At 33.0% G+C, this 273,460-nt stretch overlaps 7 protein-coding genes and 2 long non-coding RNA genes across 14 annotated transcripts in view; 4 read left to right on the top strand and 5 right to left on the bottom strand.

Annotated features, from left to right (window-relative positions):
• Positions 1-24,572: 24,572 nt before the first annotated feature.
• On the bottom strand, positions 24,573-185,440 carry LOC119640274 (lachesin). 2 transcript variants are annotated; one of them, XM_038038183.1, is made up of 9 exons: positions 185,221-185,440; positions 119,009-119,115; positions 85,629-85,845; positions 53,668-53,826; positions 53,453-53,581; positions 53,240-53,390; positions 39,710-39,852; positions 29,738-29,875; positions 24,573-27,198 (listed from the first exon to the last, which is right to left on the bottom strand). In XM_038038183.1, the coding sequence occupies exons 1-9, from the start codon at positions 185,405-185,407 to the stop codon at positions 26,975-26,977; spliced, it is 1,455 nt and encodes a 484-aa protein (XP_037894111.1). In that variant the 5' UTR covers positions 185,408-185,440; the 3' UTR covers positions 24,573-26,974. The 2 variants fall into 2 exon arrangements, with proteins under 2 accessions (XP_037894111.1, XP_037894112.1); XM_038038184.1 differs by lacking the exon at positions 185,221-185,440 and adding an exon at positions 138,101-138,127 and having other exon boundaries at positions 24,574-27,198.
• LOC119640273 (neprilysin-4-like) lies at positions 45,609-47,900 on the bottom strand. Its single transcript, XM_038038182.1, has one exon. It carries the CDS (start codon positions 47,712-47,714, stop codon positions 45,609-45,611), a length of 2,106 nt encoding a protein of 701 aa, XP_037894110.1. The 5' UTR covers positions 47,715-47,900.
• Positions 131,795-133,777, top strand: LOC119640275. The gene is made up of 2 exons (XM_038038185.1): positions 131,795-131,887; positions 131,961-133,777. Exons 1-2 carry the CDS (start codon positions 131,837-131,839, stop codon positions 133,140-133,142), a joined length of 1,233 nt encoding a protein of 410 aa, XP_037894113.1. The 5' UTR covers positions 131,795-131,836; the 3' UTR covers positions 133,143-133,777.
• On the top strand, positions 152,662-161,872 carry LOC119640272 (pregnancy zone protein). Of its 3 annotated transcripts, none has more exons than XM_038038179.1 (13): positions 152,662-152,844; positions 156,564-156,972; positions 157,044-157,297; positions 157,359-158,135; positions 158,296-158,560; positions 158,617-158,905; positions 158,995-159,196; positions 159,255-159,433; positions 159,495-160,036; positions 160,101-160,472; positions 160,534-161,076; positions 161,140-161,430; positions 161,487-161,872. In XM_038038179.1, exons 1-13 carry the CDS (start codon positions 152,783-152,785, stop codon positions 161,727-161,729), a joined length of 4,428 nt encoding a protein of 1,475 aa, XP_037894107.1. In that variant the 5' UTR covers positions 152,662-152,782; the 3' UTR covers positions 161,730-161,872. The 3 variants fall into 3 exon arrangements, with proteins under 3 accessions (XP_037894107.1, XP_037894108.1, XP_037894109.1); XM_038038180.1 differs by having other exon boundaries at positions 152,666-152,844; positions 158,617-158,949; positions 159,060-159,196; positions 161,487-161,840; XM_038038181.1 differs by lacking the exons at positions 152,662-152,844; positions 156,564-156,972 and having other exon boundaries at positions 157,174-157,280; positions 161,487-161,839.
• A 148-nt stretch (positions 185,441-185,588) lies between the features above and the next one.
• Positions 185,589-214,828, bottom strand: LOC119640268. The gene is made up of 3 exons (XR_005247641.1): positions 214,745-214,828; positions 214,154-214,393; positions 185,589-185,732 (listed from the first exon to the last, which is right to left on the bottom strand). It is a non-coding gene; the product is annotated as an uncharacterized LOC119640268 (long non-coding RNA).
• A 5,123-nt stretch (positions 214,829-219,951) lies between these two features.
• LOC119640276 lies at positions 219,952-228,649 on the top strand. Its single transcript, XM_038038186.1, has 4 exons — positions 219,952-220,741; positions 227,274-227,376; positions 227,516-227,601; positions 227,672-228,649. The coding sequence occupies exons 1-4, from the start codon at positions 220,668-220,670 to the stop codon at positions 228,468-228,470; spliced, it is 1,062 nt and encodes a 353-aa protein (XP_037894114.1). The 5' UTR covers positions 219,952-220,667; the 3' UTR covers positions 228,471-228,649.
• Positions 228,650-228,992: 343 nt separating this feature from the next.
• LOC119640211 (tiggrin) lies at positions 228,993-243,150 on the bottom strand. Of its 3 annotated transcripts, none has more exons than XM_038038064.1 (4): positions 241,218-241,523; positions 235,733-236,095; positions 229,257-235,663; positions 228,993-229,200 (listed from the first exon to the last, which is right to left on the bottom strand). In XM_038038064.1, exons 1-4 carry the CDS (start codon positions 241,255-241,257, stop codon positions 229,129-229,131), a joined length of 6,882 nt encoding a protein of 2,293 aa, XP_037893992.1. In that variant the 5' UTR covers positions 241,258-241,523; the 3' UTR covers positions 228,993-229,128. The 3 variants fall into 3 exon arrangements, with proteins under 3 accessions (XP_037893992.1, XP_037893993.1, XP_037893994.1); XM_038038065.1 differs by lacking the exon at positions 241,218-241,523 and adding an exon at positions 242,990-243,150 and having other exon boundaries at positions 228,994-229,200; XM_038038066.1 differs by lacking the exon at positions 241,218-241,523 and adding an exon at positions 242,583-242,599 and having other exon boundaries at positions 228,994-229,200.
• An 8,349-nt stretch (positions 243,151-251,499) lies between these two features.
• On the top strand, positions 251,500-256,183 carry LOC119640250 (protein adenylyltransferase Fic). The gene is made up of 6 exons (XM_038038143.1): positions 251,500-251,515; positions 252,975-253,611; positions 253,665-254,011; positions 254,074-254,277; positions 254,336-254,473; positions 255,067-256,183. Exons 2-6 carry the CDS (start codon positions 253,030-253,032, stop codon positions 255,353-255,355), a joined length of 1,560 nt encoding a protein of 519 aa, XP_037894071.1. The 5' UTR covers positions 251,500-251,515; positions 252,975-253,029; the 3' UTR covers positions 255,356-256,183.
• A 15,916-nt stretch (positions 256,184-272,099) lies between these two features.
• LOC119640249 overlaps positions 272,100-273,460 on the bottom strand; it is an 8,161-nt gene continuing 6,800 nt past the window's right edge. The window contains exons 3-4 of the long non-coding RNA XR_005247629.1: positions 272,324-272,553; positions 272,100-272,260 (exon numbers count right to left, since the gene is read on the bottom strand). This is a non-coding gene — a long non-coding RNA (uncharacterized LOC119640249). The remainder of the gene's footprint in view (positions 272,261-272,323; positions 272,554-273,460) is intronic.

Raw genomic sequence — 273,460 nt, forward strand, 5'->3', positions numbered from 1 at the left:
TCATCAATCCCACTTGGAGAGTTTATAACTTTGAAATCAGCAGAACCATATACGGTCCATGGGAGAAATGTAACAGTTGACAATTTTTTTACAAGCCCGTTACTAGCGAACTTCTAGCAAAAAGAACTACTCTTGTTGAAAATATCCGGAGAAATAAAAGAGAGTTACCAAAATTAGCGAGACAAGCAAAAGATAGTATGACACGCTTCTCAACAATATTACACAAATCGAAATAATAAATTAGTATTGATACTTAGTTCAATGCATTCATTCGTTGAAATTGAAAAGGATGACACCAGTATACCAGAGATAATTAGAGTTTATAATAGTACAAAATTCGGTGTAGGTGTAACATCTAAATGTAAAAGATGGCCTTTACAGGCATTTTTCAATATCTTAGATTTAGCCGGGATAAATTCTTGGATTTTATATAAAGAAACGACGGGTGAGAGAGTGTCGAGGCAAGAGTTTTTATTTCAATTGGCAGAAGAACTTGGGACCGAATATCAGAAAGAGAAATAGATAAGCCAAGAATGCTCATCAAAAACAATAATAAATATACGTGAAAATTCGATGCCAATTGTCCTTTCTAAACTTGGAGGATATTTAGGTGCGCATCATAAAGCAAATTTATAATATAAAATTGTCGCCTTCATATGAGCTGTCGTCATTTGTCGATTTAGCAATGAAAAGATTTACCCGAGAGAACGTACCTTATTTAATTTTAACTTTATCTCACTTAACTTACTTAACCTAACAATATGTAAATTATAAGGTCAGACGTTATTCGAGAATAAAAATAAATGCTAAACTTTACCTAATTACAGCCTTTTACTTGTTATTTAACGAAATTGAATTGGAATTCCTTCAGTAGATACAAGGTCCTCAAGTTTGAGAAGATATACGCTATTTTCTCTAAAGCGCGATTAGACAATACTCTTATATTCTCTAAAGCGCCATTAGATTATACAAATACATATTCAATTATTGAAAACATTGTAAACAAATGTGTGGACGCTTATTCTCAGATGGGTGGAATTTTTATACAAATTATTGAGAACATATACGCTATTTTCTCTAAAGCGCGTTTAGACAATACACTTATATTCTCTAAAGCTAAAATGCTAAAAAATTTTTTTTAACTTTCATTTTAAAACTTGTTTAATGCATGTGTTTCGAAATTTCGTAATTAAAGTTTGCTTTCTTACCGAGTTTATTAGAATGCAAGGTCTTTAGGTGAAGTAATCATTAAATAGGATGGTTGAAAAAGGAAGCCTAGGAGATTCGTCACTTTACGTTCTCCTAGTAAATGCTTTTAAAATTCAAGAAAACTAGGTGACCGTAGACTCAGTCACTTCATCTGATTAAAAACAATATAATATTGCTTTCATTATGAACAAGTCAGCATTATAGTTGGAGATTGTATAGGAGAACTATATTTTACCGACGGTGTTATTTGAAGTTTGGATGCTGTCAGAGTGTTTGTAAACGGACTAAACGAAAGTACATCTCTGCGTGTCTGCTATAACCCATGGTGAGCCTCAGTGTACTCAAAGCTACAGTGAACATTTGAACGATGTTTTGTTCTATGTCTAAGCTTTAGAAAAAACAATTTACCTTGAGACAATGGGATTTTTTATGTTAGACCTTTAAGGAGGCAAACCACTGCAACGACAACGGGTTTTGGAAAATTACTTTTAGAAAGGAAGTATTAAAAAGGAAGTAAGTATAAAAAAATATATATATATCTACAAAATATGAAAATATGGCGATAGCGCAGATATTTTCTCGCAAAATTTTTCTCCATAGGAAGAAGCACATATGATATTTGAAAGAGTATTGATGCTGATGATACATTGACATTGGAGCAAAAATAATCAAATTTTGATTAATAAGTAATGTTTATGTTAACTTATTTAAAGTACCCTACTCGTTTCGAAGGTATTCCAAAAAATTCGAATAGGAAGAACACGAATTGTTAGAGATGCATTCTGTTTTGCAAAATCGTAATTCGACAAAAGTGAGTTTAAAAGTTCGAAATGTGATATGGAAATATTTCTAGTCTGCAGTACGAAGACCATAAAAATGCCCTGTATCTCATTTTTAGAATGTTCGATAGTAGCTCTCCTGCTTATAACGAACGCGGAAATCTTAGAAACCGCGAAATTGTTAATTTTTTGGCAGAAGCACAGATACTCTAGAAATCGCTTGTAATAGTAGTTTCAATGAAGCTACTTTAACATATGTTTGCTTAGAAATGCTTTTAAATGGCATCAACGCTTTTCAACAAACCTTAGGAAATACGAAACTAACGGGCAAGATATTAACATCCACAATTTCTAGGAGATTCAACCCATTTGCACTGACAATAAGAAGGCAATACGCTTTGACGCATAACTGAAAGAAGGTCGGGAGAAGGAAATTACTTATATAGTTGCATATACGTACTATGTACTTGAGGAGCACTCTTTTATGCGTACAGACCAAAAAATATGTTAGAAATTTCGATTCTTGATTGACATTTGGCAATAAACTCTGTCCACATGTTCATCTTAATTCTGCTCCTAGATATAAAGGTAGAAATAAAACATTTATATATTTGCTTTAAACAATCGTGGTTCGTTCTTTAATTAATTTATACGTGTCGTCTTACGTCATTCGGGCTAGAAGGTCCAAAGACTATTGACTTAAGGCCTCAATATTTCATTTGCTTCTTTCAAGTACATTTGACAATATTTGTGCTTTTTATTGCTGTTTAGTTCGTCACGTTTCCATCTCGGAAATACAATACGGCGGAGACAAAGGGATTTGACAAAAATCCGAGGATACGATTGCATACCGTTTATAAAAATATGACATCCTTGCAACCAATTGTTTATATTAATGATAATTATTTTATCTATTTTAATAAAATTATTCAGTTTTTACAAAATCAACTAAAAAGCTTTCCTTAATTTTTTCATCGCCGTTCCGTGATGTGAGCTAAAAGAACACTTAGGTGTGACTCGGCTAACTTCTTTAATTCAGTATATAGCACAATTTGAGAGCTTGCAGCTTGCACATCTCTGCTCTATGTATAGCACTTATCCGTTTTGCTGTTGGTGCCACATTTTAAAGAGTCACTTAAGACTTTTCTATGGAAACGAAATTCCTAGCAAAGAGAATTAAGTGGAATTCATTAGAAATATTTCGCGTAAAAAGCCGCGAATTCTAAACAAAAATACTATAATTTCATATGTATACATATATCTTTTTGTTTGAAAAAAAATAATTACAGAATAATTCAGGTCAAGTTTTGTTTCTCCTTTCCTTTTTTTTCTTTTGCTTTTTCTTATTCTTTTTTTTATATTTTCGAAATTTTTTTTCTATACATTTCTATAACTTTTATTTGGTATACAAAGGAAAACTATAAGCTTTTTTTACGGCAAAATTGAAAAAGACAAGAAGAAAACTAACTATGGGCAGCAGCAGCAGCGTTGTTGTATCGCGTATAAAAAGGCTAAAACTAAATATAATATTATACGCTTTGTTGTATACTTTAGGGCGGTTTAATAACAAAAAAAAAAAAAAAAGAAAAGCGAGCTTGCGTATAAAACGTGTTGAGGTGTTTCTGAAAAGATGAAGTTTTTCAATTTTGTTGTTGCTGTTATTGTTTTTGAGCAAAGAGTTTCGTCTTTTCGGTGGAATTTTGTTTTGTTTATTTTATGCAAGGAAAACAAAAAAGAGGATAGAATTATAAAACAATAGCAAACCTCACGACTACTGGCACCGCGAACATAGGTTAAAAGTTTGACCATGCATAACAATTTTATTCATAAACCAGCTTAACTTTACACATAGCTGTGTGCATGTCTTGATACGTATGCCCAGAAAACGAGCAAAACAATACGGTTCTTTATTTCTTTCATCTAGTGCTTAAATGAATTTAATTAAATATTATGCATTTCTGCATTTATTTTTTATTGTATATGCAATTATTAAGTTTATAATTAGAGCATTATAGGACTTCCGGGTTCATCTCACTGACTGATACAGATTATTATTAGTTATTTTTAAATACTAAGCGCAACAATTACTCTTTGAAAGGAATATTTATACAAAAAAAAATCAAATTGGAATAAAACAAATGAAAACACCATAGTGAGCCAAGCTCCACCGTTAAATATGCTACACAATCCTACCGTGTTTCATACAACCAGTTTCCAAATAAGCCGCTATATAGGAAGTAGTAGAAAAAGTGGTCCGACCCAGATGATATCCATATTTTAAAAAATTTGGATATGTTCAACGTGAGAATACAAAAGGGACAAGTTGATAGATGGGCTTAGATCGATTTAATAAAAAGTAGGTTTATATTACGCCCGCACAATTTTAAGAGACCGCAAGTGGTGTAGAGTCTAAAAAACAAATTATCGGGAGGGACAAGATCATTTCTTCATTTAATTTACACAGTCTCCTTTGTTATAAAACAAAATAATTAACAATAAGTAATAAAATTCATCCGAAAATAGTATACATAAATGGATGAAGAAGTGGAATTAATATTTAAGTTGAAAAAAAATAGTTTTTCTTGATTTCTTCTTTACCTCGAACTTTAATCAGCTTCGACCGTTTTCTTCGTTTCGCTCTTTATCATTTTTATTTTATTTTCCAACTTTTCGTCAACATTGTTGATGATTTATTTGAATTATTGATGTAAAACAGATTACAATTGGAAGATTTTCTTAATGGAGTCACAATGTATAGAGAGAATGCGTGCCAGCTGAATTCGAAAGGAAAACAACTATAGAATGTATAGAGAGAATGCGTGCCAGTTGAATTCGAAAGGAAAACAACAGCATTTGTTCGAAATCATTTTGCTAATTGTTGTTTCAGTTTCTCTTGTTCCGCTTTATTTTTATAAATTTTACTGTTCTAAAAAGTTTGTTCTTTGCTTTTTTCGAGGTCTTTACGGGGCCATATTTTAATATCAACAAAACAGGGACAAATTGTTATTTTGTGCAGAAACGTTGTCATAACACCTCTCAAGCCAATGCGGAGTTTAAACGATGTGTTTTCCTATCAATAAGCAGTATTTAACAAACGAAAGTAGGGTTTTGACATTGCTATGCAAATAATAAAAGCAGAGCCACTTAAACGACCACGTTTATTGAGTAATAAAATAGCATTAGCGACATCGATCCATCCTTTCGTTAATTTGAGGAAATATTTGACAGTTTGACTTTGACAATTCGAACATGCATGTTTTTTGAAAATAGGGTAAAATCGAATGCCACGCCCATAAAAATTGTATAAAACTATTCAGGAGACGTACAAGGGGAGATGAATGCATATTTTTGATACATTTATATAATAAAGAATATATATTACATTTTAACCAAACCATTTGTTTGAATATATATGGAAAGAGAGTTATCATTTTTTTTTTTAAAATAGGGTAAAATCGAATGCCACGCCTATAAAAATTGTACAAAACTATTCAGGAGACGTACAAGGGGAGATGAATTTATATTTTTGATACATTTATATAATAAAGATTATATATTACATTTCAACCAAACCATTTGTTTGAATATATATGGAAAGAGAATATTAATTTTTTTTTGAAAATAGGGTAAAATCGAATGCCACGCCTATAAAAATTGTATAAAACTATTCAGGAGACGTACAAGGGGAGATGAATGCATATTTTTGATATATTTATATAATAAAGAATATATATTACATTTCAACCAAACCATTTGTTTGAATATATATGGAAAGAGAATATTCATTTTTTTTTGAAAATAGGGTAAAATCGAATGCCACGCCTATAAAAATTGTATAAAACTATTCAGGAGACGTACAAGGGGAGATGAATGCATGTACTTATCGCAGAAAAAAAATTTTTGATAATAAGAAGTACATCGTTTTGTTTTTTCCTTCTACATTTAAAAGGTTTCGAAATAACAGTTGTATTGTTGTCGAACTCGAGCAAGGAATATCTCTTAACTGCATCGCCCTGCCCATTTGTCTACTAGTCAAATGGAAGGCTACAAAAGTTTGCCCGAAATATCCGATCTTACCTTAAAATGTTTCTTCCTCTGTGGTCCGATGAAGCTGAAAGACTGGTAAAAGTATCTCAGGAGAGTTTCCATTGTTGGCGAAATTTTCACAATTTGTAATTTTCTTTTTAGAGCGATTTCAAATATTTGTAAAAATTATTTGAACCTTCAAAAAAAGCGGTAGTTTTTATTTGTAAATTTTCCTCCTCTATGTAAATCATATATGTACCACTATGAAATCTAATACTCTTTGCTTTCTTTGCATTTACTATGATATAGGATTAAGTAAACACGCAATGTCCTTAAATCAGTGTGTAAACATTTCATATTAGCTTTACTCCTTCTACAATAAAACTGAGCTTCAAACTTTAAACTATGGAAACGCTGTCCATAACTTAGATGCGATTTTCATCAGGCTATGGTTGTACCCTTAGAAGTCATGACTACAATTTCAAAGCCTTTCTTGGAACATTGAATTTGATTTTCCTTTCGCTAAGAACGATTAAAAAGTGACTTGAAAAGTTTGCGTGTTATTAGCCACACAGACGTCTCTCTATCTATATTTTTTGTGGCACGAATTTTCTCTTTTATTATGAATGAGCCAGAGCTCCTTCGGATAGAAACAATTTCGATCTAATAGATTCCACGGAATTTTATTTGAATGGTGGTATTAGGCCACATGTTACCTTTGCAAGATTAAAGTATATAGAGGAATGCCTCAATTTCGAGTGTTGGTGTGGTAATCTGCTACTTGTTCCTCTTTCACCCAATTAAAATTTATAATGCACTTTTAACTACTACTAAAATCATAATAAAATTTTTGTTTATTATTTCACTTCTGTTGTTTCAAATGAAATTTACATATGTGTCTACACTACCCGTAAGGAGACGGTCATAAAATCAAATCATCATCAAGATATACGTTAGCCTTAATAGATTTGCCTGTTTTATTGCTTCTTTGAGTTATTGTAATGCATTAAATTGGATTTCTCAACTAAAAACTTCTTCATACGGATTTGTCGATATTAACTTACCAGAGTGTACGTGTGTCTATGAGCTTCAGTGTATTGGCAGGTAAAGTTTTTGCTAAAATCTAGTTAAGGATTTCTTCTATTTAAGATAAGAAGTTACAAATGTTTCCAAGCCATAAATATCAATGTAAACAGAATACATGCACCACATATTCAATGAAATGAAAGTTTTCAAAAGGGAAAAAAATTGATTTTTAATAAACAAGTTTTGCTTGGTGTCTACGTGTTTTTATGTTTTCCGTAAGTTTCTAAGGTAACCTTTTTCTTGTTGTCCTTTGTTGTAGTTGCTCTTCCAAATGACGTTACTTAAAAGATTGATGATGTCATTGATTAAGACAAAGTGCACCTGAACTAAGTGTATCGAAGTACGATCAAAAAATACTTTGTTATGCGTCTATGCGTGCTTACGTGTGTGTACGTTTGTGCATGCATGTTATTGCATATGTATATGTAAAATGGCAATTACTAGTAAATCACCTTATAAATATTTGATTCGTTAAATAAGTTTAACGAAAACCTCTTAAAAATAAACTACAAATTGTTTCCTTGAAGTAAATGTTGTACGTTTCGCTTGATTAAGTTTTATTCTCAGTAAAATAACCATAAAAGAAATTAAAGTATTTGCCCTGACATTCTTTTCTTCAAATCAGTGTATTAGCTTTGCAATATATTTTATTAAGGGTGGGCGTGGTACTTAGTCGACTAGGCTATCTAGCTAGCGCTAGGAAATTTTTGTACTATTCTTTACACCAATATTTCTTCTTCTTCGTATGGGACCACTACGTCTGCTTATATCCCGCTTATCTCATAAAGCATTAGGTCTACTAATGAATTTCTGTCTCTGCCCTTTTTTTAATAACACTTTAAAAATGTTATTTACATAGCTGAATAACCGATATGTGCACAATCATTATTAGAAAAACTTACCTGTAGACCAGTGCTAACAGGAAAGGGAGAGGTCTGAAAAGTAATACCGCCATCAGGAGAAGTTCACAGCCCAAGTCAAAGATCTCTCCCAGAGTTGCGTTTGCTACATACGCACGCAGGTATACTTATCTTCATCGCTTTCAATGCAAGCATTTGCTTTCCGAAATCTCGCAAACCACTTTCTAATTGTTTCGTAGATTACTTCGTTTTCACTCCAAACCAACTTAATCATTTTCCAATTTAATTCGGTTAAAAATAAAATAAATGTAGTAAAATAAGTGACATTCGTCTTATACGAGTTACGCTGGTAAGTACCTGGAACTTAGCACGCATTTCAGTTTATTTTCAATTTATAAACACAACTATTTGGTTGCGCAACACCATAATCAGCTGTTTCACAAGAAAAATATTAAATTATTTAGGAAAAGATATTAAAAAATTTTTTTGTTGAATAAACGCAATTATTAAATCAAGTAAAAAAGCTGTAATTTGAAGAACGTTTTCGGATTAAAATTATAAAATTGCATTTGTGGTTGAAAGGCCGAACGAGATTAATAGAAAAAAAACTAGTAAAAACTGCACAAAAACTCAAGAAGAAAAATGTTCCGTAGTCGGAGTTGGTTTGGTGGCCGAACTTGTGCATCATTTCATGAGCCAAAGCAAAACCAAGTAGAGAGTACTTGAAGATGTCCTTAAGACTGCGATGATAAACGGGCATCTGCAGAAATCCGTAAGGAAGGATAACTAAATTCCCCGGCTTTATGCAGACTGGGGAAGAAGAACTCCCCACCCATTGCGAAGATATAACGGATTTCTCTAGGGCTAAATCTTGATTGGATTGCGCATCCAATGTTTCATGGCTATGTTCTACGGATAGGCGTAGAAGGCTTAATTGATTAGCGTAAAAGTTGTTAGGATCTAAAGCCACCCTTTCATAATAAGTATCAAGATATTCTAAAGAAATGTTGCGGAGAGTGAAACCCACTCTCAACAGCATCGTCTCCACCTTCTGCAATTGCGTATGTACTATGAGCTCAGGTAATTCCAAACGATTAGTTTTAATTATAAAATAGAGAGCGACATTAAACTGCTGAAATATACGCTGAAATTGTGCGCCATTTTTAATAGGTTCTTTATAGAATTGAATACCTATCAAATAACTCATGCCCAAAGGCATAGCGCTCCTCAGGCTGGCTATACACTCGTGGGGGATATTTCAGCTGGACCTTGTTCTTTGAGATAAAGTAGAAAACGCAGCATTATATAGTTGCAAAGAGTAGAAGGCTCCACGCTGTTTAATAGTTTTATCATAGAACGCATATAAGGTACATTTTTTATAATGACAGTGGCCGACAGATCTGTGCTTGGACCTTTCAACTCCTTCGCCGCAGATTTATGCTATTGAACGTTTTTTCTGTTCCAAAATTATAATTTTGTTTTTGCAGAAACTTTTAGCGTTGCATTTAGTCCGCGTTCAACCACATGTTGTTCGATCCCATCATAAACAAGTCATGATGGAACAAAAGTACTAGAGCTTATTGCTGATCTCTATCTGATTAATTGATCTCGACGGGCGAGTTATTTTTCGCCTATTTATATCGTTCTCACTCTTATGCGAAAGACATATTGTTTGACATCTTCGGACAAATATATTGGACATCGAGAAGCGTTGCTCGGAGTGTCTCGGCTTCAGTTCCCAATTGCAAGCAGACCACTTAAACAGTGTCAAATTTTTAGATTTTATAAAATATAATAATAACAAGAAGCAACACCACCTTTGATTAAAGTACAGACAAGTAAGGTTTACGGTTCTCGTTATTGACCTAACTGCATGTTAAGAGCATGGCTCTAGTTATCGAAGAAATGTAAACGAGAATTGGGTTAATGGTATTCGAAAGCGTCGAGTCGAGTGTTTGCTCGATATCGAATGTAAAAGCAAAATAGCTGAGCTTCATGTTCAAAGGGAAAATACAGTAAAATATCGTTACATACATGGTAAAATTAACAGACGTAAAAAAATTGCTTAATGTCGGAGATTGCAATGAGTTGACAAAAATAATAAAATCAAATAATCAAAACTGCGAAGGAAATGCAACGAATCAGTTCATTTAAATCATACGAACTGCGTTTAGAAAATATATTGGTTCCAAGCTACTCTTTTTTTACTCGAGTTTTTGGCCTAGTATCACATTTGCTCTCTCTACCAGCAACTAATAAGACAAATAATAAAACCAATAAAAAATCAAGTTAATATTTAACTTTTGGGAACGGTCTATTAGGAAGGCCTGGGTTATTCTTTAGCTTTAGTAAACACACGCACGGCAGGATTGAATCTGGCGGAAGAAAAAACTGCACCGAAGATATTAATGGGATTTATGCCCTCCGACCGGGGACGCAAAGAAAAACGGATACATTGTCCGAATAGCAGGAGTGCTAACATTCATAACTTAAACTGCGATAGTAAACTGTTTGCAAGGCGCCAATTTGTCGACGAATGGCACGTACGGTGGAGTGGATCCGCGAAGGGAAGATGCATGCGTAAGCTCATCCCAAACGAAAGTCAATGGATTTAAAGACAGAATGGCCGCGGAGATTTTTACTTGACCTAGCTGCTTAATGCGAATAGATGCTTCCGAGCCTATCCACCAGGCTTAAATCCAAATCTACTCTTGCGTGTAGTATTTACAAGGTTACAGAAGACGTTGGGCAGACGTTTTTTATTTGTCCGAAGTACCAAGACGAACGACAGAGGGTACAGACGGACATTATAGAGTTTTCTCTGCTCGAAAATCTTGGGACAAGCATGCTCCACGACGGAAAAGATAGATATTAGTAGAACTGTTTGCAGCACACGTACTGAAGAAACAGCAAAATGGGGAGCGTCGAACGACGTTAGTATAGTATAGAAGGTATAGTTAAGCGGTCGCATGGCATACGCATAGAAGTATGGATAGGCTTTAGCGGGTTAAAACCTTACACGGCTCAAACATCTCCGGTGGTTCACCGCCTTAAAAAAATGAAGCACTCGAGCACACTTAAAACAAAATGCAATTTAAAAAATTTAATCTTTTTATATATATTTATGACTTTTACTTTTTTATTTTTCAAACCATTACAGATGAAATCTAAAAAAGATTTTATAGATTTACCCTATTTTTCTTACAGCAACAGCAAAAAAAGGGCAAAAACAAAAAATGCAATTTACTTAAATCAAATCAAATGTAAAATAAATTCTCAATAAAACTTTATTATGATCACCATCAATTTCAAATAATAGTTTTCAACACATCCTCTCATATGTCGGAATGGAAACATGTTTGTTCACAATTTGTCCGTTTTTCTCTTCTTTTTTTTTTAGCTTTGTTAGGGCAAACAGATACAATAACAGATTTGTATGGGTATGATTTGATGTTGCATTAAGTAGAATTTTATGCTATATAATATTAACATTATCAATATAATCTGTAAACAAAACAACAAATATTAAAATCCTTACCCGTATGCACAATGCAGTGAGAGATAGATTTATAAAGTAAAACTGCATAACATATTTCAAAACAAAATCCTTTAAAATGGTTAAAGTGATGGTTATAAAATATTAATAGAGAGGGTTTCATCATCGTCGAGGAATGTATATAAATAGCTTTATACCTTAATATATATGCCATCCATAAAGTTGACTTTGGTTTGTTTATATATAAGCACTGTACTGCAACCACTACTAGTAGACTACTACCAGTGTCACCACTATTACTAGCACTGTTACTACTACTACTATAAACTAATAAGTAGTAGTAATAGCAGTTGTTTGAGTCGTATAAGCACTACTAGCTAAAACGCAAAATGTTGTTTCTATAATGTAAATATTTACTTTGGTCAACATATACCAAAACCAGGAATGAAATTGTAATGTAAAAAAGAAACAGAAAAAACAAAACACAAAAAACAAATGAAGACATGAAACCGAGCTGTTCAATTCATTCACAACTTAATACAAACGCATTACAAACGCACAAACACATTTGCATATATGATTGTGATAGGGTCGTTATTGGGAGTATGATGATGATGATGATACTCCCAAAAGTTGACGCTGATGATGAGGGTGGTCGTTTTGCATATACAAAAACTAAGAGATTGACTGCAACATATAGTAAATTATACACAAACTTAAATGTTGTTATTTGTACAGTATACTTAATTTTATATATACATACGCTTATAACCAAACATACATATGGCATGGTAGAGCCATATGCACAAATATACGTTATATACGTATGCATTTTATATACACACTGTGTTGTTATAATATCCATACAAGCATATATACGTACACATATGTATGCAATTTCGGTTTTTTCTCTTTCTTTTTTTTTGAGATGCTATCCAGAGACCATTGCGGTATGTACATGTTTCTACAACATATCCATATTATCTGCATATCCATCAAAATCAACATCATCGTATACCCATTGACAAACAACATCATGTGCACTTTTTTGTCACATATCACGTATAGAGCTGAATCCATATGTATAACCAGCAACACATTCGCTCACGCTCACACGCCCGTTACTTTTGCCTTCACCATCCATACATATGCCGACAGATTGTATAAAAATTCGTAGCATATATATTTAACATTTTTATTTCTGCAACGAGAAAAATATACTAAAATAACAGGAAAAATGTATAAAGACCTTTGTATATATTTGCAGATGGATAAACCTCACTTTTCTACCTTAAGCTATCATAATAGTAAATTTTTTAAATTTAAAAGATATTTTTTTATTTTCTTTTAATAAATGATGCACGAATAGAATGGATTTAGAATCAAAATCGGTTTATGTTTAAAGAGCGCACTTACATAGGGGAAGGTCTTGCCACAAAAATATTTTTGTAAATAAATTTATATTAATGTTCGATTTAGCCTGAGCTATTTCGTAGTATAATTTAAGTTGTCTTACTTAACGTTATTTCATAAGCATATGTTGAAAATTTCGATTTTAGATAGTTTTTATTTAAAGAAGAATAAATACAATTTTAAGGTGTATTATGTCTTCCTTCCATTTTTATCCACTACATTTAAAACGGTCCGAAATTGTAAGACATTGTTAATAAAAAAAGCGAAGTTAATGCTTATGTACTTATTACAAACTATAGTATTAGTCCTGTCAGACCATTTATTGCGGTGGGTTTTAGAACTCTTCATACCCACACACAAAGATCACCTTATTACCTCAAGGCTCCTCAAAGCAACGAACTCGTTGAGAATCGGAACATCATTGAATTAGTTAGCTAACGTGGAACATGTGGTGGTAAATTCACTCCTTCATATAAGGCGTATTAAAAGCAAAATGGAAAAAATGTGGAGTAAGAATTTACGTTAGATTAGAATATTAAGGTATGCAAACATAGTTAAACGGTTATATTTGTGAAATAAACTGGCCATGTAGAATTAACTAAGTATATGGATGAGAAGTTTGCTGATGAGTTCGACAATATTACCGAAGTAAAGGTAGTCCCAATTTATAAGCGACGTGTCTTTGCTAAAAATTCTAAACTGATGTCTTAACTAAGTTATCGTTTACTGCCAAACGAAACAAAAACCAATAAAATATACATCAAAATTAAAAAATGGTTGACAACCTGCACATGTGAAACAAAGTAAACCAAGTTTTTGCAATTATCTATCATTCAGTTTTCATGTACATTTACTAAAAGAATGTGAGGTAGAAATCGAGTTGTAAAAATTTTCAGGAACATAGACGAGTATGCGTAAGCGGCAAAGCGTGTGTGGAGGATTTTAGATAAAATGGTATATGAATATCGCAATGAAGTTAGTTTTTTTGCTAGAGAACACATGAAAAATCTGGGATTTTCATATATCTTTAAAGTTCTGTATAATACACTTTCTACGTTGCAATTTTTCTACAACTTTATTAATATACTTCATTGCAAATACTACGTGTAAAAATAAATTCTGTGTTGAAATAGGCTACTTTTTTAAACATTCCTGACGCGTTCATTTCTCCCAAAATTGTGGTAATTTATTGGTTATATAAGTTAGAGTTGCTTGCCTAATTTTACGTGTTTAACTATTCAATGCGGTTCACAAGACATTGCAATTTTCTTCAAAGTAGAATCTTCTTTCTCCCCCCTGTTTCTCTCTCACTCCCCTGCATGTACATTTAAATATTTTCAAACACATAAAGAGCTGAAATCGTAACCTAAAAAAGTAATGTATTATACTTTATTCAGAGAAAGGTTTTCGATTAATGAAAAAAGGGGAACAGTCCAATTCATATAAAAAAACAAACAAGACGCATTCGATTTTAAGATTACAAATTTTCGAAAAATTCGGGAAATGTTTTACGAAAAAGATTCTGAATAGATTAAATTACTTATATTCATTTGTATAAAAATTAAGGAGGTGGACACTATTGCTTAACCAACACTATTATTAGTACAGAAAACATGTTGAGAGTTTTTCTGTCAACTGACGGTGTTTGGTGACATATCCCTTCATAAATCTTCAAAACTTTTCCAAAAAAATTTTTGTGTTTCTTATTTTTATTTACATATATAACTCGGCCAGTCATTTGTTATTGACTTGATGAATATTTAAGAAGTGGATGAAGAAGAATTTAAAAATTGTTCTTTCCTATAACTTTAATATGTATTCTTATTTTTTAAAAGACCATTGTAGTTAGCGACAATGAAGTCGTCTTAAGATATCAGGAAATCTTTCACAGGTGTTCGCCAGGGCTCTTTGCTGAATCCTCTTTGCTTTAATTTTTATATATTAACAACATTTTCAACTTCAATGAATTCAATGGACACGTCTTCGCTTAGTTCTTGGTGCCATGAAAACCGCTCGCACTCAACAGATGTCGTTATGTCTCTAACCAAAAAGTTACTTTACTCACCAATTTCGTTTCAAATAAAATTCTATCCATTAAAAGCCACCCGGCTGTACCTTTCATTTACGAACTTCTATCGCGCAATTGTTCTCGTTCCTTTTTTAAAAGTTATGCCGGCAAATTTAACAAATTATAACTTTCTAAGAACGGATATACATAAGTTATTCAAAATTCTCTTTAGATCACACAATTTCCGTGTAGTAGTCAAATTATTGCCTGTAAGAAAATCATCAGTGACGAAATTGATTGATGCTAAATGGGCAAATGTTTTATTCGTCTTCACTGCAAAATCTGAGTTGTAGGCAAAAGTTTCTGGTTGCCAAATATCAGCATCGAGGCGTTTTCTCCAGCATCTTTGTATTTTCGGCTGAATGTTTTGCGATCCTAGAAAGCGTAGCGAGTACATAATCACAGAAGAAATTTCTTATCCTGTCGGACAGCAAGTCGGTCTTATCTGGTTTGCATTTTCTTCCCTCAATTAAAACTCATCCTTATTTACTAGAAATTAGATCTGATGCGTTTTGTTTCCATTTTCTTTAGGTCTCGATTGTTTAGGGAAATACAACCCCTGATAACATCGCATCCTCCAGACCATTGCATATTAATGGTCGTGCTCGGATTTCTGTTGATTTAATGGCAATCGACAAAAAGGATTCAGTCGTTTCTTGGAAACATCGCTGGAAAATTTAATTCAGGGTCGTCATTTACACCCTTTATGTCCGCAAATTAACAAAATGACTTGGTTTACCTATTGCAGTCTCAGATAGGTTATTAACAGGTTAATGCTTAAGCGCACGAAATGCTATGATCATCTGTAAAAAATTAACATATTCGGCATGTCCCCATGTACATGTGGGGTTTTGCAACCTCCTGATCATTTTCTATTTGCCTGTCCGAATGTGCTCACTTCTACTCGCTGTACCACACGTTGTGTGGTCTTTATGATCGCACAGTTCTTAATATTTTGCAATTCCGCAATTTGGTGGTTTACACGGCTATCTTATTCTTTTTTTTAGTATTCATAGTCGAACTACGAATTTTCTCTTTCATATACCCTCTTATTGTCTTTTCTCTCTTCCCTAAGACATTTCCATTTTGTATTCCATTTCCATTTTGTACACTAAGAAATTCACATTGCGCTTTATCACCTCGTAATAGTTATAAAAATAAAATCCCAGAACATATTGTGTCAAAATGATTTTACTTAGCTGTAGAACCCCAAAAAAATTTGCGATATTTACGGTCGAGCCACTTTATCAATTGCAACACTGCTTCCGTTCCGAAAATTTCGGCGCCAAACATATGTGCCACCCTAATCGACCAATGAAATCTTCCAAAATCGTCTAAAAATTCATTAAAACAAACCTTGTGTTACAACGTAACGACGCCAGACCGCACACATTTTTAAAGCCTCGCAAAGATCGATGATGCTTGGCAGGGAAGTTTTGATGCATCTATCGTGTAGCTCATACCTTATTCCATACGACCATCATTTATTGCGCTCTGTCTGCTGAGAGAGAGCTGCGTGAAGCTGACGCCGAAAGCGACCTGTGAGAATCAATTGTTTTTGTTTCCGTCCCGTAAAAATCTCATTAATTTTCGTAAGCATTAGCGCGAATTGCATCCAGTAGTAGTTAGTGTAGTTCGTCATGTTCCCTACTTTGGTCCTAAGTAAAAATTAGAAAATTTTTCTTCTTTTATGGGATGGGATGGGTCCAAATTTAGTTTAATTGATTTTTGTATTAAATCTCTAAGGTGGATCAATTTTTGTGTTCAAATATTAAAACTTACGCCTTTTTTCCATATAAGAGTTGTAAAACCGGTTATATGGGAGGGGCCTTAATATTCCAATAAATATGCAGGCACGTGCAAAAAAGTGTTATTGTGCGTCGTAGGTAAGTTCAAGAAAACAAAATGCTTTCGTCGTAGCATTACTCCTTTATAGAACTTTAGTATATATTTTTGCTCGATATCTACTCTACTACTACATGAAGTCTAAATGTTGTAGCCTTAATCTTCTATGAATGATTGCTTAGCTTTCTGGACTTGAAAATTCGATTTGAGGTTTTTCCTGCGTTTTGTGTCTCAAAGCAAAACCCAGTGTTTGTTTGTTTTTTAAGATTGCGCATTTTTAAATTTTTTATTTAAGTTCTTGTTTTTCAATATCAATTACTTCACATTTTTATCCCTTTTATTTCACTCTTTTCATTCTTAAATTGTTATAATTGATTTCTTCCGTAGGTATATAACTAAACCTATTATCGTTTAATCAATTAATTGCAATAATATCTAAATTTATGAATTTTAGTTTTTTTCTTTCCGCATATTATAATTTTCTCTTTTATTACATTATGAATTTTATGAATAATACTTATTACAATGTTCTTTAATATGATTTAACTTTTGCAACATTTAACAGAGTATTGTTATTAAAAATATTTTTTTATATATATTGCAACTATATATATATAAACATAAAATAAAAAACAATATACGAAAATAATGACTGTCGTCAATGCTTTTACTGTTCAGCTCTAAATTGTTGTTTATAACAAAGTATAGTAATATATGTAAAAATAATATTTTTTTTTATGTCGCTTTTATTATTATTATTTTAAACTATATATATCGTATATACGTACGCGAAAAATTCAAAGAATTAACAGAAAAAAAATTTTTTTTTTATTTAAATTTTTTTACATAATTTAATGCAAAATAATTAATTATTTGTTATTATTGGATATTGTGTGTGCGCGTTTATGTTATTTCGTTCGGCTTTGTTATTATGTTTTACAATAGTTATTTAATATATGTGTGCAACACATGTGAGCGTAAGTTTATTACTATACAAACACTGCTATCACATACTTTCCGGAAGGTATTCTAAATTTCTTCTTCTATTTGTTAGACTCAGACGTAAGTATCTAAGACTCTACAAAAAATATTTATTCTTGTTTGTGAAAACTGTATTCTAGGTTCATTTAGTCATATACTTTCCTCGGTCTATCTGCTGGCTGTTACTGGTGGCAAGGATTGAGAGATAACAGCAATAACTTTACATACGTAATCTTAGCCTATGCCAACAATTAAGGATCTGGTCATAGGAACCTAAGAGAAAGCAGACATCACTACAAAATTCGCCTTAAATATAGTTTAGTGCTATCTGAAAGTGCAGAATGTAAATTACGTATCCACCGTGTGGTAAAAGATATTCGCCCCAAAATGAACGCTGCTTTTCCTTTCAAATGTGAGGCTGTTTTACAATTATTGTTATTATCATATTTATATTATTTTTAATTTTAAAATAAATAAATAAAATGTATATGTAATATATCAGATTAAAACAAGCACTGTGAAGAAAATAATAACAAAGATAATTGTAGTCGTGATTGAGCTGATAAAAAATATCCACTAATCAAAGCCAACGTATATAAGAAGCAGAGTGTTTTGCTAATTGTACGATGTCCTGCCGACCTGTTGGCGGCGTTTAAGAAAAAATTTGAACTGTCCCTAGTTGTATTTGCAACATAAATAAAAACATTTACTAAATAATGCTGAAACTTTTGCTTCTTTTGTTTTTCTTGCTAATTGGTTATAGCTTGTTTTCCAGCTTGACCTACAGACGTTTCTTTCCCGTATTCAAAGACGGGCGCAATCATATTGATTTATCGGAGACAATTAAATGACAAGATGCCTCAGTTTTTTGTTCAAAACGCAAATCGAAAAAAATGTCAGTAAATTTTCATGTTAGAATGAAAATAAAATGTGCTCTATATATGTGTATATGTGCGGGAAAATTCAAAGTGTACGTAGATATCAAAGTTAACTGCTTTTCGGCATTTTCAATCAAATAGTCGATAAGTAATGCTTCGAAATCGTTTGGGCATACAGTAAGCCATCGATTCGAAGCGGTCTTAATAACAAGCAGCAATACGCGATTAATACAGCTGAAAGGGTTTCAGTTCAATGCTGTATTTTCAAGAGGAATCTTAAGAAGTCGAACAAACAATCTAATCATTGTACTTTTTGGCGTACTACAGCCTTTACTCTCGCTTCGAACCTTAATACAATGAAGAATAAAAAATCTCGATGGATCCACTTAAATGCTTAACTTCAGCATTCTACAAAATATAAAAAAAAAAATTAAATTGCGACTTGGCGTGTTATTTTTGAAATTCTTAAGGAGCCACATAATATGTATTAATTTGATTTATTTACAAGTTTTACTTGTTGTTTTAATTTTATTTTAATATTACTTGTTTATTTACTCAATTATTATGCATAATTATAATATTTTTGTAATAAATTGTGTTTTTAATTTTCATTTAAGGTTTTTTTCGTTATTTTACTAATTATTTTCTTATTATTCATTTATGAATATTTTCATTTTAATCTTTCTTTTGTTGCGCGCTGTTCGCAGATCTGTTTGTTTACAAATTTAATTTTAAGTGTAAAATCTTTAATCTTCTTTTAAAATGCAAAAGGGGGAAACGCCTTTACAATGTAAAGTGAAAGTTAATGCAATAAAAAAAGTGCATTTTTCAGCATTTTGCCTTTGAATTAAAATAAGCCGAATAGAAGCTAACATAATCCTTGCACGAGACCATATAACATTTCATGAAAGTGAAGTTATAAATATAAACTACGGAGCATTATAAAGCTAACTGAGGTCATCTCACCATGCTTTGTTTTTAAGAGTTTTATCCTCGGGGCGCTGCTTGCACTACTATTTACTCCCATGAAATATATTTAAACGCAATATTTCCAAAACATTAATTATACTTACCGCTAAGGGTGAGCTAAGTATTTTGTATACCTTTATGAACGTATTCATCGTACTGTATAAAATGTAAGACACTTTCTAAAATATAAACAGAATTTTTTTTTAAATCACACAATATAATGGTGACATCTATTTTCTGTCCGAGACGAAAAGGTGGACCTTCATTTGACTCTGATTGAAAACATAAATACCGATCAGATATATGAAGACCGAAATACACCAGTGCAAGTGACAGTATGTTTACTATATCGGTGAATACTTTTTGCACAGCTATCGCATCGCCATACTGCTTGTGTGAAACAATCCGATGCTAAATCAGGCGAACACGGCAAATGCTTGATTGCTAAAATGCTATTGTTAGTTTACACATCCATTGCATGTGTGGTTTCTCTTTAAGTGGCTAAAAGGCATACTCTCACGACAGCATTTTCAGAAATCGCAAATTTCGATTTCGCGACATGTTGATTATTATTTATGTCCTTCATAACAAACCTTACAGCGCATATACCGCACGTAGGTAGCCAGCAAAATGAACTTATTTATTCATTTTAGCTTTTTCTCGATAATCTATTTTGCACCGGTGCAACAAACGCATCGTCGCTTATCATGCTTTAATTAGTCTTCTACATGTCCGCTTGCCAGTTCGTTTAGCAAAACGTCGGCGAAAGATGTAACTGTTCAATTAATATAGTCGTTAACAGCTAGTGCCTCTAGAATACGGTACTCTTCCTTTCTTTCTTCTTCTTCTCCTTATGTTTTCGTATATAACAATAAGATCATAAAACTGCTTCTAACAACACGTATTTAATATCATTTAGGAAAATCTTGGCAAATTTTACTATACTCGTGCAATTAATATCGTACTTATATTAATTCATCATCAATTCATATTAAAAAGCTTGGGAAGTCATTGAAGTAGATGGTGACTACACTTCGGATTAATCATTTAAAACTGTCGCTCTTGAATTTTTATGTTTCCTTTTTCCAGGATAAACAGTGTTCAAAAACGCCTGATAATATCGTTTAACTGATAATTATGCACTAACCTATTAGTTGTTATGTTACTACTTGCATGCTAACCAAACTTGACGGAAATACTCGAAATAAGAGACGGGCCGCAAAAAAAGTGAACGTGAAATTACTTTTAAAACATGAATCCAAAAATTTTTGTGCGATGAATTGTTTAGGTTTGAAAACTGTGTTAGAAACAATACGTCGATTAAAACAAAAGCCATAAGCGGTTTATTTTGCAACAAAGAAAGGTAGCATTGCAACTATATTTTTTACAATCGTATGTGTAGAAAATTGATAAGAAAAAAAGCGATCATGTGATAACAAAAAAATTTATTTTTCGTACACGCAATGCATCTGCTCTCAATGCTCTTGGGCAACGGGAAAGTTATTCACTCATTAGATTTTGCATTGCTTGACTTCTGCTAATTTTTCTAAAGAAACATGCTTTTTACGTTATGAAATAAATCTTCCGGCCTTTGTCAAATGTTTTGCAAATTTTATTGCATTTTTTTTCACGTATCGACTAACTGGCAAAAACAATTTCTCCTCGTAGAAAAAGAATTTTAAATTCAAAGGCGCAGTCAATTAGCAGCTAACCCGCAAACTCGTAAATTGAAGATATGACATTTATTTTTTAAACTTGCAGTACTTAACCGTGATAGATGTTCAATAAGCTTAATCTTCTTATATTCAATTCAATCATTTAACTTGTAAAGATATAAACAAATGTTTGTATATAAGGAATTTATACTTAAGCTCAACGCTTAGTCTACGTAATTCTGCCTTCTGCGCCTAAATAATTTAATTTGCTCTTCATGCGACTTTCAAATGCTGCTCGATGGCAAACGTACTTTGTTAGTTTGTGCATTTGAGAAAAATATGCTGACATTTATAGAAATAGAAAGTGTGTCTTGCAGACACCAGAAGTTTTGATAATAGGTAAACAAGGACTCGTTGTCCATCTACCTATGTAGCGGTTTTTGAAATCAATGGGTTGCATGCAGAATATCGGCTACTAAGTATTGCTATTGATATCCTACTGATCGATATAAAAGTAAGTGATTCATTGATGCTTAACTAATGCGTTAAGCATCCGAAATTCGTTAGAACTTGAATATACATTTGTTCTTATTATTTTTATTACATTTTTAATTTTTTTTTGTTTTAATTTAATACTTTTCCTGTAAACATTTTATGAATATTCAATTTTCTGTCCTTTGGCTTTTTTTATATGCCTTTATTTACTTTAACATTTTTGTATAAATTACTCTTGTTATCAATGTGCTTTAATTTAAAACATTATTACGTTGTTGTTGTAACTGTTGCTTTGTGGGATTATGGATTTCTGTTGTATTTGTAAGTTTGCCGTTTAATAAAAAACAATTCAATATATTTTATTAATTTATTAAAACACTTTGTAAACTAAAATAGAAATAAAAAATAATCAAACATTTTTTTCTTTTATGTTGTTTGATAAATTTAGTAATTGTGTATGCAAACAACAAGTGAAACGGTTATGAGGTTTACTCGGTCCGATAAGCTAAATAAAGTTCCTTTTTTTTGTAGAGATTGTTCTCGGACTTAGTTGTTTGCTTTAGTTTGTTTTTGTTTATTTAAGTTTGTTTACCTATTTATTACCTATGGCAGTAAGTATATTAGATTTGTCGGATGGCCAAGTGAAAAGATACGCTTTGGAGACCATACGCATTAAAATACAAACGTATATATGTGTATGTATACATAGAAAGAAACATGTGTAAATGAATATTTATATACATATATGTGCACACACATTCACATTACTTTGCAATGAAGAAAGTTCGTATTGCGTATAATGAGTAGAACTTGAACTATTCTCAATTTTCTAGTAAAGTAGCTCTCTTTTTTTCGATAAGGCGTTGCTTGGACAATTTTATAGTATACAAGCTTGATTAGTCGCAAGTAACTGCGAATAACGAAGTTTTTGGATATAACTGCTACAAGTTACTTCAATCGCATTGTTACTGTTAAGCATCGTGACTAAAACTGTTCGCCGAGTTTGTAAACATGAAATTGAATTAGTTGCCTCGAAAGGCAATCCGGACCATAGGGACTCTTTCGTCACATTTGGCACGCTTTTATAATTAATCAAAAGAAGAACTTATAGCTTAATGCGTCTTAAAATTAATCGGTGGTACGTATTGAATGGAATATTATTTATCGATACAGCGGTAAAACTATGCATGGATTCCAAGTAAGAAAAGTTTCATCGCTTTTACATCAATCATCATTGCTTTATTCAAGTTTGTTTTTTCAGTACTTTTATGTTTCTTTTGACATATTTTATGAATCAGTTCTTCTCTCGGTTGGAGGATACGGCTCTGTACCTCGTTGTAACAGTATTTTCAGCCAAAAATTCATCTATTTTCTATATAACATATAACTCCACCATCCCGGATCGCTGGATTATTTTCGGCATTTGTTGCTGCGTTACAAAGCTCTATTCATTACCACTCGTTTATTTTGATACAATGAGTTTTTGAACTTTTTATTCTTGTGTTTGCTTCTTTGTATTTGCATACGTTCTGATCGTGTTTGGCAGTAAAATTCATCTGTGTATTGTTCTGTAGAACATATCGATCAGCTTATTCAACGTCGTTGGGCAAAGAAGTTTCACTGAATGCTACTGAGTTTTTTATATTTTCATATTCATATGTCAACGAATCCTTCCATATTAACGCATTCATCAATTTTATCCGGATAACATTTATTCTACAAAAAAGTACTTTCCGTTGTTAATGGTGGCAAGGCCCCTAACGTTGTTTGTACTAATTTTTATATTGCTAAAGATTGTTTCGATTTCTGAAAAATGCAACATGTACAATTTTTTTCGCTTCAATTATTTTTAAATAAATTAAAATTATTTGTTAAAAGTGTGTCGAAATTTAGTGGGAAATCTACATGTATATATTTTTTGCGGAATATTTTTTATAGAAATCTCGAAATGTCGTCGTTGATCGAACTTGATTTCAATAATTTGTACGTTTCAACGACTCCGCAAAGTGATGGCGACCACATCTCGACTATATTGTATATATTATGTCTGAAATTACCATAGTTTCATTAGAAACTAAAAATGTAAATAATGGGATTTCATCTGCTTAACTGATATTTCACAAGTTTTTGCAAAAGCATAACTAAATCGTTGAGAAACGCGCAGGGTTTACTAGATGATATTTGATTATTATAAAGATTCGTAAATAAACCGTTAATTATCTGGTACAAAAAGGATTAAATTAAAATCGGTTTTAATCATTTTCTTGACAATTTAAAGCCTTAAAAGAAGAAAGAGTGAGCTCAGGGCACAATCCTCCAAATAGCAAAGAAATATTAATGCTGCCAGCAAGAGACCGCATGTTGTTTTATATTGCATGACCTTCTGATATTCTTTGGACGCCTAAAATAGCTACTAACGTATATGCCCCGTAGCAAGCTTTTACGGCTTATAGTTCATACACTTTGGGAAAAATTTTCCATTTATGCAACGCTACATTTGTATAGGATTATGTTCTCATAAATATGTCGTTTGCGATATTGCAGTATGCAATATACGGGATTGGTATATATATCAGTTGTTGGTATTAAGAGATTCGTCCAATCTAATCGTTTATAGTTGTTTGAGATATATTTATATTTGTTTATTGTTTTTTTTTTCTTTTTTTTTTAATAACACTCTACGCAATCGAATTGTTTGATAATGAATGCGTGCATGTGTTACTAACATTATTGGCGTTAAATAAATAATTTTTTAATTTACAATAAAATATTTCAACATTTGATAATTTATTTATATCATCTAATGCAATATTTACAAAATTAAACAAAACGTTTTTTTTTTGTTTTTCAATATTACTTTAATTAATATTTATATACCCACCACGAAGGACGTATTAAACATGAAGAAGTTGTGCACTAAAAAATTCAAAACCCCTATACCTTCTTGATTTGCATTGAAAACAAATCATTTTCCATGGTTTGTCGATTTCTCAAAACTTTTTCTAAAGCATCAAGTATTCAGCCGTATTCTGACGTTCTGACGTTTACCAGTTATAAAAGAAAGCACTGAGTTTGACAAGTATGACAAAATCTTTTTTCATCAGTTTTGATTTAAAAGAGGATTTTTAACTTACGATAACAATATGAAATGCGAAATAGTTAAAAGAAGGTAGGATTAGAAAATGGAACATTTTGCATATAGCTTATTAAAGAAATTATTTTAATATAACAATTCCTATTCCTTACATAAATAAAAAGTACAATTCTTTTTGTGGCCCACCTTTGTTTTTTTTTTACAGAATTGAATGAAAACGTTGCAATTATGTTGTCTTCCATTTTCTACATCCTTCTCTTTTACATTCTCCTTGAATTTTTATAAATTTTCTCTTTATGTACTCATTTATTACAAAAAAAAACGATCAGCGAACTGCTGAAGAGTACAGTATAACTATGGTATTTTTTCCGTCAGAATACGAAAAGAGCATAAGAAGATAAGAAGCTGGCTTTATCATCGCTTGGCAGAGACACATTATTACCGCTTTCTGAGCGATTGTGCTTAGACCAATTAGGTTTGGGGCGAATGTGGTATTCCCAAGCAGTAATATCTCTCTTTTTTTTTCTCTCTCTCTCTCACCACTGTTAATTTTTGTATTAACTCGCGCGAGCGCAATTATAAAAAAAAAACCCTGGAAGTATTATAACCACATTCCAATTGCCATAAAACGAAAAGTTGTACCAATTTTTTGGAATGTGAAAAGAATGTTTCTAATCAAATACTTTTAAATCTAGACATAAACAATAGGGAAATGTCTTATTCAATTTCTTTAAATGTTACATATTAAAATTCAGGAAAATAGATCTGATATATTTGGGGAACACTGCCTTTTATTTGCTCCAAAAAATAAATAAATTTTATAAATTTAAAGTATTTTTTATGGAGAGAAAAAGAAGTACAATCCGAACATGAAGCAGAAGAGGGAATGTTATGATGCCAACGATCGATCTTTTGCATAACTAGACCTATTCAACGGCGTAGACTTATAGGACATGTTTTCTTGTTAACGTTCACATACATATACCTGTATAAAATGTTAATTATTTTTAAAAGGCCATATGTAACAAAATATCATTAAAGACTAAGTGGAAACTATTTTCTTTACTCCCCTGATGCGCTTAGTTTTACAAATAATATGGTGGGGTCATAAGTTTTTGCTTTTAGCTAAACATTAAAAATTAAAAAAAAAACCTTTTCGTGGAAACTATTTACAAAAACAATTCAATTACATTTACGTATATCTATTAATGTGCATTTGTAAGCGGAATTTATGTATATATATCTTAATTTTTCAAAAGCGACATTTTTTTTGATCAATTTTGATTCAATACCCACCACGAAAGGAAGAGTTGCACAAGATTATGGTATCATTTGTGACAGCTAGATAAACGCATTATCGATCTCATCGATTACGGTGTAAGAAGTGTAAGAATTTGCAGCGATCTTGGATCTGTGTATCCGAACATCTTTTTGTCGCCTGTTGTTGTCGCCGTAGTTTGAAAATGGGCGTGGTTCACCTACATCCATTTCCACTAAAGGCAAAAAACTCCCTCAAAATCCTTACTAAAAATTAGTTTAAAACTTTTTGAATTATTTATTAGAACAATTTCAGTTCAGTGAGTCCTCTACAATCACAGAAAACAAATAACTTAAATGAAATCTTTACTAATTGTAAAAAAAGTTGTCGTTCTTTACCGAACTAAATTGAATCTGAAAAGTTAGTGTAAAAAAATTCTGATCGACTTGCCCGCACTTGAAAAATATCTTTTGTTGTGACGTGTTGGTTTTAGGTGGTGGGCAGCAACGATTCGCCATATGGCGAATACAACTTTATTTTTTCAATTTTTTTTATTATTTGCTATAATGTTTATAAAACAAATATCTTTTGTTATACGGTTTTTTCCTTCTAGTTTCCGTTTTTCTTACAATTTATTTATATGTAACTGTAATGTTATATTGTTGGCACTTTTTCAAACTTTATGTTTTGCTTACTTCTCTATATTTAGTTAAGTGTACGCATGTATACCAAGAATGCTTATTATACCTGTCTTTTGTTGTTTGCTGTTTTTTGTTTTTGTTTTAACTCTTTAAATATTCTAACGTATATATTTTTCTGATTATAAAAAGCTCGAAATTCAGTGCAAGTATTCTGCTAAGTTTTACGTTTGCAATGGCGGTATTAGTATTAACCTTATGCAAGTCCAGCTTAAACAACAATGGATTGTTAATACATGTATTGAAAATCGAAGAGAATACGATGTTGACGATGAAGAAGATGATATACGCTTGTCCTTCGACCAATCATAACCTTTGGGAGATTGGCCCATCAATTTTTGTTCGGATTTATCAATTTCATTTAAATTTGACTGGTACTTGGTTCCCACTAAAGTAAAACAAGAAAGGGAATCAATCATTAACTTTATATAAAATGAAAAATCGGAGTTTGAAGAATTTAATTAGCTAAGTAACAAGTAAATAGAAATTGCGGATACATATATACAAAAGCAAAGCATAGCTAGATACAATTTAAATGTGACCCTAAACATACCCATGAGATGCCCCTTGAACTTTACGTTATAATCTTAAACATAGAAATATAATTCAAAGTCCGAAGAGTTCGCAGAGCGTCCATTTCACATTATAATTTTTTCATATACCATAGTTCAGAGAAACTGTTTTACACTGCATCGCTTAAGAACTTATACATAACATAACTCGTTGCGCTTAATGTAACTTTGTCTTTCAAGTACAAGTCAGTGTTATGAACATAAAGGAAAGAAGCTTTTCTTAATTTATAGCACACATAAAGGCTGAAAGTTTTTGCTGTGGTTTAGTGCGAACATCGAGATTTATTCCAAGATTCCTATACTCCGTTTTGTACCATTACGTAATATGTTTCTGTTTAGAAAATTTTCTGTCAAAACTTCCTATAGCAACCGAGTTTACTTTTCATAGTTTCGAAACTGATTGTTCGTTTTATGTTAGGGCTCCTATGTCTATAATAAAATTTTTGAGTTAGTCTATATAAAACGGGTGCACTATTGTGGAGGTGTAATGTGACAAAGAGCTACGCGCTATCGTTTCTTTGGGGAATCGAGCTTTTCGCTTACAGCACTAATGCCAATCCCTGAGAAAGAATTTCATGTTGCAGTGTAAAAGGGTACGTGAAATACTATATCAGAATACAGATATTGAGACTTCCAGATTTAAATTATACTCGCCAAAACCCAAAAATTAGTTGGCGGCATTAAATTTCATGCCACAATCTACAATAACGGGTATTTTGCGTTGCGAGAATATTCCGCAGTCTACTCGAGCGAATAACCCCGAGCGCTGTTAGGTGGTTTTTTAAGAAGGTTTTCGAGAAACAAATATATTCCTTGACTAGACGGATGGATAAGAATCGCAACTACCAAGTCAGTAATGAAGTTATAAGCTTTTCTGATTTGGCCATGGAGACCACAGACTGCGGCCTCTCTCTCTCACGTCTTCCTCGCTTCATTTTGATCGTCCCGTATCGGATGTATAGGTGACGCCCCCGGATAATTTCGCATATTAAAAAAAAAAAATCACAATAATCCAACAAAACTTCCAATTTATAATTCTCTTTTTTATATGTATATATAATAATACATCCTCTGCACGATATTCACGCGAATGGTCGGCGCTTTCCAGGTCGAATTCGTAGATCCAAGTTTTGATTATTTTCAACAAAGTGACAAATTGCAAAAATTGGGAAATATACTTTTTGAGTCGTACGAAACTAAGAGCAGCTTAGCCACTGCTGACATTTATGATGTGAAAGTTGACACATATGTCTCCTACAGTGCTACCAATTTGGAAAAAAAATATTTTTGATATTCGATATACCCGCGAAATTTAACTTGAAAATTTATCTTATTTTGTATACATATACCACGTTCACTATATTTATATGTAGATAACACTTATTTTAATAATAATTGTGCATACTTTTGGACCCGACAGACGGTTAGGCGATTTTTTATTCCATTGCATGGGTACAGTGTTCGTTTAGTAAAGTTCGAAAATTTTAGAAGCCCCCTGATGATATATATTCTCTACACGACAGAACGGTGCACCGCAGTTAGTTGCTCTACTCCCAGAATTTAGCATAGATTGGTTAATCGACCAATGTGCTCCAGTTATATAGTAACACTAGCTTCTGATACTAAATATAATAACGCTGCAGCGTTTTAAATCTTGCTTTCACGATCGTCGCAAAGTTGCGCGCTTTCAAAAAAGAAAGCAGCTCGATTGCCGAGCTGAATTTAACCGTTCGTTTATTTATCTAATTGTAACATAACAACTTATTTCCGATTGTCTTGACGATAGCTTGATTGCTCTAAATAGGGACGGGCCAATGAGCGTAATACGATTCACCCAAGAGAAGAAAAGGACGGAGCGACACCTCGAGATAACTCAATTTAATGAAACGATTAACGAAGCCCATTGCTGGTCTCCTTGCGTTTCCATGAGTGATCGATTTATGGGGAAGTATTGCCCATACTGCACGTTTAAAACGATCGGATTTTGAAGCATGGGCTTGCCCATAGATCTTTACTAGAAATGTGAAAGTTCTATCCATTATAAGCGTTGAACGGTAATGATGCTTAAACTTGAAATCTTCCAATAACATATATTGAGCATGTAGTTCATGCATGCGTTCAGTAAAAAGATAAAATAAGGAGTAGAGGTCAAGCTATAAAGATTAATTAGAGCTGATGGTCAGAACTTTCGTTGAACTTTTGAATTATTTTTGCTAAATTAAATAATTTGAAGATTAAATATCGCAAAGTACATCCTGTTAAAGATGAGGAATATAAATATGCATTCTAAATATATATATATGGAAGATAAGGAAAGGAGCAAAGGAGCAAAGCAGGAATAGAAAAAAAACTTACATTTATCAATGACAATAACTGAATGTGTTGGCCCGATGCCATTAATTGCTCTTTCATTTTCGTTCCAAGCCGATGTTATTGCCGTTGTATGTAAGGTTGTTGTAGTGGGCGGAGGCAACGTTGTAGGTGGACTTGACACTAAAAAAATATGTCATTTAAGAAAGGTACAATTTTATATTAAATTAAAAAGATTTTTTTTTTTTTTAAAACTTTATTATAAACAGGGAGGAATCGAATCAAACCGATTTGAATTGTGTATTAAATGATATTAAAACTGATAAGGTTGTGATAAATAATTGTGTCTTATTAGTCATATTCATAAAGATATTCCCGCCACAGATATAATAAATAATTTACCATAACATTTAACTTACTTCCAATTTAATATTTTATTATTTTTATTATTATTGTTATTTTCCTGTATATTCAGGCAAAATTGTTGCAATCACAAAATATTCCGGCCAATTATTGATGAATGTATTATTTTTTTACATGGCATACTTTACGGGTAATAAATTTGCGTGACTGCTTGTACTACTACTGGTATAATATGTTGTGATAGCAAACTTATGCTATTTGCAGGGCATCATTAATGGGATTTAAAATGTGCTGTGTGTTCAACATCGAAACTGCCTCGTAAAAATTGCTAAAGGGGGAAAAAATGTTTTTTAACTCTGTGCTTATGCAGCAAACGGCGAAGGGTAAGAGAAAGAAACGACGAAACACACGTATCGAATTTCTATGGGTCACTTATTGTGATGCAGCAAAAAAAAAAAAACACACACACAGACACGCACACGAACACAAATGATTTTATTTGTTTTTTCTTGTATATTCAAGCTAATGTTTATTCTACGATTAGTTGTATGATAAATTTATATACTATATGTTATAAACAGCATATATACACGCATTTGTGCATTTTTTCATTTGTTATCTCGTTTAGCGTAAATAAGTTTTTTTTTTTAGTGCAAAAGTTAAGTGTCGCCAGATTCTGATGATATCAACAAAATATACAATACGTTTGCAAGTATTTTTTTTTTCATTTCTTTCGCCGGCTTTTGATAGAATGTTACATGAAAATTCCAGTTAGTTTACTACAGTCACACCAAATAAATAAAACTAAATATATGTGTCTACGTGTAAGCAAAAAGTTACATAAAATATATTCTATTGTTGAAGGAAGGAAAAGAACGAATTTATTTATTTATATAACACTGTATACAAATATATTAAATGAGAACGTTTATACATAGGATATGCTAAAGATGTTTAATTTGATAATTTTGATTTATAAAATTTTTCTCCTTAAGTTTCATTTTCAGTTTTCTCTTCTTTCCATGGTTTGATTTGACGATTTGATGATTTGGTTCGATTTTTTATTAAATCATATACATTTATCGGTTGTCATTCGAATTGATTACATTTTTTAGTAAGCCAGTATCTATGACATTCGAACAATGCTAATTTCGTATAAGATTTTATTTTCGAATCAATTTTATACGCGAAATATTTGCACTAATATTTTGATCGATTTTTACTAAAAGTTAAAGCCTTTCGTTAATTTCGGGGGGGTTTGAGATGGTTGAGATCCGCTTTGAAATTTTATCTGAGACAATTAACTTATAGTATGCCCGTTTAAGATTTATATCTCACTCTTCCTCCTAGGATTTTTAATAACATAACGCAACAGACAAATGGACAACGTGGCACATATAATTGAATTATCTAAGAACTTTCTGAAAAGTCAATTTGTTCTAATAGGTTTCTAATACGTATTCTTGAGTCTTTTAAAGAGAGGAGCAGTTTAACTTCTTCAGTTTCAGGTGCAATAAATAGGTTCTTTCAAAAAAGTAGATACGCAAACATCTATTATTTAATGTATTTACATATTGTAGCAACATAATGCTTTGTTAAGCTGCTATTATTCTACATTCAATATTAGTATCATCGAAAACTAACTCACAAAAGGAAACTTCAAAATATCCTTTGATATCCTCGGAATGCAATTTGATCCGCCTTTCCTTTACTATAAGTATTCGCGGTCTCTTATACGTTATACAAAAGCGTGTGGATTGAGTCTGAAATCGTACACAGGTCTTCAGTTCAAAACTAATTTTTCGGCTAGCTGCTTTGCTCAAGGTGATCAAACTTCCTTGCAATTTTGATAATTCTTTGAAGACGTAGCAAAAATTTGTCACCTGCAATGTAAAATAACTGTATTCCACTTCTCCACTTCATAACGATGCAGCTCGTGACTGCGGAAAAAATTTGCATACATTTAGCGGAAAGTGGATTAACACAAAGATATCACGATGAATTTAGGTAATAGTGACTTGCTTGTAAAGGTATATATAAGCAGCATTTTTCTAGAAGACAACTTAGAGTCGAGCCAAGAGAGTTGAATTGCAATGTTCGAATGGGCAAGATAAGAACGAGAATTAAAGCGTTGCATATACGAATTCAGTAAATATGATGGAAAATTCGATTACATTGGATGTACAAACAATTTGGTCCGTGTTTTGATATGGTTCACCTTTTTTTAAAATATAATTCCAACAAAGCTAATTAATCTAACAATCCATCATCATTATCTATAGTCTCATGTCTTTTGTCGGCTAGCTAATGAATGCGGTCGCGGAAAAACTTGACGGCTTGGACATGGCTTGGTGGCCATCGACCCATCTTCGCACATTTCCAATTTCTAAGTGTAACTGCATCGATCTCAATAAGTCGCATGCGCCAGGTCTGGAAAATATAACCGTTGCAGTAAACCTTCCCAGTCTACACTGGAAATTACTTCTTAGGGAGCTTTTGCGGGAGACGGACGGACGTCGGCGAATTTCAAGCGAGTGAAACGCACAGTCAAACGAAGTGCAGTCAACTCTTTAAATTTTAGAGCTTATTTGTAATTATTTTACTACCGGCTTAACGATAGCGGAAACGCTAACATAGTTTGTGGGCAAGGATGGAGCAATCACATGAGTCGACGAATAAGATGGCGGATCTGAAATACCGCTTAGGACAAGATGAGCGCTCTAGAAAACGATATTCATTGAACATTGTCTGGAGTTTTCAAACTTACCACACAAACTAACGAGATTTTCGCTTAATTCAGGAAATCTTATAAAGGTCAATATCCCACTTCTAGGACCCGGATCTAGGAATCCATCTGCAACACGGCAATTGATACCTGCACATTCGCAAGTAATGAATCGTTCAGATTCGGGACCCGTTTTTGTTCGACAGGATGTAACAAAACACTCCATCTCCAAAAGTAGATAGAGATTATGAAACGAAGAAAAAAACAAAAAAGGTTGTCACGTACACAAAAATAATCTCTCAAATTAGTCGTAAACTTCACACTATTGAAAACACAGTAAATGAAGAGCGCGCCAGAAAAAAACTGTAAATGCGAAAAAAACCAAAAAGAGACTTATTGACGCGAGCATCAGGTGCTGATCGCAAAAACGAACGTGAATATCTTGCCAAAAAGTTCAACATAATTCAATATTCAAGATATTATTATTACCATTGTTATTATTATAATTTTAGACAAATAAAATAAATTCTTAGACTAAAAAGAGAACATTGAGCGCTAGCAACACAGGCTATCGGCTCTAATTTAAATAAATGTGCATTAGATAATGAGCTTAGTAGTATTAATAAAGTCATATATAGAATTAATATTCGATTCGAAGCTGATTTTAGAATGTCAAAAGGGTTAATCGTTCCAAATGCAATACTTCCAGCCAGGGAAAAGTTAAGGCAGTCGCTGAGAATATGCTCTATAGTGAGAGTTTGTCCACAATTGCAGATTGGGGGGGAAGACTTCTTCAAGATGTATTGGTGAGTTGCAATTGTATAACCAAGGCGAAAATGTTTACATCTTGATTTTCTCAACATTTGTTGGATATAAAAGTGGAGTTAATATAAAGAATTAATAAAAGACTAGTGCTGATGATGATATTGTTGATTTCCTTCTGTAATTTTCTCTTTGACTTTTCTTCCAATAAAGATCCAACTTTTCCATGACATCATCCGTGATTAGGTGCAGAAGCAGCATACTTCGCCGCTCGATCATGCAATAGTAATCTTTCTCACGTCTTCACCGGCAATGGATTTGTTTGAGTTAAGAAGTTTGGGGACTATTTTAGCTTTTAACTCATACAGGCCAGTTTCAATTACAATATTATTTAAGGGCGTCGTTCGAAAAGCATAACAACTTGTTCTGACGGCTTGGTGATAGACCGGTTTAAGGATGTTGATATTAGATTTGCATCTATTCCCATAAATTATCAAAGCATAGTTAATTTTGCTTAAAACAAGCATTTTGGTAAGATAACCAATAGTGTTAATGTGCGCAATGACTTTTCCAAGCAAGGCACTGTATTGAATTCAACCCTCTTAAAATAGAATTTTTTAACCGAAGACAGTGTGCTCTCCAACTATATTTTTTTGGAAAACGTGAGCTCGAGAAAACGCAGCGTCTCCACGTTTTGTACTGGTAAGTCATTAATGTGCTTCAGTAGATTTCCTGCATCGTATATCTGCTTTCGAGAAATGGGAATTGTTTTTGATTTTTGTATAGAAATTTAATCCCCTGATGAGTTTGCCCAGGTCCAATAGATTCAAGGATGTTGAATGCCTTCGTGCTATCCTTTTCTTTTGTAAAAATGTATACATCGTCCGTGTAGAGACCATGTTCGATTCTCAGTACACGGCATTATTTTGCTAATAATAATTGAAAGCGGTCTGGAAAAGCATGACAGAAAGAGGAGATCCTTGCGGAATACCATTCATTAGCGGAAAGGAATCAGAGAGATGATTGTAGATGCGACATTTATGATTTGATGTAGTTGAAGAATTTGGATCCAACATTCTATGATTTTAAGAGTCTTAAAATAACATGAAGACCAACTCTGTCAAATACTTTTTCGAAATCAATTGAGAGAATCGTTACATGATTCCGTTCGGAAATTACTTTGCTCATGAAAAAATAAGATATGTAAAAGAGCGTCGATGTACACTCTACCCCGCTTGAAACCAACTTGTTCCTCTGTAATCAGGTTCTTGGACTCAAGAAACCAAGATAATCTAGATGCCATAATCTTCTCTAATACTTTTGAGAGGCAAGATAAAAGAGAGTTTGGGCGTAGGTCTGATGCGACGGTGACATTTTTTGGCTTAGGAATTGAAACAACTGTTTCTAGTTTCCACATGTAGGGTATACGGCCAGTCAAAAATACCGTATTGCATAGGTCCAGCAATTTCTTTTTACTTGAATTAGACAGAGCACTGATCATTTGGTATGAGGTGCGGTCTAGGCCAGGTGCCCTCCCCTTCGGTTTGGAGAGACAACTTTCAAGTTCTAAGGTAAATATGCAATTTTGCAGGAACATGGCGCGTCTGCCAATAGCATCTGAAAGAGAAATTGAAATCCTTTTATTTTCGATAAAAGCATTGGAAAAGTTGCTGTCAGAGGAGTATTCGCACCACACTTTTCCAAACTAATTAAAAATCTCATATTCGTTAGTTAAGGTGTCAATAGGGGTGCAGATGGCAGAAATTTCGTTCAGATTTGAAGTCCCATTGAGTCTGTTGATTTTGTTCCAGATAGCTTTCATTGATGTATTTCTGTGAATTCTTTTTGAAAAAAGTTCGAAACTAAGTGCCTTTGATTTCCGAATACGGAGAATAAATTGTAGAGTTCTTGCTGAGAAAACGATTGCGAAGGTGGGATATAGAGGGAAAGCACTGTAAATTTTATGTTTAACATTATTTGTATGGCTACGGCTTGTATGTTTAAGCTAAAATTTATGCGTTTGTGATGTATACTTGATTTTATAAAAACACCAATTCCTTGTTTGGAAGATAAATTTTGATCAGCATTCGTTAAGTATCCAGTATACGATTTGGGTAGAATGGGATTAAAAGAGCTTCTACCTTGAATGGGTCCCTTGAAGCGATATAAAGGTTGGGTTGAAATCACTTACGAGTGTACGGAGTTCATCAAAATTATTAAGAACTCCGTTAATATTCCATTGTAGAATTTTAGAAACTTTATTTAATTGTAATGACATGGAAACGGAGTGGTAGGCGGACTAAGTTGACATGTCAGAGTCTCCGTCGAAAAGGTCACTATAGGAATTTTGCGAGAATAATTTGTTCTTATCTGAAGTGTTCTCAAACTGAAGGTTGATTAAGGCATGAAAGATTGGTTTCATTACAAATTGAAATTTGTTGACTAGAGGCGAGAGTTGTTGATTCTGGGGAATTTAGTTTATTAGATTTTAGGATACGTGCTGTTGTTTTAATTTTTACAATGTTTGCTGTTGTTTTGATGTTTTCAATATGATCTTTGGCGGGTGGAGGAAATGATTTCACATTACATTTTATGGTTAATGGTAAAACATGTTTTTCGTTGGAAGAAGGCGTAGTTAAAGGCTTATTAGGGACGATTCGCGAAGCGACAACATCGTAGGTATTGCTTTTGCTAATTCTTTGGGTTCCAGATGGATTAATTTCCCGGTATTTGCCTCCCGCCTCACCCTTGCTACAGGGAATTTTCTGTGTTGATTTTTACAATTTCACGCATCTGTACGAAACGTGGACATTGTTTGCATAACGCCGAGTATTGATCATTCCAATTTGAACAGAAACTACGTGTACAGCCTTCAGCATGTGAAGGAAGACCATAGTTAGCACAATATGGAGTACTGGTGCACCTTTTTGCCGTATGACCCGGGCATTGGCTGTTTTTGCACCTCATGGGATTTGGAATGTAGAGTTCCACTTTACATTTATACCAAGCCACATCAACAGTTTACGGCAACCGGTAGCGATCAAAGGTCATAATAATCCTTCCTGTAAAAGAGCGGGTTTTTCCGTCGTCATTTAATTTAGTGAGTTTATAGACTTCAGTCACTCCTTGATTGCCCATTTCACAAACTATTTCACCTTCCGGCGCATGCTTTAAGCAAGGGGCATAAACTACGCCCCTAACTGAGTTCATTTTGTCATGTCCCAATGAGGACATGTAAATTTCCATCACGTTGAATCGAGATAGAGTCTATATATGTTGTAATCCTACCTAGGGCTCTTTTTATAGCGAATGGGCTGATTTTTGAAATTTTTGTGCTAGCATCATTTGAAGAAATAACAACATATTTTCTGTCAATAAGAGTGACGTTACTGATTGGCAACACCGGAAAGTCCGCATTTTTAATTTTTTTTCTTTGGGGGGATATGTCGGCTAATAGATGAACTCCATTCAAGTTTTTATCTGGCGGCCCTGGGCCATTATCCCTTATGGTTGTCGATTATTTAGTTATTTGTGAAATAACCACTCACTTGAAAAGGTTTGGGAACCTTTAAGGATAATTTAAAATCTTTTCAATTTTTTATTTTTCTTTTTTTTTTAATGTATTTAGAGGAAACACGTACGGTATACGCGATAATCAGTTTTAGCAAAAAACACTGAAAAGACACGAGTTAAATATACAAAAAACGTCGAAACAATCAAAACATCGCAGGCGAACAGAAAATACGCACTACTCAGAACATAAGTCGACTACTGAATATTCAAGATAAGAAAGCAATAAGATAAAAAAAATAAATTAGAATATTGCCTTACACAAAGCAGGAAAATACGACGACATCGCGCGCAGATTTACCAAATGGAAAGTCGTTTTGAATTATACCGAATAAAACGTATGTACTACGCATTGGATGCCTCGTAGGAGGTATATTTTTCAAAATAATACAAATAACCAGATCTATTTGCTTCATACCGTCGATTTTCCTTGGTGATAGAATTGAGTTCCGAACTTTGTCTGGAAGAAGTCTTTCTTTTTACTTTTGTTAGGTTAACTTCGAAAATCAGGAACATTTCACTAGGATGTGATCGAGTCTTTAAATGTATATTGAGACCGTATTTAGTAATTTATGATTACTGACGAGATATGGTAAAGGTAGACAGAAAGCTTAAAGCGACAGCTTTAGTTTGAATCGTTGATACGGTAAGCAAGAAATTTAGAGTTAAAGTTAGTTTCGCTGGGAAAAGTTTTGCGTGGCACTAGTGTTCCTAGATAGACTTTTGCCCTTAATAGCAATCAAGAATATTTATATATTTTAAAAGACCTGTCATTCGCATTTCTATCCCCCACAATCTTTTCTGATTCTAATATATTTCCTGGTGCACATGTAAAGATTACGATTAGAAATCCTCATTTTTATAAATTAGGTGCTTGCATGTGTTCTGATCATTTTTTCACTTAAAAAACCCTTTTAATTGTCTATTCTAGCAACATGGCAATGCGCCGAAAAAAAGTTATTGGTTTGGCAGCGGTTCAATTATTGACCCATTTTGGTACCGGTGTAAGTGAAAACCGGAAGAGGCCATGTCTGGTGAGTATGCTGGATGCAGCAGAACTTCCAATTTGAGCTGCAATAGTATATCTTTGACGACTCTTGCAACGCGTCGCTGGGCGTTGTCATGCCGGACCATAATTTTGTCTATTAACCACTATTGGTGGTCATTCAACTTGTTCAATTGACATGTTTTACACTTGGAACTATCGTAGTACACCTACTTTTCATTGCCAGGCACAATACACTGCAGAAAACTCTTCTCTTTTTACCTGGCAAACAATGAAACCACGATATTGAAAAGGTTCGAAATGGCGTTTTCAGCCAGATCGTAAGGTAAAAATTACTTTGCATCTTACTCGTAGCAAGTAAACGTCCAGAGATACTTGGTTCATCAAAATTGACATCAAAATCACCACTTTTAAACCATTGAGACCAAAACCAATAATTGGGTTATGACTGACCAGCATTACTATAAGCTTCGAAAAGTGCACAAAAGTAATGAATGTCGAAAATGCAATTTTGAGCTTTCTATGATTAGCGTCTATATATACTTAATACCTCAATAATACTATATGGACAACTGTTGTTTTATGTAGCAAAAGGTCATAGTTATCAAATTTAAGTGTGGTGTTCAAAATACATTTAAGCGCCTATTATCAATTCCTTGCTTAAGCTTAAGCTATTTTCATGCAAATCTTACTCTGTGGCTAACACGTTTCCAGAATATTTGTGCAACAGTAAGTTTGCCCTTACAGAGATATGTGCACATTTGTCGTGTACATTCCGATGCCTACATTCATACACACACTTCCCTATTGGGCCCATTGCTTACGGTGGTGCTAAATATTTTTTTGGAAAGCCTTGCAAACTTTTTTCTAAGCGTGTGCATTAAAACCAAACAATAAAATAATTAACAGACTCGTTCTAAGCCGAATCTAATCTCTTGCTATTATTCAAATTAAATTACATATAGAATCGTTAAGATGAGAGCTAATTCAATCTTTTATATGTGTAGCATAAATTGACACTTTTGTGATGACATAAATAAGCCCTGAATGTGTAAAAATAAAACATTTTTAATTAATTTAAACACATTACCATTTCTTGCTTTAAGTTTTGAAAATATTTAAAATATGAATTTAATTAAAATTCTTACTTTATAACTGGATGATAAACATAAAAAAAAAATCCGGACGCTAAGCATAATTTTCATGTAAGCAATTTGTAAAATCAAGCTCGTTGGAAAATGAATCTCTAATTCTTATATAAACAAAAGATAATTGCTTTTAAGCAACTACATGATGAACGCATATGCCTTAGCATTATGCATGCATACACCTCCTCATGAAATTGACTCTTATTGCCGATAAAAATTATAGTGCTATGTAAAATAAAAAAAATAAAAACTATGTTTTACGTTAAGGGGATAATAATTTTTATGGATTTTTTACAACGTATACACAAATACATACGCGCATACACTTTCACGTGCGAAGGGTGTATATATGGTGTTAACAACACTCATGTGTATGATGAACATAAAAAAATTTGTGCTCAACTAAAGGAAACACAAAAATAAAAAAGGAGAAGCAGACTTACTGTAAAGTTTTATGGTTCCATCCATTTCTCCGCGAGGATTTTTGGCGACACACTTGTAGCTGCCGTAATCACTTTTTTGTACGTTTGTTATTGTGAGACGCATTGTGGCCTTGTATGAGGGATTACCGGATATCGTTTCCGTTCTGTGCGTGCGACGGCATGTAGAAGAATTGAAAAAGAAAAAGGAAAATAAAAACGAAGAAATTAAACCAAGTTGCGAACAAGGAAATAGAATATCTGTGAACAAGAGAAAAATAGAAAATTAAATAAGAATTTTCAAGAATTGAATGTTTGTTGTTTCATAGTTGGACAACATAGCCGGCTATTAAAAGAAAGCGTTGAACCAATCAAGTAACATTTGTATTTTTCCCTTTTTTCCATAGCACTTAGAGCTACTTCTTCGGAAAAAAAATTCTCTTGTTGAGAATTCAACACTGTTTCAAATGTTTCATAAATTTGTTGCGATAACTCGCAACCCGGTAAGTTCATCGTCACTCGAGCTTTCGATTCGGGGACACAAAATTGCACGGTGGTAAATGGCGGTGCTGAATACCCGTGCGCAGCGTTCAATTTGTTTCCAATTTGTATTCTTCTTCTGCTAAAATTCAGCAATCAATTACAGATGATTCAGTACGCTGTGTAGAAAACCTTAAACTTAATAAGATAGCATTTAGCTTTGGCACTTCTTGTATATTGTGTGTTCTCGCGTCCTATGATATTCATCCTATAAAAAATATTTTTTGCTCATGTTTTTTTAATTAGTTTTTATTTCATTTTCATATTCGCAGATGTATGTAACACAAGGAGGACTTGAGATATACTCGCTTCTTTTTATACCGATCGGTCGAGTGTTATGTTTTGAATCAATCAATCTTAGCGTATCTGTCTGTTCATCCACCCTAGCATCTGTGCGTCTCGTATTTATCTGTTCAAACTGCAGTTCGCTATGTTTCAAATATTATCATGAAATCGAGATATTTCGGTCCAACAATGGACGCTATTGAGAATAGTTCGAATCGGTACATTCTTTCGACCACACGTTAATCTGAAAAGCCGCCATATGAATAACTGTATTAAGCGAAAAGCTGGTAAAAAGAGAGGATTGCGAGGAGCAAATTGCGAATCATATCATGACGGAGAGTTTTTGATGATATAGTAACTTTAAATCTGAATGTGAAATCAGTCGTATATAAGGTTAAATCAGCACTCGGTTTTATGAAAAGCTAGTTAGGTCTTAACGCGCGGTCTTAGGTCCATGAGTAAAGATGAGTGAAAAATGTGTCCATTGACTAAGTTTGAGGACGAAATTATATGTTGTTTGCGTATGCGCGTACCCGTTAAACCCCCTGAAATGATCCTCAATTTTATTCCCAACTTATCCCCAAACTTTTGTTTAAGCCGGTCACTTTGCAATCATTTTACATGTGTTATCAGTATCAATCGGAGATACCACAAGATATATATATTTTGGATTACCTTGAAAACTGAAACCGATATAGATGTATTCGTCGGGTCAACCGTTCGATTGCGATCCTATAGATTATTCAAAAATGGCATACTGGATATCATACTTTACTTTTTATCAGACAAAATTCGCAAATAGGGCTGATAGTTATAATACCTACTACTGTACGAGGGGGTTATGCTTTTTTTTACGATGTACGTAACATCCAAAAGGAAGCTTCGCAGACCCTATAAGGTATATACATTTTTGATGAGAGTGAAATTTTGAATTCATTGAGCTTTGTCTGTTTGTCTGTGCGTCTATGTGTCTGTGCGGTGCGTGTTGTTAACACTCTCCTGGTTGCAAAAGTGAAGCTACCGACTTCCCATTTTGTAGAAAAGTTGGAAGTTTTTGCACGCAGGTTGGTATTGAAAATGGGCCAATCGGGTCGGAGCAGAAGCACACAGTGGAGCATAACTTCGGTTTTCTCAACAAAAGTTTGTGAATTTTTTCTCCTTACTCAGGAATTATAAAAGTTGTAAGGGTGAAATTTTCCACATTCACTTTACAACACACTCTAATCTTTATGTACAAAAATAGAAAAAGCCGGCCGTGGCCACACAAAGTTATAATTGATTAGATTTTATTTTTTCACTTTTTTGAGGTTTTATGCTCATTTATCATAACGAAAATAAGACAGAATGTTTAAAACTGTTTTGTACATTCCTCAAATGAAGATATATTTTCTTAATAATACCAGCGATATGGGTATCAAAGAAAAGAACTTGGAGAGTAGAATGCGAAAAGCATAGTGGTGACTATGCGAGATTCGGCCCCGCCGAATATAACTTTCTTACTTATTTTTATTTAATTTGATGTGAAATAGTGTCAAAGTCGTTATTTTCTCATTATGCGCATTTCTACTCATAGATGTTATTTATGTATTTCATTCGCTTAGCTTCTAGCGACTATTGCGGCTAATAAATAACTTCGCTTCTTGTTTCGTTTTTTAGAAAAATGCTTTGAACCAAACCAGAATTCAACTTGGTTTGGTCACAACTTTTTCACGGTTGGGTTCGGTTATTTAAAAGTTTTAAAAATTTACCTAAATAATAAAAATATCTTACTAATACATATTTAGTATATTTTCGTCTTCATTGGAAGTATATAGAATTCAACAAAATGTACGTTTTGTATGTGAGGACTTATAAAAGAAATGTAAATAAATCCGCTTAAGAGCATGAGAATAACCTGAAAGGAAAACAAAATTTTGATACATAACGTAGTTTAAAAAGTAGTAAGCCTTTATACTACTTACTACGTTTACTTTAGATACCATCAATTGAGTGAATGACGTAAATAAATGGGTTTTGATTTTCCAAGATTTCATATTTGTGACATTAAGAGATATATAATTGCGTTTTACTAGTGTGTCACTCATACGCCACGCTGTTGTACAGTATATAATGGAAATGCATGCAAGCATTTAGCTTAAATATACATATATAAAGCACAATATATTGCAACTATTAAACCTGTTCTTGGACGACATATATAAATAATTCTCTCTCTTACTTGCCGTTTCTTTGTAATTTAATTAATATCGAGCTTTTCATACTTTTATTTCTATTATACGTAATGATTGATAATAATTTATATTCTTTCGTCTGTATTTCACTATTAATGGTCCTCTTCGCTTCTTTATAATCCGCAATCGCACCTACTTTTATTATTATTACCTTTTCTCTACAATATAAATCATGAAGGCCAAGGCGAAGAGAACAAATGCTTTTTACTTGCTTTTTATTTTCCTTGACTTTATTTTATTTCATTTTTGTTTTGAATCACGTTACATACGTTCATAATCGTATATTTCTCTACTGACATATTTTATTACTTCTATTCATCAGTGCAGCAAGTACAAGTTTCCCAATCGAATTGCGAGATTGCATTTATTACGCATTTTAATAAAAATATTAAATACATAAGTCGACATTCAATTTTTATAAATAATTTATAAAAGTTTATACAATGCAATCGAGCATTTATAAATAAATTATTTCAGTGGCTAGTTAGCCGTCAAAAACAGTAAACGCAACATTTTTACTCGTCCGTCGAAAGGGGTCTGCGTAATAAAGTTTGTATGTCCTTGTTGTAACAGCCGAAAATTCATTGAATATATTTAATAAAGAATATGTACATGTTAGGAGAAAAACTACCATACATCCCGGCCATTGCTGAAAATATTACCTTGATATTGAAACCTTCAAATTGGATTTAATTCAATCAGAAAACTTCTGAACTACTGTTAACCATAAATCTTGATGGGGAATTTTTTCGCAGTATAGACGAATTTAGCCTTGCACATCAACAAGTTTTCTAGCATATTATCGCCATAGGATGTTTAATTACAGGCCTAATTGTTGGTTTACATCAGTTTATAATACGTTACAGTTACACTGAGTCGTCGATATCATAATGTTCATAATTTTCATCCCTCATCACGATACTAAAGGCTTTCCTTTGTATCGATAAGAAAGTGCAACGTCGAAAAAGCCACGTTATATAGACGCCGTTTCCAAATTCAAAGGTGCTCTCTTTTATAGCGCTTTGTTCTTGGCTGATTGCTAGATGTAGTAAATCTTCATAATTTTTTATGAGGCTTATTTTAGAAGAATGATAAAAAAATCTTTTTTTTTAAATACTGCCCATAACTATCCACACATTCTCTCCGTCTTTCCATTAGAATGTGCCCATCGTCGAAAAAAGTAAAGAGATGCTCTCAGAGAGGTATCATATTAAACCAGTGTCGATCAGACAGAGTTCTGTCTAGTGAATATACAGCGATAAAATCAGCTCATTCCAGTTCAGTGCCGCCAACGTTGTGTATAACGGTGCGGTTCATTGTTGACATAAATGGTTCGCCTAATAGGCGTCATTGGATATAGTAAAGCATACGTTGTTCATCATCCGCTGTGCTTTAGAAACAGTATCTTTTCAATTAAGCCAAGATTGTAACACATTCTGCGTTTAGCTTTTCTTTTTGATGCAGAGCACAATTATAAAGTTTGATTGGTCTAATTTGACGAATAGTTACGGACAAATTTGTAATCTTTCTTAGAAATGTCGCTAGTGATATTTCCTCACTTCTTATAATTGTAATTCGTAATCATGTGTATAATAGAGATAACTGAAACTGCAAAACCACTAACAGAAACCGATTGTAGATAAAGTGCAATGTTAAGGTAAGGATATTTAAATTTAGAAAGCAAAGCAAAACAATTGGTCGAAAGAATGTCACATCGGGGGAATAATAGCAAAGCATACAAGCAGTCGTGCGTTGAAAAGAACACTGCTTAGTTATTAACAAAATACATTGCAACGATATCTGAACGTGGAGAAGTGAAATCAAAGAATAAGCTAAATCGGTTAGTTAGACAAGTGTTGAATGGGTAAAATCGAAAATACTATTGAACTTGGTTGGTCGCTTTCAAGTAGCATCTTTCAGTCGAGTGTCGTTTCTCAAATACACGTTGTTGCTCTAATTATAAGAATTTGCAATTAAACTGCTAAGCGATAATAATAATAATTTACACGATCGAGTGTTAATAGAATTAAAGACGAGCAACTTGTATAAATCCGTAAGCTAGTTTAGTGGTTAACACTAAAACTACTGGTTACGTAATTGTAATTCCTTTTAATCTTCGGCTTTCAAAAAAACAGTATAATTATTTTATGCTCGGTTGTACGGATAATGTTTCAAAATTTGTTGGCTATTATTTCTTGTGTGAAAAGACCTTCAAACATCTATAATCATTCTCTCAATCATCTCAATCATCTCAATCACCTATTATCATTTCTGCCGGCTGTAGTTTTCAAAATACGGACGGCATATACCTATTTCTACCAAAATACATCACTTTGATCCCCCTGCTTTATCAAACCACTGAAATTGACACGACCATTCTTTGATCGAATAAAAACCCACTGTTAAAAAAATGGTTGCGATTTGTCCATATGCACTCCAACAATGCAGAAGAAACTGGAGCATTCTCGAAAAAACAACAATTCATCCATATTTTCGTCTATTATATTTATATATACCGGGAAACTTGCTACAAAAACGTTCGTCAGAACTACCTGCGTGATCGGTCCAAAAAATGTCTCAAAGAGTTTACCAATGTACTTGCAATTAAATGTATAATGTTAATTGCAATTTGTTTCTAATTTATTTTTAATTGAGATGATGAGAAGGGTGCTAAATTTCTTAAAGTAAATTGCAGATAAATTGGAGTTAAAATGTTAATAAACCAGTTAGAACCATTTTTGAAAGCGAAGATAATCCTAGAGAGTGTCCGAACTGCCGGACGTTATTTTCAATCATAATTAAAAATCACTGATTTCTTCTGTCTTAAACAATTTTATTTTCATAGCTAAAAATTTTACTAAAATAATTCACCATAAACGACATCGGTGACGCGATTGCATTTTATCACGCCTATCACAATTAAAAGCCCTGGCAAATTCTTCGAAATTAGCCAACGTCTGCAAAACCCTTAACTCATCCATGGCATGTTCTAAGTAAGCGGTTTGCCTCAATTTCGGATGCACTTTACCGCAAAAAAATTGAGCAAAATTAACAAAGAATATTTGATCTGCTCGCAAATGAGATAACAATTTTACATTAGGATTTTTTAAGGACAGGTGTAGAGATGTATTGTTTTGCAGCGAGGAAAAATAGGCTGTATATGCTAAACGCACGCCTTCATAGTCGGCCAGTTTCTCATTGAGACTACGACTGCCAATCGCTAGTTCATTTTGCATGCAACGTAGACCTTGCATGAAACGTTGATTAGCTGAAATTTCTTCGCTAGGTCCCATAATGTTGCCGATGTTATCGTAATCAATGCCTGAGGAGTCGAATCCGTGCATCATTTCATGAGCCAAAGCAAAACCAAGTAGAGAGTACTTGAAGATGTCCTTAAGACTGCGATGATAAACGGGCATCTGCAGAAATCCGTAAGGAAGGATAACTAAATTCCCCGGCTTTATGTAGACTGGGGAAGAAGAACTCCCCACCCATTGCGAAGATATAACGGATTCCTCTAGGGCTAAATCTTGATTGGGTTGCGCATCCAATGTTTCATGGCTATGTTCTACGGATAGGCGTAGAAGGCTTAATTGATTAGCGTAAAAGTTGTTAGGATCTAAAGCCACCCTTTCATAATAAGTATCAAGGTATTCTAAAGAAATGTTGCGGGGAGTGAAACCCACTCTCAACAGCATCGTCTCCACCTTCTGCAATTGCGTATGTACTATGAGCTCAGGTAATTCCAAACGATTAGTTTTAATTATAAAATAGAGAGCGACTTTAAGCTGCTGAAATATACGCTGAAGTTGTGCGTCATTTTTAATAGGTTCTTTATAGAATTGAATACCTATCAAATAACTCATGCCCAAAGGCATAGCGCGCCTCAGGCTGGCTATACACTCTTGGCGGGATATTTCAGCTGGACCTTGTTCTTTGAGATAAAGTAGAAAACGCAGCATTATATAATTGCAAAGAGTAGAAGGCTCCACAGTGTTTAATAGTTTTATCATAGAACGCATATAAGGTACATTTTGTATAATGACAGTGGTCGACAGATCTGTGCTTGGACCTTTCAACTCCTTGAGATAAGCTAGCCAATCAATTTGCGGCATATACTCTTGCAAATATCCCAATTGCATTTCTTTAGCGCCTTCCTCATCTTCGATTTCTTGTAGCTTATGCAGCTGAAATTCAAATCTGGTAACTTCACGTGAGATTTCATTAGCTGCACGTTTAGTTTGGCCAATATCCATAAGTAATTCTATTATGACACCCTCACCCATAGGTGAAGTTTCTGCCAAATTGGGTTTGTCGAGATATATACTCATACTCGAGGACTCATCCCAACGAGGCAAAACCTGTTCTTTCAACAATACACCATTTAAACCGTATAAACGCAATTTGGCAACCGCTTCCAGCCAACTGAAATGATCCACATACCACTTTTTGCCACCCTGTTTAGCTAATATATACCAGTGTGTTGAGGCACCTGGTTGTATTAATTGTAGATATTTTTTTAAATTGTAGGGTTTCACTTTTTTGCAGGACTTATAATATGTACGCACTTTATCCAAGAGGGAAGAGTCATGAGCATTCCAATCTAAGCTTGGAATGGTGGTAGTCATATAGGAATCTTCAGTTGTGGTAAGGTTTTCTTCTGTACGACTTCTCTCACTTCCTGCGCTAGTTTTTCTTAACAAATTTTCCAGTTTTTTATTTAACTCGTAATCCAGCATACCTAATACGTCACCGTAATCCATTTCATCTATGTGTTGTTGATACCAACGGCCACAGGCATATTGATAGAAATTCTCACATGGCTTAGCTGTGGCATCCATATATCGTTCGATGGTAAGTGCAGCCAATTGATTGATGTTTAATGTTTGATTATGTGTTTGGCGGCAATTTGTCGGTGTAGTCTGCCAGACTATAGACGCCAATAAACCCAGCGTTATGCTTAGCTTCAGCATCTTTTTTCTTTTTTTTAGCGCTTTCCAAATTTCCTGAACTTGTTGTTAGTTCGCCGCAGATTTATGCTATTAAACGTTTTTTCTGTTCCAAATTTACGATTTTGTTTTTGCAGAAACTTTTAGCGTTGCATTTAGTCCGCGTTCAACCACATGTTGCTCGTAACTAATCTTCTTTCTTTCTGGTTGTGAGTGAATTTTTACAAAATGCTTTTTCATCTCATCATCTATTTCTAAGTTATTCTCTTTTTTCTTGATCTTATTTTTTTTTCAATCATCTAATTTTGTTCAGTTTCTATTCAATTCATATTTTCATTAACATTTAGCGGAATAAAGAACATGGATTTTTCGTTTTATTATTCAAATGATTTTTAAATCAAAATCATTTTTTTTATCAACTATTCATTCTCATTCTCTATCTCTATCTACGGATGAAGCTTACTTTGTTTAATGTATTTGCACAGTTTTTCTATTCTATGCAAAAAAAGCGAAAACTAAATACCAGACATTTATATATATGTATATATACAGCAAATCACAGCATATGAGATTTCAAACATGATTCTTATAATGGCAGACGTTATTATTATTGTTGCTTGTGTTTGGCGACGATAAATAACGACGTCTATTGATGCCGGGGGATTTGAAGGTTGAATTTAATAAAGCTTCCGGATTTTTCTGTTATTAGATATAAAGCTATTTAAATTGAAAGAGGTAAACCGAGAACATAAATAAATGTACGTTAGTATACGTAATGGCAGGCAAATTATAATGAATTGAAAATTTTCATACGGAAAACTCAAAGGACTTGAAATGTAAATATGACTTAAAAAAAAAAAAAAAAAAAAACTAGAACATAAGTAGGTACGCGCAGAAGAAAGAGGCGTAAATTCCATTAGCGAATATATTCTGCGTTCATTGTGGTAACTTGAGCAGAGGATGCATAAAGTTAGTAGACTGTGTATTTACCACATCATTCGATTATGTTAAGTTTGTTATAAATGAAGCATAAATTTGTTTATTTTATTGGCGTCCCGTCATAAGCATTAACTATAACAAAGAAGGAAACTTTAATAAAAGTCTTCGATGTTTAAATCAAATTACACCAGCTTTACAAAAAGCAAATTATTTCTAATAATTGCAGGTTGATCTTATATGTTTCTTAACAGTTGTTAGCCACTAGTTCGATTTCACAAATTTTTTATAGCCCGCGCGAGTATTTCATCTACATTTGCTTATGTTCTCGGCCGTGTCGCAACAGTAATTTTACAATGAAATGCTCTGAAGGAAACATGATCTGATTCCTTACAGGAAATGGACTATTTTTAACATGTTGCATGTAAAAAGTTCATAATCAACAAAATCCTGGAAGTAGGAGTATTTAACTTGAGCCCAACGCATTATAGTATTAACCAATCGATTGCGCATTAACCAATCTTATGATATGTGAATCGTCGACACAGGATCTCAAGAATAATATAGAATATCAAGTTAGGCATAGATACATAAAATAACATATTTTTAATGCTTGCATTTATATTGATCAATTTTCATTTCAAAAGTGCACATTGGCACAATATATATATAAACATATAATAATCAACAACTTTTCCATCAACTACAACCTTTCTTGATGTAATACAGTACACCTTGCCAATCCCACTATATGAAGAGCAAATCTTTTGAATATTTCGCTTCGGTCGATATGGATGACTATCCTGGGCTAACACATGAGTTTTTGGGATTGTCGTAGTGAATCCACTTTTCATCTCCAGTCAAAAAACCCCACGCAAAACCCTTACTTTTTTGCCTGGCAAGCAATGAAACTCAGATGAAGAAACGGTTCGAAATGGCACTTTCACTCAATTCGTATGGTAGCCATTTTTTTCCTTTGTTTGAGCTCCTACAAGTCTTGCCTGCCTTGATTGAACTTTTGAACTTTATTGGTCCTCGAGGCCCTCTTTGCCATTGAAATCAAAAACCTCACTTTTTGACCAATGTCGATAATTAGGATATGAGGGGCTTCGGCAGCAGGTTTCCTCAAACTAAACAAGAAAAGCGATGGATGGCGAAAATGTAGTTTTGAGCGTTCCCTAATTAGCATGTATGTGTATACATTGAATAACTCAATAATACTAAATGGAAAACTGTTATTCTATTCAGAGAAAGGTGAAAACCATCGAATTTGACTACTTTGTACATTCAGACTTCGCGTTACTTTATCGTTTTCACCAATACATGGTATTAATATGGTATACCTCCATATATGACATGGGTATATAATAAATACAATAAGATATGAGCATAGTAAGTTTGCAATACTCAGAGAAGCCGGGAATACTTTTTGAAACCTTCCCCAAAGAGTTTTCTAAAAAATGTAAGTCTTTGTAGGAATTAATTTTTTTGAATTAGTGCTGAATAATACTTTGATACATAATTTTGATGGAACAGCTTTGGTCTGTATAAATCTATAATTAGGACCTCCCACAGTATAAAGATTCCGAAGATTATTAAAGAACTGTATTAGGTGAGTCGGCGAGGGCTCCACTACGTCACTTAATCATCGTACTATTTTAATTTGATAGCATATGACCTCACATATTTGAATTTAGCTAAATATCGAAAGTAAATTTCGTATTTGGGTTCTATTAAAAAAAAATTTAAGGATTAACTTGAAGCCTTAAACTGAGAGCTGCGGTATTTTTAAATCTATAATTAGGAACAGACATGAAATTGTTAAATAGTTTTTTTTTCTTTGGAGAGGGAAGGCTAATTGTAAGGAGGTGTCAATAACACGATTTGCATTATTTTCGAACTCAACCCGGCAAGAAAAAATAATACAAATTATTATTTGAGGTCGTAAATATAAGACGTAAACATTTCTCAAGACTGTATGCTGCACAATGTATAGACTTTCTGAGATTCTCGACGTATATTTCTAACATTTGGCAAATCTTATCAAAAGTTAAAGAATCTAATGTGTTTGTCGCCTAATTTATATCTTTTATTTAGATTTTTTTCAATTACGATCGCTTTCTAAATAAAGTTCAACGCAATATAATTTGAATAAGAGCGATTGGGAACATGTCTTAAGTATTTTCTCTGCAATATATGAACCTTACAATTCTGGACGGAACCTAGAGTAAGACAAACAGACATATGGACGCTATTAAATCTAATCAATGTCTGAATTCGCGAATAAAAGCCCATTATTAGCAAAACATCATCCGAGTTTGGAAACGGTGTAGGTTCGCAATTTCTGCATCGCTTTGGAAATTTGGATTAATTACATAGGTTTAAATCAACGGCGGTATTTTTTTTTTTCTTTTCTAAAGTTTATCTTAGTTCGTAGGACGTTAACAAAGGGTTAAAATGAAACACTTGATATTTACAAGACAGAAAACTTAATTTACTTTTAATAATAAAAAAACGACGCATTATTAAAAAATTTTTTTTTGCCTTTATTCCCATACTTATCACCACATGCGACATTTTTCTTTGGGATGCATTTTATCATTTTGACTACATTGGAAGGTTTCAACAAATTCTTCAAAATTTTTAAGAATGTCATGTAGACGCATTTTGTCGTCATCGTGCTCGGGATAGTTGATGTCCATTTTAGAGCAGAAGAATTGTGATAAATTCAAGAAAAATACGCGCTTTTCAGGCAGATTAGTGCCAGGTAATAATTTCTCTAAAGAATTTTCGGAAAAGTAAGCATCATATGCTATACGTACGCCTAATAAATCAGCTAAACGTTCGTTTACGCTGGCAGTGACATGCTGTTGGTGTATGCAGTCCAAGGTTGCTGAGTATCCTTTGTGCTGTAATATAGAATACCCTGTTAAATGTTGTAAACCATTTGAATGGTAGGTGATTCCGATGGAATCAAAAGCATGCATTAACTCATGCGATAAGATAAAACCTAAAATGCTGTATTTGTACAAAGCATGAAGATTGACATCATATATAGGTAGCTGTAAGTAGCCATGAGGTAAAATAATTTGATTGGATGAACGATGATAGTAAGGTATAGAACTACTGGACAGTATAGGATCCTGTTGGTTAAAGAGGAGTTCTTGTATAATATATCGTTTCGAAGAATGTTGTTTAAGATATGCTACATGATTAAAGGCATAATTATTTGATTCGAATTGAGGTAGAGATTTATAATAGTTATCCATGAAATCTGTGCTAGCTATGGAAGGTAGAAGCAAAGTTGTGTTCATTAACTTTGATATTAAAAATTCCACTTGGGTAGTCGGTAAATTCAATCTGTTTTCATTCAGATATTTTAGAAAAGTTTTTTGGATTTTCGTAAATATTTTGAAAATGTCCTTTTTGTAATTTTCTGCCAACGACCGGGGTAGTAATGTTTGTTGATAGACGTAATTCATTGCTATTGAAAATTTCTTCCTTAGATCTTGGACGCAATCCAGTTTTTCATGGCCTTTGGGCATGTCTTGCAAGAGAAATTTCAAAAATTTTATCATCAGATAGTTGCATAATAATTCTTTATCTTGATTTTTCAAATGATCTGGGAGTTTTTGAAAGTATTCCCAGTTTTTTAGCAAAATTTTTAATTCGAGATTTTCTGGCCTTTCTTCAAGTCGAGTTTTGAAAAATATATCCCAATTTAGTAAAGGATAAGACTGTTTTAGATCGTCTAACGTTAAAGGTATCACAGCGTCATTGGAATTAGCAGCGTTAGTCACAACTTCTTGAAGACTTTTGTCAATAGATGTAATTTGTTGCATATATGATGAAATTCGTGCCGTATTTACGCCTAATAATTTCAATATAGCCAACGATTTTAGATGAGAATTTTTATCGATAGTTTCCGTTTTTTCAGGAGCTTGCAAAGTTATAGATACTTTTTTATTATCTTCCCATCTGATTTCAACGTTCATTAAAACATTATTGAAGCCATAATTTTGTAAAATGGCTAGAGTTTCTAATAACTGAAAGTTCTCTTTAGGCCATATTAAGTTAGGATTCCTTAATTCTTCTAGAATAGGCCACTCGAGGTCTTTACCCGGTCTTACTATTTGTAGGTACTTTTCCATTTCGATAGTTCCCGCTTTCTTGCAAGACTCATAATAACTCTTAAGCCCGGCTTTAGCTGGTTGGGTTTCCATAAATTCTGCCAACACTTTATTCATTTTTAATTCGACTAAGCCGGTGATATCTTTATAATAATCGCTTTGATGCCGTTGCTTCCAATTTGAACAAGAGTAATCAAAGAAACTTTGACATGGCTGGATATTCGCATTTAAATCATGCAAAATATTCTCAATCTGTTGTTTATTAACATCTTGTCCATGAGTTTGACCTGTTATCAAATAAGGCCAAGCCGCAACTAGCAACATTAATTGTACTTTTTTAATATACATGATTTTTTCGCACGAAATTTTTTTCTTAACGTTTCTTCTGCAAAATCACTTTATAAACTAATTACAAAAATCTTTACGTTCGCCTTTTAATTTATAAAAACTAAGATAAGATTTTATTTTTTTATTTCTACTTACTTGTATTTGTACGAATCTGTTATCATATGGTCGTTCTCTCTAGTCCAATAGTTCAAAGATGTTGGATTAGCTTCTATAAAGCATTCTAAGGTGACATTGAAAAACATAGGTACACCCACCAATTGATGCGGTATCCAAACCATAGGGGAAACTAATTTAAGAAATTTATGTCTTACTAAATCCAATATATCTTTCATCTCTTAAAATGCTTACAGTCCACGCTGACTTTAATTCTTTTCGATACACTAGGCGGCACACCGTTTGTTGCTATACAAAGATAGGCGCCCATATGTAAACGTGAAATACGTTCCAACTCTAGAATGTCACCCTCAACTTCTGTTACTGTGTATGGAAAAGAAATTAAATATATTTATTTATTCATTGCACTTATTTTTTAATGATTTCATTCGAAAATTTTGTCTCCTCACCTTCCATTGTTTTACTAATAACAATTTTTAAGCCATCATCACGTTTCCATTTGATAGAAGGTTCCGGGCTTCCTTTTGCTTTACATCTTAAAGTGACATTATCTCCTTCACGTATAATAACATCACTTGACGTTAAAGCATCGTCAATATTTGGAGGAACTGTATAGAAAATATCAAAATGACTTTTTTTAAATGGATAAAATTTGTTCTCACGACGGTTTAGAACGCAGGCACATGTTTTTTCTTCTCGTGATTTTTCAAAATTCATTATTTATTAACCTTAACTCCACCACAAAAATAAGAGTTATTTAAGATAATGCAAAACACACGCAAGTACGGCTATGTTGCAAAAATCTGTAATATGTACTACAGCTTTTGTCGGCTTAGAAGCCCGGCTTAATGCGATTGACAACGTATGGGCAAAGTTGTCGACTATTTTACATTGTGGCAGAAAGGTGTAAAACTAACCACGTTTACGCAGCACACATAGGCAAACCGTGACATAAGGAAGAAGATTATAAAACGTCTTCCTTGTTACTTAAACAGCTTGCTACTTGCTTTCCGTGGATAAGATTCACACGCCGCAGATCGAAGCTTTAACTTAAGAAACTTGATGATGACTAAGCACATTTCTAAAATTAACTGTTGTTTAACGTGGTTTCCTTTTAAGAAAAATCATGCTCTTTGTTTATAGTCTCAAATTCCAATTCGAGATTCGCTTAAATGGTTGTCCTTCTTCTTCATCTTCTAAGCTGATATATTTATTATCCCCTTAGTATGGAGTATAGAGTATAGAGTAGTATTTAGCTGCGATTTAAAATCAAGAACATTATGGACACTGGGAAATTTCCTAACAAGTAGGTTGTTCCTACACAAAGCAGGCAGATTAAAGTTCAAGCAATCACGTTAGTGTTGTTCGAAATACAGTCGAGGCAGATGAGAATGCTGGCAAAGCTGAGGGTCCCTGGTAAAGAACTTTATTGCTGAACAGATCTCTTTTCCACAAAAACACTTATTCATAAGGACAGCACAGAGTACATTAGGCCGATGGTCAACTTTATCGAGAAGCACACTCTCGACTTGGGTCAAGTCATTAGGTGGTTGCATTGGATTTGAGGGTTTCTTCACTTGAAAAAAGCATTTATTGAAAAAAATTGATACAATATATGTTAACGAAAATGTTTTCCACCATTTTCCGCAACATTTTGCCAGCCAAGCCATGCTGCAGCGATCAGGATAGGTGATAATCAAAAGGCGCTATTATTTCTTATCTTCCTTTGAAAAGGTCAAGACCCAGATGCTTTTGGTTTCTACCTTGAATAGATGTTCTCCAAAGCAGATGCGATTTGATGATATTTCTCTTTCGGCACCATTAAAACATGTTCATCATTCTCTATATAGGATAAGGAATTTTGTCATTTTCCGACATCAGTCAGATTTTTAGGTAAGATATTGAGTAATTATATCACTCACAATATTACGTTTATCTTTAATCTACATACTATATCTATTTTTCGGGGATATGAGTTGTTCTATATGTGATAACTATGTGTTAAAGTCGCTAAATACATCAGCGCAGTTCGTTTTATTTCATTGCCTCGATCAATTTCTAGAATTTCTTAATTAATTTGTTCCACTTGCGCTTACACTAAGCAGAAAACTAACCCAATTTTAGGTAGAAGCCGAAATAACTGCCAAAATAATTTATTTGACGTAGGAAGACTGTCTGGGGGAAATTTTTGAACAATCTTCTAATTATATATTTCTTTACGACATTCGGATACTGGTATCCGCATGCCACATAATAAGTTAATCACGCAATATTGTAAACACAACTTATAGGTAAGCAATTCTACAATCCAACAATGCATTCATTAGAACAACCTTTGTTTGCAGGGATCGCGCGCACTGAAGTATTTTAATAATTTTGACATTCATCACCGTAAATAGCACTATGCTGTTTTCGGAAAGCAAAGAAAAATATGTCTCCCGCCAACATCACCGAACTCCGAATACCGAAATCGTTATAGAAAGTCACATGAGATTCTCTCGTAGCTATAACAGATTGTTTGTAGCACTTTGCAAGTATTAAAAGAAATATTTTGTTGAGGACTATTTCTGGGTTTTTTATAAACGTAAATATAAGCATTTTCAATAGCGCATGAAAAAAAAAACATAAAAACACAAAAGCCGACGATAATTAAATTCATGGTGGAAAAGGCTAGTTAGTTATTCGCCTGCCCTCCTTAAGCTGAGTTCAATTTGTTGATAAGATTTTAAAATTCGATAGGTTTTAAAAAACATGAAACCTTTTAATTGATCTATTGCATAGAAACGATGTCATCACAATTTATTCTGCCACATCATTCTAATTCAGAATACATTCCAATAATTTTAATCAATGAACTTTGAACATTCAAAGCATCGTTGTTGTTTAATGTTAACAAATTTTCTCCTTTCAATTTCGAATTGACCACTGGCGGTGTATTAATTTTGATATTCCATTTGGAAAAAGCGGCATATCATCTATCTATGGTTTCGTAGATTTCAAGCTGCTCATAATTCACCTTGAAATACGGACTATTACGGCCTTTTCCGTCGATTATAACCAGTCGCTTGATCTTCGTCATGCTTTTTCCCTTTGCAGATTATCTAATAGTACTTTCCTCTTTTTAAATTAAATAGGAAAAGCAGTGCTTGCTGAAAATAGAACTTTTTTTGCCACCTGCTTAAATAACCAGGATATTATGTTGCGTTTCCTTTGATGCATTCTACATTTTCTGGCCCAAAGTCCACGAAAGTCGGACAAATACCTGTTTATACTTCTTTAGTTACGAAACGACGTTCATAAATATTAAGCATGTATATTATCGAAAAAGAATATTAGAGTAGAGAAGCCGAGAGTATTGCCAAAGTAAAATGTAAATAATCGCATCCTTAAAGAAATTCATTGTACATAAAGAATCTTGAAGTAAAAACGTGCAAGTATATTTCGCTTAAAAAGAGTATCCACGATCTAGTAACATGAATCGGATCCGAGAAAAGTGAATTCCGTAACAGTACGATATAGTAATTCCCGCTCTCTTGAATAGCTAGAAAGTTTTTATCACAAGTCGTTTGTATTCTAAACATTCTCGATATTGTATAAGAAATTGGCACATCTTGAAATTGCTTAAGTGTGAAATAATAGCGAAATATATCGGAGAAGTCAATTATAAATAAAAGTTTTGGAGATTCAACTTTTTTTCATCTACTAGTAAAAACGTGCAACTTTACAGTATAATTCGCCACTAATATATGTATATTACTTCAATTTTTCTCTTCTCTTTCCCCGTTCTTTTCTTAATTACATAGTACATATAAGTTTTTTCAAATACCTATTTTTCTTCTTCAAATGATTCATTTCTTGTAGCATCAATGATTGAATAAGCATTGGCATCTTTCTTTCTTAACTCCTATTAAAAAAAATTCGAAATGAAATTAAACTGATGACTGATAGCGGATGTGCAAGATGCGTTCTGAGGCAAACATAATTTTCATATTTATTTTCAGTGTAATCGGTTGTTATATATGTAGTTGTCTCCAACAAAAATATTTTCAATCAATTTATATCTGAAACATGATGTATAAACATCTTTTCTCCGATTAATATGTGCAAAGTTACAATTCAGTTAATTAAATGCATATTTATACACATCCAGTGAGGCATAGCCAAGCAGTCATTGAATAACGTTTTTGTGCTGATTAAATAACGCTAACTTTTTTATTTGGCCCAATTATGAGTACAGAGGCGAGGTTTGGAGACGTTGAAAACATAAATTTTTTTTTTTTTTTTTTTTTGTGGTACACACGATTTCTTTTGTACGTTAAACGGGTGATTTTCTTTAATTAAATTGTGTGTCAAACTTTTTCCCTTAAACTAGCAAGAAAAAAAACGAAATAGAAAACTTTTATTTTCTTTTTCCGAATTTCGTTTAACACCATCAAAAGTCAACTGGTGTGCAGGGCAAGCAGAAAAAAAAGGAAATATGGAAGAGAAAGAGAAAATCGCTTGTAAAGAATGGGAATATAAGCCTAGGGTTTACAGCCAGCTTAAATCATTTGTCGACATCTGTGGAATATCAATGAAATATGTCCGCAGAAACGAAAAAGTTTCCGTAATAAGTCAAACTAACACCAAATGTCCAATGGTTAACAACACCAACACACATGCACATCTACATTGGCAGACTAATGACAGTTGACAATATCTTTTAGATATTTTACAAACTAAAATATTCTACACGCACCCTTGTATAGATACGAACTGAAGCCTTGACAAGCAGAGCTAGCTATGAGCACAACAAACCTCTTGACCAAAATAAAACTTATATCAGCGACCACATTATGTTGTTACATATTCAAGACACACACCGTTCTCTTGCAATCAAGGACTATTGATAGTGGATAGAGTGGAGAAGAGTAGGACGAAGAGAAAGAGAAAGAAAAAGTAGATATCAAGAAAATTAATAGAAAAAAAGTATTTGTATAAGCCTGTGCATGTATATACAGTGTGCTCTTGGCAAAAGCATTAGCTGACAGCAGCACATCGACCACAATAAGCAAAAAAGAAAAATTTAAGAACTGCCAGAGAAAAAACTTTGTTGGTTTTCTTTATAATAAGTTTCACTAAGAGTTTATGTGAATATCCATTAAGGGTAAACATTACGGTATTCGTTTGGTTGGCTGATTTCGGTAGCACGATGGTATTGGCATAAAACGTTTATTAGTTTTCACAAAACTTTGGCAGTTTTGCTGATTTTTAGTTTGTTTCATTTTTTTTATGTTTTTCTTTATTTCGTTTTTGTTTTCTTGTATTTTGAAAACTTGAGAAAAATGTTATTGAAGTCATAATAACGCAGCATGAAAACAATAATAACGCATGTAGGATAAAAAAACTTATCGTTTTGACAATCTTGTCTGCTTACTAATTACGGTTATTAAGTACCATAAAAACGTTTAGGATGCGGAAAGAGAAAAAGTAAAAAACTTGTGTATAAAGAAACAAAAAAATTCCCAAAAAAAAAAACGTGCAATGTTTTTATTGAAAAATTGGTTTGTTGAAAAGTTAGCTTTAAACGACATTGGTTTTGATGCTTTGAAAAACATGAACATATTATTTAAAAGCGATTCGATACAATTGGCGGTCAGAATGTGCAGAAGGACTTTGTTTAGTTTTGAGCGAATTTTGCTTGTCGCTCTAATAACTCATTGCCTATTACGACAGCGAACATTGCCAACTTTTATTGTATAAAATGTACACGAGAGCATAGATAGAGGTTAGTTTTCCATTTCCATTTTAACGATTAATGAAAGCAGAAATATAACCTGATCGACTCCAAGCCATGCTTTTAAGAGTAAATGTTTTAGAGTTTCTCCATGCAAATTTTTGGACCCCGGCAAATACTTCGACGGGAAGTAAGAAAATAATATCCATCTTCAGGCAGATGTTTATAAACTTCAAAGTAAACAGCGGGTCTTTTTATACTGATCACCGTAGGATAAGGGGTATATTTATTTTGTCAAAACGTTTGCAACGCCCAGAAGTAAGCATTCGAGACTTCATAAAGCATATATATTCTTGATCAGCATCAAATTCTTCTCTCTGTGTAATGTCAATTGCCACAAATACGAAGCTATGAGAAACACAGGAAGTTTGCACCACGTAAACTAAGAACACCTCTGTTTTTCAAAAGGAATGAAAAATTGGATTGTTGCTCGTTGCTCATAAAGTATAGCAAACAAATGTAAAAAAATTTGTTCGCATATTCTATGGACGATGCTGTAGCAGCTGAAACAACAAAAATGGAAAAATTGACCACGCCTACCCAATATCACACTGTATCAAACTTTAATTATTTTTTCAATACCCATATAAAACGCAAAACAAAAACAACAAGTGTGTATAAATTCTTGGCCACTTTCAAACTTGTAATGCACCTAAACATATCCGTCTTTTCGCCTGACCAACTGTCTGTTTGCGCAACTTTGTAGTATTTATGATAAATATTCTTCCGTTAGCGAAAATGGCAACATCCCCTACAAATTTGCAAAAGGGTTTCGAATTAACCTAAACTTCCCAAAGGACACGCCTACAATGCCCACATGCCTATTCGACAAAAACTTTTATTTTGAAAATAGAAAAATTCAGCTGCGCCCAATCCATGTCATAGAGCATGTATATTTTGTTCCTTTATTTCTTTTGCCTTTTTAGGGTAACAGTGACGGGTACAAAAGACGTGACGGGTATAAAGAAAGAATTTAATTTTTTACCTGTTTCACTTTAAGTGTGCACCATTTGCGTCAGGTTTCTTTTCGATGCGCGTCATAGGCCGTGAATGAGTTTTGTCTATTGACGGGTCTGCACAGGATGGCATCTATTTCGCTCTAAAGCGAAAATTGTCGCTATAATTATTATGTTATAATCACTCTTATTATTATTTTAGATTATTATCTGCTATTATTTTTTAACTACATGTCGTTTTTCTGAGTCGGTGCTTCTTCAAACCCGATCAGTACCCATCGATTAAAGCGTGTTAGCATTTGCGTAACACCCCGTACACAGGCGAACTCAAGAAGAACGCATATTCTCAACAGAATTCCTGATATGCGAAATATATATACCCTGAACACGAGACGATGAATTTTTAAACAAGTGATAACCGTCTAATTTATAGTGCGACTGCCTTCCTTGCGGCTTCGTTGTTATTTAACGGGAACCCATTTTAGTCAATTGTCTTATTTAACACCGCTCTGCGAAAGGATCATTTAACGTCTTAAGAAAGGTGCTTAACACGCTGGATGATTTATTTCAAATTATTCCGGTATAATTTCTTTGTTTTCATTATTTGGGAGGTTCCTGTCGGCGTTACGATTTTGGTCCTTTGGTCTTCCGCTTATGTTGGTAAACGTTTTAACGTTAAGCCACAAACAGCTATTGCGTCATTTTCTTCGTATTTACACGCTAGCTATATCACATGACACTCAATGAAACAAATTAGAATTGAGAATTAACAATAGGTCATCTGTAAAGATATTATTTTGAAAAAAAATGTTATAAAATCGTTACGAACGACAAATTAAGTTAAAACGTAACTAGCACGGCTTCACATTTTTAAAAAAGTTATTTTTTTTTATTGGCTTAAAAAGGCAAGCATGATATCGATTAATTTTTGTGGGCGGAGCAAAATTTTCGAGTGGTATAAATGTAATCGAAACTTTAAGCTGGTTTTTTCCAAAAAACGATTTTTCAATATTATAAGCAGCATAACTGATTCATAACTCATTCCATTCTTTTCATTGGAGTATCGTTTTCTTTAACGTTTTCAAGAGAAGTGCGGCTGAATTTACGTTAATTTACGCAAATGATTCGGAGTGGAAAATGAAACTATTCTATCTATAGACATGCTTATTATATGATTTTACTTTTTATACTCTAATTTGCACGAGCTAGCCCCTTAAATTGAACACATCTCGTAAGGATTCCTTGGGTGGCGACATTTTATAATATCTCTTCAGAAAAAAATTCTTTTATTTATTTTTCTTTTGCTTAACGATCTGATCTCCCTTCACTTCCTTTCGCTCTATACCAAAAAAATGATCAAAAGTGCACTATTTGGCAATGTCGCAAAAAAAAAATGATTTGCAATGAGCAAAAGATATTAGTGATATTATAGAGGCATTTTGAGTGGTTCCCAAGAAAATAGTAAAAGGGGAAAAGAGGTGGAGTTCGCGTAAGGCTAACCATAGTTAGCGACTTTTTTGGACATAATTGAAACTTTATTAGGAAGCTATATGTGATCATTGCAAAAATCCGAAAATCCCTAGTGTTTTATTTATAAGAAAGGAAAAGGTGCTGCGCATGAAGACACATTATATTGTTAGAGGGAGAAAAATTGCAAAGATCACTAAAAGTAAGTTGTGTTGTATGCAAACTCACTGTATGTACGACCAAAGTAAGCTCCACCGTTTTTGAGAGTTGAACCCGGGAACACTAACTTGAATGTTGTGACTCTCACCTACAGAGTTTCTTAGGCGAGATTTTTCTTGATTTAGAATATCGAAAAACGAACCTTAGTATTAAATAATTTAATATTATTATCGTTTAAATTATGGATTTGGTTCAATCGTAATTAAGCTTACTTTAAACGCAGGCTTAAACCGCTTCTGGCATCCATCGTTTGTTTTTTCTTTTTTTACTTTTTTCTCAAAATATATTACGCCGCATTAAATCCTACCATATATTTATCATAGCTAATATAATCCGAATATAACGCCACACTTATCGTTTCGCAAGGCAACCTATTGATGTCCTACCTCTGTATACATGTACGTATGTTTATATATCTTTTAGTTGTTAGTTTAGTTTAGCGCGGTATCAAACTTTTGCCATCTTTTGGTGCCATATGTTATTGATCTCGGCACACGCGTCGACATGTTTACCATCATGGAGAGTACGTGTAGTATTAAAAATGTTCATAAAACGTGATATTATGGTTGCTCCCATATACAAGTAGCGAGTATGTGTGTGCAATAGGGACGTATGAGGAAAAAGGAAAAAAATTGCAGAAGCATATGTAACGAGAGGTATTTTTTCACTACATTTCCTTTTCTCTGATATTCTCGCCGGTTTTATTCCCTTTTGTTTTCTTTCATTTTTTTTGTAAATTTTTTTCTTTCTTTTGCACTACAATGTAAAAAAGCTACAACAACATAAACAACAAGAGTGACAATAAGACCACACATATCATCATCATTGCTTTCGTTATTATCGTTTGCAATGCAGTGGCGGTAAATATTGTGTATCAACAGCCTTGGCATTTTATACTGATTCAATGCACTAACCGCGAATGAGTCTCATATCCAAAAAAAAAGCAAAAACAATAAATATACACCCCGTGAAATTTAAAGTTTTTTAGGAATCAAACGAAAAAAGAGAGAAAATTTTATATTTTGCATTTAATCGAATTTTGCATGTTGAATGACTATTTGAGGAAAAAGTGTAGCTACCGCTACAACTACAGGTACATTTCTTTGTTTTTCGTCAACCAATCAAGCACGAATAAAAACCAAACCGGCTTATGAGTAAAGAAAGTGATTTACTCAACCGTATAAAAATTATGCCATCGTTTGTTAAAGAAAGGACGCGTACCCTAAAATTTATAACATAACCGAAGAAACATGTGCTGCAGTCAATGATATTCAAATTTGTTGAATAGAACGGAAAAGAATTTGCATACTATTGCTTAGAAGTAAAAAAAAATCAGGATGAACAAGGATCTAATCTAAAATCGATAAATCATCATCTTATTAAATTTACTCATACAGTCTTTTTCATTACAACGACAGTACAAGATATAAAATTTTTTTGTAATAATTTGACATTGCTTTCCAACGCTAGGATGTCTGCATCCAAAGTTCATGATTGTAAATTTGTGAGTATTAAATTAATATGAATTGAATTTTGTTACTATGAAAATCTCTAGATTTTCTAAATAATTTTCGAATTAAATTTTGTTACTATGATAATCTCTAGATGGTCTAAATAATTTTCTTTGCATTAAATAAACTATAGCTACACTAACTACTAAGAAAATTACATTCACCTGGTGCAGAATTTTGTATACCCAGCACCATTCATTTTATCAACGTAAAACAAAGTAAACAATCACCGACTCGAATTTCTCCCCGCCGCCGAGCAGTTTTCTAACCTATCCAGTAACATTCAAAAGATAATATCTATATCGGTCTGTTATAAGGACGGGTTCGAGCATTTTTTAATGCTAGATACACAGTTCAAGGACTTCTGTTTCTAACTTTTCTATTAAAACATTTCAAGAAAATAGAACTACTTGGCCTCTACACCTTTGTTATTGAGTCTCTGTGTACGATAATAGCTGCCGGAGGATTTAGAAGACATTAATATAACATAAAAGCAGATATTAATTTACGTTTATCTGTTTATTATACTACACTGCAATTCAAAAAGCTATAAAAATTGAATTAAAAATGTTGATCATCTTAACTCAAAGCGTATACCGTCATATATAAAATGCTAAACTAACTGTCTAGATAGAAAATATTCCTAATACATATCTAAACAATTTGAAAACCACCTCGGACAGCGAACTACTGACGTCGTATTTTGCTCAGCTATGATTTGACCCATTCTCAACAAAAAAAAATTGTACATATGGTTGTTTGTGAAAAATAATGAGGATTCGAGAATCATGCCAATGCTTTCGTACTTGCCGTTATACGACCTGTAGCTCACAGCAAAATGTTACGAAACATGACGGAGACAACTACTAATAATTCAAGTAAACTTCCTTAAGCAGTTCAATCTTTTAGTGTCTAAAGGAATAGAAAATTAATTGTTGCTTGAGAGTCTTTGCAATTCCTGGCGCTTTCCAAGTCTGCCAAAATTAATTTTAAATCCTCATTAATGCGAACATTTCGTATTACGATTAGGTTAACGAATTAGAAAGATAATGGTTCTTCATTAACATTAAGAAACTCATCTTTGTTTACGTGGTGCAATGCGGTTGAACAATTAGCTCATATATTATGACATATAGTGACAAAATAGAAATAACTAACGAATGTAAATGCTAAGATTATGTCTAAAATTATTCTAACTATTATCAAGCCGAAAAGCCATGACGTCCAACCAATTTGGGCTAATCGCGAATGAGCGAAAAATCCAATTGTTATAAACTCCGATATGTTTTGAGATTTAATTAAACAAATACTCAAAGTTAATTTGACAATGACATCTTTTCAACTAACTTTAAGTTGCTTTCAAAAACGGCAAAGAAGGAAACAAGTATATAACAGATATGCGAAACTTTATCCACCTTTATCTCAATTTCCGCGATTTCGATCATTTAAACAGTTGGATGGAGGATATTATTTCAACTTACACAGATAACGGAAGTTTCATAAGTAACAATGAAGAAGTAAATCTGAAGAAATGCTATTCGTTCGTTGGCTCCATCATATACAATCAACAGTTTAATATACTATTAATAGACTGGCCGTCTGCTATATTATAGGAATTAATTGCTTTGGGTTCCATGCGAATATGAACTTCTCTAAGAAGAAGAGAAGAGAAGAGAGAGAAGAAGAGAAAACTTGCAGCTCAGAAACGATATAATGAATGGGTCGTTAACTACAAAATAAATGCTTTCAATGATTACGCATTTTTGGGATTTTTTTGCAATTTAACAAAACAGTTACTTAAATTTTATTGGAAAGGTTTATCTTATTGATCTTATTATATTTTAAAAGGAACGACGAACCATTCCATACTTCCTTTTCGTGCTTATATTTTCAGATTCACCTGTGTTGTATTGTTTTGATAATAAATCTAAATTATTGCACAGTGAAAATCCTCCTAGTTAGAAAGCCTTTTATGTAACTACAGAAACGCTTAATTTCAATTCTTAAAAGACAAAGAAGTTGTTCATTAAATTTTTCAATATTTAACGGCAACAATAATAAATTTTATCGTCAAATTACACATTCACGGCGACAGTACGGATACACATAAAACCGTGTTATTTGTACATTCAGTCTGTATATTTAACGTCCTATGGAGCCCTTACCATACGCGCGACCACATTTAATGCCATCAAAATAATTTAATTTAATACATTACCTCATTATGTTGAATTTATGAGGGAAGAAGACGCAGGTTAAATTCGGTTTAAGCCGAAGAAATTAATCTCTATTTATTTATCTATATATGATAAAAGAAAAAAAATGTTCTTCTCACTCTTATAAATAGTAAATCCCTTTGACTAAAACAATGCATAGAGAGTTATAGGCGTGACGAAACTTGTGTTAAAATTATGCTAAAAAACATGATAAAATTATATACTTGAAAGGCATAAGAAGGGGCTGATTGATATATGTGTCTATCTACAGATCTTAAGTAGTTGGGAAATAGAGTTTTTTTAGGCTTTTTGTACCATACGAGAATTATCAAGTGTTTTAAAAGCTCAAAAATAGATATCAGAGATGCCATAAAACATGTCCTTACTCGAGGGGCCAGGGCATTTAGCTTGGATTGTAGAATTAACGGTATTTTTGCTGAAGCCAGGAGAACGATATATTTTTATAACAATCAAATTTATTTTCAAAAATCGGCTAAATCGGTCAACTCTTCTGTTTATTTTAGATACCATTTCGGACAAACTTTTTGGTTTCACTTACCTACTTGCCTTTTTATGACAAGTATACTAGAAACTGCAAGCAGACGACGAACAAATATATGCAGCTATGGTAATTCAGAATTTTACTTCAATAAAAAACTCGTACGCGTTATGGACTACTTTCCTAAAAAGTTTTTGCCGTTTTTAACGCATACTCCTAGGATGAGAAAATTAATACTCCTTAATTTTTCCGTAGTGTTTGCAAAGGATTGTTTTACAAAGTTGAAAAAAGTTGCAAAAAAATTTATGTATAAAATGCGCAAATTGAAAATTATATAAGCTTTCATATGAAAAGGTATTATTATTACTACGCCCGGAATTGGACAACAAAGCTTTTGGATAATAATTTCTCTATCACATAGTGGCTGTTGCTCTTCTTACTTTTTATCATTTAAAGCTATTTATGGGAAAGTGTTTAAATGTACAACTGAGCTCGAATGCAATCTCGTCCACAAGTATTTTCACATGCAGGCGCATATAAACGCAAATGTTACGATATGAACAAACTCACATACACTCTCATATGTTAAAGTAGTTTAACGTTGTCAGCATTAAAATATGCATTATTTAAAATAAAAAGTCTCACTGATCTATGCATTATGTGCATGTCTTTGCTTTTTCTCTCCATTGCTGCGACAAGAGGCACGGATAAGCAAAAATACGTGGAGATAAATGGACGTACATACACATACGAGAAATGTTAACTGTTGTCTATATTTTATCTTTTTGTCTGTCTGTTATTTTTTTTTTTTCTCCTGTCCAACCATCATTGCCCGTCTGTCTGCTCGCTTGTCTACAAGCCTCGTTACATCTTTTGCTCTCTTTGAGCATATTTAGCGTATGTACTTGGTTTCGTTGATTCGGCGTATTATAAATTTGAACGCTTTTTATTATGGTCACTTTTTAACATACTTTTAATTTCTCGTATGTAAGCATGTGTACGAATGGGTAATTTTGCCATATACGCGATCACTTTAACTATTATGTTGTATACTTTTGGGCAGTCTGTGTATGTTTTCCTACACACACACACACACACACACACAAGAACTGTGATTCGCTATACGTACATGCCTTGCGATACATTTACACAGCGCTGGAACATAATTCTCTCTCTCGCTCTCTCTGGGAATTGCGTCTTGCCTGACTTCCCTTGTCGCTTTTTGCAAATTCTTAACTTTGTGTGGTCATGTAATGCTATTTTTTGGGTTCATTTATTTGGTTTCTGTTTTTTTTAACAGGATTTTATCATTTGATTCAGCTTTACACCCGGTCTTGCTTTTAATGATGTTTTTGTTGTTGTTCTGGGTGAGAATGAAGGCGTATGTGCTCTTATGTTGTGCATTAAACGTGCAAATTAAATTTGTTTGTTTTATGTGTTAAATGTGCATACAAGCATTCATAATATATGCGGTTGTATGTATGCGATATGTGATACTTGTATATTACATATGTTGCGCTATACGAGTTTATGTGCACGGGTGTCTGCATATAATTTCAAATGGTAATTTATTCGTTGTAGTTTATATAGTTTCAAGCGGAATTTTCATTTTGCTGGATTGCTTAAAAAGACCGGACAGAAAAAAAGGAATAAAAAGAAATTAAACTATTTATCTTTGTTTATAATAATAATAATGAAAATTAGTGCTTGTTTAAGGTTGGTTAACACCAAAATCATGTATAAGTTAGATTAGTTTGTCGCTTGAATTTAATGAAAATTTTCTGTTTTAGTTTCGCGGTGGCGGGCGACTTCAAAATTTATTGCTTTGCAAATTATTGGCAATTTTGACCAAGCATAGGCACTTGCAAAAACTGTTGAGTAAATTGAAAATAATATAATAAACAACGGGGACAACTTTCATTACTGATAAGCAATGGTAGTAAGAGAATCGTGTTCCATTTAAAACGAATTAAATACCATTTGAAAAATTTTTGAATGTTTTTTTAGAAGTTTTTAATTGTATATCGATCCGGAAATTAGCCATCTTTGTAACTTAGTTTAAAGCTTGCAATAGCCGGACAAAAAACGAAATTTTACAACGCTATCAAACTAAAATGAATTTTCAAATTCTTTCGTGTTGCGTAGCTTGCTGTTCTTCGCCTTCTGCTTTCGCATATGTCAACCCCTTCCTTACCGGCATCCACCACACTTGTGGATCTTTCATTGCCAAATCTGTTAAAGGTGTCGAGCGCCTTATTCCCGCCTTTAGATGACACCCATATTTCTCCCACCGAAAACTTAGCTGATAAGACTAATAAGCCGAACAATCCTCAAAGGGACAAAGGAATCTCCCCCCAACGGTCACGTTCGCCACAAACCTCAAGAAAAATATAAATGAAAATAATAAAACCTCCTCTCCCTATGGCTTATGTGACGCAACTTCAGGGCACAAAGTCAGCAGAGACACTCCCCCTCTTTTTCTCAGTCTCAAATTTCTTAACTTTTAACACCTAATGTTTCGTATACTAACGGTTCTAACGCCAATGTTACTAGCTTGACAGCTTCACCTTGGAAAGCAATATTTGTGTCCAGGCTGACAGCCAAGAGCTTAAGCGTTAACATACAAAGTTACCTGGCTATGAAAGCCCTATCTGTTAATCTTACTCGCGTTAGCATTCTTAAATTATCTCAAGTAGAGCTATCTCTTTCTTTATGATTTTAGTTCTCACGGAAAATACTGAGATTTCGTTAATAAATTTTTGTGGCTACTGGAATGCTAATTTCATGGTTCTGCACACCCAAAAAACTGATTGTTTTTTCAGGCTCGCTAACTAGTGTTTAGCAAAATGTTAGAGGTCTACACTCAAATGTTCGATCTACTAAATTCGATGATCACTGAGTTTTCCTGATTTGCTTGTACCAAAATCTGGCTGAAGCCTGATCTATATTCGTCGAAGCTCTTTACCAACACTTTCCATGTTTTCAGACAAACTGGTGATGGTATTTTAATTGTAATAACTTTGCATTCCGTCCTACTCGTATGAAAGTTGGTAATAAACGTCAATATGTATCTTGTTTCTATATTCCTCCAAACGAGGTTATCTCTACTTATAAGAAACAAGAAACCCTCATTTGTAAGTCGGGTGATACGTCAAAATCTAAAGATGTGATCATGGTGTTGGAAGACTGTAATTTACCGCAAGTCACTTGGTCTGATAGTAAAAACTCAGGTTGCGTGGTTCCCGCTTCAACATCTGCAAAAACTGGTATAATTTTCAATGCATTGTTTGAAGAAAACTTACTTCAATACAACCATAAATCTTTGCTTTCTCATTACAAGCAGGATTGTTTGTTGAATACTTCTAATATATTCAATCCCCAGTTCTCAGATGCACATTATGATTTTAAAAGAGGCAATATTGTTCAGCTTAAGTCTCATTTTTCACATATTACGCTTGATTTTTTTGCCGGGAATATAGAAACCCCAATTTAATCTTCATTCCATAATGTATTCTACTTAGCTATTTTGGCGTAAGAATAGCAAAAACAAACTTTTCAAGAAATAGAAAAATGAGGCATAGATTCGATTACCTTGATCATCAAATTTATCGCAGATACCTGATTAATTCTAAACATTTTTATAAATTTGTTAACACCAAAAGAAGAATGTCTCCTCAATCTCTTTCAATGGTTTCGAACTTTCGGGTAATATTGAAATCTCGAATTTCTTCGCACGATAGTTCCTACGACATTTTTTTTTTTTTTCGCCGACTTCAATTTGATTGATGATTGCCCATGCCAAATTCGAAACTCGATATAGATACGGGAAGAAGACAATAAAAATATTTTAAAGAAAATAAGGTATAGCAAGGTCATTAAACATAGTGGTGACTCGGGCTAATGGCATTCCATCGTGCTTACTCAAGTTATGACTTAATAATTGCGTAACATGTTGGCTCGTCTTTATCAAAATCACCGCCTAATTTAATCTATGTCCCGCCCAAACACAGTAGTCTTTGTGCTTGCTTGAATAACACGAACAAAACCCTGGTCAAATTCAACAATGTCGCTGTCAGGAATGCATTTTGGCAGAAGTTTTCTTTTATTGTCTCATCGGCTATGAATGGTAGTGACATACGTCCACGAGTGTACATGAAAGAGAGTCTGACACATGTCTGCCAAGAACTAAATTTCTTATGTAGAAAGTTGACGAAGAGCGGGCCAATTTTCAGGTGTAATAGCTTGCAGCCATTTATTTATTTATTTTCTCCTTGTGATGAATTTCATGCTTTTTCTTGGATTTCTAGTAGTTGTTCAGCAGTTAACGTGTAATAAAGTACCGATAAATTATATATAAGACACAGTGCAATATTTTGATGTTTTACTCAACTATATATATATTGTATTTACTTAGATTCTATTGATAATCTGGTCGTTATCAATTTGTTTCTATATTGTAAGTTTGGTAATAGTCTGGATCATCTTTCTCTATCATCTGCCGTCTGTCTGTTGTCATGTCAATGGAAGCGAAGGACTTTTCCAGGCATTCCATCCTGTATTTCTAAAGTAACAAATCCTGAAGGATCAAATTGAGCTGCTTTTGAATAATAGTAATGGTCTACATGATGCTATTTGTATTCTTGTCTGTCTTGATCTACCAAAAGAGGATGACAGAGTCCCGCATACAAAACGTAGCAATAAATCACAAGTTGCACATGTAAGCTTATGTAGTCATATATGCGTAGTGTCAAACAATGTTTTTCAGTAGATTACCTCAGTTCTTTACTTGCTCGCACTGATTTTATAGCTGCAGTCAGAGTGATATTCACACATACGAAAGCGAAATTAACAAGCTCGCACGTGTCAACTTTTGGATGCTGGGGAATATGCTTCGTATCAACAAAGCTAAAATCTTACTATAAAGTATTATTATTATTATTAAGTTCGCCAGAGAAATAAATTCTAAGACTAAACTCTTAAAAGCACTAGCATCTAAGGCTATCGGCCTTTATTAAAAACTCTACCGCACTTGAGATTCGAACTCACGACCACCGAGTTGCTAGTCGAGACTTTTGCCTACTCGGCCACCCAGGCGGATACTATAAAGTATAAAATATACTTTTCAACAATTCCCGGAGTGGTACAACCAACTTGCATATCAGATTAAGTGAGAAATGGGTTTATTAGATAGACGCTACGTTTTGTCTGGGCATAATCCTGGATCGCAGACTTAAATATACTGTAGCGTACGCTCGTCCTATATTGCATGTTAACTACTACGTTGCAGGGAGCTGTAGCGTCTGCCTGCCAAGGATTTTGCAGAAAGGGATTATATTCGATTTTCAGCTTATGACAAATCAAGATTAATTAAATCCAAGTCATATAACAAGGTGAAGTCTTTTGGTGATGTTTTCAAAATATTTCAATATGAGAGTTAATTACTGTTCCGTCTTTCACTGCACTCTTTCGCGAGAATGGTTCCGGTGTTGACATCTTTTCATAGTCTTTACTTTTTTTCTTTGTAATATTTAAATGTGCGCTTACCAACTTTTTCAAACATTATGATTCTATTATCTTTTCTTTCACACAAAAAAAAGAAAAATTGCTCGAAAGAAAAAAACATTTCATTTTAATTTGTTAACGTCGTTTCCTCCATTAAGGATGCTTCTCACTTCCTCTACAATTTTATGTAGACAATGTAAGTTCCATGTTTACGGTTTTTATGAAATCATTTTGCATTCTTTACAATTTGGGGTCTTTCATATTTTGTTTTAGTCGTGGTTTCGTTCTAACAGCACAGCACTGATATTCCATACACATCAATATTTTTCTATGCAGCCCTTTTATCTTTTTGGAACTAATAAAGTAAAATATGTCTTATCTCACTGCTACACCATAAAACTGATCGCTTTGAAAGTTTTTTACAAAATAAGCATAAGCTTACTCTGCATAGCTGTATACATACATATATATATATATATATATATATGTATATTTAAATCAGCTTTAAATCAGCTGATCGTCTCAAAGGCATAGCAGCGATGTGTAATTTGGTGTGACTTATACTAGATACCGGCTCGCCAATGCACAACACCTAAAAAATTGTAGTACTTTGGTTCTAATAACTAACGTTGAGTAACGTTTGAACAGATGTATATAAGATATATTATATTTGTTTTGCATCAAAGCTTACTAAGCATCTAAATCTAAAGAATAAAAAAATAAAGGTGAATACTCGACGGAATATTTTGGTAAGGGACAGATACGCATACTTAGTAGGCAGCGAACATGCTATAGAGAATCATTATCGCAACCATATGCAACGGACGAATATTCAACGGACCCTAGACGAATATATGGCACAGTAATTAGTCTTTGAAAAATCGTGTCCGAATCAGATATGTGTCAATATATGTATATATATATAATAATAAATGATAATATAAAAAATATTTTCAATTTTTCCTTTTCCCCTTTTTATTTCTTTATAATGTTAACTGAGCTAGCTTGGATTAAGCACGTGTTAACTCTGCACTCTGACATGTCACACTTTGCAGTGCAACTGTTCAACTATCGAATTAGGCACAGTTATATATAATAAATAAAACTAGAGAAATAAATAAAATGTAAAATATGTTTGTTTATTGTTTACTCATATGGCACTTGCGTAGAAATGCCTTTTTTCATACTGCAGATATAAGATTGGATAAGGAATATTGAGAATGGAAAAATCAGGCAAATATTCTTTCGAAATATTTGAAAAAAATTCTTGAGACTTTTGCTGTACAGTTACAGTTACACTCCCTAAGTTTTCTGATTTTATGTTATATAATCCAAAAACAACAAACTTAAAACATATATCTTAATTCAAGGCTTAGTAAATTCTTCAACTTCAACCAGATAATTCCATAAAGTAAGGTATAGTATAAAATTTAAATATATTATCAATACAAATGATTTTTAATTAAGTACTCGTTTGTACGATACAAAGACTTTCGTGTGCCTGTGTGTGCCATTATCGTTCATTTCTTGCTTAAGAACAAAAGTAAACAGAAAAACCTTAGAGCACTTATTTGTCTTTGGGTCTAAAACTACCGCAAATTGTATTTAGTTGCCACCCTTCTGTAACCTCAACGCGGTTATTATAGTCATTTAACAAATAAACACTCTGACTGTGAGTGCCTTTACCAAAAAAAAAAAATAATAATAATAATAATAATAAATAAAAAAGAATTAGAATAAAATAAATAAAAAATACGAAAGAACGAAATGGAATTTTACGACCGTCTAAATGAGTGCATGTCACTTTAACTACTTATAAATTAATTACCTTATACATAGAGAAAGTTTTTCATTTAAAATCCTATGTTTTCTTTAGAGAAAACAACATATAATCTGTGCTTACTGTGTTAGCTGCCGGTAAACAACATAAAAACAAATTGCAGACTACGTCGGAAGAAACGAAAGAAAATTGCTTAAGTGAGTAAAAACAAAGCGTAATAATTGGGTAGAACATCCAAAAGTAGGGGGCATGATGAAGAAAAATCAAAAAAAAGGAGTGAGTAGGAAAGACAAATACTCTATAACCGCCTACATAGCAATCTCTGGCAAGAGTAACATTAACTTGTATTAAACTGACGCCTTAAAATCCACTAGTGCTACTCTTTCTTTTTACACAATTTACATACAAAACTAGATGTAGCTGTTTTTGTGTAACTTGAAGAAGTCTGTGTGCATGTATGCAAGCATAAAATGGAGTACTTCCGTGCTATACTTTGGTTTTTGTTAATGTCATGCTAACTATTTTGTTTTGCAATGCTATACTATGGTATGCCTTGTGAGCCTTTTTTTTACCTAAAAACATTCTTAGTATTTTACTTTTCTGTTTATATGTATGAAAGGTTGTCTACGATTTTTTTCTGCTGACGGGCAAAGCACGTATGAAATGCTAGCTAGATGACTCTTAATATCGAAAACACAGGATTTATTGGATTTATCAAGAGTTTGTAACGCTTAATAACACAGATCAGGAGACCGTTCTTTTGGTCAATTTAAAGACTACATCACTTCTTTTTTTTCTAAGAAAACCCCGAGAACGATCTGGAAGCTACTTCGAGAACAAGTCAGTGTATGTTCGCTTTCAAATCAATTGTCAAAGGCAACCAAATTGGTGCATAGCAGCGCAGCTGGCAGAAGAAGCTAATTAGCGTTGTGCTGCAGAAAGAACCTTTTATTTTTTTGTCCAGATGGAAGTGTTAGAAGGCCTTTAAGTCCTGCGACAAGCAATTACAGATCATATTAATGTTTGCTGTAAGTTTCATATACGATTTTTAAATTACATAAGCTCAAATTATATCATCCAATAATAATGCTTCACAAACGCAGCATTAATAGAATCACTATATTAATTCTGTTGTTTTTTCTTTGTGAAGTACGATCTTGAACTTAACTTGGAATCATATGTAGCCTGCTCATCGAGCTTAGATGTGAGAAAAGAAATAGAAGATATTCAAGTTATCGAAAATTCAAGATTTAGTAGGGGCTGTAAAGATATCGGTTCGTACCAGTAAGATATCTTCCTTGTTTTTATAGTTATTTTTCTTGTCCTCATCTAGTGATACCCGCTTGTACGCACACTTTGTTGCTTTCATCTTTGTCTTTTTTCAATATTTAGATGTCGTTGTTTTCCTTGTTCAGCACTATTTTTCCATTTCTTTTATTGTAAAGTTCCAAAGTCATCCATAGCAATACATTTTCATAGTCTAAAAACTTTTAATGTGTTTATGCTTTATGCGACCCTTGGTAAAAAGAGAAGAAAAGAAAGAAAATTGTTACTTACATAGTCCTCCGCAGGTTTCTTTACATTTTTCACTGTGTTGGCAGAGACGTCTAATATGTGGGCTTATGTCTCCTTTTTCTTTTTTTATTTCCACAACCTAGGGCTTCAATTCTTCCTCTGACTTGTTATTGTTTATAGTAAGTGTGTTTGTCTGTCTAACTAACTCTTAAGGGGAATTCTATCTGACATATCTTTTTATGATATTTATTTTCTACCATCAGCAACTTTAAAAATTTTTTTATATATTTCTTTAGCATCTATGGTTGGTTTTGTCCTTATACTCAGCGCGTTGATAAGTGGTAAACTAGCTTTATTCTGTCGTTTGTAGACGTCAAACATCCTTCTAGAGTTTCATTTGCATAGTAAGACTTTTAGGTTTCATTTCCAGATCTTTATAATAATAAAAGTTATAACAGCAGCAATAATAATTATAAATAATACAAACGTTTCATCACTTTATCATTGGCATCCTAAGCTTGATAAGTTTTGAATAATTAAACCTCAAGTCAATTAAAGCACGATGGCAGTAACTCTGCTTAACTTTTAACTATACGTTGAACTTTTCTTTTTTTTATCTACGGCAGAGACTGTAATCTATTGTAATAAGCTTTACTTGCGTCGACATTACGTTGTCTTCGCCCAGAAATGGATGAAAGCCTAATCCAAGCAAAAATTTTTTTGCTATTTCGAACTATTAGTGCCAGCTTCAGGTCAAACCTTTTAATCATCTAGATTTTAAAAGCTAGAAAACCTTGCACTTTCCTGAAAATCAGCTTTGAAAGCTAAAAGAAAGCATCACGAATTGAGTGACAGATTTTATTAACTTAACCCGAAATTTCAGACACGAAAAAACAATGTGCGTTCGTCCAATAAATCCAAAACACAAGCTTTTTTCCGGGGATTTAACCTTCTATTCTCGTGAGTAAGAAAGAACGTAGTTTGCAAAAACAAATATTGGATGGCATTAATCACATTAATCCTACGCTGGCGGTATAATTCCCATCGTTTTTCTTCTTTTTTTTTGTATATTTGTTGTTCGATGAAAGAAACTTATCAAAAGGCGAGCAAAGAACTAACTCGTAACCAGATATAACGAAATCCGTTAAAAAAAAGGAATGGCGACGTCCATTTTACTCCTTGGTATTACAATTATTGTAGTTTGAATTACCATCTAAACAACAGTATTCGTACTAATGGGTATATTCTACATGATTGCTCAATAAGGGTGGAATTCCCGCGATAGATGTGAATGTCATAAACAAATAATTACTCATAGGCAAGTTATAGTGCTGTGGTCAAAGGTTCTTGCCCTTTAAATTATTAGGAGGATAATACGGAAAGATAAGCGAAATAATAGAATAAGCAGTGGAAGATTTCTCTTATCGTTCAGAAAAAAGTTACTACGAAAGTAAATGAACACAGACCGAATGCCTGAAACTAAGATCGTAAATGAAAAAAATTAAACTTTACAATAATCGATCAGGCGAGTCGATGTGAATAAGTAAGGCGAAATGCCAAAGTGAGCAGTCAAAGCCTGCTTTTATAAATCGGTGAATTGTAGGTCGTAAGTAGAACAAAATGCTAGAACAACACAGTTAAGGCTTTCCATTATTGCTCGAAGGGATAGAGGGAATAATTAGAATTTGTTTTTGTCGTGGAAAGAAACCACTGAATTGAATCAAAGGAGAGGCCAGTAGAAAACTGCTTTCATTTCTTGGGCGAACCGTAAGTAGCAGATAAGTTGAAAACTTAGAGCGGTCAATTAAAGCCCTTAATAGAATATTTCTTGGACTCAAATAGTACTGCAAGTACACTTTGGAAGTTAAATTCAGTTTTACTTTCGAAAATGGTTTCAAGTAAAAAAAAAAAGGTAAGAGATACACTTTCTCTAGGGTACATTTACTACTTTTGCTATTCTTACTCAATAGACTTTATTAATACTAGACTAGATATTAGAGCACTAGAACACTACAGTAAGAGTAATTCTTAGTCAATACACTTTATTAACACTCGATTTGTGCACGTTTTGTAGATTTATTTTTACTGAAACACGTTAGTCTGTCGAGTAAGTTTTGCAAATCGTCACAGTCGCAAAAGTAAAGACAGCAAGTCGAAATTTGCCATAATGTAGAAATATGTAAAATACGGCAATTTTTTTCTATAACCTCAAATTTTATTGAAATTCAGTAAAAAAAGAAATACCACGTCTAGAAACGGCAAAATGGGAGTATCTCATAAAAAAGGTAGACATATACATTTTTTGCACTATATCATTCAAAACCTACATATTACATCTAATCTATAAATATTGAGGGGTGCTATAAATCTACTGCTAACAAATTTATAATATTGCTACATTGAAAAATAATCTTAGAAGAGTGGTTGGGAGCATAGCGCTTAAGCTCCGTCTAAGGTGAAACGCTTAAATACAGCAGAACTAATTGAGGTTTGAATCCCCTACTAGAAGTTTTCTAAAAAAATGTATCTGTTACTTGAGGCGAGGTGTAGAATTCGGAGATTCAAGTAATTAATAATGATAGGTAGAGGATGTCTTTTCTATAAGGCCTTTTTTCAAGCACACTTAAAACTCAACATTTTGTTGTTGACAAATAGTATTGCAGTTTAAGTAGTTGAGAGAGGTGTCCGTAATTCGCTCTAAGTGTAGTTTCCGTCTTCTTGTTTATTTTTTGTTCTCTTGCTTTGTGCATCCCTTTAATCTTTTTTCCCAGTCAGCATTGTGGTCTTCGAAAATCTGCATAGTTTGGTGTGACAAATAATTTTAGTACGAGCGATCCTAACCACCATCATAAGCATAGTCATACACATTCTATGCAAAGTTTTCAAATAGCAAATTCATGTATGCATGCTCACACTTGTACGCATACTTTCTGTCAAACAAACAAATAAACGAGACATATAAATAAACGAGTAAAGCTGCTTTTATTTGGTGCCGTTGGTTAAAACGTTATTGTTTTGGTGTTATTTTGTTTCGCTATTTCTTTTTTTTTTTTTCAATTTTGTTTTTCTGTTTCATAGTATTTTTCTCGTGCTTTACAAACAGATAACGTAAATGGAAAATGACAAAGTAATTAAGGGTCGTACGGTTGAAAGTGTATGAAGTTTTATAAAAAAAAATATAAACATAAAACAATTTTATGTTGCTAAATATCGCATTTCTCTCCATTTTCCTGCATCTCTTCTCTTCATTCTTCACCCTAATGAAAACTGCTTTACTTCCCAGTGAATCATGCAGATGACAAATATTTATTTTGATTGAAATAGAATTGTGTGTGCGTGTTCACGTGCATCTCACCCAATGTGTGTGGTGACGTTTCTAGTATTATAGCCTTTGTATGTATTGTTACCATTGTTGTTCTAGATCTACTCTACTTTGTCTGTGCCGGCTAACCAAACAACACAACCAATTTAGTGGCGCTCGGTTTTCGGTGACAAAAGGAATTTTACAATCAACTAAAAATGGAAATTTAAATAGCATCTGGTTTGACGGTATTTTTTTTCCCTGCGTTTATGTGTACACAGCGCTAGTTGGCCTTTGTGTATAAACTCAAGCCCTGTCGCCACCTCTTTTTAAAATTTTTCTATGAATGACGAATAATAGAAAAAAATTTCGGAAACATGCAAAACAACATTCGGAAAAAATCGATTAGAATTCCTTCCTTTCCAATCGCTCCGAAATAAACCCCCTGTTAACAAATGCCATTTGTTACCCATTACATTAAAAAGGTTGCATGCATTCAATATCAATTTATTGATTCTGCGTTGCTTCGTTAAGTATTTAGTAAGCTTTTTATAAAAACAGGTGTTGTTTATTGGCTGTTTATAGCTTCTTTAATACTTGTTTATTGATTACTCTTTAACGTATATCGTAAAAGGCAGCTTCACGGTAACGTTTTTGCATTTAAGATTTGTGATTAATTTTGCCGCGTCTGTTCGTATACCCCTTTGTCAAATCGTTTTCTGATCCCTGTTACTGTTTGCATTTTTAGTTTTTCACTGCAAAACATGTTCCTACATCTGTCAAGGGAGCAAGATTATTGATCAAATGAAAACTTCTTAGTTGATTAACATTAAGTTTTCTATATATATTACGAAGTTTGCAACCCATTGAAAAGCTTCAAAACTTTTCACGTTATTTTCTTAAATTTTCCCTGGCAACGTTAAAACTCTTCACTTCAAAAACCACATAATACCTGCCTATCTTAGTCTGAAATCTAAAAAATATTACTTTATAAAAAACATATTTTTTAAAAGAAATAAATAAAAATATTTGTCATATAAAAGATATTTAACTATAGCAATAGGACGATAATAAAACTAAGGTACTGTAAAAAGATGAAGCTCCTGTGTTTGCACAAACATTAAAATTTTACTTTGTGTGGCGGCTGCACAAAAAATTTGCATACTATCGGGAGACTAGGTATGTTAGTTACATCGTTTCATAAATAAAACTACAAAATATTAATTGAAGACAGGATCTATGTGTATATATGCTTATGATATAGTTTTTCTGAGATTTCGAATAAATATATTTATGTCCGCCTATCTGCCCGTCTACCGCTGTAGAAACACCAAAAGACATTAATTAAAAAAACAGCGCTTCCCATGTACTTGCTGACTGTGCTATTATAACTGAATTTGATATTAAACAGGATGGACTTTTAAGGTTACCAGCTAGCAAAGGCCCCGAGAAATAAAAGTAAAAAATGTATTTAGATGGCGCAACTAGACAAACAACCATAATAATTATAAAAATAAAACTATCTAAGTACATGCCCATAAATAATTGGAAATTGATTTCTATTTATATTTATACTATCAACTGCTGGGTGTCTCAATTTTACCTCTAAGCTAATATGGCTTTCTTGACTTGCTTTCAGTTGCGAAAAGGCAGGAAAATAGCTGTAGTACAATTAATCTTGTGTTTGAGTGTGTGCGGCTAAGCTTGAAAAACACATTTAATTTACCACAGGCCACTTTTCACACACGCTTTTACATATGAACACATTGTAGAATTGTTGTTTAGCTTCTTCACATTCGCCACAGTCCATTGGGAAATTTTCAACAATATATAAAAAATAAAAAAAAAAAACAGCGAGCACGCACTAGAACGTATGACAACAGTTACAAAGCCAGCAACAACAATATTGACTTCTGCGTCTATTTTTTACCCATAAACCGCAAAGTTTTTATGACATTTTACCAGTGTGTTGATGGTCAGCATGAAATATGAATATCCTATATATATATATATCCTATATATATATATATATATTAGTTTGGGGAAAAAGAAATCCATTATTTTTATATGAACTTCTGGATTTTATGGACATGCTTCGGATTGTCCGATTTGGGTCAAATATGCACCGTTTTGTTGTATGATTTGTTGCCATTTTAAAGGTAACTTCAAAATGCCTCTCTCATAGAAGTCCTGGTCTCTATTTGCAAAAAACTCTAGTAGTCGATTTTCACAATCCTCCCTAGATTTCAATTTTTAATCATTAAAGAAATTTTGCAATGCAAGAAAAAGATGATAATCGCTTGGTGCCAAGCCCAGACTGTATGGCGGATGCATTAAAACTTCCCAACCAAGCTCCCGAAATTTCTGGCGAGTCACTGTAGATGTGTGTGGCCTAGCGTTGTCCTGGTGGAACACGACACCTCTCCTGTTGGCCAATTCTGGACGTTTCTGGTCAATCGCTATCTTCAAAGGGTCCAGTTGTTGACAGTAGAGATCAGAATTTAGCGTTTGGCCATATGGAAGCAACTCATAATAAATAATCCCCTTCCAGTCCCACCAAATGCATAGCAAAACCTTCCTGGCCGTTAGTCCTGGTTTGACCACCGTTTGAGGTGCTTCACCGCTCTTTGACCACGATCGTTTTCCCACAGGGTTATCGTATGTGATCCATTTCTCATCTCCAGTCACCATCCGTTTAAGAAATGGGTCTATCTCATTCCGTTTGGCCAAGGCTTCGCAGATGGAAAATCGATCCATCATGTTTTTTTCTGTTAATTGGTGTGGCACCCAAACATCGAGCTTCTTTTTGAATCCAGCTTTGTGCAAATGGTTTAAAACTGTTTTATGGTCGATTTTTAGCTCCTGGGCGATGTTACGACTGCTAACATGCCGGTCAACTTCGATCATTTCTCCGATTTTATCGATATTTTCGACGACCGGCCTACCTGTGCGAGGTGCATCTTTAATATCAAAAATTCCTGAACAGAATCTACGAAACCAAAATTGCACATAATTGGCTGTTACAGTATCGGAACCATAAACACCATTCACAATTTTAGCCGCCTGGCTTGCATTTTCGCCTTTGTCAAAGAAAAACTGTAGAATGTACCGAATTTTCTCTTTGTTCACTTCCATTTTTAACACGCTGTAACTCACAACTGAATGCACCAAACAAAAAACAGCAAAAGAAATTTTTTAATGCGAAATGTACAGTATGTAAATGTACAGTATCGGAAATTGTTTGATCGATACTTTACGAGAAATCTATCAGTGCAGCCATCTACCGAAAAAATAATGGATTTCTTTTTCCCCAACTTAAAATATATATATGTGTGTGCGCGTGTTTGTGTGCATATGAAACACAAGTATACATATATAAAAGTATACACACAAGCACGTATAATATGTGCATATAAGTATATACAAATATATGTATGAATAGATTTAATAAAAAATACATATATAAATAAATAAAAACAAGTCAAGCGAAACAAATCAAATATAAGCCTCTGCAGCCTAGCGGCATAAAGTCCAAGAGAGACGTTGGTTGTTTCTCTCCTTACTTACCACAATATGAGGTAAATATATGCCATTTACTAACTGTTGCTGCTGTATACGTATACCGTACACAAACGCGTAAATACGTAAAGGTGCTCATATGCAAGCCACATACATATAACCATAGCGTACTGTTTGTAGAACATATGTTCAAATTGTATACCCTGGCTGGCCAGTTGGTGTTTACTAGGAGGACATATGTGTATGCACTTATATATAAATAAACAAACTTACTCTCAAACACTTACACTGATGTGGAATCGTCAACTCTATTACCAATACGAAAACATATTTTCCTCCTATGCCCTTACGTAAAGTTTTCCCATAACTATCGCTTCGTTCAGAATCCTTTCTTTTTTTCGCCTCTCTGTGATTTTTTTACTCATTTTTGTATAGCACTCGTAGTTTTTACATGTCATAAATGAGATTTATGTGCGTTTACTTTGTGCTTTGCCTTGGCATCCATGGGTTTGTTTGGCTATGTGTAACGGATGATGTTGATATGTCAACTTCAAAACCGGAACAAGTGCAAATACTGTCATTTCCTTTTACAATGACATTACCACACGCTCGCTTACTCGCTTTACATACACATTCAAAAAACATGCGCACATACACAATCAAACCCAAGATGAAATGATTGAAATGCACTGAATTTTCCTTGAAATTTTTTATGCTTTATTGCAGGCAGAGATGAAAAACTAGATTTTGTTATGCTTAGAAAATTCACGGACTGACTTCAGTTGGCTTGACTCGAGTGCTCAAATATGTTTTAAAGATTATTAATGCGTTTATTACGCAAAAATATATGCATTACGAAAGGAGTTTGAAAACTCAACAATACAGCACAACGATTCAGATACAGTTGCGAACCATTCTATTGTGCAAATGTAATTAAATATTAAAAATCTTCATACATTACAAGAAAAATTAAAAATTTTTTCTATTTTAAATATCAACAAGCTTTAATACGGCGTAGTTGCAGCTACGTTTTTATAAAGGCTACTGAAAATGTAATAACTTTTTGCCTTTTGGGTACTAACATCTGGTTTTTTTCAATCTAATATGCCGTGTTACCTACCCCTTGTTAGAACGAATCAGTTTTAGCTCACGCACATCTTTAAACTTGGTCTACGGCCAACGACTGAAAGTGCAAACTGCTCGTTTGCGCTTCCGACCGCTTAAATATAAGCAATATATAAATAGAAGAAGATGTCAATAAACCAGAATCAATGCAGAATTTTGCACTGATCAGCAATTTTGTCACCGTATGTGCAGCTTCAGTGAAGTACGCTTACGTAATTTTTCCAAAAATGCCTCGATTTCCTTTCGTTCCAGCGACATCCACGTTGAAGCCCGGTCCATCCATGTCGTTGTCAATTCATATAGTGTCTAATTGCCCATATAATAATATTTCAAAATCGGTTTTTGTTTAAAGTTTACTTGTCCATATACTTCCCGTCATTTGCACATAAGCTACACGGTGAAATGCGCCGACGTTCTTCGATACCTCGAATTCTAAGGTTAATATTGCCGAAGTTACACAATTCTAAAGCCATCTGTTAGGACAAACTCCGCGACACCTTTTCTTAACATATTCTTTACCCTACAGATGTTTCAATAGCCTTTGTAATAGAAAATTTGTTAAATTTGAATTTAATTCGTTAATATATAATAAACTTAGTGAATACTGTTAGAGTATAGTGCTTTTCGAAAGTAAACGTCTCCTTGAAACCAACTAGTTTCTTTTATGTTATATGGAAGCTCGCATTCTTGACGACTTTAGTAAATATACGCGCAAAACTTTTCCAAAGATCTAATGACAATTGATGCATATCAAATTTTAAAAAAAAATATTATAAAAGTCTGTTTTATATTCTCTTAGCATGCTTTACCCTATATAACGGTCTGTATACTCACCAACAGTGTTATCATTGCCATTAGTTATATTTCAAATGACGGGAAAAGCTTTTCAATGAAAAAGTATTATTATTATATCGAAAGCGATGTATATAAGAAAGAATGGTATAAATTAACAAATATTAAACATTTGAAATAATTCGCAAAAATATGTGATCGACAATATAAAAAAGTATAAATTTCCATGGGAAAGAAATTTAGCGGTCTACTTGGCACAGCCTAGTCTACGGGTAAGAAACTGCGGGCATAACACTAAATCACTTACTCAGTTTCTTTTCTGCAATAAAAAGAACGATTTCACTTTTTATTCCTGTTTATTCTCTTTTTACGCTATTAGGAAACGCTCTACAGGGGACTTAGTCACTTTGTAGTACATAAGAAAAAAAAACAAATATGAGCTTTGTTGGGCAAAATAACGGGGATCTGTTACAATGAACAACCGCGGATCAACGTTTGGCCTAGATAACGAGAACAAGGTTTTATTATTAACCACGTCAGCCGTCATTGCTACAGAAGAAAACATTTTCAACTCATTTTCCTTGTACTATCTTAAGGGTGGTTGCCTTAATAAACGGCAACATTGAAATTACTTGATATCGTCATTGCGGAAAACTACAACGAGGCTTAGAAATACGTCAGTTTTCGGAATATCGATGCCACTGCTAATGCCCAAGCAATAGTGCAACTGAAGTTCTTTTAATCAATCAAAGCAGGTATGACGCTGGAAATTTCTACATCTCTTATGAGCTCTGTTATGTGATGGTCTCGCCTGAATGTAAGTAGGCCTTGCATACTATATCTTCTTTCAAGCAAATTGCAGACATCGTCCTTAAGACTAAAATCTCTTTTTTCAGGACTTAAGCAATATAATATCAGCGGCCGTGGCAGCTGTTTTGGTTTGCCTGCAAATGAACGAGCATAAATAATTGAAGTGTAATGAAAGAACTCTTTAATGAACATTTTTTCGGTCGTTGCAAAATATTAATTAAATTTTAGAGAAATTTAAATTGTGGCTTCAGTGCTCCACGAATTTTGAAACAACAGTATTACGACATTTTCAGATGTAAGGAACAAATTAATTGTAGTACCTCCCGTAGCAAATGCAAAAATAAGTACTTTTATGTCTGAGTATTTTAATGGTTTTTTATGAAAAGAAGCCTGTTCTAAATATTGCAAATGAGAGACTTTCAGGCAGGTAGACCTTGTTGTTTACAACAGGCATGCAGATCTGACAAGGTTACTTTTATCAGCTATTGTGACAATGAAAAACGTTTCTTATTTTTACGTTACCCTATGTTATCCCATGTCAGCAATATTGAGATAAAAGCGAAACTTAATGCAAAATGGCTAATTAGAAGCAGAAGTTTTGTCAATTTAAGCTTTTTTGCTATCATTCTCTACGCAAATAATTTCGTTGATTATTACCTGACATGTACAATATGTTTAATACAGCTCATTATTTAGAATCTTTTTCTTCCAGAAACTAGCAGATGATCGTATAATTTGGTCTGTTATTGTTTCTACCCTTATACACATTTCAATTGCGATAATTTTAAAGAAGTATTCATTCATTGCACCTATGAACAATAAACCCATCCACATAAATTATTTAACATTCGTATAACGTATCATCACCGTAAATTCTCATGAAATTGTAATAAGTAAGACATCTTTCAGAAAATCATAAAAGCATTCGAAAATCACAATAGCGCTAAAGTTTATCGTAAACATTTATCATCATAAATAAATAAAAGCATGATTACAAACATATATATGTATGTACCAATATTTAGGTAAGCATATTTATGTTACATATACACATTTATGCAGTGAACAAAAAGTACCGGAAACAATAGGAATAAAAAGGACGTTTATTAATCGAGTTGTTATTTACTGTAAGCTAAACAGATATATTTGCAAAATTTCAGCGAATGACGGTAGGTAGCGGTGTATCTGCAAGGTATTACTTTAGTTCAAAATTATTTTGAATTTTTTATTCTACTGTTTAAAATTTGACTCATTTTCGTGGAAATTCAATAACGCGTAAGAGTTACAAATATCTTTAGTAAAATCACTAATGCTTTATACCACGATTTCGTTCTGCATACGAATATTGCCTTCTTGGCAGATCAATACTTTTTTGACTATTTGATATATTAGCAAATATATGCATTTACTTTCGAAACTTACCAACCACCTTGACAAAACCGTATTGTGTTTTCGCTGTAACAGTATTTATTTGGCACATATACCGGCCACGGTCCTCCTCTTGGACATTATTGATGTGCAAAAACCATGTACGATGTTTATCATGCTTATCATGTGTTACACTAATACGAGGATTACGAGTTATCACATGATTGTGTACCGTCAATATGGCGCTCTGCTCGAAATGCATCCACGCCACCTTAAAGAAGAAAGAAAGCAAATTAAAAGTAAAAATGTAAAAAAGTTATTGTGAAATAAAATTTCTAATATTTTCGTAACATGTAAGTAACTTCTTAATTAGCTTCATGGCAACCCTTGCGTACTCTAAATCTTTTCTTTTCCAATGCGCTATTTTTTATGATGGTGTTAATGAAAGTTTTTTGGTGTTTTTATGCTTGTCTGAACTTGAACGGTAGCGTATAATATTTCATATAGAAATTTTGTAATGTCACGTAGAGTCTCTCTAAGTCAAACGTAGGTATGTATGTGAACACATAGATACATATAAATATACATCTATTTGTAGATTACCCTCTTGCTCTTTATATAGCTTTCATTTTATTTTTATTTTTTCTGCTTTGTCATCAAAACAAAAATGACAAATATGTTATTCTATATCTTAAATACTTGGTGGCTTTGCCATCTTTGCTCTTTTCGCAATACCTATAATAAACTCCTCCACATAGTTACTTATAAATGTTCGGTTAGGGTTAAAAGTTTTGTGTTACCTGTTTCAAGTCATCAATTTTCTTATGAAAGATTAGTAAAGAAAACAAAACAAAACGAAAAAAAAGAAACTGAAAAGAGCAAACTTCTAAAAAACTTTACTATTCATGCCACAATACAGACATCCTTGCATACTTATATGTCTCTGCGGATAGAATGTATGTGTATAGTTTAGGATCAGTTTAAAGTTCCATATAAATATTATAAATTATCAAAAAATAAGAAAACAGAAAATACGATGGAAACGAAAAGACGGAAAGTCAGCTTCAGCTGAAATAAATTTCAATTCATATACATATGTACATACATGAGATTGTTTTTCTGTTCTACAAACAAAAATAGAATATGCTAGGCTCGTCATACATTTTCTGCCACTCAGATTTGCGTGCCAAAGACATCATAATACAAATACATGCATGTACATTCTTGATTAGCTTAAAATTCTGTCCGTTTGTCCGCATCTTGCCAGAATTAAGTCAAGACCGTAATATTTTACCAATAATTTGACTTCCTAGGGTATGGGCGTGATTTAACCGTAAACGCATGCGTAACAGGACCAGATCGCGCTAGAAAACCAAAAAGTTTACATGTACAACGGCTGCTATTGCCAAACAAAGTTTTGACCTCTTGTTACGTAATTCTTGGTTTTTTTTTTTTTTTTTGGAGTTAATGGATATCTGATATTCGTTACAAGACACCCTTGAAAGAGTTTTGCTTGTTCTCTTTTTTCTTTCTCTCACTGTCTAAGATGATGACATTTTCCATCACTTGTTAAAAGAAATGTGAAAAAAAGAAAAGTTTTTCAATTTATATAAAATATAAAATCTTTTTATTTATTTTTCAGTTTACTTTTTATGGGGTGATGAAATATATTTTTTTAAAAGAATTTTTTTGTTCAAGCATGAAATAAGAAAAAATCATTTTCAAAAGTTTATAATGAATACTCGAATTTAGCGAAATAAAAGAAAAAAGCCAAAATTACGAAAAAAAGGAAGTTTAATATCAAAAAGTATTCTAAATTTATACGCTCCGGTTAAATTAACATTAACGAGGCTTTTACATACCCATTTGAATTGCAATGAATTTCTACGAATACTTCAAGTACTCGAACAAATCACAATCATAAACAGCATTTAAAGACTGTTCAGAAATGCGTTTAAATAATGATTACAAGCTTTCTACCAAATTCTTTAAATTAAACCATAAAAGACTTCGTTCGCTTTAACATAATTCTAGTTCTCAATTACAATAGAGTGCATCGCCTACAATTGGCGGAAAACATTGCTCAGACGTACCGTAATTTTTGCATTCCAATTGCAACCCTAACACGCATATATTGAGAAGCGTACAAAGTCATATGTAAGCTACGTTGTTCTTTCACCCGTGCGCTTGTTCCCCCATATACCTATTGTTAAATTTTTGGGAAAAAACAATTTCTTTTATCAACTTGTTATATTTTTTAGATTTTATAGAGCATGTGGAAAAATTCATTACCGGAAAAATATATTCTACTCATTTTGGCTGAGAACAGTTTGAATATAATTTTTGAGTTTGTGATTAAAATTCTGCAAAAAATGACGGCTTTGTGCAATGATAAATTACTGTGACGCCATAACCATCATCATTAAAATTGACATATGCATTAATGTCTTGAGTCAAGAGCTTAAGAGTTATACGTTAATTTTCGAGCACCAGCTTGATAAATTTAAATAGTTTGCTTTTAAGAATAATAGCATCTCTGAACGCACTAATTGAGAGACTGCGCTCAAATTTCGCTTCGTAGCTCAACACAATTTCGCCAACATCATAAATTACAAAAAATTCCGGCTATTATGTTTACTAAATATATCTAAAATCTCACAAATACAACTTTCTCTACCTTATCTATTTTATAAAAACAAAAAAAAACTTCTGTGAGAAAATGAAGCGTTCATTTATCTGCAAACAATACAAAAAGAATTACTCATCTCTTTAATTCGGTGATGAATGTAAAAATAAAATACTTTGTTCGTCTTCGCTATAGAAAGCAAAGGCGCTTAACTTTGCGTTTTGAAAATTGATTGATCGCAACGTAAAAGTATCTCTTAAATTCATTTAATGCTTGCTTATATTGCCTAAGGATGTCTTATAAGTGATTTTGAATTTTGCGATAAGCAGTTTGAGCCTGAGACAACAGAAATCTTTGGCTTTGACACTATTTCAAACAATAATTTTTTTTTCTTAACTAAAAATTTGTGCGCACACATATAGTTGTAAAAGAAAATGTGATCGACAAGTTAACGAGCTTTTTCTTTCAAATTACTTTTATTCAGGTTCTTTTAAATGGGAGGGACCAGCAAAAAACATTACTCTAAAGTAATCTGCAAGTAATACAAGTTACAAGTTATAAAAATTAAAATTCAATTAGCTACTTGTGTACTTGTAAGCATCTATATGTTCGGAACAAAGTTTATGTATTTTATAAATCTCTTGTATTTTTTTGGCAAAATCAGCCATAAACATATTTTACCCAAATTTCACTTTTTTCATTTAATACAAAACTTGGAAAAGAAACCTTTACGATGTTACCGTGCACTCGCGGGTATTAAGCTTATGACTTTTAAGTAAGTATAAAACTACTCTAGCAAACTAAAAAATATATTTTGGAATTGAAAGAAAATTAAAACGTTAACAATATTCAGTTGCTGGTCAGATATCAAAGTAGTTAAAAAATAAATTATTTTTGAAAAAAATGAGAGCGCTGGAGCCATCCTCCCGAGTAAGTTGTTCATAGTTCAATGTAAAAAAATAAAAATATAATAAAGTGAGAGTAGCAAATGCAATTTAAAAGTACTGATTTTTGTATTATTGCCGGGCGTTTGAGTGAAGGAATGCAATTTTCGACCAAGAGAAGACAATAAACTTTGAATAAATAATGTCTAAATTAACATATCGAAAACTTTTTACGTGATTCACTACAGAGTGCTATTTTAAAGATATCGCAAACACTTTGAATAAAAATTATGAAAATTGTTTGACTTGTGCTGATTGTCATTTTTGAGAGAAAACAAAGTTATCAGAAAGAAAGAAATTAAAACAAATTTTGTAAACTCCAATATACTCTGCCGATGACTCCCAACTCTGTTGCCATTGAGATAATATTACTCATATTATCAACCCAATATGTGAAGAAAACTCCCAAATTAATTAAATGTCCTTAGTTAGTGTTTATGTGCCTTGAACTTGAACAAATTGCAAGAAAAAATTTTAGAAAAATGTATGAATATAAGAAATGTATGTGTAACGATGGTTGACTTTAATTAATTTTAAAAATGAATTTTTATATTAATTTAACCGATTTTTTCTTTAATTTCATTTTAAATTTTCAAATAAGTTTCGCTCTAAAATAAGTTGAGTTTAATGATTGTATAGCAAGTGTCCAGTCGTTAATAAGCATTGGTCAATTCAATTCAATTCTCTTGTACTTGCTCTGCCTAGAAATGTCAATATCCTCATAAGCATAATTATAGGTGAATGTTGATTTTCTCGTATAAATTCCTTGTACGGGCAAAAGCTTATCACCCTTTGGCTACTTGTATATCAGACAGCAAATACATTCGCTTCAGAACAGTAAGCAATCGTGCCGAGCATTTTAATTTGAAGTATCTTTGCCATTTTCAGAAGCTAACAACGAACATATTTACTTTTCTACCAAACCCTAGTGAATCGATTAAAGCTTTTAAGCCCTCAGTTAAAAGAGACTTGATATTAAAGAGCTTTCCACAAAAATATAACTTCTTTAAATTTTGACAAGCTTGAGGAAAACTTAGAAATGAAAGTGAACTTCTAAGATTCCTATTTCGTTTTGTATGGATATCCTAAGTTTTTTATCATGTATATTATCACGTTATCGTATATGGCTTAAATAACAAGTAAGTTTGCCGTACCACAGCGAAAAAAAACCGAGCAGTCTACCTGCCGGCTTTTCTACTAGAACTGCATGGAAACGCGATAACGAGGCATTCTGGCTAATGAATTCCTAAGGCACGACGCCGAAAATTTTTAGATTTTTTTACGACAAACTAGAACCAGAGTGCAACAAATGAGACCCATTGATGTGGTATGGCACTCAGCCAAAAAGCAAAAAATTTTTCCTCCGAAATAATTTTGTCGTTTTCAAATAAAGGACCCTTCTTGCTAATGAGTCGAAACCACAAAAATATTGTCATCATCTGCAAGGCAAAAGAAATGACGGTTTCAATAGATCGCTTGAAATTTGTCTACGTGTTGGTCGAAAAAGCAAAACGTCTTCTAAACGAAGTGATTCCAGATTCAGCAAATGTTACTACGCACTGTAGCCGTCGTGTTATATTTCCCGAAACGAGATGGTTACTGGAATTGGAATATTGCGTTAACTCAACAGAGAACGAAACCTCTATAATTAGAAAAGGCGAAATAGTTGGAGCAGCCAACTTGATTCGTTAACACGTTTTTTTCTTGCAAATATTTGAAGTTTTCCCCAAAAGCAAGTTATTGTTGTAAAACAAATTTACAAGTAAAAAAATTTGCGAATGTAGACAATAACAAAGGAATCATATGTGCGACATGGAAATCACGCCTTTTAGCATACTCTTTAAATAAGACTGCTTTCACTCTGCACCGCTAAAAACGTGGCTTGCAGATATAGAAGTACATTAGCGGAATTTTGACATACATATTTCTTCTTGATGGTCGTAGATCACGTTTTAAAATGCATATGATGCCCCGATAAACATATGCAAATAGTTGGAAAATTGCAAAACCAAAAACGCTCAGATTTGATATAAATATGGGTACAAACATTCCCACGAGCTCTTCCATTTAAAATTGTCTCCACGTGGACAAAGACCGGCACAACCGTTATTAAAAAAAAATTTTTAACAATTTTTCTATTTTGTTTTTTAATTGATTTTTAAGGCAACGGATATTAGAAAATATAATGTCTGCGTTAAAAGTATGCGGTTATAATATTAAAAGGTGGTAGTCGTATCGATTTATTGGCCAATGCGTAAACTGACCAAGCAAAGTCGGATGCTTCCGCACCTCCAGTTACGGACAATATCGTGAAAAGGTTGGACCTTCAAAGATACATTGGAAGGAAGGAAAGTTAAACAGAAAATTGTGGAGGCAAACTTTCAATACGATCATCAGCACTACGCCGTTATCTACTTTCGCCTAATTCCTTTATTATATCAAACAAATGTGAAGATCAACACATTTGCGTGAGTTCGTGTTGAGCATAAATTGCAACACACCAATGGATCCTTACGAAATCTTCTAATCCTATTTGCAATTGTAGAGAAATTCGTACCACAAAATATGTTCTCCATTGTGCTTTATTAGAAGAATCGCCTTTGGAACAACGAATCCTGAAATCAGCTATAGAACACAATATCTCTCTCTCTCTCTCTCTCTCTCTCTCTCTCTCTCTCTCTCTCTCTTTCTCTCCTTCTTTCTTTCTTTCTTTCTCTCAATTTAACATATTACTTTATTAAACCTACTAGGCTACCAGCTCTAAAATACAGCCGGAAGCATAATATTTTTTCTTTTAATCAAAATTTTTATCATTAGTCAAAAACTAAAAAATTATAATAATAATTAGAATAAAAACATGAGTTATGGTTACTGTTGCTTTTATTTTGTGTTAAATATAGGTGTAAAAGGTATCCAATAACATGTATTATATGGCGATTTTTACCGATCAAGTATGCTTCAATTCCTTATGACGTGATCGATTATAATACAGCTTCCTCTTAGAAGCGTTCACTTTGGTATATCATTGTTCCCATGATTACAAGATAACAACGTGGCCTTTGTTTTGCACAATTTACATTTTCGTAAGCAGTAAGATTAAATTAAATAACTTTGATCGCACAATAAATAGAGCAGGGCTCGAGGTATTTGATATTCTAGAATCATAGTGTTTGGACTAACTAAAATTAAAGGAACGATTTGCTTTATGAAGAAGAATAATAATGGCAAACTCTTTGCGAAAGTGTTACGATTTGATTCACAACACCATTGTTTTGAGGGTTTGAAAGATTCAGCTGAATACTGATTTATTGAAATTTTAAGCAAAAGCATGTACGTTGTTGTATTGAATAATCCAAAATATCTTTGGCTTTTTTTAATCAGAAAGTATAATAAATGTTGTCAAACTCAAAGCATACCCATTAGTGCCAGTGTAAAGTATTAGTTATTATTATAGTTATAACGTGCACGAACTAACTTAGTGCGCATATCTGCTAAATAATTTTATATATGCGTATACATGTGAATATGTAAAACCAACATTCAAATATATTTTGCTTTAGATAATTGCTAAGAGTGAAAACCTGTTTTCTTCCTCAAGCTCCGATTAATCTCTACTATAACTAACCCTCTAAGCTAGAATAACTCGTAAACATTCGAGTAAATTACTCTCCAAGTTACGTTGCAAAGACATACTTAGTCCAAGTTATGCACAATTAAAATTGAGAAACTAGAACAGTTGCTAAGGAACTTTTACTTTATAAATTCAACAAGACGAATTGCAAGGGCCGCTGCAATTTCATTTACCCTCAAGTAAATACACAATGAGTGCTGAATATGTTGTAACATATATACAAGTATCTTATTCGTACCACAAGTGCTTTGATTGCTTATAATCCCTCCTTTTAAGAAAAATGATAGATTGCTTTAAGTTTTCTTCTTTTTTTTTCTTGCCCATTTACTCAGGAAATAATTTTAAAAATTGGGGGAAGGTGATGGTCATGAAGGTTGCTGCTAAAGAAGGGAGAAAAGAGATGAAAGTATGCGTGTATGTTCGATTTGTAAGTGGTAAAATGGTGTACTCTAAATGTGAACTACAATGAAGCCGAAAGAGAAGTTGTAATTGGTTTGGCCTAAGCAATCTCGCGATTGCTACTGCATAATATTTGATTGCAAGTTATAAAGATGATCCCTTCACTCGAAATGCATTCTACATATAATTGGATATATCTTTCTGGATAAGTGAGCCAATTGTGCTTACATACTCCGGCTTGTTTGCAGTTAAGTTTTATTTAATTGCGGCTGACATCATAGCATGAGAAAAGCCTTTCTCGTAAGTGAAAATTTTAAACACCAATTAGAAACCTACAACAACGACTCCGCAATTTTGCAGGCATTGAAAGTGTTTTTTCGTAATTGACCATAGAGAACAGTTAAAGACGACTTTTGTTCTTCAAGGCAAGCTTTCGACATAGTAACCATTATTCCAAAAAACCAACGCCTAGAGAGATGAAAAAGCAGATATGATCTACTGGATTACAGTATTCAGACTCCTCAAAAGTGTATTAACCTTTGTGGTTTCCGATTTCCACGCGCCCGTTTTTGTGATCAAACTTCCTTAATTGGTAAAAGAATAAACTAACCAGATTTAGCAAGACTTTGATATTGGATGTTCATATTACATTGTGATTGACAATATTTTATAGTTGCAATGGAGTAACTTTTGCTTGTGCTCCAAGCTATTACCATAAGTGTAAATGCTCACATAATTTCAGATTGCTCTTTATAGCTTTTCAGAAGACAATACAGTCGCGAAACCTTGCCTCGCATTGTAAGCTCATTGAAATAAAAGTATCTCGTTTACATAAGACGGCCGACCATTATAAGAAACCAATAGTACACACGTTACAGTTCATTAGAATAGCAATGGCTAACACCAATATTCCGCATTAAACAGCAGCTGATTGAAAGTGCAAGTCCATATACACAAGCATATGACGAAAGATTTCGTTAAGAATAAGGAAAACGGATCGACCTCGTCCCTTTAGGCCTTAGATGAAAAGAACGAAAAAAAGCCTGCTCTTATAATTAAAAACGAACACGGCGCAGTCTATGTAGAAATATTAGGGAAATCTATTTGAATAATGATTCTCTTTTGAATATTTCGTTTAAAGATTAACGCATGAAATTAAAAAAATCGAATAAACTTAAAATTGTATATGTCGTAAAACTCTCATGGCAAATAAAAATGTATACCTTTAAAAAGCATCACTCATTTGTGCGAAAATTCAAGTCGGAAAATTATGAAATGACTTTAAATGACATCACAGTAATTTTAATTTATGTGCACTACCCTGAAAGCGCAGGCATAATAGTTTACACGCACATTTAGTAAAGCATCAAATGTGCCATCGTAGTTGACAGTTTATCTATTACTTAGTTTATAGGAGAGCGAAAGCATCAGTGTATCTGTATTTTTAAAATCTATGATAAAATGTTTAATGTAAAAACTCATTTATTTTTTTTGCTGACTTAACAAGAAGAACTGAGGAAAAAAAGAAAAAATTTATAATATAAATATACAAACGAGCAAAAGCGTAATTCATCCAACTGACCCAGCTTCACATAATGAACGAATGAATGGATGTCATAATAACTTGCATTTATTTTGAGATACGTATCTGCTCAATACCCGACGCATGTCGCATTAAAAGGAAATTGTACAAAAGCAACACTTTATGCAAGCCAACGTATACCCTTCATACAAGTGTATATACCTTATGTTAATTTCAAAACAAGTGATATTCTTTTCTTGGTTTTGATCGCTAATAAATTCTGAAATTATGATATTTGAATCATATTTTTTATATAGATACAGATTATATAGTAAGGATCAATCATCCCTAAGAGCTCATTTCGTAATTCGAAAACGATACCGGGATGGTTTAACCGCCGGGTGTAAACACGCCGTACAAACAGAAACAAAACAGCATACATACTGGAAAAATCTCATAAATACAAATATATATGTACATATATAAACTCATAGTTATGTAATTGAATTGCGATCGTTTAATTACAATAAAATTTTATTTAATTAAGAGAATTTTTCGTTTAGTTTCAATAAATATTTACTTTTTAGCGTTATCACTAATACTCATGAATATTAACATAATTTTAAGGACGATAGAGAAAGAAGACCATAAAGCAAGTAAGATTCACATTTATATGCACCAGTGCTAATGTGTGTAACACTGAATATGTTGCAGTAGAAGGAAAATGTGAAAAGTTTGCAATTAAAACTCATAAAAAGTGACAAAAATCAAATAATTGCCACACCATGAAAGAGACAGAGAGATAGACAAACGTATCTACACCAAAAGAGCGATTGTGTGTATGTACGCGTGCACAGTTATATCCCTAAAATAATTACAAACATCTTTAGCATGAAATCTGTGTGTGAGAACTCCGGCTATATTTGGCAACACTTAACCGACACCCGGCAGCTATAGCGACAGCAGCAGCAACTGTATCACTTAATAGTATAGAAGCATCACTTACACTTTATCCTGGCAAGTTTTGAATTTTCACTCTTGGTCTTGGTTATAGGCAACCACATAATAGTCCAAAAGCATTCAACTCTAAGGTGGCATTGTGGTGTTCATTATAGAGCACAAACACATGGTTATCATAACACCAATACTAAGAGAAACACACGCGTACGCACACACAGGACTAATTAATTTTATTAGATGATATGCTCTGGTAATAGACGATGGCAGAGAAATGCCCTCCAAATGTAACAAAAAATAAAAAAAAAGGAATAAATGAATATAAAAGAGTAATTTTACTCCTTCTCTATGACAGTCGACAGATGCGAGGCAAAGTAAATAAAGTAGCGATAAAACGATGCCTGGTTGCCTCCCGGGTAACCGCGTTCATAGAAATGCAAATGCGTATGGCATAGTTTCGAATTGCTAAGGGGAAGAGAAAGTAGTCCTTTAATGGAACAGAGCGTGAGTCATATTCTAAAAACCCATTTGGCTTTACTGTAAAAACATGAGCAGACACTGCATAAATTTTGTTTACTTTATTAAAGTTTAACATCAGATTAACTTATTCAGCAAAGAACAAAAACTCTCACAACTTTGTACTTCTTTAAACTATACCAAGAATTTAAATTAAACAAACGTTTACTAAATGAAACAAGGTTGGAACGGATCTTTGAGGCTTACTACTTCATACAGTGTAAAACCTTTAAATCAACCAATATTAGTGGACGTTATTGATAAGAAAATTTGTGAATCAGATAACTTTATTCAAAGCACATTTGTTTTTGGTTCACGCCTATTTGAATTTCCTACCATCCAAACCAAGTTTTTATTTTCAATCCTTTTTTATTCGTCTTTAGGAATTCCAGCGAAGATGCGATGACTAGACTAGCGAATATGGCTTACATAAATCGATTTTAAGGAAAACTTTTTTAAGTTAATTGTACATGTGGGTGCTTAAGACGGATAATGAACATAGTGGATTAATGAATTTTGAATACTCGCGTCATATAAGCCGCGGAAGCTCATTACTCGTAGATATGTTGTCTCAACCTTTTCAGTTAAACGACAGCATCTCAGAGGACTTCTCGAAACCAATTTTTACGGTTATACTTTTCATTTCGCCTGACAATCCTCAAATCGAACTACGCTACAGGTTGTTTTTTAGTCATAATAATGTTCATATTTTCGACATTTCGATTCTAATTTCTGGCTCGTGTAGCATATTTTTATATATATTCATTCAGAAGGAAGCACTAGAGACCCCATATATAGCATATACATTCTTGATCAGCATCAAATTCTAAATCGATTTAAGCATGTCCGTCTGCGTGCGTCTGTTGTAAACATTCTCCTTGCCGTAAGAATGAAGTTATCGACTCAAAATTTGGCAGAAACACTGGACGCAAGTTTTTTTTGAAAATGGGCCAAATCGATCAAAGGACAGGCCCACAGGACCACGTAAATTAAGAACACCCCTATTTTTCAAAAGGAATGAAAAATTCGCATTTTGCGGCTTACTCATAAACTATAGCACATAAATGTACAAAAATTTGATCTCATATTCTATGGGCGATGCTGTAGCAGCTGTGCACAAAAATAGAAAAAGGTGTGCACGCCTACTCAATATTATAGTGTATCAAAATTTAATTTTGTTTTCAATACCCATATATCGTGCAAAGACAAGCTTCAAAAATCCTACAGTGTATATAAATTCTTGGCCGCTTTCAAATTTGGATTGCACCTAAACATATCCGTCTATTCATTTGCCGCTGTCTGTTTACGCAACTTTATAGTATATGTGCTAAACTTTCTCCCGTTAGCGAAAATGACAACATGGCCTACAAATTTACAAAAGAATTTTGAATTGACCTAAAGGACTCGCCTACAACGCCCGCAAGACTAAAGCCTAAATTTTGTTCTCTTACTCCTTTTGTCTTTTTTAGAATAACGGTGACGGGTATAAAAGATTCGGTTCCTCTCGAATTTTATTATTTATGTATATTATTATTTAATTTTCTTACTTGTTTTCAAGTTATTCCGATACTGAAATTTTTTTTTTAATGACCAATCAATCACTCAAGGAAAGTCTCCCATTCATGTAACAATGTGATTGCCAGAAAGAAGAAGAAGTAAAGAAAGGGGATGATACAAAGAGTTGACTGCAGCCTATTGGATCTGTGCGCCTAAGCGTAAGTGTTATGTCGGTATCGACTAAACACTCGCTGTAGCTGCGACCAACGTAAACTCTGGCGCACTGAGATTTGTTCCCGGGGTTCTTACCTACCCGCCTACTCTTGTGGAAGAGCTATGAATGATTTTAGGGATCAAGATAAAAGATTTTTTTTTTAACATGAAACAATCCAAGCAAGCATTGCAGAGATAATCGTCATCTATCACAAAAGATTATACGATTTTATTGTTTACATGAAGATTCGCTCGACAATCAATGGTCTTCAAGAGAATTGCTAGTATTACGCAAGGCCGTTCTGTTATTTCAAGGCGATACAGAGTATATGTGGTTCAAAAGATAATTTAAAAAAGTTAAAACGCTACATTAAGACAAGTCAAACCATTAAATACCCGACATTGCACGCCTACCCAAGTTAAAGAATTTAATATAAATTAGAAATTTCATTCGCATTGAAATAACTTTTTACAACGGCGCCTTGAGGAGAAGACGGTTTAGGACATTGATCGACGTGATCAAAATTGAATGTTTAATCTTTGATCAAAGAGATTATTATTCGTCAATTATTTTTGCCATAAAATATAAAAAATTAGATTTCTTTGTCAAATAAAATTTTACTTTTGATGAGAACCCAGATATTGAAATTGCCTTGAAAATGGACTAACATAGTAAAACTTTCATGCAATAATTTATATGTTAAATTATTCCTTTTTGGCGCAATTAATTAGGAAATATTAAAGATTAGTTTTGGTTGCCTCAAACCTCAAGCACGGTAGCTACAGTTATTGATCAGGCAATGAAAGCTTAAGATTTGGGCATATATCCCCTAGGCTTCGACCACCATCTCCCTATCTATTTCTCTTTTCTCAAAATTTCTAAAATAAAAAATGGTAGCTGGTTCAAGAAAAGGTTCCATTACGTCCAAATTATTTTCATTCATTATATTACTCATATTATTATTCTGGCCAATATTATGGAAATTATTTTCCACTTCTTTCACTTCTTCAAAATAGGGTGCTATGTGAAAGTAGAACCCAGTTTATTTTCAATATGATTCGTCCGTATACCACAAGATGTCAGTAGACCAAGTTTCATCAAAATACCTCATAAATTGCGAAATGTGTTCAAGGGACAAATTTACAGGCAGATAAAAAAATTAACAGACATCTTTGCATCAACTCAGAACACCAATTTTAATCGATTCGTACAAAAAAAAAAGAGCATGTACCCTTGCTGCAAATGATCCACAATAATCACAAGCCGGACGCAGTGTAAGCATTCGACTATTTTCCTAAATGTTATTCCAACTTTTTCTTTAAATTGTAAGTGAAAACAGACAGACACCTAGGTATGCAGTGTTAAGGTGATTTGTTTTATGTCAGATGTGGAAATATGATGTGAGTAATATTCTCTCATTTGTAAAGCTATAAATAAGCTCGGCTTTGCGATCAGTCCTTTAGAACTAGTAAAAACTTCTAAAATGTTTTTTCACTATTGACTAATCATTAAATATTGTGTACGCGGCATACGAAATGTTTATTATTACAATTTTTATAGCTTTTAAAGTACACGTCCACATTTTTTTTGGGACAAAATTTCCAAAGTTCCAAAATTTTTTCAACAAATTGTAAAGAAAGAATCATTAAAAAATATTAGTAATAATAAATATAGGTAAGCTAGATTTAATACCCGTGGGCGGAAAGACATCAGGGGAGATCGTAAGTTTACGTATCCACATGATTTGTTCTGAAAGCTGAATACACCTGAATATATTTTTTTGATATTATAATAAATCAGTAGAAGGAATTAATTCAGTGTCAATTCGTATGCAATGTAGTATGTAGTGCATAGTGGTAATCATCATCAGTAGATATGATAGTTTACCAAAAGTCGGATCTCATTTCTTTTAAAGGCGCAATTCGATGAAAAGACTTGTGACAAAATGAAAATTCGTCGCAGCATAATCTCCAATATACTTACAAACAAACATTACGCAATTGAAGTTCATGGAATTAATGTACGTACGTATAACAAACTTTAGAGAGCTTTTCTGAGATAATAAAAAATTTTTCGTCTTAACTTTGATGACAGTGTTCAATAGCAAAATTCTGTATATTGCGCTGTGAAACTCTTTTAATGAAATTAACTGCCTTTTATAATATTGTGGATGCTTCGCGGGTGTTGGAATATTTTGTTAAATCAATTAAACTCTAAAAGACAACTAATTATGTCAATTTTCTACAAAACGAAATTGATCGTTTTTTAGCTTATCCTTTAACAATAGGCTAATTAAATAATGATAAAGTGTTGAGCCTGAAAAAATCTCTGCAAAATATAAATAATTTTAATTATTTCTGACTGTCGACATTAGAACAATCACAACAAAAAAAAAAGAATAATAATAATAATAATAATAATGCAATCAATGTTTATAACAATCACCATTAATCTGCATATATGTTAAATTCGATATTTGCAAACTTTATGCGCAGGTTGTAAAGCCGCGGTAAATTAGATTACATACCACTGCCCTCATTCCCGAAAAATCCTAGTAATGTCTAATTAAATATTTAAAAATCAATTATGTTTTTCTTTCACACAAATTAAACGCTAATTAAAATGCGACTATCAACGCTATAATAACGTCGAATATTAAAAGTATTGAATTAATTACAAGACAAAAATGAAAAATGATTTAAAAAAAAGGATAATAATATATTTAAAACAGTCATAAACAATAGGTTTATGACAGCTATTTAACGGTCTTACAGTTCACATTTCAAATTGTGAAGAATCCCTATAGGAACTTGCTTTTTAATGGCTATATAAAAAAAAAAAAGAAAAAAAACAAATGGAGAAGGAAAATCTTATAGAATTGAGCATGAGAAAATGCTATTTTCAATAATTTACGCCATATAGCAGACACAGCCCTAAAATAATGCTAAAATTTCGTACAAACATCGTAAAATCAGTGCAAAAATGATTAGGATTTTCAAACTGACGTATCGTAATTGAGAATAAAATTTGATCATTGTGCTATATATTGGCTGCAGGAAGCTGGTTTCAAAAATTCGCCTCAAAGTGACGGTGAATTTCTTAGTTGCTTTTAATTAAAAATATCATTTGTTAAAATTCCATAAATTTTAAATCGATCTAAAAGTGAAACTTAATAAAAAATATTTACCGAATAGTTTTTTTACATAACGGCTTTAATATTTAATTTAGAATATATACTTTTTTTTTTTTCTTTTTGAAAGCTATTTCTATAAATTTGTCAAAGTCGCTGCGTGTTTAATGTTTCTTTCTTTTTTTTCTTTTTGTTTGTTTTTCTTTGCTGTCAGTTTTATTTCTCTTCGCATGTCGTTTTATTTTTTATTATTCATACAGAGATGGAAACAAATATTGAATAAACAGAACGAGACATATAAACGTAAGATATTCTTTAAGCCAAAGCCAAATGTTACTATGCTCGCTTCTGTCTTCTTTTCTCTGCACTGGTAAACATTTATTTTATAAATTGTGAATATAGTGGTAAGAACTAACGTACTGAGTACATGTTACAGTCAAGTTAGACTTTGTTTTAGCTGAAATTCTATGGCGTTGATATAATTTAACATGAGTCATGTCCAACATTAAGAATTAATGATATGTAGTTTATTTGCTTTTTTCTCGGTACGTACATGTGCACGTATAAGGAAAGATTGTAATCAGTCTGGACAGGACGTACGCAAACAAAAGACCCTTACTGAGTTTGATGATACGTTAGACATAAAGGACAAACAAATGATAAACAAAAAGATAATAGTGTAGTGGAAGGTTAAGAAATTAGTTGCGAATTCAAGGACCGATAATCAGCCATAAGTTCACATCCTGGCTTCGTTAACTTTATGGCTTAAGTAAAAATTTTGCAACCGAATGTGTTTACCACATTTTTACACCTGCTATCGACGGATGAACTAAATAGTATAATGAATAGATAGTGTACCAGAATGCATTGGAAATTTGCATCAGAGAAAGTATAAAACATATTCCTGGCCATGGTAAGAAAATTAAGAAAAAAGTTCAAACTTGACACCACTATTCTTAACTGAAGATTAATTTTACAAACGGCGGTCATACGGGCGATAATAAGCGAAAATCTTTAATTTACAATCCATGCCGAACTAAATCGTATAATCAATTCCGAACGCCCGATTCCAAAAAGTATTTAGCATTTTATATGCAGTTTATTCAAGTGAGGGGTATAAGAACTCGCTTTCAAGGTGGATTTACTTTCTCATTAGACTAAAACGTCTGTTGTATATAGTTTAAGACCTAATCGAACGAAGACTTCCCTTCATCGTTACCTTCTCTAATTTAACATTAAATCGAGGCGTAACTCGTTTATTGTGTCGGATTAGCATGCGCGCATTGTAAGAAAAAGTAAAAAGTTGGAAAATTTACTAGATGCAAGACTTAAAGAAGAGATATTTAGAAACTTGATAAAGGAAGAAAATTAAGTTAGACAAGGTGTTGTAAAGCAACTTAAGAGACATTCGCCAATTGGTGCAAATTAATCGTACGGAAGAATTTCTTTTAATAAAAAGCTCAGTATCAAAGTGTTGCGGTTGTAAAGTTGGTCTTAGCAGACAATTATGGAAAGAAGAAGAACGGCTGAAGCTCGTTTGTCTAAATAGGAATGCTTAGAAATTTTCGGCAATTCACTACAACTAAATAGCAAACTTAATAAATTCCCTCTACATGATATAATGGGAATACTCCAATTGTAGAGTTTCTTTGTAATGTGAATAATGTGTTAGCTCTTTAAAGTGGAGAACAATTGCACAAGATAGCTTAATCGCTAATGTCTATCCGCGAAAGTAGTTTGTTTGCTAATTTCGGCTAAACCAAGCTAAGCCAAGCTACGTCACATATTTCAGTGAGGTTTTTACTTTTATTATTGTCCGTTCGCCGCTTTAGACAGCCTGTAATAGTCGCGGTAAGTAAATAATTTATCGTTTCTTGAAAAGTTTTAATCAACGTAAACACTTTATAGTGTTCTAGGTCCTAAAATGGCACCGATCGACGAAGAGTGAAGGGAATAATCCACTATAAGAGCAAAATACAAATAAAGAAGCTTTAACGATAAATAAGCAATCTCTCGATAAGATCATTTTAATAGATTCAGTAACTTTAATACGTTTGGTCCAACAACCCAAAACTTTACTTTAGGTATGATTACACCCACTAAGATCGACTCTTATCATTACAAAATCTTTATACTGCGTGCCCGATAGAGAAAACCACGGTATATTCAACATTCTCCGCGAAGTATTACAAAACACCGTAAAGAGCGAAATTAAAATCTTCATATGTTTATATCAAGATTTCTATTAGTAATTTATCTCTACTAAATTCTGCTACTTTAAGAATTTACGAAAAGCGAAAGGTGTCTCAAACTTCACGCAATGGATAATCTTGACCGAAAACCCAAGTTTATAATTCCAAATTTTACACACTTTATTGCTTCACAGAGTATATATTATAGAATTAAACTAAGTCTTTAATAAATTCGCACAGAAAAAGTAACGGTTTTTCTTTTTTTTTATTTTATTTTACTTATTTACACATGAAATTCAACTAAAGCAACTTACAGTTGAATTCAGCGCATCTTAAAAAAAATCTTATACTAATTGTTTTAAAAGTAGTACACTATTAAAAAGAGAGAAAAAAAGAATGATAATATTAGTATTATTAGTATTATTATTATTTTAATTTTAGACTAATGAAATAAATTCTACGACTAAAAAAAAACATTGAGCACTAGCAACACAGGCTATCGGCTCTAATTTAAATAAATGGATATTCGATAATAAGCGTAGTAGTATTAATAAAGTAAAATATTGAATTGATATTCTGTTCTGAAGTTGATTGTAGAATGTACAAAGGGTTAATCGTTCCAAATGCAATACTTCTAGCCAAGGAAAAGTTGAGGCAGTCGCAGAGAATGTGCTTTATAGTAAGAGTTTTTCCACAACATCAGATTGGGGAAGAAGACTTCTTCAGGATCCATTGGTGAGTTGCAATTGTATGACCAAGGCGAATTCTCGAAAATGTTTGGAACTTGGTTTTCTCCACATTTGTTGGATATAAAGGTGGAGTTAATTGAGGGTTAATGGAAGAGTAGTGTTGATGATGGTATTGTAAATTTCCTACTGCAATTTTCTCTTTAACTTTTCTTCCAATGTATCTTTGAAGATCCAACTTTTCCATGACATCATCCATAGTTAGAGGAGCAGAAGCAGCATACTTTGCCGCTCGATCAGCCTGCCCATTTCCCAGTAAACCGATGTGACTTGGTACCCATAACATTTTAATTTTTCCGTCGGGTTTAGTAATTATATTCCTTAATTTGTTGATGGTGCTCCATCTCGAAGTCGAAGGGTTCCGAATAGCTAGTAATACAGAAAAACTGTCGGTAACAATGACGGTTTTGAGTTTCTTTTTATGGGCAAAGTTCGCAGCGTGAACGATAGCTCTGGCTTCGGTTGTGAAAGTTGAAGTATTTTCGTGAAATATGTGGTTGAGGAGAACCTGTCCTGTAGCGTTTGTTTTCGACAAATGTGCATTTTTTTTTGATTTTTGTGTAGAAATTTTAGCCCCTGACGAGTTTGCCCATGTGGAGATCTCTCGTGCAATAGATTCGAGGATGTTGATTGCTTTCTTGTTGTCTTTTTCCAATGCTCCACTCTTGGTACACAGCAAAGAATTTTGCTAATTTCGTTGAAGGCGATTTGGAAAAGCGTGACAGAGAGAGGAGCTCCTTGCGGAATGCCATTCATTAGCGGAAAGGAGTCAGAGAGATGATTGTTGATTCTAACTTTGAACAGCCAATGCGACATGCATGATTTGATGTAGTTGAAGAATTTGGGTCCAACATTCCATGATTTCAAGAGTCTTAAAATAACATGAAGACCAACTCTGTCAAATGCTTTTTCGAAATCAATAGAGAGAATTGTTACATGATTCCGTTCGGAAATTGCTTTGCCCTCTACCCCGCTTGAAACCAACTTGTTCCTCTGTAATCAGGTTCTTGGACTCAAGAAACCAAGATAATCTATATGCCATAATCTTTTCTAATACCTTCGAGAAGCAATATAAAAGAGAGATTGGGCGATAGTCCGATGCGATGGAGGCATTTTTTGACTTTGGAATTGAAACAACTGTAGCCAGTTTCCACATGTAGGGTATATGGCCAGTCAAAAATACCGTATTATATAGGTCCAGTAATTTCTTTTTACTAGACTGATCATTTTACTGATCATTTGGTATGAGATGCGGTCTAGTCCAGGTGTCCTCCCCTTCAAATTGGAGGGACAGCTTCCAAGTTCTAAGGTGGATATGCAATTTTCCAGGAACATAGCACATCTATCAATATTATTTGAAAGAGATATTGAAGTCCTTTTATTTTCGATGAAAGCATTGGAGAAGTTGCTGTCAGAGGAGTATTCGCACCACACTTTTCCAAACTAATTAAAAATCTCATATTCGTTAGTTAAGGTGTCAATAGGGGTGCAGATGGCAGAAATTTCGTTCAGATTTGAAGTCCCATTGAGTCTGTTGATTTTGTTCCAGATAGCTTTCATTGATGTATTTCTGTGAATTCCTCTCGAAAAAAGTTCGAAACTAAGTGCCTTTGATTTTCGTAGTTCCTTCCTGAATAGAGCATTGGCCTTTTTGTATAATAAGAAATGATCCTGATCAGGACATCTCTTAAAGCGGTGCCATAGATCCATTTTATTTTTCCTCAAAAACGAGCGTGTTGTTCCACCAAGGAATCCTAGCTCGTTTAAAAGAGGTGTTGGATTGAGGAATAGAAACATGAGCAGCCGTGCTTTAGACATAATAGGAGCATCATGGTTGCAGTTCCCGTTAAATGGCTTTGAATTCAAAAATGACTCCACCTGTTTAGAGTAGTTGATCCAGTCCGCTTTATCTAGGAGGAATTTGGCCTGTTTTACTGGAGTAACAGTGGACGTTGAAAGTTTAAGATCGATTATAATTGGAAAGTGATCACTATTATGTAGATCATCAGAAATAGACCAGGAAACCAAAGGAAGAAGTGAGGGAGAGCAACATGTTAAATCAATATGTGAAAAAGTATGATGAGTTGAAAAGTGCGTTGGTTTTCCATCATTTAAAACGCAAAGGTTGCTTTGAAAAAAGGCTTTTTCTAAAACAGTACCGCGAGTGTTGTTCACTATTGAGCCCCAGATGGTATTCCAGCTGTTGAAATCGCCGCATATAAATAATGGAGAAGGAATACGGAGAATAACTTGTAGAGTTCTTGCTGAGAAAACGATTGCGAAGGTGGAATATAGAGCGAAAGCACTGTAAATTTTATATTTAACATTATTTGTATCGCTACGGCTTGTATATTTGAGCTTAAATTTATGCGTTTGTGAGGTATATTTGATTTTATAAAAACACCTATTCCTTGTTTGGAATATGAATTTTGATCAGCATTCGTGAAGTATCCAGTATATGATTTGGGTGGAATAGGATTAAAAGAGCTTCTACAATGGGTTTCTTAAAGCGATAAAAAGGTTGGATTAAAATCACTTATGAGTGTACGGAGTTCATCAAAATTATTAATAAGTCCCTTAATGTTCCATTGTAGAATTTTAAAAACTTTATTTAATTGTAATGAAATGGAAGCAGAGTGGAAGGAGGGTTAGGTTGCCATGTCAGCGTCTCGGTCGAGAAGGTCGCTATAGGAATTTTTCGTGAGTGATTTATTCTTACCAGCAGAATAATTTGTACTCACGTGGTTTGGTACATTTGAAGCGCAACGAGTGGGGGCACGTGAATAATTTGAAATTGAAGGTTGATTAATGGATGAAAGAATGGGTTCATTACCATTTGTAGTTTGTTGAGTAAAGTTGAGAGCTGGAGATTCTGGAGAGTTTAGTATATTAGATTTTAGCATATATGTTGTTGTTTCAATTTTTTCAATATTTGGTGTTGTTTTGGTTTTTTCAATATTATCTTTGGCGGGTGATGTAACTGTTTTCGCAATATACTTTTTGGTTAATGGTGGAACAGGTTTTTCATTGGAAGCAGTTGAAGTTAAAGTCTTACTAGGCTCGATTTGCGAGGCAACAGCAGCGTAGGTATTACTTTTGCCAATTCCATGAGCTGCAGATGGATTTCTTCCCCGGTATGTGCGTCGCGCTTCGCCCATGCTACAGTAATTTTCTGTTTTGATTTTTAGTATTTCACGCATCTGTACAAAACGTGGGCATTGTTTGTCTAACATTGAGTGTTGATCATTGCAATTTATGCAGAAACTACGGGTACAGCTTTCAGAATGTGGAGGATGACCACAGTTAGCACAAGATGCAGCACTAGTGCATCTTTTTGCCGTATGAACCAGGCGTTGGCAATTTTTACACCTCATAGGATTTGGGATGTATAGTTCTACTTTACATTTATACCACGCCACATCAACAGTTAGCGGTAATCGATAGCGATCAAAAGTTAAAATAATCCTTCATGTAGGAGAGCGTGTTTTTCCTTCATCATTCGGTTTGGTGAATTTATATACTTCAGTCACTCCTTGATTGCCCATTTCGCGGACAACTTCATCTTCCGGCTCATGCTTTAAGCAAGGGGCATAAATTACGCCTCGAACCGAGTTAAGTTTCTCATGTAGTTTAGCTGAAATAGCACATAGATTAGCTAAAGAATTGGCCTTTATTAGTTTTTCGGTTGCTCGCGGGTTCCCAGCGAGGACCAGTAAATTCCCATCGCGTAGAATCGAGATCGAGTCGATGTATGTTGTAATGCTATCTAGAGCTTTTTTTATAGCAAAAGGGCTAATTTGGGAAATTGTTATTCGAGCATCGGTTGAAGAAATAACAATATATTTTTTATCAATAGGAGGTATATCACTGATTGGCAATACCGGAAAATCGGAGTTTTTACTTTTTTTCTTAGGGGGGATGTGTCAGCCAATACATGAAATCTATTCGAGTTTTTATCTGGCGGCCCCGGGGCCATTATGCCTTATGGTTGTCTATTGTTTATTATTTGTGAAATAACTACGCACTTGAAAAGGTTTGGGAAACTACTGAAGATAATGTCAAATGTTTTTAATTTTTTTTGTTTTCGTATTTACAGGAAACACGTACGGTATCCGCGATGATAAGCTTTAGCAATAAACACACAAAAAGTTCAACAAATTTTAATAAGTTTGAAAACTTTTAAAAACGTATAACGCAATAAAGAAATTAAATAAAAGAATAAACTGCAAAAATTTTTTTCACAAAGAAAAAAATATGACCCCAGCGCTTGAACAGAGTTGCCGTCTTAAGAATGATAATAATTACAAAGTAAGTTAAGAAATAAATTAAAAAGTTAAAAATAATAATTAATGTATGAATAAATAAAAAGAGAGAAAAAAAAAAGCATATACACAGCTAGCACAGAAGCACACCCGCAACAAGAACAGATCCAGGTTGCAAGTGAACCCCTAAACCATTGCAAACAGGCCTAAGCTTGGGAAACGACACGTTCACAACACAATATTATTTTAAATAAAAAATGAGATATTAAGAATGAAATGCTAGTTTAAGTACGACATGGGTAAATCGGGCATATTAAGCAAAGTTGGTTTAATTGACTTTAAAGAGTCCGATAATGAGAATAAGTGATAGACATCATTTAGGCTTCTGTAAACAAATCTGTGAGTGTTAAACAGCTCACAATTTTATTTACATTGACTAGGTTTAACCACGGTAAAGTGCCTAGAGAAGCGTTTAGAGACATTAAAGCTTATTTCACCAAGTAATGCGGGCGAATCAGTAGTACCATTTATTACTTTTGTTTAAGAAGGAAACCCCAAGAACAAGAAAAATAGAAGAAACCTATTTTCATAGAGTAGATGAGAGGCAATCGGGTCTCAACCCAAATTCCTAGGGGTAAAGAGGAAGAATTGCTTTTGAACAAATTCAATTAAAGCTGCATAGCATCTATATGAAGGAGACCACACAACAGAGGCATACTCGGGTATAGATCTAACCAAACGCATGTACAGCCTTTTCGTAATATAAGGATCATCAAGGTCTTTGAAACACCTCTTTATAAAACCAAGCGCGGATTAAGCTTTGCTTAACGAGGGCTCAATATGCAAGTTGAAACGTAAGCTATGGTCAAATAGAAAGCCTAAATCTGTCAACAAATTGACGTCCTCCAGCTTGTGCGAATCAATAAAATACTGAGTAATAAATGACTTCCTTCTTGAGAAAGAAAGCTTCTTACATTTATTTAGATTTAGTTTAAGAAGTTTCAACGATCACCATGCAACCAAATTATTCAAGTCACTGTGAAGCTGATGTGATTGCGATTCTACGGAAAAGCAAGATAACAGTTTCACATCATCGGCATACATTATGATCTCGCCGGATTTAACCACCGAAGCCTAATCATTGGTGTATAAATTAAATAAAATTGGTCCTAAGTCGCTACCTACCGCCAGGTACGCCAGACGTCACGGGGAATTCATCCGAAATAATGAAGCTAAACAAAACCCTGAAGGATCTATTGTGCAGAAAAGAGTTTATCTATTCCACTAAACAGAAAGGGAAGCCAGAGGCTTGGAGTTTAAAGAAAAGTAGTTTATGGTTAACCAAATCAAACGCTTTGCTAAAAGTGCGAGAGCCAATGGAAAAAGCCTTGAAAACATGAGAAGCAAACTCTAACAGATTGGTCACCGTAGAAAGCCATGTTGGAGAGGAGAAGTATACGATTTGATGGCCAAGGCCATATGCTGAGTCACAATTAGCTCGAAAAGTTTAGGCAAGACACTCAACTTGGCAATGCCTCTGTAGTTCTCCACAAGTTGTCTACTTCAACTTTTGTGCATAGGAATAAAGAAAGTACTCTTCCAACACAAAGGTAAAGCACCTAAATTCAAGGATTGGTTAAAAATCTTTGAGATAACACCACATAGCTCGCCAGCACACGATATAAGTACACATGATGGAATTCCATGAGGCTCAGGCGCACCATTATATTTTAGAGATATCACCCCTTCAAAAAAGTTATTTCCGGAAATAACCAAATTAGCAATTGAAACCAAATTAGTAATCGGATATGGATAGTTTGCTGACAAATCGAGATTTGAGGTTCCAATATCATCCGAGGGCTCAGAGCCATTCATTAAAAGAAACATGCGAGGGATTTACGGAGATTTTTCTTTTGGATTTAACGAACTTAAAAAAGTATTTAGGATAAGCGAACAAAGAGGATTTAACAAACTGAAGGTATCTTCAATAATATTGCCTTGCCACTGAGTAAGCGAAATAGTCGAGGAAGAAAGAAGAACCATTTTTCGAAAATCTTTTGAAAAGCTTGTCTTCCTATTCTTTTAATATTTAGTTGTCTTATTAAACCACGGGGGCTGCTTCGAGCAGCTAGATTTACTTTATAATAGAAGGATGATAGTAAGCTATCAATACTTGAGAAACCAAGCATAATATGTGAAAGATTTGATTTTAGCATTGAAACATTGGTTTTATGGAAATCATAATATTTATTTGAAAAAGTTGAATTTGGAAGGTTAGGGCAGCTCAACAAACCATCATGTTTATAAAGAAAGGAGATATTCATTGCTGGATGATAAGGATCCTCAGGTAAACTAAAGGGTAGACAACAATTAACACTAATCTGAGGAAAATTGGCAAAGCAAAGATCAAGCAGTCTACCATTGCAATTAGGGGTAGGGGTATATTGACATAAATTATGATAAAAAAAAATCATTAAAGATCGCGACAGCTCTATCAGATGATAAAGTGGGAATCAAACAGTCAGAATTATCACTGTAACACTAAGTGACTTGAGGCAAATTGAAGTCACCCAACGCAATGGCTATATCGGTAGATTCTCTTTATTAGTTCTCTTTATTAGTTTTAGGCGATGACGCCTCAGTAGATTGAGTGACGCCAATGGGAGGAGATACCCTTGCCACTTCAGCATAGCTCAAACCGGAAGGACTTCCCGGTTTCTTTGTAACTTTTTCGTTAGCCACCGACTCAACAATAGCAGAAACGCTAACGTTCTTTGTAGACTTTGAGAAAGCACTAACTTATACCATTGAATCAGACTTAGAAGAACTCATGATGACGAACCACACGTTACGCTACGAGTTGTAACGTTGCTAGCTGAAAAAGACGATGAGTCATTAAACCTAGTCTTAATTATTTTAAACTTCTCCCACATGGAGCCGAGATTTTTGCTCAAATCTGAGAAACAATTTCTCGTCTCCGTGAAGAGTTCGTAGATATCTATGTCCCTCTGCAGTCAAGACATGACCACCGTAAGCCTTTTGAGGGATCAAGAACTGCATCAGCAGCACGGCCGTTAATACCAGCACACTTTGTTTGACAAAAATGATCACAGCCATCACGAGATGAATCGTTCAGATTCAGTGCCTGTTTTCGCACGACATGGTGTAAAGAAACAATCCATGTCCAGTAAAAACAACAAAAGGAGCTTATGAAGAAAAAACAAACAAAACACTAAAAGATTCCACGGCACAAATTTTCAGCAAATTAAAGCAAACTTCTCACTTTCGTTTTCAGTGTAAATATAGAGCGATAGCAAAAAAAACAGTAAACAAAAATTAACAGAAAAAAAGTAAGACTTTTACCAAGAGCTCTAATTGTTGATTGCACAAAACCAAAGAAAATTTTTCACGTAAAGGATTAACATAATTCATATAAGTTAAATTTACACTTTAATCTTTTAAAGGTTATTATAATTTAGACACGAATAAAGCCAAAAAGCTAAGAAATACACTAAGAAATTGACATACTCTTTACGTGGGGAAATGTAAAAAATCGGCAACATCCACACAACGCGAGAAGTGAACACATTTTATTCTTCTCAATTTTTTGAGGTTTTATGCTTATTATAATGCAAACAAGACAGAACTTTTAAAACTATTTTGTGCACTTCTCTAATATAGGTATATTATTTGCCTAAAAATGGATTAGTTCTAAAATGAATAAGGTGGACACAACGACCTGGTGGATTAGTTAAAGAATTTGGGGAGTCGAATTCGAAAATCATAGGGGTGGGCCTACGAGATTCGGCTCTCCCCGACTATAATTTTCTTACTTGTTATTTTACATTTTCTTGTTCTATGCACGTCAATGTAACTCTCCACTCAAACGCTGCGCAGTATAAAAAACTATTGTAATTTTCTTCATAAGAACAAATTAAATCTCTTTAAGAATGATCTCTCCAACTTTTTTGATATGTGCATCAGCTGAAAGCAGTTATATATAAAATAAAAGCATTGCTATCGATATAAATGTCTTCCCTTTAGAAAGGAAACATCGTTAAATATAAGTTACGTCTATCTCTTTCTCTCTTTCTCTTTCTCCTTCTATATCTTTCTTTCTGTCTCTCTCGTTATCATGCTCCCACTCTATCTTTCTCACACTTTTTTTATTTTTCTCTTTCCTTATTAATTTCAATTAATTTCGTTTTTCGCTTCTTTTCTTCAAATTTACTTTACGCGTTTTCGTGCGTATACGTATTACTCTTACGTTTAACGTTGTTTTGTTTCTGTTTATATATCTCGCTATACTTCTCTTTCTCCGTCTCAAGATTTAAAAAATTCCATTACATTATAATCTTAATAAATTCAATTATAGCAACTAATTAAGCTTTTTTCCGTTTATTTTGTTTAAAGTTGAAATTTTGCAACCGCATAAGCCTCTTAAAAGTCATACATATATATGTACATATAATATGCAAGTAGTTAAAAATGAATATCCAGACGCAATGCCAAATAAAAAGTTTACAAAACTCTAGCATAATTTCAGGCAACCATATAATAATAAACACACATAAACTTTTGTTATGCGGTGTTTGTTGTACGGTTACTAATAGTTGCTATTTTACTGTGAGAAAATGCCGGCTGACTCGACAAATGGAAAACGAAAATTCTGCTTAATTTTATATGAGAACCAACAAAAAAGGGTGGCAGAACAAGTTTCTTATTTGGTTAGTAACAATAACGTATATGTTAAATATAACAATGGTTTGTCTGTCCGTCCGTTCATAAATTTTGTTTTCGACAATATCGCACGACATGTAAGATGCAAAAAATCTACTTGATGTGATATATGTACTATAGAAGAAACTCCTTTAACAAAAAATGTCATTGTGCTGAATACAATTAAAAGATTACTTCTCAGTTTTTATATATCTCCTCTAATGTGCTTCTTTTTTATTTGGTCATTAGCGGAAAGCACACATATACATACTTTATTCATATCCAAAATTTGCCTTTAAAAATAATATATAAAAAAAAAAAATAGTATACACTTTCAGCGTAAAGTATGAAGTTCACCAAAACCATCTAATCAAAATTATCAAAAACATCATTGTAAATCGATTTTTTTTACTGACAAGGTTAGAATTAAGGAAATCTTCCTATTCTATTATGTGTGCTTACGTGTGATGAGCGTTCAAGATGCGTCGCAAGCGGATTACAAATTTTTCACTTTGTACACTTGTTACTTTATGAACACGTACATAGATATGTAAATGTATATACAAATGCTGGGAGGTAGCTGCAAATTGAGAAATAATATTTATGTATATATAAACGTTGCTTTATATGGCAAAGACCTGATAAATGTGTAATGTTTGTAATAATTACTTAGTCTGCATACAATATGAAAGACAGACGGAAGAGGAAGAAAGAGAAGGAAAGTATCGAGATATCTGATTAGTATAAACAAATTAAAACTTTAAAAAACTTTACTTTGGTCTAAGTTGATCGTTTGATTATTATATTAGATATTCAAATATTTATTTATTAATAATTATGCATCTGTAAAATCATTACAAGTAACAGACATAACTGTAAAACTGTGTGTACGGAATGGTGGTCTCAGAGTTTTGCTTGCGAGCCTGTGCATGTGTAAATTTATATTCTTTTACTTAAGTTGGCAATAAATAAATGTTATTCCAAACCTTGATGTGTGCGTGTGTGTGCAAAAAAGGCAAAAAACAGGCAACTTAAAAACCAAGTAGGCATTTAATGTCATAGACTTGAGCAGGTTAAATGTTGTGGAAAATTTTAATGATATTTTAGATATGTTAACTTATGTTATGTAGCGCAAATATTCGTAATGGTCTTTAAGATAAAGTATTCACTTTAAGTTAAATTGTTCTATAAATACTTTTAGGTTAATTGAAAGTGCCTTCTAATTGGTTTTGAGATATACGATAAAAAAGTTTTTCTTTTGTTTATACTATACATACACCATGCATAACTTTTGATACATTGCTTCGTCATATTTGTATGGTAAATAGTAATGTGAGTTTTGGCTCTGGGACGCTTACAACCACAATTAAAAAATAACGGAATAGTTAGCTTTTCTTTAAATGAAATACCGATGTTTGGACATTCTTGAAACCTAGGACCCCGAGTAGAATTACTCTTGTCTATCTGTCCATAGGTAAAACTGAAATGAATATTATGCGTTGGTATATTTTATATCCGTTTATTTTACGACAAAGAACCCAATTTAGAAAATGTGAGCGATACAATTAAAATCACATCCAGATTAGGCAAACAAATTTTACTAGTTGGTAAACAATAAGTTAGACTTAGGCTACCTGTCGGATGTTGATGTAAAGACTAGCACAGTTGACAAACAATTTCGTTACAATACTGTATTGCTTTAAGACACTGAGTATAAAAGATCAGCTCCAATGTAAAGAAGAATTTATTACACTATATATCACTTATAATGGGAGCATATGGAGTTTTTTTCGAATGTGCGCGGCATCTGAAGGACTTTAAATACAACATTTTTTTATTAAACCAATTAATTAAAAATCATTTTTAGTAATGTCCATCTATTCGTCTGCCCATATGCTATCTCGCAGTTTTCAAGGTATATTTATGAAAGTTAATGAGCCGAAATGTTCTGATCAAATGGTGAATGCTATTGAATTAGATTATACCCGCTCCTGATCTAATGCCCTATTTTGTCACACCAATGACACCTTTGATTAAATAAATCAATATGAAGAAAATCCGGCTTTTGAGAAGTCGAAAATAAGCGCTGAATCGTTACGAAATGTTAGTACTAGCAGTCTCTCTTCAAATAGTTCTTCTAAAATTTTTAAATAATATGTACGCTATCCTAAAGTATGTAATCAACGCTATCCTAAAATTACACAATCAACATATTTTTTATCCCTCTACCACTTAAACGATCTTACAGAAAATAAACCTTTACATAACAGCAAAGTAGAATATTAATTTATTTATGACGTAAATTGTTATAAATGACGATTTGACTATGATGAAGATCGCCGACACTGGTCTACTCGCACTACCCGGCCTCTTACAACCATTCTCGTGAAAAGCAAATCTTTTTATGGCAATAAGTTATAGAGGTGTGAAGACGGCAAACGACCAAACACTTTATCGAAGGCGGTGTAGGGTATTTAACAGAGAGATAACACTATAATTTCTTTTATAATAAAATTATGAAAAAGTGAACAAAATCAGAAAAGGAAGTGGTAGTATTGGTAAATGAATGAGCTTTTAAAATATTGCGACTTATTGAGTTAAACAACATGTTTGTGAATATCAACAATAAAATATTAAATGCATTCATGTTATGAATCTCACAGCCTAACTAAAATGTACAGCTGACGTCAAAAGAATCATATGGCTGATTAACACATTCAAAGAATGTTACTATTACAGCAATTTTTCATTTGAACGATTAATTCAAACACAATTAAATAATGGATGTCCGACATTTTCGTCAGAACAAAAATGCGACAATTTTTGGATTCGGCTATCGGCTGGGTTTTCAAACAAATCTGCCACCTATCATTTTCAGCTTTCAGCAAATATTATAATGAAAAAATTAATTAAAAATATTTGCTTTAAATCTTGTCTTTAAAATAAAATTTCATTAGCTAAAAAGTTGCTAAAAACATTATAGCAAATCCTTGCGCTTGCAACGATTTCTTTATAGATGGGCACATTCATGATGTAAAATGTCCAAAGAAGCCTGAGAAGGGGGTGATCTATTCGAATTATTTTGATCGACTTTTAATAAAAACGACAGAAACAAATCGATACCGGAAAACTGGCACTAGAAATCTAGTGAGTATGATACGTATTTGCATGAAAGCGTCTCTGTTTCATTGCTCAGACGCAACGCCGCGAAGATCCAATACCTTTTATAGTTGTTTGGATTATTTTGTCTTTATATTTAGAAATAACGCGTTGAATACTATGCCAGTGACCCTATTCTTGATTCAATTCACGACTTGATATGTGTGTTTGAATAGGAGATGATATCTTGGTGGCTCATCCTGCGCCGGTTGCGGGCGTTTAAATTAATCGACGGCGTTCTTTGTGTCGCTTTGTAAGAGCCAACTTGTTGGTCATATTGGAGAACGTTTCCTAAAATGTAAAATTTGAAATCTATTGTTGGTCTATTTTCCCTATTCATTTTTTTCTCTCCACTATTTATTAAGGGCTTTGCCTTAAATCGTCTTTTTTCTTTTAAAGGTCTTTAATTCGGCTATTACTCCATTCTACACGAATTTATGTGGAAATGGATAAATAAATAGTTCAACAGAATCGGACTAACAATAAAAGTTTTTTTTATATTTGTTGCTAATAAGTTTTGTAAACAAGTATCATTCGTAGAAAATACAGGTAGGATCTGGTATAACTAAAGCTGAAAGCTTCATTAAAGGAAATAATAATCATGTTTGGCTTTTAAAAATTTAATTTATGTAGCATTTATTCTTCTTTTGCTTTTCATAGGACCTCTGAATTTCCGATAAGTATATAGGGTCTTTGTGAATATTACGTAATTATATTATTTTTATTTCCTTACGTTTGCTTAAGAAAGATCCTAAGTTTTGTTTATTTCGTTTTAATATTCATAGTCACGTTGTATATTCTGAAAACAAAAACCTATGGGTTTACATATGTATATTATACATATAAGTCAGCATGTATATGCTGACAGAGAACAACATTCTTTAACCATATTTTTGCTTTCATCTATATATGTGTATTTATAATATTACCTGAGTATGTCCTACAAAAAAACCTTCCTCTATATGTAAAAGCTGAAATTGGAAGAAGGCCTTTGACATGACTAAGGCAACGTTTTTAAAAGCATTTATAAAATGCATAGAAAATAGAAAAAAGACAAAATCTATTTCAAAAGAATGTTCTTGTATTAGAAGAACATGCCCAATCCATAAACAAAAAAGTCCAGTTCACTTCATTTATCAAAAAAAATTTATCTACAATTTAAAAAGACAAAAACTGAAAGTATTTAGTTTTTTTTTTTGCTATATAGTAACGTTCAGGGTTATTTGCTTGTTCTACCTCCAGAGCTCAATGATTACATAATGCAGAATGCTTAGACAAAGCTGGATTTTTATACCAAATCAATGTGGGTCAAGTCCCATACGCTACAGGTTTCTCACGCACTTATCTGCCCAAATGCTTGCTTTAGGTCAAAATTAAACATGGCTATGTTTCGTTTACAACTGCTCCAAACATTGAATTGGTCTTCCCAATGCCTCTTCAATATGCAAAAGGATGCAGATTACGAATTGAAATTATGATCAAACGCTAGTGAGAACTGATATAATAACCTTCCAATCAATCGGCTCAACCCTAATTGCCAAAAATGTATATATATGTTAATATATACCAAGCCAAGTGAGCAATCGGTTGCTGAAGATTCGTCCCGAACAAGAATCTCTTTGTGATTGTTACCCTTTTACGAATTTTTCAAACATTTTCCGTCTTTACAAGCTTTTGAGTTCAGTACATTATTCGAAATAGTATAGTAAATCAAATCAATAATATTGTGTCTCCGTATAATGCATTGCAGAAGCAATAAATGTGTTGACTACGTAAATATATAATATTTACCTTAAACTATCAAGCCATCAACATGCCAACATACTTTGGTAATAAGGGCTGCGTCAAAGTTGCTCGAACCGTATTATATTGATTCACCATGTAACTGAGGGGTTTAACAGCATATTCTATTAATACCTTTTTCACACTACAATTTATTGTTTCTTGTGCATGAGCGGAATTGTGGGAAAATCACGCCTATTCTCGAACTTGATCTATAGATATTTATTACGAAAAATATTAACAATAAACTATAACAACTTTCCCAACTATAACTGTTCCAACAAGAAGCGTATAGGCAGACGCGCACGATTATTGACTTAGATTCTTATGTCGATGAAAAGTATATGCAACCTATAGCGTCTCTAATACGTATTTTGTACACGTTTCAAACTTTACGACGAATCTAACTAATTGTTGAATCCTCCAATTGTTCAATAGTAAGTGCAAAACTAAAAATTAATAAACTTGTATTCGAGTTAAAGAAAAACGAACCAGTAAAACTACAGAAAATTGAATACATTTTCTACTAAATGGTTTATAATTCGCATTCACATTGTAAGAGTTACAAAAAAAGTTCTGAATTCCAATATCCTATCTTATCAATGCACTATGCACAAAAATAATAAAAGCAAACATGTTAAATGGTTTTATAGCCATTTTATGTTTCTGTGACTTAAATTCCATATTTCATCGCAAGATATATCGAAAGAACACATGTGCACAAATCGACGCTGTATTATTTGTTGTTGATGTTTGTGCGCTTGCATATCGTGCAAGACATATAAACAAATATAGATTTGATTATACGTTTTTCTTTTTGTTTTGCCATTCAGAGAAAGGCAGTTGAAACTCTAGTTAATATGCATAGCAAGTGTTCAAGTATGTTATAATGTAGAATAGAATTGAATTTGCATAGAAAGATATTTCAAAGAAGAAAGAGACTTAGACAGGACGTAATACACAGCCACAAACTATCGTGTAGTAGCAGAGCAATATTTCTTTTATTACATTTTTGTAGGCACATGAAACTCTATTAATTAATTTTTACATTCAATTAGAAAATTTCATAGCGAAATATAACTTATAGAACTTATTATATTCCTATCGTTAATATGAGTAATATGAGTAATTTACGTACTTTGTAAGATCCTAAATTCTTAACAGAACAGGCCAATTTAATATTTCTGCCAGCAGGTACTGTTATGTTATCGATAACGTCTGTAAACTCAGGATCTTCGGTTTCAACTGAAAGAAGAATAACATATTTAATTAAATTCTAATGTAATTTAAAAAGAAGATTTGTAACAAAATAAATTTTTATTTATCAAATTTTTTAACAAAAGAAAGTATATACATTGTTATTTATACATTTATACATCTTTAAACAAACGCTCTTTTAGATCAGGCGCGCAAAACAGATATTGCTTCACAGTTTATGTGTGATGCGGCATTGTCCTGTTAAAAATATGCGTCGACCACATCCGTACCATTTATTTTTGAAGATATGACCTAATTGCACAGCCAGCCCAAAACTCGCTAAGATAAGAAGGGTTATTCGAATAATCCTCAAAAGTTTTTGGGAGCACTTAACAGTACAGGAGACAATATTGCTTGTTTACGTGCCTAGAGAGATGGAAATAAGTCTCTCATGTATCTGGAAGCTTCCTAGTTGTCACTTGTCTAATCTCAATGATATTTTAAAAGTAACACTTTTTGTTGAAAGGTCGTAAATCGATCAAAGAGACGAAAAGAAATCGCACATTTTAGGAAAGTAGCAAAAGATGCTTTATTGAAAGTATTGTGCCTCGCTAACAAAAGGTCATTTGGTCCTACAATTTCTTCCTTTTTTTTTCTAGTACCGCCATAGAAACGAAATCCTTTCTCAAGTGCTTTTAAAATTTCCTGAGTGATTTTTGACCTACGGGCCTGAAAATAATCATGCATGAAATCGCGACATCGTGAATTTGGTACGTTGCGCCTTTTTTCGCATTAATTACATCATTTGCTGTTGATAGCGTGTAACGTCCGTGTATACATGTGTAGCGGGTCTCTGTCAGTTTGTGTTTGCCATCGTCCGTGACAAAGGCCCATTGACTTATAAGACAGACGTTATCTCCTTAGAATTATTTTTTCTTTCTATTAAATACCTTTAAATGCCCTTAGATTACTTACACAATGGCGTAAACTTAAAGATTGCATTTTCGCGTTGAAAAATCATAAAATTGACATACTAGTAGCGACGTATGTGAACCTGATGACTAACTTATATGTATGAAAAAAGTGTGAGGACTTCCTGAGAACAGCTGTGCCCACCAGCTTTCTGGTCTGTTTAACTTCGTGAAATTATTATCTTCTGTCTGAAAATATGATTTAAATTTTGGTTGTTTTTGCCATAAAAAGATATTTTGGAATTTTGTGTATTAAAGGATTGTAAACGCGTAACAAAAAATAATGGAAAAAATAACAAAACATATATAAAAATACAAAATAAACACATTCAAACATAACATAGCATAACTATATGAAAATTCTAACATATCATTGTTGCTTGACAGCAGTTACCGGGATTCCATAAATAGAGGCCTCATCTCTTGACACTTTGCTATACACTGAACGACAGCTTGTAAATACCTGAATCTTACACTTATACAATTCGTTTGCACACCTAATATACACCATATTTATATATGCATGTATGTCGTGTACTTATATATATATTGCGAAAATTCTCTTAGAACTATGTCTCAAACTATCTCCTACTAATTGAATTGAAATGTCCGCTTTAACGTACAAAATGGTACGCTGGTCACTTTCTTTGTGGCTTCATTGCTCCTTTAAATAACGGCAAAGTAGATAATTCCGCATCCACGCTCCAATCACCGTGGGGAATTTCAATTGAATTAAAATTTTAAATATACGAGATATTCTCGGACAATAAAACCCATAAATATGTTATCTCGTAACTAAAGTTCTAACCTCAAAAATTAAAATTAAAATTTATTTCCTTTATGGTAAGGTTTTTATAAATTCGCTAATAATTAACTAAAACATATTTGTACGCAATATAATAATGAAAATAATAATATATATATAAATAAGGTAATGTAAATAGCGCATAGATGAATTTTAGGAGTTCATACAATTTAAATTCTTGTAACATCCACCACAGTTTCCTATTAAGCACAGATATCCTATAGATATACATATCACAGATATCCTATTAAGTATATATAGGTTTTGAGCAATTTACGTATGACCATTCATCAGTCTGCATGTTAGTGTGCAATTAACATTCCACCAATCTCAAAAGAGAGGAAAGTTAGCTTCAACTTCGTCAAAACCGTTGGAAGTTCAAATGTTTAAAAGTAAAGCAAATTAGTATTTTTGCTGTTTACTCGTACACTATAACAAAAGAAACGATGGACATTTCCTCGTACATTATAAGATCGATCCTTTCTTACCCTCCCAAAAGCCTTGTAGGCTATACTTATCCAATATTCGAGACTGTCAAAATTTGAATTTTGCGGGCGAGTGTAACTTCTTCTTTTAAAACAAAGATATTGAGCATAAAAGATTCGGCCATTGTCAAATAAAATTTTTTTACCTGCTTTGTGTTCAATTGTGAAAATTTAAAACATTACTAGAGTCAACTTGTATTATGATTATCAACGACAATTAAATATTTTCCAATATATTAGTTTGGGGAAAAAGAAATCCATTATTTTTTCGGTAGAAGGCTGCACTGATAGATTTCTCGTAAAGTATCGATCAAACAATTTCATATTTATGCTCGTTGGAAAGGTGACATTTCGCAGTAAAAAAAATTCTTTTGCTGTTTTTTGTTTGGTGCATTCAGTTGTGAGTTACAGCGTGTTAAAAATGGAAGTGAACAAAGAGAAAATTCGGTACATTTTACAATTTTTCTTTGACAAAGGCGAAAATGCAAGCCAGGCGGCTAAAATTGTGAATGGTGTTTATTGTTCCGATACTGTAACAGCCAATTATGTGCAATTTTGGTTTCGTAGATTCCGTTCAGGAATTTTTGATGTTAAAGATGCACCTCGCACAGGTAGGCCGGTCGTCGAAAATGTCGATAAAATCGGAGAAATGATCGAAGTTGACCGGCATGTTAGCAGTCGTAACATCGCCCAGGAGCTAAAAATCGACTATAAAACAGTTTTAAACCATTTACACAAAGCTGGATTCAAAAAGAAGCTCGATGTTTGGGTGCCACACCAATTAACAGAAAAAAACATGATGGATCGAATTTTCATCTGCGAAGCCTTGTCCAAACGGAATGAGATAGACCCATTTCTTAAACGGGTGGTCACTGGAGATGAGAAATGGATCACATACGATAACCCTGTGCGAAAACGATCGTGGTCAAAGAGCGGTGAAGCACCTCAAACGGTGGTCAAACCAGGACTAACGGCCAGGAAGGTTTTGCTATGCATTTGGTGGAACTGGAAGTGGATTGTTTATTATGAGTTGCTTCCATATGGCCAAATGCTAAATTCTGATCTCTACTGTCAACAACTGGACCGTTTGAAGATAGCGATTGACCAGAAACGGCCAAAATTGGCCAACAGGAGAGGTGTCGCGTTCCACCAGGACAACGCTAGGCCACACACATCTACAGTGACTCGCCAGAAACTTCGGGAGCTTGGTTGGGAAGTTTTAATGCATCCGCCATGCAGTCCGGACTTGGCACCAAACGATTATCATCTTTTTCTTGCCTTGCAAAATTTCTTTAATGATAAAAAATTGGAATCTAGGGAGGATTGTGAAAATCGACTACTAGTTTTTTGCAAATAGAGACCAGGACTTCTATGAGAGAGGCATTTTGAAGTTACCTTTAAAATGGCAACAAATCATACAACAAAACGGTGCATATTTGACCCAAATCGGACAATCCGAAGCATGTTAAATAAAGTCCTGAAGTTCATATAAAAATATTGGATTTCTTTTTCCCCAAATTATATTCGCGTTAGAGCGAAACATTGGTATCCACCCTTACGACCGATTGCCCATATACTTCGTTGTAATTGTGGGTCTTGATAGTGCAGGTTTTGTTAAAGAGAGTTTTTGAGCCGTCAATAGCTAGGCATTATAAATTCAGTTTCTTACACAAGCAATGAGATAGCTGACTTGTTTGTCTAAAGCGGATTTCAGCCGTTCTTGCACTGAACTTTTAAAAAATCCTACTAAATGTTTGTTCCTATTTTTAAATTAATATCTCTTACAAAGTGTAGATTACAGTTCTTTGTCTTTGGGTTTGCGGTTGTGGTCAAACGGATAGACATTTAAAAAAGTCAGAAAAAGCTAGGTTACTTAAGAGGTATTTCTAAATGTTGCAAAGGGAAGAATAAATGCGGTGTACACGTTTAGCGAGGCTTATTTTTTATAATTTATTTCATTTCAATGGATACATGCAATTAAATAATAGCAACAAAAATTAGGTCAAAAAGCAAATCAGTGCCAAGCAGAAATAGAAAGACAAAAAAAAAATTATGAAATTTTCATGCATACACACTAAACAAATTAGTTTTGTTAACATAATTTTCCTTTTTTTTACTATTACCAGTACAGAAACCACAAATGTGCACTCAAGCATAAGCCACAACAGTACATTTTGAAAACAAAACATAAACACCCGCATACTTATACCACCACCTATACACGCATTTATATGTTTACAAATATACACACATGAAGAGATTTAAACATACATGGAATACCACTAAACAAATAGAAACAAATTATGATGTTGAGTTGATTTTAATGCTGTGCAGTTGTCGTGTTTATGCTTGTTTGTAAATGTATTTGTTTGTCTGCTTAGCTATATGATTGTGTATACATTGTTTTAAAGAGGTTTTTCCTCCATCATTACATACTATGTAACATTGTGCGGGGCAAAGTATGTTACAACAACGATTTCTTGTGTTTGCTTTTGTTCTCACACGGCAACGTCACCACATTCCAATTTGGTGTACATCCACTCTCCGGTTTTTGGTCAATTGAAGTTAATAACCCAAAATTGAGATTTCGGGGCAAATAAATACCATGACTTCTATAAGCTGCTTGTTTCGAGCGGGACGAAGATATCTGGCTCTAGTTGCCATTGCGGCATTATTCGACAATTATGTGAATATTATTGGCACAATTCACAAAATTTCAATGGCAAAACTATTAAAATACTACATACATGTATAAATATGCGTATATGTACAGATATACACATTGTTTTATATGCTAAACTTGTCAGTTTGTGATCGTGTGTCAGTTTACAAGTTGTTTGTCTCAATTTCTATTGTAATGGGGAACGATTTGTACTCTGATAATTATTTTACAATAAAAGCTTATTTGCAAAGCATAACATAGACAATATAAAACTGTTTTAATTAGATAACGCTTAATTGGTTTAATTCTTCATTGATATATATTATGAAAATTTAAATAATTTTGAGTTAAGAATAGGTCCGAAAGCCGACATAACTATTTGCTTCAGAACTTATTTCGCACATCGAGAGATTACGGTCACAAAACTGGGCTATTTTTTGGAAACCGGGACAATCTCATGTTAAATTTATTTATTACGATAATCTGTATACACGAGAATGTACATATACGACAATAGGTACATACCTTTTCTTTGAAACTTTCAACCTTTTCCTTTTTTTTGTACCTTAATCTATTACCTTTTATTAAATTTGGTCGGAGATTCCATAAGTCATATATGTGCTCGGCCAACATAAATAGATGGATTGACTTAACCACGGTTTTTAATTCTATTCTATGAATATCAATCTTATACTATCCCCCGCTAGTTTACTCTACAGCAGTTGCCATCAGGCGAAGGAAAAAGAAATTGCCAATCATATAAGTCATGAAAGAAAATGTGAAACAGCATGTGAGTGAAAGTATACTCACGCTAAAAGTGTGATTCAACTCTGGCATAGAACCTTATGTTGATTAATCATTAATCATTGAAAATAAAACGGTCTTTACTTTCTTGACTGTGTAGACGACGTAAGATTATATATAACAAAGAAGTAAAAATTATATTTACCACAGATTTCAACAAAAGTTAAAGCGGCAAAGTACTACCTACAGTCGAAGAACTTAGATATCTAAGAGGAAAGTACTATAAAAGAATTCTATGAAAACTGCACATTGAATAAAAGCAATATCTAAAATTCTAGAAAATTTCGAACTGTTTCATTTTGATGACATTACGAAATGTTACCGAAATAGTCAACTGTTGGAACATTTGTTAATGGTGAGATACATTCTCAATTACGCAATTATGATGTCGTGAATGAAAATTACAACACTTTCCCAAGTGAACGCAGGTCCACAGAAGCTGGGATTTATGCACGAAAATGTTCCACATCTCATTGTACTTTACAGGTACCTATACCATCAACCTCTATTGCGGCCTCTATTAAGAGGCCTCCTGAAATTTACGCAATCACAGCATTGCCTTAATGGAGAGTCATTGCGTACTTATGTGTGAGTTTTGGTAGAAGCTGCTTTGTCTCATTGCACACACACCAAGATCTGATTAGCAAAATCCATTAGAAGCTATTTGGTTCAAGCAAAGTAAAATTTAAGAAGGATTGAATCGACTAAGGTGTGGGTGACAGGCTTCATCGCATAAACAACATTTCATTTTCTATAAAGTAAGCCGGATCATTTCATATCTTCCGGTGTTTGGTTCACAGTTTGGCAGGGCAAGTTCGAAACGTGAAGAGGACGAGGTTGGGTTTTTAGATTGGCTTATGAATTGGCGAAAGAGATAACAGAAGGCCTACAAATTACGCGTGAAGAGAGTGGTACCTATGCCTATTGGTAACTGATAAAAAAATTCACACATTCGTTGAAGTAAATTGCATACCATTTGACTTTTGGAGCCAAATACCTTCCATTTAATTCTATTTAAGTTTAATATATCAATAATGCAATTTGTTGAAGAACGGGATCTGTATCATCGCGAATTTTGTGGTATCCATTGTGTATATACAATTGTATAATATTTGACACTTTATCTGGCGTTAATTCCTAATTGGAATGGTTAACAGATGGTCTTCGCCGTACCGGAAGTGATACAGTAGCAATTAAAAAATTAGTAGAACTTGATGGACGTTGCGCAGAACTTCTATTCAAAGAGATTAATTCTGATCTAAGCGTTTCGACAATTTCGACGTTACTGCCAGCCAATTCTGATTGTGAAGCCGTTATATTCGTTTTCAATAAGCGAAAATATGAAAAAACGATTGTTTTTTGGAGGCTGTTTTAGTTTACCTTTTAAAGTGGGCATGTATGCAGGCAAATTGCAGCCACTTCTTTTAACAATATATTGTTAATCGATCAAGGAATGTTTGTGCTAAGTTACAGCTCCCTACCTTCAACTATGATAGTTTCTTTCTAAAATATAACTTCTTTTAATAATAAAAATTTCTTCATATCCCCAGAAAATATATTAAACGATTTGGAGAACCTAAAATTTATTGCTCTCCAATATGAAATGTTTATGTATTTGCTAGCTGGCATTTGGTTTTTCGTACCTATGTACTATCTTTTATTTTGAAAAATATCTTGGAGGCTCTTGTCATTTACTTCACTCTGCTATAATCAACTTATCAGAATGTATTTAAAAATATGTAATACATATAATTTTATATTTTCTTAAAGCAGAATAAAGGATTAAAGTAGAATTTAGAATGCTTACTCAGTTCTAATCAGCTTTTGATGGCTTAACCGTTTTTCCTTTCCGAACATAATTTTCGATTTATCTAGAGCGTGACCAGACCTCATAAGTCGAATTCGAACGGTCCAACCTTTAATGTTTCATTAGAGTGATTGAGAGTGTGTTTTGTTGAGAAAACATGCTTCATTGGGTTTTAAACACAGAACTCAGTTATTCGTTATATGTCAGCAAAGTGCTGATATTGTGCACTTTACATACCCCCAAAAAAATGATACAGGCACGTTAAAAAATATCAACTTCCCATCTTCTTCACTGGACGATTTCGTCAAACAACATTAGAACTAAATTCAATTCTCAACAATTCGATTATTGCGGTAGAAATGCGATGTTACTGTGTTGCTCACTGATCTCAAATAACAATATAAATTTCGCAAAAACCAGAAGCTCATCTCAAAATTCCGTTCAGTCATGAACTTACTGCTTGCTTATAGTAATTTTGAACTTCGAAATCAATGCACATACGCTACTACATGCTTTTAGTACAAGAATTTTATGACATAATAAAGATTTAAAATGCAGCCTAATAGTGAAATGCTTTAGTAAGCAATGGGAGATTTTTCGCTGAATGAACTTTTGCGAATTTTACAGGTAATTTCAGATTTGCTGGAAAAAAGAAATTAATTTGACATCAGTAGATTTTAATTTTAAGTAATATAAGTATTAGTGCATTGGCAAAGTATGTTTATCTGTATCGCAGGCTCGTTTGACACTCTACCGACGATAGTTCATTGTATTGACCTGAATATTTAGAAGAAAGTTTTGGTGTATAAGAAATGATTAAAAACATTCCAAACCATTGGTTATACCAACCAATTGCTTGAAAGTCCTGCTAAAATGTGTAGCTTCACTTCACTTCTTCTCCTTTCATTTCTCTTTCCTTTTAAAATTATTCAAAAATTATAAATCATCTCTCATTTAAAATTCTTTAAGCAAAAATACTTTTTTTAAAGAAAATAAACTCTTAAATTCTCCTCATTCTTTCATATACTTATTATAAGGCGTTGCAAAACTTTTGTCATTCATTTGCTAACAGTACTCCTAAGGCATATATCGCATACATATACACTTATACAACAAAATACAATAGCTATTAAGAAAACTTTTTATTGAATCCAGGCGAACGTATGTGTGCAAGATGTAAGAATCAAAAGAGAAAACTCTTAAATGTTTTGTGAACAATAAAATGACTTGAAAACTGTTAAAATAACTTTGTCCACAACACACATGTATATATATAAATATATATATATATACGTGCCATAGTCAGTGAGACGTTGTAGAATATAAGTGAAAATGGTAACAATTCAACACAATAGTCAGAAAAAAGGAAATCAAATCCTCCTCTCTCTCTTCGTCCTGAATGTTCTAACCAAGGTGTCTGTCTCGGTCAGTGATTTTCTCTCTTTCGTAGATGAAGTGAATATTGGCACATATTAAATGACCACTTCGAAGAAAGTTTTATAAGGTGTATAAATGGTATGTCTCGTGACGATCACGTGGACGATAGAGGAGATAAGTATTTAAGAAGAAGAGGAGATAAGTATTTAATTGGGTGTAAAATTTGGCACAAGCACATACTTGAGGAAATTAAGTTTAGAGCAATAAAATACAAGGAAGAAGGTAAGATTTGTCACATTTTAGTTAAGAAAGAGTATTTTTTATACACATACGCACATAAACGTCAGATAAATATAAAAGATTTAGATGGAATTGAATATCAAGAAGGGATTTGTGCACTTTTTCCCTAAGGAGTAAAGATTTCGAATTTACATCGACATTCAAAATATGAAAATATGCCTTCCAATAGTAAAAATGACGTTTATTAAAGGCTTAAATGTTGTTTTCGCTTATTTTCTCCCACTTTAAAGATGTTGATGACTTAACAAATTGAAATCTTTTTTATCTCGGCGATGGGCTTTATCTGATATCCCATAAACGCGAAGAAACATTGTTACTAGTATCAGGGAACAAGCTACAACCTACGTTTGTGAATCGCAAAATTTCCCAAACAGAGATATACGAAACGTTTCTGCATTAGGTTCACATGTCTTCGCGTCACTATCGTAACCATTAGATTAAAATGAAGAAATTTTCATTAAGCTTTCAATAGATTACAGTTTTGAATTCTATTAAACAAAAGTTAGTAGTAAATAAGAAGGCATTGTTATTAGCTACACCTGTGCATATTTAGTTTTTCCCATGTCTGTCTGATAGCGGTTCCTGTATTTTTGTGTGAAATTGATAGGCCGCAGTTATGGAAGCAAGCAGGTTCGGGTCATTTTTACGATCGTTCCCGAAGTAATTCTCTATTTTGACGAAGTCGTTATATGAAAACAATTTCAATTGCTAATATTTCTTGACGAAAATCCCGTAAAAAATACTATTTTGGCGTAATGGGTCAATACAGAAAGTTTTGACGAGGTGGAACCATTTGCAACAAAATTTTACTTTTAAAATTTGATGAAGAAAATTGGTAGGAAACGGTGACTGTACGTATAATTTTATCATAGTAACTTCTGGGTAACATAAATATACTTTTTGGACCTTAAGCCGTGAAAAGTATTAACGATTTTTATTGAGTAATTTTGTATTATAAATTTTTCACAAAGCTAACTTAGAGAATGTTAATACAAAATGTCACAAGAAGGCAGCGCGCGTGAGTTTGGTAATCTTATATATAAAACAAAATTTTTATGAAACAAAAAAAGAGATGACGAACACAAGAGTTCAATTATAAGTTCAGTCGATTGTCAATAATAAGTGTGACTGGTCGCAAACATAAGGATTCTTTTGAAATAAAAGTAAAACTAATAAATCTAAGCTCTATGCGTTAAGGATGTCAATTACTGGTCGAGACAGCTTTTCATTATCATACAGTACACATATTGCTGATATGCATATTGTTGATCTCCGTAAGTTTCTAGCACATCCATTTTCCTTCTTGCTTGCTTATGATCGCAAATATTTATATAAAACAGCCGAAACTTGGCAGGTGTACTCGTCGTTAATCGTCGAAACCATCCGCAATAGCAAATAAATACTACAACAGTGGACGTTAAAGCACAAAAAAGCCAGGATTTCTTCCATAACTCTACAATCATTATAAAACTCCTAATTGAGAATACATAACTTTTTAGTAGTCTGGGTAAAAGCATTCTATCCTGTAGCGAATGTCGTGGGTATTATGCACACTAGGGCTAAGTTTTGCGTGTCTGTGAGCAGGTATGTTATTGATATCACCTATTTTTGAAAATTATGACGAGAAAGTTTCTTATCAGAAATAAGACACATTGCTTCTACTTCTAAACAATAACCGATTTCACATTTGGTATGTTGTTGTTAGACTGGGCTATAAGCGACTTCCGAATACATGGATAGACTAAAAACAAAAAATGTTAGTCGCTCTTAAAGAAATCTAATAAATTTTTAAGCGAGAATTGACTTTTGTCACTTTTTAGAGGTTTACACTTTATACAGGCTATGTGATGTAAAAAAAAAAGAAGAAAATTGTTTCGCTGTGCGGCCGCTATTCCCAAAAAATACTGAACAAAAACTCATTGATGTCGCCTCTATTGGAAAAAAAAGAATCGAAATAAAAAACTAAACCGAGTGAAAAAAAATAAAAAATTAACAAATAGCAGCGTACCAATCCTCTTGCATACAAATGTTGCAAAACAAAATGAGAAAATCAATGAAAAAATGATTCCTTTTTTTTTCAATAAATGAAAGCACGCCCTTAAGTACTCATGGAGACCGAGTTGCGTGCCTATACACACGCCGACAATCCCGTTTATATAGGTATAATCAAACGTGTCTAACAACTTTGTTCATCACTCGTTCGTAACCAACAACATGAAAGACATGTGTACATATTGTGCGGCACACACAATTGTCTGTAAATACACACAATCATAATAATGTGTTCAAAGCACTTCTGTCCTGTTTTGTTGTGTTAAGCATTGTTGACTCTTTGTTGTCGTGTTTTCAAGCATGCAAAAAGCCAACGAGCATTTAATTTAACGTACCAACCGCACATATAAATAAGCAAAGGTTAGAAAAAAGTTCAGATAACAAAAGAGATAAAAATGAATTGAATTTCTTTTGCTTTTTATTATTACTACTTGGTATATAGGAAAATGATTAACAATTTTATTGATAGTACCGGATTGAAAAAATTGCAATACGGGATGCTTTGCTATTTGGTGTAATAATAGTTTCCCCCTTGTTTTTTGCTCTCTAGAGTTAGTTCGTAAGTGGTAATCATTCTCTTGTATTATCCTATACATTAGCAAGGATCAACAAGTCTATTACAAAGTATAAAGAAAACGATTTTCACAGAATTTTCCAACTTAGCTGTGATTAATTCAGGTGTTCCAACTTATGGTGGATATAGCAAGTAGGTAAATTCTATTATTCGAATCGTAAATAACAGTTAGGCAAAATATAATCGCATAACGCTGGGAGTAAGGTTTATCCATCTGTCTCTTTGTCGGCTGTACGAATTAAGATATAATATTTCAGATGAGATGTAATTGGTAACATTTGTAATTGCCTCGCATTGCTTGTATTTAGTACTGCGGTAATTGCACACGAAACCTTAATATAGGGATTGTAAAGAAGTCAAATTCACTGCTAGAGCCCGCCGCTTCGAAAATATTTCGACGCCTTTATGTAAAAATTAGATAGAGTTTATTGATGATTTGTCAGTTGAAGGGAAATTCTAACATTAATTTAGTTGTTTTCTTAGTTCTTGTGTGGAATTCCGAACTAATCCTACTATTCGTTGGGTAGGCTAATTCACATCAAAAACTTTTTCCGGCTATTATCACAAACAAATACAAAGTGCAATGTACTTATGTGGAGTGAAACTTCTTTTAAGGGATTAAGTTTTCTGTCGTTGATTTTGTTTACCTACTTATCGATTTACTAAAATATAGGTCAAATTATATTGAAATGAATAGCTAGTCTATAAATATTGCTCTCACTCCCAACAGTAACGGTTGCCTATCCACGCTATACGTCTCACAAACAGCCGTCATCGATTTGTGATAACCTTACAACCTTAATAATGTAATAAAATTCATTTCTTACCCAAAATACCCAGAAATATTTCTAAATCAGTTTTAATAAAGTCGCTCACTCTGAAACATTATAGCAACTAAACGAGAAATATTTATTATTATTATTACAGAAAAGATGAAAGTCTATATTCTATATCCGTTTTTGGCCTGTCTAGTCGTTAAATGTGTAATTAAAAGCCTATATTTGTTAAAATTTCTGTAATATATAAATTCTGTAATTATATAAATTTTATTTTCAGATTATTGTCAACGCAGACGATGTGAAATTAAAGTCAAAAAGCTTTCAACGATTTCTATTTAATGAGATTTCATTGCATTTTGATAATTCAGCTAAACACGAATTGAATGTTTACTTAGATAATATCAAAACACCAGCGAACATAAGTGACGCTTACAGCGAGGCTTTAAAGGAAGCTACGATTACTGATAGACTAGAAACAAAAATATTATTTATTAAGCAGTGGCTGGATTTGGATACCAATCGCGATAAAACGCAGGACAACGTTTACGTTTTAAGGAACGTGCGGTTTTTAAAAAAATTGAAAACAAAACTTTTATATTTTCAAGAGGAAATGGCTGAAGAATTGCATAATCTACGCTACTATCACTTATGTAAGCAATTTAAAGCAAATCAAGAAGAAATAAAAGCCAGACTCGACTATTATCCTACAACTCGTTTGATGCGCATCGATGAGAGAAATATTGAAACAATATTAAAACAATTAAATTTAACGGAAAATCATGTGATTAGCATTGACCTGAAAGAATTTGGTGACAAAATCTACGAAAAAGTAAAAGGCACCGGATCAGAAATTATCGATGATTACTTGCTTATCCTAAAAAAACTATTGCAAGAAATTATCGACGGTGATACCGAAACAGAGTTGAAGCCGCACTCCGAAACTTTGGGTATATTTATGACAGAAATTAATTTATTGCTTTCCTTATCAGATTTTTATGAAAAGCATCAGCAACTGTACGACTATTTGCAAAATAATTTAACGATAGATTTGCAGACGATGCAAAATTCCGAGCAAGGCGAACAACATTCTTTAGATATTTTCAATATATTGAAAAATAAAGGCATGGACTTAATAGTAGCGTTTTTATTCAGCAATTTTGAATTTTTGGAGTCCTTGCACGAAGAATGGGCTTTATTATTGCCGCAAGTACCCGCAAATTTCCTCGATCCTAAAAGTCGTATACTAAAAGAAATACAATTATTATACGAAGACTTTAAGCGTGACTTTGAAAACTCCAATAACTATGAAGCATATTTGCAAGCCACTAAGGATTTACAAGAATTAACCGAAAAAGAACAAATTGATCGATCTCATATCTTTAATTTGCTGCACGATGCTACACAGAATGTCGGCGCTTTAAGGGTGAACATTATTGCCGACAAATGTGGTGAAATTTAATGCGAATTACATAACGATTTATAGAACTAACAGAAAAAACAGTTACACTTTTATTTAAGTATAAAGGCGACAAGTCAAATAGAACAAATGCAAGCAAGAAATTTACACCTTGTAGAGGAACATTTTCCATATCCACGACAATATTGTCATGATATAGAGTGAACGTGGATTTGAGAACTACTTTCACCCTAAAAGCCTGTGGGCACGGACGTAGAACGAGTTATAATTGTTGCAATTTTTTCGAAGCAAGTTCTACCGAAGGTACTTGGGATCGACGGCGAATAGGGATAGTTTAGTCCAACACATCTATTATCACATACTCAGCGTACGAGCCCGGTTTCGAAATGAATTTATTACGGACACAAGGAAATCTGCAGCAATGTGAATGTGCTTAAAGTAACCTAAAGCAAATTAAATTGAAGCGGAAGTTAAGGGTGCAGGTATGAACTTAACGAACGGAGAACACTGAACACGTCTTACTTTCCCTCTAACGCAATAAAGTAAAAAATATCAATGAAATTTGAGGCAATTGAGAAAAATAAAAAATAACACTTTCATCCAATTATATGAGTAATAATCTTGCTGTAACACCACTCCGAATAAATTTCACTATAAAACTTACTATAAAAATGTATGGAAACTACTAAACTAAAAAATTCTACAAACAAACGTGAATTTAAGAAAATCTGCTGTGAGCTATTTTTTTATCACAAAACGAAAATTTGAAAAATTTTAAACGCAGCGCCAAATGGCGCATATTGTGCAAAATGGATATTTATACATTTACCTAATTCAATTAATTCGCGTTACTGCCTAATTTTATATAAGGAAAACTTTTCCAAGAGTGATTTTAGAAGTAATTTTTCGTATACGCACGCATCCGTTTAAAATAAAAAGAAGTATTTTTATTAACAACAAATGATTACTGTTGCCACCCTAGCTAGCGTACATCAAACGATATCATATGTAACACGTCTTGAGCACGCTGTTTGTCGACGTAAGAATTTGGAACGATTAAGCCAAGCTATCGTCGTTAGCGTACGTCTAAGAATGAAAATTAAAAGGTTAAATTTGAAGTACATGCGCTGTAGTTAAATTTATTATTTATCGTAATAAATAAATAAGAATTTGTACATTCGCCTTCTAAGCTAATAATAATCTTAAATTAATTCTTAAAGATTCAAAAAGGTTTTAAGAATGATGTATGGTGTATCTTTATTGACACTCGAAGGAATTTCTTGAACAATTATATTTATTCGAATTGACAACCGATATTTGAGGGATTTTTTGCGAACAATAAAAAATTCAAACTCGGTCAAACTAAAGAATACTACAAATTTCCCCCCCATTTCGAACAACATTAAAATCTGTATGGATCATTTCTTTGTGTTTTTCTATATATATATTATGGTTATGCAATGTGCGGCAATATCGCTAATGATGTCTAAAAAATATGGCTTGCATAAATTACTGCACCAAAAATTCTATTTGCAAAAAATTGCAACGAAAAAAATTTTAAGTAACTAAATGTATGTGCAAACATGTGTAAAATGCTTTCATAAACAAACTTGAAAATTTTGGGCTCAAATGCTCCTTAAGAGATAATCATTTTACTAATAAGACCTTGTGCACAGGAGCACTAGTAAATTCATAACAACAAAATTTTTGCAATATTTTTTTTAAAATGTTTTTTAAAAATTATTTCTTAGCAATAAGATAGATGGTGGTGCAAATGCTCTCGCAAAAACTATGTATACATATTAATTCTGTAGCACCTTTCGGCTGAATTCCTACATGTTCTGTTTTCCTTTCTAACACAAAGAAGAAAGAGATCTTTAAATATTTTCAGGCATTCGATGATGCGCGTAGGTATCTTTAAAATATTTTTTTAAAAAAAAATTGTCAAAAATCGTCCATTAAATCCTGTAAGGCAACAGACAACGCGCATCAAGTTTCAAGTAACGTTTTGTAAGTTGTTCATGATAGTGTATAAGCAGTACAATTTACAATTTTGTTTACAATTTTTTATAAAGAAACAACATTTAACCACGGTTCAACTTTTATCAGCTATGTGAAAGAAATTATTCAATAGACTCTAACACTGTTTAAAAGGTTCGTGTGAAGTGTCGAAGTTGCTCAGTTCAGCTCAAGAAGCAGTGCAAGAAATACTTCGAAAATTGCAAGAATTCAGAGACGACTATATGCATAGAACGTCATAGGGGGTCCAACCAGGCAAATTCTTGTTGCAGTGTAAAAATTCGTTAGAGTACACATTTGTCGTGATCAATGAGGCTTTATAAGCGCATTGTCCTACAACTAAATGACGCAATATCACAGCGCACTTTCCTTGCTTAGAAATGGCTAATACTTTGTATTTGTCAATATTATTTCAAATCTTAGCTTCAAATTTACTTTTAGATTAAAACCTTGTGATCATGTCAATTATGCAATAGTGACATTTTAAGAAATCGGTTACTATTCTTTTTCTACACATCCAAAATAGTGAAATTAAGTGAATGGCTTTTATGTTTTGGGGTACTATGATAACCTTGATTATGCTTGAAAAAAATTAATTACAGTCGAGCATAAATACCCGTACAACACATAAGCTTTTAAATAGGACGTATGATCGTATATCTCAATTTTCAGTGAATATTCACAAGATTATTTATACGTACGACCCCAAATAGCTCTGTGCCTCGCTGACGTTTATTGGATTCAAAAGACTTATTAATCTTATTTGTGTGGTGGAAGAGTCGACTCAATAAAATAAACTCGGTGTAAATGCTTCTTATTTTAAACGGAAAATGCAATAATTGCGCTTTTCGGTTCTCAACATAATTGAGTTTATCACTTGTCGATCCTGCACCCATGCACCCTCCCCGATTAAGTCCTTGTTATACATAATTATAAATACATATGTATACATACGGATGAGAGGGTACATCATATTTTCGTATGGAAGGAACATCTACATCAAATATAATTGAAAGATCAAAACAATAGTTGTCACAAAATCGCGAGTGTATGAATAGCGAGAAACTCTTTATGCATAAAGATCAGATTTGAACTTCCAACAGTTTAACCCTGATCTAACTTTACCCTTCTTTAAATTATTCAAAAAAATTTCAAAACCCAGCTTCTTCAAAATACTATATATTTTTTTTTTTTTTTTTTATTTCGATCTTTTAGTTTTTCTTTGTTTTCTGCTTTTCCCTTCTTTCTTTATTTTCTCAACTCTACGACACAAATAAAACTACGTTTGACTGTCATCAAGTTGTCAAATCTAAAACAATTTGTTTTACCGAGCAGCAATGTGTGACGAAAAAACAAATCTCTGACAATGCATAGAATGTGTTAACATTAACACATTTGGCAGAGAAGAAATCACACAAGGCTTAGAGAGATGAACATATAAACATATAAAAAAACAAAAAAAATAAGTAAAAAAATCACAGCAAAATATACTCTAAGCACAAAAACGAATTCCCCAATGGTAATCTAGTGAATCCGCATAAGTACGTGTGTATTGGTGAATACAAACGTAGATGAATACTTTATTGTGTTTGTCATACGGTAGACACAAAAATATTATATACAGTGATGAAATCAAATGGTAAGAACAACTTGATAGGATATAAACAAGCGCTACATCTATTGTGTATTGTTTTTCCAGCATAAACATTTGATTACTTTACTTGTGGAATCAAATGGTTTTGTAAGGCTTTGATGATATCTTATGATTTATTTATAAAATTCTTAAGCAATAAATTTAACAGTGCAATGAATGATAGGATTTATATCTATTTACACATATGCATATGTATATGCATATGTAAAATAACTATATAAAAAAACTATATTAAAAAAGATGTTATATATATACATATATTTCGCTTTAATGTCTGCAAACAGAAATAGGGAAAAAAGTTTATTGGTTAAACTCGTCTTTTAAATAAGGGAAATATATAGTCGATTTGGTGGGCTACTACGTGATCTCATTCGTAACGATATTTACAATGTTAGTGAGAGTCGAATATTACTAAATATCCGATTGATACACCAGCAAAGCTGATTTATATTTATTCAGTGTTGAAAGTATTAAGGTATTAATTTTGGGAAAACAAGGAAATGTTTTTATAACGTAAAATACCTTCCAATAAGAAAAGGTCGAATACACAACATAATCTATGTGAAAAATTGTTCTGAAAGAAACCTTGCACTTTTGGATAACAAAGTGCGACTACAGGTTATATTTTCGCAAAATAGTATGTACACCAATATATTCCATGACATAGTGATATGTTTGCAATAACGCCATAATCTCGTCGTTTTGGAAAGAGATGTTGCTTCAAAAGAACGCATAGCTTGTAACATGAATTTATTAGTATATGGAAGATTAATTCCAGATGCAAAATTTAGGCTTAGGTCTTCAAAATGTTCATTCATTTGACCAAAGGAAAGTCTCTTTGGAGTGCTTGAGCAAAAGCAAAATGTTTGTTTCAGATAATGAATTTTTTTCTTATATCCTAGAAGTTCCAAAGCAAAGAAGATATTTATAGTAGGCTTCTTCCCTAACTAATTATAGAAATGGTGTATGAAAGATGCCATATTTGCATAGGAAAGTTGCATATTTTATGGCGAAAAGGCGATTTTTCAAATGAACGCAATTAAGCCGCAAAAGTACTTAAAACCGGCATTTTTAAGCCATTGCTCACAATGTTCCGTAAATTACAGTTTCGAGAATCTACACTTCTAACGTCTCCAATTTTCAACTGATTGAATTTAAATATCAAACGTAGTTTTACTAAAACATATTCTTTCGATTAGTAGATGTAAACAAATCGTATAGCGGCGTTTTATGCTGGACAAAAATATGTTTTTGTACAGCACTTCGATTTATTTATTAAAAAATTTTTTTTTTATTTATTACTAATAATTCATGACATCGCACTCACAAAGAAGCATTAGCCATTACGCCTCCTGATACAAGTTTTGATCGGAATCTGCTGCGGAAACTCCAGTATTCGAACTTTCGCGAATTTCTAGAATTTGAAATTAACAATATGTGAACTTGAATTGGCAAAACTTTTCTTTTAATTTTATCAATTTCAGAAATACAAACAACTGGTAGCCAGATATCTCTTAAACCATCCTATAAAGTCTTACAATACACGGCCGAGCATTTTACAAGCGTTAAATACAAAGCAAAGTTACTACAACGAAAGCGCTTAAACAGCCTAGATTTAAACAATTGTAAACAATTTCATGCAAACACACAAGTTCATTCGATTTTTCCAAAAGCAGGTTAACGGAAAAACTTTTTAATAGCGTACATGAGAAATGACAGATTCACCATTTATTTTTTATTGTTATAGCACATTCAGGTACATTTTTTTTCCATTATTTTCCCCAATGTCAATAATAATAATTTCGATTTATTATTCTTTTTTCTCTATATTTACACTTAATTACATTGACGGCTTGTTACTATTATTATACAAAATCTAAAGCTTTAATCAGTTTGTATATTACAAAGTTCGCGAGGTAAAATGAAAACAAAAAACTGAGGGCTATGGAGAGTGGGAGCCGTAATCTGAAATTGATCTTTCCGCTTTTGAAGTATGTACGAACTTGCTTATAAAAGCAATAATCGCAAGCGTGACTTTTTTTTTAAATTCAAAAATAATTATCTACGTAAATCAATAAACAAAGAAAGAGTATAGTTTTGTATAACAAAGGCAAAGAAATGTTAGACTTGAAAAGATAAGCAATTTCAGCTTTGCCAGTTGTTGTCAATCTGAAGTGATTTCTATCGGAATGAAAAGCGAATAATCAGAATTTTTCAGGACCACGAAATCCATTCGAAATTATTTGAAGCTAGTATTTTACTTTTTCTTAGTATTTTACTTTTTAGTTTTATAGGAACACTATTCAATACCTTCCAAAATATCAATATTTTTATTCACCTGAGGGATAGCTTGCACCTTCCATTAAAAGGTTGATGAAAAGTTGTGGGAGATTATTATGAATTCAGCTATAAGATTATAAATTCTATTAGCTAGGTTTTCAATGTTTCGCGATATGTAAAATGCAAAAAGTGCTATTCCGTGTTGGACGGATGCAAACCCTTTCACGCAAAAATCTAATCGAAGAAATTATAAAAAGCATTTTATAAAAAAAAAACATACCTATAATATATTTCAAAAGTTAAAAATTGTTCTTTATTCAAATTTCTACCAGCTTGCATGCGGCGACTCCTTTCAATTATAATTGTAACACCAAAATCACTCCTGCATGACCATTTTCTAATATTTTTCAATTATAATTTTTTTTTTTCCTTGAATGTCCATATATATATATATATATATATATCCATATATATCCGTATATATGTATTATCTTTGTCACCATCCCAAAAGAAATTGTTGAAGTAATCTCTTTTTTTAGATTATTGAGTAGCATCCTACCTTAGAAAGAACTCTCTATCTGTCTTCCGAATCACTGTTGAAAAATCCACAACTGCTTAGATTTTTCTACTCTGCATTTGGCATATCCATACATTTGGTAAATCCATACATTTTCGCTATAATATACAAATTTATCTCAAATTGACGTTTTTAAACTGTAACGTAATGTTGCACCTAAAACGCTGAAGAAAACCAAAAGAATATCGAAACTTTGATTGCAAGCCGAACTGCATTTGTGTTGCATTGTATTGCATTTATTTTACTCGCCCATGCCCCTAGTTTTCCAGCTTTAGGATCCTTATCAATCCCACCACCATTTTTGACTCGTTATGACATGTTTGACGTTATGACATGTTCACCAAATCTAGATGAGTCGGCACCAAAGAAATCTATATTTTTCAGATGACGTGTGAGGCAATTATGACCTATGTAGAAGCCGATGACGAAACATAGCTTGCGCCTCCGTAGTTCCAGTAGTTTATATGCTATGACGGTATATGTAATTGTTTTCACTTGTCCTTGTCCTGCGTTATGGTTTCAATAGCAATCCGATTTTTTTGCGACTAATGCGATGTCAGCCTGTTAATATAGCTCCCCGGGACGTCGCAGAAACGCTCTGCTGGCTTAAGAGCCAATTCGTTCATTGCCTTCAATACCCGAATAGGTGCACGCAATTGTGCTTGCCCAACTCATTCAAGGTTTGCAGGCACTTCAACACAAGCGTGGATGTTATATATTTTTATCTATTTATCTTATTATTTTTATTAATTTTTATGCAACACAAGAAAAAGTGTCTATAATATTATCTGCCGTTCCAGCGCCTTTGAGCCAGCTTTGCTATCGGAGTGAACTTTGTATCTGCTGATAACCGAAGTTATCTAGTGGTTAATATAAACCAACTTCGTGTATAAAAGCGCCGCTGTTAGCGCTATTAAATATGTACATATTTATATCTATGCATAAAGTGTAAGCAAGAGCAGTTATATTTCGTATTAAACCGTATTTTTTTGAGAGAGAAAAAAGATCTCAATAGACTTAGGGTAAAGAAGTTGTAACATTTCTATTGTTATTTCATGACATTTTTATGTACGCGCACACCGCAGGAGTTTAAATTATCAAATATTTATAATATATATGCTTTGACAGATTCGACTTGATCAGGTCGGTTTGTCTGCCTGCTGGAAATAAGATTTTAGTCACAAAACTATAGCTAGCAACAGCATATTGACTTTTCAGTTTCGCTTTTTATTTGGATAAAATAACGTTGTAAATACATTCTGTAATACTAATAGTTAACTACGTTATTCTTTTCAAGCACCATGTGGAACGCACGTAATACGTTCAAACCTAGGCAGACATTGTTTCTCTTTTTGGTTTGTTCCAGGATTTCTGTTTAATTACTTGTTATAAAGCGTTGGGGAAATAAGGAATTGTCTCGATATAAGTCATATATAATTTCTGCCTTTTCGCTGCGTGAGAGCATATTTTTCGTCCTTTAACATTTAAAATTCATTTTTGGCTTATCGAAAATACGAATCTCGGATCTGAAGCAGACATGTTGGTAGAATTTTTCGGTACTCAAAAATATGTGTTCGGTTTCCAAACCTACGATCGTGGGTCTTTCATGCATGTAAGCAAGCGAATTAATATACACCTATAGAAAATAATCAAGCTCGTCTAAATTGCAAGGTCGTGGTCCTATCCAAATTTGTGTCCATGGAATTCAAGTAAAAAAGACAATCCGACGAGCGATTAAGTTAATATAATTTAAAAATTGCAGAATAAGGTTTGGTAGCTGAACAACGCTGTTCAGTCCTGAGTTTTGAAAAAATTCACGAAAATTTTTACTCTTTTGAAAAAGAAACCTTTAGAGGGATTATAACACTTTAACAATTTAAGACATAAAGAAATTTTTATAAGCGAAAAAAAAAGAGTTAAGTGCGGATTTTAAAATCGAGATCAGCGTCCTGATAGACGATCTAGATTTTGCTCTTCTCCCCTTATCTCTGACTGTTATATATTTTGCTGAAAACAACAAAGTCTATTATGTGAATAGACATTTTCGTCAAAATTGAACAATATGTAAATTATAAAAGAAACAAAAATTTACTTCTTCTATTTTCCACCGTCGAAATTACGTTTTATTTAACATCGCAAGGAAACGAAATAGTGAAAGAAAAATAGTTTTTTTCTTTTTTTTTACTTTCAGTCCTCTGGTCATCAGCTGCAATTGGAGTTTAGTTTATGGTGCATGAAATCGAATTGTCAACAAACAATGTGTACACAGAAAATTTAAAGTGCAGTTTGTTTTCCAAAGCGAAAAATAGGACAAAAAAGAAAGAAATTGTTTACTTGTTTTCTTTAACGGAAACAAATACAGTTTTGCAATTGTTTTTTCTCGTTCTTTCAATCTCTCTCTCTCTCTCTCTCTCTCTCTCTCCCTCTCTCTGTCTCTCTCTCTGTCTCTCTCTCTCTGTGTGTGTGTTGCGAAATACTTTCATTGTTGTCAGACCATCAAAGGGTACTTTCCAGCACGAACATGGTTTCAAGCAAATGAATATTTTAAAACATTACTCACATGGCTTCTGAAGAAAAATATTTATTTGGAAGAGCAAAAACTATTTTTAACGATATATTTTTACGAAGCTAAAAAAAGGCAGCAAAAATTAATAAGTTACGTTAAAACATCCATATGTATAGATATATTTATTCATATTATTGTTGTTTATATGGTTACAATGCTTTGTTTTTTTACTTCTTTTCCCTTTTTAACGAAATGTTTGAAAAATATATGTATACACATGCATAAAAAAATATTAAAAGCAATTGTAAAAGTTATTAATTAAAAAAAAAAAGAGCAGATATTTACAGGTGAGTACGAAGAACGTAAAAAAAATGAATATATTGTATAGTCAAAATGAATATGCAACTAATCCTCAAGTTCGTTGACGGGGCATAGAGGAGCCAGGAGTGTATTAAGCTAAAAGCTTATTTGTTTTAGAAAAGTTTTATGAAAATTAAAAACCTATTTTTACGTATGAGTATGACGGCAGTGTAATGGAAAATCTAGTTCATCTCAGTTCTATACGAAACAAAGTCCTATTAAATTGATGTCGTTTACTTTGACATATACTCGTATATATGCAGCGTATTCTACATGAATGAATTTAAACAAATGAATTCATACATAATTCCTATGAAAACATTTTTAAAAACCGATATGAGTGAGGCCACACTTGGCTAACACGTGATTTTTGATGCTTGTAATGTAACATTTTTTTTTTATATCTTGTGACGCCACTAAATTTAATTCATTTCCAACATTTGAGACTGAAAAAATCATGCATACTACTTGAACGTGAAACTTAATATACTTTAAATATTGACTTTCTAAAGGTATGCTAATAATAATAAATATGTATGCTTCCAACCAATACGTTTTATTCCAACCTTTGTCTATCGTCATGCTTCACTTCCCATATATTTTAGGCTGAATATGAATTCAATGCAGAATTCATGACAGAGGTTTTGAGGCTACCCTTCTAACCGCAGGAAATATCAATGTTCCCGCGAATATTATTTTTAGCACAGAACTAGATCTACTCAAAGATCTTCTATCTCCACCTATGTTCTGTACACTTTCTTGGATAACTAATATAATTGCAACAACTTGTTTATATATCTAAACATAAAACTCAATTATAATAGAGTAACAGTTGAATTGAGTAACTTCAGATTTCTAAGCCGAAGCACGTATATGTATACATCTATTGCACAGGCAACCTCGCAGCTCATGTAAATGCATGTGAAAAAAGAGCGCATTACTAAACCGACGCAGACATTCAAAAGTTTAGCAACCGATAGCAACAAATATATCATAGTAAGTTTAATAGCGACTGAAGCATTGAAGATTACAAGTTAATATAAGGACCGCATTGGCAAGGCAAGCGCATTAAGGAAATTTGATATAACAGTATTTAAAGAATACGATATCAAAATTAACTTATAGATATTCCGTAGACGTGCAAAAGAGCTTAAACGAATTGAAATAACGAATTGACATAACTACACTTTCGTTAGCTGGGTTTTACAAAAATAAAGTACCCACAAGAACGATTAGGAACATTAAAGCTCATCACACTTAACACAGCGCGACGAATCTATATAACTATTTATTAAATTAATCGCGGACACCTTTAGGACATACCTATGTTTTCCTAGAGCACATTTCTTCTTGAGATTAAAATCTTTCCATTGGTTTGGTTTAATACCATTAGACAAAATTAGGACCATAATTATTATTGGTATTTAATGAAACAAAGTTACATTGCTTCGTATTCGAACTAATTATAAATGCAGAGAACAATTTAATAGCAAATAAGAGAACACCTCAATCCTATTTATCTTAACGTTTATATACATTTACACACTATTTTTTATTCAGTGCCAAAAATCCAGTATACAGAAGTTACTAATTACACATGCAAAACATTGTTATTCGAAATAGACGGAAAGTCCTAATAACCTAATAATCAATTGCACACCAACGTAAGCTTAAATTCATTTACAACGTTCCATATTGAAAAGCAAACAGCAAGAAAAGTAAGGGGAGGAACAATCAGACGTTTTAACTTAATAATTAAAATCCCTAATTTAATTTAATATTGTCTTCTTTACCCACAGAAATGGTGACGGCGTCATATCACTCAGATTATAAAAAAAATCATCGATCGACATGCAATTCGAAGTGAGTAGTTCACCTCGTAGTTGGTACGAGCTTGAGGGAACCTTATAAGCCAATAATCACGGATTACTCCTGCCAAAATATGAATATTTAAGTCATTAAGGAAAAACGGGGAATAACACTCTCCAAATAATAAGATTATAACCAAGGAGACACACAACCAAGCAAATTTAAAAAAAAAAACTTTTTGCTTTTTTTGGTAAAAAATCGTTCACTAGTATAGGGGCCTTTAAATTGAAAGAGTTAGTGCTTAATAAAAACCACGAGGAGTTTCCGCTTTATTAACGCTGGCATGGACGTGCAAATTCAATTTAAGATCGAGTATAACCCACCATATGGATAACACTAAAATAGTCAATAGCAATCGGAACCTTTCCACAAAACGTAATTTGTTTGCATTTGCTTAAGTTAACTGATATATTGTTGTATTTATACCAGATGTAAAACTCACTTAGGTCTAGGTAAGTGAAGTTGGCATTCTCCGGTATATTAAATGAGTAGAAAAAAAACTTTACATCATCAGCAAACATAATCATGTTAGAAGATTGTGGCCAAGGTGGTATATCATTAATAAATAAATGAAAAAGTAGAGAACCCTAATAACCTTAGATATAACTTGTAAAGACCGAGATGTATAAGAATTGAATAACACACATTGTGTATCGCCACTTAAATTACCAACCAAATTGCTAGGAAAACCAATACTATTCAACCTATGTTTAAGTAATTCATGGTCGACGCGATCAGAAGCTTTAGAAAAGTGTGTGCAAACGATATCAGTTCGTTTAACCTTCGAGAACCCATTATAAATATTATAAACAAGTAGTAGACATGTCCTTAACAAAGCCGTGTTGAGAGAAAGACAAAACAGACACTAGTCGACACAGGTCGAAGTCTGCTCACTGAAAGATGTTCGAATAATTTATAGTTTTGAATCTTATCTCTGGCACCATGCTAATGAAGGGGAATTAAATAGATTTCCTTCCACAGCTACGCAAAGCATCGTTTCCTAAGACAAGAATTAAATAAGAAAGTTAAAGGAATACGAAAAACATTACCACAAAACCTTAAGATACCAAGCGGGATCCTATCCGGACCCGGCCAAATTAGTGTACAGCAGCTATAGCAGTAAAGACTTCTATATTAGTAAAGGTAAAATTAAGAAAAATCATGTAACCAAACTTACTAAATCCGATAAATAGAGACAGCAGTACGACTTCAAGTTATAATGTAAAAACAGTTTAACATCATTAGCGTAAAAAAATGTTTAACTTTCAATAACTTGGGATTAATTTACTCAAAAGTACTTTCTAAAGTCAGTTTGTACTACATTCCTGCATAAGCGACTAGAGAACGTCTCAAGAACACGATAGGAAATTTTTAAAAGGTTAGCTACGGTTAATCTTACTAGTAGAAAGGCTTGATTAAACCGAGAATTGGATGATTTGTCAGCATAGAGGAACTTTAATTTCAAACCATTTTGGGAGAACACCTAATATGGCGATACCTGCATAGTTCTCAACGAAATGTCTATTTCCACTTTTGCATAGTTAAATAGAGAAACTTCCCTTGCACAACACCGGGAAAACTGCAATCGGCAGAGAAATATTAAAAGTATTTAGTATAACAATGTGAGCAAATGTTTTGAAAAGCCATCAATACCTGGCAACCAATAATACTTTAATGATCTTATAAAGTAGTAAAATGATGTTGGAAGTGTTCGGCGAATAACTTGTAACCATTTAAATATCGGTAAAGAGAATATGCTGGCCTTTCTATTGGTGTTTACAGGTTTATACAAGTGACTTAAGTTTTTGAAATGGAGATATTCTCCTAATAGTGGTTGATCTTATAGAGATATGTTAACCTGTTAGACATTTGTATTTGCAGGTTTATTGAATAGAAACGATAATGATAAGAGTGGTTATCACGGAAACTACTCAATTGAATATTAAAATACAACAATACACATGTAGAAGATGTTGACTCCCGGTTTTCTTCTTTCTAACCTCAAAAAAAAAAAAAAATTGGATACACAATTGCCTTTGTTATCGACGTTTATACTATACATTCATTATATAGAGCGTTGGAAATTTTTCATTTTAGGAACGAGTTTGATATGTATTTCTACCATGTTTTTCCTTCGTCCATTCTACTTTGAAATATGTTTAAATGTGTGTGTGTGTCAGCATATTTTCACTAAAATTTAAATTCTTCAAATTTATATTAAAAAAATTAAGATTTGTTAACATTCAATGCCTTTTGCTGCTTGAATCTTTTTAGCATACCTCTGAATATCTCGATAATCACTAGAGAATTTACCTTTGAATCTTCATTGATCGAATTAGTGAGAACGATAAACGCGAAAAGGATGCCTTTAAAGCTTTAATTTCGAAGCAATTTTTTTTATGTCTAATCTGTCACCTGCATCAGACAATTAATTTAATAGCTTTGAACGTTGCTATTAACATTGCGGCTCTGTACTTAAAATTTTTACATTGGTTTTAAGTGATCCAAAGCGCCTCAAGCATCATCAATACTGGATTCGATTTGGAATGTTCAAGAAGATAAAATAAAAATGCGAAACACATTACGGAATAATAATAATTGAAATCGGTTCTATGTTTATTAATCACTCATTTCAACGTTTCACGATATTTACAATGAAAAGATTACTTTAGTAATCAATTATCCTCAAGGTACCTGTCCTCAACAATATGCGCGAAAAGCGTCGTTTTATAAATAGCATAAAGTGTTTAAAGAAGCCATAGAAAAACTAAAGATAACTGATGACCTGAAAATTCATCCCATGAATTTAAAAAAGTTATTCAAGGCTAAACGTAAACTTTAAAACCGCTCGCAACATGCTGATTGATATATTGGGCTTAAAAATCACGACCTACTGGTTTGAAAAGAAAGAGTTTGAAGAAGAGAGCAGTTATTTTGATCGATTAAGTGCTGTGCCCACTTACCGAAGTTCCTTTTGATATTTGCTTATTTTGCAAAACCTTCGCGCCAGTTGACCGAATACAGGAAAATTTAAGGAGCAATGTAACGCTTATGTACCAATGAAAACATGAAAATGCAGGAAAATACATAATAATTGATAACATGCTCACAAAATTATCACTTTCATCGGCGTATAACAAGTTTCGATGAATAAATGATCGTGGCGATAGGGTAAAATGAATGACATTATGTTATCCTGTCATTTTTATGGCATCATCATATGTTTATATTATATTGTTACAAAATCCGAAATCCAGTCAATTCCAGCTAAGTAATTTTCCCTAATAATAAATTCCGTAAAGAAGAAAAACCAAATGCAAATTCGCAGGCGCCTCATGCAGCTGCAGGCCGATGAAAACGATTAAATATAAAAACCATGAGTTTGGCTATAGTAACATGCTTGTGAAAATGTATATAATTAGAATATTTGTAGAAGGGAGAGTTAGTCGGGCAAGAACATAGAAGTTGAGAGTACGGACAAAATAAATTGTGAATAATCCTACATTTAAGGAACATAATAGTAAATAAATGATCCTACTGTTAAGGAATATAATTGTAAATAAAAGAACTTTGACGTGTCTTCTCTTGACCAAAACATCCGCGATCCAGTGATACGGACAGTATATTAGAAAAGCGAATTTTATAGCAATATATTGAAATATACTTATGTTAAATATATGCATCCTTCGTAGTCACCAATCAACATATAATTGAACATGTCATATTTTTAATAAAATTTCTCTATTATTAAATTTTTTTTGATTACTTTAGCTTTTAGATTCCTTTAAGTGTGTTATAATAATGGTATCAACTGCATAGCAGTCTGCAATACTTTCAGTGAATTGTCAAAACCATATACATGACACATACTTTTGTGAGCAGACAGGAGTTGAATGTCAAAGCGCCTAAAATGTGCTCACGGTTGCAACAACGCAAAGCAAACATAGCACACCATCATCATTATCATCGTCGTCGTCAATGATATTATTGAAATTCAGAGAGTTTATGAAATTTTGATAATACATACGCGTTAGTAGTGTTCGCATGAAATGTTAATGATCACAAGTAGGCAATGATAAGGCGAAGCGTTAGGACAAACGAACAAGCATTTCATAAATAACAAATGAAAAATTTAAGTAGCTTAAGGGAACGTAGGTTTGCGTAGCACATATTGCAATTAGAATAAGTGAAGGGCAAATATAAAAACGAATGTCTTTCTTCTTTTCCCCTCTTTGCAAATTTTTTAATAGGAAGTATTTCGAATCAAATGTTTTTTTTTATTCTTTAAAGGAAAATTTGAAAAACCTTTTGTTGTCAATGAAGAAGAATTAGCTGAAAAAACAGAGAAATGTCTTCACGATTTGGTAAATCATTAACTCACATATATGGAAATTGTATGTAATACGTAGTAAGCAATTTGAGAATGTTACCCCAACTATACTTTGCACATCCCGTACTCATAATCAAAGCCATGTAAGAATTTATTCGTGACTCGAGGGACGTCTTACTGAACGGTGTATGGAATTCCGCACAGTAGCGTGCTTAAAGAACATAATTCATCACTTATCTACAGAAAACAAATATGCGGTGAATCTATCGTTACGTTATGGAGGAAAAAGTCAAACTAAAAAAAAAAATACGACCAAAATTTCGAAATGTAACAATGAACCGGCCCACTGTTCACTTATGACAATATATTTGCATTTCAACCATGTATGGATTTGTATATGTAAATGTAAATAATTTATTGGAGCTAAGAGTTTTCCCAGCACCTGTCGAAACTGAACGACGCATGTATGGTTTTTTGCCTTGTTTTTTTCTATTTTCGTTTTAAATATTACTTACGCACATAAATTAAAAACTAATATACGAAATGATTTTTGTTTATTTACCTGTTTGTTTTCTCTAAACAAAGAGATAAACTTTAAATATTATTCAGTAAAAATTGCTTGGCTCTTTTATTTTAAAGATTTATTTTTAACATATTCCGGACACATTATTTGTAGTCATGCGAATAAACTAAATAAAAACGAACAAAAGAGAATAACGCAATGAAAAAGTATTGAAAAAATTAATCTAAGTGAAACTAAAACAAACAAATAAGAAAGTAAAGTTCGGTTTGAAACGAATTTTGAACACGTACAGCTTGTCTGGCTCTTCTTACGTTTACTTATAAGATACTAATGAATACTTTTGCCAAACATGCTGCTATAACTGGCAAATTTTTCTATTCTCGAAAAGTGTTTTCAGGCGTTGTACACTTAAGGTCCTTTTGAGCTTAATAATGCAGTTCTAGCCGGCCATTAGCGACGAAGTGCAATTGTGTCGAACTTCTTTGAATTATTTTAAAAGTTCTCCGGTAAATATTTATGCCCTCGGCGAGCTGGAATGGCGTGCCATTTCATTACGGGTTGATGAAGTAATAATAAGACATGGGAGACATTATAATCGGCTAAAGAGCAATTTTTAATATCAAGCGCAGTTATCCATTTAAACATGTGCATTTATATGCCATGTTTGATTACAATACAGGCCGAAAATCAATTAATGCGTAATATAGTTATGACTTACGATTTATTGAATTTGTATTTGAATATTTAAGAAATTCAACAAAAAAACTTATAAGGAGAATTTTTACTTTGAAAATGATAAGTTAATATTTTTTCATTAAGTTAGCTTTGTTTGTTTGGTCTTTACTATCTAATTTTAAAAGTAGCACCATCGACGAGGACAAAACCCACAATTATCGAAGTTTTCATATAAATAGGGCGAAGTACGCAAATATGGTCCTGAGCAGGTATAGTTGTCTACGACACAGCACAAAATACGTTTTCAAATCCATAGGATATGAAGTAGAAGGGTAAGAATAAATTGAGTAAAGAGTCAATTTTCTATAGCTCTTAGTCGAATATAAATAAGTACAAGAATATTCCACTATTTACGCTGGTTAGAAAAGACTTTCATTTGTACACAATCGTGGACTTTGCGAACAGATGACGTATATCTTCTTTTTTTCACTCAAAAACATTTAAGCTTAAGGACATTCATATATATTTTTTTGCACTTTTTTCTCACTCTTCAGCCTTTTTAAGCGAGTACTTGATAATAACAAACAATGAATAATGCTTTGAACAGGCCTTTATACCCTTTCAAGGGCTGCTTTCGGTCAACCGAATGAAATGTGCTGTTACTGATGTAAAGTAATTCTACTGAATATAAGTGCAAAATATTGAAAATAGTTAACTATCTTTTTATTGGCTTGGCAGAAGATAAGAACAAAAAAATGAGCAATAATTCTGCAGTTCAACTATGCAAACCCATACAAGTTAGAGCCCTAATAGTTTAAAATTATAATTTTATAGATTATTTTATAATATTTTCTTTAATTCATTGCTTTTTATTCAATGATTATTGAGAGTTGTGCAAGGAGGACGAAAATATTTTTGTTAAATTGTGAGCAACGGAAGGCGATTTAAATAATGGTAGTAGCAGTCCTTTAGAGGAAAACATCTTGGAACTCATACCGACTTTTCTTGCCTGCTGCAAATACTGTCACTAAATGATCGCAAATCCTACTCTGGTGATCTATGAATGCCTAGGTCCTTTGCTTACGGCCGTGAAAAAAAAACAAGTTAGAAACTTATATTCGGCGGGGGCCGCATCTCGCATTCCACTTTCCAAGTTCTTTTATTTGATACCTTATTAAGAAAAAATTAATCGCGGTGTCTGCTATATTTTATAATAGATTTGTTTGGTTTTACACTCTGACGTTCTGGCATTTGCATAAAAAATGGCTGAAAAGGAGGATGGACACACTCGTCTCCTTTTGTCTAAATAATTTTTAGCATTAATTGCCACACAGAACTAAGTTTTTCTAAGTAAAAAATAATTACTTTTCCTTAAATTTTTCCTCTTGTAAATACATTTAGTGACACAATTTAATCGAAAACCTTGTGCGGCAACTTGTTCAACAATAATCTCAAAATAAATGTATTTTTTATTATTTATTGCCATTTCTTTTGTATTTATAAAATATTTTAAAAGTTCTAAGAATAGATTAAAATTTCATATAGAAATCATTGTCAGTACGCGCTGGCCTAAGCTTGCGATTTACAAAAATAAATAATAAAATGGCGAGAATGTACGCTACCTTCCAGAATTAAGAGGTCTTCGCGGTCTACCTTTTTACTGTGGAAACATTCGTTAGGACTCACAAATCACGTGAGCACTACAGAGGAAATGCTAATTCCAGTGTTGGACACAATCTCATATTTCGTAATCTGATCGTAAATTATAACACTTAGATAGTTTCATTAGTTAAGTATTAAAAAGAAGGCCATCTGAAATTATTTAGTACTACTCTAAGAAATATCACTGTCGTGCATGAGCTGAGTAAGTCGTACAACTTATCGCTTGATTCAAGCTTCGACGAGCTAGTATTAGTGCATTAATGATATCCGGTACATTGGCGGAGAGTATAGTCGAAAAAAAGGCTACATATTTTAGTTGTACGTTTGACGATTGCTTACAAAGATTTTTCCAAACGAACATCTTGTCAGTAGTATCAACAACAATTAAGTAATCTGGCCTTTGTGGTACATATAATAAAACGTAAATTTTGAAAAATGATTTAAAAAGACCTTCATAATCGTAATCGGTTTTGTTTTCTGGAATATACGAGCTAAACGGCGCAAAATGGGTTTAGAATATTGCACAGCAATTAATTAATTGTGTGTTCAAAATACAAGAAGGACAAAATATTACGCCGAATAGAAGGGGTCTTATTAGGCTTCGTTTATGTAATCCTAAAATGGGGTTACATTTACAATCTTCGATTATTGTTAACAATGCTTCGAAACGTCAAAAATATTTCCCTCTTTTTTCTATTTCCTGCATATTATCTATCTATATATCTATTATTTATTACTATTATCCATTGGATTTTAAGCATTTAAGATTCGTCTTAATCTCGTACTTTGCTTTGCATTAACCCAACGTATTTTTTTTTTATTTTTTTTTTTTTAAATTATTATTTCAAACTTTGAGTATTTATATGAAATATTTTATTTTTTATTTTTGATTTGTTTCAACAAGTCACCACTTCACATTCAATCAATTAAAAAAGCTTTAGTCAATGATTTCGCTGATAGAGGCAAACACAATACAACAATAATCGATGACGGCCGGCCACAACGTCTACAACAATTACAACAACCACAATCATAACTTATTTAGCATAGGTAGAAAAAAAATTAATACAAGTACGTTTTTTTCAGATTTTGCGGCCAGTCATAGCTTAGCGCTAAGCGAGACAAGTTCAATCAGTAAGCAAAGTCGGTTGCATTAAAAAGAAAATATATATATATAAGGGAAAAATATTTTTTAAAAAGCCGGTTGTAACAAAATAATAACAAACCATGTTAGAGGCATGCTTTGTCGCTTGCTTATTGCAAATTTTTGCACTAGCACGAGCGGAAGAGTAAGTTGGTATTGAGCGAACTAAGCAAGTGGTATATCCTCGAAACGCATAAAGTACATATTTCAAAGTCGGCAAAAGTATTATGATCAGTCCAATTCAGTGTATAGACGACCTTCGATAGTCGACTACAGTATGTCTATGAAAGGTGTTTGATGGTCAATGAAAATCATGCATTAAACTGTGTGTTTGCTTAAATAGAAACTGTGCAAAATATATTGTCAAATATTTAAAATTTATAATCTTCCACTATATAAATTGGCAACAGATTTATTATAAAAAATAATTTTATTGTAATTTTTTTTTAATATTGTGATATACTGGTTTTTTGTTTGTTACGATGAAAGTAAACAAACTCAGGCATTTTGTTTTGTATTATCTAGGCGGGTAGTTAAAAAAGCAGTGTGCCGCTTATTATTGTGTTGTTTACGTAAAAGCCATAACTGTTTATAAAGTGCAACAAAACGTACACGATATATTAAGCTATACAGCGCATGTTAAATTTAAGGAGTTCTTTAAAAAACCTACTACGACTAGCGTGTAGAAATGTTTAAGAAACTGGCTTCAGTCATACAACTTGAAAACGTCTCAATTAACCATTGTTTTAGATTAAATATGCCTTTCTTACCCTTAACGTTATAATTAAAACAAATTGTGGGAATTTATAAATATTCAAATTTTCATGTTAAAGAATGCATTATTTCATCAGAACTTGCTTATATTTAGGCAAAAACAATAATGTGCATCAAGCAAATTGACATCTCATCGTTAATCAGTGAAGCTAGAAGAGATTAAAGTATTAAATAGAAATTCTAAAAAAAAAAAAAAAAAATATAAATGAAATTATCGTTTATAGAAGACCTTGAAATGTATATAAAAATAAATATATTTATAAAATTGTAGATTAATAGACACATCCACTACTGATTTGTACACCATATTTTTATTTTTTTATGATTTTGAGCTTGAAGCAACGTATATATAATATCTAATTACAAGATATATAATAATGAATGATTCATTAAATATATAAGACATGTATGTAGTAACGTGTGCGTTTGAGAAGGTTTTGAAGATAAACACTGTGGAGTTTCGCAGTGATTTATCGAAGAGATAATGGCTGGTTGAGTGACTTATCTTCCCCATTTCCAAAATGTGAAGAGCAAGTTTATAGTTGCAGATGAAAATAATCTTCAAGAATCGACAGAAAGGCACAGCTACGTCGATAAGCTGGAATCGTCGAATTTTGGGTCAAAACTTTAATAACGGGCATTTTTTAGAACCCGTCAGAAAATAAAAAAATATAATCACAATTGTTTAATTATTTATATTTGAAAAAGCTTCCCCTTTTACAAAACGTATACGGTCGGCTTCATTTTCAAATATTTGAACCCGAATGCATGCAGGCACTGGCCATGTGTTTACAAACGCCATGGAGTACATGTCAAGGACGACAGTTTGCGACATTAATATGTTTGCACTATTCGGCATTATGGTTTAAGTTTTGAGAATTCACCAATTCAGTTAAATTCCTTCAATATAAACCCAAGTTTCTTAAAACATCACGAGAATTTTAGAAGATAAAAAAGTAGATAATCTATTCTTACATAATTATATAATATACCCTTACATAAAAAAAATAAAAGCTTACCTAAATATAACAATCTTCTTTTTGTGTATTGCAAACATCTTTGTGTTAGGTTGGAGGGAAAGTTCTGTCGTATTTTAAAGAAAATATTTAAATTCATTTATAAAAACACTTGTTTAATCTTAATCGATTATTTATGCTCCGTTATTTATTACAACCAGTTGCCATCTTTCAGGTAACCTGTGAATTCCTGTTTTGTAGAAGTTCTCGTCCTTGGTGTTAAAATAGTCAACAACTGCCTTAGAAACACCAACAAAAGACTTGATTTTTTTTCCCGTTGGATAATTTTGCAGAGGTCTGAACGGGTAATAATCAGATGGTGCAATGTCAGGTGAATACGGTGGTTGACTAAGGACTTCCCATCTTAACGCATTCAGTTGTTGTTGTGTCGCGATTGCAGTATGCGATCGAGCATTATCGTGGTTGAATTCTATTCCTTCTCTACACGCTAATGCAGGCCATTTTTTTATGATAGCCGCATTCAATTTATCCACCTGATTGCAGTACACATTCGCGGTAATGGTTTTCCCTTTTTCAGCAACTCGTAGTACACTGAACCTTTCCTGTCCCACCACAAACGAAGCAGTACTTTTCGTTGATGGACTATTGGTTTTGAAATTGTTGCTGACGATGTTCCTGGTTTGCAGTAAGATTTTTTTCTCTTAAATTTCTCTTAAAGAATCCGCTTTTCCTATCCAGTAACCAGCTTGTCCAAAACGGCTCCACATTGTGTCCAATCAGATGTGATGAATTCTTACAAGATCAGACAAATTCTTTTCGGTTAATTCATGTGGAACCCAAACAGTTTGCTTTAACACAGATGCAACAGATTTAATGTGATCTTCAACAGTTGTATGATAAATGCGTAACTCTTCTGCAATTTCTCGACTTGTTAAATGTGGAATATTTTCCAACATGACCCGCAAAACATCATTATCGATCTTGGATGGTCGTTCACATCGATCACTTTCCTGTAGGCTCGGATCCCCGGAACGAAATTTGCTAAACCATCTTTGACAAGTACGAACATTTACAATACCTTCGCACATACCGCACATAAATTTTTACATGCAACCGATGCGTTGCTTCCTTTTTCGAATTCATATAAAATGCAGTGTCTTAAATGCACTTTATCTGTTGACATGTTTTTCATTTTACATGTAACAAGTAAATGATAAACGGTAAAAAAAGACTCCTTTTATATTATACGACAGGTAAAAAAAAAAATATCCGAATGACTCACTAGCCATATTGTTTTTTTATTTACAAGAAAAATTACATGCCTGTTTAAAATACGACAGAACATTCTCTCCAACCTATTACTTTATACTACACAGATGTGTGCACAATGATCAAACAATTTTGTTTTCTCTAATTTTTAGATGCAAAAATTAATAATAGCTTCTCTTATTTAATATTAGATTAGCCGATTGTAACTATCTACAAATCCCCTTTTTTTAACATGACACATTAACCATAATCGATTGACTAGAAAAATGACTGAGGATCTGGGCGAATACCAAGAATATATATAAATACATACATGGAACGAAATGCAAAAATTACGAACGTATCCTTAGTAGGCGATGATTAAAATCTATTGACTTAAAGTTTTTAAATTTGATGATTGAATTAAAATTGATAATTTTGTCGGAAGTGAAAGGAAAGCCTGTTTTTGTTTAAGCATTTCAACAGTGAACTGTTGGCACTACTAATATGTGCATGGGATTTTTTGACACTACGATAACAAGTTTATTGTTCATACAATACTTTAACAACCGGGCACGATTTATTACTATTTATAGCGTTTCTTTTTTTTTTTATATTCAAAATTGGATGCTATTGTCAACAGCGACTTTTTAGCTAAATTACTTGTTGTGCATTAAAGTTATCTCGGTACATTAACATCCGCAATCTTATTTGCTAAGATTGAATCAACTAAATTCATCCTAAGAGCCAATCAGGAAAGCCTCGCATTTTTTCAAAAAAGAAATTTTAAAGCGGAATTCATATCATATTAGAGATGACGTTAACAATGACCTCTCCTTCTTATTTTTATCGATCGCGCGTTTAGAAAATACAGCGTTATCGGTCCTGGCACTATACACTCGAATGGCAAGTATACTGTCGCGGTAGCTGCTCATCACGTTGTCGAGCCATGTCAAATTCAAGTTGGTCTAACTGGGCCCTCTTACAACAATAGTAAAATAGTAGAATTATCGGATTTTGAAGTGAAAAATGTTGATTTCGATCTACCCGTTCTGGAGAAGGGTGATTACAATCTGACGGCAGCAGGTCTCAACTGTATGAAAATGTTTAAGAATTCAACTAAATTGAATTACAGCAAATTTCACACTAACGTGCGAGTGCAAACAGATAAGGGTTTGTATAAACCAGGCGATGTAATCAACTATCGTGTTATTTTTTTGGATAAAGATTTAAGGCCGGATAAACCGATAAAAGAAGCTAAGATATACGTTGAGGTGAGAAATACATTATTTTTGCAGTACACTTCCGTTAAATTGTATGAAATTTTTTCTACAATTTTCAATAGGATGGTAAACGTAATCGCATTAAAGAAATCAAAGATTTTAATGTCGTGCAAGGTGTTTATACCGGCAAATTTCAAATTTCCGAATATCCAGTTACTGGCGGCTGGCGCCTGGGTGTAAGCAATGGTGGCCGTTATGATCACATGGTCTATTTTGATGTAGACAAATACGTGTTACCCAAATATGTTGTAAAAGTCGAGTCCACCGAAAGAGTTTCCGTCAAGGATGGCGACATGCAAGTAATTGTTAGAGCTAAGTAAGCTATACGCGTAGGTTTGTACATTATTAAGATATATCTTATACGCCTAATATTCTAGCTACACCTATGGCAAACCTTTAAATGCAAAAGTCACTCTGCTAGTTAACCTTAATGTAAATCGCTACTACTATCGTGGCGATAGTGAGACTGAGGAAACACCAAAAAATCCACCGACCATCATCAAAACTGCGCCTATGATTCATGGTAAATCTAAAATAGATCTCAATGTTAAGGAATATGAAGCATTTATGGACTCAAAGACGTCGCCCAGTTACTTATCGATTGTAGCTACAGTTGAAGAAGAATTTACAGGTGTGAAAATCAATGCAACAAGCGGTTCCACTGTGTATCCTTACCGTTATTCCATGAATTGTATTAGTTATGACACATGCTCGGTTTTTCAAGCCGATAAGGAAGCAGAAGTCGAATTTCAAATAGTTTATGTGGATGGAACTCATTTTAACGATACCAAATCACCAGTTGAGCTGATCTACACAGAAGTTTTGAATAAATATCGTGTTTGGTATCCGGATTCTGATGAAGAAAATTCTAAAGAGGCTGATACAGAACCTGTTTCTGAGAATCGTACTTTCCATTTTACAAGTCACATGAACGAAAGCAGTATAGCAGTTTTTAAAGTCTCACTACCGGATCTAAAGGATTATCGAAAGCATGCACATTTTTATAAAATGGAATTGAAATACCGGGATGAACAACGTGAACTTTACAGTACATACCAATACAGAGAACCAAAGAATCTGGATCCTTTATCAGCTGAAGAAAATGATAAACTTAAAGAATTTTTCCAACTAGAGTACAAACGTTATGATGACAAGTAAGCGTTAAAATATGCTTTTGATTTAATTTTTTTTTTTTATAAAAGGAAAGACATTACAATTTCTTCAAATAAACGAGCTTCTAATGAATTTTCAAATATTAGAGATAAATTTTTCAGTTGCAATAAAAATTACATATGTTCCCTTTTCTCACGTTAGGATCGAACTAAATAAAGAAAGCCAATTCACGGTGAATTCCAGCCAGCCTTTGTTGTACGTCGTGTATAATGTGGTGGGACGTGGTAATATTTTAAAAAGCGATCGCATCGACTTACCGCACAAACCTAAATTCCATAACATTTCATTAATCCCAACCGAAATGTGGGCTCCAAGCTTCGCTTTATATGTGTATTACGTAAATGAGAAGGGTGAATATCACTACGCTGAACAACGGTACTATGTTCAATATACACTGCAGAATCAGGTGGGAATTTCAATTTGAAATAGTTTTTAGTTTACGAATGAATTTGAATGTTTCAGATTAATATAACTGCACCCGAACAAGTAAAACCCGGTGAAAATGTAACTTTAAAAATAAAAACAGCTCCCAACTCATTTGTAGGTTTGACAGCAGTTGATCAAAGTGTTTTATTGCTAAGATCTAATAATGACTTACGTCCTCACGAATTCGACTGGGTTTTAAGTAGTTACACCACTACAACTCCACACCAAGGTGGTTATTCAGACTATCCAGGTTGGAGTAGCGGAGTGGTGACCCTAACCAACGCTGACTATTTCTATAATTGGACTAAGCCGGAGTATCTTTCGAGTGAGTTCGTACCAAGACTATATCACACTTCGTCAAAACTGCCGGTAGGTTTTCATCGAAGCTCACTAACTAATTTCCATTACATTCAGCTCCCATTTCGGCGCAACTAGACTCAGAACTTAATAATCGAATTTTTACTAAATCTGGTGTACAGGATTCTGGCATTTTGGGAGCTGCGGGAAGACCGGGAATGGCAGAAGCAGATTTAGGTTCTGGATTTGCCGCTAGTAGGTCTGAAGTACAAGTGCGTAAAGATTTCTCAGAAACCTGGTTATTTGATAATATCGAGAAGTGAGAAAATAAGCATTCCAAAATGAATTAATATTTAGTCACTAACCGCTAATTCTAGTACCAACGAAGAAGAGTTTAGCTATGAGGCAAAGATACCCGATACTATAACTTCGTGGCTTATTAGCGGTTTTTCAATGAATCCTAACAGAGGTCTGGGCATCACAGCAGACAAAACGAAAGTGGTTACATTTCAACCTTTCTTTATATCTATTCGTTTGCCTTATTCCGTAAAACGTGGTAAGTAGCAGAGAAGGTGGGTACGTTACTTTTTATGACATTGTCTTCATCTTTCCTGTAGGCGAAATTATCAATGTACCTGCCTTAGTATTCAATTATCTAAACAAAGATTTAGATGTCGAGGTCATCTTAGACAATAACGATGGTGAATATGAATTTATGGACATCACAAATGAAGTACACAATGATGAAAAACAGGTGAAAAAAACAATTCGAGTACCGGCTCATGGAGCTGCTGGGGTCTCCTTCATGTTAAGACCCAAAATTATCGGTAATGTGATGTTAAAATATCTAGCTACATCCTCATTAGCCGGTGACGGCATACATAAAACTATGAAAGTAGTTCCTGAAGGTGTAACACAATATGCTAACCGAGCTTATTTTGTGAATTTAAAAAAACAATCAGAGGAGAAAACCAACTTTGAGTTGCAATTGCCGGATGATGTGGTGCCGGATTCGCAATACGTTGAAGTTGGTGTTATGGGTGATCTATTAGGTCCAGTACTTAATAATCTGGATAACTTAGTACGCAAACCAACAGGTTGTGCTGAACAGACCATGTCCAAGTTACTTCCGAACTATATAGTATTGAAATATATGCAGGTGAATAACTTGAAATTTGAAATGGATTTCTTGAAAATGCTGAAAATTTTCTGCAACATCTTAGCACATCAACCAATTAACACCCAGCTTGGAAAAAAGATTACTTTATAACATAGAAAGTGGTTATCAGAATATGTTAAACTTCCGACTTAAAGATGGCTCTTTCAGTGCGTTTGGTTTACCACAATATTATCGTGATGAAAAAAAACCCACTAATGGGTCAACATGGTTAACTGCCTATATAATACGTTCTTTTATTCAACTTAGAGAATTTGTGAATGTTGATGAGCGAGTGATCAATGAGGGCTTGGAATACATGGTTAAAAATCAAGCAAAAAATGGCAGTTTTGTCGACAAGGGAAATTTTTATTACGGCGGTAATCGAGACATCATTTCATTAACATCTACCGTTGTATTAGCTTTCTTGCAAAATAAGGTGTGTTCATTTGAAGATAACCGACAATAGTTTTTCGTGTTTCATTTTTCAAATTGTACAGACCATCGCGGACCAACATAAAGATATGATACAAAAAGGTTTAGATTTTGTATCTAAAAATATCGATAAGCCCAAAACATTAAAAGATCAAATTCTTGGCACACATATTCTTCAGAAAGGTCAACATCCGCAAGCAGAGGAAGAATTGAACAAAGTTAGAAATTTAGCCAAAACCGAAGGAGATCGAATGTGGTGGTCAGAGTCGGACGATAAACGTAAAACACATCGCTGGTGGTATTACGTTTTCTCGAATGATGTGGAGATAACTGCGTACAACTTGTTAACTCTGCTAGATCAAGCGGCTACTACAGTCGATGATGTACTGCCCATCATAAAATGGTTGATAGCCCAGCGTAATAGCTATGGTGGCTTTTCTTCTACTCAAGATACTATCGTAGGCTTGCAGGCCATTATTAAATTCGCAGAGAAGGCTAATTATAAAGCCGCAAAAATGGATATTGAAATTGAAGCGGAAGGGGATATGCCCAAGAAAGAAACCTTACAACTAAATGAGGAAAATGGTGTACTTTATCAAACACTAGAGGTAAATAAAGAATCAGATTGGAGAATAGAATTTATTCATACCTATTATGCTATGTTTGTTCAGATGCCCGCTAAAACTTCACATATCGATTTCACCGCAAAAGGGGCCGGCTCCGCCTTGGTACAGATATCTTACCAATACAATATCTTCGAGAAAGATCCACAGCCCAGTTTTAGCATCAATACTCAGAAACATGACAGCAGTTTGTCAGGTAAACTGCTAATGGATGTCTGCGTAGATTACATAGGAGAAGGCGATTCGTCCAATATGGCATTGTTGGAAATTTCTTTACCTTCTGGTTTTGTTATCGATGAAGATTCGCTTGAAAATTTAAAACAAATTGAAGGAGCTAGCGTAAGTTTGGTTACATTTTGTGGACGAAGTCCTACTTTACCGTTTTCTTTAAACAGAATGTCGAAGTGAAAAATTCTGCATCCCTTCTGGTCATTTATTTCGATCACCTGCACAAAAATAAGCAAAAATGTGTAACCATTGAAGCCTTTAAAAGTCATGCTGTGGCCTTGCAAAAACCTGCTTCTATTCTTTTATATGATTACTATGATACGAACAAAAAAGTGACGAGCTTCTATGAGGTCGCGTCCAAATTATGTGATATCTGTGACGGTGAAGAAGAGTGCAGTAAATGTACATGAGTAGTTTAGAGCGAAAATTTTGTTTGTTTTTATTAAAATTATTAATGTTTATTATTATATGTTTAAAGAAATCAAAATCGCAATCATAATAAGATGGCGCATTTACTTTAGCATTCGTACTCACCACTGAGAGTACGTGGTAAGAATTTCAGGTATTACTTCTGTAATACCTCTGCCGTTTACGCCAGAGTCGGCATTTTTACTTGTCCTTAGGTAACTGGGGAGAGAATTAGTTTGGAAAATATGTTCATTCGTCTGCCGTAAATAATTTTTAAGAAAATCCACGTAACCTATAAAAATCCTTTCGGACATTTTCATATAACGATCTTATATAGAAAAGTCTTTTAACAGCTTTTTTAATTCTTTAAAACCAATTCAAAAAATGTTTGCGAAAATATTAAAAAAAATATTGAAGAAGGTTGATCTCGGCTTGACCCTTCTAAAAGCGTTTTTTGGTACTTAAATACCTTCCAAAAAATTTCTTGAAGAACTTCTTGAACAGTTTTAACATATTTGCATAAATAACGGAGGGAGATTTTTAGAAATCTTAAAGAAATTTTTTTTTAAAATATCGATTATCTGTGCAACACCCCAAGCGGCACATACCATAAATAAACAAAAATACATAAGGGCTGTTATTTAGCGAATCGTGAGAGGCAGCGAAACGCCACCAAACACCGTTACATGGTAATTGTCTATCTACAGATGATGTCGTTCCGAATTTTCCAATATTCTTCGTCGATGCTATCGAACAGAGCTATCAACTGATGCGCGCTTACTTTAAGAAGTAATTTGCAATTTTTACACGTTTGTTTGAAATCGCGGCATCAATATACTTGTCTTCATTCCACGTAACATAGGTTTTTCATGCGGGGCACGCCTATTTACGACAGGACAGCAGGAACAGAGCTAGTGACACTTACTTGTTGCCTTAACGACGAAGCCGACCTCTGGTTTGATAGAATTCTTTTAAAAAAAGCGGTTTAAATTTTTTTTACGTTTAGATTGTTGACATGTGCCTCAATAGTAGAACATTGACATTTGCAATGATGCGTCAATAATGAGAAAAACCTGATGATTTGCATGAAAATTTTGTTAATCGAGTGTTTGTAGCAGTAGTTATGAACAAAATCATCAGTGGTATCAAAAAAAGACCCCCAACACAAATAATCATACAAATGAGTAAACAACTCAAACTATTACACGTGATTATTAACAAAACTAATTAAATTTTATCCTTTGTGACCAAGTTCACTGTCTAGAATCTTCCAAACAATTGCCTCTTCAATTCAGATTTCTTAGAACCATAAACAAAATACATCTTTTTTTTTAAATTTATGAGCAAATTTATGTTATTTTCCTTTCTTCCATGAAAAGTGACAGAATAACGTATTGTATGACAGTCGTTGCTGTTTTTGTTGCTAGTCTTCCTTTTGTTACATCTGCATAGGAGCATCTACAGAAATGATGTTACTGTTACCATTACCATTAGTTTATTTTGCAAAATTTTTTCTCTGTCTGTGGGTTCCCTTATTCAATACGTATCGCTTTGTATGGTCCGCTGTGCACTCCTTTCTCTCTATACATTTATATTTTTGTGAATGTTCGAATTTTGAGTTTCTTCGGGCCATTTTCGTGCTGTTATTATCATTGGCCAGACTTTTGTTGGAATCACTACGGTTACTTTGTGTGCGCGTGTCGTTTTCTTATTATTACCTTACTGATTCACTTGCTTATTGCTGATTTCGTATGTATGCATTTGTACGAACGCTCCTGTATGTAGTGTACCTGTATTTTTTGTATAAAACTATTGACATTCAATTTGTGTTATCTCTAAAACAGTTCAAGTTATGATAAAATATACGAAAGGAATGCAAAAGCACTACAAAACATATCCTCATATATACTTCTATGGCAAGTTTACGTAATGTGCTTCAAGTAAATGTCTACTAACAGAACTTTTGTTTGTATTATAAGCGAAGATCTGTAAGACCTTTAGATATTTAGAGCAGACTTTAAAGGTATGCTAAATATACTATCGGTAACAGTAATGGTAATACTAGAACTATAACCAATATTAACACATACTAATGCGACGATTAATACTATTACCAATACTAAGACTCACAGTGTTACTAGTACTAAACAAGACTGATACTAAACAATACTGATACTCATATTTTCATCGTTTTTGGTGTAGCAAAATGTTTAAAAAAAACAGATAAGATAGTTAAATTAGGCTGGGATCAAATCGTCTATACTGACCACCTTTGTCTTAAAAAAAATCAAAAACACTGAGAAAAATGAAATTTTATTATTTTATAATATTGGATAGTTTTGGACGATGCTTTTCATTTTTATATAAGTAGTTCAAACTCACGTCTAAAGTATGCTTACCTATTTTTATTTTAGTATTTATGGCAGTTTATAAGTAACGAACAAATGGCAGTTTTATTGTTTTGAAAACAGAGGTGTTCGCAGTCCATGTTAAACTGTGGGATTGTCTGTTGTTCAATTTTTTAGTGGCAGAGTAATGTTTACCGCAACAATTACACTGACAGGCAGACGGGCATCCCTACATACATAGATTCACAATTCACAATTACATCACGATCAACAATATATACAAGGAGGGGGAATTTGCTTTTTTCCATTGCAATAGTTTTGACAAAATAATTACATCTCCATCCTTCGGGTACAAAACTATAAAATTCAATTTTTGTAGTCCACATATAAAAAATAAGGAAGGTTTGTTCGGCTGTGGGCGAATCTTTGGTAACAACAACACATATCAGTATACGTATATACATTCGTTTTTCGCGAAGCGTTTTTTCGTGACAGAATCAAATCAATATCTGGTATGGAATATAGGCCATGGCTTTTGGCCTACATCAACGTTTCGCACCGATCTTACAAATTGATTCGTAATCATCAATTAATAGTGTACATGTCAAATTTCCGGTTTTTCTTATGTTTGTGACATAAAGACTGATGCACGGAGTAAAACAATATATATTATCCGTAATGATGTATTATAGTTGTAACAAAGAAAAAATGAAATCTAATAGAACAATATTCCTCGATGAGAGGTATAAAAATTGTTTTCTTCCCCACCATACATTTTTTAACTACCAATACAATTATAAAAGCAGTATTTGAAAATCTCCATGGGAATAAAAGTAAATCATAAAAGCGCAGCAAACGAAATAACATTCTGTCTCTTAAGAGCAGATTGTTGCGCGTCATTGATGACGATGATGTCACTGCGGATGATAGCAATGCTTCATGAAAATAATAACGCTAAATAATAAATGTCGCTTTACGTCCGCTTCGAAAAGAGTCCGTTGCTTAACAAAAATTGAATACGATATTTGTAGCTTTTGATGCGGTTGTAATCTCTTTAGATTTCTTCGAATATCTCACATACAATACTGTATGTATTAAATATTAAAAAAAGTGACAATGTTTACAACAATGTTGCATGAAAGTATATAGCTTTACAATTGCTAAAAGGCAAAATCTTAAATCAGTTCTTAATGGCACAGAGAGTACTATTTAACAAGGTAAATTCAATTTTCTTTACTGCAAATTCTATTTAATCTTATAGTCGCTAATTTCATATTTTAATATGGACAATGTAAATAAGAAATCTAAAACCTACGAACTATATTCTCAGTTATATAATTAATCCAATAAAATAACAAAATTCAAGAGAGAGAATAGTTGTTCTATTTTGTGAAATATTTGATGGATAAAAATATTTTTAAAAAATCCCTGGATGCGTGCCCTATTGATGGTTCCACTACCTTTTAACGACTTATAATAACCCATGCCGGGAATACCGTAGCGCATTTATAAATACATTTAATTAGTATTATATGATGCGAACGCATTGCTAATAGTTATGTGTAAATATTGTAACCTAAACCGTCTTTCGCGAATTTGTGTTATTTGTTCCACTCCTTTATTCGTACTGCTGAACTATGGTTTTTAGGATAGTATAGATTTTATTTACAATTTTTAGCTGGTCTCTTAACAAATTTTTTACAGAAATACATATTTGCAACGCTTTCATTCTCGTTCCGGACTTGCCAACTGTCTTCATTCGACTCTCTCAATTAACTTTCAAAGAACTTTGCCTTGCGCAAATATTCCGCTTACATGTCCACTCAGATAACGCACCATCAATGCGTACTTGGTTTTCCCTTCTTTAGAATTTTAGTTTGCGAATTTAGAGTTTGCAATTGAAATAATAAGTAACTCAGCTGTTATAACAAATAAATTAACGAATTGTTTAATGTGACAGCAATGTTCAATGTAACGATCAATTTGCTTTGCAACGAGATTCATACTTACTTAGGCATAACTACAACATATTGAACATTGGATGAACATATCGTCGTAAATAGACTGTGTGAACCCTAGAACACGAAAAGATGCACGCTCGACCGATTTCTCGAAACAAAGATTACAGAAATTCAAATTCAGTGTTTCTTCTAAAAAAAAGTCACAATCGACTTTATAAATGTTTCAAACTGGCGCATAAAAAATTCTTGATGCACATTTGCCTCATTGTGGAAAAAAACTGCGAGCTTTGCTATATTGCTTCACTTGACTACAAAATGGTCAAATCTCATTAGCATACATATATTTATGTACTAAAAGACATCGGAGAAATAACAAAGAATTCGAGACCAAATAATTTCCTACCAAGGTTAGTCGTTCCTATATCCGAATTTTGGGCGGGCATGCAGTATTCAATGTTTTTTCTTTTTTTTGCAAATAATAAGTGCAAAGAATGATGTTCATGAACAAAGGCTTCCCACGTTTTGAGCAAAAAATTCTTTGACTTCAATCCTTTGATTTCAACGGGGGAGCAAACCACATAAAATGTTTCTTTTCAGCTAGAAGAAACCGACCACATTTCAACATTCATCACATTCGGTATGTTTGCACTCCTTTGAGAGTCGCGTAAAATAAACAACTACAACAATTTTATTTACCATTTATTATGATTAGATACCATTTTTTAAATTTAAAATACCTAAAGCGGCTAAAAAAGATCGGATGAATGTTATGAGCAATCTGCTCCGTTAAATAAAAGCTGAAATATTGGAAAGTTGAATTTAAACGTGATCGCATATGGGCCAGCGATGAATATCGGTCAGATGGAGCAATTGATTTTATAACACCCGAAAGAGTTTTGAAAAAAAACACATCATACGGTACTTGGCGACCTAAAATTAAAAGCTTTAAGCTCGCTGTGGCCGCGATCCTCTTGCATAACACCGCACTTTTTTCAAGACAGATACCACGTATGCTCACAATTGGCTTAAAGAGCCTATGTGAATAAGTAATTTATAGACCTCTGAAATCGATTAATTTTCTATTTCCTCATCGGTACGCACCTATGGATGACACACATGTTTGCCGTCACACGCATCGAGAATAAAAGAAGATATTTTGCCTGATGGAAAAAAATAACACAATCTTTATTTATTATCTCGGATAAGATGCAAAAATCACGGGAGCATATTATGCATCGTATTGGATACGTTCAATAACAAAATCAAAGAAAGCGGTCGCATTTGAAAGAGAAATGACCTTTTCACCACGAGTCGTCTAGTATTTTACAAGCAATAATTTGGATATCGATTTTTTTCGCAACTGTGAAGGTTTTACAGACATGGCCCGCACAAACCCGAAAAGAGGTTTCTCTAGTAAACATTATGCGCCGAATCAGAAAAAGTGGGGTCATATTAAATAAAAAAAAATTCAATTTTGCTGAAAAAGAAACTGTGTTTCCTTCATTAGATACTCCACCTACTAATTTTAGTAGATATACTACAAGGAATTGGGTAGATAATACAGTTTCCACCGCATATTTCCGAGTCTTGCGAGTCAACTCACAAATAGACTCTCAAAAGGTACGAATGATAAAGGAAAGGAAATACGAATAACATTGAAATGTAACACAACATTTATATTTACAGTCAATTGCAGTTAAAATAAATTTTTCACTAGTTAACGATTTCGCTTTTAAAAATTTTGCAATTATTTCCTAAAATAAAATGTTTCCATTAACTGTTTAAAATAATTTTATGGTAAAATTCTTCGTTACACTTCAAATCCCTGCCAATTGCAAGAAAAGTCATGAGATAATCATAAATTAACACACACCTTGAGATAGAAATTTTCGAAATGCTCTTCTATTACTAATACGTACGACTATGTAGTTTACGTTGAAGTAAGAAAGTTAAGACCTAACACATATTATGCACAAAAGGGAATGAAAGATAATTACCTTTAGGTAGACAAATCAATTTACGAGTGTTAAGAAAAAAAAAAACCAAAGGCAAGGAAGGCTTATGCGGATAAGCTGTTTAATGAAGCTAGAAATTTTATACGTAAGCAAATTTATTACCTCAACCAGTAATTCCACTACAATTACAAACGCATACCAAAGTGAAAAAAGAAAAAAATATTGAAAGAACTCGAAAAAAAAAGAAATGTGGCTAAAGGAACCACCAAAGCAAAAGGCCTTGAAAACCATAGAAAAGTAAATCTGAAATACTCGCATTGAGTAAAAATAAAAACCCTTAAAATGAGTTTCGCAACTAACTTTCAGGTGCAGAGAAGCCTTGAATTAGTAAAATATTAATGTAAAGAAAACGCGAAAAAAATAAATAGAAAATTATCCAGAAGGGTCAAAGCGAGCAAGTTGGTTGGGTTGTTGTTTTGATTATTTATAAAACTTAAAAACTTAAAATATATTTAAAGTAGAAAATAATAATAATAAAAAAAATTGCATACGCTGCTTTATACGTAGTTATGGCCAAAAAAAGAGAAATAACTAGAATGATTGCATACAACGTGCAAGCAAGCTTCGTAACCTACATAAATACATGTAATGATATCAACTTAAGTATATGTAAACCTGCTATAGTTCAACGTATGCATATGATCTAAACTATGTGATGATGTTCTCTGAAGGTTTCTTTCTTTTGCCGTTATACTCTTTGTATTATAACAAAATAAACCGCAACCTTGACATATACTACTTTACTGAAAAGACTAAAGACGTACAATGCATAACCTGTAGCTAAATAATAATCAAGTTTGATACTTAAGTAAAGAGATTACAAAATAATATATGCACAGTCTAAGATTGTCTTATAATAAACTTGAGAAAATTCAAAAAAAATGTTAAAAGAAGAGTTCTCAAATAAATAATATATTACAAAAATAATAGAAAATAAATTAAATTCAAATATAATGCACTATATAAAAGACGTAAAATTCAATGTTGTGTTATGACATTTTAATTTTATCGTTCCTGTTGGAGCACATAGAGCAAACTGATATTTCACAATTCCTCTTAATCGCTTCTAATAGTCAGTCTATTTTTCTCTTCTTATAATTTCTTTTAGGAAAGCAAGCACATTATCGATATTGCGAAAACAGGTATTTCCAGATTTCTACCTCTTTAAGAAAAAGTATAAAAGCCATCTAACATTTTGTATAAGGACTAATAGGCCAACTAGCAGTTTCATGAATCACAATAGACGTTGCTTTCTGCATAGAGGAGCTTGGCGAGGGGCTTTGGGCTGCTTTACCCGTTTCTGCGATGGAAATTTCAATATTAAAGACACGCCAAGCTCTGGTCGACAAATCGTTGATAAAATCAAAGAAATCCTTCAAAGAATTGAGGAAAACTTTCGCATTTTACCTAACAATGCAGTTATGCAGGAGAGATTATAAGAGATTTCGTTCGTATGGAGACTTTTAGACTTACTCGTTAATAAAATAGATTCCGATTCTTGAAATCAAACTGTACTGTATTTCTGAGTATTTCTATGTACTTTAAATACCTCAATTTTACAAACCTTACTGGTAAAGAGCAAACGAAAGTAAACGTAAATACGAATGTCTTAAATCGTCTTTCGCTTTTCGGAAGTTGCATGAGAGAGTTATCGAGTTATAGTCTATGTAACAATCCATTTATGTAAGGCTGGCTACAAATAAAGTCAATATTCGATAAATTAAAAGTAAAAAATTTAATGGACTGAATGAATTTCCATTCGCTACAAAAACAAAACCAAACAGGTCCATATTTGAATATAGATGAGAAGAAATGTAGCGAGCGATGGAAAGTAGCCCACGTACGATATAAATGAACGAATAATACGAAGGTGCACTGTCACAGTCCACGTTAACACTAAATAAGCTGGCATTAAAAGGGAGCCATATGTTATGAGTTGCTTTTGACTATTTTATCTATTATTCCATTTGATTCGACTCTCTATAATGAACAAGCGTCGTCGCTACCTTTCATTGAGCTATGACACTTCAGAAGGGTTTGCCTATTCGACGAGGGTTAATAAAGTTTCTGTGGATTTTAGCTAAACGGTAGCGCATTATGCAAAAACTCCATTTCTTTACTAGCTTAATGCTTTCTTTGAACCTTCTAGAGTATATGGAAAAAAATTCATTAGCCAAAAGACTACCTATATCAGCTGGTGGAGAGTTACCGGCTAATATCTTGCCTATGGATTTTTAACTTTTTTAAACTACTAACACATGTCCTGCCTACGTTCATTTGAAATCCATTTCCAACCAAAATATGTTAATGTGTTGTTTATCGAGGCTACCATGGAGCGGATATGAGAATGAAAGAAATTCGTGAAAATCAGTGCTTCTGCGAAGATATTGGAAGTGTACAACGAAAACTTAAATATCAGCTACGACTTCAGCTATAGAATTATAATTTCTTCTGTTATTTCGCCGCATTAAAGTGTAAATTATGCAATTTTGTCTGTGATAGGACTATCTTATAACCAAATAGTCAACAAGCGTGATTATTAGGTGGGCATGCACGATTTCAATTCCCAGTGCAACTAACAATACTATAATTTCGATTGGGTTGTAGCCGTAGCTATAATCAAGGCAGGTAAATGCACAACGTATTCCAATCGGGAACACAACCACCAAGTCGCGACCACTCCCTATCTCTCTTTCCACATTTCTTTGTGACCATCACCGTGTTACAGACACAGAAGAGGCGACAATATCCAGAAAGAATTTATTTCTAGAACGGCATAAGTATCGCTACAACTACAGACATGTAAGTGAAGCGTATTTTTTCCCACGATCTACTTTATGGGATGCAGAGTCCCTCAACTTAAAGTTGTGCGGCGAGGATTGCTCATGTTTTCTTGTTTTTTAATGTTTTTCAAAAATTATTTGTTTTATACCCTTAATAATTTTCTCGATTATCGCATTTGCTTTCGTCCCAAACATATTGCCAAATCTATTAGGCGGTGTCAGCCCTTAACGTTGGAATGTATAAAACAACTCTTACTAAATTATATTATAGTTGAAATTGGAGGACTTTTGCCTAAAGTTCCACACTTGGGACAACTGTTAGCGTCAAATCTATCGATGCCTTTCACCTTGATTCGTCGTATCTAGGACTTATGATTTTAAAAATGAAAAAATTTGTTTAAGATCAAGAATACGAAAAATTCACCATTATGTGTGTAATGTACAGTGTGTCGAATCTCATAAAGTCCTAAGGAAACGTTACTAATTGCAAAAATTAAAGACGAATTTCTTTTTAAAAATATGCTTGATTTAAATCTCAATGCAAACATTACTGCTGCCCGGTTGGTAACATCTAACAGAGGTTTCATTTCACTCCATCAATTAAATCGTCCTTTGTGATTGCTAGAAATAGCCCTCGTCGAATTTTCTAACTACGTCAATTTATTGAATGAGGGATTTGTGTTAAATTCCGTGTAGAAACCAAATTGCTTTTGCAGCTGCAGAGAAAATATTAAGAAAGTCTTAAAAGCTTAAAACATCGATAAAATCAAAGACTTACAAATAACGCAAATAGGTAAAAAAACCACATCAAAGCAAGTCATAAACCAAAGCTAGGTTAGTTGGTTTTCTCACTTTATGAAACAACTAACAAGGAATTTGATTAACACCTACAGTGTCATATGCGTGAGTCTATTCGTAGCAAACGTCTAGATTTATTACAAAAGATGTTCTGGTTTTTGAATTAGTGTAACACATCATCTATAATTATTGGTGAACTTTTTAACAAAAATCTGATTGCCGTCTTTGTGCGTGCACCGTATTCAGGTGAAACTACCCCGAGTAACTATTTGCTTGAAGAGAGCGTTTTATGTGAACCGTTTTGGAAGATAATGATTGCTCGCAATACGGCTTTTTAAAATAAAGATTTTAACACAGTTCTATATAAAATTCGAAACGCTTTCTATTAATGGAAAAAAAGTAAGTTTCCGACCTGAAGCTTTTTCATCACTATTTTGTATAAAGAGAATGTTATTAGCAGCAAACATTTAAGAATGTCTTAACAAGTCGTTCCCGCGTAATCACTTGAGTTAATTAATTACTTTTTGGATTCTATTTACACCGAAGATATGGATCGGGAATATAATAATCGCAAACAAAAGCGATAAAATGTAATTTTAAATTCTATAGACTAATAAATCGTTTTATACGGAGCGTTTATAAAATTTTTTTTAGTTTTACTTAGTAACATACGTATAATGAAGGATGATATTAAAGGATGGGATTAAAATTTTCTTTAAGATCAGATATTACGAGTGTATATCAAGCACGCATGAAAAGCGTGAAGCTTTTCATTCTTCACTCTGTTTATGTCTTTATAACCTCATATGTCCTCGTTCCAACTCTTCAATTAATCAAAACTATCATATACATATTTTACGACTTTTGTTACTTTCATAGCTAAAGTTTATTTTCCTTATATGTATATTTCATTCTTCTTACAAATGTGTGTCTGATGTATGTTTGTTATTGCATATGAGAAAGCTTAAAAGAATAGAAAATTTCAAGTATTATAAAAACTAAAAGAGAAAAAAAAATTCTTTGCATATAACGCTACACCCATACAAAAATGTTTATTTTTACCAATACGCACATACACACACATGCGCATAATCACTATTTGTAAGTTAGATTAAGGCTAACTTATAGTAGATAGTAGATAAAAGTGTGCATTCCTAAGAGTCCATATAGCCAATCTTTTTTTATGACATATTGTTATAAAGCATATGGGTTGTACTTCTTTCTGTGGTTCAGTAGCAAAAAATTTATAATATTTAGTTGCATATCGCCGGTTTGTTTATTGTTTATATCTTCATAAGCTGCTACTGAGATCGTAAGCAGTAAACTCGTTTAATGAACAACTTTCTTTCAGCGCATGCACAATTTCTACTAAGCTGATAGCTGTTTTAAACATTGCTGACAACTAAGCTAAAAACCAATAACCGTTTCTATACACCACGCTAAGAATCATTAAAGCTACTAGATAAAGTAAAAATTTAATATTACCGCCAATTATGAACCATTTTCATATGGTTATGTAAATTTTCGCAGCTATATCTTACGTTCAATCCACTTATGATAAAAAACTTACTGGACACTTTTTAAATTTAACGGTTTTCTTAGAATAGTCTTTCTTGCTAGCTAAATCGATTTCTGAACATATTTCCACTGCCATTGCCTAAAAATACTAAAAAGTTTACAAAATCTATTGTGTGTATATACGTGTGTGTACGTAAAAGTTGCAAGGTCAACATGGTAAAATCATAATGATGGACAGAAACAAATGTTGACTTAAAATTTGATAGGTGATAGTTCAAGGGAGGATTCAATTCCGATTTCTATATTGCTTGATGTGCTCATACAAACCACCATTAGAAATAGATTTGAGGTTACGAAGAACGATGGGTTCTTTCTTTTGATTTTTCTTACTTAGAAATGATGTTAAAAAGCCGACGCTGTGCGTTTAAATTTCATTTCAAAATTTTGTGATCGAAAACTCGGCAGATTTATTTTGCAGCACACGATATACAATTTTTAGATTTACTCTCTTTTTTTCTTGATGTTATTTCAAGTAAAATCACCTAACTTATGAAAAACAAGATAATATATCAATAAATCTTATATTCTACTAAAGCTGCGGCTGGTCCATTAATTTGAATTTATAGACGAAAGTCTGACGAGCACTTTCGTAAAGAAGAAAACGAAAGAAAATAAATATGCAAAATTAACAAAAATGAAGATGAAAATATTTACACTCCTCGTTCGGTTTCACAATTATTAGGCTGGATCCCAAAGACTTTACATCACTTCATATAAACATAGGCCATTTCACACTTCTTAATGATTTTCGTGTTAAGCGTTTAACTTGTATATGAGATTTCAAGAAGAACACACTTCAATGCTGACTTATCCATACTTCTGAATTTAAAGCACTTTTCCTCACAGCTCAGAAAGCATCAAAAAGCACAATACACACATGCATTAGTTTAGCAATTATTTCCGTCGGATATCCGAGATAAAATCGGAAAAATTAAGCAGTAACTATTTACCCAAAATTAAAAATAAGTCTGGAAAATAAATTGCTGTCGTAGAGGACAGTTCTGAAACCCATTTGAATATGTGGCATTCAACTTTTGGCTATTGCGAAGAGGTCCAACGTTGAAAATTTTCGGCGCTAACAATCCTAGACGGTGAGATTAGTCCATGGCTCGTAACAAACAAACCTGGTCATAAGGATGTTTCCAACAACAAGGAAAAATGCATACCAGTTTTCGATTGCTTCACCGACTTAGTAATCATTCTAACTTGCTCGCAATCGGTTTAATAGACGAAAGACGACAAACAAATAGACTGAAAACGTGCTATATTTACCTATGCAGACGTACATATACCTATGTATGTAAATATCTGTTCAATCATTTTAATGATTTAGATTGAAATGTAAGATAAGATTAAAATAAGCTTTACATTAATATAAAATGTAAGTAAAAACACTATCACCTATCATTAGATAATCTACACAACCCTACCGTTATTCATATAACGACTTTTCGAAACAGGACGTTATAAACACTTGAAGAGGGGCTCATTTGCTTATTTTTGTACCATACATTAGAAATCAATATATGTATGTATATATGTAAGTAAAAATTTTACGATAGGTACAAGGTCGCATCTTTCGATAATTAATGTGTCTACACACATCGTGGTTACAAGTGTAGACGGGTTTGAGACTATCCGAATTGAGATTTATTTTTCATCTCTAGCCTTGTATTTTCAAATTAATAAATTTCTGCCGAATTCTTTCTTTTATTTTTCAAAAAAAGTTTGACAATTTTGAAAAATATCTGTTGTAGTTTAGTAAATTTCATTGAATATTGTTATTTATTTTCCTATCTTTTTTTCATTCCTTTTTTATTTTTAAGTTTTTCATTCTTCTTTTTTCTTGTAGAATTTCAATTTCTATGCAAATTTTTTGTTTAACATGAAATTTTGTTGTGTTGATTTAACTTGTTGCGGTACTTTTTTTATAGTCTTTTTATGGCTATTATTACCATGGAAGACATACTGTAATAAGCAATTGAGGTGGTTTTGGTCCTTTGACATTGGGTAGCCCTATGGCGTTACTCCTCACAAATTTATATTACTTTTTCATAAATTCTTGTTCTCCCTTCCCTTGGCCAGAACAAGCAGGTACTACAGCTTTTTCCTTTTTTTATCCTTTTAAATAAAAAAAGCAAATTTGTGTGGTTTTGATTTGTTAGAAGGTAATATTTTCCATTTGAAAGGTTAACAAATTTTGCACAATTTTTATTTACTTATTTGCAAATCATTTTGTATTCCGCAATCGATACAAAAAGGTTGTGGCAGTTGGAAAACTTTTTTTTTTTTCAAGCTTAACATTATTTTGAGAACTTAATTAAACTGAAATAGAAACATTCGGAATTGATGGAAATTTCTTCATATATGACTAAATTGTAGGCTATTTAAAAGCTTAACCAAATTACCAAAAACCATAACATATTTTAAGTATCATTTATTTTAATGTAACTTTTCTATTTAATGGTTAACCCCAGCAATTTTGAGGAATAATTGCCAGTAAAAAGTCTTTTTAGAAAAGAACTCGTCTTTTCGAATCACACTTATATTGTTATTTTCAGGCAAATATGATAAGATATATAGCAAGCAGAAAATCATCTGCAAATTTATATAGTAAATCAAAACTCATAAATTATTCAAGCGTAATGTGGTAAAATGGAAAAATAAACTTGTTGGGTGAAGCAAATAACTAAGAAAAACGTACTTGTGAAAAAAAAAGAAGAAGAAGAGAAAGACGCAAAACAACGTTCAACTAAAAGGATGTGTTTGTGTAAAAGCGCAGCAGCCAACAAATTATAAACTTCTAAAGATAAACTAAAAGAAAGCTACTAAGTAAAAGATGCCTTGAAAAGAGAACAGAACGAAAAGAAAATCATTAAAGACAAATAAACATGGCTAAGAAACCCTCCAAAATAAAACTTTGTTAATATATTTAGAGCCAAAGAGAAATTATTTTTTACACAAAAGGATTCTTTTCTAGCAACACCATCACAAATAACCCAGAAATAAACTGGAAGCGTTGATAAAATATATAAAGAATTTTCACTTAGAGTAAACATTGAAGCAACTGCCTCCGTTCAATGTATATGCATATATATGTATAAGTAAAAAACTAATAAAATTGCTGTATTTTACGCTCGATTAGTTAAGGAAATGTTTTTGTTTGAACTTTGCTTTTATTTATTTACGATTATATATAATATTAAGAAAATGATTCAACTTAAGGGAACGATTTTTGATTTATATATACATGTATAAATATATATATATATATATATATATATATATATATAATGATAAAATAAATGAAAAACCACAAATCAGTTAATTACTATTGATTCGCAGTATGTACTTCTAAATGGTAAGATGAAGTTTAAATGAAAATTCAATTCGTTACAAATGCAGGTAAATAATTTAACCGAAATAAAATAAACGAAAAAATTGTTCAAGATTTTGCGGAAAAAATGTCATCCACTTAAAGTGTTGGAGACAATTAAAGACAATTAAATGATTGAAAGCAAAATATGTAAATGCTTTAAGGCTGTTTCTATATACAATTTCTTATTATCCTATATTTAATTGCTCTTAAACTTTGAACTTATTATCAAGTTTTTCTTTCTTGTTTAATATTATTATTATTATGTTCAACATAAGTTGGTGAATGCCCATCCTTTTACACTTTGAGGTCTTCATGTTAAGTCGTCGTTTACGCTTGTCTCATTCAATGCACATGCAAAAAGAAAAGAAAAGCAAAAAACCCCTTAAGCAATTCTCAAATCTTGTTAATGGCACATGTTTGGCAGGTATATCAAACGATTATTATTATTATTATTATGCTATGCCGTGCTGCATTTAATACAGAAAACCAAACGGCTCATTGTGTTTATTTATAAAAGTCAACAAATGGCTGACATTCAGGTCAAAGCGAAAACACGAGGGAGTACTAAATAGAAATTATACTCTTAATAATATAACTGAGGGTGATGGCGAATTTGTAATAAACCAAACGAAAGCAAAATGGAAGTATAAAAAGACCGACGTTTATCATGCTAACAACCTGTAACATTTAACAAAAGCTGCATTAACCATAGGACTTGATTTTAATTTCTATAAAATATTAAGTGTTAAGATCCCATAACCATGTTAATTATTTTATTGTACCTTTTAAGCAACTGAAGTACTGCTCTATCGGTCCGCCTGTTTATTTAGCTGTCTCACTAATGATGGTACTCTCACGGCGTTAAATATTTGGAAAGTGTTATACAGACAAGAGATGAAAAAAGTTGAATTTTAATTTTTTCAGTAAGTAAACTCTTGGGAATTTCTCGAAGGTCCTTCATCACTAAACGTGGGCGCAGCCTGCTAAGAATTCAAGTTTAAATTTGCTATGTTAATTTTTGCCCCATGTTATGCGTTCGCTGAACGTGCATACTGACTGAGCGGCATATGGGTAGACTTACTTTACGCGATATTGGTGCGAGAATCAAATATCGTTCTTCACCTTGGGCTCAACACTCCTTTATTCTTAGCCTAGATAACCTACTTAATAGATCCAATGTGGTAAATTACCCTAATTCTGTATCTCAATTCGTTCTCAGGTTAATGTTGCAATAAGTTTGCATAATGATACGAACGATAAGGGGGGTAATTCGACCTAAAACGAGTAATTGTTGACTGAGATCTAGAAAACTTTGCAGCAAAAATTACATCCGGCGTACGTTTTCCACTTTGGTCTTCTTTAAGAGTCATCCAGAGAGACAGTTTTCCTACGCAAGCAGTGGAATGTAACTCTGAAAAGGGTAAGCTTATTAACAATTGCAATAAGTTATAAGTCAAGCGACGAAACAGGATTACTTTGATTGGAGTAGAAAGTAGAAGACAGACAAAATCTCATGCATGTTCTTTAATAAATGCTTGGAGAGATGCCTGCGTGGAGCTTTCCACTACGTCAATCTTTCGATGCAAAATGTCGTCTGTCTGATGGCTTATCTGACAGCTAAAACGGTCAAATTTACAAATCAGCCCTCGAAAAAATAAGCAAACCTGGGATGGTTCTGGCAAACGTTAATTCCCAGTACTGTATGCTTTATTAGATCATTAGTACGATTTCTAGATAGTGTAGGCTACAATAAAGGCATAAAACGTTTCAATTCCCAACCTATCGGAAATGGTCTAGAAAATGTGGTGCGTTGAAATATAGGATATTAATAAAAAAAATTAAAGCCGAAGACAGAATATTCGTGATTATTGATAAACCAGAATCGGAAGGATAAGCACTCCTAAAATAGAATCCGAATATTCTGATGCTAACAGATATCAAACTTTATCCTCCTTTGACAATGTTTGCAATATAAAGCGTGAGAAATGCATAAAGAAAGACAATAATAATAGCTCACTTTCACTGCATTTGTATATTCCGTGGTTATCTTAACCGTTTGAGTACCAGACGGTTTTGAAAAAACACTGTCGAAAAATCCCAAGCAGCGCGATCGCGCTGTTTAGATTTTATGTCGAGAAAACCCAGCACATTTCGAGTATTGTCGACAACTGACGGTGCCTTACGTATTGTCGAAGTCGAGCGCAATACATCACAATAGTACTATAGCAGTGCAATAATATACCACAAAATAAAAATTTCTATTTTGGTGTTGCGTTTTCTATAATTTTTGTGGAACAAACTTGAAATATTGATTAACAAACAATTTAAATGCATTTAAATACATAAAATTAAACAAGCGCTATAGCGCCGCTTGGTATTTCTCGACATCAAACCTAAACAGGGCGATCGCGCTGCTTGAGATTCTTCGACAGTGTTTTGTCAAAACTGTCTGGTATTTCTCGACATGAAATCTGAACAGCGCGATCGCGCTGCTTGGTACTCAAACGGTTAATTTATAACATAATGAACAACTCGGGCAATTTTAATCTCTATAAATTTTAACGGGGTTACAAAAGAAATTCAAAGCAGCTGTTAAATAAAATAACAATCGCTCAATTACTAGTACATTCAACAGATTGCTCACCTTAACTTAAAAGCCACTTCTGAAATTAGATTCAATGAATGTATTCAATATCCCCTAATAATTGATGCTTGCTGTATCGGTTTTCTACTTTTTTATGAAAAATGTATAAACAATTTCAATTACCTTTGTTTTTCTTTTGTTAATTGTGCACTAATTTAACTGATTTTTGAGTTTCACTTGTAGGTATGCTTAACAACATTGTAAATGAAGTCGGCTCGTCTAGCCTAAGAAAAAGCGCAATAGCAAAAAATTAAGATACGGTAGGGTCAATTGAGTGATTCAAGTTAATCAATATTCTATACGTAAATATATACACGAACACTTTGGAAAATCTGGTATACGATATATATTAAAGGAAATATTCAAAATTAAAAAGGCTGATACATAAGTTACGGAATCAAGAACTATGAAGCGGCATCTAATTATAACGTATCTTCCCTTTGTCTCTTTTAAACATTATTTTTAAAATACATAGTTTTGTGCGCGGGCCATCGTCATTCTTTTCCTGGCTAAATAGCAATAGTATTCTGATTTTTTTAACGTTTAAAATTAATTTTTGAAAAATTGATACCTAAAATTATGCTTTAAATTTCTATTTAAAACAAACACCACAAAGTATGCGAAAAAAATGTTCAGATTTATACTTTCCTATACGTGCATAAAAGAACGGAAAAGTGTCTTCAATTTATATTTTATCTTTTTATTTTATTTTGTAACTTTTCCACTTTATTTAACCCATTTTTCTATACTTTATAACAATACCTCTTAATTTTCACAAACAATACTTGTATGCGTATAAATGAAATTTCCTTTTTGTAAAACACTATGTAGACTATTTAAATGTAAACAAAACGAACGTTAAATAGAAAAAATGCAGTCAAGATAAACAATAACAGCACAAAGAGCAGAAAGAAAGTGAACAACAAAAGTAACAAAAAATCTTGCGCATATTGGATCTTTTGCAAAGAAACACGTAAACTAACCAAATATACAGTTGAATATCACCGTGAAAAAACACTATATAGCCCTATAGACCACTTGTGGCGTTTCTTGAGCTCACTTAAAGTAACTGAAAATTTGATGAAAAAAGCGCACCAAAAAGCCATCCAAGAACACTATGTACAGTTTAGAGCGAATCTTTTATACTCATCGCTTAAAATGAAAAAAGAAAAAAATTGCTACTTTAGCTGGGGCGTACGTATATTAATAGAATAAATTATTTAATAAACACTAATGACAAATTTCGTATAGATAGATATTTTTATGATTAGTAAACTACAAAAATTAAAACGATTCTGTTCGAGTTGCATTAGCCTAATATAATAACAAGGGAGCGAACATCGTGACTATTGGAAAATTATTTGATTTTTTGAATTCATGGTAAACTGTAGCAAAGAGTAATCGCATGAAAATCGATAAAAGATTTGCGCTGAGTAGGGGCATGGATACTTGGCGAAGTCTCATATTTCTGCATATTTTTAGTTTCGAACGTTATTATAAATTTAACGTATTCTCTTCCTGGACGGGAAATAAAAAAAATATATAAGGAATTCACTGTACTGGAAAAAATACATACCGATATACCTTCGTAGTACTAAAGCTGCTACAAACTAGTGGTGCTTCTAATTTATGCAAAAGATGCAAACTAAAACATGCATGTAGTGATAAAAATTGTTAAAGGTCTTTCTCTGTTAAAAAGTCACAGTATACACTGGCAGTCAGGCAGAAAATTTGCGGGGAAAAGGCGACTTCTACTACTCTACAGCGTTGTAAACTAAAGTTCTCCTCTTTCCTCTTCTTTTTCTATTATTGTTTAACTGTAATTTATATACACATTCGCACATATACACATGGTAAAACGTAAACGCTAGTAGGTATATAAAAACCATAACCAAACTAACAAAAAAAATGAATTTATACGTACGTAGTTGTGTAGCTGTAACACTCTGACTATGTTAAATTGCCAAACGGCAGGAAGTGAGCTCGTTAATTTTCGAGTACCGCTACAACCGCAGACAGAAATATTCAGAATACAAAATACAACAAATGCACATACGCATTCAATAGAAATGCTTCTAAATCTATTTAGACTACTACAGGAGAAAGTAATGTTTATGTACATAAATTTATTCAGTCTTAACTTTAACTCTAGTGTACAAAATTAGCAAGTTGTTTAGTTTGAATACATAAAACCCCCAAAAAAAGGGAAACGTAAGGATTACATACTAAAACCAAAAGCCAAAAACCAGATTTAATTAAAAAGAAAAAATATTCGTAAAATTTGAAATAGCAGTATGTGCAAGCAAGCTTTAAAATTTAAAGGGTTGCCCAAAACAAGATGCTTTAATTCCATGTTTATTTAAGCAAGAAGAAGTAGGCAATGCAATTTTTGAAAACAGCGGGCGCTATTCAATGTTTTTCAAAAATTTTATAAACTTTCCTAAAAACCTTATTTTTCAATTGTTTCACTTACTATCGGAACATATGCGCTTAAAAAACTTGCAAAAAATCCTACATTTAGTCAACGAAAGCAACGGGTATTTATTAATTGCTTCCCCCTAACAAGCGAGGTTATTAACACGTATTTTGAGCTAAGCTAACAAAGAATCGCACAAACCCGAGTCTTTCTAGCGGTTACTGGCCGTTAATGATGTGTGCCTATGTATCCGGTTTTCCTTCGCAACATCAGAAAAGAAACCTGTTCGGTCTTTGATTAGTGGACAAAAGGATTAAACAATTAATTAGCTATGCACGACTAGGGCAATATCCGAATATGACAGTTTGTTCAAAGCGCAAACACGCTACACAACGTCATACAATTTATTAGGACAAAACCTCCCACCAACGGATATGCATCATATCCCTTAAGGTAATAAAAAGTATAAAAAGAGAGAAAGGAGCACAAACATGGGATCTATCCTTTAACTCGGCCTGGACGCTGCCCGCATCAGAGACCCCTAACGTCTTCCTCGAATTGAAGGAACTTATATAGACAAAGCTTAAAATCTTACAGTCTGTTTGCTTTTAAAAAACCCTACAATGTTTCTCCACTAAAACTATTTGTTGTTGCTTCTTCCTTCGAAAGAATTCTTATTTACAGCAAGACCAAAAAGTGAATCGACGTTCAAAATCCATATTCAGAAAGTGTCCGAAGAAGATTGGTGCAATCAATTGTAGGCATATTCCACAAATCGTACTGAACGTTGCATACAACTACAACGTCTTAATATACACCTGGCCAAACCAATGCAGGGTGTAATAGAATTGTCTAAAATACATTTCAATTTTTGGACACGAGTAGCAAAAATCGGAACGGAGAACGGAAGTATTTACTGGAGAAGGTAACCCAACCAAATATTTTTTGTTTGGAGATTAAAAACTTTCTTTGCAGACCATTATATTATTATAAATTTTCTACATATTTTCAGTAAGATTAAACGATACCCCGGCCATGTTCAAATGTATTTAAAAATTTTATATTTTGTTTATCGAAAATGAAATATTTAAAATCTACTTAAAGGAAAGTACACTTTTAATAATTGCTATTGCCATTACTTCATTGTTATTGTTATTATTATTACACTCGTTTTACCATTTTGTGTGGATGTTGGCTTTATTCAATGCTCTCAATTGTTGACAATACTTGTGCATGATTATGCAAAAAAAGCAGAAGGTAGAATAAAAATAAAAAATTACGTTCAAACATTTGCTCATCTCATATGTTAAGAGCTGCAGCAGTATTTGCGGTTAAATGGGTAAGACATAAAAATAACGATTAAGAGCAAACGCAACGAAATGCTTGTTAACATGACGCGTAACAAGCTCTTTGCCAGTATACACCCAACAAAGCACTTCTAAAAAGTGAACAAACTGCACTACATTACAATACAATGTGAATTACAACTTAACAGACAGATTAAGTATAATTTTATTATATTCTCAAAAAAAAAAGAAAAAATAGGAAAAAAAAAAGAGAAAAACCATTTATTTTAATAAATGTTGGTTTCTGACTAGTTTTTCCCAAAGTCGTTGTGGGCAAAAATGAAACTTTAATTACATATCTATCTATCTTGCGTTTAACAATATACCGCGAAGAATAGCGTAACTACGTCATCCGGAGCTTGCAAGTGTTTGTTTTTGTTATCTTTCATTTGCATTTATAATAGGGAACATTTTTCTCCCCGCAATTATTATACGGTTGTTTAACTGCAAGTTATTTGTATATAAATTATCTGCAAAAATCATGAATAATTTAATAAATTATATATACATTTTGTTCTGAAATATACCATATTCGCGAATTTATGTATAAAAAGATTTTATTTATTTAATACCCAAATATATTAAAGATAATTACAACCTATTGAAAATTGTAAATATTACATCGATAGTGAATTTAAATATATTGCAGTTAGGCTTATGTTATCAAATGGTTAGATTAGCAAAATTTAATTATATGATAATTGAAGTATCCGTTAATTAATTAAAATTTTTGATAGGTTTATTTTTGCTGCTCACTCTGCATTATGAGAAACTAATAATAAACATTGTCGGCCAAAATCGATCATTATATAACTAGATGTTTTCCTCTAATACAACTCCTCATCTGTTTTTGTCATAAAATAGCGAAAATTGTACCTTGTCCGAGTGTAAATGTTCAGTTTTCGTGAAAAGCATTACAAAACACGTGCGAACAACGGGCCTATAAATTTCAAACCTGGTACTGTAAATTTTTTACCTCTGGCGTACCGCTATCGTGTACATTGTTCGATAAAAAATTAGTTTTTGTCGCCATAAAGAGTTTATTTTTTTTTTATTTTTTTAAGAATGTTTAGATTGGAAAAGATCATAAATAATCAGCGATTTCCTATATGAACGATATGTCAACGTATTATTTATCACCGATTTTTTCCCGAAAAATATTAGATATAAGAAAATTTTTTTAAATAACTCTTCATGTGGCAAGCAGGTGTGCAAATGATCCCATCCATCCCATCGTTCACGGGTCAAAAGACATAAGTATATCATTAGTAATATGATTAATTACTACGAAAATTTTGCAGATTTCACAAAAAAGAACAAGAGCAGATGGGCATACCGACAGACAAGCTTAGATTCAGAAAATAATTGCGATTCGATCTATCTTAACTCGCTCCGGGTTTTGCATGTAAGGACACACACTTAATATGCTTTTACCACAAATGATGCAGGGTAAAAAAGATCTTGATTATATCGTCTCGCTCATAAATAAACTTCAAAATACGTTATACGAGATAACAATAACAATTGAGCAAGAAGAAAGCGAAGCTATAGGTAGTGCAACACATTTATTCTTGGCTAGTATGACTGAAGTATCGAAACAGATGCCATCCATTCACAAGCCCCGTAACCGTAGGCTGTAAAACACTTGTAAGAAGCCGAAATGTCAACAACGGTCGCCAAAAAGTTAAACACTAGACAAGCAAACCAGCTAAAACTTGAAATAATAATAAAGTTTCATAAATAATTATTTTATTTTTAATTTCACCATCGAGCCATTAAAACGTTAATCAAAATGTATGAAAGCACGGTGAAAACGCGAAAAAGAGAAAAAGCAAAAATAAAAATAATAATAACAAAAATAATTATGTGTTAAATACATGACTGCAAGAATATTTATACATTGTTGTTGTTGTTGTCATCTTTCTCTCTTTCATTCTCTCTAGCAACTAAATAGTGATAATGACCAGAGTTGCATACGGCTAGGCAAATACTTGTTAAAATGCATATTTTATGCGAATAACTGGGAAGTTTTAATAAAATTTTCCCATTCGCTGTGTATATAAATATGATTATAATAATATTTGAAACTTTTTATAGTAAGAATAATAACAATAATTATAATAATAATGAACAATGAAATAATAATGACAATGATATATATAATTAAAAACCTACAAGAGAGCTTAAAAATCCTTTTACAAAAAGTTTTTATAATTGAAACTTACCATTATTAGCAGAATTGGCGGACGTGGCAACATTACCGCCCATGGCATTAGCTGTTACATAGTGAATTTGTATGTTAATTAAAGCAGTCATCAAAAGAATGACATGACTTAGTAGAAAAATTTTCCACAACCAAGACATAAAATAGTTCATTGGATTTTGAGCATTAAATTTTAAAGTTGTAGTCATCTTTTTTTTTTAAATTATATATCCTTCCTTATAAATTAATATATTGGAGCTTCTTAGCATTTTTCAATTATTTTCTTTATTAATTTGTTTATTTATTTATTCTCTTTATTAGTTTAATTCGTTTACTTCTTTTTTCTTTGTTCCCATGAAATTCTTAAATGGTTAATTAAAACTTTTTCCAAAATGATGCACTTTCTTTCTCTCCCTTTCGTCCAATGTTTATTTACAACATTTTTTCATAGCATCACTTACATTGGCTTCTTTGGTAAGGATTTCACGCGTTTTTACCGCATTTATTTTATCATGCTTTTCTTGTCATTGTAATCTGTAACAAGACCAGAAACAAAAACGATCAACTTTTTTTATAACCACATTAAATGAAAGTGTCAAAATATTAAGTTTTTGTGCGTGCGGGAATGCCTATGTATGTATGTGGGTGTATCATTGTATATGTTTGTATATTTGTATTTTATGTATATGTAAAACACAGTACTTTGGTAGATTTTCAGGATACACTCTCATATTATTGTTATGCGCAACAGCGAAGCTTGGGCATATACTCGTTTTATTATTTCATCTGCATCAGATGTGCGAATCAAGGGCTCCGCAAGTTAATATATCTTTAACAAATTGAAACTCTAAGTCGATTCAGCAATGTCACTCGTTCATTCATCTGTCCGTGTGTCGTTCGCTATTAAGACTCTCCAAGTTACAAATATTACGATAACACATTGAAGCTTACATCATAGATTTCTCGTTGATGTTATCGTATGTCAAGCGTAATGAAATTCGCTTCTATCAAAAACTTGGAACAAACTCCTTTTTTTAATTTCAGAATGTTACCCTTAAAGTTAATTGATTCACAGAAAATATCTTTTTAACTTCCAATTCGGTTTGAACGCACACGGCCTGAATAGATCAGCCGACGAAACGAAAAGCTTTAAAAATTTGGTATATGTTCTCGCTAAAGTGGCTATCAAGGATTCGTTACAAAACCAATGTAAATATCCATCTTTTTATATTCACCAAAAAAGGGTGAGTGTATACATGGTTCGCATTTTCATTTGCACAGCCCAAATATGGACACAATTCAGAAGACATAATCCGATGAATGAGCTACTATGCGTTCTAGTGATCACAATCGGAAGTCCCATTTTCCGCTTTTGCGACAGAATACACTTCAATTGTACACAGAATCTATTTCTTAGCTAAGCTATTAAATGAAAGTTTGTTAAAGGCCCAGACAGTATAGACTATTTAAATTGGCCTGCTTACCCTGGTGTGGTAACCAAATTGAATTTAAAAAAAATTAATATTGATAATAATAATAATAATAATAACAATGATACCAATAGTAATAGCAAACTCATATCCCTTTGTCCCTTCTTTATTATTGACTGGGTAGCGGTTTCAAAACTTGAAGTAGCAAATTGATGAACTATAACTTACAATGGGTAGCACATTTTAAACGTATAAAATTGGGCTATCAGGGCCACTTTGAATTTATCTCAAAATTCTTGTAAAAACTTATAGTAGGTGTATAAGAACAAAGAAACGCTAGTTTACAATTTGTAATGGATATCTTTGCTGTAAAACTGTGCAAAAAAATTTTCCAAGTCAATGCAAAATGTATTGGCATCAGATGCATCAAAGATTCGTTTCAATGTCTCTACAGTTTTAAAATTTTTTTAAGGGGTTGTTTTATGGATAAAGTTAAAAACACACGAAAAAAGACCAAAAGAAGGATGAAATTTTAATAGAATTATCATGATTAAACATTGGACGGCAAATGTATATTTAATTTATTTTTCTTTCGAAGGTTCCTCATCTTTAACGAGCATATTAAAAGACGAATAAAAAGGAAATTCACTATCTTCAGGGCTTTTTTTTTGTATGACAATACTTTTCAGAAAGACAAAGAATGTAATTGTTTGCTTAGCATAGTTATTATGCATGAAATTTGTAAATATACAGCAATGCAACGCAATTGATTGATTTAACATTACCAATATTGAAATATAATTTAATTATGGCAGATTTCAAGTTATATTTTATCGGAATGTGAATTTAACTTTTGATTGCCAAGCTTTATAAATAAAGTTTTTATCAATTATAATTCTAAGCAGATTTGAAAACTATGGCTGAAAATATATAGCCGAACTATATAACTGAAAATAAGCACTTTTGTTGTTGCGCGTAGAAAGTCTCTTTTTCCTTTCTTGTCAACCTCTAAGCAATAAACTTATATGTAGAACCTTATATACATAAATTTATTATTACAAAAAAAAATTATATATAAAAATATGTGACCGCCTCACTTTGATAAATAAAAACAATACTTTCTAGAGCATGTGACAATACAAATCCTGAACTAGTACTATCTCTACTGGAAGGGTGCAGAGGTACATGATGTTTCTTCAATTCAATCAGCAGCCCTTGGTTCTATAATTCTCCTGCCGTTTATTTTTTCCGAGGTTGGATTTGCACATCCTGTCAGCAATAGTCTCCAGTGATAGAAGAAAATAGATAGAAGTCTCTGCATATAATTTCAAAAAGCGAATTTAGATTCAAATTTATCTGTCTATACATATTTCCTGTAACACGCAATTCGTTATATAACACTTTCGTCGCCTTTTGCAAAAACCCGAAAAAAAGTTAATTTTTTGATTTGTCGTGATTAGTTTAGATTATTAGATACCAATTATGAATCCCAGCTAATGCAATCAAAAAAATATAAAGATATTAAGGCGAGTGTAGGATTTCCCTAATAGCTAAGATTATATAATCAAACGATAAAAACATGTGACCGAATCTTTTACACAAACACGCAAACCAACTTTATTTAAATAAAAAAATAGATTTCCATTCTCTATAACACTGAAAGCACATGGCCCATTTTTTCCATTTTTCTAGGATTATGAACAATGAACAAGAAACCTAAAATGCAGAAGTCGTCTCAGTTTATATTGCACGGTAGGCCTGTGCTTTGACCGATTTAGCTCATTTTCAATAACAGCCTCCAATATTTTTAGCATACTTAACAATGATATTTTAATTTTTGCCAACGAGAAACTATTTTAGTACCATTGGTTTAATCACGATTCGCAGACGAACAGAGGAACATGCTTAAATAAATTTCGTATTTGGCACTGGCGTGGAATATAGCTCTGAAGCTTCGTTATAGAAGTCACAAACATGTTGACAAAACATTGACATTTTGATACACTATAATATATTAAGTAGCTAAGTTTACCACAGACGCGCAGATGGGTGTGTTTAAATTGATTCAGAAGTCGATGCTGTCCGTATATGTATACTTTATGACATTTATAAAGCATCCTTCTGGGTATTGTTAACGTTCAAAATAAATATATTCGCTACCTTTGGTGGCAGGTATAACAAATTTATGATGAGAAGGCTATTGTAATGTTATTTATTCATTTCATTAGTGATATAATTTAAAATCTAAGACTTAATGAAATAAACATGTATTAGGCGTCGAAATATGTTCTCCTTGTTGAAATTTGATCATGTATAACACGGACCAGACGTGTTCATTTTTCGTGAAATTTATGTATAGACACCTTTGACATTCAGGTGCTTACCAGCTGTCACTTATTGTACATCAGAGAGTAGAAAGATGGATATCAACAAGCAGTATTCACGAAGCTGCATGCTATTCTATTTTAACCTGAAAAAAATTCAGTTAAAGCTATAAAAATTTATAGGTTAAGTTGTATTTAGTAGAGCAGTATCTGATAAAAATTGAAGATATGCGAAAATGCCGTGACGTTTCTACCCCGGAGGCATTGTTAAGCTACCCGATAACAGGTATAGATAGACGCATATTTCAATTAATGAGCTTTGTAATAACCATGTTATAAATAAAATTAAATTTTAGCAAAAAATACAGAGTTTATTTATGTGCCTAATACATTGATCATTATGCCAACAATTCGTACAGACAAACAAATTAATTCGATCTTTTGACTCTACGCGAAATTAAATACAAAAAAGCAACTAAAAGCCTACAGCTAGAAACGCATCAATAAACTGCTTCTTGTTCTTACACTGCGGCATAACACCATTTTTGTAACATAGAGATTCACTTCTTTGCCATCCCTAATTCAAAATTTCTTCCGCAATTACCGCAAAACCAAATATAAACAAAACAATTTTAAATAGCTGTTGATTTCCATAAGTACGCGTGAGGTGTTATCATTTATCGATTATATGAAATATCGTAAGTTAATTCGCATATACATTAATAACAGGTAGACGTAGTGTGCTTTGGTTTGTTCCAATCCCAAATGAAATCACCCTTAAAGAATGCTACCACCAATGACTGATGCTACTTGGACGCGATAGGCGTCATGATATCATGAGTTTTCCAAATGAACAAATTCGAGCCCTTATAGCAAAACTAAGGAAATGCTCTTTCTACTTGAAATTTTCTACTCTCCACACTTTTATCAGCAGACATTACTCCATTCGATTAAGAAGTGTTTCAGCACACGGCTTATTGTTTGTGCGAATGGGCTTCCGTTCTTTACGACGGTATCCAAATGAAGCCACTTTTACGAATCGCCTCCAAAGACCAATCATCCGTTTCGCACCTTATAGTAGTAGTAGTAGTAGTTATTTATAATTAACAGGTTTCTTTATATTTTGCATTTTATTGTATTCTAATTTCTATATAATCCTTTTTATTCCAATAATATGTTTACCGTTACCTTTACATTTATTTACTTTTCTTTTTTAATACATTAAATATTACTATATCACGGATATTTGCAAAAGCATGAATAGTTTCCACAAACAGAAAACAAAAACATTATCACTTTTAGGCATTTTGTGGTTCCTATAAAACTTAATTGAATTGCAACAAAAAAAAAAAAAAACAGACAAATTGCCTAAAAAAAGTACTTTGCATTTTCTATTTTTTCAACTATTATATCCGTTCTATAGGATTTAATAATGTTTGGTTTCTAATTTGTTTATGTGTATATATATTGGCTTTGTTTATTTATGTCGAATTTTTTCCCCTCTATATTTAATCCATTTGTCATATTTGATGGGGGCCCATATTTTACTTATTATTGTATGGATGTGTGCAGTTTTGTCAGCGAAAGGGAAGAAAAAATTATTTTGCACTTTTCCGGCAATTTATTCTTTCAAACAGTTTTTTGTTTTTGTACTTTACACCGGTTATGATAAGGACAGACTAAGTTTGCACTTTTATATGCAATATCCAGAAAGATTTAAATTACACCAAGCTTTTATTGCAACAATCGATTAAGAATCTTTTTCTAAATAAGTGTCAGCATATTTGACCATACGACCGTCAGATACGTAAATGAATTGTTATATGTCTCGTGTCCTTTAATATGATTTAACAGCATAAATATATGCTGTAAGATGGGCAGAGCAATTTCATTGCAATCATTAAAATGGAAATGAAAGTTGGGAAAAGACCGGGACGCAATTTCCGAAGAAACCAGTCAGGAAACATTTTCTCTCCGTTGTCATCTCCAACAGGTTCCACTTCCTCTTCACTTCAATCACTATTAACTGAATCGTCATCAGCATCTGAAGAGGGTTCTTCATCTTCTTTACTTTCCAAATCGTCAACTTCGTGTCTTTGTTCTTTATCTGAAGTTTCTTTTCCGTTGCTTCTTGTTCTTCATCTCAAGTTTCTTTTTCAAACTCTTCCTTTCAAAGGTTGAAATTATCGGCAAATGCGTTTTTATGGCGCTGAGTTAAACGTGGTTCGACCATTTTGTCTTCATATCTAAGACCTATATTGTTCTTAAGAATTTGCTGCATACTTTGTTTTATTTCATTTAGACCTAATTCTACCTTTATTTTCTTGCAAATCATATTTTCATTAGTTGGTAAATGTCGAATATGCCTCTTAATTTACAGTTGGGATGCTCCCACCGCGCTTAAAGCAAACATAGTCCAGGTCTTTTTCAAAATTCGAGACCATATTCGGGCGCCATAGTCAGGGTATTTCAAGGACACTCGATAAACATTTGCTCAAGCAACATTGAAAATGGATTGATTTAATATTTTTAATATTTATCAAGGAAAAATCAGTGAAAAATATTACATTGGTTTGTTGAATGCATGTGAGTCGAATTCGGATCGAATGGGTTCATATTTTAAAATTTTCGCATATAATAATTCTTATAAAAACAATTCCTTTACACCGCAGAAAAGCTTCAAATTTAAAATATATAGTGTGAAAAAGTTGATCCCCACTTGATGAATTAGTATGAAAATTTACCCTGTTAAATTTTTCTCACATTGGTATATTTTTTCAATCTTCTGAATAAAGGATTTTCATCAAAAATAAAATTTTATAAGACAACAACATTGTCGGCATTTACGAGCTGATACAAAACAGTAAAGTCTTTGACAAAAAAAATGTTATGTACACTAGATTTGGACCAAGTCGATTTGGGCCCCTTCTTATATAAGAACTTTTGTAAACATTATTCGCATAAAATTCGGCAATTCTTCTTTAACACATCTCTTTAAATGGTCCATCCTAGTTTGCAAGGTATTTACAGATCGGTCTCGCCCGCATATGACAGTTTCACTTTTTTTCCATTTTTATTATAATATTATTACATTTTGTTCGTCATTCTGAATAAGCTCAATTTTGTATAGCCCGTATTTTGTTAAAAAATGGTTTCCTCTTCCTTTCTTTTCATCGCTTTTCCATTCAACATTGATTGTTGTATTTATTTAACTCCATTTTAAAAAATGACAATAAACCAAATTTTGTATTCACTTGATTTCCTTAGTTTTTTCATTTTTTGCTGTTTCTTTTTTTTTATAACCTGCATAGCAGATATATTAAAAATGAAAATACGAGCTATGGAAACCCTCCTAAAATATATGCAATCCCTAACAAAGCATATCCAATCCCAAACAGTTTCAACAGATTCAGATAGGTTTTTAACGTGATTTGTGTCACAATTTCCTCTGTACCTTGCTAACTATACGTTTGCACTTCACTTGTTTGTTTGTTCAGAAAAATCTTGTCTACTTTCCGTCAATTATGTTTTTTTTTCCAAATATTTGATGCACGTATTTTTGCATTTTTTTTACAATTTTTAAACGATGAAATTGATTTATTAATAGCGATATGCCACATACAGTTTTGTCATGGAAAAATACCCGAAATTTAAATTCCTTCTTCTTTATTAAAGTCAAGTTTGAAAATCATTGAAATCGCTTTATAAGCCCACATATTTTGGAAAAATTGCAAACTATCGCTTATATCCAGCCGCGTTTCTGTACGTATCTCATCCCTTAAGTTCTCTCGAAAAGTAGATCAATTCTCACCTGCTTTTAGTGGGAGAAAAATATCGTATATTAGATCACATTTCCACTGTGTTCTTAATCCTTTTACAAAGCTAATATACGACCTCGCTTGCGCATGCAGCTTTAACAAAAATGCGATTTAAACCGAACAATATTTCTTTGCCATGATTATAGAAACAGACCGTATAGGAAACGAACATTTCACAATTTTATTTATTTAATTCCGTTTGGTTTAAATTAAACATACATTTAAAATCTTCCACTTTCTTCATGAATTGCCTTAAATTTAACTTTTCAATTACATAATGAAAGTGTGGCTTTCCACTACCGCTAACCACACGACCTTGACTTTATATATACAGATATTTTTGAGAATATATTTCATGATGTACATTTTTCATATGTAAGACTGTGCGTGTGAGTGATTGAAAAGTGATTTTCTGGCAAAACGAACTTTAACTTTAATTTAAAACCACACTATTTATTACAACGGTTAATATCCTTAAAGGGCTTTTTATAGGCAATAGAAGATAGGAGCAAAAAAAGAGAAAACACAGATGCCATTTAATGCCAAATTTTTTTGTAAACAATGAAATTTTGCAAAATTTTACTGAAAAATAGAGCAAACAAACGTTAAAACCACTATCCCCGAACACAAGCACGCATACATTACAGCAACATAACCGAATATGCAAATGCACAAATGGTTGTTTATAACATGAGTGGTAATAGTGTAAAACAGCCATAAAATATGCTATGCATTTTCATTATTAGATTACAAGCAGATAAGGAAAAGTATAGTCGAGCGGGGCTGACAAAACAACGGGAGAACAAGAAATATAAACGTTTATGTTTATACAGGAGGCGTTTATTATTCAAAATCATACAACTATTTTTTGGCAAATAAACGAGTTTCTCTCTACTCTTTCTATTCATAAACACATGTTTATATGTAAAGTGAATCTGTGTTTGTCTAGTAAACAATGTGAAATGTGAAATGTCTGTTCCGTTTAATAATAGAGTAGAGTATTTTGAACAAAAGAAATAAATATTTAAACTAAACTTTCATGCAAAAAGTTAAGAACAATAACTACGTGGATATTTCAAGTTACAGAAATTAAAATAAGTAATTCTTATAAAATAAAATCATATAACAGTCTGTAAAGGTGTCCACACAGTTCAAATTTGAATTGATTGAAAGATTGAAATATTTAAAGATTTTTTGTTCTTTTAATAAGAGTTTTTCTAAACATAACACAAAAACTTTGTCACATTATTAAATGGCACATATGCAAATAATTTTAAATGAATGAAAAGTACACTTTTATATTTGTTACCGCGTATTTTAACTTAATATTGATCATCTTAAATTTTGTCTTGTTTGTCTATTAGTTTCTTAGTCTATTCTTCTATCAACCATTAGCCTTTTCCTGCATTCGACTGCCTGCTCGTCATCTCATTCGTACATCAGTCTATAAACGTAAAATTTATTAGCATAGGTAGTAGCAGTAGCAGCGCTGAAAATAAAATTCAAAATTCAAACGCTAGGAATTCAAATCGAGGCCTCCTTTTAATTACACGAAAAATAATGCTTTTTTGAAAAGAATGGAAAAATAGTTTTTAGTCTTGTACAGTTAGACGTTTTTAACATCTTCTTCACCGAATACTCAGAGTGCAGTCTCTAAATGACATTTCATCTTTTTATTGTTTTTATAGTGTAACAACCTTGTAAACCTTATGCCCACATTGTGACTATTGCTCTAGAATACAATATTTGATACAAAGTTGGCAAACTATGAAAAAGGCATGTTGTTTCTCTTATGATAAGTGGTCGATCACAACGCCACAACGCTGCTTTAAATCACATTCAAATTTAACGCACCAAAGACATTTATTAATAACCTACAGTTCTCTTAATAAAGAGTATCAAATTGGAGTTGGATTTTAAAGCTCAGTTTATGAAAACTGGAAATCTTACGATTTTCTGGTAAACTGAATTCGAACAATCTTTTAAAATGATGTAATTAATCAAAATTTGTAATTGGAAAAAATTCGATTGAAGTTAATTAAGTATAAATAAGATATTTAAAAAAAAAAATGTCAAATTCGAAAATTTCTTTATGAGATGGTTTAGAATCTACCATATAAGTTAAACATTTTGTGCATATATAACCACAAGCTATAAAAGAAAACATTGATTAAGAACGGAATTTTTTTCGACAACACATTTTAAATATCTTCATCAACATCACCGTTGATTTTACTGTTGATCTGCTTGATCATCCACAATTTGCGAAGCATTTATCATCTTCACCTATTTGTTTTATGAATCCCTTTTATCAATCGTAATCAACTTGCGAAATAGCTGAGACTTTATTGAAGGAGAAAACTCCGATCAGTTAACATCACAGGACTCGTAATCGTTAAATCTAATATATTTGTATTAAGTTCTACTTCTCCTTATTCGAAAAAATGGCATATATACTTAATTTTTAATCGCCACAAATTGGAATTGATTCCTCGTATTATATGTGTATAAATTTCTTGATTAGTTTTTCGTTTATATCTCTTAGTAATTCCTAATATTTTCCATGTAGATAGTTTCTAAGAAGGGACCGTAAGTGAGGAGCTTAGTTTAGGCGGATACGTGTTCACTTTTTTACCATTATGCAAATTCTGTTGTCAGATATGTGTATTGACGTTGTCCGACGGGTAAGCCCTACATTTTTTTCGTTTGACCTCTTTATCCAGGTACAATTTTGTAAAAAATTTAGATCGACCAGCGACCCAATTTTAGTATTTCCGCTAAAAGATTTATACCGAGAAGTCAAGTCTCTAAAATTTGTTAAAATAATTTTGAAAAAGAAAGACACATTCCAATTTCCTTAGCATTTTCATGTAAATTCGTCTAACATAGGTGACAATCGGCGATATTCTACAGTTCGGCCGCGACAGTTTTCCAATGAGCGACTGCCGTGAACATATCGATTTTCAAGCATTTATTAAGACTTAGAGGCATTCTCATATAGATTAGCAAGGGCTTCATAAAATTTGGTTGGTAATTTGAACGAAATAGTATTCCAAATCCGAATGTAGCTTGACACTTCTGCATAAAGAGCTTGGTTACTATTCAAAGGAGTTAGATCAAAAAATTTGCAAAGCTGCGCTCAAATTATATACATATATCTTTGCTACGTTTCTGTGTTAATCACAGAGTCTGCTGGCCAACAAATACCGGTGCAGTATTCTCAGTGTTTTCTAAATAAGTTTTGCATATGGATCCGAATGCAATGACACTGAACAATCATATTATGATGCCTTTGCCCTTTTGTCCATTTAGCCAATAATTATTTAAGTTATTATTTGGATGGCAACCATACCCTCTTCACTTTTTCCTCCTTTCAAATTGAAGTAAATAACATGCTGGGAGAGAATAATAGAGAGCTCGTTTTCTTATTTCCGGTTCGTTCATTCACATTTCACTTGGACTATCGAGACGATCACGTTTTGTTATTTTAAGAAAGGTTGTGTGCATTTTAATAGCTTTAAATCAGTTCACACGGCCGCGACTGAACCTTTTATACCCACACACAGGGACTAAGAAAAAGGGAAAAAGAAAATTTCCATACTCTTTAATGCTGCGTGGACATGGTTGGTTTTTTCCATTTTTCAGAAAGCAAAAATGCCCTCAGTTTTCTTTTCATTATAGGCTTATCCTTTGATGGATTTGGTTTACTTTCGAACTCTTTTGCAAACTTGTCGAATTAATTTTTGGTAAAATATTAATGCATAACTGTAGCCTTAATCCAGAAGCGAAGTTGTGGAGCGACAAATCATTTCAAAATTGTCGAGAAAGGTGATTTGGACCCCTCGGGCGGCCCAACCCCTATTTTTGTAAAAGCGAAAAAGGCTTAACTTTAAAGCAAATTTTTATAGGTTTATCGACTAAAATTTATGAGTTAAAAAGGGAAAACTACTTTTTTCCTTTAAAAAATATTTGTGCTCTTAGTTTATATGACATTGTAAATGACTTCTTCGTCCGTTTTAGTTCCTTTGTTGATAGCGTTCCCTAGCAATGCAAAAGTCAAGTTTAGCTTTTTCGTCGATATTAACGATTCGCTTAGTGTGTCTTATAGTTACCTACAATTTGGATATCAGCTTCTGTGCATCTCTCGCCACAATTCAGCGGCACTGGCCTTTGAATTGCAATGTATACAAAAAGTCGAAGCTTTATTCAGGAATCGGGAATTCGCCTTAGAATTACCATTACGATTAAAACACAAACAACAGTTTTCATTGATTCAAATATTTGCCGCTAATTATTCAAAATCACGCCTTAGAACTTATATGTGGAGTATGAAAGTAGTGTAACTACACCTATGAAATGACTACTTTTCAGACATATTGAACAAATTTTGTATCTTAAGACTATAGCCTTAAACCATATAGACAACTATGAGTATTAAGCCAAATATGAAATATCATGGTACATATTTTTTATTCGAAAATTAGTAATATAATCTGTTGTAAAAAGGCAGTCTGCATTTTTTTAAATACCCTTAATTATCATTTACAGATCATTTCGATTCACTTGACTTTCGACGACGGCTGCTAAAGAAACAACCATTAGGAAGCTAAGCTTCAGGCCTGTGATCGTTTGTAGAAGACTCAGCCCTTATTGACAACGAACAGCTTATCCAATAACTCACAGCGGCGGTCAAAAAATTCCATGGAGAAGCAATCGACAGTTGTCGATAGTCGTCTACTTGCAGACTTCTTTAATACGGAGTCAACTATTAGGCAGGTGCAAGGGTCACGCAGACTTCTAACGTACTAAGAAGACAGAGAAATAGGAGTGTGACCGATGCCTAACATTGTGCTTTGTCCATGCGTCTTTTTTGAGAAAGTACTGATAAAGTCAATTATAGAGCATTTATGCTACGTAATACGTAAAGCACTAATGCATTTTACTCTGTCTACGGGCATCTTGAGTGATATAGCTACGTGCAGATTTTACTCTTTGCAGAGTTTGCTTTGTGGAGAGGGGTCTTGACAGCCCGCGCCGAACCTCTAAATTGTGTAGGAAAAACAAATATTACTTCACCAGCAAACCCTCGGGGTATCTCTTATTAACTGTATAGATATTAAACAATAAAAGCAACTGTCCAATAAACCAACTCATTCGACGATCGATTGGGAATTTCGCTTGATTTAACGCACAACTTAATATAGCAACATTTTCAAATAAGTTCGTATATTTTATACAACCCTGTTTCTGCCAGCTTTTCCATAAGCACATAAATAAAGTAAGTGCGGTTGTTCCGGAAAAGCGTTTAGTTCAAATTTTTTTCGTTCGTTGCGCTGCACTCACATCGTCATTCAATGAGAATAATAATGAATTTATAGAAAGTTTCTCTCGCCCCGACACATATTAGTAATTAGTCGAAAAAAATTACTTCCAAATTAATTAACCTTTTTTTCTATTTCTATAGTTTCGATAGAGATAGAGAGATTTATATCCCTTGCGACTTTAGTTGTAAGATATTAGGCAGCATGGTCCTTCTTTCATACCTAATAAAACAGTTTAAGTCTTAGTCGCACGATAAAAAATTCACATAAATCCATACATGTAAGTAAATGAAGCTTAAGTACATCCGCATGCCTAAACGATTTCAACAGTTTATAAAAATGCAGAAGAATACTATAAATACAAATTAAATTTTCTCTTTCCTTCTATCTCCCTCCGTTTCATATTTTAACTATAAATGTAGTTTAATGTATGGTATGTTTGTGTTATTTACCATACATTCTTTATTACGCTTCCTTTCTCTTCACATGGTTTTTAATTTATTTCATTTATATAATTTTTTTTTCATTTTTCATCACACACTAGACGTAAAAAGCAGGTGCATTAGCTTAGCATAAAAAAGCCAGGGTTACCTGGGTTACCTGTTTGCTAGTAACTTTGACTCTCGACTCGCCATAAACACATTCATTCACACATTCATATGCATGCGTGTTAGTTTGTTTTAGTATGTCAAAAGACATTAGTCATCATAACTTTCCATAATGTTCGTATGTGGGCTTGAAAGGATGTGTGTCGGTGTATTTAGGTTGTATTCGTATTTATGTATGTGTATGTGCCTTTGTTTTTGAAATATTTTCCATTTTTCCCAGTCAAGTTTCAAGTCATGAATTATGCGACTCTGTGGTTTATTTGTTGTTATTATTTTACGCCAGAAGAGTTTTCTGTTTGTAGAGATCCTGAAGAAAAACCCAATGCACATACTTCCATGTCAATGTAAGAATCTAGGCATATATTTTTATATGTGTCCTGTTGTACGAGTGCTTAAGTTGGGGCTACGTAAGTGTAAACCATTTTACCCTTCAATTTGGTATATTCTCACTTTTTCTTTTTACTTTAGTTTAAGCATATTTAAATGGTGCTGAAAAATTAAAGAAATCTTTTTTAATGAAAACCTTAAGGTGATTTGCTTACATTTTTTTTTTTCTTCAATATAGATTAGCAAAACGAAAGCAATTAGCAGTAGTAGTCCATATTTGCTAAAATTTTGTTGAATTGCTAAGAAAAACATTGCAAAGTGGCAAGGCTACAAAATTTGTATTAATGCAAATCAAAGGGAGGTATAGCGAGATCGAATGAAAAACAGATGAAATTGTTTACAAATCAATGGGAGGTATAGCGAATTCGAATGAAAACCAGATGCAATTGTTTACAAATCAATGGGAGGTATAGCGAATTCGAATGAAAAACAGATGAAATTGTTTACAAATCAATGGGAGGTATAGCGAATTCGAATGAAAAACAGATGCAATTGTTTACAAATCAATGGGAGGTATAGCGAATTCGAATGAAAAACAGATGAAATTGTTTACAAATCAATAAATAGATTTATTAGATTTATTCTTTGGATGGTAAAAGAAATCCATATCGGATTAATTTTTTTAATTAATTAAAGATGACGGTAAAAAATTTCTACAAGAAATCTAAAAAACTATAATGAATTGATTAAATTTAAAAAAAATATTTTTAACTAACACTATTTCAAGTTTGCTTTAGCAAACATAAAAGTGTGTTTGACTATCTCCGAAAAGCGCCCCACACATACACATATCCATTTTCAGTTCATGTCACGCAGCAACATTAACAATTGCTGTGATATTATCCCCGTCTCCTTAAGAATTGCTCAGGAATTAAAAAAAGATTTAAAGAAAAATTCAGTAAAATGTTCGATCATGACCAAATATAATTTTCTTACTTCTTAAGCTTCATGCCAGACAATTTGGGCGACATTTCCGCATTTAAAATTTTTAGTGCCGCCGTGTTTTTGTTCTATAGATTACTAAATAACACTCTGTAACGTGGCTCCCCGTCAAAAAACTAAAGAATTCACGAATTTTGCATGTTTAAGAGATGAATTGTAAGTTTTACGGATCAACATATTATTATGATTGCAGAAAATTGGCTAAAAACATGAGTTACCGATCCTGAAATTTTTCACCCCAAATTTGAAATCTATAGAAATGGCAAAATATCAGAATAGTTAATTTAGGCGGAGGGGCCCTAATTTCCATTCATTATTAGGACATCACCGAGTTTGCTTGTGTACATATTAACCGTGAACATTTTTCACAATAAATTACTTGCCCCTAAATACTTGCATTCAACGTTTCTCTGTATGTTTAACGCCTTCACTGAATTAAAATTGTAGTAAGTCGACTGAAGATGTACGGCAGAATATTTAGTTTTAGCGGACTTTAATTTATCCCATATTGCTCAGAATTTTGAATACGAACTTGGACCTTTTTGATCTATCTAAACCTTCACCATTTAAGGAATTATTTGTAAAAGCACTATATACCATTACTTTTTATTTGAAAAAAATTATGTGCCATTGTTTACGAACGTATATACTCCATATAATTTTCTTTGTTTGATGCTAGTATATATTTATTTAGCGAAAGATCGTTCCTATTAATTGCGAGCAAATTAAAGCTTCAGTCGGCTCTGGCCAACATTTGACAACAACAGAGATAAGATATAATTTTGTCGTTAAATGTATTGTTTGCTAAATACCGCGCGGTTCAAAATTTATTTACATTTCAGTACGGGTTTAGGCAAAGAAATAAGATTAGAGTCAACAGCTATTCGTTCAAAGTCGAATTTTTCGACTTTATTTAACGAACAACAAACCTACTCAAACTTTAAAGTCCCAAATGAAGAACTACCGTCTTAAGAGCATGAGAATACAAAAGATATAGAAATATTCAAGAAATTTTTAAAGGGTATGAGTAAGAGCAGCGAGTAATAAAATTTTCTTCCAATTACGCTGTCATTAATGGCAAAAATAGGTTATTTCATTTGCCGCATATGGTTGCGATGACTACTTTCGAAAAAAGCAGATCTCTGATCTCCCAAAAATAACCCCCCGCGCCTAATTACCCCGTTTAAACAGCAGGGTATTGCTATAATTAAAGTTTATTTTAAAGAAGAGCTTATAATATCGTGGTGATTAACTGAAAGATACTGTTTATTGTAGTAAATGTCCAATGTGCTCTGTTGACAGACTTCAATTTCCTTATTAATGTACAATCTATCGTTCAATATCGATGTGAAATTCCACTTATCGGACATTTATTAAAAATTATGTACCAAAAGTTAAGACCATTACCGATTCATTTCCAATTCACTGACTCCTACTAAGGCGAATATAATAATCTAGTAATAGGTTGGAGGGAATGTTCTGTCGTCTTTTAAATAGGTAGGTAATTTTTCTTGTAAATAAAAAAAATATGTGGATAGTGAGTCATTCGGATTTTTTTTTTTTACCTGTTGTATAAGATAAAAGGAGTCTTTTTTTACCGTTTATCATTTACTTGTTACATGTAAAATGAAAAACATGTCAACAGATAAAGTGCATTTAAGACACTGCATTTTGCATGAATTTCAAAAAGGAAGCAATGCATCGGTTGCATGTAAAAATGTATGTGCAGTATTTGCGAAGGTATTGTAAATGTTCGTACTTGTCAAAGATGGTTTAGCATATTTCGTGCCGGGAATCAGAGCCTACAGGAAAGTGATCGATGTGAACGACCATCCAAGATCGATAATGATGTTTTGCGGTTCATGTTGGAAAATATTCCACATTTAACAAGTCGAGAAATTGCAAAAGAGTTACGCATTTATCATACAACTGTTGAAGATCACATTAAATCTATTGCATCTGTGTTAAAGCAAACTGTTTGGGTTCCACATGAATTAACCGAAAAGAATTTGTCTGATCTTGTAAGAATCCATCACATCTGATTGGACACAATGTGGAGCCGTTTTGGACAAGCTGGTTACTGAAGATGAAAAGCGTATTCTTTAAAAGAAATTTAAGAGAAAATTTCTTACTGCAAACCAGGAACATCGTCAGTTTGAAAACCAAGTGTCCATCAACGAAAAGTACTGCTTTGTTTGTGGTGGGACAGGAAAGTTCCAGTGTACTACGAGTTGCAGAAAAAGGGAAAACCATTACCGCGAATGTGTACTGCAATCAGGTGGATAAATTGAATGCGGTTATCATAAAAAAATGGCCTGCATTAGCGTGTAGAAAAGGAATAGAATTGCACCACGATAATGCTCGATCGCATACTGCAATCGCGACACAACAAAAACTGAATGCGTTAAGATTGGAAGTCCTTAGTCACTCACCGTATTCACCTGACATTGCACCATCTGATTATTACCTGTTCAGATCTCTGCAAAATTATCTAACGGGAAAAAAATTCAAGTCTCTTGAAGATGATTCTAAGGCAGTTGCTGACTATTTTAACTCCAAGGGCGAGAACTTCTACAAAACAGGAATTCACAGGTTACCTGAAAGATGGCAACAGGTTGTAATAGATAACAGAGCATTTACAATTGATTAATACTAAACACGTATTTTTATATATGAATTCAAATATTTTCTTTAAAATACGACAGAACTTTACATCCAACCAAATAGTTCTATTAGTTTAGAATCGGTAAAAACTAATGCTTTAAATACATCTCCTTTAGGAATTTCACTCTTAGCAGGTAACGTTTGTTCGATTTTTTGCCATTTGCAGTTTAAGAAAAAATAAACAAAAGTATAAAATGAAACTGAAGAAAATAAATGGAGACCAACATAATGAATGTTGTGGCCTGATTCAATGTGATCTTTCAACCACCAAAATTGTCTTCTCCCAGATATTGCATTCCTTTTTTTCATTTTTTTTTTTTTTTTTTTTTTTGGATATGGAGGATCGATCTATCCTTAACAAAATAAATTCAATCTCTGGGAAAAGACGATTTTGCTCTTTGAAGAACAGCGTAATGAAACTGAACACTATTGAATCCAAAGATTTATAAGACAAGAAAATGAAAAAGGTAAGGCCAAGACAAGTGTGGTTTTAGAAGATACTTCTCCCGAATTAAAGCATATAAAGACCATCATAACTTTTAAAGAATTTTGAGACTATTTGCCAAAAGTTGATCAATCGTGCAACCACCAAAAGCAGAGATTTTTAATGAGAACAACTTAATGAAGAGCAAAAAAATTTTTTTCACGTAGTCGGCTGAATTCGGTCAAATTCTCAGTCGCAAAAGGAATTCCGCCTTTCTGTATTTAATTTCATAAAATTTTTTGAGCACCGTGTAACCAAGCCGTCTAAACCTAACTTAAGGAAGAATGAGACTTCATGTTAAGTGAGGCAAACGGTTCCATATTATCAGAGTACATTAGGATATGATAGGGAGGTCATTGACATACAAGATAAATAACAAGAAACGTAACTAACTCCATTGAAGGGCACCTGACTTCACGGCAAATTCATGATATGTTAAAAACAACAAACACATTAAATAAAAATCAACACGTCATCTTGCTTGCAATGCAAGAATAGACTAATTGTAGGGGACGATATGGATCCTCAGGTAAACTAAAAGATTTACAGATATTTCATGGAAATTAACAAAGCTAAGCTCTAAGAGCCTCCTACAACAGGTCTTCCGCTCATAATTCACAATTATTCCTCTTGCTCGTATAATTTTCTCTTGCTCATATATTTTAGATTTCTTCCTCTTGCTCATAATTCACAATTATTCCTCTTGCTCATATACCTTACAATTCTTTCCTTTTCCCTTCTAACCAATAATCCTTCCTGAATTAGTTACATGATTACATTGAAGAAGGTTCAGATCATATACTTTACTGAAAAACACAGATGTTTTCCAGATGTTGAAATATCGTCTATACAGCCAGAATTGACATTAACTGACCGACTGAGTTGTAGCAATCTGAAATCTCCTTATGCTATGTCCATACCAATAAGTTTTAAGGGACTCACCAACATTACAAATAAGAGATGCTTGTTTCTTATAGATAGAAACATATTTATTTGGTGGAATGTTGGAACAAGTGAAATATAAGTTTTTATTTCCCTATTTTCGCACGAGCGGCAACGAAATCAGCATCCGGAGGCGTTGGGAATTCAACAGAATAGAACGGAGGGGCATAAGATGTGGCTATTAAAACGCCACGAACGTCAAAACATACGATGTATTCGATCTTTTCTAAAAATGTGGTGAATGTTGGGAAAAAATTCCGACGGGTGCAGATCAGGCTTCAGTCAGGTTTCAGTAAAATCAAACAGGAATATTCTGGACCTGCAGATTTCAGGTAATAGCCCGACATTCGAAATTTATGCTCCAGACATTTTGATCAACGTTGGAGTTGACGCAATAGTTATTTTTTTGTAGGTGAAAGTGTCGTTGGCGGTGGATGGTTTACAGAATTACTACTTCGAGGTTTATCCGTAGGATTGAATTCCTTTATGAAAGATACTTGCGCCCACAATGACTTATTTAACCTACTTTCAACGCAGGAACTGGAATTTTGTGAGATGATATGGCTCTTGATCGTATAGCAGATGTTTTAAAAAGGCTGACTCGACTTAAATTAACAGACGCAACTTTCTCCCTAAGATAATTTTTAATATCATCAAGTGGGATGTCCGTTTCTAACGTTGACATAAGTAGTGCTTTTTAAGATGGCATGGACCTTGAAATATATTATTTTTGGGGTTAATAGAAACCGTAGAAGAATTATTCGGAATTTGAGAAAAAAAAGAAGCGAAATGACTCATCTTGTGTGTGCACATTGATGCCTCCAGCTGTATACGAAGAGCTAGGTGAGGTGAAAGATTTCTACTCTTCCCTTTTCTTTTCAGGGACTTGGGCTGTTCGAAAGAAAGAGGTAGACATTCCTGCCGCATCCACGTAGCTTACACTACGTAACTACTAAGGAGCTACAACGGGCGTTTGTGTTACGGTTCATGTGAGCATTAGAAATTTAGGAATTTGCTATCTGGTTATAAAGAAAAGCAGCAATAAATTCATAACTATTAGTTATAAGGCTCATAACTGTAGACATATTAGATAAAAATAAAGGCGGAGCCCTGAGCGCCATTAAACGATTAGACGACGTGAGATCCGCCAGCTCCCTATTGAGTGGTCAGTTGACGGGAAGGACAGCTAGGACAGAAGTATGACATTTATATGACCCTACATGTTGGTCTCTTACGTTTCTCAAACACAACTGAGCATTCGAAGTAACGATGCTCTTTGACGTAACGGCCGCATAATCAAGAGGTAACGAAACGATCAGAACCCAGGCCTATTCTGGCCTACACATAATGATCGTCTCGAATTTTCTACCGTAGTTGTTATGAATTAATAACATAATATAATACTCCGTTTTGATCAATGCTCATCACTTCCCTTATAACGTCTTACTGCGAAAAGTTGTTCTGTAAATAAGAGTAGAAATGTATGGAATATCCAAGGGTGGGCTGTAGACCACTATATTTTTTTATTATACATTTAGTGAAGAAAACATACTAAAACCAACTGAAAAACCGAAAGACTGACCACTACCTAAGAAAAAATAGAATAGTTTATTAAGTTCAGGGCGCCATCAATGAATTTCTTTTATATTCTTACTTACTATGCACGACATAAATCTGCTAGTAACTTTTAGACGAAGGAGGTATTTATTGCAATCGCATACGAAATCGATACGGGACTTTAATTAAAGACCGCAAACAAATAATAGCAAAAAACGAGGGAAGGAGAAGACGTTGGCTTACTCATAATGAGTAAGCTGATGGCGCAACAGAACGTTATGAGGCTAAGGTAAGGTAAAAGTTTTTGCTCAAATATCTTGACAGACTTTAATGAGATATTTGTTCCAGAATCTAGAATTAGCGCATTTGGAGTACTCGCGGCGACAGCGGTTAGTTTGGGCTTTGATGTAAATTAATTCGGTTTTCGAAAGAAAAAACTTTTACACGGATAACAAACAAGTCGTACAAATTTCTAGATGAAAAAAGAAGAAAAAGAATCACAACCACAAAGTTTGAAAAGTGAAAAAAAATATTTAACGTATTAAAGCAATACGGTCGACAATAGTACTGAAAACAATATGAATGGACTGACTCAAACAGATTCAGATCACTGCATTTAAGTGGCGAAAAAAGCGTAAAGCAACCTAGTTAGTGAGTGCACATCTAGATGATATATGTATCGAATTCTTAAGTTCATATCGAATTCTTAAGTTCAAACAAAACATTTAACGCATAAACGACCAAAGGAAACCACCACTTTATGCCTGAAAATGTAACAAATGAAAATATAAAAATTGAAAACCTGACAACAGCCGTCTTGACGAAAGTGCTACCAGTTACGTCTAACATTAAAAATATATTAACTCTATCGGCTTCCTTAAAATGTCATGACTTACTTTTTTGTTTCGGGGGAGTAGTAATAAAATTCGGTAAACCGCAGATATATACCTATTTTAGAAATATCATTCTTAGTAGTTTTTCTTTTTTATTACATATCACTTCTTAAACGAATTCCCCTTCTTTTCACGTTTTATGCCTTCAGAATTCAGTGAAATATTCTGATATAAGAATCAATTTGTCTCATTTAAGAAGAAAAATACTTTAGAAGTGCTATTAGAGAGAATAACAAAGCGTCACCAGGGCATACAATCATCGAGCAGGCAATTGTCACTTTAAAGGAGTTTTTTGTGTACCATGTCATGTGATTGCCTTTTTGATTGCCAAGAAGAAGCTATCAGTGCAAGAGCCTGCTTTGTAGGCCTAATTATATTTAAAAAATAGCGCTTTCTTTACTTTTCCTTTTTTTTCTTCAAGTCACTCGCCAACATGTCTATCTTTTTTGGTACTTAATTGAATAGTTTTTTACTTCTTTCAGTTATTATCCAGATATTCTCAAAACATAAAACGAACACTCAAAAATCACTTCTAGGCTGACAAAGTATGGAAACGAATTCCTGTCTGGAAAAAGGCACAAAAAGTATACATTTTACATTAATTAAATTATATATTTTCTCTATATTTCTAACCTTGAGTACACTTCAATTCCAAGTAAGTGCAGCAAAAAAGAACCTAGAAATAGCAAATGAAAAAAGAAAATCTCAGCATTTTAAAAAAATCATATTTAAAAGTATCTCTTTTTTTCGTATCCCTCTTGAATGTAGAAAACCACCGACCGTGTACATCAACAGAGTTTTAACAAGCGGGAGAAAAACCCGCACACTTGCTTATTGAAGATGAAATGATGGAGGGATTCATCAAGGAAATAGAGAGTAATAATAACAATGTTGTTGTAGTGAGCAGATAAGAAAAATAAAATACGTATGAATAAAATGAAAAAAAGATAAACCGGCATGGAGAGGAAAACGAGGAAAATATTTGTTATAATAATAAAAGTAATTGTTATCTTTAGAAATAGAAAAATGTTGGACTAGCTGTAATATGATATTCCAAGTTGTGTGTGAGTGAGATTTTCTCTCTTTCTCCGCATATTATCACTCCCATCCTCCTTTTTTGCAGTTGTATAAACTGACTAATGACAATTATAAAATTTAACGGTCAATTAACAGAATGAATTTTTAACTTTTTTTTTTGTGCATTTTGTGCTTGAGGTACATGATAAATGAAAAGGGCACGCTGTAAGGGCAAGTGCTAATGTTTCAAATTTTAATATTCAATAAAATTAAGAACAAAAAAGAATCAAAATTATATACGCCTTATATCGAATAACTTAACACCCTCCGATTACATAGTTACACTTAAAAAATATCTTTACGAATACATTTTGTGACGTTCGGTCAGCCATATGAGTTTTAGTACCTCTAAAGAAAGGGAAAAAATCTCGAATATGAAATCTCAAGACCGAAATGTGATATGAAAATAGATATGAAAATTTTAGCAGCGGGTAAAAGTCTTGATAATTGTATTCAAATTATTTCAAGTGTGAGTAAAAATCTGTAAACCGAGTGACCAAAGTCGTAAATATATCTAAAGCTTATCTGAGAACCTAACAAGGATGTTTTTCAATGCCCGCCCATGATGCTCCCTCCCTAATACGCATAACACATAATCATTTGAAGCAAATTTCCTTTTGACTCTCTATTCGACTACGCGTGTGGTTTCTGTTTCTGGTTGTCTGTACCCATAATTCTGTCTTCCACGTAAGTGCTGTAAGTGCTGGCTCACGTTAATCCTTCTAGAACTAAACAGCAAATTCGGGAGACGTTTTCGTATTTAAAGTTATTGTTGAAGCTACTATTTAACTATAACAGATCATGAGATCCAAGTGCAAACGTAATCAGATTTCTTGACAAAATGTATTTCCTTTCGGCAATGATTGGAGAGACAGATCAAAAAAATGCCAAAATTCACTTAAAACCTCAGTTTAATCGTAAATGCATACCTTTACATATATATATGTATATATATATATATATATATATATATATATATTTCTTTATATATATATAAGCTTATAGAGTGTAATAAAGGAATTATTATACTCGTATCTTTGAGTAGCGAATTTGCAAAAAGAAACAAAGATTAAAAGAGGGCAAGATGCACAATAAAGTGTTCAAATTATAAGTTGTTATATCATCTTTATGCTGCAAAAAAAAAGCAAAAAGTTTAAATTTAATTGTTTTTTATGAATGCAATAAAAGTTCTTATTTTTCTTTTTTCTACTCTGGGTAGATAGAACGTAGAGAATGGAAAAGGAAAATAACCAACATTATGTTAATATTTAAGCCTTTTGTACCATTTTTCTTCTGTTAGTTTATTTTAATTAATTTATGCGGTACTCAATTTTTATTGTTGTTGCTTCTTTTGCGAAGGATGAATTACTCAGATTGTAACTTAAATTATACAAAATACACATACATATATACATGCATATATATTTATATATGAGTGTACATATGTAAAGATATGTAAATTGCATAATTTTAATTACAATTTAAATATAATATATATACGTACACATATGTATGTAAAAAGTCATAACAGAATAAATGAAAGTTAAAGCAAACAAAGCATGGTGTCCGAACAAATCTTAAGCTTAAAAAAAATTGGAAAGCGTTCATTAAACTAGTTAACTTCTTTATAAATTATGGGCATTTTAAGGGCTCAGTGTTGCTAAAAGTAAAAAGATTAAAATTAATAGTAAAGTCAAAATATTATCCATTTAAGATTAATGAAGTCCAGTGGACGGAAGTGCACAATACACCAGCGTATATTAGGATTAATTCACTACGAAAGTAGGGATGCCACTTCAAATGCATCATCGTACAAATGCTTATCTGAAAAAACTGGTTGGACGGCCATTGCTTTGGCCCATTAAAATTATCGAAAATTTAAGCCAAGAAGCAAAATGCCTGTCATTGACTATGACTGTAGACCGTTAATTCTGAGAAGGCAATGCACGCATTCTTTGCATATATATTTGGAATGTTGCATAAGCTATTTCTAAATTTTGTTCTTCAGGTTGCTATAAGTTACAAGTGTATAACCAATCGGTCAATAATTTTCGAAGCTAAGTAAGAGAAAAACAATGTTTTTCCAGTAATTCGACTATATGCATGTCCTCAATGTATGTATGTTTAATACTGTGCTCTCTCTCCAAAACTTTTGGATGCTTTTTCTTTAGAAAGATTTGTCAAAACTCTTAAAATACATTATATTTCATCTTTCGCAATGTCCTCATTCTAAACCAGGCGGTAGTCGCAGAAGATTGGAGAATACGGTGGGCGGGGTAGCAAAAAAAACTTCAAATAATGCAATTTTGTTATGACAACCGTCGACTTGTGGCATAGGGTTTCTTCTGACTATGACTAAACGCTTTACCTGCTCGGGACACAACTTTCTCATGTCTAAATATTAGTGCAAAATGATGAAATATGCTGCCTTTGAGAGACTTTAAGGATGTCAACTATCTTTTGCAAACTCATTCTTCGGTTGTCGAGAATGATTTTTTGCATTTTCTTTGTATGTTTTCTGATGTGGACACATGCCAACGCCCTCTTAGAAAAACAACAAATTACCAACAAAAGTTGTTTTCGTTGCTGAGCAGTTGCCATCGTGCTTTTCAAGCAACCTGCCAGATCAGAAAAGGGCATATACCTTTTAGGCCTGGACTATGCTTTATCCCTCGTTCCCTACTTCTTCCCGCCTGTTAAAAGCGCATAGGTAATGTCCCAAAAATGACTGATTATCAAAAAGGCAATGTTTAAGTTAATTCAGACTTCTTCGTTGTGTTAAAAATAATAAAAATCGCCTCTATCGTAATTTGTAAAGAAATATTCGAAACGTTGATGGGTGTAGCTTGAGTAATTGAACGCGCCAGTGTCTTCAAAGTAGTGGTGGACATGTGAACGTTATTTTGTTCTGGACATACCTTCAGCCCCTAAGCACGGTTTACTTTGATACGGTTTGTTGTTTTCCACACAATTTTAAAAAATTTCACCACAATGAAACACACTTTATGTGGAATAACCTGTACCAATTTCGTAACGTGAACTGAAGTGGATGAAGATAAACTTTACAAGGTTTACAATAATGGTCTTTGTTAATATTAATCTGCATCGGACTGTGAGATCTCATTTCAAAGGATAATGTTGCAATATCGTGACAAGTAATGAACAGTGGATGCATTAAGAAATCGTACGCGCAAGTGTGGAATATACAGAAAACACGGGCTATTAACATTCACCTTAAAGTCAAATATGCACAGTATCGCATGCGGAAAGTCAGTGTGTTACAGCTTATTGGGTTATACAGAACGAAACTGTCGCTGAGAAATTTTGCTATCGTAATTAAACCCAGCACAAAAGAAAACCCAGTCATAAAAAACATTACAGATTGACTTTCCAGCACAAGAACTTCCAGTCATACTCTCGTGGATGTGTGATGAATGTTGCGTGCAGTCACGCCGTATATTCAGAAATTCTTTGCTTCTAAAATATTTAACATAACAAAAGTAAATATATATAAAAAAAATTTTGTATTAAGAATTTTTTTGAGGACAAACTTGTTCTCCACATTTTTTTTTTGCTGGGTAACATTCTACAAAAAAAAAAGGATTAATCAAAGTACCGATATTGTATGTTCTTTTTTCGGCGCAAAACCTGTTTTTGACCTGTTTGTTGTATAAACGGGTATAAAACGTGAAAAAGTTTGCAACGCCCAGAAGGAAGCATCGGAGACCCCAAAAAATGTTTATATTCTTGATCAGCATCAAATTCTAAATTGTTTTAGGCATGACCGTCTGTCCATCTGTCTGCGTGTGTAATGTTTTTTGTAAACAATTTCTTGGCCGAGAAAATGAAGTTATCGACTTCAAACTTAGCAGAAACATTCGAAATTCTGGCACAAGGGATGGTATTGAAAATTGGCCAAATCGCTCAGAGGACACGCCCGCAGCACCACGTAAACTAAGAACATCTCCGTTTTTCAAATGGAATAAAAGGTTCGATTTTTGTTGCTTACTCATAAATTATAGCACATAAATGTACAAAAATTTGATCGCATTTTCTATGGGGGACGCTGTAGCAGCTGCGCACAAAATTGAGCTGTGTAACAAAATTGAATTGTTTTTTTATAACGCGTAGAAGCAAGCTTTAAAAACCCCAAAAAGTATGCAAATTCCCGACCAGTTTCAAATTTGAAATGCACCAAAACATGTCCGCCTATTCGTCTGTCCATCTGTCTGTTTGCGCAACTTTGTAGTGTTTGTGGTAAACATAAATGAAAATGAAGATATCGCCTACAAATTTGCAATAGAATTTGGAATTGACCTAAACTTTGCAAAGCACACGCCTATAGGGCCCAAATGCCTATACAACAAAAACTTTTGTTTTGAAAATAGATTAAATCAATTGCGCCCATTCCATATTATAAGGCAATGAAAATTTTGTTCTTCTACTTCTTTTGTCTTTTTTAGGACAACGGTAATGGTAATGGTTGTAAAAAGTTCGGTCCCGCCCGAATTTAATTTTTTTACTCATTTTTTTTTTTTTTTGCCTTGTATCTGAATAAAATAAAAACAAGTTGCAATTTTATGTCACCTAATGCCTGCCAAATGTAACTGATTGCGTTATAGATAAAATTGTTGTGAATCAAAAGACAGAAATTATCGACGATGTAAGTTGACAGCTAAATTTAACTTCGTTATTACGGTACATTTGAAAAATTTTTGCATATCAATTGCAGTAAATTATTTCCGAATTTATTATTACATTCAACCCACAAATCATGGTTTTTTAGGTATTGCGCTGAAATAAAGCGCGTTCTCTTTTAGGAGATTTATTATATTAAAAGAATTTTCCACTTTTAATATCTATCAAAATAAATGGGCAAAATTTGATTATTTTTTGTATCTCCTTCAATAAAAATGTTCATGGTTCTAAATAGTGACATGGAGAATAAATTTCTTGTATTGGGTATGAACCATGTTGTTCCATATTTCTGACATCTTCTCGAATAAGAATATTATAGAAAAGTGAACTTTTACGTGATAACAAATTTTTGGTGTTTTAAGACAATAAAAATAGTGTAGGGCTCTTAAGAATCCGCCTTACGTCGTTTCAACTTTCCACCTGTATTTGAATATATTATCTTAACTTTACATTAGAAATTTTATTATGTAAATAACCATGTGTGAGTCGACGAGCAACTGGAGCTCCGAAGGAAAGCATAGTTTACTTAACTTGGAATGTAATATTGACGACAACTAACCTATAACTTTATGAGTTTCTCAATGACTGTTTAAGCATAGTATCTAAGTGTAATAACAATGTGGGATACGAATTATTTTTTCATTTGAAAGTTCTAATTTAAACAAACTGGTCAGTCTAACTGTTTTAAAAAGTGTTTGTCCGAGCAATACGCTTACGCTCTCTAATATCTTTTTCTCATCTTCACTGCTATTTCATTACTACAAATAAAAAAGTATAAAGGGTGATTGAAAATTTTCAAACAAAGCACCGCAAACGCGAAACTATGAAAAAAACACTACTTTTTTTTAGAGTACAACTTGGTTTCTAGAAAGAAAGCAAACTTTTGGTAACTTTAAATTGGTAGCGAAAAAATTTACATTAACTAGTTTTAAAAGTGATTTCTAAAAACAAGAACGTTCTGCATACCAAATTCCGTTTCGTATCGAAAGATCAGTATAGAAACATAGTCTCTCTCAACAGCTGCAAACTAGACTTTGATTACAAAGTATACGCAGATTAAATTACCAATTTTATCGATAGATTTCTATGGCAATATCTTTCCGAAAGCAATTTCCTGTCGTAAAGACGTTTACTTTCCTGCGATAATCGCTACGTGTAGTAATATTGTATTTAAATAAACTAAGTAAACTCCACTTAACTGCTATTCGGCTTTGAGCATTTTTTATTGTTGTTAGTATACTTGTATGAGGTAACAAGCTTACTTATCTCTCCGCTGCTTTTCAGGAAATTTAATTAATTCGAAATTCCAATAAGCTACGCAACAGCGTTTCAATGAATCGGTAAACTTTTACTCCTCTCTTCTTAATTTTTCTTGTTTACTTAATTACAAACCGGAAGACTTTCCCAAAGTTTTTCTCAAAGTAAATATTATCGTTCAATTTCCTGACGAAGATTTTAATGAAGAGTAAACCTTTTTTTTGCTTTTTATTTTCTTTCGCTTTTTATGCGATAGAGCAAACAACGTAATTAACTATTTCCCAGTCAAACTACTCTAGCTAATCAATCAATCAATCGGAGAATAATTGCCGCTTACCTCTTTCCAGCCTTTACCCGCCCACCACTAATTCCTTTCTCCTTTTCCCACTCTGCCCGTTCTCTTCCCCTTTCTTCTGGTCATAGATTCGTAACAATACTTATTAGGTACCCTTAGAACTGGTACATCAATAAATGTAAGGGAAGGAATGAAAGTGAAGTAAAATCAAAGAAAACATTTACGCACACTTACTTACAAAAACAGCAGAATACTTACTTTTGCAAATACACAATGAAACAAAGCAATCACTGCTAAAAATTCCAATTGAGCAAAGCCAAGCAAAGAGGAGCCCGGCAAAATAAAAAAAAAGTGAGGGGATACGCAAACAACAAAGAAATGACTGCTTTGTACGCATCACTAGAGACTCAATTTTGTGCTTTAGTTTCTATTTTCAGTTTACATTAGTAAAACACATGGCACAATGTAGACATTGGTTAAACAAGAACTATACGCATACTGATGAAATTTTTGAAATAATAAAAGATAAATAAGAAGGAGAAAAAAGAAAATTTATATGACGTTAAACGCAAACAAAGTCGAAAAGAATCGGATAAAGAAATCAAATTCACTCGCGCCGGCAATACCCAAAGCACTTGTATAACGAAACTTGAGTGTGCTAACCACTTACGGAATGGTTATACAATTAACTCAAGAGATTTATGCAAAAGTATCTATATGCAAGCCTGTGCTTGCAGCTTTAAAAATAAATAAATAAATAAGCATTCAAATAGATAAAATAAAACGCGCGATTCTATTAGTTTTAAATATAGCAAGTATATCCGATAGTAGCTAAATATATACACTCACATCATATGCCACTGAGCAGCTAATGTATGCAAACAAGTGCAAAACAGTGTTACGAAATATTTTTCATTATTATTTTTTATTTCTTGGCTACCATTTCTTTCAAATAATATATAATTGGAAATAATTTCCTTTTAATAATTCCAACAATCAACACGTGTTTGCGTTTTTGATGATTTTTTTCTTATACATTCAGATGTATCACAATTAATATGATCTCTCTTATAATGAATGGTATGAATTAACTTCTATCCGTATCACACAACATTCAAATTCAACGGCCGTTTTTGCACTGAGGTTGCACAGGAAATTGTCTACTTCTGTTACGTTACTACTACTTCTTATACCAGACATAAAACCGCCCTACTTCGTGCCAATCATCATCATCAACGTAAAACACACATGAACAAAACCAAAACAAATAACAGTACAAGGCAAAAATCAAAACAACAAATATCACATTTGCCCCCAAACACATATCACTACAAAACACATCATGCACATTTTCTCCCTCTCTATTCATTCTCGTATGTGACCGAGAAAAAATGGTTAACATGAAAGAGCGTTGTTGAACGCAAAAGTAGTGAAAGAAGAAGAAGAATAAGAAGATGATAATGATGACGATGATGAACAATTTACTAACAAAGCCGCTAAAATTGCACGTGCAAATAAATAAAATGACATTAAAAAAAAAGAGAGATAGGACGTCGAAAAGAGAAAATAAAGTTAACGTAACTATCAAGAGAAATTATGTTAATGTTAATCTACTAACATATGTTATGCCATTGGTATGTCGCTTTCACATATTTGTTAACTGTATTCCAGAACAATTGCAGTCCTGTAATGAACAAATGTTAATTTTTTTGCACAATTCTACTTTGATATTTGACTACTTTATTGTTTGTATTTGAACAAATTCTTAGTAAACAAATGAAAGACGTCCAAGTCTCTTAAATGCCTACTTATGTGCAAACTCGCTCATCATGTTGGGTTTTTTTTTTCCATTATTCGGTTATTGCGAACACCTTAATTATTAGCATTATTTTTTACTTAATGAAAAAAATGTAACCAAAACACTCATGCACTAAGCTCAACATTTTAAAAATGCTAGAACGAGGAGCAATGCTAGTTCGGAGCAACCATAACGAATGTCGAATATATTTGTATACTCTACACCAATTTTGCTACAAGGTATACTAAGTATGAAGGGAATGTAGCAATTCTTGAGATATTTTGATGAAATTTAGTACACCTACGTGATTGACCCAAACACGAGCACCTTTTTGACTGGCACCCGCACAAGGCCTCATTTTGAAATGTCATTATATGAGAAAATTTAACTCATCGAAAAGAAATCGGCCGTCGCCAATCGTTTTGTTTTTGTTTTGTTTCAAAATAATCTAATATGAAACTAAAATTTCAGTGTAGGTAAACATATGCATTTGTAGGTGTACGTGTATGTGTACGTGTGTATTTATTATTTTATTTCGGTATAATGTATTTGCAGTACGTTCCCTTGGTCACAAAAATGAAGCTAACCGCTTCAAATTTGTCAGGAACATTGGTGTTAATTGTAAATTACATATTGCGGACTTCACTACGCGGTGGATTAATATTGTCTCAAAATCCCGTCCGAGGGTCAAAGAAAAAAGCTTGGAGAGTGATGATGGGGATAAAAGATTCGATTTAAGTCGAATATAATTTTCTTACTTTTTTCTATATAATTTCATTTCTTTAAAAAAAAATATTTTATTGTATATTGTGTTTTGGGTTTTTGCGCGTGTTTGCGAAATGGTTTTTTTTATATATATAAATAACATACTCCTATGAAATTTTCCCACAATTTTAACATAAAATCAATAAATGTTTCTGACAAAAGAAAACTTTATTTTCTATGTTCCAAAGCCTGCATCCTTGAGAGTTTGATGCTCAATCAATACTAATTGCAAGCAATAGAGAACGGCGCGTTATAAACCAAGCTTTGCAAAATTTCCCGTTAATCTTCTTAATATACTTTTACTTTTTAATAAGTTCCACTAGGTGTATTATGATATTATGATAGTAGATCCAATTTAAAGAACGAAAAAGAAACCTAATACTTACTTTGTTTATATGCATACACAAGAAAAAACTGCATTTAACTTTTTAATATTAAAAAATATGGTTTATAATTTCAATTTGCGTTAAAATTGCTAATATTGATTATAGTCATTTACATTGTTTTTTTGGAATGGTGTTTAACACACAAAATGTCTTACTTTGAAATAAATTTTAAAAGTTCATTTAAAAGCCCAACTTAACGAAAGCTTTGCTATAAAAGCAAAATATAAATGAGAAAAACTTTCATATTTATATTGCTCCGAACGCAAACGCTCTTCTCTTTCTCACTCTCATTCTCTCGTTAAGCGCCATTCTTCCGCTCTCTTTTGTCTCTGACTGCATAGCTACGTATTTCTTTTTTTAAAGTTTTCTGAAAACGTTCTTCTTACCCATACTATTTTGTAGAATTGCAGACTTTCGCTCACGGATTACAAAAGTGCTTCAATAAATGTTGTAATCATACAAAAGGGTTAAAAAAATATAGTTGTTATACAATTTGTTTTTCTTGGGTTTTTCTTTCTTTTTTTTTTTGACAACACTCTGCTATATCGCTACAACAAAATTCAAAAAAAATTGTTGTTGTTTTTAGTGTCGCACATATTTTATTATTGTATTTGTGTTACAACGGTGAATTAATGAATTTTACATTTCACGCATACATTGGCAAACGTTGCAGCTTTCTTCTTCTTCCATAGAAATACATGCATAACAATTTTTCCAGCATGAATTTAAATCTTTGAACCAATCAACGTTGGGCTTGGCTTTGTGTCCACCAAAAAAAAAAGCTTTAGCAAATTTTCTGTTTTATTTATATATATATATATATATATACTTACTAGGCAGGCGAGTGCTGGAGTTCTTTTACAACTATGCGTCTAACTATTTTGCAAAAAAAAAAAGAAGGCGCATGTGAAGAAGATTGAATTAAGTGCTACTTGCCTATATGCATGTATTGTGTAAACACCCAGGCAATTTTTTTAATACATCCTTCTACTATAGCAAACATTAAATGAGTTGGGCTGGCCAAGGGAACAAATGGAGTAATTGACAATGATAACGTGTTAGTAGAGGGAAAATGAGTTGGAAGATTTATTATGATAGTTTAGTCTTTCAGTTTAAATCCCATTGAATGTAATAAGGCATTATTGAAAATAAGAAAACAGTAATACGTTTTTCAAGTATGCAAAGGCAAACAGGCATAAATGGATAAATGGTGAACATGTCAATTTATATCTTCATGAAGTTATACGGGCGGACCCTTTCTTCCCAGATTTTTTATACTTTGTATATTAAAACACTTACATTTTGAAAAATGTAATTACATTGTGTTCTAAAATAGCACACGAAGTAGCAAGAAAAATTGTGTTTAACATAAAAGTTATTTTGTTTGAAAAATTTCTAAGTACAAGTTATTGTCACCGTAGTAGTTACGGAGCTAATTTATCGATAATCTTCTGAACACAAGTCCTATCTTGGCTAGTTAATCCAATAAAGTAAACGCGAAAGAAAATGAGAAAACAACCACAACATAGTTGACCTTTTTTTCCAATATTATAGATCGTACATCGATTACAGTATATAATATGCTAATATATGATACATAATATATGCAATATATATGTATATGTATCGCATGATATGCAACATATATAATAGCAACTATTATCTGCAAGTAGAAATTTTAATTCACCAATTTTTAATGCAAATACAAATCTAATAGAAGATGTTTCGAAGAGGACGCTTGATCAGTTCTAGTTATTACAAAAGATTAATAAATTTTACTTTTAGTTTAGGAACAGTTATTTGGCAAACAGTAAATATGATTCTGCCCTGCTGTCCTACGCTATGCCAACTGTATATAGTGGGAACGAGAAAATACTGTGCTTTTTCTCTTCCGCTCGTTCTCTTTCGCCTTAAAATTGACACAAATCAATACTATAAAGGTTGCAAGAAAGATCTTTCCCTCTTGTCAATCCAACAACTTAGCTACTCTAATATTTACGAACCTATCTTCAAACTGCACTTATTCAAGAAAGAAACCAATTCCTTTACATATCGCTAAGGTTTCTGATTAGCTCAGCTGCTAAAAATTTATTTTAAGATTTTTAAAAGATTGTTTTTCTCCAATATCCGTTCAACGTTATAGATAACCTTTTACTTTGCTCCCTCTCTCCTTTTTCTGATCTGTTGTGTTTAATTATGAGAGCACACTCTACAAAAATAAGCTAAACGATAGAGGGAGAAAGAGAAAATATGCCGATATTATTTTCTTGTCTACTCAATACTAAGTTTATTTAACTTATCAACCCTACATAGCATTTAAGTAATGTTACTCTTGAAGCATTTTATGTTAGTTTTTCAAACATATACGGAAATGATCGGTTATCCCTTTTCTCGAGGACAAAGCATTGGGTTCTTCAACGTTTCTACGTTAATTCTTTGCACGCGTTTAACATTTACTTATAATGTTTCACATTTTTTTTAGGTGTTTACAGGTTTTCTCTTCGAGAGTTGCTGAAGGACTAAACAGCGTTGTCTTTCTTATTGCGAACTTGTCTTCCTCTATTTCCCCGTGAGTTGTGTTTATAAATTGAAAATAAACCGACACGCAACCAAATGGTTGCGTATAATTCGAAAATAAACACTTTAGCTGAGTCAAAAGCCTTAACTAAAGTTTTAAAAGCTCTAATAACTTAAGCTTAAATTTTATTTCTCATAATTCTTAATCAATAAAAGTTTTCAAAAAGCTTTTGCCGAAGCGAATAAAGTAAATGCGAGAAACTGAAATGAAAATTCATAGAAAATGACAGTCAGCTGTTAACACGAAACTTCTTTAAAAGTTAAAAAAAGCTTCGAAAGAAAAAACAATATGGAATATGTCATTGAGTATGTAAAAGTTCATAAGAGCAAAGGCCGCCATAAAATATCACAACATATTATAATAAAAAAAAGAAAGCAATACTTTTTCTTCATGAAACATAAGTACGTCATTAAAACTTGCTTTGACTACAAGCCTTCTTCATGGCATGAGAAAAAATTTTAAAAAGCAATGTACATAACATAAAATCATATTTATTAATATAAAATAAAGTTAATTGAAATAAAACTACATTAAAAGAATATGTTGTAAATTTACTCGAACATGATACAATTTGAAACTTAGATTGAAACAGTTTTTAAAGAAATGAACTTGTTGTGAAAAATTGAAATTAAAACTTTCCTATTTGAAAAAAAAGAATTGAATAAAAAATCAAGGAATCCTTGACCTGTGAACTTGTCTCTCTATTGTTATGCTGCGCTGGTGTTTCCTTTTTAACTCTATTGTGCTAAAGTTTAATACAACAAGGCCGATTTTTGGCAAAAAATCGTTAGAAAAATAATACAGAAACAGAACATGAACACGTATAACGAAAGGAAATTGTATCAGTTCCTTATTGTTTAGTTAAATGTCTAAAAAATATTACATAAATTATTCTAACAAATGCCATCAAACAGTGATTGTTTGGATTCTTTTTGTTCGCACGTTACAAAAGACGCCATTGTTTAAATGTTCCACAATACATTTATACGCAGATATATGTTCACCCAATCATATATATACACAACCATATGTACATACAGAAATCCTCTCATAAGTAAGACAATATATACCACACAGCCGAACTAATAGAGCTTACAATTTATACATGTTTGTTAAAGTATAATAACAAAGTGTATATATAGTGTGCAGGCGAATATATGTGTACATATATATATATATGTGCACATGGATTTAGATACATAAATAACATCAGTTTGCTAGCACTGTATAGAATCAGAAGTGATTATGGGTTCCTGTTTGGGACGTTCATCCCACAGCAAGAGTTCAAGCAATAATTCCCTAGTATCCTCTTGTCTCGGGTAAGTGAAGTGCATATAGAGTGTAGTTACTCGTCATTAAGTCCATATATTGCCTTTCAAGTGTCAGGCAATTGACACATTTTACTCTTTGTTTTAATTTCTTTGTGTAACTTATCTTTTCGTTCAATCTTGACCAGTTATAGTTGTTTACGTTTTTCATCTTTTTATGCCTACCATCTATAAATATATGTATTATGTGTACATGTATGTAAGTATATGTATATATATATATATGCTTTCTTTTTCCTTTTTTGATGCTAATCAACTGGCTATAGTAGCCTTGAAGATTTCCGAGCTGGTGCTTATGTGCATTTAGCATTTGTTCCAATGTTTAATATTAATTAGCAATAAGGGAATTGTGTATATTTGTGTCCACCAAACGTCTTTTCCTCTCTGTTTATGTCTGCCTTTGCCTAAAAGCTTCTTTGTTTAATTCAATTAAGTGAATGTGGCTATCAAATGCTAGCAATTTGAATTCAATTGCAAAAGTAAAGTATTAAAGCATAGCTTATGGCAGCTTAATAAGTAACAAATATAAAGCTTATACACAGCCAAATGAGAAAAATAAAAATGTTAATCAGACAATTTGTAAAAAAATAATAATAAAAATTATATGATGAGGAAGTAAGTGCGAAAGAAGTTATTATTAAAAAAATTTCCACATTTATTCCTTCACAAATATTCTTCTTCTTTGAAAATCATCAAGCGATGATATGAGGAACACCGTTCATGCAAGTCAAAAGGAGCTTCAACATAATCAAAATTACAGCAAAGAGACCTTAGGGCAATCAAAAACATTTTGAAAAAGAAAAATTGCAAGAATATGTTGAGGGAAAATCCATAAAAAATGTCCCTAAATGCTAACCTGTCGTCAAATTTTTAAAGAAACAAAACTGAATGTCATATGAACAGACAGGACGTGTGAACTATTGCACCTGGCTTTACGATCCGTAATACGACTTGCAATACGCAGCTTGCAACTTGCTTTCGATTTGTATTACAAATCGTAACGCAACTTGGATCCACAACGATAACTTTAAGCGCAAAAAATTTTACATAATTGGATATTTGTGCTGTTAATGTTTCACTCTGTGTTAGATGCGTATGAAGACTTCTGGATATGGCTGCAAGAAGTTAAAAGATATAAACATCTAGTATTGCCGCTAGTTGAAGACAAAGCTTTCACAATCTGAAAAAAAACGAGACGAAATGATGTGTGAACATGACATGCTCAGTGTTGGGAGCTAATCAAACTAATCAAAAAACAAAGCTACTCAAAAAAAAAAAAAAACGAATGATTTTACCATATTGCAGAGGTCTCTAGAGTCAAACATGGAAGCATATGAATGGACTTCATTTCACGATACGACATGACAGGAGGACCTATTTAATGAAGTAGGCATCGTTATGAAAATGGGATAATCACAATCATTTGAGGAGTAGTGCCCGCCGTAGAGCGACGGGACAAGGTTGCTTCCCTTCTCGATAAGACTGATCTTAAATATTTAACGAGTTACAATTTGGTGATAGCAACAGCTGCCAACACACAATCATCAAGCTCCGCTCTCTGTTAGCGCTGATACTGATAATATCTTTTCATTATCTCATTAAGCCACAGAAAGTACCTAAGCCGTCATATAGCTACACTAGTGTTTAGATCTTCCATACAATCTTAGGACACATAAAGTTGTTTGCACTCCTTAGGTTCGTATTGCCAACTGTAATTTACTTGAACTCGTTAATTATATGACAATTGAGAAAAGATGTCTGCTTAACGAAGAAAAACGCGCACCGGGAGATATTGATTATTTTGATTACCACATATTCAGAGATCGTTGCAGAAACTTTAACTTGAGGTTTTGATTGCATTAAATCATTCCTTTGCTGAACAACACTTCTCTTTTACTCGAGGAAATAAAGAAAATTGTACAACGTTTGAGATAACATTCTCCTCCTACATTAATATCTACAAAATATTCTTGTTAAACGGTAGAAATTATGAAAATTAATTCTAATAAGACTCAACCGTCTCTCAAGCATTGATTGATATCAGTGTTTTTTTTCATTTCAGATTAATTTAAACTTATATTTAAACCGATTTTACACACTTGCAAAACTTCACCCTCATTTCAGTTTTCTCTAAGCATCAGCTTAAAGATTAGGGATTATCGATTATTGTCAATCAGTAAAACATAGATTTTCCCTTCAACTTCTTATAACGTAAGTAACTTGAAATTTAACTCAAGTATGACTTGTAAATACAAATATAGATACAAATATATGTATGGCAAAAGAAAAGGGGAAACAAAGAGAGAAATAAAGGAAAACATAATTTTTCCGCCCCTATGTGACTTAAATGTATTTCCAGGAAATGAAAAAATAAAAAGCAGAAAGTAGGATAAGTCGGGGAGAAAAAAAGACAAAATTTCTGGTATTTATACTTCGTTTGCAAGCAGCATATTCTGGCATTTACTTTTGCATTGAAAACAACAAGAACAATGTAGTCGGCAAATTTATTCAGTGAACTGCAACATACTTTTGGATGTTATTATATACCACTAGCAACATGTGTAGTATTTGGAGAGAGTCTAGTTGTTTAGTTGCAAATTGTATGTACGTATCTAACCACGCCACATACCCGCAAACTAACACACCAGCATACTTTGTGCTTGACACAAGAATTTGCTCAAGTCTTGCATACTTTATAGAGCTTTAAATATTTAATATAATGGCAGAGTTTTTAAAAAAAACAAAAAGCACTTTATGTAAAAAAAGAGAAAAATTTTTCTTCTGCTTAAGAAATCGTACAATTCCGGTCTGTCTTTCTCTCATTTTTTTGTTTTTTTAATGGAAACAGATTCTTAGGCGTTTCGCTACCTACATAATAAAAACTACAACTGCAACTATGAAAGACTTCTAGTTTGTAATTGTTGTTTTACTTTATTATTAGTATATTTTCGAAGGATTTTTTTGGTAATATTTTTCTCATTTAGGTTTTCATACTAAATGTATTATATTAACATGTTTTTATATCGCGAACTGTTGGCTCCATAGCAAGTTTAATGCACTTTCCATTATACATGCAATGGAGGATTTACATTACGATTTATTTCATGTTTCTTTTGGTTCACCAAATTCCATTAAATATTTTTATTATTTTCATGTTTTTTTTTTGTCATTCTTCTTTTCAATAATTTTTTTTTCATAAATTTCTTTTCCTATCCACAAAATAGATTTTTCATTCTGAATGTAAAAGTCTTCGACAGCTATTAAGCGTAATCTCATGACATACAGTGTTAAAAGTTGCATTAAATTACTTAAACAAAAAAAAGATACAAAAATTTCTTTTAATTATTTCCAAAATCAACTTTTAAGAAACATGCTCTTAAGAAAGAACTTCTGCGTTAGAAAACAACTTTCGGGTCTTTAAGACTCAAAAGAGGAGAGTTTTTATTTTGTGGATGTTTAAAAATTTTTTAAATTTCATTTCTATGTTAATTCATTTCAATTTTTCTGCCTTTCCTCTACATTTAAAAAAAAGGCAGCTGAGAAAATTATATTCGGGTGTTGACGAATTTTTTATACGATTTAGAATTCTTTTAAAAGAAACTCAAAAAAAAAACACTACATTTCCGTACTTTATAATGTAGCGTGGAAGCAGCCAATATTTTGGTCTTTTTTGCAAGCATTACACGATAGCGCATAGGATGTAAAGTTCGACTTTCTTGCCTTTGAAAATAAATGTTCTCCACTGCCATGTAGACGTATTTTTTGTCAAATTGGACCATTCTTGAACCTTCAATAGTTCAATAGTCTTGCCGAGTTTGAGGATTTTTATCGTAGCCAGATATGCAGACGGATAGACAAACAGACTCGTATAGCGATTCAGAATTTAACACGGTTTATAAGATCTCTTAAACTTTCATGTAACTATTGCGAATGTTTTCACAAAATGAATATACCTTCCACCTTTCGATGAAAAATGTCCTTCACACAAGAGAAAACGCAAAATTAATTTTACTTTTTGTTTGCGTACATTTCAACTACAATTTATAGCATACTTTGCGGCTTCTGTACTTTAAACTCATTCAGTTTTCATTTTTCGTGCTGACGTTTATAATGATTATATTATTTCAGTGGTCTTTAAGGCCAACTGTTGCATACTATTTGGGTCACAAACCACAGTATATCATAGCTTTTGCGAAAGAAGGTTTAAGTTGAGGTTTGCAGCATTAGCACTAACTATTTTTTCACTATTGTACTCGACCGTATATAACATGGCAATGTTTTCACGCTTATATAAGTTGGTATTAACTTTTTGTTTTCTTTCTTTCTTTCCCTCTAAATTTTATATTATGTATTTAGAGTAGAGAAGGGCAATTGGTTGTATACTTTTTGGCTGGTTAGAGAATATAAATTAGAGCCTATCAAAATACCACAGAAAACATATTCTTGCTATTACTAATATTAGTCATGAACAAGTTTTCCAGCCTTATTTTGTTTTCATTTATTATCTACAAAAAAAAAAAAAAATAATGAAACAAAACTACTAAAAACATCTTTTTAAGAAAGCTGTTTTTACTATTTTTTTATCAGTAAAACTAAACATATTATCATTACATGGTAAAAAAAGAATACAATTTACTGTTGTTTGCTTTCAAAAAGGGCAAACTTAACTCATTAATTAGCACTTACTAACCTCCAAATTAGACTTGAAGTTTAATTGATGATAACATTACCGCCTTCTCTGAGTACCTAAATTAGGTCGTGGTGTACTTAACATAAAACTTTGCATAGTCTTTTTGGCAAAAGTTTTTTCTCTGCATGTTGATAAACATAGTAAAGCATTTAGCTTTTAACCTAATTGCATACTCCATAGCAAATTTCCGGTTTTTTGCACTTAGGTATACTAATAGACACGAACGTTATTGTAAACATGCATACAGTTCTCTCAACAAATGCGATGGTATTAACGCGCTGAAATTACACTTCCCTTCAGCTGTCTTAAATGATCATAAGGTGACCGAAAAGTATTTGATTGCTGCGCTAACTTTCCAAGCTTAAAGCAGCCTATTAAGAATTGTCGAAATATATTTGAGTTTTTAATATAGAAAAGTAAAATATATTAAGACTTTAGTCTTCAGATTTATTTGTCTGGCTAAAAGAATTAATAATAATATGTTACAACATTTCTTTATCTATATATTGTTCACGATAAACGCATTATCTTTTTTTCTCTCGACACTTTGCTTGACGTAGACTTTGTTAACAATTTTCTAAAAATGAATTTCAAATTTATGCTAATTAGGTAATGTGCAGTTATAATGAAAAAGGGAACGAATCTCTTCTGTAAAGCGTGGCAAATAAATGTTTACTCATTATCTGTAAATATATATATAATAATTTCCGTAAGAGCTGAATTCGTATGGTGGAGGGGGCCGTTTTATTGAAAATAGGCATCATTCACATCCACTGCACCAAATGCAGTCTGTTTGTCCATAGCATCAAATTTAAGCGAAAAAAGTTATACAGTATTCGGGGAAGGCGGTTCGCGGTTTAACGGTTCAATTAGAGGCATATTCGAAAAGTATATTGTCAAGTTACACAAAAGTGCAGAAAACAGTCATTCGCCATGTTTGGAAGAATTGTTCGATTAAATCTCTTGAATTTTTGAAGCAACAAACACTGAAAATGGATTTCATCGTTAGGAGTAATTTCGTACAAAAACGAAATCCATGGTTATCTTGTTCATACATTTCGAACTGCCAATAACCCAACTACATTGCAAATGTATCTGAGGCCCTCTAGTTAGTATTTACTTGCCAAATGATATCGCAATGACAATTGCATATTGATATTTCACAAATTATGTAAAATGTAGTGGACGGCTCCCGTTGCAAAACTCCTAAGTTATATGTAACATAATTACTATGTAATAATATTAGAATAAAAACACTTGAAAACAAATTTAAACAGTAAAGTTCAAAATCTTTTGCATTAAAGAATTTTTTTTGGGGAATGTGCCCTTAATGCTATTAGTAGCAATTACAAATATTAAGTCAGGTTAGGCAATTTTTGCTTTTTAATAAAAATCTCTTCAACTTAATTTCACTGTGCCAGCGTAAATAATAACGGCATATTTTATAGCTTGAGAAACAAAGCTGACGACGATCCATACACTCAATGAAATATTTTTCACTTATAGCAGAGACCAGACTTAAGCTTTACATATCAAAATATGTGCACATATGTATACACAGAAAAAAATTAAAATGACTTGAATAAGCATTAAAGAGCACAAAGAGGAGGTCAATAGCCCTAAAGTATGCTGTCGTTTCTTAACAACATGTTTTTCATTTTATTTGATTTTCTAATTCAGCCCTCCACTATAAATCACTATGGTTGCCTTTCTGTTAACACTCGTTGTAAGTGGATATGTTGTACACATAGAAGTGGTCGTCGATGTTTATATATGTTTATATATGTGTGCCTCTTAATTATTTACGTTTTGGTTTCTCTTGCTTATTCATAGACACCATGCAACAGATGATCAAGAAAGAGATTTAATGTCAAATCTTAATGAACACTACAAACGAGATAATTTTATATATCGCATCATGAATTTTAAACGAAAGGTAAGTGTGTTAGAAGGAAAAGAGGAAGTTTCAATTAAATATATCTTTAAAAAAAAAGATTATCTAAATTTCCTTAAAAGGTATATTAAAAACGCAAGAAATTAAAAGTTAAAAAGTCTTTTTCATAATAACTTTTTAGAAAAAATCTTCACACTTTCTGGAGAAATTCTGGCAATATCAGGATACAAGCTATGCCAAGTTAAGCAGCGGTCCGCAAGCCGAAAGGTAGGCAGTGTGAAACAAGAATTTTAATAAGTTTTCTAAATAATTTTTTTTTAACGTTTCTGTTTTAAAGCATTTCCGACATCCAACTGCAAAATTTAGATGTTACAAATCTTTTGCTCAATGCTGCCCACAGCCAAAAAGAATCGTCGATCAATAATATTGCGAGTCGCGTGCCCAGTTCAAGGGGTAGTTCTTCGTTGGATTTGGAATGGGAACACGAATATTCCCAAATCCGTCAATACCCTCAATTGCTTCGAAATTCAAAGTACGTATGTTTGCAGCAACAACATCAAATGAACCATGAAATGTTAACACAAATTTTGCAAACTGAGACATCGGCTGACGAATCTTCTTGGCAGTATAACAATATTCATGAAGATGGGCAACTCCATTCTATGGCTTCAATGCCTTCCTTGGGCCTACATAATGACTCTCTACAAATGCCAAATAATTTAGAAAATTTTAAAGAATGTTCAAATGAAAAGCGTCCGTTAATACGCACTCGAAGTCGTTCACAGCGTTTGGGTTCCATAACACGCAATTCCTCACACAATTCTTGGTCTCATATATCAACACCTGAATCTCTCGAATGGGATATTGATGAGGAACAACAAAATCAACTATATGTAGAAGACGATAACTTAGATCACGAAACCTTAAAGTTATTACATCAAATAGAACAATTGAAGAACCGAGTTCTCTATGAGACCGGCGAAGGTTTATTTGTGGACTTTGAAGACCGCGCGAAAACGTTCGATAATGATAACGATTTATCACGTAAAACTTTCCACACCATGTTCGAAGGAGCGGCTAAGCACACATGCTTTCAATTGGCTGAAAGCGATGGTGAAAATGCGAATTTTAGTTGATTTTTTTTGGAAAACATACTATAAATTTTAAGGAATTGAAATTGTAACGAAGGATAGGCCTGAGTTTAGGGATTTAATAAAAAAAATCAATATAATTGTTATAATGTATTAACAAACAAGTGCCTAGATAGTTAAAAAAGATAAACTTAGAACCAAAGCATAATGAAATTTTAATGTATGATTATAACTGAGATTAGATAAGCCAAAAAAATTTGAAGTTAATTTGAATAAGACAGCATTTTAAATGCGTTTTCCTATCTCTTTCTTTCGTTTGTATCTCACTTTTTCTTTTTTTTTTTTTAGTTAATTTAAAATTCTCTACATATCATTTTATTAGGGATGCTTTGAAATAAAGACGATTATAGGAATGGTGGGAACGCTTTAAAACCTATATTTCGCTTAAGATTTATGTAAGAAAAGCTCTCTTATTTCTAACTATTCTAAAATCTACTAAGTATTTGTTTCTATAGAAAAATGAAAATAAAATCTGATTTGTTTGAAAATGAATGAATTACATCGTGATTAATCGCATTATCATCGTTTAATTATACAATCGACATTATTTTATAATTCTCGTTTAGTGTATTTTAAGACTAAAATTAAATCGTACAAAAAATATTATATAATTAAAGCAGTATCAAAAATGGCTTCGAAGTCCTTAACCGAAAATCTTTTTCTTCAAATTGCCTAGAAAACCGGAAGAGTTTAATTCAGCTTGTACAACTAAACCCTGCAATAAGATGAAATCAGCATTAGATAAGCTAAAGTAATTTCATGTCAACTTACCTCGTTAACTGGTGCTTGCATTTGTTTCTGGCTAGGCGAGTATCGTACAGGGTGTGCTATAGTTCTATGGAAATTTTCAACTTCATCTTCTTCTTGATGTTGTTGACCATAATCACCATCCTCTTCCAATTGTTGTTGCTGTTGTTCATCGTCCCCATCTAAAATGTGAGCCTGCTTATCGTTATAATTCGAATTGTGAGGGTTGTGAAGATTCTGGTAACCGAAACTACGACCTCTCGCTGGTGTCCTGTAATGGTCTTCTTTCTTAGAGTAATGGATCGGATAGCTACCGCCATCCATGGAAGTGTTTGGATTTTCATAGCCAGGTCTTAATGAAAGATGTTCTCTCATTTCGGCCGTAGGGAGAGGGTGCAATATATCGTGACCCTCCACTCCAGGCTCTTCAATATCTATTGTCTCTTCATAAATATTTGGAGGCTGATCTCCTCTATCTTTCGATATAATTGTAGGTAGCCCTCCGGTACGGTTCGTTAAACCACCACCAATTTCGTAGCCTCCGTCAACGCCGAAGCTAAAAGGCAAACGTCCTTGGCATAATAGATAGTATTTTCGCCTCCACTTTGCTAGATCTTCTCCGACGAGTCCTGATTTTTTTTGCAGCACACTCATCCTTGTAGCTTCATTAATTCCCCAAGCGACTCGCTCTTGTTGAGGGCTCAATTTTTTATGCATTACAAATGTTATGTAACTTATCTCTTTGTCTCGAAAGTCTTGCAACTGATTCAGATTCATTTGATAGTAAAGGGCTAAGTTTTGCAAACGCTGAAACTCCGCCATTTGCCAGTTTTTCAATGCTTGAGCAGTAACACCGTATTTAGAAGCCAATCCATTAATGAAACTTTCTTGATTTTGCCAGTTTCGTAAATCATCTAAAGTATAACTCTTATCCTTGATGAAACTGTAGAGGCGATGTCGCTCATTTTTTTGCCACGATTCCACTTGCAATAAAGCTGTCTTATCCAGTAAACCTTCGTGATTCATACGATTAATCACGATCCTTTGGAAGGGGGCTAATTCTTCGCGCCGGCAACCATACAAATGCGATAACTGTTGCTGGAATGATACGTCATTTGCAATAAATTCAACAAATTCTTCCTCAGTTATAGTCAATTCAGCCGCAATATCTCTCAACCGTTGACGTTCTTGTTCTTGCCAAGCTCTAAGTCCACTTGCACGATTAATGACTTTAAGTAAGCCTAAATTCTGTAGACGTCTCAATTCATTGTGTATCCAAACTTCCAACTCTTCTATGGATACATGATATTCATCACAAAACCGGTTTAAGGCCGCCTTATCGTTTAGAACACGGTGCTCCCATTGCTGCAGACTTAGGCCAGGCTGTCTGCTAATCAGCCAATACAAACGATCTTTTTGAGCAGTTTGCCAATCCGTTAGATTTTCACTAATAATTCTTCTTTGATTTAGTAAGCTCTGCAACTCCTCTCTGTACCAATTCTCTATTACTTCAATGGCTACGTGATATCGATTAGCTAATCCTTGCAAGTGATCACGATCGTTCCTTAGCTGACGCTCTAGTTCCTCAATAGACCATTGTTGTTGTTTACGTAATTTTTCATCAATAAGGTCTTGGATGTATTTTTGCTCCACCCTATGCCATTCTTCCACTGTCACATCACCTTGTATAAAGCCCTGCTTCGATAAATCTTGAGCTGATTCACGTAACCAAGTCTCAATATCATCAACAGTTACGTGATACTGGCGAGCAAATTGTTCCCAACGTGGTTTCTCCTCAACCAAATAACGCTCGAATTCTGACCATGTTAAAGGTTTGATACGAACTATAGCTTGCAGATGCGCCCTGGTTTGCTCTTTCCACATTTCTTCGCTACTTTGTGGTTTTTGAGTATTTGTATAAGTGTCAGTTGTAGTCCACCGATTATTCCAGCTTGTCTCTATACTGGTGGATGGTTGGCGCGTAGTGACCCAGATATAGTTTCTTGGTCCTTTAACCAGCCCCAAGAGTTGCAAACGTGCACCCTCTTGCTCTACCCAGGATTGAATTTCTTCCACAGTTACGTGGTAATCCTGGGCTATGCGTTGCAAGCGTTCCTTGTCACGTCGAATAAAGGCGTCTAACTCATCGCTATTGACCGCCTTATTTTGTTTCCTTAACCAATCTTCTAAACGTTTGCGTTCCATTAACTGCCAGTGAGTTAAATTTTCTACTTGTACCAGACCAGAGTTCTTTAAACGTTGTAATTCATTCTTCATCCATTGTTCAATTTGCTCAACGCTTACATTGTATTCTCGAGCCAATTGTTCCAAACGGTTTTTATCACGTTGCAATTCTCTTTCAAATTCTTCGTTCGTAATGGCTTCCTGTTGCCGCAAACATAAAGCGATCAAACGTTTCTGTTCATTTTCTTGCCACTTGGTCAAACTTTCCACTTGTATTTGTCCTGTTGTCTTCAAATTCAAAAGTTGTTGTCTTAACCATTGTTCCACTTCTTGTATACTCACAGAATATTGGTTAGCTACTTGTTGCAGATGTTCATGTTCCTTCTTCAGCTCGAGTTCAAATTGCACATAATTTAACCGATTATTTTCTTGAATCAAGTGCTTCAGTTTTTCCAGTTCGCTGACTTGCCAAGCGACCAATTTTTGCAATTGATCCCCGGAATCTTTTCGTAATTTATGCAATTCTCTGATCATCCATTCCTCAACTTCTTTAACATTGATGTGATAATGATCAGCCAACTGATTAAGGTGAATGCGATCATTTAGAAGTTTCTTCTCATACTCCTCAGTAGTTAAAGAATTTTTATACTGATTGATCAATTGTTTGATGTAATCTCGCTCTACCAATTGCCAAGCTTTTAAGTTTTCAATTTCAAATTTGCCCTTGTCACGCAAGTCATTAATCACTTTCTTTACATAGTCTTCAATCTCGTTAACACTAACATGATATTGTCGCGCTAAATTCATAAGGAAGGCACGATCTTGCTGCACTTTACGTTCAAAGTCTTCTAAGGTAATGGTAGACTGTTGCTGCAGCAAACTCAATATGCGCTGTTGCTGCTCCTTTTGCCAAGCAGTCAACTTCTCGATATTCAGCTTTCCTTGGTGTTGCAAGCGTTGAATTTCACTTTCTATCCACTTTTCAACCTCCTCTACTGAGGTATGATATTGGAAGGCGGTACTTTGCATATGATCTCTATCTTGTCTCAAGACGGCTTCGAGCTCTTCCGCCGACCATTGTTTGTTTTTTTTGAGCAAATTGTCTAAACGTTCCCGTTCGGCTATTTGCCAAGCAGTTAGATTATTTATTTGCAGTTGTCCTTCATCCCGTAAGCGTGTCAATTCTTTTTTCATCCACTTTTCAATTTCTTCCACTTGAATCTGATAATCTCTGGCTAATTTTTCTAATAATTCCCGATCTTGTCTTAAGCGCTGCTCAAGCTGTTCGGTTGAGTGATATTGTTCCTGTGTAATACGTTCTAAATACCTCCTCTCAACCTCCTGCCAGTTCGTAAGTTTCTCATTAGGTTTTAATAGACCCATGCTAATGAATCGTTGCTCTTCATTTTTCACCCATTGCTCAATTTCCTCGAGTTGAACATTATGTTGCATTGCTAAAGCTTGTAAACGTGCTCGGTCTTCCAGAAGCCATTTGTGAAATTCTTCCACTGTAAAATCGCGTTCCCTAACCATATTTGTCAAATTTCCACGCCACTCGGTTTGCCAGTCCTTCAATTTCTCCATTTCAATGAGGCCTTCTGCTTGCAATCGTTTAATCTCCTGTTTTATCCATTCTTCGATTTCCTCGACACGCACTTGATGTTGGTGAGCCATACTGTACAAATGCACTTGGTCGTTCTTAATCCTCTCTTCCAGTTCTTTAATTGAAAGTTTATTCTGTTGTACTAAAGCCATTAAACGATCACGTTCTATCTTCTGCCAATTGTTTAGTTGTTCTTGAATTTGCAATAAACCTAAATTCTGCAAACGTTCGCCTTCTCTTCTAATCCAGGTGTCAATTTCGTGTGTTTCAACGTTGTACATTTTAGCAAGATCTTGCAAGCGCTGACGATCAGCCAAAAGTTTATGCTCGAATTCGTCAATAGTAAGTTTGTTGTTTTGGACAAGACCTAAAATCAATTCTCTTTCATTCTTTTGCCATTCCTGCAACTCCTCAACCTTAACCAATCCCTCACTTTGTAAACGCTTCAATTCGGTTTTGAGCCAATCTTCAATTTCTGCCACCTCGATCTGATACTTGCTAGCCAGTTTATTTAGATGGGACTGATCAGTCTTAATTTTTAATTCTAAATCTTGAACCGTAAGCTCATTCTGGCGTACGATATTCTGTAATCGAGCCCGTTCTTTTTGTTGCCAGTCGGCCAATTCTTTCTTTACCTCTTGTAAGAGACCTTCATTTTTAAGGCTGCTTAATTCCTTTTTAAGCCACTCTTCTATTTCAGTCACCTGCACTTGGTAAGTTTGGGCTAAGTTCTCCAGCTTTTTACGGTCATTGATTATTAAAACTTGAAATTCTTCTATAGTTAAATCATTCTTCGCTATCAATTTTTTAAGATTTTCGTGTTCTCTTTGCTGCCATTCATTGATACCAATTTCGATTTGCGCTTGACCTTGTTGTTGTAATCGTTCCAGTTCCGCGCGTTGCCAATTTTCCAACTCTTCTATGCTAACGTGATATTTGTTGGCCAAAGTGTGCAAATAACTGCGATCACGATCCATTTGAGCATCAATATCTCCAATAGAACCACGATGCTGTTTAACGATATTTTCCAGACGTTCACGTTCTGATGCTTGCCATTCGTTAATGCGAGTCATTTCATTATGTTGTTCGTTAATTATGCCACCCAATCGAGACAATTCCCCTTTCAGCCATTTCTCCATATCTTCCACATTACCACGATATTTGGTAGACAGTTCGCGTAATTTCTGCTGATCCATTTTGATTGAATTGTGTAATTGCTCAATAGTAGCATTATGTTGTCGTATCAATTCTTCTAATCTTTCTTGTTCACTGTTGTGCACGAAGGAGTCGGAATTGGGTCCAAGCATCATAGAATTGTTTTGATCATTAAAGTAAACATAGAGGCGATCCAGCTCCTCAATTTGCCAGTTTTTGAAATCTTCTACAGAGATTCGGTATTGTCGCGCCAATTGGGTTAACTTATCCTGGTTTTCCTGTTGCCAACGTTCCAATTCTTCGCGAGTAACACTGTTCTGGTGAATCAACCAATCTAGGCGTCCTCTCTCACTTCGCTTCCAGGCGGTATCATCGATAGTTTGGACTTGATATTGACCTAATAACACGCGGTATCGTTCCAGTTCTTTTCGATGCCAATCTTGAATGTTTTCCAGAGTAGTATGATAACGCTCTGCTAAGGCCATTAAACGTTCCTCCTGCTGACGCTGCCATAATTCCAAACTTTGAGATGTAGCAGCCGCGGACGTTAAAAACCAAAAGAATCTCTCGCGTTCTTCGCGTTTCCACTCTTCATCTTTGGGAACAGTCCATTCTCCGAACGGACGTTCAGTGTCGTATACCAATTGACCATCTACCCATTTTTTATGGCTTTCAGAGCCGCGCACTACATTAGAACCATCAGGATTAGTAATTGTTGTCTTATTGTAACGTCTAACGGTTACAGTGGATCCAGGTGAAAAATTAGGTGCGTAGCCAATTCCAAAATTTTCTCCTTCTGCCGATGAACTGGTTTCCACTGGTATATGTAGGGGCGGTTTATACGCATTAGCATTAGTAGACCAATCAGCATTGACATTTACCACGGGACGATAACCGACCACGCCCGGTTCCATATTTTCATGAACCCAATCACGTATTGTCTTCTTACGACTTACAGTGACAGCGGGAGGAGATGGCGGAAGATAAACATTACCTGGCACAGTAACCATAGATCCTGAATTGAAAGCCGTGCTAGGAGCGTAAACTACTGCGGGTGTATAAGCTGGCATAGCATTAGTGGTAACAACAGTACGGTTTCTCTTTATTACACGAACATAGGGATTTTCGTAAGTACCAGATCCCGAACTTCTGTGAGCCTCGCTTATATTCTTGTGAACAACATACGTTTTGCCGTCAACGACCTTGACTTCTGTTGGATGGCTGTAGGTCTTGACTCCTTCAAAATTATGTGAGCCTTCCAGCTGGTATTGCTCCAAGTCTAAAGACTGCTGCTGTTGACCAAAATCGTCTTCAAAAGCAACCAAAGGTTGTAAAGTTTTGGCGGCTTTCCATTCAAAGTAATTCGGTTGAGATACAGTTGAATAACTAAGACTCCCTTTACGCATGTCTGCTATCAATTGTTCGCTAACCATGCGGCACAGGGCGTCCAGTTCTCCAGGTGTTTTACCACTCAATGCAATAATACTTTCTGTGTAAAAAGGAAATTTATATACGGCTTTGGTAGCAATAAGTAATGGATAGCTCCATATATAATTACCAGTCCAGGGTTTGTAAGTGATGCTATAACCAGTGATACTGCCGGAAGCCATGCTATTGTATTCCTGCCTCAGACGATTGGCAAACTGACGGATGTCATTAAAATTGTTATAAGCCCAGGAATCCAACGTACAACATGGACTATTATCCGTGCCATGTAACGAAACATGAGGCGATAAAGAAGAAGAGGAGGAAGACGAAGAGGTGGCATAGTTAGTAGATGAAGCGTAGGGAGAGCCACCATAAGCACCGCTCGACCCATACGACATAGGATGGCGATTATAGTGGCCGTAGCCCCAACCACAGTGCACCCATTGCAATAGTGTTATCACTGAAACAAGATACTGCATGATCGGAGAGATATCTTAAAAAGAAGAAGAAAAGATATTGAAAGATAAAACATGTAAGAACGACAAATAAAGCAAATGTTTAACGGTTTGAAGATTTGTGTTAATTGAGTTTTTGTAAATTTGTTTGGTAATTTTAAACATTTCTTTCGATAGACAATAAACTGCACGACGAGAATTTGATGATCAATGTAATTATTGAATTTGATTACCCGAACAATTTCAAGATATCGCAAATAATAAACAAATAATCATTAGAAATCTTTTGCCTTCGTTAAGAAAATCAATATTACGCCTTTGTTTAACTTTGGAGAGACTCAATTATTTCAATCATTTCTAAATCCAAAAGCTCCTTATTGCCGCTCACTGGTGTATACTAGGTCAACATGAAGATAAAATTACTGTACCCGGAAATGGAATAAATGGAAATTTTAATTGATAGACCATGTTGCTTCAACTAATCGAACCAATAAAAGAAAAACCATTAGAGTGATCATCCCCTGATGGCCACGAAAGCAATGTCTTATCTAGCTTAAAATAGGGATTTGCTACCATGCGTTTGCAAAACAATATTTGTAAATCTCTTTAAAAACGTATTTGCATTAATATAAATGATCTGATATCGCGTATGTGATATTGAACATTGTGGAATGCCACTTTCGTAGATTCGTAAAGCTTGCAGAAAAATTACTAACGAATTTGTAATTGAACAAGATTTTTTTTTTGCTTTGTGCTAATTAAAACACGGCCGGTCATAAAATAATCTATAATTTTCACAAAATACCAAAAGTTACGCTTTATGCATAAAAAAATTTACTTTTCACGAAAACTTTTACATGAGCACTAGCTCAATATGTTGACCGAAATCTTTTTTAGAAGATGTTATTATTATACCCAGCAACGATGGACCGTGGAATATTCACTCTATCACAATGTTTGTGACACCCAAAAGGAACTTTCAGAGACGCTGTAAAGTGTATACATTCTTAATCAGCGCGAAACTCTGAACCGATTTAGCCATGTCGGTTCGTCTATGTGCCTGTGCGCCTTTGTGGTGTTTGTTATCGACACTCGCCTGGTCGCAAAAATGAAGAGATCGACTTTGGTAGGACCATCGGATATCTCTTCATGCAGGTTGATATTGAAAATGCGTCAAATCGGCCAGAGCACATGCCCGCAATAAAAAGTAAATTGAGCACAACTTCGGTTTTCTAAGCAAAAAATGATGTGATTTTCTCATTACTCGCAAATTATGAAAGATAAAAGAAGGTTGAAATTTCCCACATTTACTTTACGGAAATTCTACTATATATAAGGAAAATTGGAAAAAATTCGGCCATGCCCACCCAAAGTTATGAGTGATTGTTTATGCTCATTAATGGTAAGGTAAATAAGACAGAATGCTTAAAATTATTTTGCACCTTCCTCAAATGAAGACCTTATGAAAAATGCGTTAATTCTAAACTAAACACCACGACCTGGTGGATTAATTTTTTCTTGACAATAATGTTGATAGGGATATTAAATAAAAGGACTTGGCGAGTAAAATACGACAAGCTATGCGTATTAGCTCCAAATTAAATAAGGACGTCACAACGTAATGAATACATGATTGTGGTTACACGGGAGTTGGGCTCAGTCGAATATGATTTTTTTATTTATTTTTAGCATATTTTCCTCATACGAAATACGAAAAATCTTATCAGCTTATTGTTTTACAAAGATCAATATTTGGTAAGAACGTCTTTAGGAAAGATTGTTCAAGAAATGATCTCATGCAAAATCATCCATTTATTTCAAATAATGACTTTATTGGTTAAAATAACGGATTATAATTCGGTGTAAAGTGAATTTTTCAGCAGCTTTCGCTCTTTGGCCAGAACGTGTTGGTGCAGCAACTTTATTGTATATCAATCATATTTCATCTCCTAGATATATGTATATGTGAATACATATCGTCGCCAACTGGATGAATTTGTAGCAAAATTAAGAAAAAGCGCATAAGTTTTTCGAATTTTCAAATTCGTCTTCATCAGCTCAAACTCAATTAAACTTAAGACCGCTATTCTATTAAATCTAGGTTTGATCCGCCAAAAAGAGCACCTATTGAACGCATTTCATTGCGAAAGCCGCCTTCAATCCACGCTTTCGCTTACGCCAGCGACGTACAACTCTTTATTAGTTTGTGACGCTTTTTGCCACTGAAAAACCCAAAAAGTATTGGAAATACATGGTTTTCACATGTTCACAATGCTCAAAATATAATTAAACTTTCCTTATGTAACGAATTTAGGTGAATAGTTTGGGAAAATGTAGACGCAAACTTTAAATGCTTCGCATGTTGCCCATTTATTTGGTATAGGTACTAGATACGTAAATAGGAATAGCGGTTCTGTCCCTCTAGAAAACATGCACATATGAAGTTGTGTTCTTTTTCAGTTCGAACATCTGGCAACAATAGCAGGTCGTAATAGCAATACAAACCACTGCACAAAAATACTTTTTCTAACAACGAAAATGTCGTCACCCAAACTATAGGGAAGAAAGACTATTTTCCGTCCGTATCGTGGATGCGCAAATATGGAAGTGAAAGTTGAGAACCCCAGGGGTAAAAATTCATGAGTAGATCCAGGCGTACTCTCCGCATCGACTTTGAGACTGAATCGCTTTGGCAGGAACACGATATTCTGTACTTGCTGGAAGCATAAAAGCAAAAACGTCTGTCATTAGCTATTAAAGTCTAGCAAAACGATTGATACCAAACAGCGTCAACAACAATTATTCGATTTGTACAACTCGTTGTTCTAAAACTGTTAGCGATATATCAAAAAGGGCAACACAAGGTTATATGTTTACATGTTTACGTTCATCCATCCATATTTAATTGTTTGCAAGAAACCGATGTGGCAGGCATTTGGTGAGCAGCACCGCACTTCTAACGAAAACGACTTAAAGGAGCAACAGTCTTTTGCCGTGCATTCAAAAATTGTCAAACAAGTAGCAAAAATGTGTGGCTATCAGTCGGCAACACTTCGAAAAATTTTTTGTTTATCATTTTCATGCAATAAACGCATATTTTTTGTACAAAAATTCCGTTTTCATAGGTGCCTATCCGTTTTATGTAACGATCAATTTGTTGATTTATATTTAAGCTCTAAATTGAAATAAGAAACTGGGACTCAACTTTCATTCGACCTCTTCTGTCAGTCTTCTCCTTAATAAATAAACTAACACGAGTTAATTCAAAAATTCAACATAACAAGACTTCTTTATTAATGCATAGCACACTATTTATTGAAGTCTCTTTACTTGCTTAATATCTAAGATAATAATTTTTTATTTTATTAAGAAACTGCTATATATAACGTAATAAAGCAGCAACGAAAACTATAATTTATGCATTTATATATGAGAGTGAATATATTTATAAAATGCATTATGACACATGCAGCTCCGATATTGATGATCACAATTTGAATTCTATGACGGCGATGATGGCAGCGATAGCTTTACATTATTATACTTCTACACCTTTTTGTTGTTTGCCTAGGTAAACTTTAAATGAATGAGTTATCTAACAATTCCTGTATAATATAGAATATTGTGAACATGTGTGAATCTCTTTCCATAAGAGTTTGTAATGGATGTCACTAGAAATATTCAGCTTCCCTCTGTAATTTAACCGCGTAGCTTTTTAGCAATGGGGGAGAAGGCAACGTAAGAACAAATAGGAAATAGGTCATAAGTCGTACTCTTTTCTAAAAATAAAGTTGACCTACTTTTAATTTTAAACAAAACAAAACGCATTTTCCTTAAGCAGAGGAGTATTTTGGAAGAATGATAATATCGGCTAAACTCAATATATTGATATTTATCAATCACTTTTTATATTTCGGAAGGTATATCCCCGATTTAAGGGTTGAACAGGACTATATAAACAAATATAGACACGCCCTCTAAAAATATCTACCTTTTGAATCTAGCTCCGATAATAGAGCAACAGACCTAACAAACTATGTTAAGAAAATTTTTTGTACCCCTATCTATGGGAGGAGTGTACTAAGTTTATGTGGATGTAAGGAACATGAGATATGCCATACATCACTTGTGGTTCATGGCACATTTTTGTGGACGTATGGAGCATCTAGAAAGAGTAAAGACAGATCCACCTTTTATTACAACGATCCATTTAAAATCACTACTTGAAACCATTTAAGCTTGTCTGTCCATCTCTCTGTCTTGTTTGATATTTTGAGGAAATTTGATACAGTGACGCGTTTTGTCCTAAGAACGGACGCTATTGCAAATGATGTGATTCAGACCACCCTTTCGACAACTTCCCATATAACACACTATTTTGAATGATTTGCATCAGTAATGTTTCTACTTTTTTTTTTTTTTTTTTAAACTTCAACGTAAAATTTATAGCTGCAAAAATCTTTAAAATCTTTTCTAGTAAGAGAGTGAAAAAATTAATACACAACAAACTTTAGTTTTTCGAGAAGAACTTAGCTGGAATGTGCGACGAAAATGTTTTCAACTTTTTAGAATCTACATACTCATAAGAGAACTACATTTTCTAAAACTACATAGAAGAATGGAGGCGTACTATATGGAGTACTTTTGATAGGTATAACTATAAAACTCTTACGGCAAAAAAAAGTGTTTGACACTATAAGGAAAATTCGCAGGTTCATTAACAGTTTCCATGGTTGAATAGATTTTCAAATAAAAATTTTGGTACTAGAAATTCCGTACTGATAAATATACGCGTAAAGTTTTACGCTTTGCTACCCTTTTCACACCTGATCTATGAAAATGGCCCGAGAAAAGTTTCTTTTCTCTGTACCGAGAATGTTCCAACAACAAAGGAGTGAAAGGGAAAGGACAAAAATCTCATGTCAATAGTTTAAAGAATCGGATCCATATTTCTGAATGTTTTAAATACAACAATGACACGAATATATACACATCTTGCATTCATAAGTGTAATTAAATTTCTACTTTTTTCATATTTTTTTTATGCAATCACTTTTTATCTAATAAATGTTATGAATATATAATGATACAGCATTCTATTTTAATAGGGATAAATAGAAATAGGAATAATATAATAGGGTTAAAATATATAACACTTGCTTGTTTCGTCGCATACAAATATCGTAGAGAAATAGTTCATCTTCAATCGTGATAACTTGATAGAAAATGGACTCGCACTGACCGTGAAATACAATACAAGGATTAATTAATCCAAAAATGTACCACTCTGTGTTAGCTCTAAGAGTAAAACGTATAAAATATACATTTAGTTAATTAAAAACCCGACGTTTGCTCAGTCACAATAACGTTATACTATGACTATTAATCTTTTTCACAATTGCTTTAAACTATGTTTCGCACACACCGGATATAATGCAAACTTATTTCATTTAAAATCCTTTTTCTAATTTAATATTATTTCGTTCGGTCTAATTTTTTTATTTGTTCTCTTTCATAGCGTCCGTTGAAATGAGATTATAGGTATTTATTTGTTATTGTCTTTTAATTCTATAGTGAACAACTTTTGAACTTTACGACATGTCTCAGAACTGATAACGTCAAAGACGCGGTAAGCTGTATGTGCCAGAAAAAATTTTTATGTATAATAATAGTATTTTAATGAGAAGAGTTTCAAACGTTAACTAAGAATTAATAAGAAACGTATTGATGACATCGTTGAAAATCAAATATTAGAGATTACTTATCAATTCTGATTATTTAAGAATGCAAACATGAGAATAAGCGAACTGTAATTGTCTTAGGACGTGCTTTCTTTCATCCATGTCGGCCAAGCACGTCAAAAATACTGCTTTTTTATATCCACCACCAAAGGATGCGGATTCATTTTGTCAAAACGTTTTCAACATCCAAAAGGAAGCTTCAGAGACCCAATAAAGTATATATATATTCTTGATCAGCATTAAATTCTAAACCGATTTAAGCAAGTCCGTCGTACTGTCCATTCACCTAATTGCAAAAATGACGTTGCCGGCCTAAAATTTGACAAATGCGTTAGAAATATGAATCGTTCTACGTATATTTGACAGCCGGTCTGTCCATCTATCAGTTAATTACGGTAGCAAATCTACAGCCGATCGCACAAATGAACATATGTTCTTCAAATTTAGCAGACGCAGGTTGCGTATGATAAAAATTTCTACGTATATTCCAATGAAAATCAGGCACTGTCACCTAGTGTTATAGAATCCGGGAATTTAATTTTTTCGGTTTTTTGTTCAATTTTTTTTTTAAATGGAGGTTGTGGGTATAAAAGATTCGGTCAAAGCCGAGCTTAATTTTCTCACTAGTTTTAATTGAAACGGTGTCAAGGCGTTTCGCGAGATTATTCTTCAAATGCCTTCCTTGAAAACCTAAGAAGTATCTATGAAGAAAGCTTAACACAATATCTGTTATAATTGCCACTTATTTAAAATATTCAGTATTTTTTCAAAGTTGCTTATTTACTTTTTTTATATATTTATTATTTTTTTGATGATCTGCTCTCAATAAGGATCTGGCGTCGCTTTCAAGCCACTTTAAATGCAGTATTTAAATAAAAGTGAATTTCTTCATCTTAACGCTGAAACCCGACAGCGTACAAAGAAATTAACATGGCAAGGGCGATTTAAAACATCACACTTATATGAATTTAATAAAATTCCTATTATATATATCTGCCAGTACATCGTCAGACCATAAATATAACAGAGAATATTTACTATGTTAATCTAAACAATGATATTAACAGAAATTTTCCTCAAATTAATTGATATGAAAAAACAAAATTAAGGCCAATTTTTTTTGTTATATAATATAAGAAAGATGGTTTAATTTTTTGTCAACATTTTTTTTTTACCACTCTTCACACTCACTTCAAATTGTTATTCAAAAAGTAGTATCTTTTATATAATTCCTCTCATTAAAGCTTTTTAACACACATAAGAATTGAAGATGTTTTTTAAATTTTGAATTTCATGATAATAAAAATCAAGGAATTCTTTAAGGAACCTTTAAAATGTAGTATTTAACACTTATATCGTATACTGCGCAAAGTACGAGAGATCCGTATTCGATCGTTGCAAAAACTCAACTGGCTAGTGGTGGCCAAGATAGGGCATAATATAAATGAAACTTATGAATGAATTAACAGTTCAAGTCCTCAAGTGTGCGTAACTAAGAGAACGATGATGTTTTCAACAAATCAATGAGTCAATGATAATGCCATGGAACTAGAAATGAGTAATAAAGAGAATAATCATATGAAAAAATCAAAGAGATTTTTTTTTTTGTTTCATCTTAAAACTTATCAATATTTTGGATTTTTGACAACTTTTGGAAATAAAACATTTTATATTTAGGAAAAAGAATGATCATTGCTTGTTAAGGATGGGATTTTCCCCCTCTTTCAAGCACTGAACAATATTTAAATAGAACTTATATTAATTACATTTCATTTAATATTCGTTTGTTTTTAAGCTGAAGGCACGTTTTTTTTTTATTATAATAAAAAAAATATTTTCTTATTTTTCATTACAAGTATGTTTATGCAGAATTTTTGAAGGCTTATTCAGATTTTGTTTTTGTTTTGCTCGCAAAAGAAAATCGCAGCCTTGTAGGTGGATTTTGAAAAATTGTTAAATATTTATGAATTGTTACATTATTGAATATTTTTCATGAGAACACTGAATTAGTATTCTAAACAAAAAGAGAACAAAAAATTTATATAATAAGAAACATGTAGAGACTGGAGTAGGTGGGCATGAATCACAACTCATATGTCAAACGCTTAAAGAACGCTGCTACTTTTTTTTTCTGTTTTAATATAGAAATAAATTCATCAAATTTGAGACAAAATTAACATTTTGCCGATAATCATTTGGAAGGTTCGTGCATTAAGAAAATGAATTTTATAAAACAGATCGCACATTTCTAAAGCGTGGAAGCGAAGATCGCTGACCTCACTTGGTGTCTTGATGCCTCTGACTAAAGTAACCGAGAACTGAAAAAACTGTTCTCATTCTTATCAAAGTAAGTTTAAAAATTGGTCAACGAGATATTCAAAAATTTGGTAGTTCTGAAACTGAGTACTAATCCTTTTGCATACTATTGTTTGATAACGATAACAGTAACGTCCTTTCGCTCCCAATACATACATAATGCTTTAAATAGTATTTATTACCAATGATGTAATTTAAAAAATCAACGGCGTATGCGTGGCAATCCAAAAATAGGCTAAATTCCGACAGAAAGCACTTTATTTGAAAGTAAGCTTTAAAATTTACTCAGATAAAACTATATTAAAAAAATTTTAGAGCTTTGGCTATCAGTGTTCATTTTGTTAACGTATTGTTACGAAACTCGCTTTTCTCGAATATGATTCGAATCGCTAGATCGTTGTTTTTCCACGTTTCTCTTCAAGATTCTTTTACTTACAATTAATTTACTTAAGAGTAGAATTATACGCAATTTATTCTTTTTTTGCAATACTCTCGACTCAAATATTCTTCTCCGACTAACTCTGCCTTCCGCAAATATTTTATTTATATACATCTTAACAGGCTTGTTATTATTACCTAAGTTCATGGGTTCCCCTTTAATTCGTTAGCTTGCTTTTCCGCTAATCTTTTTCATTGGCCGGCAGCTACGAATGAAATGAAAAATAAGCCAAGATATACCGTATAAGGTATATAAGATATACCGGGTAAACAGATTCAGCTATACATAAAAGGATGCTTAAATTATTACAAAAGGCCTCATAACGTTCACTTTAAAATAAAAATTGATAAAATGAACAAATGTGTATAATTACCATGGAATAATTACCGTAAGCTAATTTTATCGTTCCATTTGTAGTTATAGTTTTTATTCAGGGCAACTATCGACGGAAAACGGTGTCAAAGTTTTAATGTTCTGTTGACAAATGGGCTTCAATGGCTGTATCATCTCAGAATATTGTCTATTGATTTCGAGACTTTTTCCAAATTTCCAAAAAAATGGAAGAACTACCAATGTGGGGCCCTATTTTCGTTGTATCTCTAAATAAACGTTATTGTTTCTATTATCATATGATGAGGGAATGTTAAAAAGTTATTCTAAAATATCTTTTCTTTAATTTTTATTTTTACTTCCGAGGTCGTTTTTTATATATTTTTAAATCCGCCTGAGTAGCCGAAGGGGAGGAATCTCGACTAGCAAGTCAATGGTCGTGGGTTCGAATCTCAAGTGCGGTAGAGTTTTTAATAAAAAGCCGGTAGCCTTAGATGCTAGTGCTTTTAAGAGTTTAGTCTTAGAATTTATTTCTCTGGCGAAATTAATAATAATAATAATAATAATATATATTTTTAGTAAAATTCGTTAAATAAAAATGTATTATTAGTTAGTTCCGGGAATTATTGACCGATGTATTAGCTTATCGAGGAATATGTTTTTCCCAAAATAACGAGGTCAGAAATAATAGGCTTTACTGCAATAAAGGAATACATGAAATCTTTAAAAAAATTAACAAAAAAAAATTTAAATACAAACTAAATGCAGATGACAGCAAGCAAGAAAGGTTAAAAATGACATAATTTAAAAATAAAGAAAAAAGACAACATAAAGCGATAATTTCCAAATCAACACTAGTTACCAAAAAAAGGCGAGTACAAAACTTTCCATAAAATTTTATTTATTTTTTTTTTATACAGAGGTCTTTTCGCAACTCTTTACAAAATTCTAAAAAAACGTAATTTATTTATAAAAAAAATTGTGTATAGAGGCAATTATTTTCAAAGTACAAAAAACCCAGTCTTTAAGATATTCATACACAATGCATTTAAATGTTATTAAATAAGATGAAAAGTGACATGATTACTAAGTGTAGAATATGAGAAACCGCAGAAGGTACACACACGCGCACATACCCACCTATATAAGAAGGTTCTTTATAAAATCTAATATTGTACACACCTTTCACTTATTCGTCTGAATATTGCACGAAAGAAGGAAAAAAGAATCAGATCCGTATTGTTGTGTGTTTTTGCCTTGTTAGACTGCGTAAGCTTAGCTTCATATCGATGACGTATCGTAGCCGGCTTAAAAGTTTCTGATGAATTTCCAATTTTAGATATATGTACGCATACATGTAAGTAACATAAACGGTAGACTACGTCATTTCATTGTTTGTCTACAACAAATAATCTCGTAATTTGTTTTTATTGTTAATGATCTTGAATTATTTACTTAAGGTCATCAAATTTTTTCTTAATTCACTAAAATTTTGAACATAAAACCAAGCGCATGAGGAATTGCACACAAAAGATTTAATTTATAAATGATCTTAAATGAATCGCAACGATTCTATTCTGCTGCTTTTATTTTGCAGCCTCAAATTGAATTTCCACTTTTTTCTAATAAATGTGAACTCCGAAGACACGTTAAATCGGATGGATAAAGATTCGTACCACAATTAACCACCACACCACATTGGTGCATTAATGTTCATAATCAAAGTATACCGTATGAACGATATAGATGATACCATACAGAATGCGTATCGAGTGAATATTCATTCCGTGGCATTTGCGCTTGCAATAACTATTAACAAATCTGAACTAAGGCGCATTAACTTGCCTTTACATCTATACTTACCTTAAAAACGCTATCCCTTAATTCAGATATACTCATTCGAAAATAGTTCGTATGCTAACCCAGTCCTTGTAAGGACCTAAGAGCGTATAGTTGACGACAAGTCTTTAATGATCATTTGAAAGCTTACGAAAACTAGCAAAATGGTAACAGCTAATAGAAAAGTTAAAATGCTAACTTTGAATAAACGAAATATTCTATAAATCACTATTCAGGTTGATAAGAAAACCGTAAATTCTATGCATAGAAGTTTAAGAATGTTTAAGACTGTTTAATGACACTTTACATACTTTCGATCCGGAATTTCGCTATTTTTTCAAAGTGTTTACAACTGTTTAACACTGTTTAAGACTGTTTAAGTATGAGTAATTATGTACTAAACAAACCATATATATATGCCATAGACGTAAATACGACTGTTTGCTGCGCAGACGATGACATTCATATTAGCGATGATGAAGCTAATAATGAAATTGATGACGTAGCGATAAAGTATTGCTGTTGTATACTTTAGATATTTGGTAACCTCAAAAATGCAGCGCGAATAATTCCTGTTGATCATTTTCCTTCAAGTTTATTTTGATTACACTTTTCTATAATAAGGGGTTCATCCTTTTTCGTACACTTCAGAGGTCATTGGAAATGGCGGCTATGCCAACAACTCGAATGATTCACTCTTCATTCACTTTAATTTTACCATGCCACTTTCAAAAGTCGTTTTCTATCTCGATGGTTAAAATAGTATCGCAAGATACTATAATCTATAAGCAGCTTGTTGCAGCTTGTTGCTGCTTATAGATTATTTGCACTTTTCTTTTAATTGCATTTCTTTACCTCCATCCATCTATAAACATATTCACCTATATTTACATATGTATCTAATTGTAAATTTTTGTAAAAAAAAAAACAACAGTTTCACTAATCTTTATAAGTTTTTCCACATGTCCCGAAACTAACTACCTTTATTTTTTCTTTTTTTCATGCTTTTTTTCACGTAATGCTAAGCTTTGATCATCAGTCCACCCATGAGATTAACATTCCGTCTGCCCTCTCCTGTCTGTATGGTTGTATTTCTAACAAATATTACAAAGGAATATAAAAACTTTGTTACAGTTAGGAAGGAAAAAAAAAAGAAAAAAAGCATGTACACAACTAGCACAGAGCCACACTTACAACCGGTACAGGACCAAATGGCAAATGAACCCCTAAGCCATCGCAAACATGCATAAGCCTGGCAACCGATAATAGTTTACAACAATTCATTTTCGAATCGTAACGACTTTTTAAGGTTAAAAGCTAGTTTAAGTACGACATAGGTAAATCGCGCGTATGAAGCAATGTTGCTTTAATGGACTTTAAAGAGTACTATAATGAGAATAAGTGATATACGTCATTTAGGTTCTTGCAAACAACTCTGAGCGGATTAAACAGCTCTTAATTATATATACACTGACTAAGCTTAACCAAGATAAAGTGCCTATAGAAGCGGTTAAGAACATTCAAACTTATCTCACCAAGTAATGAAGGCGAGTCAATAGCACCATTTATTACTTTGATCACAAAGGAAACGCCAAGAACAAACCTACATTTCTCAAGAGCCGGTAAGGACACCAGAAGCAACCTATTTTCATAGAGAGGAAGAGAGTCGATCGGATTCCAACCCAAATTTCTAAGGGCAAACACCAAGTATTGCTTTTGAACAAATTCAATTGAACCTACATAGCACCTATATGAAGGAGACCACACAACAGAGACATAACCGAGTACATGTACAGCCTTTTCGAAATGTAGGGATCATCAAGCTCTTTGGACCACCTTTTTATAAAACCGGACCTAGCTTTGCTTATCGAGAGCTCAATATGCAAGTTAAAACGTAACCTATGATCAAATAGAACGCCTAAATCTGTGATCGAATCGTCCTCCAACTTATCAAGACTTTCGTCTTGAGAAAGAAAGCTTCTTACATTTACACAGATTTAGTTTCAGAAGATTCACAGAGCACCATGCAACAAAATTATCCAAGTCTCCTTAAGGTTAGAGTGGTTCACTTTGGAGCATGTGTAACTTACAAATTCTCTCTCAAGATTTTCTTTTTCAACGGGGTCACATTTACAAAAAACTGTGGTGTCACATTCTAAGAGCTATGTGAACGTAATCAAAAGAGGTCTGCAAACTAAACACATTTCATCTGCAATAGTTAGTATTAAGTGATTTTTCGGTTGTACTTTTCCTGAGAAGTTTCGACTCTCAAAACTATCAATTTTTGCCAAAATTCACTAGAAATTACAAAATACTAATAATATTTATCTTCAAGCCTCATTTGAAATGTTATAAAAAAAAAGCTCAGCAATCAATTTTCATCACTTGCCTTACGTGCCTCATTTTCATTCAATATTTAAAACTGCAACTACCGATATTTTGCATCTTTACCACTTTGTTTGTAGATTTTTGCTTGAATATTCTCTTATGGACTCAGAAAGCAAGATTGCAAAATTATTGCGATCTGCTAGTAGATATGCCGATATTCTCTCTCATTTACGCCTATTAAAAACGTATCTGGAACACTTATTGACAGCCAACTGCAATTTACCTTCGCAGGCATGGTAGAGGTTGCAATATGCATTAGACCCATGGCATGCGTGGTACATACACATGGTCGTAAGATTGATATAATGGTCGACATCGAAAATGTGACTTAAATACAAAGTCAATATTATCGATCATCTTCGTTTTACCTGAGATTAACTTTAAATTATTGACAGGGGATTAATGCGATCATCGTTAGTTCGTTGAGCCAAACCCTCCTTTAGGCATCGTCAGCATAAATGAATATTGCAATTTTGGCAGCATCCTTAATGTGTAAAGTGAAAGAGAAGTGGGTCTTCAGACAGTGACTTCGATTTTGTAGAGGAGACAACCGCCGGACCGGAACCAATATAAGAATTTAGCGTTTTTAACAATAGGTTGTGATTCATGCAGTCAAAGATCTTGGAGAAATAAATCATAATCCTTATTATACTATGGACGAACCTTGACCTTAACGGTATTAAAGCGATGCCTTGCTTATAATCTGGCTGTACTTCACATAGCGAATTCTTAGAATTCAAGTGCAGCCCAATCTGATCGATTACTAAGCCCGCAAAAACTTTTCGACATAGCGAGAAGAATGCTGCTGGGACGATAATCAACTAGTACAATTGGCATAGCGTGTTTCATAATTGGTGTTCAGTACATGAATCAGTCAGTTGGAAGGACAAATTTTAAAAATATAATTCTAATTTTGTTATGACCGCCTGCATAGACTTGTTGCTATAGACAGCTTTCCGTACTTTGTCTTTTATGAAAACAAAATGACGATATCTTAAACAGAGAGCAATTGCGTTAGCGTCTAGAATAGAATCATTCATTTGTCAGTATTAATATGACGCAGGTTGGAAAGCTTTAATTCTTATTGCTAGCAGATTTTTTCGAAGTATTTTAATCGAAAAAGTCTAACTCCCTGCTATATCAACGCTTCCTGGTTTTGTATGCGTACGGAGGCTGATTGCCTTTTTAACTACACGTCACGACTAAGCTCCTTTATGCATCTCACTGACAATCTGCAAGTGTGTTTACATAATGACATCACAAGCACAGAATTATAATATTCCATTTTTTTCTTTTTTCTAATACCAACTTTCTCATTACACCGAACACAGTTTATACACTTGCAAATATATCCTTTATTACATTCACTTCACCCATACTTACCATACCATTTAAAACAAACATTATCATTGTTACATTCTTTTGCATAGTGACTAAATCACTGTATTTGTAATACACAATCGACTTCGCTCTATTGTAAACCATGCGCCTTTCGCAACAAATGCATAACTAGCTCCAGCAATAAACTTACGAATGATACATCACCAGTTTCCATGACAGCACTAGAGTGAACTTTATCATTTTGTCTAAGCACACTCTCTTTCAAAGCATTTTCCTATCATCGCAGTTTATTACTCATGTCATCATTTGGATACTGCAAGACCTTTTCCGTTAAATATAGAACTCAAATTTGTAGGTATTTTCTCTTTCGTTTAAGCTTTATAAATTACGTTAAATCAGTATTCATTAGAGGAACCTTTGCAGTTAAAAAAATACGCTTGTCTCAAATATCCGGATACTTCGTACTGTTTACTTAAAATGCTGTTTTCATCGCTTTCCGAGTCCTTCAACATCCTTTGGTCATGCTCCCAATCATCGTTTAAGTCTGCTTGAATCCTATGGCTTCCAGAGATTTAACAATTCCGCTTCATTTTTCCTCTATAGGAATTTCAAAAATTTTTTAAATGTATTTCACATATGTACTTGTCGATTTCACCCGTTCAATTTTAATTTGTTGTTTTTACAGGAAATGTTTGCGAATCACAGTGCCGCCAGTTAGAGAAATCCACTCATTTAAATTGTTCTTCATAAGCTACATATTGCTTCCAAATATTTCGTTCTCGTAAACGATTTTCTTATTTTCACATTTTGTTTCATTTTCGTACCACTATCAATAGAAGTATTTGGGATGGCAATGCTTTTCAATTCTGCTAGTTTGTTTTTAATAACTGTGTGCTTTCACATATGCAATGAAAGAAGACAACGGTTTCTCCAAACTAGCAGAAATTTTGCAGGGACAAACGCGCATTGCTTTCATTTATTCGGTCATTTCAATCTTCACCGTGGTTAAGAAAACATCAGTCAACATCCGAAAAAGAAAGAACATTTAAAAAATGTTTCTTCAGGTAAGATGGCTAACCTGCCATTGCAAAGAATGATCGTAGATCCTTAAGAGTTTTAGGTGGCGGGAAGTCCACTTGCGTTTTCGGCGATATCTGTGAATATACTACAACGTGTTCATCCTATTATTTGGGCTGTAACAGGTCTGCCATTCGACTGTCTGCAGGTGTTTCCGATACAGAAACCAATTGGAGGTTGCTTAGTTACTTTTGATTTTCATAAAGCTGCCGCTAGTGTTATAACAAGCTGTATGTGCGTTTGTCAAAGCGAATATTCGTTTTTGGGGTCCTGTTTGGGCAACGGACATTCAACATAAAATTATATTGATAGGTTCACGTTGTAGAGAATGTGAAATGGTTACTATTGAAGTGAATAGGCACGCAGTGACAACGCTGAGTGTGGTTTATTTAACAAAAGGGAACATTGACATCGTTGAATCGAAGATTGGTGATATTTTCGAAAGACAATAACATAATTGTATTGGAGTACTTTATAAAATAGAAATATGTTATTAGAATATATGCTTATTCTCTAAATCGGCACAATACATGCAAAACAAATGAGAACGAATATATGCTTATTCTCTAAATCGCTATGCATGAAAATAAGTCGAAACCAGCGACTTTAGCGCCCGACGAGACCTTAGACGACGTTATACGTTATGAAGTCAAAGAAATAGGGACACATGTGTATGTTTTTCTTTAAAGGTCTTCGATTTTTTTTTTTTTTAGGTCCTCTGGACCCAACCCAACAGAGAGAATTTAAACTATGGCATACATTCGGCAAGAAATGTAGAATGCTTTCGATTTAGAATTTTTTGTTTTTTTTTTGATTTGTCAAGAACGTTTGGAGAGAGGTCTTTCACATATAGACATATCTCACCAATAACATATCATAATTTCTTCTTCAATAAACTTACAATCTTAAGAATCTTTTGGTTAGTTTAAAGAATTTGATGATTTCTTTCCTAAAATTTTTGATTTTGTTGATTTATTGGTGGACATTTTTTTTTCTAGTTAAGTTGTATACTAAAATTGGTTGCGATTTTGCCAACGACAGCATAAGAACTCTAATTTGTTCCGTTAACCTAAATAAATTATAATAGTAATAATAATGTAATGGCCATACAGGCCACAAACAGTACATCTCCACTCCAAAACTAAAAAAAAAGAAAAATAATAATATAGTTATTTTTTATACATTTGTTTGGTAAATTGCACTTATCAACTCAAAAGCGAGTTGCCGGATTTTTACTTCACATACATGATATTTTTAAACATCGTAAAGTTAGTTTGCTTTTTATTTACAACCAGTCATACACGTCAGTATTTATTTACTTCTTTTTTTTTTTAAACTGTGAGTGTCCAAGAAGTCCGATTGATTAAAGTCGAAAGAATAAATAGAAACAACATGTTATATTTTAAGAACGATATGAAATATCATAAAAATTTGTATTATAAAAAGTAGCAAAATTAAAAACAAAGTTTACTGTAATATCCACGCAATTTCTTACCACAATATGACAAATGAAAGGCGGAAATCGATTATCAAGAATACCGATACCAAGCAAATACCCGTGGCAAATGCAAGCAATGGCAAGAGTATATTTACCAATACTGAGCACAGGCGACCACAAAAGCAATCAGTTTTAATTCTACAAATTAAGTATCATCATATTAAATTAATTTTGTGTGGCATATGTGTTGCCGTAGCATATGTTGCGTTAAGAACCAGTTGGCAAAATCTGCACTATAAACAGTTGCAGTATTTACCGGACGAGCATTACCTGCAGATACGAGATGATTTTGCTGTATATAAGAGTACAGAGGAAGATCAACGTCAGGCGTTGAAGAAATTCTACGACGAAACGGGAGCTGCTGTCGCTTCCATATCAAGAGACGATACAAATATTAAAGAAGCATTAAGCTCATTACGTTTGGCTTTAGAAATGATGCGCGCGGGAAAAGATGACAAGGCTGGCAAGCTTTTCGAGCATGCTTACGCATTGGCCCCAAAGCACCCAAACATACTTTTGCGCTACGGCGAATATTTAGAACATTCGCGAAGTGATATTTTGAGGGCTGACCAATATTACTATCAGGTGAGTGAAGTAATGTTATCAAAGCCAACCCATAAAAATGAACGAATTGGCAGGCATTGATTATAAATCCGAGCAATACAGAAGCTTTAACCAACCGTCTACGAACAGCTGCTATCGTTCAAACATTAGATGAAACACGTCTTACTGAATTAGATCGTAAACGTGATGCTTTATCGGCCATACATGAAGCAAACGCAGCTTTGCGTCGTGCTAAAAAGGAGGCCTACTTTCAGCACATCTATCATTCAGTAGGCATTGAGGGCAATACGATGACTTTAGCTCAAACAAGATCTATACTAGAAACTCGCACCGCCATTGATGGTAAATCAATAGATGAACATAATGAAATTTTGGGTTTAGATTTGGCCATGAAATACATCAATGCCAGTCTGGTTAATAAGTAAATACAAAACCTAAACAGATCCAAATATTTTCAACACGTTTATAAAATACACTTATTAGGATGGTTATTACATTGGCAGACATCCTGGAAATTCATCGAAGGGTTTTAGGCCACGTAGACCCTGTTGAAGGCGGGGAATTTCGTCGTTCTCAAGTCTATGTAGGCGGCCATGTACCTCCCGGGCCCGGAGATTTGTCCATTTTAATGAGGCATTTTGAAAATTGGCTCAATTCGGAGCAAGCCTTAAATTTACATCCCATTAAGTACAAATGCGTTAGAAATTCTGGGATAAAATAACATATTTTGATTTTATGATTTTAGATTAGCGGCTTTGGGTCATTATAAATTGGTGCACATTCATCCCTTTGTAGATGGTAACGGCCGCACTTCCCGATTGTTAATGAATACTTTGCTTATGAGGGCGGGCTATCCGCCTGTAATTATACCCAAGCAACAAAGGTAAAATATACTTAGACGAAACAAATTATATCTTCGTAGAAAAGAACTCTGCCATTATAAAAAACAGCTCTCTATTATCTCAGCTCGCAATCAAAAGTTAAATATTTTACACATAATTTAGCTTTGGCTTATATTGGCCACTCATTCAATGCGTCTTTTCTTTACAATGCGAAGGAAATGTAATATTTTTTAAAGATGTTGATTAAATTATCAATGCGTCTTTAAGCTTTCTTCTCAAGGAAAACAATTCGATATAATTTAAGTAAACGCTGCAGCTACACTAAGTTTCTTGTCCATTGTTTGTAACATGCGAGAAAATTTTTTACGATGGTTCCGATTCGATTTATGCATGTTGTCATACAAATGCCTATATTTAATACGACATAAATAATACGTTCGATATTAAAAAATTTAAACTAAAACAGTTTACCAAAAAACAGACGCGTGCTTGTTAGTGTTAGCTTAAATAACAAATGCTTAATTATCAAAAAAATTATATGCATGTGATGGATATATAAGTTTGACACTAGAACAAACATATACAGTTTCACTGTCTTAAACTTATTTCTTTGCAAATTTTTCAAATTTTTTAGACATAAGTACTACCAATATCTTCAAATAGCCAATGAAGGGGATATACGTCCTTTTATACGTTTTATAGCGGATTGCACAGAGAAAACTTTAAATATATATTTATGGGCCACAAGTGATTTACCACAACAAATACCCATGTTAGCACAAACTGAACGTACTCTAGCCAATATCGATAATTTAGTAACTACTACAATAACATCTTCCTCATCAACATCCTACAGTTCAACGCGAACGTTAGAGTCAAACGATGGCGATTTTTTTGAGTCGGGCTCGGGAGAAATTTCCTAGCATTGGTTATTCTTTTTATTACATATTATTGAATTATTAGTTAATACTGAACAACTGTGATCATTATATTATTGCAACTAGCAAAGCATTTAGCAAATGCAAATAACAAACTAAACAACAATCTATGTACTATATTAACCAAATTTAGCATAAGTAAATATTGTTGTGAGGAAAAAATTATAAATATTATTTATTCTGCAAAATTGTTTATAGGAAGATATCAGATGCACATTAAAGAATGGTAACAAATAACGAAAAATACAAAATTTACAAGTAGCGCAAGTGCTGATAATTTGTCTTATATTTTTACGCAGGTAAAATTGTGGATTGTGACTGTGGAAGGGAAACATTTCATTATGCAACTATTCCGTATAGCGAAATTGGATATAAAAATAGGTTACAATACTTCCATATTAAGGCTTTTTAATACAGCGTCTATTGAGATGTTCTTTTTATCCAAAGGTTAAAGTTTTGTTTCTAGTTTCACCAGAAGGACCAACTTTTTCGTATTGGTCAACAATTTATTACAGTGTAAAAATCGGAGTCCGTTATAAAAATACTCTGTCTAAAATTGGGGTATATAAGAGGGTAATTATTGCAGTAATTTTTGTTGATTACCTTCATATAGCTATATATATAGAAAAGCTTTCTGTATACGATAACTAACGTTTACGCCTTGAAAGCTTGCATTTCATACGTTTGACAGCTCTTCCCAATTGATAGCCGCGTAATCAATTCAGAGGTAGCAAGAGATACTAAAAAAAATTTTAAAAGTTGAAAGATTTGAAATTAAAATCACCAAAAACCTTATTTCAGGTTCCATAACTTTTAAAATTTCTAAAGGTGTTATTCGATGTTCCTTGACTATTACTAACAATAACCAAACCATATCCTTACTGATGCGAGTGCAATTTTTAAATTAAATCAGAATTTATTCTTTCGCAAATTGATCAACCAATTGGAAGCCCGCCTTCATATTTTCATTTTCATCATCATTTTCATTACTCATATCGCCTAAGCGAAAAAAAAACCGAAAATTCATTCCAAAAATTTCAAAATTCCAAAAGTTTTGGTGTGGCAAAATCGGATAAATTTTTTTTTTAAATTTTTGATGTAACTTTTCTTGAAACGAAAATCGGGTGAATTTTGCTTAGAAATTTTTGATGTAGTTATTTTTGCGTTTTGAAACGAATTGTCTAAATTTGCTTAATATGACATCTTCCAAGCGGTCTCCCAGTATAACAGCAAATAATTCCGACCTGGTATTTGGTATTGTTTTAATGCACTGGTAGCTCAAACAACACATGACCCAATTAGTATTAGTATTTTATAAGGTCTTTTTTTAAGTTATCAAATTAGCCTAGAGTTTTGTTTTAAAAAAAAAGAAGAAAATTTCTGGAAACGGGGGATAATTGTCTCTCTTATTGTGGTAGTGGGAAGTAAAACATGAGTTTTTGATTTTTTAAATAAAAATTCAAAAAATAGCATTTTGTATATATTTTTTTAAGTTAACAAATTGGCCTAGGGTGTTGTTTCGAAAAAAAAAAGAAAATTTCTGGAAATGGGGGAGAATTGTCTATCTTATTGTGATGGAAGGCAGTAAAGCAATAGTTTTTAATTTTATTAATAAAAATTGACAAAATTTTCTCAAATTCAAACAAAATATTTAAAAGAATTATTCAAACAAAAAAATTGGATAACGCGAAATCCATTTAGTTATCTTCAGAACTAAATTTTACGTCGTCGAGGTGAATATCCATCAACAATTGCGACATATAACAGCAGATGAAAATCTAAAGTTGTAAAAGTATTCCAAGGTGAAAAAAGGAAATAAAATGTATATCCACAAAATTTTTAAAAATTGGGATCTGGCGGCCAGCCACTACAATTCTGTAACAATATAAAAAAGCATACACGAAAAAGATGGGATCGGCAGTATGATGGATTGTTGACGCTTGGATTTAGTCTGAATTTTATTAGCAGTTTGTTAACAATCATAGTTGAGCTGTCACGCATTTAATTTGCGTTACCTAGCGACCAACAAGTGAAGTAGGTTTCAACACCGTTTATCCCTCTTATTGCAAACCATGTGTGAAAGGCGACCATAGGTATCGTAGAGTACAGAACGGCCGAGAGCTTATGATCTGCCCGTTGGGTAAGTGCGTCTTTTTGTTCTTGATTGTGCTCTTTCTTTGTAAAGCACATGTGTTTCTTTTATTTGTAACTGCCTGTGGAGTCTCAGTGGAACAAATATAATAATAATATTAATAATGTCTGATAGTATTATCTAGTGCTAATATGCATTTCATCTTTCTCTCTCGTTTGCAAAACAAGTTTTTGCAACTAACAGTGACAAATTCATAGGTGATGGAAATCGTAAATCATAATATTCAAGTCTCAAAATGCGCAACATTCCTATAATCTAAATCAGACGCAGTCGCTGCTCTCGATCGAATCGAAAGGAAGGAAGCAATAAAAGTGGAGGAAATATTGAAAAGAATGGATGCCATCTAATCTAATGTTTCCTCCCGTACTTTGCTATATTTTTCAATCGAGTTGAACAACTTGGAAAAAATTGACTGTGGTCAAAGAATACTAGCATGAATATTCCATCACAATAAGGATGAAAGCACATGAAAAATTTGACGGACATCCTTCAACAACCACAACTCTAGCGATAAACCTTCAGACCATCCAAAAGAGGGATGTTTGGTTGCTTGGAACGGAACCAATATTCCGAATCCTTCCATGATCTCCTAAACGAACAGACTATTTCAGCTGCAGATTCAGGCCAATTCGCTGGGAAATACAGAAAAGCTAACACGTCATTTGAATCGTACAGAGGACAACTACTACGCGAAAGATACAACAATGAAGAAGTGCTAGGGTCGGCTGCGCAGACTGCCTGGTCAGGCGCAATCCACGTGTAGCATCTACGAAAAATGTAGAAGTTCAAACCGATCGTTGGGGTAAACTTTTAATAACAATTATGTTGAATATATGCGAGTGTCCAACCATCAAATAGTCACATGTTCGAACAAGATGCATGCGATTCCAATACTTGCTTACTTATATCGCTTTGTTTGAGTCGAGTGCACAAAAGTACTGAGTTTTTATCCTCTTCCTGTGGAGCCGCATAACTTATAAGAAAGTATGCAACTGAAAAGATTGTCATAAAATCGCACAAATTCTTAAAGCATTAGAATTGTCGCTAAACGGTGTATTAGTTTTGTTATGAAATTTACGCATAACTTCACGATAAAAATCGAACAACGTGCTGCTCGATACAAGGCATATGAGATGAGCATCTTTGAATTGATTTATTTTAAAACAGCCAAAGCTATGTACAGCAACTAAATCTTTTTCCACCGAATCAAACACAAATGTAAAGCTTGCACGATTATCTGCGGCTTGTAATTGATCTGGATCCAATACGATTTCACCATTTTTATTGATGACACAATGAACAGGAGCTGCGATAAATTTCATAGGTACAAAAATAAAATTTTTTGTAAATAAATAAAAAAAAGAAACTTTGTTTAGATAAGTGTTACTATTATTCCTTCTTTTGTACCCTACATGTTCAACCACAAATAAAATAAAGTTGTGCCAATAGACAGACGGACAGACGAATAGGCGGACATGTTTAGATGCATTTCAAATTTAAAACTGGCCAAGAAATTGCTTACTTTACTGGGTTTTTAAAGCTGATTTCTGCGCGTTGTGGAGACAGGTGTGGGGAATTTTTTGAATTTTTTTTTTCATGAATGGTACAGCATTGCCCACAGAATTTGCGTTCAAATTTTTGTACAATTATTTTCTGTAGTTTATGAGAAATGAACAAAAAACCAATTTTTCGTAACTTTTGGAAAACAGAAGTCTTCTCAGCTTACATCCTCGCTAGCAGCTACTTTTTTCCATTTTATGGCTTCGCGGTTTTCCGCACCACCATGAGGTACCATGAGATGATAGACACGTAATTATTTTAAATGGTTGGCGTCGTCTGTACGCCTACGCTATTGATAAACTTAACTTGAAACTTTTAATAATATGTATATATATATATAACAGTAATAATTAAAACCCTGCGCAAATTTTTTTAACTATAATAATGCGATACATAATAGTAACAAATCTATTATGTAAAAAATACGCTAATATATTTGTGGATACATTAATGTAATATGTAACATAAATATAAATATGTATAATTTAATAATACGTATAAAATAGACATACATAAGATAGATAAATATATAGATATATTGACGGTGTGTCGGCCGTTGTGCTGCTTGCTGAGTGGTTTGTTGATGACGATATAAACAGTGGAACATTTTAGCGATTACTGAATTATCCTGCAAATGATGACCACAAACTTAGAATTGGCAGCAGGCAAATTTACAGCAAATTTCACTTGATAATGAGCGATGTGTTGTTTGATGGTATCTTGGGCGGTGTGTTTCTTTTGTACGCTAAAATAAAATAAAAATAAGTAAACAAAATAATATATATTTATATACATATATACACCTTTGCTTGCTAATGTGTTGTTGGACGGTGATCATACCGATACTTACGATACTTACGAATTACATCCATGATTCTGTTTTCTTGAATATTATTATTACATAGAAGTACATATAAAATGTAACCTAAGAAATTGATGCGATGAAGGCGGCCGTTTTTTCCAGCTCCGTATTCCTTGAAGATGTCGTATTTTGATACAATTGTCGCCTGCGTCCTTTTATCGAAACCCTTTTTTGGCATGTCTGCATTGAAGCAATGCTTTATAGCTTTTACAAACACGTCGCAAACCTCTTTAGTGTGGCCATCTATTCTTAAGTGTTTACTTGTTGCGATTATTCATTTATTTATTTATTTATTTTATTTCTACTTATACATGAAACACAACTAAACAAATAACAGTCGAGTTCAATTGGTACTTAAAGCAAAACTTATATTAATTAATAATAAAACTTTGTATAACTACAATAAAACAAATAAGAAGGAAAAAAGAAAAAAAGCATGTTCACAACCAGCATAGAGCCACACTTACTACCGGTACAGGTCCAAATTGCAAATAAACCCCTAAGCCGTCGAAAACATACATTAAAATATCATGTTGCTGGACTGCGACTTTTTAGTCCACCATATATTGGTTTTCATGCTTGTGAAATTTTCTTATCATGTGTGGCATCTTAGCTGCTCATTGCCTTATAACCATATCCTATGAGCAGCCACAAATAGCTTTCCTCTAGCCCTAAGAGATACTTCGTCCACACAACCAAAGGCGCTACCCGTCTTGGTCGAATGGCTCGAACTCGTGTTCGGCCCGGCCTTCCACTTGGTAGTCCTTGTTGTCCAGCAGGAAGTATTCATCGTCTGCTCTGAATCTGCTTAGCAATATTGACACATACCACCACGTCGTCGTCTCAATTGAATCTGTTATCTGCTCACATGATGCTGTGATTGTTCCTGATTTTATTTGGAGTTGCTTTGCGTTTATGTTTACGTAATTTATCCAATATTATTAAACATATTAAATAAACATTTTCAAATTTTAATGTATTAATTAAAATTTAAAAAAAAAATGTTATCTCCCTAATTATAAATTAAATCCATTTAACTTAAAATTTGAAAAAAAACTTAAAAATTTTAATTTTTTAAAACCTGGGAATAGTGAAAGCGATAACGACGGCAGGCGAAACGAATCCAAGACCCCCGGACGGTTTAACAAACAACATTTTCAATGTTTTTATAAATTTATAAAAGCAATATATAATCTGTGAACGCCAATATTTTTTATATTATATATATATATATATATATGTGTGTATGTTCAAAGACTAAAAAAGGAACAATAACGAATATCATATTGATTAATCTGGCGGCATACCTTCTAGTTATTTTAATGCCGTAAATATAAATAATTGTATTGTACAAAATTAAAAAAACGTCAAAAAGCCTAATCGAATATTCAATTTAAAATTCATTCTGAAACTTTCTAACAGAAACGTGGCTTCTATTCTCTTTTTCCCGACCCACAAAATTTTTATATTTTTAAAAAGCTTCCATTTCGTAGAATGTGCATAAAAAATCATTAATACACCCTTTTTTCCGAAATTCAGAAAATTGTTTTCCCATGATTAAATATACAAAACAAAAACATTTCATTTAACCAAATTTTTAAAACTCCAAAAAAATTAAATAACAAAAAATTATTTAATATAAAAAAAAATAATTTTTATAAATTGTTCATGCAATCAAACCTTCCATCTACTAAAAATTGTATTGAAATTTGTAGAAACGTTCAAAGCATATGTGCCAACATTTTGATATTGGTGTACATAAATATATATATCTGTACAAATGTTACAGTTTATTAATAATACGAAATGGATAATTGTATAAACCTTTTTTATAAACATAAGCACGTATTTCCAATACATTAATCTGATGAAAAATTGCATTTAGCTTTATATAACTATATACTTTAGTTTTATTATTCCATTTCTCTCTTTACAAAGAAGCCTATTTAGTTAACGGCCACTGATTCCGTTGGAAAGAATAACTTATAAAGAAAATAAAATTTTAAAAACGCCTTCTAAAACAGTTCTAATAATTATTTATTGTTGTGTTTCTACTCTGCAAACGTTCGAAGGAATAAGACGCCATGTCAAGAAACTATTAACAGTATCTTTCCCCATACAAATAATGGAAATGAAAGAATAAGCATGTTGCTAATTAACAACATTACTAATGTTATTGATAAAAGATACGCAAAAAGTTCTTAGGAATCTCCTAATCTCAATTTCGAACGAAATGTTGGAAAATCTACATATTTCGTTGCCGAGAGCTTATGACAAATAGTGAATGGTGATGCCTTACATAATTGAAAATTACGCAAAAAGCGAAAGACGAAAAGAAAGAAGAAAAGCTTCTTTTTTTTTCGTTTCATCAACCGTAATGCCCTCATCGTCATTCTTAATGTCTATGTCTAACGCTGGCCCAGAGACGCAGGCTTTCGATTTGGAATTTCGCTATTTTTTCAAAGTGTTTACAAGTGTTTAAGACTGTTTAAGACTGTTTAATAAAATTTTATGGTTTATTACGAGTAACAGATTGCTTGAGGCAATTTTTATCACTTTAACAAATTGCTTGAGGGATGTTTCATTTAACGGATTGACAGAATTTTCATTAACAGATTGCTTCAGGGAATTTATTGAAATCAACTCCCTTTCTCCACACATGGTATTTTTTTTCATTAACCATGTAAAAGAAAAACCAGCTAAGGGCTTTTACCGAAAAGTCGAACCCATTTTACAAATGCGCAAAGAAGTTGCACGAGGTGAATAATTGAGAAAAAAAATATAGAAAAGAAAGTAACCTGCCTGCTATTCCACCACCAAGAATCAAAAATATATCATCAACAAAGTCCTTCCGTATATTCAGGAGTATATTTACTAAACGCTATATATATAAAGATTTTCTTAATGTTCACTCTTAATTTACAAGTTTTACGTCCTTCGTGTGGTAATGTTTAAATAATATATAGATATGGTCTAATAATTTTGACTTCCATCTCAATTTTTAAATGTAACTTATTTATATTAGGTTCGTGTTGAACCTATGCACTTACGCGGTGATGGTTGCGTATTGCAAACGCTTACCATTTCGAAAAGATAATGGACTCGATGAAATTTAATTGGCCGATTGTAGTCCGATAAAGAAGGCTCCAACGGATATTGTAGCCCGGACACCTATTTTGGCATCCTATTTAATAGCTCTGCATGATCTTGATGATAACCATTAACCATCGCAAAATTAAGCAAAATTAAAATTAATAAAAAGAATTTTTGATATATCGTTACATAATAAACCTTGTCTCAAAACTTTGTTACTGCTGCAAATAAGAGAGAGATTATTTTCGCTTTGGTTGAATTCATTTATATATTCGCGCATTCATTATGTTAATTTGAAAAAGGAAATTAGTTCCAACGAAAACATAAATATATGAAAAATCATCTTTCAGTGAAATAGTTGAAAAGTGATTGTATGATAATGCGCTATTACTAGCCAATATGGAAACACCAACGAGATTCCCAGGGAAACTGTGTGAATCTCAGATGCGTCTCTTTGGCAAAAAATGAAATATATTAAGTTGTTAATAATAAATAAATGCATTTACTGTCAACGATAAAGTTAAAGTTAAGGAAGATTTTAATGCACTGAATTTTGTTCAAATTAAACAAGATTTTAATATGATAAATATGATATGATAAATATTTTGCAATTTTTGGGCTTAAATCTTAATAAACAATTTATTTTGTAAAGTATTTTAATACACTAAACGTTTTTTTATAATTTTTTGTAATTTTTAATTCCTTTTTTTTATTTTTTTCGCAATTTTTCACTTTGTCAAACTTCTTTTTGCACTTGTGAAATGGTTTTGATTTTTCGTTAAAAGCTGTTAGCTGGTTTTTTCCTCTACATGGTGTATAAAAAAAAGTATCATGTGTTATGAATAGAGGGAGAGAACAGCGTTGCTTTAGTAAGTATTGGAAAACACAAATTAGCAAAAATTTGTAATAGAATATGAAAACTGGTTCGATGGCGCAAGTTTGCGAATAGCGGTAAGGCGGAAGGTAGCAACGGACGGATTATTCAAGCATCCGTGGAAAAAATTTTTTGGTTTGCCCTACACAGGAGCAATATGATTTATTGAAAAAACATTTGAATTATTTCGCATCATTGAAATTGATTGTTTTCCAAAATTAACCAAGAACACAAATCAAAAAACTGTAATAATTATTCGAACTGTCTTCTCAAACATTTTCTTTTTCTTTGAGATTCAAATCATTTCGATTTTTATTTCTCTTTTTTTTGTGCGTCAAATATTTAATGTGGCAAGTAGATAAATTTAAATAAAAAAAGGAAAAAAGTAACACGTGAATGAATTCATTTTTCCCAAGGAGTTTTCAGTCAGATTTCAGATTTATTTTCGCAAAATTAAACTTTCTGTTGGCACTGTTGAGTTCATCAAATTGCATTTACGTTGTTTATCATTTAATTACTCGCTCAAGTTACGAAATTCGAAGTTCAAATACATTGCAACAAGTGGTCGCTTATTTAATTACTCTCACAAGTTACCAAATTCGAAGTTCAAATACATTGCAATGTTTACATGGGTAGTTCTGCTGTTTGAGTGTTTTTCTTATTTCGCCTTAAATCATATGGTTCATATGGTTTTCTTATATGTTGCTGTTGTTTCAACTCATAAACGTCAGTTGCTCATTTTTTCTTGTGATTGCACAGTTTGCGGATTACGATTTATTTTTTTTCTCATGTAAATTTCAATTAATCGTTATGATAAGTAAAACAACCAACAAAGTCCGTATCTTTTGTAAAAAATCTATCACCTAATAGGTGCCACTAACAAGGTAATTATTTATGAAAATTGTATAGTTATTGTGTTTCTTTAATGAAATTTTTATTTTATATATAAAAAGGACCAAAATAACGGTTAGGCAAAAGTATTGAATGCTGACGACACTGTTTTCCAAAAGAAAGTCTTCGATCGTTCAACCATCGAGAAGCCGAGAAGTCTGAAGATTACTTTAATACATAAAATTGTGAGGTGCCCCTCTAAATATACTATCCCTGAACTTTACATAATACCATAAAAGGCTCACCTTTATCTAAGTTTGTTTTGTCCACCATATTTGTAATCAACTTACAGGACGCAATATTTGAGATTTTTTGATGAAATTTAGTCCACCGACATTTTTTAGTCGACATATAGGTCGACCGTTATTAAAAATGGTTCAGATTGGACTAAACACCGTATATTAAAAAGTCATTATACGAAGTGTAGGGTTTTGTACGGGATATAATAGTGGGTAATTGCTCACGGTATCACCGTCCTTGTAAAAATGTAAGATTACAAATATGAATAAATTATGATTGAATAAAAAAATCAATTGCTTTCTTCCATTAATTTGTTAGCAAAAAAAGGACAATCGATACAATAGTTTAATCAACAAAACATCAGCAAAAATGCTTTCCTTAGAAATGGGTGTGTAAGTGTGTGTGTATGCCGTAGCATATTGACAGACCAAACTTAGCCATATGTACTGCAACATATTGTGATTTGTCTGAAAAATAAAAAAATCATTTATTAAAAAAAAAAAAAGTGTTTATAAATACAGCCATTTGGTTCCGCCCAAGTTTATTTTCAATTTACAACGTTGCGCCTAAGTTTATTTTCAATATGTAAACACAGCCATTTGTTTGCGCCTAAGTTTATTTTCAATTTATAAGGTTGCGCCTAAGTTTATTTTCAATATGTAAACACAGCCATTTGGTTGCGCAATACCATAATCAGCCCATTCGCAAAAAAAAAAATTAAATTATTTAAAAGGGTAAAAAAATGTAATTTGAAGAACGTTTTCGGATTTATTGATTAAAACAAGCAGACAAAGGACGAAATTATTAACATGATGGCGATTTCAAGAAATTAACCTTGGTACCACATCTAAATAAAATTTGTTTGTGCAAGTAGAAGCGGAACGAGAATATAGTTTTAATCGCCGTCTATGTTGAAAGATATTTGTCATAAAATCATAAAACTAAAAAGCGCATGATTGGATTGAAAAGTGAGCTAGCTGATTTTCTGGGCGAAAGTATTCGCACGTATGAATATATCGAAGAATTAACAGGAAATATGCAAAAATCGAACACCAGGTCTCTAAAAATTTACTAAAACTAGTCAGGATGCGTTCAAGGGGAGATAAATTTTTTATACACTTATATATATAAGATTATATATTATATAAAACTACTAATAATATACATATAACACTTATGCAAAAAATTATTAATAACAATAACTGCTGATATTTATACATATTATAGGGAATCTTTCAAATAAAGATATTTAAAAAAAAATATTTTTCAATTGATTGTTTACAATGCTAACACCGTTTTTAAAGGCTGTAGTTTCTTTAGCCTATGTGCTTACATGCATTCTTTCACATCTTCTCTGCATGTAAGATCTTGCTGACGGCTCTGTTCATTTTCTCGTCTTCCAAGACTTAAATACGACTTCAGTTATCTATGGTATCGCCGTGATTTTTATTGCTTCAAATATTTCTTGATGAGCGATGCTTGTCCTTCCCCACATTTTCATATTTTTATTGATTCTCATTACATTTTAGGACTCAGCCGGAAAAATATGATAAAATAAAGGAAATGATCCAAGATCCTAAAGATGGCCAACAAATAGTACGAATTATTTCTAGTCGAGATAACAATGTCCACGAAGTTGAAACGGCCGATACGTAAGCTGAGAATTTTCTGGATAAATAGAATAAATTCTAATATCATACATGAAGAGACTTTTTTTTATCCTTTGATAATGCAACTATGCCTACAAAATTCAGAAAAAAACTTTGGAGTTAAACGAAGCGATTTCATTCTAGTGGAACCTATCGAAGAGGGCGATAAAGTTAAAGCAGAGATTTGTAAGTTCTTAACAGCCGAACAAATCAGGCAATTTATTAAGACTGGTATTTGGTCGGTATACTTTAAGAGGGACGATAACGAATGGACGTTACGCAAGTAATTATGTTAAAGAAACTTGTGATGAAAACGTAGAGGAATTCGAAGAAAAATTCAGTGGACCCTGTCATTTATCTCCGAATAGAAATCGGCCAAGTCTTTTAGTAGCATTTGAAGATGAAAGTACAAGTTCAAAAGATGACAGCTAACTTACCAATTTACATAGCAAAATGTGCAGAATAAGTATTTTTAATATCTACCATGTAACTCGATCACATTTATTTTTATAATTTTCTTTCTATTCGAGGAAGTCGTTAATTGCATATTTAAGTATTAGAAAAAAATGTTTGCAAGAGTTAATGGGGCAGGCCGTACAATATCTGCCTTCCCTGATTTTGCAAAATTTGAAAATGTGGCCAAAGCGACCGCAATTGAAACACAGTTTAACAGCAGGGATAAAGCAGCCCACTGCGACAATACAGTAATTGAATTTAACGTTTTTGGGGATTAATTTTCCCTTGAAGTCAAGCTTTATGCAGTTTTTAGGAATGAATATTTCTGTGTTAGAAAGATTCCTTCTATGAAATCTCGTGACGGAAACGATCTTAATTCAAACCCGAATTTTTCAGTAAATTATTAAAATAAAAAATTTTGTATTTAAAGTTTTTATTTTATACTTGTTGTTGCTGTCGTTTTTTTAATTCGTCTATTTTGTTTATTTTCAAGTTTTTCAATTATTATTATATTACCGGATTTTCTTATTTTATTATATTATAATTTTCTTCAAGTAATATAAGTAATTTAAGTAATAAATTGTAAATAATATAAGTAATTTAAATAAAATAAGTATAATACCATGGTCAAAATTCCAGACAGTCTCTTCAGTCCGGTTTTTAAAGTATATCCAGACTTATGGGATAACAGTAGAGGAAACAATTTGTGTAAGGCAATCTGTGGGAAGTTAGCCGACAGACTGACGAAGGACATTGGGGGTTAGTTACAACCCAAGACGTGGTTAGGAAAATTTACGCCGCTAGGTATAGTTTAAAAAGGGTTGACGATATTGTAAATGCTTGCAGGGACAAGCAAAAAAGGAATTTGAAGCAAGAATTTATGTTGAAGCATTTTGAAATGGAAAAAAAAATAAAATTAGATTCTCAAGCTATAAAACAAGTACGGCCGATGGCTGCATAAAAAACAGAAGCACAATAATAGCATTGAAGTACGTCTGCCACTCAGCGCAATTGAAGTAAACGCAGCAAGTAAACATGGTATTCATAACGGAAATAGGAAACCAACTTTAAATAATTATGAGAGCGAAGACCATACTAAATTATCAGCTAATTTGCATTCTCCATTGCTCTTCTGTCATCAACATTTTTTTTAAACAAAATAATTATTTTATAATTTTATTGTTTTATGTTTTAAAAAAATACATCAACTTTTATAAAAAAATAAAAGAATAGTCTTATCTTTATTTATTAATGTTAAAAGGTGAATGTTGAGGCCAAAGATAATTTAATTATTTTGATTATTAACTGTCCCCTCGGCTAGGGTTGGTGGGTCAGACAATGTTGCCGGCAAATCAAAACCGAAGGAGGTATCATTATCAACGTAATATTTGATGATCGTGTGTCAACGAGAATCCAAAAGGAGTAGGTAGGGGTTGCCGTATATAATAAGAAGGTCGAGATATCGCGACATTAATACGTTCCTCTTTTGGAATGAAACCTAATGCATGGCGCACCCTTGACGAACCCCTCTATTTATAAAAATATTATTTGTTGACATCATTAGCACGGTCTTCTTCCAATACAAATTTTTGATACAGCGACTATCTTTTTCGCCAATAGCAATTTTTAATTTGCCATGCTTTACTTGGCCAAGGAATTTTTCATAAACTACGAAAGAAGCAAAAACATCTTCGTGCACGTCCCTACAGTTCTGGATTAGAACCTGAATGCAGGTGCCCATGCCTTTCCATGATGAATCGCATTTACTATAGAGTTTCAGCTCAATTACCCTTAGGAATATTTTCAGAACAGGACTCATTGACAACATAAGGACTATTTAATCCTTAATCTGCGTTTACTCCTTCGGTAGACAGAGTGCCGCGCTGCTCACTCCTTTTATGATATTTTGTCGGTGTTCACATATAAAATAAATGGAGAATTTTTTCAATATTTGCTGATGTTTTGATTTTTTCAATATTAAAATAATTCTCCCTGTAGTGGAGCGGGTTTTTCCATCGTCATTTAATGTGGTGAATTTATAGAAATTCAGTCACTTCTTGACTGCCCATTTCGCGAACAATTTCATCTTCCGGAACAAGTAAATTCCCATCGCATAGATTCGATATAGAGTCTATATATGTTGTAATGCTATCTACTACTTTTTTAATAGCAAAAGGGCTGATTTGCGAAATTGTTATGAAGGGATCAGCTGGAGAAATCACAACATATTTTTTGTCAATAGGAATGATGCCACTGATTGGCAACACCGGAAAGTCCGAATTTTTACCTTCACGCTGAGAAAAAAAAAAAACAATTGTTAAGCGCATAAGTGAAAAAAAATGACTCGTTTTGTTTGGTTGTGAGAAAGAGTACAGTCGAAACAACATAGAATGTAAATTAACGCTAATTAAATATAATTCATTTGTATAGTAAAACAAAAAAAGAGAGAAAGAAAAAACCAAGTGATCGGCATAAAAAGAAATAAAAACTGAAATAAACTTTATTAACCTGCCAATAAAGTTAAATGAGTGGTTTAAATGAAGGTACAGGTGACAGGTGACAAGAGCATTAAAAGGTATTGTTGTAGCTTATAATATATGCATTACAGCAAGATCATGCTTCTGTAAATAAAAGACGCGACTGCGGAGGCGGGGCATGGGAAGGGAGCGTACGTGAGGGACGAGTAGGGAGACTACGGATTCGACGAACGGACTAAGACTGGACCAACATATGTCAGACAAGACAAAGCACCGACTGACATACTATTAGCGAGTAGTAAGATGAAAAGTAATAGATCTATTAGGTTGTGCCATATTGCATATTTTGTGTTTTTCTTTGTATCTTTCTATTGTTAACATGCGGTACGGCGGGCAAGCCATGAAGGGGCGACCGCTCTACCGCCATGAGCTAGGCCGTATATAAACACTGCTATGTTACAAGTTTCCAATCTTTCTATAAACACAACCCTGTCATAACAATTTTGTGAAAATTTGCTTTGTGTTAGATGTATGTTCACCTTTTAAACTCTCTATTGTTTGTCATGGATTACTTTTATACATTCAATTATCTTCAAATATATAGCTTCAAGAACGAATTTTGCTATACAAAGTTTGTATCGACAAATTCAGCCGATCCAACCCGTAACCCCGGTTGCTTGTTCTTTTTCCTGTTTGGAGCAGGTTTCTTGGTCTTCTTCCTTTTTGGAGCAGGTTGCTTTTTCTTTTTCCTTTTTGTAGGAGGTTGCATGTTCTTTTTCCTTTTTGGTATAGGTTACGCGACATATGACACACAAATAGTCGATTATATTCCGTCAAGTGACTTCTTTTGCATACTTTTAGGTGGTGCAAACGAAACGAGAAAAACAAATCATATTAAACCTTTTGTTGAACAGTTGTTCGAAGAAATGAACGCCGTGAATTTTCACTTCAACAACCGTCAATGGTGACATCAATTAAATGAAAAATGTCAGCAGAATCGTGAACTCTTTCTTTCTTTAGCAATGGATACGTCAACCCCTTTGAATTATTACCCTGTCTTTCATCATTTATATCAATCATTGATATTAATATACGGCTATAGATCTATAGCTTTCATCTGTTTTTCATTCGAATTCGCTACACCACCCAATGATTTGTAAACAATTGTATATGTTTTTCATTCCAATTACTATAAACTATAGTTAAATTAAAGACTTTCTTTACGCCTAGCTTAGGCGATCGCTAAACCCATTTCATATTTCTCTGAAAAATATGTACGTGAACCTGAGTTACACCGCTTTTCAATATTTATTCTTGCAAATTCGACTTATTATTCTTTGTCGACATAGTTATTATTTCTTCTTTTAGGCGTATTGCAAAGATCCACAAATATTACTTTTGTAAAATATTCAATTGTGAGGACGTTTCGTCCCTTTTCCTACAGCTGGGGCAGCTCAGCGGCCCAGGGAAGGAAACACAAGAATATTTATTTGTTCCAGCGACCTTCATTGTTCGCTTTTACATTTAAGTTTTATTCCGCATATCGCGACTAAGACTCAAACTCGACTCTCTAATAATGACTCTCTAGAGCCAGACTAACCTCCTCTCTGCTCGAGAGTTTAACGTCGACTCCTTTAACCTATTTTTATTATCCTACTCCTAACCTATCCTTAGCCTACGCTAAATCTATTCTATACTATTTTTATTCATTATCCTATGCTTATGCTAATTTACTCTCTAGCACTCCCTCTCTTCCTCAGCCAGAGACGGAGAACTCGTGAGGCCAAAACGAGGGACGACTTCTATACAATTAGCTGTGTGGTCATATGAATGTGAAGACGCCCTCCCTATTCTAGGTATCAACCCTATTACGTATCAACCTTAAACTTTTGCAAAATTTAAAAGCTTGTTCTTTCCTTTATCCTTCAATTTTGCTCTTTAATCCCGTCAAGTCTAGTTCTAAAGTTCGAAAACTTTGAAAATCACTTATATTTCATCTGCTCTCTTTATAATAATATAGATATATTTCCAATTTTCCAAATTTTATTCGGAAGTGTTAACTCACTGTTTATTCAAAACTTCGAGAAAGTTTTTATCCAGCAATCATTTGCTTTTGCATTCCGTTAATAAGAGATTCGACTATAACTGGATATTGGTTGGATTGATAATCGTTTTAAATTTTCATACTCGCACTTTTGCGATTTGTAATTTTACCCAAAACATGCAAAATAATTACAAAACAATAGTATCAGAAAAGGTATACCATACCTTTCAAATCCATAAAGAACTTTAACAGTTGGTTATTACTTTTTCCGCTAAATAATATTTTGCCAGTACACAATTCATATATTGTGCAACCAGCCTACCACATATCTATAGGTATACCCGAAATAATTTCAGGCGCACGATAAAATCTAGATATTGAGTAAGGAGTAATTTCGTTGTCATTTACAGTTGAAGCAGAACCAAAATCGCACAATTTTAAGATCAAATTTCTCTCGCCGGTTTTCTTAAGAAGTTGTAATGCCAAATACAATTGTTGCATTTTATGTCGTGGTGAGACACCTGGAAATACGTAAACCGGACGGATTGCAATGAAGGCGGCGGTATAGTCGAAGGTTAAAGTGTAGTTTCGTCTACCAAAATAAAAGGCTCGTAAAAACTTTAGTTTCAAAATATAAGCTTACATTTTAACTTACGTTAATAATTTCTTCAATTGTTAAAACTTTCTGCTGACTGAATTTTCAAGGTATTCATAAATAAATAGAACCGGCAGAAGGTGTTTTCATTGCCTTGACCAGGTTTTGAACTTTTGAGAATATCATGTGGAACAGCAAGTAGGTTGGCTTATGTTTCGCAATGAGTTTGTATTAATTTCTCGCTACTTTCCTAATTCTCTAATTGTTGCGTTAGGTCCAATAAATGAAAACTAAAAAGAAAAGAATAAAAAACCACCATGCTTGCTACGTCTTTAACTGTAAACGCAATTTCTTGTTCCTTGCTCCAGCTCCAGCTTTGCATGTCGACATTTTCGGCCGTGAGGGTGAAAGAGTGAGGGAATGGTAAATAGATGTATGGACGCTACGAAGGGAAATTTTATTAATACCCCAAGTGGGTAAACTCAATTAAACTTTGATTAATTTAGTTGTTGGTGTGAACTACCACAAACTCATCGACTGACTTCCTTCGATGTAGAACGAAAGTAAATATAAATGTTGAAAATTTCGAATGCAGTGCTCCCTTAAAAACTTTCCAGTCATTCTTACAGGCGTTAGTGTACTATGAATATATTATATAGTTAAAATAATCACAATTCTTAAGTCACATGCCCCTAGAAACGCACATGTTATGCAATTAAAGCGCATCTATATTTACATCGTAAGAAAAAAATGTTTGCCTTTTTCAATGCTATCCTGAGACTGCTTAAAATGGGGGTGAATTCTGTTTTGTTACTAGCATTGTTACTTACTTCGAAAACAGGTTTTCCAAACTATCTTTGAACTCGCCCGAAAGAAAGTTTATTAAATATCATTAAATAAATTCATGAACTGCACAAGAAACCGGAAAATAATCAGCGATCGCAAAGCACTGTGGACGTACAAAGTCTTTGCTATATTAACGAAATTCACCAATATATTTCATCGCAGCAGGATAAGCAGCGCCAAACGGGAGGGACGGAAAGCGGTGTTAGGTGGAGTGACAGCATATTTCCAGGAGAACTTCGTGGCGGACTTGTTATCGGCGGGTACGCAGCTCACCAAAAGCTGAAGATTTCATCGATGTAATGGATGAGCTGCTGGAGGCTTACCCTGGCTTAACTATCGCGGCCTACAAGG

The sequence above is a fragment of the Glossina fuscipes genome, unplaced genomic scaffold (assembly GCF_014805625.2).
Source record: "Glossina fuscipes isolate IAEA_lab_2018 unplaced genomic scaffold, Yale_Gfus_2 116, whole genome shotgun sequence".
Taxonomy (NCBI): domain Eukaryota; kingdom Metazoa; phylum Arthropoda; class Insecta; order Diptera; family Glossinidae; genus Glossina; species Glossina fuscipes.

Coding starts and splice junctions, on each gene's coding strand:
- LOC119640273 (XM_038038182.1), bottom strand. CDS start 47,714: ATGCTGAAGCTAAGCATAACGCTGGGTTTATTGGCGTCTATAGTCTGG.
- LOC119640275 (XM_038038185.1), top strand. CDS start 131,837: ATGAAAGTCTATATTCTATATCCGTTTTTGGCCTGTCTAGTCGTTAAA. Junction 131,888..131,960: donor CCTGTCTAGTCGTTAAATGT/GTAATTAAAAGC, acceptor TTTTATTTTCAG/ATTATTGTCAACGCAGACGA.
- LOC119640272 (XM_038038179.1), top strand. CDS start 152,783: ATGTTAGAGGCATGCTTTGTCGCTTGCTTATTGCAAATTTTTGCACTA. Junction 158,561..158,616: donor AATATACACTGCAGAATCAG/GTGGGAATTTCA, acceptor TGAATGTTTCAG/ATTAATATAACTGCACCCGA. Junction 160,037..160,100: donor TAGTATTGAAATATATGCAG/GTGAATAACTTG, acceptor GCAACATCTTAG/CACATCAACCAATTAACACC.
- LOC119640274 (XM_038038183.1), bottom strand. CDS start 185,407: ATGACTACAACTTTAAAATTTAATGCTCAAAATCCAATGAACTATTTT. Junction 119,116..185,220: donor CGCCAATTCTGCTAATAATG/GTAAGTTTCAAT, acceptor TTCTTCTTTCAG/TTGAAACCGAAGATCCTGAG. Junction 85,846..119,008: donor AGAATTTAGGATCTTACAAA/GTACGTAAATTA, acceptor TTCTTCTTTAAG/GTGGCGTGGATGCATTTCGA.
- LOC119640276 (XM_038038186.1), top strand. CDS start 220,668: ATGGGTTCCTGTTTGGGACGTTCATCCCACAGCAAGAGTTCAAGCAAT. Junction 220,742..227,273: donor CTAGTATCCTCTTGTCTCGG/GTAAGTGAAGTG, acceptor GCTTATTCATAG/ACACCATGCAACAGATGATC. Junction 227,602..227,671: donor AGCGGTCCGCAAGCCGAAAG/GTAGGCAGTGTG, acceptor TCTGTTTTAAAG/CATTTCCGACATCCAACTGC.
- LOC119640211 (XM_038038064.1), bottom strand. CDS start 241,257: ATGAACTATTTCTCTACGATATTTGTATGCGACGAAACAA. Junction 236,096..241,217: donor ATTTGTATGCGACGAAACAA/GCAAGTGTTATA, acceptor CTTCTTTTTAAG/ATATCTCTCCGATCATGCAG. Junction 235,664..235,732: donor CACTTACAAACCCTGGACTG/GTAATTATATAT, acceptor CTTTTTACACAG/AAAGTATTATTGCATTGAGT.
- LOC119640250 (XM_038038143.1), top strand. CDS start 253,030: ATGACAAATGAAAGGCGGAAATCGATTATCAAGAATACCGATACCAAG. Junction 253,612..253,664: donor CTGACCAATATTACTATCAG/GTGAGTGAAGTA, acceptor ACGAATTGGCAG/GCATTGATTATAAATCCGAG. Junction 254,012..254,073: donor AATGCCAGTCTGGTTAATAA/GTAAATACAAAA, acceptor TACACTTATTAG/GATGGTTATTACATTGGCAG.